General features: G+C 33.4%; 36 protein-coding genes, 2 long non-coding RNA genes and 1 pseudogene across 47 annotated transcripts; 18 read left to right on the top strand and 21 right to left on the bottom strand.

The window, feature by feature from the left end:
• The first annotated feature begins 4875 nt into the window (after positions 1-4875).
• Positions 4876-7166, top strand: LOC123923822 (H/ACA ribonucleoprotein complex subunit 2-like protein). The gene is made up of 4 exons (XM_045976558.1): positions 4876-5110; positions 5828-5897; positions 6062-6167; positions 6873-7166. Exons 1-4 carry the CDS (start codon positions 4975-4977, stop codon positions 7032-7034), a joined length of 474 nt encoding a protein of 157 aa, XP_045832514.1. The 5' UTR covers positions 4876-4974; the 3' UTR covers positions 7035-7166.
• Positions 7167-8217: 1051 nt separating this feature from the next.
• On the bottom strand, positions 8218-15519 carry LOC123923821 (inorganic pyrophosphatase TTM1-like). Of its 2 annotated transcripts, none has more exons than XM_045976555.1 (11): positions 14940-15519; positions 13483-13597; positions 12481-12676; positions 12248-12361; positions 11978-12151; positions 11334-11528; positions 9797-9919; positions 9610-9722; positions 9418-9541; positions 8789-9064; positions 8218-8661 (listed from the first exon to the last, which is right to left on the bottom strand). In XM_045976555.1, exons 1-11 carry the CDS (start codon positions 15283-15285, stop codon positions 8443-8445), a joined length of 1995 nt encoding a protein of 664 aa, XP_045832511.1. In that variant the 5' UTR covers positions 15286-15519; the 3' UTR covers positions 8218-8442. The 2 variants fall into 2 exon arrangements, with proteins under 2 accessions (XP_045832511.1, XP_045832513.1); XM_045976557.1 differs by having other exon boundaries at positions 13483-13553; positions 14940-15470.
• A 4074-nt stretch (positions 15520-19593) lies between these two features.
• LOC123923820 (serine/threonine-protein kinase OXI1-like) lies at positions 19594-22073 on the bottom strand. The gene is made up of 2 exons (XM_045976554.1): positions 21507-22073; positions 19594-21385 (listed from the first exon to the last, which is right to left on the bottom strand). The coding sequence occupies exons 1-2, from the start codon at positions 21905-21907 to the stop codon at positions 20479-20481; spliced, it is 1308 nt and encodes a 435-aa protein (XP_045832510.1). The 5' UTR covers positions 21908-22073; the 3' UTR covers positions 19594-20478.
• Positions 22074-32703: 10630 nt separating this feature from the next.
• LOC123923819 (protein STRICTOSIDINE SYNTHASE-LIKE 12-like) lies at positions 32704-34060 on the top strand. The gene is made up of 3 exons (XM_045976553.1): positions 32704-33000; positions 33084-33356; positions 33444-34060. The coding sequence occupies exons 1-3, from the start codon at positions 32759-32761 to the stop codon at positions 33937-33939; spliced, it is 1011 nt and encodes a 336-aa protein (XP_045832509.1). The 5' UTR covers positions 32704-32758; the 3' UTR covers positions 33940-34060.
• A 2031-nt stretch (positions 34061-36091) lies between these two features.
• On the bottom strand, positions 36092-36820 carry LOC123922724 (F-box protein At2g35280-like). The gene has a single exon (XM_045975420.1). The coding sequence runs from the start codon at positions 36818-36820 to the stop codon at positions 36092-36094; it is 729 nt and encodes a 242-aa protein (XP_045831376.1).
• A 7411-nt stretch (positions 36821-44231) lies between these two features.
• LOC123923817 (protein STRICTOSIDINE SYNTHASE-LIKE 12-like) lies at positions 44232-45515 on the top strand. Its single transcript, XM_045976551.1, has 3 exons — positions 44232-44484; positions 44591-44863; positions 44970-45515. The coding sequence occupies exons 1-3, from the start codon at positions 44246-44248 to the stop codon at positions 45457-45459; spliced, it is 1002 nt and encodes a 333-aa protein (XP_045832507.1). The 5' UTR covers positions 44232-44245; the 3' UTR covers positions 45460-45515.
• A 2323-nt stretch (positions 45516-47838) lies between these two features.
• On the top strand, positions 47839-49479 carry LOC123923816 (protein STRICTOSIDINE SYNTHASE-LIKE 12-like). The gene is made up of 3 exons (XM_045976550.1): positions 47839-48137; positions 48217-48492; positions 48886-49479. Exons 1-3 carry the CDS (start codon positions 47887-47889, stop codon positions 49379-49381), a joined length of 1023 nt encoding a protein of 340 aa, XP_045832506.1. The 5' UTR covers positions 47839-47886; the 3' UTR covers positions 49382-49479.
• A 492-nt stretch (positions 49480-49971) lies between these two features.
• On the bottom strand, positions 49972-52284 carry LOC123923815 (protein MIS12 homolog). The gene is made up of 7 exons (XM_045976549.1): positions 52076-52284; positions 51920-51977; positions 51679-51804; positions 51379-51471; positions 51161-51290; positions 50424-50561; positions 49972-50333 (listed from the first exon to the last, which is right to left on the bottom strand). Exons 1-7 carry the CDS (start codon positions 52201-52203, stop codon positions 50272-50274), a joined length of 735 nt encoding a protein of 244 aa, XP_045832505.1. The 5' UTR covers positions 52204-52284; the 3' UTR covers positions 49972-50271.
• A 1414-nt stretch (positions 52285-53698) lies between these two features.
• LOC123923814 (26S proteasome regulatory subunit 6B homolog) lies at positions 53699-57957 on the bottom strand. The gene is made up of 6 exons (XM_045976548.1): positions 57370-57957; positions 56653-56883; positions 55186-55344; positions 54848-55000; positions 54549-54632; positions 53699-54082 (listed from the first exon to the last, which is right to left on the bottom strand). Exons 1-6 carry the CDS (start codon positions 57850-57852, stop codon positions 53948-53950), a joined length of 1245 nt encoding a protein of 414 aa, XP_045832504.1. The 5' UTR covers positions 57853-57957; the 3' UTR covers positions 53699-53947.
• Positions 57958-61255: 3298 nt separating this feature from the next.
• LOC123923813 (tetraspanin-11) lies at positions 61256-62168 on the top strand. Its single transcript, XM_045976547.1, has 2 exons — positions 61256-61765; positions 61866-62168. The coding sequence occupies exons 1-2, from the start codon at positions 61256-61258 to the stop codon at positions 62166-62168; spliced, it is 813 nt and encodes a 270-aa protein (XP_045832503.1).
• A 1068-nt stretch (positions 62169-63236) lies between these two features.
• Positions 63237-67186, bottom strand: LOC123923812 (protein CHAPERONE-LIKE PROTEIN OF POR1, chloroplastic). Its single transcript, XM_045976546.1, has 5 exons — positions 66958-67186; positions 66753-66877; positions 64056-64438; positions 63551-63627; positions 63237-63465 (listed from the first exon to the last, which is right to left on the bottom strand). The coding sequence occupies exons 1-5, from the start codon at positions 67014-67016 to the stop codon at positions 63315-63317; spliced, it is 795 nt and encodes a 264-aa protein (XP_045832502.1). The 5' UTR covers positions 67017-67186; the 3' UTR covers positions 63237-63314.
• A 2067-nt stretch (positions 67187-69253) lies between these two features.
• Positions 69254-72478, bottom strand: LOC123923811 (calcium sensing receptor, chloroplastic). Of its 2 annotated transcripts, XM_045976545.1 has the most exons (6): positions 72058-72478; positions 71743-71976; positions 70648-70840; positions 70305-70446; positions 69868-69999; positions 69254-69594 (listed from the first exon to the last, which is right to left on the bottom strand). In XM_045976545.1, exons 1-6 carry the CDS (start codon positions 72280-72282, stop codon positions 69357-69359), a joined length of 1164 nt encoding a protein of 387 aa, XP_045832501.1. In that variant the 5' UTR covers positions 72283-72478; the 3' UTR covers positions 69254-69356. The 2 variants fall into 2 exon arrangements, with proteins under 2 accessions (XP_045832501.1, XP_045832499.1); XM_045976543.1 differs by having other exon boundaries at positions 70305-70840; positions 72058-72421.
• A 5269-nt stretch (positions 72479-77747) lies between these two features.
• Positions 77748-78503, top strand: LOC123923810 (ethylene-responsive transcription factor ERF096-like). Its single transcript, XM_045976542.1, has one exon. The coding sequence runs from the start codon at positions 77790-77792 to the stop codon at positions 78405-78407; it is 618 nt and encodes a 205-aa protein (XP_045832498.1). The 5' UTR covers positions 77748-77789; the 3' UTR covers positions 78408-78503.
• A 9279-nt stretch (positions 78504-87782) lies between these two features.
• On the bottom strand, positions 87783-90534 carry LOC123923809. Its single transcript, XR_006814497.1, has 2 exons — positions 88441-90534; positions 87783-88410 (listed from the first exon to the last, which is right to left on the bottom strand). It is a non-coding gene; the product is annotated as an uncharacterized LOC123923809 (long non-coding RNA).
• Positions 90535-97333: 6799 nt separating this feature from the next.
• On the top strand, positions 97334-98028 carry LOC123923808 (probable calcium-binding protein CML15). Its single transcript, XM_045976541.1, has one exon. The coding sequence runs from the start codon at positions 97409-97411 to the stop codon at positions 97916-97918; it is 510 nt and encodes a 169-aa protein (XP_045832497.1). The 5' UTR covers positions 97334-97408; the 3' UTR covers positions 97919-98028.
• Positions 98029-103389: 5361 nt separating this feature from the next.
• LOC123923806 (putative phospholipid-transporting ATPase 9) lies at positions 103390-108860 on the bottom strand. The gene is made up of 9 exons (XM_045976540.1): positions 107968-108860; positions 106232-107592; positions 106015-106125; positions 105618-105894; positions 105409-105497; positions 105211-105319; positions 104678-105112; positions 104396-104587; positions 103390-104273 (listed from the first exon to the last, which is right to left on the bottom strand). The coding sequence occupies exons 1-9, from the start codon at positions 108364-108366 to the stop codon at positions 103605-103607; spliced, it is 3642 nt and encodes a 1213-aa protein (XP_045832496.1). The 5' UTR covers positions 108367-108860; the 3' UTR covers positions 103390-103604.
• A 6979-nt stretch (positions 108861-115839) lies between these two features.
• Positions 115840-117095, bottom strand: LOC123923805 (annotated as a pseudogene).
• Positions 117096-118322: 1227 nt separating this feature from the next.
• Positions 118323-122869, bottom strand: LOC123923804 (DNA replication complex GINS protein PSF2). Of its 2 annotated transcripts, none has more exons than XM_045976538.1 (9): positions 121915-122869; positions 121604-121683; positions 121420-121494; positions 120998-121112; positions 120196-120295; positions 120079-120109; positions 119906-119998; positions 118930-119082; positions 118323-118606 (listed from the first exon to the last, which is right to left on the bottom strand). In XM_045976538.1, exons 2-9 carry the CDS (start codon positions 121649-121651, stop codon positions 118589-118591), a joined length of 633 nt encoding a protein of 210 aa, XP_045832494.1. In that variant the 5' UTR covers positions 121652-121683; positions 121915-122869; the 3' UTR covers positions 118323-118588. The 2 variants fall into 2 exon arrangements, with proteins under 2 accessions (XP_045832494.1, XP_045832495.1); XM_045976539.1 differs by having other exon boundaries at positions 121604-121701; positions 121915-122260.
• Positions 122870-123301: 432 nt separating this feature from the next.
• On the bottom strand, positions 123302-129732 carry LOC123923803 (uridine kinase-like protein 1, chloroplastic). Its single transcript, XM_045976537.1, has 14 exons — positions 129440-129732; positions 129262-129353; positions 129079-129148; positions 128435-128553; positions 127110-127206; positions 126287-126366; positions 125896-126090; positions 125501-125584; positions 125347-125407; positions 125095-125155; positions 124772-124865; positions 124562-124634; positions 123906-123988; positions 123302-123806 (listed from the first exon to the last, which is right to left on the bottom strand). The coding sequence occupies exons 1-14, from the start codon at positions 129624-129626 to the stop codon at positions 123660-123662; spliced, it is 1443 nt and encodes a 480-aa protein (XP_045832493.1). The 5' UTR covers positions 129627-129732; the 3' UTR covers positions 123302-123659.
• Positions 129733-141240: 11508 nt separating this feature from the next.
• Positions 141241-149993, bottom strand: LOC123923802 (G patch domain-containing protein TGH). Of its 2 annotated transcripts, XM_045976536.1 has the most exons (16): positions 149522-149993; positions 149210-149300; positions 149022-149116; positions 148163-148266; positions 147115-147176; positions 146960-147034; positions 146364-146515; positions 145506-145581; positions 145330-145416; positions 145122-145199; positions 144671-144818; positions 143956-144442; positions 143239-143523; positions 143025-143153; positions 142697-142915; positions 141241-142362 (listed from the first exon to the last, which is right to left on the bottom strand). In XM_045976536.1, exons 1-16 carry the CDS (start codon positions 149654-149656, stop codon positions 141493-141495), a joined length of 3093 nt encoding a protein of 1030 aa, XP_045832492.1. In that variant the 5' UTR covers positions 149657-149993; the 3' UTR covers positions 141241-141492. The 2 variants fall into 2 exon arrangements, with proteins under 2 accessions (XP_045832492.1, XP_045832491.1); XM_045976535.1 differs by having other exon boundaries at positions 149022-149300; positions 149522-149912.
• A 1444-nt stretch (positions 149994-151437) lies between these two features.
• Positions 151438-155039, top strand: LOC123921956 (protein Dr1 homolog). Of its 2 annotated transcripts, none has more exons than XM_045974704.1 (6): positions 151438-151601; positions 151705-151767; positions 152431-152520; positions 153179-153273; positions 153894-153962; positions 154586-155039. In XM_045974704.1, the coding sequence occupies exons 2-6, from the start codon at positions 151713-151715 to the stop codon at positions 154742-154744; spliced, it is 468 nt and encodes a 155-aa protein (XP_045830660.1). In that variant the 5' UTR covers positions 151438-151601; positions 151705-151712; the 3' UTR covers positions 154745-155039. The 2 variants fall into 2 exon arrangements, with proteins under 2 accessions (XP_045830660.1, XP_045830659.1); XM_045974703.1 differs by having other exon boundaries at positions 154583-155039.
• Positions 155040-156114: 1075 nt separating this feature from the next.
• LOC123921955 (protein MIZU-KUSSEI 1) lies at positions 156115-157703 on the top strand. Its single transcript, XM_045974702.1, has one exon. It carries the CDS (start codon positions 156322-156324, stop codon positions 157138-157140), a length of 819 nt encoding a protein of 272 aa, XP_045830658.1. The 5' UTR covers positions 156115-156321; the 3' UTR covers positions 157141-157703.
• A 3364-nt stretch (positions 157704-161067) lies between these two features.
• LOC123923781 (kinesin-like protein KIN-8A) lies at positions 161068-165428 on the bottom strand. The gene is made up of 7 exons (XM_045976516.1): positions 164393-165428; positions 163283-163556; positions 163087-163137; positions 162884-162976; positions 162407-162775; positions 161595-162281; positions 161068-161487 (listed from the first exon to the last, which is right to left on the bottom strand). Exons 1-7 carry the CDS (start codon positions 165046-165048, stop codon positions 161455-161457), a joined length of 2163 nt encoding a protein of 720 aa, XP_045832472.1. The 5' UTR covers positions 165049-165428; the 3' UTR covers positions 161068-161454.
• A 6422-nt stretch (positions 165429-171850) lies between these two features.
• On the top strand, positions 171851-177923 carry LOC123923347 (DEAD-box ATP-dependent RNA helicase 27-like). Its single transcript, XM_045976035.1, has 12 exons — positions 171851-172315; positions 172670-172855; positions 173591-173776; positions 174399-174482; positions 174865-174906; positions 175194-175265; positions 175353-175652; positions 176024-176062; positions 176169-176273; positions 176673-176741; positions 176835-176960; positions 177458-177923. The coding sequence occupies exons 1-12, from the start codon at positions 171962-171964 to the stop codon at positions 177629-177631; spliced, it is 1737 nt and encodes a 578-aa protein (XP_045831991.1). The 5' UTR covers positions 171851-171961; the 3' UTR covers positions 177632-177923.
• A 2089-nt stretch (positions 177924-180012) lies between these two features.
• Positions 180013-180847, bottom strand: LOC123919484 (mavicyanin). Its single transcript, XM_045971401.1, has 2 exons — positions 180646-180847; positions 180013-180353 (listed from the first exon to the last, which is right to left on the bottom strand). Exons 1-2 carry the CDS (start codon positions 180845-180847, stop codon positions 180013-180015), a joined length of 543 nt encoding a protein of 180 aa, XP_045827357.1.
• A 22461-nt stretch (positions 180848-203308) lies between these two features.
• LOC123923342 lies at positions 203309-208943 on the bottom strand. The gene is made up of 2 exons (XR_006814350.1): positions 208877-208943; positions 203309-203521 (listed from the first exon to the last, which is right to left on the bottom strand). It is a non-coding gene; the product is annotated as an uncharacterized LOC123923342 (long non-coding RNA).
• LOC123923341 (serine carboxypeptidase-like 45) lies at positions 203475-209725 on the top strand. 3 transcript variants are annotated; one of them, XM_045976029.1, is made up of 3 exons: positions 203475-203615; positions 208991-209199; positions 209288-209724. In XM_045976029.1, exons 1-3 carry the CDS (start codon positions 203557-203559, stop codon positions 209425-209427), a joined length of 408 nt encoding a protein of 135 aa, XP_045831985.1. In that variant the 5' UTR covers positions 203475-203556; the 3' UTR covers positions 209428-209724. The 3 variants fall into 3 exon arrangements, with proteins under 3 accessions (XP_045831985.1, XP_045831984.1, XP_045831983.1); XM_045976028.1 differs by lacking the exon at positions 208991-209199 and having other exon boundaries at positions 203475-203824; positions 209288-209709; XM_045976027.1 differs by lacking the exon at positions 203475-203615 and having other exon boundaries at positions 208914-209199; positions 209288-209725.
• On the bottom strand, positions 204333-207673 carry LOC123923340 (serine carboxypeptidase-like 45). Its single transcript, XM_045976026.1, has 11 exons — positions 207306-207673; positions 207107-207211; positions 206924-207019; positions 206733-206825; positions 206565-206638; positions 205466-205660; positions 205300-205386; positions 205063-205190; positions 204883-204975; positions 204651-204768; positions 204333-204564 (listed from the first exon to the last, which is right to left on the bottom strand). The coding sequence occupies exons 1-11, from the start codon at positions 207589-207591 to the stop codon at positions 204415-204417; spliced, it is 1425 nt and encodes a 474-aa protein (XP_045831982.1). The 5' UTR covers positions 207592-207673; the 3' UTR covers positions 204333-204414.
• A 908-nt stretch (positions 209726-210633) lies between the features above and the next one.
• On the bottom strand, positions 210634-211186 carry LOC123922723 (serine carboxypeptidase-like 45). Its single transcript, XM_045975419.1, has 2 exons — positions 210802-211186; positions 210634-210707 (listed from the first exon to the last, which is right to left on the bottom strand). The coding sequence occupies exons 1-2, from the start codon at positions 211085-211087 to the stop codon at positions 210634-210636; spliced, it is 360 nt and encodes a 119-aa protein (XP_045831375.1). The 5' UTR covers positions 211088-211186.
• Positions 211187-211902: 716 nt separating this feature from the next.
• Positions 211903-217097, top strand: LOC123921272. Its single transcript, XM_045973747.1, has 8 exons — positions 211903-212523; positions 212595-212817; positions 213427-213550; positions 213631-213962; positions 214632-215516; positions 215674-215803; positions 216003-216202; positions 216703-217097. The coding sequence occupies exons 1-8, from the start codon at positions 212432-212434 to the stop codon at positions 216802-216804; spliced, it is 2088 nt and encodes a 695-aa protein (XP_045829703.1). The 5' UTR covers positions 211903-212431; the 3' UTR covers positions 216805-217097.
• LOC123921273 (peptidyl-prolyl cis-trans isomerase CYP26-2, chloroplastic) lies at positions 216951-218564 on the bottom strand. The gene is made up of 2 exons (XM_045973748.1): positions 217466-218564; positions 216951-217282 (listed from the first exon to the last, which is right to left on the bottom strand). Exons 1-2 carry the CDS (start codon positions 218329-218331, stop codon positions 217180-217182), a joined length of 969 nt encoding a protein of 322 aa, XP_045829704.1. The 5' UTR covers positions 218332-218564; the 3' UTR covers positions 216951-217179.
• Positions 218565-222173: 3609 nt separating this feature from the next.
• LOC123923403 (phosphopantothenate--cysteine ligase 2-like) lies at positions 222174-226048 on the bottom strand. The gene is made up of 10 exons (XM_045976093.1): positions 225851-226048; positions 225404-225561; positions 225186-225309; positions 225049-225093; positions 224892-224977; positions 224295-224347; positions 224090-224149; positions 223706-223807; positions 223259-223378; positions 222174-222722 (listed from the first exon to the last, which is right to left on the bottom strand). The coding sequence occupies exons 2-10, from the start codon at positions 225549-225551 to the stop codon at positions 222483-222485; spliced, it is 978 nt and encodes a 325-aa protein (XP_045832049.1). The 5' UTR covers positions 225552-225561; positions 225851-226048; the 3' UTR covers positions 222174-222482.
• A 1766-nt stretch (positions 226049-227814) lies between these two features.
• LOC123924654 (single-stranded DNA-binding protein, mitochondrial) lies at positions 227815-248653 on the top strand. Of its 2 annotated transcripts, XM_045977609.1 has the most exons (5): positions 227815-228040; positions 228583-228842; positions 228930-229257; positions 230758-230840; positions 248245-248653. In XM_045977609.1, the coding sequence occupies exons 2-4, from the start codon at positions 228597-228599 to the stop codon at positions 230838-230840; spliced, it is 657 nt and encodes a 218-aa protein (XP_045833565.1). In that variant the 5' UTR covers positions 227815-228040; positions 228583-228596; the 3' UTR covers positions 248245-248653. The 2 variants fall into 2 exon arrangements, with proteins under 2 accessions (XP_045833565.1, XP_045833564.1); XM_045977608.1 differs by lacking the exon at positions 248245-248653 and having other exon boundaries at positions 227816-228040; positions 230758-231325.
• On the top strand, positions 235726-244090 carry LOC123924652 (DExH-box ATP-dependent RNA helicase DExH9). Of its 2 annotated transcripts, XM_045977604.1 has the most exons (14): positions 235726-236213; positions 236296-236496; positions 236921-237139; positions 237257-237595; positions 237687-237791; positions 238357-238467; positions 239330-239580; positions 240034-240157; positions 241448-241730; positions 241825-241979; positions 242504-242653; positions 242736-242968; positions 243105-243369; positions 243602-244090. In XM_045977604.1, the coding sequence occupies exons 1-14, from the start codon at positions 235980-235982 to the stop codon at positions 243878-243880; spliced, it is 2949 nt and encodes a 982-aa protein (XP_045833560.1). In that variant the 5' UTR covers positions 235726-235979; the 3' UTR covers positions 243881-244090. The 2 variants fall into 2 exon arrangements, with proteins under 2 accessions (XP_045833560.1, XP_045833561.1); XM_045977605.1 differs by lacking the exon at positions 237687-237791 and having other exon boundaries at positions 235782-236213.
• On the top strand, positions 245968-247609 carry LOC123924653 (shewanella-like protein phosphatase 2). Its single transcript, XM_045977606.1, has one exon. It carries the CDS (start codon positions 246053-246055, stop codon positions 247223-247225), a length of 1173 nt encoding a protein of 390 aa, XP_045833562.1. The 5' UTR covers positions 245968-246052; the 3' UTR covers positions 247226-247609.
• Positions 248654-250306: 1653 nt separating the features above from the next.
• On the top strand, positions 250307-253732 carry LOC123881405 (putative AC transposase). The gene is made up of 3 exons (XM_045930087.1): positions 250307-250801; positions 251405-252279; positions 252659-253732. The coding sequence occupies exons 1-3, from the start codon at positions 250591-250593 to the stop codon at positions 253574-253576; spliced, it is 2004 nt and encodes a 667-aa protein (XP_045786043.1). The 5' UTR covers positions 250307-250590; the 3' UTR covers positions 253577-253732.
• A 1314-nt stretch (positions 253733-255046) lies between these two features.
• LOC123921957 (oleosin G-like) lies at positions 255047-255894 on the top strand. The gene has a single exon (XM_045974705.1). The coding sequence runs from the start codon at positions 255122-255124 to the stop codon at positions 255620-255622; it is 501 nt and encodes a 166-aa protein (XP_045830661.1). The 5' UTR covers positions 255047-255121; the 3' UTR covers positions 255623-255894.
• Positions 255895-257773: 1879 nt separating this feature from the next.
• On the top strand, positions 257774-264684 carry LOC123924180 (WD repeat-containing protein 55-like). The gene is made up of 16 exons (XM_045976978.1): positions 257774-257908; positions 258365-258461; positions 258557-258598; positions 258714-258778; positions 258912-258999; positions 259106-259178; positions 259413-259519; positions 260730-260772; positions 260871-260927; positions 261749-261825; positions 261944-261992; positions 262099-262145; positions 262257-262330; positions 262616-262671; positions 263958-264099; positions 264364-264684. Exons 2-16 carry the CDS (start codon positions 258367-258369, stop codon positions 264435-264437), a joined length of 1089 nt encoding a protein of 362 aa, XP_045832934.1. The 5' UTR covers positions 257774-257908; positions 258365-258366; the 3' UTR covers positions 264438-264684.
• Positions 264685-269904: 5220 nt separating this feature from the next.
• LOC123921960 lies at positions 269905-270693 on the bottom strand. Its single transcript, XM_045974710.1, has one exon. It carries the CDS (start codon positions 270629-270631, stop codon positions 270182-270184), a length of 450 nt encoding a protein of 149 aa, XP_045830666.1. The 5' UTR covers positions 270632-270693; the 3' UTR covers positions 269905-270181.
• Between the last annotated feature and the right edge of the window lie 11701 nt (positions 270694-282394).

The raw sequence follows: 282394 nt of genomic DNA, 5'->3' as shown, positions 1-282394 counted from the left end.
CCGCACTGATTCCGCGTACATGTCAAAGAGGCGCTGTCGTTGCCTCAAAGAAACCCATCCGTGCTTAGTATCGGCTGTTGGGGCCCCTTTTATACGCTTTCCTTTCGCCTTCTCCCCGCGAGGACAACTCCGCTGAAGGCCGAAGTGGTAGAAAAATAAGGGCAGGGTAGGGCCCAAACCCAAATGTTCAGCAGTCATCTCAAAAGCCCTAATAAAGGTTAAAGAGTTTGGATGAAGTTGCGAGGGGGCTAGGTGGAGATGGCGAAAAATGGACACCTCGAGATCTGAAAACGGCAGCCTCACGCCCAGATGTTTGAACGCGATCTCGTACATGGGGATCGTCCCCCACGCCCAATTACTGCAAATCCTATGACGAGCAGTTGGGATCCGTACTTCGAAATCTTCAGTGGGGGGTTTGGATATCCGTGCACATCGAATCAGGAATGTCGTCCTGACAATTTTTGTAAATCGATTCGGTCTCTCGAGGTTCATCCGCCACCCACGAATGATCGACTCGAACACGAACCGAGGAAGAAGGTTGTTGCCCTAGAGATGGGGCTTGTTGAGACCTTTCAGCCATCTAAAAGAAAACCTGAAAAAGCAGAGGAAGGAAAAGTGAATTCGACATTCAAATCCACCCTTCCACCGCCAAATCAAGTGAAAGGGCGAGGATCTCAACAACACTTAAAGGACTACGCGAAAACTGAAAGGGACAAAATAATTCCTCCGGGCGCTAAGTTCATAAAAACAACCGAGCACGAAACGCATGTGGTGCTCGACACTGTTCTAAAGCAAAAACCCTACCATCAGTGGGTAAAAAGCGGCGATTTTTCGCCTTAAAACCCCGAAAAATCCTTATTTTGGGGGGAAAAGGGTGCTAATCACCACTTACAACTCAAAAAAGACTACCCAAGTTATATGAGAAACACACTACAAAACTACCTACTGTGTGAACTAACTACGTCCTACTTAACCAAACAATCAAAGCAAAATCAAAAAAAAAAAGAAAAGGATAAGGCACTTACTTGTTGGTTAATGGAAATGAAGAAGGCGCTTGTAGTGTAGCAGCAAAGGAGACGTGAATCACCGGAGGGAATGGAAGCAAGGAAGTTGGTAGGAGAAGTAAGAAACTGTAAAGTTTCAAACGAAAGAACCTCCCTCCTATATATAGGCCAACACGTCCGTAAAGGAAAATCCGCGCCATTCCCATATGAACCGCAGATTCGATCCAACGAACCAGATCAATCGCGATCAAGCGGCCCAGATTCAGTCTCAGGAGAAACGAAATGGCGCGAATATCCAACGGTCCACGACGACCTCGAGATTCAAATCTCAGATTAATAGCCACTCGAGTGCTATTTAAATAGCCTTTACACGTGGCAAGAGGAAACAAAGCGGCTCGTCCTTTCAAGTCCCATCCACCTGCTCGCGCAAATCTCGCAGAATCCAAGACGCCGCATCCCGAGAAAATCGCAACCCAAAAGGGAAATGCAAGATCCTCGGGATTTAATCCCCTTATTTTCACTACAAAATACGGGAAAGGCCACAAATACCAAATGAAAACACCACGTTCCTCGATAAGCTCGCAAAATCGAAAACATGCTCGAAAAGGGTATGGCTTTCGATCGAAAAGTCCGCTCGGAATCGTTCGAAAAATCCACGACATTATTAAATTGAGAGCATACATAAAGCACGAATGCAAATAAAATGTGCTCGAAACATTTAAAGTAAAAACGTTCTTTATTAATAGGAAGCCAATACAAGGAAAAGAAAAATTACAAAGGACCCGAGCATCTAATCCTCATGCTCGGAGTCCGAATCAATCTTCAACACCTCCGTCGGCCTCATCTTGGATTCTACCTCCTCTTGAGACTTCCCTTCACCGAGAGAGGGGAAAGGAGGATAAAGGTGAGGAAACTTGTGAGCCCTCAGGAACTCCTCAATAAAATCCTCCGATTCATCGGAGCTTGATGTGTCAGAAGTTTCTGAAGAGAGGATGATCACCTTGGCCTCCTTAGCCTTCTGGGAACGAGCCCCCACAGCCGTGGACACTTCCGCTCTCTTCTTTCCCCTTTGGGACTTGAAGCTCTCAACAGCAACCTTCTTGGAATCCTTCTTATCCATCGCTGACACTCAAAGCACAAAATATGGAAGGCAAAAGAAAAAGCAGCAAGTATTTATAAAGAAGCTTGCCGCCCAAAAGGCCCGTCATCGTGCCTAACGCCCCATAAATGCAAGAGGCGGCTACTGATACCTAGGATTGACCACTTGGAAAAAACACTTTCCCTTTTTCCAAAGCTTGACTTTGGCCAAAGGGAACCGCGAAAATTCAAGGAAGAAAAGCACGGCGAACCAGCTCGAAATAGTTATGTTCGACAAATCGAAAGATCTAAAAACAATGAATCGATAAAGCTTCAAGTTATTATCCTCGCCAACAAGCATAACAACTTGGGGGGCTCCTGTTCTGGGCCGAGCATCGCGCTCGAGCATCAGATCCGAGCAAGCCTCCAACGGTCTGATACTCTTACGTATCGTAACGGCCGTAAACCGGAATGATGGGCATTTACTGCACATCAAGGCCTCCAAGCCGTTTTCCGGCAGCCACTTGATGGCCATTAATGCCATCAAGGGCCTTGGCCCAGCGCTGGGGGCTATATATATGTGACTCCACTTCATTCACAAGGTACGCATTATTTTAGCCAAGAAAACCTTTACACACAAACTGACTTGAGCGTCGGAGTGCCTGCAGGTACACAACCCCCCTCCGCTTCAACAGGGGTCTCAACACTCTCAACCACCATAAACGCCGGCGGACTCGCAACTCTTCTGGTCTACACGATCAGAAAATAAATATTTTAAAATGTCACAAAATCTTTTAAAATCTTCATAACTTTTTTGCTCAAAATAGTCTTTCAAAATCTCAATCCAATACACCCCCTTAACTTAGAATGAGAGATCAAGGTGTGTCGTTCTTGCCGTGAAGTGAATAGATAGATGCATTTGTGAAACTCGAATGCCAACATAAGGAGACTTTGATGATTTGTGAGTCTTGTCCATCTCATCTTAGTAATTTATTGTTAGCTGATGTTATGGGTATTATGACTCGTCGAATCATCGTTGTTTTTTTTTTGGGGTTTCAACCCTCTTTTTATTAAAAAAAAAAAAACAGAGAGAAGTTATCTCCCTAACATTCTCAAAAGTATAGTGGCAATATGGGTCCATCTGTTTAACCCAATGTTTTAAGAACCGGACCGGAGGTCGAACCGGTGTGGCTACTGGTTCAAGGGTCAACCGGTCGGACCGGTTCAATCGTTATTAAACCGTTTATATTGAACCGTTCATATAACTTTCTTATTTCACAACTAATAAACAAATTAATAAAGTAACATTAACAAAATAGAAAATTTAGAAACTTAAAATAAAGAAATCATAAATCCAAAATGCATAATTTATACCAAATAATTATACATAAATTCGAAATTCATAATTCATATAAATTGTTAAACTTTAAATTGGACAAAATCATATAAACTTTACATAATCATATAAACTTAAAATTGTTTGTTAAGAATTAAGAATATATTATACAATTAAGGCAAATATCAAGATATCAATGAATGCATATTAATGCATATCAATAAGGTAGACATGTAAACAATGCTGGTCAATGCATATCAGAAAAGTATATCAATTATATTAAATTGTATCAATTGTATTTAATAGGTTTTCCAATAAACTCAAATTATAGGCTAGGCATTAAATTGTATTTAATATAGGTTTTCCAATATAGGCTATGAATTAATTCCTTACTACTCATTTGTTTCCTTCAGAAAAATATTAATTAAAGAAAACGAAAAAAAAAATTGAAATTTTTTTTTTATTTTAATTTTCTAAAGATTCCGAACCGGCCGGTTTTTTCAAACCGCCCCCGGTTCACCGGTTCGAACGGTTCCGGAAGGTTCGTACCGGTTTCAAGCAGTTTTTTCCGGTTCTGCAGACTACCGGTTCTCAGCACTAGACCGGACCGCTGTTGTGTCCGGTTCCCGGTTGAACCGGTTGAACCGGCCGGTCCGGTCCGGTTCTTAAAACATTGGTTTAACCCACTGTTTTATGCAGGCTCAATTGTGATTTTGAACTTAACCTCTGACTTAATTTGGTTTGTTCAGTTTAACTTTCTGAAAAATGAATTGAGTCAGTCTCCAAGTTAGTTTATTCAAAATATGAAATTATTTTATTGTTTTTACCGATTTGTGAATAACTTAAAATCTTTTTTAATTGCTAATAAATGCAACAATAACATATGAACTTTTAAGATTCACGAGAATGAAAGAAAAAAATTTGTTTTAAGGTGACTTTTTGAACTTGACCACCTAGATAGACTGTTTTTATCCCTACTCAAATATCCTTCTATCCACTATTCTCTCGATTATTGTATTATATATTTTTGGTTATTTTCAATATTTTGTGCGTAAAACAATTGCATAGTTCGTCTAATAAGTTAGCTTTACATTAATAAACATTTTCCACTATAATTGTGCTTTCAGTTGTAACGAAAATGATAAACATATTCCAATTCAAATTCACTTTGTTTCCTGTTAAATATTTTAATCTTGTGTCCCCGTGAGAGCTTAGATCAGTTGATATATACATCGCATTTTATATGTATGAGTCAGTGTTCAAACCATGGGCACTCCTTAGTTTTTTAATAATCTCAAAGGAGGGCACGCGAGAAATAGCGGTGCACGCGAAAAGAAAAGGCCAAAATATTATTACATTAGCCCAATAAATATGGGCCGGACTGGCTTATTGCTGCCTAATGAAAACCCGGATTGGCCCAATAAAAATTTGGATATATGTTATAAGCTTTCATTCACGTGTCTCTCAATAAACCCTAATTACTCAGAGTTGAGATTCCTGAGACCGTAAAACCCTAAAATTCCCAAATTTCTTTCACCGGAACACAGAAAGAGAGAAATGGGTAGCGACGGCGAAGGTGAGAAATCGGCGCAGAAAGAGATTGAAAGGAAGAAAATTCTTGCGTTAGCTCCCATTGCTAAACCTCTTGCTGGGAAGAAGCTTTCCAAGAAAACACTCAAGCTTGTAAAAAGAGGTATCTACCTAATCTTTGAATCAGTGAAAATCGTTAACTTTAGTTATTATAGTCTCTAAGCATTTTAGTATTTCTGGGTTGATCGATGTAGTAAGAAAAATCAAAACCTTACTTTTACTTCAAAGCTGAATATGTATAAATGAATAAGGTTCTTATTGTATAACACATCAATGTTATGGAATGAAGTATGTGAAATTTTGTGCTTGATGTTAATATATTGAATGGCAAATTTTAGTTTGGTAACACTAGTGATTTTGTTAGTGTTAGTAGCAGTTGAACTTAGTATATGAGGATATAAGAACTTCAGAAAAACAGTTTATGACATTGTTTATTAGTTGTTTTCAGCTTATTTTCTTACGTTTTTAAAGACAGCTTATGAAATCGGCATATAGCTTATACAAAAACAATTTAACTTTATTTTATATTTTGATATTGAAATAGCTTATATGTAAGCACTTAACATGAGAAGCTTATATGTAAGCACTTATCATGATATTGAAATAGCTTATATGTAAGCACTTATCATGAGAAGCACTTGTGCTATAAGCTGCAGATAAGCTGTTTATCCAAATTGGGCCATATTTGCTGCTGATGTTTATTTGTTTGTTCTGTAAATGTATTTTTTTTCCTAGGAGAATGAATTGTTTTGACACTATCTCATACATACACGCATCTTATGTGACTGTATTAATCTATAACTTATGTGTGTTCTTTCAGCTGCTGAAAACAAGTGCATAAAGAGAGGGGTTAAAGAAGTGGTCAAAAGTATAAGGCGAGGTCAAAAAGGGTCAGTATTAAGCTTAAATTAGTTTGTTTACTATAGGCTTTAGAAACAATTAATTAATGTTTTCAGAGCTGTTGTTCTCATTTATCCTCTTTGAGAAAATGCACATAGTCTCGAGGATTATGTGAATTCCCAATTTTTATGTTCTTTTGCTTTTGTTTATGTAGAGTGTGTGTTATAGCTGGGAACATATCACCAATTGATGTCATCACTCATGTTCCTATTCTATGCGAAGAAGCTGACATTCCATATGTATATGTCCCATCTAAAGAAGTAAGTAACCATTTTTACCCTGAATCTTGATGCTTTTTACTTCATCTGTTCTAATTTTTTGAATAAAATCTAAATGTTTCTTTGCTAAAGCAACATTTATTTTGTAATGGAGGAAGTATTTTTTAGTTAATATTATAGACTAAGTGTTTTTTTTACTATCTACACTTGTTTCTTGAGTTTAATTTGATGCCATAGTTGTTTTTCTTTTAAGAGGTTTTCGCCATTAATAAGATTTTATTGGAGTACCGGTCAAAAGGTGTTGTGCTGCACAGTTTTGGTGGAACTTGAGTGCTTTTCTTCACTTATTCAGCCAACATTTATAATAAAAAGACTAATAATTATCAAGAATTAAGTGCATATGAATTGTTCATTTTTCAAAAAAAAATGAATGTGTTCCCTTCTTTAATGGATTGAATCATTTAGAGTATGTCATTCCTTAAGAGATAAACTTTCAATTTAGATGCATCTTCATTTATAACCATCTTATAGAACTGTAATATGAAGGAAATAGCACAGTTTATAGAGAAAAAAAATTTCATTTTTGCTTCTGCAACCTACACACACAAGCATGGACTTTTATGAAATTGTTATGCTTGAAAAAAGCTGCTATTCCATAATTTGGTTTCATATATGTTGAGAATAATAAATTTAATTGCTCTAGTTCTTGAAATTTCATATACTAAATTATTAAGATCTTTTTTCCAGGACCTTGCAACTGCAGGAGCAACAAAGAGGCCTACATGTTGTGTTTTAGTGATGACCAAACCTTCAAAGGGAGAACTAGCTCAAGAGGCACAAGAAAAACTAAAGTCAGAGTACGATGAAGTTGCATCTGATATTACTGAGCTTACAACTTCACTTTTTTGAAGCAAACACAATGTATCTGTACTGTTGTTAGCTACAATGGATTAACATATTGGCAATGTACCTTGCAATCATTTTGATCTATGGATAATGTGATCTTTCTATTTCCTTATTATAAAGGTTGTTGCTTGCTTATCTTTTTTTGTCAGTCTACTGATGTTTGAATGTAATGCTCAATTCTAATTATTAATGCGAGCTTAAAAAATGATAATTCAAGTCAAAAAAGTAAAAATTCTAAAATATTTTTCTATTGTCAAAAGAAAAACTGTAATTTTTTGTTTTGTACCATGTTTATTTCTGAGACAAGACAACAGAGTCATTATTAGGAATTATGTTTTGAGTATTTAAAGCAAATTAGTGTTTCTTTGACATACAAATGTGACATTTTCCCTTTTTACTTATTTTTTGGCAATTCTTTAGTTTGGTTGGGGTGGATTTAATAATAAAATAACCCAGCAAGCAACATTGGTTGCTTGTTTGCTATATTTTATAATGTATAGCCTATGGCTAAGGCTTTGAGGAAAAAATAAACACTTGCGTTGCGCTAAGGTGAGATAAAATAAATTGATAAAATGTTTTTTTTTTTTACTAATAATAAGATATTCATTCAAATCAGTAGTTTGCAAATCTGTGACTACACAGAAAGGTGATTTTGGTGGTACAAAACCGTCACCACTATCCCTAGGATGAATTAAGTTAGAGAGAAGTTAAGTTAAATTTTTTCTCACTAAAAACTTAAGCCTGGCGAGGAAATAGCAAACATTATGATTTGTAAATATTAAAAGTTTTGTGGTACAAAATTATAGGTTTTATTAATTTTAAATAAAATAAGAACATTTTATTTTCTAAAAAATCAGAAATTAACTTTTTATCAAAATTAAAAAATAGTTGAAAGTAGCATCATCAAAACTTCCAGCATGAAAAATGCCAGACAGCAACACTGCCCCAAAACAGGCTGCCGAGCAACCACACAGATTCACTGCAATAACTTATTATTACCAGTTCCCCATCTCCACGGCACGGCAACCCTTGTTACATCTGTGTATCTAAAACCATACCCATGGGATATATTGATTAGAAAAAACACTGGATATATGGGTTCAAACTAATGAAATCTGATTATGTGAATATTTCATCATGTGGATGGATTATTTTGCCAGCACAAAGATATTAACAAGCTTATATATTGAGTAAACGTATTGGCTCGTTGACACTTATTACTTATATCAGCACAAAGATATGAGTTATATGTTACATCTTAGTGAATGTCAATATATACCGATCAGCGCGCCTAAGGTGGTTCACTACTGCTTCATGTTATGCAGAACGGCAACTGTTTACAGAAGCCTTTTAGCTATACTGATGAGGAATTCTCATAAATGGTAATTACAAAAAACAAAACAGACACACGTTATTTTTTAGATGTCAAACCCTTGAACAAGAGCACACCAACAGCACCAATGGCCAGAGTCAGAACCAGGGGGACGGCAACAGATTCAACTTCACGCACACTGCCTGCCTGGTCTGTTCTTCCCAGCCGCGATCTTTCTCCGAAGTATTCATGCATAAGATTGCTCAGAGTGTCTAGTTGATGCATGATTTGACGCTGTCCTCGAGCAACAAGTAATACCTATTGGGGGACGGGGGAAGGAACAGTGCATCATGGTCAAAGTAATGTTCAATTCTGTATTTAATCCAATACGGCAATACCACACTTATTGTCACGTGAATTCAAAATGAGAGGATATATCATCTACCTCTTCCATCAGGGGAGACTCTCTAACCAGTTGAGAGGAAGATGTTGAATGAGGAAGCAATGATCCAGCAGTTAATGAACCATTGCCTAATCCAGTAATAAAGAGAGAAGTGGGGACAGAGCCATTGCAGGCCTCAGCCTGTGAAGCCAAGTTTTGTTGACTGGCTGAAACTTTTTTGACGTCAAACTTTGAATTCAGCTCTTCAATACGGGAGGTGAACTCGTCCATTCTTTCATTTAGTGTGGAAATTTGATCAGAAAGTTGAATGATAACTCCCTGTTAGCTTAAAAGCAAATATCAGTGGCTGAATCACTCAGATGAATAGGAAAATAAACAGAAAATAAAACCTTTTAGTCAGACACCTATCAATTGTAGCACCTTCTCTAAGCCAAAATAATGCATAAATAAATTTCCTCGAAAGTTGAATATAAACATGCTCCCATTCTCTAAGTTTATTGCCAATATGCAGTGGAATTGCATCTCAATATTCTTTCAACATTTCTATCTACTACAGACTCAGCAGTAGCTTTTCTATGTACCATAAAATAAGAAAGATGGGTAATACATCAATGAATGAGGTAGCTAAATTGATTGTCAGTGTATGACTTCTTATAACAAATATATCTTACTTGGTTGGCCATCGGAGCAGGTGATTCTAGAGCTCTCCCATTAAAACTTCTGTTATTTATAGCAAGTTTAGTCAACTTAGGTAGCATCTTGTCCCTTTGATTTGAATATGACTGTGAAACACCACTGCAGGAGACCAACATGTCAACTTCTTTATAAGGCAAGTTAAATATGTGAAGAAAATTAGTAAGTACCGATTAAGATACTTCATCCTCCTATCTGCAGAAGCTCTGGAAAGTGCTTCTTTGGGGCTTGAAACCAAATCATCTTCTATGCTGAGTTTTGACTTCAGATCATCTGGCAGTGTCTGAAGCTTGACTAGATCAGTGATTTGTTGTACAAATGCAAAGCACAAGAAGAAGCTAGTGTGAGTATTCATACCATCACATCATTTACAAGCTTTTCTAGTTGAATTTGTTCAATGTAAGTGCGAGGAACATAGGAACCATCCAAACCCAGTTTCTCCGCCACAAATTTAACATAGTTTCTATCTTTCCCTTGTACCTTCAAAACAACATGAACAAATACTTGGTTACTTAAAACAATAAAACCACATACACACATGGAATATATATATATATATAGGCATTTGGCCCAAGTTCCATGGCCACTGTCCTATCAAACAAGGAGACTTGTAACAAAAAAAGGAGAGAATTACAGCAACGCAAACAGAAAAGAAAAGGAAATATGTGTAGGTCAAATATATTTATAAATAAAACCAACGGAACACAAGAACTAAGCCTACTATAAACAACCAACCTGCTTAATTTAATTTAATAGAACAATGGAACATAACTTACTAATCTTATGGTGAGTTTGGTTGAGTGGAAGGAAAGGGGGAAGGAAGGAAAACTCGGAAATTGATGAATGAACTCGTACTAAAAGTTTAGTCCAAAGTTGTTCCTCGATTTCCGATTTTTCTTTCCTTCCACCCAACCAAACACACCCTTAATCTGGAGAATATTTTTTGTATTGATACGAAAATGGCTTTAAAATAGCTATGCATTAGGAAACAGAAAGGATATGCCAGTAAATGAAACCAAGAACAAAAGAAACCATATTTTTAAAACCTTTATATCATATTAACAGTGAATTATTATATATATACCATAGAAACCGTTAATCAAAATATATATGATAGTTAATATATTCTAAGTAGAGTATGTATAATGTATAAAATATTTTCTAGAATAAGATATTGTACTAGTAGTGTAATACTTTACTTTTTTTAGTAAACTAATAAAATACATTATCAACAAATATGTTTGACTGAAAACTCTTTCATTCTACCACATGTACTTCATAAGCATCGGTTGTTTGAACCTCGGCATGTAATTATGAAGTAAATGATTCCATAACCACCTCTACCCATCCAAGTCATAAGACAGACAAGATTGAAACAACCGATGTTCTTAGCATATGTCATAAGATCATAAAACAGACAAGATTTGAAATCAATAAAACATTAAACTGAGAGAATACTAATCCTGGCATGTTCTTAGCATATGTGAGTTAACCGGGTGTGGGTCAACACTCATTACCGTTAATATGGGATCTTAGGTGGGCCAAGAAGTGACTTTACCCCAATAAATGAGAGCTTGTTTCCACTAATAGAACCCGTGGCAACCCGGTTACAAGTTAATAATAACAAATATGAACGGAAGAAACACTCAACAAAAGAATAGAGAGAAAAGAGCAGGTTGTGTGAAGAGGGTCAAGCTAGTATTAGAAATTTTATATCAGCAGATGAAGAACATAATCTTTAGGTACCAATTTATTGTACCAAAAAAATTATATCAGCAGATGAAGAACATAATCTTTAGGTACAATTGATGGACGGACAACTGACAATAAGGGTATAGATTAAAACTACTTTTCACGTGATCAACAAGCATAGAAAAAAGTAATGGAGAGATACCTGGACATATTGGCGATTAAGTTGTTCTAGCCAATCAGTTTTTATGGACACTTTATCATCGTGAAAGACATGGCTGCTTCTTTTCAGGATTGCTGCAATTGTATACCCCAAGGCCATCAGCCCTCCAAGCAGGCGCACACTGACCTCAAAAGTAATTCTAGGTGATATAATGAATGGACTATCCGTAACCCATTCCTGAAAACAAGAAATCAATATAGGGATTTTCTAGTAATTTTGCTGCAAGTGCAAACTTTTCAGCTAATCTCAGACATGTGAAGGTAGGGTATCAAAAGACAGGATCTGCAAAACCCTGAGTTTGTAAGCTGTAATTTCAATAGTATCCTCCATTGTGAAGCACAAGTGTTCAAATATTTTTCAAACTTTTTGAACCAAACTTGACACTTCTTTTGACCGAATTTTTTATTAGCACATATGCATACACACATACCATAGAGATCGATCAAAAGAAAGAAAAGAAAAGTGAAGTAGAAAACTGCTTGCTCAAAAAGATAGGACCATTTTTTATCTCACAGAAGGACAAGAAACTATGAGTGAAACATTGGCATATAAGTAAATGCATATCATATCACCAACTCAAACAAAACTTAGGTCTTGCTAAAGTGTTATGTTTTAAATCACCTAACCTCAAACATAAGATTGTACTTCCCATCCCTGTTTCTCATTCTCAAATATGATTGACATGCTTCAGGGTCTTCTCCAGGGGGTAGAAGATATATGTCATATGTTTCCTCATTAGTTTCAGTATGCTCTGCAGCAATAACTGCCTTGATTTGATCCACTGTCACAGCTTTTGCTGACTAAAACAGTTGAAACAATAAAAGTAATGTATTGTCAAGAAGACACTTGAAAATATAAAGAACATTACTGTATGATAATATATAGCATAGGATCACCTTCAATATGTAGGTGGGATTCTGGAATCCAGTGAATGGATTAAACTTGTTAATAATTTTTATATGCGCTGTTTTCAGATCTGGCTCTATAAAAGCTTTATACATGGGATATACCTACAAAAGGAAACAAAATAACAGGTAAGAATTATAGCAGATAACTCTTAGGCTTAAAGATTTACGTTTCCGAAACTCGTAAAGGAAAGACAAAATCTAACATGGGATCAGAGAGAAACCGTTTCAGAGATTTGATGAATTATTTCTTCAGGCTCTTGACCAGCTCGTTGAATGTCCCGTAAAACACGTTTGACAAGATCAAAATGAACTCCACCAGTGACAGAAACACGAAGATCAAGCAAAGGTCGTAATTTCTCACTTAAGGCATATATGCCTTCAATGATTACAATACGAGAGCTAGGGACTTCAATAGTCCTGTAAGGAAAATAGTACAAAAGAAACCAACAAATAAGTATAAATGCAATCTCATCTTGATTAGAAATAAAATGATGTTATTTGTTAAAGCTAGTGTGTGTCCAAATTTCCACATGCTCTCTTGCACCTCTTCTAGCCACACAATAAACACTCATGTACATGTACGTGTTTTGTGTATCTCTCTACATCGCAGACTGTGAATGTTGCAAGGTGAATGCAGAGACAGAGAGCAACGGTGCATACTACAAAAATGTTGTTACGGGATATTATGCATATGTTTTTGATCCACACATGACAACAAGTTTTTCTATTATAAAGCTGTTTTGGTAATCAATATGTTTGGGCATGTGAGTGAAATTGGTTATAATCACCGACAAATTCACTTGCACAGAAAAATTACTTTTCAAAAGGAAAAGGAGAAAGAAAAAAAAATTGAGCATTTGCATATAACATGTACATCTAAACGTCATTAATAAATTCACAGGTTATATGTCTCTAAACCAATCACTTTTCAAGTTGGATATCCAAAAGTAAAAGCATAATAGATTATTGAATAATATTTTATTCATAGATAATTCAAACACAATCCAAAGATTCCATATAACCAAACATTTGAAGGACTTCCGACTTTCACACCTAAAGCATTTTTAATACATTAACTTCATAATGGATGGCATGGTTAAATTCTATTAGCTTTTGTATTCTACTTTTCGGGTTTACCTCATTGGTGAGAGAAAACCTAGATGGCACAACTATAAAAGAAAATTTTGCATATTCGTAAAAGGTGAAGTCGAGTAGTACACAACCTGTATCCAATGCGAGAACTAGACTTGAAATCATATATCGGAACCTGAACAGGCTTCCCTGATTTAAGATCCTGTATATTTTTTAGCAAGGTATCATAATCCGTCAATCGAGGGTCTGTTTCAAATAATGATGACATTAGAACTCTGGTTTGCATAACATCCCTTCCTAATTCTTGATTATTGACTAAGATGATAAACATGTAAAAGCATTTCCAGTAAATGAAATGAGTAAAATAAGATTATATACTGTGGGAAACTTGACCATATTATCAGCAATAGATGATAAACATGACATGCATGATTTGTTGGTACTTTTAATGGTTATCTTGTATCACTATCATTTATTCTACCTTGAAACGCGCTTTGCACATAATATTGTTACTTGCGCGCCCGCACAGACAAATGATTTGTCAGTATTTTTAACAGCTATCTTGTCCCACTTCAAAAATTTCTATGCATGTAATGTTGTCTAGTTACCTCATTAATGCTGTTTATTCATACCAAAGTTAACCAACTTTTAACTCACTTATATATATCCGAAAATTGAAATAACTGTTGCATATATAGCGGACAAAAAGCCGTGTAGTCTACTATGGGCCAAGAAAGTGGGAGGGGACACCATCCTCGCTTCTCTTTTGTACATTATACAAATTTCACCCATAAAAAAAAAAAATCTTGACACAGGTTCTACCACTGGTCATAGATAAAATGGATTCTATCCAATAAATAAAAAATGCTATATCTAGCTCCCACTTATTTGAACTTTTCTTCTCACATAAGCACTTGTAAGACTGTTTAAGAGAACTTACAGAAATAACTTATGACATATTCATAAGTTGTTTTCAGCTTACTAGTATTTTCATAAGCTCTCTAAGATAGCTTATGAAAACATTCTATAGCTTACATGAGAACAATTTAACTTTATTTTATCTTTGGTAATAGAAACAACTTATAGACATTAAAACAGTTAAAAGAATAGTGTTTATGCTATAGGCACTTAATTAAGGCTCTGTTTGGCAATGCCAAATTTTGAGCTAATAATTTATAAGCTTATATAGAAGAAAAAAAAAACCTGTTTGATTACATTTTTCTCTCACCAACTTTAGCTTATTTTTACTAGCTCATAACTTACTTTGATAAGTTAATTCGATTAACTTATAGCATATAATTTTTTCTTCTGATTTTATCTCTCTCGTCTTACTTGAAAAAAAATTAAAATATTAATTAAACATAGATCAAGAGCTAGTTTTACTAAACACTACAAATTCAATCAACTAGCTTATCTGCTGTAAATTATTCCCTATAAACTTATCCGCTATAAACTAGTTTATTAGCTAGTTGAGCCTAATAAGTTGTTTATCCAAACAGAATTGTGTAAAAGTAAACTTTGCAACAATAAATTAAATAAATCAAACTTTGCAATAAGAAAAAGTTGTATAGAAAAGATGATACCGTACCATCAAAGTTTCCATCAATGATTCGACTAGCATCATTATAATTATCCATGGATATAACAGCAATACTCGGCATAAAACTCAAAACCTTATCAGTAAAAACAGTTTTGCCAGCACCAGAAGGACCAGCAACTCCAACTAACACAATTCCATCATTATTTTGAGCCAATAACTGACAAGCACGAATAACAATGAAAAATCCTTTCTCAAAAGATAAAGAATCTTGAATTGGAACAATTTCATAACGATCAGATGATGAATCCTTTCTTTTAATAAGTTGAACTTGATCTCGTAATAAACCTTGACGACGCTGTGGCGATTCAGCACCAGAAACGGTTTCTTGTGCCATTAACAGAAGATTGTTATGAAATTGAAATCGGTTGTAGTAAGTAGTTATGAAAAGTGAATTTGCAGAGTGAGCAGACGTGAGGTGAATTTGCAGGTGGAAGTGAGGATAACTCCAAAACGTGACACGCACACCAGTCGGTCACGATTGGTCGTCGTTTCGTTTATTTTATTGCGATTACGACGACTTTTTTGTTTCGACAAGTTATTTTATTATTTATCTATGATGACTTCATCTAAAAAAAGGAATCTATGATGGCTTGAAAAGTTGAAATGGATTATTCGCAGCATTTTACTGTTGACTGCAATTCAGTTCACCCTGCACAAAATTTGGAATTTCGTAAAAAGTCTATTGACCGGTGTACTCCCTCCGTCCCGTGAGTCAGTTGACTGCGTCACGCATGTCAAATGTAGAACTTTGACGATTAATATGTATAATAGTAAAAATTATAAAATATGATATTTTGAAAATACTTATCGAGATGAATCCAACAACATCTTATATGCTAATATTTTTTTTTGAATCAAATATTTGTTTTTATTTATTAGTAGAAAAATATTGTATATGTGAATAGTGCATGGCTCACTCATTTTGAGATGGAGGGAGTAGTCGTTTATGAGAGTCAAACCCATAAAATAAGGGTTAGCTCAAGCAAGAGGGTTTGAGTAGTATATGTTAAAGGTTTTATGTTTGATTTTTATCTTTATTATAAATCAAAAAAGAAAAAAAAAATTGGAATTTTGATTGACGACACTTTTACGAAAATGGATTAACATCAAATGGTTTAGATTTTAATAAAGTTTCAATTTTTTAAAATATATAAATTCTAGCTTTTAAGTTTAAATTGTCCGATCTTAATCAAACGATTATAATATTGTTAACCGTGTGCAGTCAAGGGATGCCGATTACACCCAATCCAGTTTTGTTTTTTTCTTTTCTTTTCCTGAAGACACTAAATTCTCATGCACAACATATTGAGATTTCAAGTTTGAATATGAGTTGAGTTAAAAAAAAAAGGTTTGAATATAAGTGATAGTATTTGACAGATTAGTTAGGATTTGTTGACTTTAAAAGATTTATTCTTAATTAGGATGACAAAAAAACTTGTATCCATAGATAAAATCGTTCACGAACAAAGTGTGGACTGTGGATAGTGTAATGGATACTCGTTTATATTTTTAGAGCTTGACTAAAAAAACATGGGGTAATAAATAGTGACAAAAAAGTATATTGAGACTTGAATTATACTCCAAATGTAGACGGAGTGACATCGTATTATATATATAGGGTCAGCGTTTGAACTTCTGTCATTTCACTTATCACCTTAAAGGTGAAATTTCTAAATCATTTGACAAAAAAAAAAGTATATTATGTTGTTTATAAAATATATATATATATATATATATATATATATATATATATATATATATATATATATATATAGACATATATATATATATATATAGACACACACTATGGAGTAAATGATATTTTCAATTGTTTTATGCCCACTTACTTGTTTGGGCATGGTGTAATTGTATAACTTTGTTTTCACGGTTATTTTTATGTTTTCGTATCTGTAATGTCTTGTGCTGAAGAGACTCGTTGATTGGTTATAATATACATCTCATTTTGACTTGTTAAAAAAAAAATAAAAAATCTTCTCAAGAGTGTCAAAATCTTAAATTATAATGTCATCATGAGAACGACTAAGATTGTTTATAGTTAGACATTCCCAACGGTCTATAATAAATGGATTTTTTTTTTTTTGGTACAATAATAAATGGATATTTTAATTGTATAAAATGTGAAATTTCAGTCTTAAAATTTTAAACTATCTAGACAATCGGAAAATTGTGACTGCACGACTGCATCAAGTGAGTAACCGCAAAGAATCCAAATCTGGGTGAGTGCATGTGACTCCAATTATTTTGGCATTGTGGAATATTGTTCAAACTTGCCGGCGGGAGAAAGAAACAAAACAGAAAAATTTATTCCGCGGATTGGACAAAGTAGTAAATGATTTCTGCAAATTTTACTTTTTCTTCTAAACTTTGACTTCAATTTCAAATCAATGTCGTCGTCGTCATCATCATCATCATCATTCCCCAATCATCAATGGTTCTAGGACGTGTTCCTCAAAGGTGTTATGTGCGCGCACACACATGCATGTCTGTTTGCGCGTGTGTGATTCTACAAGTTTTTATTAAGCAACACAAATGAATGTAGTTATAAGGTCCCCTAATTCTTTTTGCTTATAGTTGATTATTCATTTTCAGGAGATTGAAAATCCTTAACAAGTTTTACCTCCGGTGAAGAATAAGGAACCGGATGCCATAAAAGTTCCCTCTGGTTTTATCAACACATTACCTCAGGAAAATATTCTTGAGGAAGGTCCCATAATTTCTCCATCATCACTAAGAGTGAAGCTAGAGAAGGCAAAAGAAAGTATTACAAGTAAATCCTTCACTTCAAAGGGTCCAAGTACAACAGAAAATGCTTCTTCTAAACAAGAATCAGGTGTTGAGTATTCACCAGTTGATTATTCTAAATACAAGCAACTTAATTATTGAAGAGGACCCTCTAGCCATGATGGAGAAACTCCTTTCAGGTGAACTCAGTTTTTCCTCAAAGACCTCACAATCTACAAAACAAGCAAAAGCTACTCAAGTTGAGATGGACCCAATTAATACACTGCTTGATGACTTAAGACATCTAGTTTTTTCGAGTAACCTTTTAAAATATCTGCCAAATGACATGAACCGTAGAGAAAAGGTAAAAGGTTTATTATTTGAACTCGATGATAGGGTCGATGAACTGTCTAAGAAACACGTTTTGGGTCTTACTGAGCTCACTAAAATCTTCAATGAAGCCGAAATCATCATTGATGGTAGTCGAGATAATGCAGATTCTCTTCAAGAGCTTGAAGTGAACCACAAAAATACAATGTCGAAACTTCAGGCTTCCAAGGACAAGATGAAGAGATTTTCTGAATCAATTGCTGCTGGCCAGAATAAAATCAGAGATATAGATCATCAAATTGAGGATATACAAACACAAATTCAATTGCTTAAGCAGCAAGTAAATAAACTTCATCAAGAAAAGTCTCTTTTGAAAGATACTTGTTCGAAATGTCACGAAAAAAGAGTCGATATTATGAAAGAAGTCAAAAGTATATCTTCAGAAGCTGTGGAAATCCTTGAGAAAACTTCCAGCCTCGAAAAGAAAGAACAAGAATTCAATTTGAATTACAAGAGACTCCAAGAGCACTATACCAAATTGAAATTAGCACCTCCTTTTTGAATTTAGATATGTTTATAATTTGTTCAACCACTTTATAATTTGTTTTGTGGTATGTAACTATGATTACCATTTTGTCTTTCATCTTGCGTGACACTAAGAAGTTGAGCTTCATTGTTCATGGTCTGATTACATGCTTGAGCTTCAATGGTTGAATGATTTGTGCCATAGCCGCCAGCCCAATGGCCGAGCAACCCAAGTAAGGATTTTAGGTCCCAAAATTTTGGATGAAAACAAAGGGCCTCAAAATAGTTCAATTTAGTTATAAATATAAATGTGACAATTAAATTTTTAGTATTTTCCAGTTAAGTTGGTGAAGTTGAAGGTCTCAAATCCTTTTTGACTCGATTTTAATCTCAACCTTAGTAAAATTTAGATTTTCTATTTATTTTTCATACAACTTTACATTTTTTTTTTCTAGAAGGCCTCACAATAGAATATATTTTAGGCCTCTAATTATGTTGTTTCGGTCCTTATTTGTAGAATCTATAATTATGTATGTCAATCATTTTTTTTACAATACATACAATGTATTTTTTTAAAAAAATTGTTTATTTAGAAATATTCAATAGTTATTTTCTTCATTGCCCCATGGTTTTCTTCATTCTAGTATTTTCCTCGTTACCATTATTTGAGAAAAATATCACAAATGGGAAAATGATCGATGACATGCATGCACACACCATGGTTAACTTTGACAAAGTTCTACTGCATTCAAATTCCAAAAATCTAACAACACCAACCACAAATTTACAATGTGTGGAATATTTGGAGCAAAGTACACTACGTACACATTATAAATCTGTAAAAAAAATATTCAACAAAAAGTTTAAATGAATAAAAATTTGACCCAAAACTATATATGCATGCATCATGCATGTATGAAATGTCAAGGATGGCGCTTAATGCTTAGATAAAGTCATAAAGCTATAGTGCGAATATTTATTATTCATTTAGTTATTTTCCTTCATAAAGAAACATACAGTCCTAAGTTTGAAAATTAAAACAAAAGACACCAAAACCTCTTTCATTCTTTATTTTCATAATGAATTAGTCATATATACAGCCACGGTGGGTGACAATGGAATAGTACTTCATAGATTGGTCTCCATTTTTTTCTAACTTTTGACCATGATTCATAAAATACAGCTATGGTAATAATGAAACCCTTTATCTCCTACACAACTTTTTATTTTACTTTTGACAAGTAAACATGTTATTTTGAAACAAATGAGGGATTAAGGAGAGAAATTTTCAATCAAAAGAGATTGTCACATATAATTGGATCTTTAACTTCCACTAAATTACATAAGATATGTGATTTTAAAATTAATAATTTTCAATGTGAATTTCAGTCAAAAATTTGTGCTAGGTCTCATATAAATAACAAAGTAGTTTATAGACCTTGTCAAATAGTCTATTATATTTTTTTTAACCATATAGTCTACTATATCTAATCTTTTTTCTTACTTAAAATTATGTAACATTTATATGTAAACACTAATTCATTAGACAAATACTAAAATATTTAACCGAATATTCGTAGCGTTCTAGATTCGCCAAGAGATGACTTAATTATATCTACATCCATCCTAAGAAAAAGTCGGGGACTAAAAGAAGGACTTTCCATCACAGTATCGCCGCCTATGCCTTTATCGGGTGGGATTCAACCACCTTGAGTAACAGAACAGCAACACTAATTTGCTTACTTGCTAGAACCATACTGCTTTTATTATCATAGACTATAATTCTTTCATTTGTGTCATTGTGTGAGATTTCATGTTATATTTATCATTTCTTCTATAAACAAAAAATAATATTATAGTTAGAACTAAGATTATGCCTAATAATATATAATCTACAAAAATAAATACTTATATATAAAAAAAAATCTCATCAAAAAATTAAAAAATCATCATCCTCATTGAGACTACTACTCAACTTATCAATCCACACCTTCTTTTCCTCACCATTACCCTTCTTTTCTTCCATTTTATTACTCTTTTTCTCTTCATTATTACCATCATCACCCTTAGGAAAAAACACTTCATGAACAAACACCTCCACATAGCTTTTACTATACCCCACAGTTTTCTCATTCTCAACTTCAATCAAAGGAGGAATATAAGGTGGTCTTGCTAATTGCAACACCGTGTCCCACTTTACTCCTTTAAAGAAATCATGACCCTTGATTTCATCTACCTTGATCCTACGGTCAGGATCCTTTTCCAACAATTTCCTAATCAAATCCCTTAACGCCGTTTTCTCTCCCGTTAACTCAGGTTCTTTTGACAAAATCCTGTAAAACGTTTCTTTCCTATTTATCCCATTAAACGGCGTCGTTCCGTACAACATTTCGTACAATACGACACCTAACGACCACCAATCAACTTCGTAACCATGACCTTTTCCGTTTACAATTTCAGGTGCCACGTAATCTTCCGTTCCAACGAACGAGTTCGATTTCTCAACCGATTCCGATTCGTTCCGTTTCATCGAGTTCACACTATTTTGCAATTCAAAATCCGAGTCACACGGCGAGATCCCCGAGTTACAACGGTAGAATCGCGAAAACAATCGCTTATTCGCGTGTTTCTCCTTCGAAGAATTAGATCTATCTGACGAGTCATGACTCAGTGATTGAAGTGGCGATTTAGGTTTCAGCTTTGTAGATAGATCGAAATCTACTAGCATTATGTGACCGTTTTCTTGAATCATCACGTTATCTGGCTTCAAATCTCTATACACTATTCCTGAATCATGAAGATATTCCAATGCTAGAACCAATTCAGCTGCATAAAACCTTCACAACAAAAATCAAAATCTAATTAAAAAAATACATATAGTGCTTTATAATCAGACGAATCGAAGCAACAAGACCTGAATCTCAATAAACAACAATTTAGTTTGAGAAAAATTGTTACCTAATAGCGTCATTGGAGAACATTTTCTCAGATTGTTTCTTTCTGAGAGAATGGAGATTACCGCCATGGCAATAATCAATGGCGAATCCAACGATTTTCTCCGTTTCGAAAACACCACGCAACCGTGGCAAAAGTGGATGATCAAAACGACGTAGCACTTCTTGTTCAAATGAAGCTCTCTTATACTCTCCAGAACCTTCTGGATTGTTCTTTGATTTCTTCTGATTTAAAAGATCTTTTGATATTACTTTAAGAGCAACACACTCGTTAGATGACTGGTTACCGGTTGTTGCGAGGAACACGATGCCTTTGGCGCCGCGTCCCACGGCGGAGATAACTTTTAAGTTATTGAAATCTAACGATTTTACTGTGCTGTTTTGGTTGTTTTCGCTGCTGTTCATGGTGCAGCTGACCGGTTACCGGGAAGAAAAAAAAACAGAGTAGTTTTTGTAACTTTGAAGTGTGGTTTGTTTTGTTGTGTGGTGTTTAGAGGTTTTATAATGGTTGAACCGTGCTTGGTGGTGTTGTTGTTGTTGCTTACTTTCTTGTGGGACAAGAATTCAACATTCATCATGTGAGTAAATTGAACTTTATATATGGTTTGAACCGCGTAAAATTGTGACACGTGAGTGATGACGTGATAAATATTGACTGTAATAATTAATAAATGTATAATTGTAGTAGTACTGTATATAGTTGTATTATTTAATTTTTTGGTTGTGATTTGTGATGTAGTGTGATGAAGAAATAACAGCGTTACGTTAGCGTTGGGAGTTAGAAAGTAGAAAGTGAGAACGTGATGCCCAAGAGACAGCAAATGGTGGGTTTGAGAATTGCGTGTGACTGTGACTTCTAGAATCCGTTCCACTCGGGCTAGGGGATGGAATATTGGAATAATGGAATGTTTGAAAATCAAATTCAATTCAATTCAAAGTAGTGGGGGTATGATACTAAATTAACTTTTTAAATTCATGATATATTTGAACTAAAAAATATAGCAAATATATTGAACGTTTTATGAATTTAGAAAATAAATTATTTCTTGTATTAAGGACTAGATGGAGTAATAGTTATCGGACTTAACTATAAGTAAAAATGCAAAATTCCATTTTTTAGATTTATTGAATTATTTTGCTTATAATTAAGATTCGGAGGAATAATTATTATTACTATTATTATATCCCATTAATTTGAATTAAATTGAATTTGATTTTCAAACATTTTTTCATTTATTTCATCTCTTTAACCCGAGTGTAACGTTATTTAATAAATCTAAAACGTAAATTTTAGTTTATAATTAAGATGGGATGGAGTACATAAACAAAAAGCCTCCTTATATGTGTTTTTTTTCTCGTAGAAATATGTTTTTTTCTTATTAAAAAATAAATAGATTAGTGGAAGAATGTATATGATGATGGCTAGTTAGTGAGAATCACATAGTCTACCAATTAATTAATTAATAGTCGAATTTTTCTATATTTTCTTCCTTTTACCATATGGAAACGGTCTTTAATCTTTGCTTCAGCATGTTTATGAAGAAAAATAGTCTTTAGCTTTGTTATTAAGCAACACATATAGTTCATTGAAAATAGTCTGAGAACAATTTATTATAAAACAAAGAGTTAAATATGTATTTAGTCTAGTAAATATTTTAAATTTTGTTTTCGGTGCCTATAAAAAATTATAGCAAGTTTTGGTCTCTCAAACATTTTTTGTAAGATTTTTTGTCTCTGCTTTTTATTCAACTAGTATATGTTATTCGAATTTTTTAAAAGAAATTCATAAATAATTCATTTTATGTTAAAAAATTCTAAATTTTAGTTGGAAACTTTCTTATAAATAAGAAACTCTTCGAGGAGTCTCTCAACAAAAAAAAAATCACAAACATTTCTCTTAATCGTCTAGTCGTGGTCGTGCTTCTAAATGGCAAAACTTTATGTTATTTTTAAAGGACTTTAATTGACTTGAGACTTAATTAGGCAAGCACTATCGCACCATTACATTGGAATCTAATTCCAAATCAATTATTGATCTTAAGATGACAATAACTTTCACCCTCGCACAATTGCATGTTATTAGTTATTCGTATTTTTGGAACGTATAATTGATCCTTATTGTTTTCTCATCTTTCTAAAGAGAAAAATGAATATGTGTATTGGTTAGCTAAATATAATACTTAGTTAGAGATTAATTCTAAGTTGTGTGGCTTCTTCCTTCTACCAATAACACATGTGTTGCTTGCCGATGCAACGAATGTCTTGAGAAAACTTCGGATAATTGGTTTGTTTTGTTTCCATTTTGTTTACTTCCCCTTACTAAAAAAGCACTTGTTCAAGGCCTAACTATTACTGTTGAGTGATCATTAATATTAATCTTTTTTTCTTCTTCATAAGTGCTATACAGCTGCAACCACTAGAAGTTTTATTTTTCCATCTTTAACTTCAGCCTTCTTTATAGGTTAGCATTTGCCATCTTTTGTTAAGCAAAACATTTTTGAACCTTATACTTTGATTTTTAAATTAATCCTATAAATGAAGGCCTACTTAGTTAACTATTAAATTAGACTTTGTACATGAAATGAATTCCTATTAATTTGTTGCCGTCGACAGCTGTGGTGTAACATCATGAATTACACTCATCTCAGGTGACTTTTTTTTTAGTGGATATGCAAATCTTAGGTGACTAATGGTTTTATAAAGTGGCTCTAGCTTGTATATGATCAGTTATTGCTACACACAGGTGGATGCAGTTCATCTAATTTTTTAAAAATACACAAAAAGTTGTCAATTGCACGATCTATAGTGTGACACTATTTGTTGTAAATATTCAATCATGATTAATGTAAGGTAAAAAAAAAAAACTTAATTAGTAAAATGGTCCCTTACATTTTTGGTTTCACATTGGTCCCTTAAAGAAAAAAAGGTTTGAGTCTGAATAGGTCCCTTAAAGAAAAAAGGTCTGAATAGGTCCCTTAAAGACATATTCGTTAATCAGTTTGGTCCTATTCGGACCTTTTTTTAGGGACCAAACTGATTAACGGAGATGTCTTTAAGGGACCTATTTGGACCTTTTTTTTCTTTAAGGAACCTATTCAGACCTTTTTTTTTCTTTAAGGGACCAATCTGAAACCAAAAATATCTTTAAGGGACCATTTTACTAATTAAGCCTAAAAAAATTACTACTCTTAAAGTTTAATTTGGCTGGTTATTTGTACTTTATAGATAAAATTCACTCAAAATTATATTTGAATTTTTTTATATATAAATTAATATAAAATATGACATGATATTGAATTTTACTTAAAGTCTAGAGTATTTAGAGTGTGTTTGGATGAGGGATTCTAGAAATTCAAGGGATTTTAAATACCAGGCAATTCAATTGATTCAATTGAATTCCCTTGATTTTCAAATTTCAGTGTTTGGATAAAGTGTTGAAATTCCATCAATTGTAAAATTCTTTGTTTGGATAATGTAATTGAATTTCTTTCATTTAATTTTATTTATTTTAATAAAATCGACCCTAAACCCAAAAATTGGCCGAAAAACCGAAAAAATCGGTGGAAAAACCTAACAGTGTGTTTGGATGAGGGAATTTTTTGAGGTAAAGTAATGTTTTGAGGGAATTCAAATGATTTGAGGTGAATTCCATTGTTTGGATGAAAATTTGAAGAATTTTCGAAATGATGGAAATTTATTAAGTATTTTGTTCAAGTTAAATTTATAGAATTTCAAAATGACACCTAAAACCAAAGAATTTGAAATTCCTTCTTCTCTATAAACTTTTAAAAATTACTAATTGATCATAAAACCTAAACTTAGCCGAAAAACCTAAAATCGACGATAAACGCTAAATCGGCCGAAAATCCAAAAAATTGGCAGAAAAAACCTAAAATCGGCCAAAAGCCCAAAAATCGACTATAAACCCTAAAATCGGCAGAAAAAACATAAAATCGACTATAAACCCTAAAATCGGCCGAAAAACCAAAAAACGACCGAAAAAGCAAAAAATCGGCCGAAACCCTACAATCGGCCAAAATCCAAAAAATCGACTATAAACCCTAAAATCGGCCGGCAACCCGAAAAATCGGCAGAAAAACCTAAAATCGGCCAAAATTCCAAAAATTGACTATAAACCCTAAAATCGGCTGAAAACCCAAAAAATCGACCGAAAAACCAAAAATTGACCGAAAACCCAAAAAATCAGCCGAAAACCTAAAATCAGCCGAAATCCAAAAAATCGACTATAAACCCTAAAATCGGCCGGCAACCCTAAAAATCGGCAGAAAAACTTAAAATCGGCCAAAATTCCAAAAATCGACTATAAACCCTAAAATCGGCTGAAAACCCAAAAAATCGACCGAAAAACCAAAATCGGCCAACATCCAAAAAATCGGCCGAAGAATCTAAAATCGTCCCTAAACCGAAAAAACTCGGCCGAAAACCTAAAATCGACCCAAAATCCTGAAATCGGCTATAAACCCCAAAATCGGCCGAAAAACCTAAAATCGACTATAAACCCATTTTTCGGCCAATATTAGGGTTTATAGTCGATTTTTGGGTTTTTCGATCGATTTTAGGGTTTATAGTTGATTTTTGGGTTTTTTTGCTGATTTTAGGTTTTTAGGCCGATTTTTTGGGTTTAGGGTCGATTTTTGGGTTTTCGATTATTTTTTTGGGTTTTCAGCCGATTTTAGAGTTTATAGTCGATTTTAGGGCTTTTGGTCGATTTTAGGTTTTTCAGCCGATTTATGTTTTTTGAGCGATTTTAGGTTTTTCCGCCGATTTTTTCGGTTTTTCGGCCAATTTTTGGGTTTAGGGTCGATTTTATTAAAATAAATAAAATTAAATGAAGGAAATTCAATTACATTATCCAAACAAAGAATTTTACGATTGATGAAATTTCAACACTTTATCCAAACACTGGAATTTGAAAATCAAGGGAATTCAATTGAATCAATTGAATTGCCTAGTATTTAAAATTCCTTGAATTTCTAGAATCTCTCATCCAAACACACTCTAAATCTCCGCTTTTCTAAGCAATGTGAGACTTAACTCACCTCACACTTGCGACAACAGTTTTCCTGAAGAAAGCATAGCATGCCTTAAAATGTGAAACTATAGAATCATAATAGGAAAAAGATATGGTCGGTTTTACTGTTTTGTTTGCATACCCATATATCTCGTGTTTCGAAGAAAACTCCTCTTTTTCAAATGTATTGATACTCAATGGTGTGAACTGTGAGTGATATTCTTTCAATAAAAAAAAAATCACTTATGGTTCGTTTTGATTTCGGATGAAAGATGAAAAAAATCCAATCTAATTCAATTTAGTGTGGTTTAAAAAAAATTGGATTGGTTTTCGGATATTCAAATTATAAAATGTATTTTTTTTGTAAATATTAATATTGTAAAGAATGGTAAAATAATAGTACAACATATAATATTAAAAATTTGACAAAATAACACTTTTAACCCTTTAATTTATTTCAAGTCATGATTTAGGTCTTTATTTTTTTTTCTCATCATTTTATTCGTCCTTTATCTATGTTTGAAAATGGTTTTTTAAGCTTCGCGTACATTGAAAGAAAATTATAGACTTGAAGTTTGAAATACATTGAGAAAAAATCATAGATTTGAAGCTTGAAATACATTGAAAAATGACTAGAATGACGAGAGAAAAAAAACTCGCTAATCTTAATCTTTCAGTTAATCGATCCTAATTAATCCTCAATTTTCCGATGCTTTCTCAATGTTTATCACTATTTTAGTTCAATTACCATTTAATTGAACGATGATGAGTGTTTTTTCCGCCATAGTTTGTTTTCAACGGTTCTACTTCTACGGGTTTAGGGTTTCCTCAATTGTTTATGTAGAATACCCAAATGGCCACGCTTAGCTGCAACATGAAAAGCGTTCATATCAGACTTGGAACGAATCTTGAGAATCTCAAAATCACACAATTTGAGCAAAAAGGTGAAAACTTCCTTCAGATTATGGTTTGCAGCTATGTAAAGTGGTGTTTCACCATGATCGTTTTGAAGAGACATAACATCAGAAACAGAGATAGGTGATGATGATGATGATGACCCATTATTACTATTATCATCATCATCTTCGTTTTTCAGCTTCTCTAACAGTTTCTTTAACCCATCAAGGTTCCCAGATCCAACCATGGTGAAAATTGATTGGTGGGTCATGAAACGAAGACCCTTTGACTCCATAATGAAAATAAAAATATGATTTTTATTGTTTTTTTTGGTGTTTATTTTTCACTGTTTTAGCTTTGGATTGAAGTTAAAGTTTCTCACTTTCATCATCATCATTATCATAGATAGATAGAAGAAGAAGAAGAAGAAGAAGAAGAAGAAATTATAGAGAGAGAATGAAAGAAGAAGATGAAATATGGATTGTTCTGGTAAAAACTAAAGGGGGTTATATTATTGATTAACTGGTGTGATTACACTTGGTTTAATCCCAACAACCCTGGGAGTTTTATAAGTCAGATGAAGATCCTCACATAGGGGGTTTGTATTATTCAAGATTGATAATTGATACAAGTATGATCAGAGAAAAAATTGATTAAGTTTACAAGAATGAAAGAATTGTCTCTTTACAAGAATGAAAGTATGGTGGTTTCTCCCAATGACCCTCCCCTGTTCTCTTGAAGAAGATCCTATTTATAGACAAAATATCTCCTTCTTGTTGCTTGATAACCGCCTTGCTTGGAGAGGAATTCATGGGTAGTGGGCGGTTACTTTTCCTTCTTCTCCAAGCTTCTTCCTTCTTCTCCAAGTTTCTTCCTTCTTCTCCAAGTCATGGTGGATCATGCTTATCATGTGTTTTTCATGGTTGTTTTCACGCTTCTCCTTTAGATGCTCCTATTGGGCTTTTTCGTATTGGGCCTTAACAAATCACACCGTGGTCCATGGCCCGGTACACAGCCCCCCAAGCACGAGGCTTCAAGAAGGCGAAGTGCTTTTGGTTGAAATCACTTGGCAATTATTATGCCTCGGTGTTGTTCTATGTCGCCTATTTATTGTTGACTCATACTCTTTGTTTGCTTGTCGCCTTGTCCTTCCTTTTGTTGTTGATATTTCTTAGATAATTTGTACGCCCTTCTATGACTTTTGAATATCTTGATGTACACCATTTGTGGCTTTGAATATTGTTGTCATTGTTTCTTGGCGACTTTGAGCAAGTTGGCAAGTCGCCCTTCCTCTTTTTTTTCATTGTATTTGCATTTTCAAGCTAGCGTTGTCACCAATCTCGCCTCTTCGTATTTCGCGGTTCGCCTTTCCTTCTTGAAAACAAATTGAAACTTTGTGGCTAGTAACTTCTGCTTCTTTGTTGTAGTTGATTTTCGTACTGTCAGGCTTGCACGCCTTATTTGGTAACTGTTGTTTCTTGGCGATTTAGAAAGAATTGGCACTGCTCGGATTCGCCCTTCCACTATACTTTGTGTCTGGTGTTGAAAATAATCTTGCCTTTGAAAATTTTTAACTTTGCACCTGTAATGTCTTTAGCTCTTTAACTATGGTTATGAATCGTTTGAGAATGACTTTATACCTGTTGCCTTTTTGGCGATTGTAGCTGGTATGGCGATATGTCACCTAGTTTTGCTGCATGACGAACGGTTTGGTTGTGTCCTTCTTGCTTTTAGAATCTTATGGCTTGACGTTATGGTGAATCGCCTTGTTTTGACTGTGTGTAAGCCTTTCCTGTTGGTGGTGTTGATAATCCTGCCTTTCTTCGCTGTATATTTTCTTTTTCTGGGGCCCCCTACTCGTAAGGTTTACAGGTAACGCCAAGGCCTTTCAACCTTGTTTTGTTTTCTGTTTTTGACGCCCCCTACTCGTAAGGTTTACAGGTAACGCCAGGGCCTTTCAACCTTGTTTTGTTTTCTGTTTTTGACGCCCCCTACTCGTAAGGTTTACAGGTAACGCCAGGGCCTTTCAACCTTGTTTTATTTTCTGTTTTTGACGCCCCCTACTCGTAAGGTTTACAGGTAACGCCAGGGCCTTTCAACCTTGTTTTATTTTCTGTTTTTGACGTACCCTACTCGTAAGGTTTACAGGTAGCGCCAGGGCCTTTCAACCTTGTTTTATTTTCTGTTTTTGACGTACCCTACTCGTAAGGTTTACAGGTAGCGCCAGGGCCTTTCAACCTTGATTTATTTTCTGTTTCTGACGCCCCCTACGGGTGACGCCAAGGCCTCTCAACCCTGATTTATTTTCTGTTTCTGACGCCCCCTACGGGTGACGCCAAGGCCTCTCAACCCTGATTTATTTTCTGTTTCTGACGCCCCATACGGGTGACGCCAAGGCCTCTCAACCCTGATTTATTTTCTGTTTCTGACGCCCCCTACGGGTGACGCCAAGGCCTCTCAACCCTGATTTATTTTCTGTTTCTGACGCCCCCTACAGGTGACGCCAAGGCCTCTCAACCCTGATTTATTTTCTGTTTCTGACGCCCCCTACGGGTGACGCCAAGGCCTCTCAACCCTGATTTATTTTCTGTTTCTGACGCCCCCTACGGGTGACGCCAAGGCCTCTCAACCCTGATTTATTTTCTGTTTCTGACGCCCCCTACGGGTGACGCGAAGGCCTCTCAACCCTGATTTATTTTCTGTTTCTGACGCCCCCTACGGGTGACGCCAAGACCTCTCAACCCTGATTTATTTTCTGTTTCTGACTCCCCCTACGGGTGACGCCAAGGCCTCTCAACCCTGATTTATTTTCTGTTTCTGACGCCCCACGGTGGGCGCCAAAATGTTCTGGTAAAAACTAAAGGGGGTTATATTATTGATTAACTGGTGTGATTACACTTGGTTTAATCCCAACAACCCTGGGAGTTTTATAAGTCAGATGAAGATCCTCACATAGGGGGTTTGTATTATTCAAGATTGATAATTGATACAAATATGATCAGAGAAAAAATTGATTAAGTTTACAAGAATGAAAGAATTGTCTCTTTACAAGAATGAAAGTATGGTGGTTTCTCCCAATGACCCTCCCCTGTTCTCTTGAAGAAGATCCTATTTATAGACAAAATATCTCCTTCTTGTTGCTTGATAACCGCCTTGCTTGGAGAGAAATTCATGGGTAGTGGGCGGTTACTTTTCCTTCTTCTCCAAGCTTCTTCCTTCTTCTCCAAGTTTCTTCCTTCTTCTCCAAGTCATGGTGGATCATGCTTATCATGTGTTTTTCATGGTTGTTTTCACGCTTCTCCTTTAGATGCTCCTATTGGGCTTTTTCGTATTGGGCCATAACAAATCACACCGTGGTCCATGGCCCGGTACATGGATGATGATGAATGTATGGGTGCAACAAGTGGTGATTCTCCATCGCATTCAATTCTTAAAATAAATTAAATAAATTATTTATTTTATTATTTACAAATTTCAATTCAATTATTGATTGAGTGATTGAAAGTGTGTTGTATTAATGTAGTCAAGTCTTTTTTTTGCACACAAAATCCAACTGAATTTGACTTTACACAATGTGACAATAACACTAATAGTGAAGTCTTTTTTATCCTATTTTTTTATATTCACACCAATGGAAATTAGAAAGATAAAAATAAGTGTAACATGTAAAGACTGAGATTAACAAAAAATTAGAGAAAGAAAATTATCTTTAGTCTATAGCATTATTTACTCTTTCTTTCCCGGCATATTATAAAAATTATCGTAAAACAATTGTTAAAATAATACTCCATCCGTAATACTTTATAAGCAAAATTACACCGAGTATTTTTTTAAAATATACTGGATATAATTATTATTAAATTATCTTTGGTAGAGAGAGATTAGCAAATTATTATTAAATTGAAAATGATATGATGGAGAAAAAAAAAAAAACTGTTGTTTATGAGTAAAGAAAATATATGCAGGAATTCGAGCCGCAAACACTCCACTTATTCACCTTTAAGGTATAATTACTTACCAAAAAAAATTGGTGATTTTTTTTGGATGTTGGCCGATTTTGGGTTTTGGGTCGATTTTTGGTTTTTCGGCCGATTTTTTGGGTTTTCGGCCGATTTTAGGGTTTACAGTCGATTTTTAGAATTTTGACCGATTTTAGGTTTTTCTGCCGATTGTTCGGGTTGCCGGCCGATTTTAGGGTTTATAGTCGATTTTTTGGATTTTGTCCGATTTAAGGTTTTCGGCCGATTTTTGGTTTTTCGGCCGATTTTTTGGGTTTTCAGCCGATTTTAGGGTTTCTAGTCGATTTTTGGAATTTTGGCCGATTTTAGGTTTTTCTGCCAATTTTTTGGGTTTTCGGCTGATTTTAGAGTTTATAGTCGATTTTTGGGCTTTTGGCCGATTTTAGGTTTTTTCTGCCGATTTTTTTGGATTTTCGGCCGATTTAGCGTTTATCGTTGATTTTAGGTTTTTCGGCTAATTTTAGGTTTTACTATCAATTAGTAATTTTTAAATGTTTATAGAGAAGAAGAAATTTCAAATTCTTTGGTTTTAGGTGTCATTTTGAAATTCTCTAAATTTAACTTGTACAAAATACTTCATAAATTTCCATCATTTTGAAAATTCTTCAAATTTCCATCCAAACAATGGAATTCACCTCAAATCATTTGAATTCCCTCAAAACATTATTTTACCTCAAAAAATTCCCCCATCCAAACACACTCTTAGTGATTTATAAGTAAGAGGACCATAAATCTAACGTCAGGTTTTGGGTTAAGATGTGATGTCCAACGCACTTATGTAGTTGTTGAGTGCCCAATGTGATGATTCCCAAACACCCTCGTGACCCAACTTTGGTATCAAAGTCGATGGCTCGACGAAGAGTTCGACCGGCTCCTTGTATCGAAAATCTTCCCGACACAAGTGTATGGATGAAAGAAGCTTCCGCTTGAGGGGGAGCATAATGAATTGAATACTCGCCTTAAGGTTTTGGTTTAAAGTGTGATGTCCAACTCACTTGTATAGTTGCTCTGAACCTAATGTGGATGATTCCCTAACTACCCCTCGTGACCCAACAAAGACATAATCACTTAAGCAATCAAAACTTGTAATGAACGTTTCTTTTGACAGAAGAAGTCTCAATTTGCGTGTGTTCTATTCAATAAGTTAATCAAGGATGAGTTGGCATCACATTTATCACCTACTGGCACTGCATGCATAGCATGATGCTGTGCCTATAAATACATTGTTGAGTTCATAGTTAGGACTCACACCTTACAACGTTAATAACATCAAAGTTCATTAAACTTGTTAATTATTTGCGATCAATCATGTTGAATATGGCTATGGTTGTGATCACAGCAACTCTTGTGATCTTCCTCATGTGCTCTTCATCATCAGAAGCTATATTACAGAAAAGGCTTCAGCTACCATCGCCACTGACAGGACCAGAGTCACTGGCATTTGATTTAACTGGCGGAGGACCTTATGTTGGCTCCTCCGATGGACGGATTTTCAAATATATTGGTCAAGATGAAGGATTTATAGAATATGCTTCCACATCTAGAAACAGGTAAATATATAAATCCTTTATCAACTTAGCTTGATGAAAAGCCTAATATGAGTTTTATAAATGCTAATATTTTGTTTTTTCAGGGACAAGACACTCTGTGATGGCCTTGCTGATTTCTCAGAACTCCAGGCAACATGTGGACGGCCTTTAGGATTGGGTTTCAATCAGCAGACAGGCGATTTGTATGTAGCCGATGCTTATTTTGGACTTGTTAAGGTTGCTCCTGGTGGAGAGAATGTAACACATATATTTGGATCTGAAAATGCATATGCTACTAGGTTTACCGATGGTTTGGATGTAGATCCTGAAACTGGAATCGTCTATTTTACCGAAGCTAGCACAAATTTTCGGTTCAAGTAAGTATAATTTTCAGGTCAGCTTATAGCACATTTTATTAGTTCATGCAATTAAGTAATGAAATATGTTACATGATTTTTTTGTAGAGATTTCGAGACACTGATAGACAGTGAAGATAAATCAGGAAGCCTACTTAAATATGATCCAAGCACCGACCAAACGACCGTGTTGCTAGGAAATCTTGCGATGCCATCTGGTGTGGCAGTTAGCAGCGACGGCTCATTTGTTCTTGTTGGTGAATATCTGGCAAACCGAATTCAAAGAGTGTGGCTTAAAGGACCCAATGCATTTTCATCAGAATTATTCATGCCACTTGCTGGAAGTCCAAATAACATCAAGAGAAATTCACGAGACCAATTTTGGATTTCGGTGAATGGTATTTTTAGGTCACCAATATTTCAAAGAAATATAAATTTTCCTACCGGAGTCAAAGTGAGCGAGAATCGTATAATTTTACAGATTGTGTCTCTTATTTCTGAGTATGGTACTGAATCAGCTAGTGAGATTCAAGACTATAATGGAACACTCTATTCTGGTTCCCTGCAAGCTTCTTATGCTACCATTTTTACCACCCTCTTGTGAAATGCTTTAAACATTTACTCACTGCTACCTTTGTATGGTTATATGCTGCAGCTGGATGTTGTTTAGTGTGCACCTGTGTTTGTGTTTTGGAGTCATTAATAAAACTGTGCTATTTAAAAAATGTTTTATCTATTACTTTTAAATTTATGTTTTAAAGTATTTTTATCCTGTTGTGATTTCTATTTGTAGCAATGTTTTAAGAACCGGACCGGAGGTCGAACCGGTGTGGCTATTGGTTCAAGGGTCAACCGGTCGGACCGGTTCAATCGTTATTAAACCGTTTATATTGAACCGTTCATATAACTTTCTTATTTCACAACTAATAAACAAATTAATAAAGTAACATTAACAAAATAGAAAATTTAAAAACTTAAAATAAAGAAATCATAAATCCAAAATGCATAATTTATACCAAATAATTATACATAAATTCGAAATTCATAATTCATAGAAATTGTTAAACTTTAAACCGGATTAAACCGATGGAATGAACCGATCTCTATAATAAAACTATATAGTTATTAAACCAGATAACTTATCTTTAAAAAAAACAATAACACTTAAAAAATTTGAAATCAAAGTCAATTTAGTTGATTAAAATCAAAGTCAATTTAGTTGACTAAAAGGAAAGTGGATCCTCTCATTCTCCAAATCTGGATGGTTAGATCAATCCTATGGTTCAAATTTTAAAACAGAATAAAATTAAAAAATAAAACAAATTTGTTCTTCAACCCAAAAAGAACAAACAAGATAAGAACAAACAGAATAAAAAACGAAGGGGATAGAAAATTCATCACCATCACCACCTCTAACCTCTATTAACCCAAATCAACCTCCATCTTCAACAACAACAACAAACCACTTTCTATAACCAAAATAACAACACAACAATAGAACAAAATAAATCAGATCCAAGAAGAAGGAAGAAGGGAAAGGAAAGAAATAGAACAACCACCAAACATGCAAGATCTGTCCCAGTAAAACAGATTTCAGATTTACTACTAAAAGGAGAAAATGTTCGCCGTTAACAGGTTTGGGTTTTATCGCTACCTTTTTTTTTTTTTTTTTAAATTTTCAAAAGATTCCGAACCGGCCGGTTTTTTCAAACCGCCCCCGGTTCACCGGTTCGAACGATTCCGGACGGTTCGTACCGGTTTCAAGCGGTTTTTTTCCGGTTCTGCAGACTACCGGTTCTCAACACTAGCCCGGACCGCTGCTGTGTCCGGTTCCCGGTTGAACCGGTTGAACCGGCTGGTCCGGTCCGGTTCTTAAAACATTGATTTGTAGTGGCTAGGTCGACAATGTGTATTGGTTTGCAGGTCAACGAATTAGATTTAGTTAGCTCTCACAGTTAAACAAATCTATAAATACATTTGCTATAGCCATGTCGTTAGCTAGTATTGATAACTTGATATGGTGCAAGTGTACGACTTTATTACGTTATAAAATTATCGATTTATAGGGATTTTATTGAGTACTAAATATTTTTCTTTTTTACTATGCTTAGCTAAAAACAATTGATATTTTAGAAGATTTAATATGGTTAGGGTTGAGAAAAGATTTAATATAAATAATTTTCTTTTGGTGTACACATAAATAAATACTCCGTATCTTGCAACTAATTTCATCACAAGAATACATACATTCAATTAAATTCCAAATCTTTCATTTGTTATGGAAAATCTATTATATAAAATATTGCCATAACTCTTTAAGAGCAATTTATAGTTCCGAAATTCCTTTCATTTGGTCAATGTCTTAGATTATGCATTATAGCCCTATGATTAGCCAAATTCTATTTGCCAATGCCAATTTTACCTCTCAGTCATTCGTTTATATTTAGAGTCGAATAACTATATTTCTTTGCTTCCTTACTTTACATTATATCATGTCTCTTTATCTAGGTCATTCAATAAGATCAGTTTAATGTTTCAAGCTCTATTCATCAAAATCATATATAAAAATATATTTGCAAATATTAAGATGTGATAAATATAGAGAAAAATACGACCAGTATATAACCATCAATATCATGCATATCAAAAGAAAACACTATTGACTATATAGGTTAGGATCAATCAAATCAATCCTTTCTGTTTTAATATTTTCATGGCTTAAAAAAATCAATCGATACAATTTAAAGAAAGTAGAACTAGCGAATATTAAATAATTGATAAAAGAACTCTAACTCATGATCCCATCTACAATCTTCGCACAATTGAATGTCATCGTCTTCATCATCCAATAATAGCCATCGACCTTTCTTCACTCTCCATCCCTTACATGTTTCCTTGAATTTGCATAGAGGAATTTGATTGCGCACCAACATCCCATTATTTTTCCACAAAAATTTTGTTAGATGTTGCACCTTCTTTCTTGAACTCATGATACATTTGGACATCCTCAAAGAACGCATGTGCTCAATTCCTTGTTTTCTTGACTCGTGATTTTCAGAAGACAACAAGAGCATACCATACACATACATTGCTTCCTTATGACCCCTTTGAGCAGCAATTTGTAATCTCTCAAGACCACCAATGTTTCCATTTGGATAATTAAAGTATTCACGTAACCCTTCTCTAAACAAGATTTCGATATTTTCACTTTCCTCACAACGTCTCAAAAAGGTCAATGCTTTCTCATTAGGAAACCATTGGATCAATGGAAAATTGTCCAAAGAAACTTTTTGTAGCACGTAGTTGTAGTTATGATTCGTAGCTTGAAGAAAATCTTTGCAAGAGATTTTGACGTTGTGAAGGTCGAGAAAAGATTGAGAGGCGACGGTTGCAACAACCTCAGCTAACAAGTCCGTTGGAAGTGATTGAATGGAAACATGTCGTCCCTTGTTGTTTCCCCTCTTCGATATTATTCTTGATGCCATGATTCTTGAGTTATTGAAAAACTCAAAAACTTTCAAACTTGAAGAGAGTTATGGGTTTGATGTGTATATATATAGGATTGTATTTGTTTTACGGCTGTATGTGTGCATGGGCTTTTTTTTTAAAAGATAATTGAAGTTTTTTTTTTTTTTTTGATAGAATGGAGGGGCTAATCCCCGAAAAGAAAAAAGTTACAGAGAAACTAGTCAATTTGTTTTTTTATTTTGATAATCAAAGATTTTATACTCTATTGTTAATAAAAAAAAAGGGGGGGGTTATTGGTTTATTTGGATGTTGGTATTCAACATTTTTTTTGTTTTTGAACTGTTGTTGTTGTGTTCAACAGTTTGTTCAGACTAAAACCGATTATTTAATATTTTTTCTTTTACAAAATTATTTTAATTACTTGTTTTCCAATTAAAGATAACTTTTAGATTTTTCCATATTTAGAATTAATAAAAATAAAAAATAATTTTTTTTTATAAAGTACGAAAAATACTACCTAAATACATGTGCTTAAATGTTATGTCTATATATATTGAGAAAAATATGTCTCAATATATTTTTTTAAGATTTAAATATAGTTTAGATTTATATTTAAAATAAGGTACTACGGAGTATTAGAATTTAATATTTATGTAACAAAAGAAAAAAATTTAATATTTATATTTTTGTTTAGAATATTTAGGATTAGTTTGTTTTTTTTTTAAAGATATGATTTAGAAGTTTGTTTTATTTGTAGCCATATAGTCATGAATCATGATGAATAAAATACAACAAGAACTTTGAGAGTATTCTTCGCATAAATATTTTAGGAGAGTTTTCTCCATGAAAACATATAAAAAAATAAAATATCAATGTCCAAGTAAGACTTGAAAACTTATAGATACAACACAAATTATTTTACCTTTCGGTTTATTAATTTTACCTCATCAATTAATTTTAATAATATTCAAAATCTTCTACAACCTTTCTATGTAATTTTATTCTAATGAAAATATATTTATATTAATCCAAAAAAAAAATACGAACAAAAATAACATCTTTATAACAAAAAAACCAAACAGGAATAGAAAAATATGCAATTTAAACAACGTAGATAGCAACAAAAAATGTTTTATGTCACGACCCCGAAATTCACGTAAGATATATTGATAAAACATTTGTCGACAGTCAATTATATGATATTTTTAGTATCATTTTAGGGTAGTTTTAACTTTAATAGCAATCGAAGACAAAAAACAAGCAAATACCTAGAAAAATGAAGTTATTTGGCCAAGAAACAAGAAAAGTGAAAAAAAACATAAAAAATGGCAAAAACGTAATAAAATGCGCGCACCTCGTACCCACGATGAGATCCAACGAGACACGATGAAAGACGGTTTAAAATGAAGAATATCTGCAACAAATCTTTCCATCGTACCACAATATGATCCATCGTAACCATGATGAGACGATTCTGAACAGTATCTTGGTCATGATGGACACGATGGAGCGCAAGAAAAAGCCCAAATCCAATTGAAAAACTATAAATAGAGCTCTCATCCTTCACAATTATTAATTCCAAAATATTAAGAAATATTGAGAGCTACTCCAATATTCAAGTAGAGTTACGAGAACTCTAAGGAGGAGGCAAGAAGGGTCAAGGAACTTCGAGGCAACAAGGTTCCTTTCTTTTATTTGTCTTTGTAATTTTATTTTCCTAGGTTAGGTCGAGTAGATTAACACCCTTATGAATGCTTGAGACATGTAATTCTGGTTCGAAAAAGTTTATATTCGATTGTTATTCAGTTATCTTCTATAATTGTCTTGCTTTAATTATTTGTTCTTAATCTTGATCACATTATAGAACAAACCCATAGGAATTAGCTGATCCCGTGACAACGGACTAATAGACACGAAACTAAAGACAATTCAACCGACCAATAATGAGACCATTAAATTCAATATGTGAGGAAGGGGGCAGGATTAAGAATCTCACGTAGTTACATTCTGCAATGATTAGGTAAATCAATCGGAGGTAGAGAACTTGTCAAACATTGAACTTCTAAAGGTTAGGACACACTCTTTAGAGGCTGAACCCGTTAAAGGTGATGTACTATAAAAGCAAGGGTAAACCTATCAAAACGTTGATTAGACTTAATTCATATTGCAATAGAAATAAGAATAGTAATACTAGACTTATTTTAATAGAAATTAATCCGATAAATTATAACTAGTAATGAAGAAAAGTATAACGCCAGTTACCAAACAGAAATAAGGGAGAGATTCAAAACACTTAATCACCTCGTGTGTCTACTCCCACACTTATCTATTTTAATTGTCTTTGAATCCTCTGTCATTTACTTTAATTGTTATTTACTTTTATCAGTCAAACTCTATCAAACAAACAAAGCGAATGCAAAACACTTATTTTCTAAATTCCTAATCGAAATTAGTAATTTTGGCACAATCCCTGTGGAGACAATAACTTGTCACTTTATTACTTGAAAGCGATTCTGTGCACTTATAGAAAAGTTCCATCGGTCGGCATTCATGAAATTCGTGGAGGGAGAGAATTGTATTTCTTTGGTCTCAAATATAAACAAAATTTAGTTAAAATAAGTCGATATTTGATCAATAATTAAGATCAGTTACATGAACTTACTGATTCTTTATAGAGTTGGGTATACGTGCCAAGGTCTGTGGGCCAACCTGTTTCATCCACTACCAGCACAAGGCCTTTTTTTTTTGTCCGTTTATATTTTTCCCGTGTGGGTTGAACCTAGAGCTGTCAGGGGGGCCGACCTGGCCCGCCTTGGCACATGGGACCAGGACATAAAAAGGGGCTTAAGTGGGTCGGCCCATTAAACTTCATGGGTTGTTAACCTGTGACCGACTCGATTAGCAAATGGCTATATGGCCTGATGAGACGGCCAGACTAATTTTCATATTTTTTTATATTTTAAAAAAGAGATTTAATGGTCAATAAAAGTACATTCATATTAGACAAATTAATAAATACTACAAAATTTGAGAGGGTCGGTTAAGCTTAGGGTACTTGATTTTGGCCTTTCTTTTATAAAACTGATTGGCCTAAATAAAACTAATTTTTAAAAATTTTATTTAACAAAAAAAAATATTTAATCAATATTTTTAGGTGGGCGACCCATGGAAAATATAGCCCCGATCGTTTTTTTGGTACTTTTTCAAGGCCTGACCCATTTTAAAATACATGGTAATGGGTCGGTCTGATAGCCCGACTGATCAGTGCATTTTGGCACATATTTTATGGCTTTGTACTTTGACATATTGGAAGCTTTTCTAGCCTAATATTAACTTTTTACCATGTTTCTAAACTTTGGGTCATAATTGAGCTCTAATGTATTTCTTTGATTAATCTAAATATAATTTTTTCGGATTTTTTTAAATATATGGAAAATTCAAAAAAAAAAAAAACAAGTGGTCTAAACAAAGGAATTTCGGATTTTTAGCCTGCAGTTTTGTATCTTTGATACAAAAGTATTATTCCTCGATTTGTTTCTAATTTTGTGACCAAATTTCGGGCCAATCAGAGCAGTTGACCGAAAACAGATTATTTTTTTCAGCTTCAATGCAAAATTCAACGTCAGAACCTGTAACACAGCAAAAACTCAAAACAAATGTTAGTGATGTTAGTTGATTCTTAATTTTACCAATTCTAATCAGAGATCCCCGGCAACGGTGCCAATTTGATCGCTGTCGTATGCGGTCAAAATAATTCAAAATATAAAACGTAGTAACAAGGTAGTTAAACCTCGGTCGTCTCACAAGGACCTCTTATTTGATTATTAGCAAAATAAGAATGATGAATAACACAATTTAATGGGGGTTTAGGTTGGTTCGCAGAAGAATTGCAAGTAATGAGAAGGCAATCAATCCATTAGCTTCAGGTACTTCTTTTGGATTTCTATCACAGGTTTCAAAAGATCATTCGTTCTATAAATTTATTCTTGTTTGATAGAAACTAACCGAACAAGCATCGAGTAACTTCTATTCGAATCTTGTTGATTAAGCATCAAAAGGTTCAATTAACCATGGTAGAACAAGCGTCTATAACATAATTAATCTAAATCCGAATTTGATAAAACCTATAATTAAGCATCATAGACTTTATCAATTTCTACTCAACTAACCTATACAAGCGATAAATCAGTTATGCAAACTATCAATGGATTGCACAAAACGAAACTACATATGATTAAGCATCATAAGGCAAATCGATTCGCACAAGAATTAATATGAAATTGATAAAGAAAAAGATAAAACATAAAACGAATTTGACATTAAAATAGAACCTCAAGAATCCGTATAAAGTACCATTCGTCAATTGATTGATCTAGAGTTTTAGTTCTCCATGACTGACAAGAAGCAGCCTCTTTTCTATTTTTTTCGTGAAGACTGAATGAATGAAACCCTAGCTGTATTTTTGCTTAAGTACTCAGAGAAAATTGGGCTTAAAAATCTACGGGTTGAAAAACATAAGTTTGACCCGAAATTACATTATTTTCATAAAGTCTGGAACATAAACGTAAATATTTGACTGTTTTGCGCTCCGAACTGGGTTCTGGCCTTAACATGAAAGTTGTAGCGCTTTCTCTTATCTTTCCAACGCATATTCGCACAGCTCAATCCGATACTCGTAGCTCAAGTTATGACCTGCGGACTGAGAAGGATCAACATGAAATTAAATCCGAAAATTAATCAAAGAAATACATTAGAGGTTTTTGTGCAAGAATGAAAAAAACGATTTGTTTGATTTTTAGAGATTTTAGGTGGTATTGTATTTTAGATATTTAATCAGAGATCCCCGACAACGGCGCCAATTTGATCGCTGTCATACGCGGTCAAAATAATTCAAAATATAAAACGTAGTAACAAGGTAGTTAAACCTCGGTCGTCTCACAAGGACCTCTAATTTGATTATTAGCAAAATAAGAATGATGAATAACACAATTTAATGAGGGTTTAGGTTGGTTCGCAGAAGAATTGCAAGTAATGAGAAGACAATCAATCCATTAGCTTCAGGTACTTCTTTTGGATTTCTATCACAGGTTTCAAAAGATCATTCGTTCTATAAATTTATTCTTGTTTGATAGAAACTAACCGAACAAGCATCGAGTAACTTCTATTTGAATCCTATTGATTAAGCATCAAAAAGTTCAATTAACCATGGTAGAACAAGCGTCTATAACATAATTAATCTAAATCCGAATTTGATCAAACCTATAATTAAGCATCATAGACTTTATCAATTTCTACTCAACTAACCTAAACAAGCGATAAATCAGTTAAGCAAACTATCAATGAATTGCACAAAACGAAACTACATATGATTAAGCATCATAAGACAAATCGATTCGCACAAGAATTAATATGAAATTGATAAAGAAAAAGATAAAACATAAAACAAATTTGACATTAAAATAGAACCTCAAGAATCCGTATAAAGTACCCTTCGTCAATTGATTGATCTAGAGTTTTAGTTCTCCATGACTGACAAGAAGCAGCCTCTTTTCTATTTTTTGCGTGAAGACTGAATGAATGAAACCCTAGCTGTATTTTTGCTTAAGTACTCAGAGAAAATTGGGCTTAAAAAGCTACGGGTCGAAAAACATAAGTTTGACCCGAAATTACATTATTTTCATAAAGTCTGGAACATAAACGTAAATATTTGACTGTTTTTCCCTCCGAACTGGGTTCTGGCCTTAACATGAAAGTTGTAGCTCTTTCTCTTATCTTTCCAACGCATATTCGCACACCTCAATCTAATACTCGTAGCTCAAGTTATGACCTGCGAACTGAGAAGGATCAACATGAAATTAAATCCGAAAATTAATCAAAGAAATACATTAGAGGTTTTTGTGCAAGAATGAAAAAAACGATTTTTGAGGTTTTGGGGATGGTGCGCGTTGGCTTGGTGGTCCTGCATATGGTTGAGTATTTAAGAGAGTCTGGGTTCAACTCCCAGATACCCCCCTTTAATTTTTACCCTTTTGTTTTTTTATTTTATTTTATTTTATTTGTTTATAAACATTATTAAAAATTCCAAAAATATATTTATTTCTTTGTTTTCTTTACCAAAAATACTAAAAATATCAATTTGGTTTCCTTTTTATATATAGTAAAACTAGTAAAAAAATGTATTATAATTGTTTTTCTTTGATTTTAATTTTTTACTAATGCTTATATATAACACAAAATACTAAAAAAATATGTTTGATTGCTTTTGTGTTAATCTCAAATATGTTGTAATTCTACTTTCTTTCATATGTAGGATTGTGGGGAGTTTATGACTTTTACTTGTATAGTTATTATGAATCAAATATTTAGATTAAATCTTAAAATTAATTACTTTGATTATAATTTCAGTATATATATAGTTAAAAACGGTCTGATCTGGTTGAACTCCGATCCAAAAACCTTAAACCAATAAATATTTGTGCTTTGCGGTTAACATTGTGCTCAGGCTTAATATTATTCCTGGAGTCGCCACTGATTAGAGCTCAATTATGACTCAAAGTTTAGAAACATGGTAAAAAGTTAATATTAGGCTAGAAAAGCTTCCAATATGTCAAAGTACAAAGCCATAAAATATGTGCCAAAATACACTGATCACCGACCCATTTTAACAGCTCTAGTTGAAGTGTTTAATCCGTGAGTTAACGCGAACCGGATTCGGGCCAACTTATCATAACCCGTTTTAATTTGCTGACGAGCTAGCCCGACTCGTTTAAAGTGCAGGTTTATGCGGGCGGGTTAAATGAGATGGGCTGACCCATATACACGGATACATATTCACTGCAGTAACATTGTCACGCAGTAGCAAGCTGTGATAAATCTCGATAGTTAATTTGAGATTAGACGATCCAGATAACAAACACATATTTATAAAATAAAACAATTTCAACCACCGATCAGAGATCGGACGGCCCACCTCACATCAGTTAACTTTGGGAAATCCAAATCCGTGCTTTCACACAGTAGGAAAAAATATCAGTTCACAATATTGAGTACACATTAGTACATTAAATTTGAAGAAGATGGGTTTTCATGCGTTACACTACACGAGATATACTTCCATTCCATAGTTTCACATGTTATGCTTTGTTCACAAAACCGACCATTTCTTTTTCTTATTATACTTCTATAGGTTTCACATGTTATGCTTTGTTCACAAAAACACAATCATTAAATTAATCAAAACTTGTAACAAACTATGAACGTTTCTTATGACAGAGGAAGTGTTGCTTAATTAGCGTGTTCTTTTCACAAAGTTAACATTAATGATTAGTTGGCATCACATTTTCCAACCATTGCACTGCATGCATAGCATCGTACCAATATGCCTATAAATACATTGCTGAGTTCTTAGTTAGGATCATTAAACTTGTTATTTGCAATCAATCATGTTGAATATGGCTATGGTGGTGATCACAGCAACTCTTCTGATCTTCCTCTTGTGCTCTCCCTCAGGAGCTATATTACTGAACAAGCTTCAGCTACCATCACCAGTGACTGGACCGGAGTCACTTGCATTCGATAGAAACAACGGAGGACCATATGTTAGTTCCTCGGATGGAAGAATTTTCAAATATGTTGGTCCAAATGAAGGATTCAAAGAATATGCTTCCACTTCTCTAAACAGGTAAATATTATAAATCATTGAATTCATCAACTTCGTTAGCTTATTATGAGTTTTCACTTGTAATTACAATACTGTCATCTTATCATGAGAAATTATTTTTCTCCAGGAACAAGACAGTCTGTGATGGGCTAGCAGACTTCTCAGCAGTCCAGGCAACATGTGGACGACCTTTAGGATTGGGTTTCAATCATCAGACAGGCGATTTGTATGTAGCCGATGCTTATTTTGGACTTGTTAAGGTTTCTCCTGATGGAGGCAATGTAACTCAATTAGTTGGACCTGCACAAGGCAATTCTACTAGGTTTACTAATGGTTTGGATGTAGATCCTGACACTGGAATGGTTTATTTTACCGAAGCTAGCACTAACTTCCAGCTCAAGTAAGCATAGTTTTTTCTACTTACAAATTACAATGCTGTCTTTTGCGCCTAAATGCCAATTTCTTCATTACAGTAATAATTGTGCACGTCACTTGATTTTTTGTAGAGATTTCCAGACATTGCTAAACAGCGGAGATAATTCAGGAAGCCTGCTGAAATATGATCCAAGCACCAACCAAACGACGGTGTTGTTAAGTAATCTTGCAGTGCCATCTGGTGTAGCAGTTAGCAGAGACGGCTCATTTGTTCTTGTTGGTGAATATCTGGCAAACAGAATTCAAAGAGTGTGGCTGAAAGGACCAAGAGCGAATTCGTCAGAACTATTCATGCTACTTCTTGGAAGACCAGATAACATCAAGAGAAATTCAAGAGGACAGTTTTGGATTTCAGTGAATAGTTTTATTGGGTCACCAAGATCTCCAAGGCGTTCGATTTTGCCTGCCGGAGTCAGAGTGACGGAGAATGGTTTAATTTTACAGGTTGTGTCTCTTGCATCTGAGTATGGTACTGATGCAGCTAGTGAGGTTCAAGAGTATAATGGAACACTCTATAGTGGCTCCCTGCTTGCTTCTTATGCTACCATTTTTACTCCTTAGAGTTTTGTACTCATTGCTACCTTTGTATGGCCATAAAAAAAAAATACATCAATTTAAAGAAGATTATTGATCATATTATATCTCTACTGATCACTATTTACATAGATTAACATTATTGACAACCAAGTTTTCAAGAAATTATTCTAACTAAAACTCATGAATTACGGTTAAAGGCAGCACAATTTTCCGACAAAATAGACAACTTGATCCTCAAGAAATTAATTCTAACAGAATGTTTAAGTAATGAAACTTCTGTAGGCATAAGCTCTAAAATGTGTAAATGCCAAAGACATTAAAAGGCCACAAATATGTAACATCTAACTCCAAATGACAATTTCTAAAGGCAACAGCCAACTACATACATTTGAAATGAATGGTTACTTACCATAACTCTGCAACGCTCACATCAAGAATTAATAACTATTCCTTAACATCTGCTAATGTTTTACGTATGGCTTTCTATTTACAAATCCACCTTTTAAGTAGAAATCTCATCAAATTTTAGCAATGTAAAAATAGCTTTATCACAATCCAGGCTTTGTCACAACCTAGTAAACTCAGCTGACAATGAAATTTGAGTTTGACTGAGAATATTTTATGTGATTGTCCGGGTTCAATCTCAGGTCACGAAACTTCCTCCTCCAAGTGTGTGTTTGAGTATGTGTTGGCCACTAGTCTAATAGACTATGAATATACAGTTACAAAATTAGGACTGCAACCAGAAATGTTCAACTCAGAACTATGGAGATCAACCTGTGAAATGTTCATGTTGCAGAACAATGAATGATATTTTGGGTACCTTTGGCAGCATATATATAGCAGAAATATCCATTTTAACTATTGTTGTCGATCCTTTTTGCTTCCTTATATGGCAAGTCATTGTTGACATGACATGTGAGTCATTGTCCATGTGGCAAGACATATTGACGTGGTATGTGAATCACTTGCCACATGTGCTTTAACTTGGTTAAAATCACTTTTACAAAATGGGTTTAAGTTAGGGGTCAAGATCGCAAGTTTGTGAAAATTATGGGGCCAAAAGTGTCATTTTAAAAGTTAAGGGGCCAAAATCGCAAGTTTGTGAAAGTTAGGAGACCAAAAGTACAATTTAGCCTTTCTATTGCCACCACCCTAAGCATGATAGTTTGTTCATTGCACCACCCTACCATTGACTATAAGCCACTATGTTTGACAATTTATATTTTTACCATTTGTGTTTTTATTGATGTAATAATTACTACAATTATTTCAACTGTATTATGGCCTTTAGGATTACTAATGGTCATTTCCTTCTTGTATTTGCATATTGAAATTTATAAAAATTGAGTTTCTCTTTTGAGATATTGATAGTGGATTATCTCTTGACTCTTGAGCCATATATAGTTCAAGTTCAACTCATAGTTAACGAACATAATTTTCACTTCAAATTCAACTCATTTAGTTCATGAACTAAGTTCAACGAATTAATCATCGAGTCAAGTTTCAAACTTTGTTTGAGTTGGCTCGATTTATTGTCGGCCCTACTATTCTCATGAGTTTTTCTATAAATAAATGTGGACACTATAGAGGTATAAAATCACCATGAATGTGGTTGTTTCATAAGCCACAATTCTTTCGAAAATATATGCAAGTCATTTATTATTTTCTCTAGTGCACGACAATAATTGAGGGAACTTTATTCTGTAAAATATTATTTAACGATGAATGTGTAATTCTGAAAGAGATTCACGAATTTACTCATTTGCATCAAGTTTACATAAACCGGAGGGGGTGAATAAAGTTAAAGTTTAGTGTGTCCACACACGCTTTAAAATTTATCTGTGCAATCATAACATTATTATTCATCTTTTTGTTCAAATTTTTGCACCAATCTTGCAACACAAGATCTAGCATACTGTTACCAATCCTTTTTGCATTGATTTCATAATTGAAGATGAGTTTTCACGAGTAACAAATTCACATGTTAATTCTAGTCTTCACATGTTATGCTTTATTCAGAAACACATTATTGTTAAACCAATCAAATCTTGTAACAAACAATTGTCTGGTTGCCAGGAAATGCTAGTTTTGTCGAGGTGATCATGGTAACCTCACAAATCTTATGGATTTGGCGTGCATTGTTTTGTTTGCCATAACATGTGAAATTTAAGTTTAATTTTCTTTTATTTTTCAAAACAAACAATAAAAGTTAGGTTGCTCTAAGCAGCCTCTAACAAGCTATGAAACTTTTGCTTATGACAGGGAAGTGTTGCTTAAGTTCCGTGTTCCTTTCAAGATGTTAATCAATGATGAGTTGGCATCACATTTTCCACCTATTGCACTGCATGCATGGCATGATGCCAATAAGCCTATAAATACATTACTCAGTTCTTAGGATTTACACACCTTACATCAAAAAATCAAATTAACTAGTTATTTGCAATAAACATGTTGAACATCAATAATACTATGGTGATGATTGTCACTGCCATTCTTGCTATGTTTCTACTGTGTTCACCATCATCAGTAGCTGTATTACTGAACAAGCTTCAGCTACCAGCACCACTGACAGGACCTGAGGCACTAGCATTTGATAGAAATGGTGGAGGGCCTTATGTTAGTTCTTCTGATGGAAGAATTTTCAAATATGTTGGTCCAAGTGAAGGCTTCAAGGAATATGCTTACACTACTCCCAACAGGTAAACATATAAATCATTCATTAACTATTAGCCTAACATGAATCAAGTGACCATTTACACTTCTCTTTTTCATGTTCAGGAACAGAACAATCTGTGATGGACTAGCTGATTTCTCAGTAGTTCAAGCAATATGTGGAAGGCCTTTAGGATTGGGATTCAATCATCAGACAGGCGATTTGTATGCAGCTGATGCTTATTTTGGACTTGTTAAGATTGGTCCCAATGGTGGTGGGAATGTAACCCAATTAACTGCACCTGCACAAGGCAATTCTACTAGATTTGCTGATGGTTTGGATGTAGACCCAGACACTGGAATCGTTTATTATACCATAGCTAGCACTACTTACCAGCTCAAGTAAGACTAGTTTGTCTTTGCACCTAAATGCCAATTCTTCTCATAAGATATCAGCTTATAACATGTATTCAGAAAAGACTATTGAAAATTGAAATAACCTGAAAAAACTAGTAAACATGTGACAAGCTATTTTCATAAATCTTCTGAAGTGGTTATATCATAAAAACAAGTTCAAATAAACTCTACCAAACACACCTCAATATATCAAAAATATAAAAAATGCTCTTTTTACAAAAAATTCTTTTTTTGTTTCCTTAACCAGTGTCCTTGGGACACTAGTTAGCATGATGTATGACCCTTAAATATTTGTTTGACTTCAAAATCGTCGAGGCCGTAGCACATTCTATTAGTGTATGCAATTAACAAATATGCATGTTACTTGATTTTTTACAGAGATTTCCAGAAAGTGGTAAGCAGTGGCAGTGCAGATAATTCAGGAAGCCTGTTGAGATATGATCCAAGCACCAACCAAACAACAGTGTTGCTAAGCAATCTTACAATACCATCTGGGGTGGCTGTAAGCATAAATGGCTCATTTGTACTTGTTAGTGAATATCTAACAAATAGAATTCAGAGAGTGTGGTTAAAAGGACCAAGAGCAAATTCATCAGAATTATTCATGCAACTTGCTGGAAGGCCAGATAACATCAAGAGGAATTCAAGAGGCCAATTTTGGATTTCAGTGAATAGTTTTTTTGGCTCACCAAGATCTCCAGGATGTTCTACTTTGCCTACAGGTGTTAGAGTGACTGAGAATGGTTTAGTTTTACAAATTGTATCCCTTGCTGAAGAGTATGGTGCCGAAGCAGCTAGTGAGGTTCAAGAGTACAATGGAACACTCTATGGTGGCTCTCTACTTGCTTCTTATGCTACCATTTTTACTCCCTAGGGTTTTTTCATCACTGCTATCTTTGTATGGCTATAAAAAAAATAATACATGGGGTCTAAATAAAGAAGATTATTGATCCTATTATATTGTCTTCTGATCACTGTTTACATAGTCTAACATTACAAACAACCAAGTCCTCAAGAAATTATTCTGACAAAATAGACAAGTAAATCCTCAAGAAATAACTTCTAACAGAATGTTAAGTAATGAAACTTCTGTAGGTATAAGCTCTAAAATGTGTAAATGCCAAAGACATTAAAAGGCCACAAATATGTAACATCTAACTTCAAATGACAAAAGATGTTAGCTAGCCCAAGTGATCCTCCACTCTCTAAAGGCAACAGCCAAGTACTATACATTTGAAATGAATGCCTACTTACCATAACTCTGCAAGGCTCACATGAAAACCAGTAAAATTATTTTCTAACATCAATATCCGTGAATGAAGTATTAATAAGTAAGATTATCTTCAAACATCAATTGAATGACTGTGAAGACATTTTATGCGGGTTTCAGGGTTCGATCTCATTCTCAGGTCTCCACACTTCCCCCTCCTCGTGTGTGTGTGTGTGTGTTGCCCACTAGGCCAATGACAGAAAAAAAATATTTATATTAATAAAAATAAAAAAACAAGTATTTCCCTGTAACCTGTCAGGAAGTTCACTTCGGTGCCTGTCACTTACGAACTCCTAATAAAATTGCGTAAAACTACAGATAGTTTAGGTGCCTGTCACTTACAAACTTCTAATATAATTGCCAAAGACTACAAATAATTTAAATCCATTAATTTCAGCATAGGATAGGCAGATTCTAACTAATAGACTATGAATAAACAATTACAGGTACACCAAGCATAAGTCCAACTGGGTTGATGAAAAATACATACAAGCTCACGTACTCTTCATAAGAGTTACAAATTCTTGAAGATATTCTAATTTCGTATTTGAGAGGCCTGCAACCAGAATTGTTCAAATCAGAACTACGGAGACCAACCTGTGAAAATGAATTCAAGTTGCAGAACAATGAATGATATTTTGGGTACCTTTGGCAGCATATATAGCAGAAATATCCATTTTATTGTTGTCAATCCTTTTTGCTTCCATTTTTCTGGTCTCTTCAATCATGTTGGTGTTTAGCTTTCCCATCTTCAATCGAAGTTCTGAGGCGGTTGCCATAATCTCTACAGGACCATAATCATAAATGTGTAAAGATCTACCGACTTACAAGCTCAAATATATTATTAGCTAATAACTTGTTAATAAATTTGATAAAAATAATGTTAATGCAGAGCTCCGGTAAAATGTTGACATTTCATTTCTCCCATACTAAGGTTCACACAGTATTAACATCCTGACCTGTGGTACCTATAGTGTTGGCCCCTTTCACAGTATATACATGAAAGGCATTATAAGAAGTATAAAACACAATCAAAAGACAGATTGTGTTGAATGTAAGAATGTTCATTATTTGCTAAAATATTCTAAGATACTAGTTTCTTACATTGATGGCTGTGTTTTTGAAAGACAAAAAATAAAACTGTTATCAAATAATTCAATGTTCTTTTGGATCATCAAACTGCATGAGAAAAACAGTACATATGTGGTAATACTTACAGTATAATACATACAAACAAGAATAAAAATGGAGCATCCCAGGCTTGATTAAAATAGAAATCACAAATACAGACTGTATCAAAACTAGTTCTGAGTAGCTCATGAACTTATATGGGAATCGTCAAAACATGAACAAAAATATGATTAAAAGAAACTTCTAAATTACCCTGAAACAACTCAGTGTACGAGTTTTGCTCAAATAATTGTACTGCCTCGTTGATATACCGAGCATTGTGAGAAGACGGCCTCTCTAATGCATGAATTTCTTGACTCAGCATTTCAGACTCTTTCCCAACCTGACAGCAGATTCATTACCAGGATAAATTAAATGAGAAACAATCAATTCTACTATCTACAAAATGAAGAATTTCACTTTTTTTTTACCTCAGCTAGTTTTTTCCTCAACGATTCTAACTGAGCATCTAGTTCGTGATCAGAAGTAGCATCAGGAACAATATCATTCCCATTTGATTCATCCTAAAAGAAAGTACACTTTTCTTTAAACAAAAAATTACACTAAGGAACAACGTTTTAAATAAAAGTATGCGATCGCATGATTTGGACCGCAAAATTAGGGTTTCTGATATCTATGCAACTGTGATGCAGATATGATTGAGGCCAAATTGGCTGCATTTGACCATTACTCTCGACAATTATCACAACCGCAATTTAAACAGGACATACATTGAGTGTGTTTGGCAACTGAAAACCTTCAGGAAGCGAAAAACAGTGATAAAGGCAGTATTTTTCCCAAACAGCAAGCTTTTGATCCAAAACAGATTGAACTTTTTCACGAATGCAATCAACACCCTTCCAAAAATAAAAAAACAAATAAATAAATAATTAAGCAATTTTCATCACAGTAATCGCTAATTGCCCAAATTAGATTAAATTAAATTAAGCAATTTCAATTAAGGAGAAAAACCTGTCTGAGACGTTGAGATCTTTGAGTAGATTCAGCGTTGAGCTTTGTGGATGCTTCCCTGAAACACAATCATCATAATTACGCTATAGAATTTGCATAACAACGAAATTTGAAAGAAGAAAAAGAAGAAGAGAAAGGGGTTTGTTGGTTGGTTACTGGAAGAAGAAATCGAAAGCTTCGAGGAAGCAATCATCGACGGTGTTGATAATTTCGTTGATGAAGAGTTGAGGATTCAGATTCAGCGATTCGAAAACCGCATCGCTTTCGCTCATGCTTCCTTCCATTCCCGCCAAATTGTTATCTGCTTCACTTTCCCCAAATTTCAAAACAACAAAATGCGTTTTTCACACCCACTGCTTTTATTTAATTTGCATGTGTAGCTAGGCTCTGTTTGGATAAGGACAAATTTTGAGTTTATTGCTTATAAATTTTTACTTTATATGATAAAAACAGATTTTTTTAAAAAAAGAGTTTATCATTTGTTCTTTCAATTTTACCTCTGTTATTTTACTTTAAAATAATTTAAATTAAACATTAGTTAAACATATATTTTTATGTTATTTAATTCTTATAAGCTAATTCAACCGCTAATTTTATCAAACACTACAAATTCAATTGGCTAACTTATTCATATTTTTTATTAAACAGAGCTTTATTGTAAATAGTGATTAATCTCCACCAACCGTATAAAACCTTTTTTATACAAGAATCAAATTACAGTGTCAATTTTTGAAATGATGTTCTAAGCCGAAGGAAATTGGTTGAAGATTTGGGGGTTAAGGGTGTTTCTTTGGAGAATGGCAAGGGGTTGCTTATCAACAAGACAGTGACTTCAACAAAAATGTGTAAATTGCTCAGATAGATGTGTTCATTGTCAATGTAGGATGACTCAAGAAATTTGGAAAGGACCTCATCCTTGATCTATAACAGATAGAAAGATAGACACAATGGATGTTTAGTTTTCTTATTCTTTAAATTACGAGAGTTGTTGTCACAAAATCAAATCATTACATATGTGTTTTTTATATTTTTTGGGTACATATGTAATTGTTTTTCTGTCGTATTTGAAAATGAAAGGACGTTGAGCTTTGACCATTAGTATCACTACAATTGGCGTAGGACTATTTGCATCAATGGCAATCTTCAAATCGTTCACAACATGATCATCAAGACTAGATGGGTGTCGATTCAACGGCTAGATTTCAAGGACAGCTCCAGAGTTTGGAATTGTCAAGTGTAATGTGGATGCTACAACTTTTAAAGACCATAATGGTTGTGGCGCAAGCTAGCATGTGTTTGAGACAACAAAGGCAACTTTATGGGGCACAAGCAATTGGGACACATAGTAGCCCCCTACCTTATGAAGTTGAAGCTTGGAAATTAATTAAAGCAAGCAATAGTTTAGTTATGGAATTTGGATTTTTCTAGTGTGTCCATAGATTGTAAGTTAGTGATTGATGGAATAACTAATAATCCCAAACCCCAATCCGAATTTGGTGCTATCATGTATGTTTGTAAAGCTTCTCTACAAATTTTATCAGAGTTTTACCAGAAAACAAGCCAACAATATTGCTCACATGTAAGCAAGAGCGTCATTGGCTTTTATTAGTCGCAAAGATTTTGATTATATCTCATCCTATATTGAAACTACTTTGATGAATAAAATAAGTTAACTTTCAAAACTTCAGAAATGAAAAAAACAGAGATCCTAAATTGGTGAACCACACCACCCAATTCCAAAAAGAATATTGTTCCCATCATAAGTCTGGTTTTTGGGCAAAGTCGGTAAAGAATCCATTCAATTTACAATCTGACTTTTGTATATTGCTGTACTTGAATGAAAATAAAAGTATAATTAAAAACAGTACGCAGTAAAAATTACTCCTGAGCATAAAAATTCCCTGTTTTGATCCTTCAAAATAAAAATTCCTATTTTGATATCAGTTTCAGATGAGCAGTAGTCATGCATGTTTATTTGAAATTTTGCAGACTTGATTTCCAGAGTCTAAAAGCTCGGAAACCTCATCATCACTTGTAAAATTCAAAGTCGGTATCAGGCTTCTTCACGTTGGTCCTATAACCCTTCTCAAAGTCCTTTGGCAGTATGACATATCTATTCTTACGAACAGCATGCATTCCCGCTTCTTGACAAATAGCAGTTATCTGCAGCACCAACAATCATCAAATAAATAATAAGTGCAGGCATCTTCTAAAGGGTTTGGCTGTTGTCTTCCTTCTCAAAGCTATCTTTTTAAATTTACTCGCATAAAGTTACTTAAAAGCAATCTAACAATTCCTAATTTTATAGGACAAACAATATTTTAATTCGTAGTCAAATATTTTAAGCTTATAAGAACAAGTCCTCCACAGCATAACACCAGTTTTCAGTTTAAGTGAAACTATCAAAACTAGCAGCTTATTTTCCACTACCATTGAACTATATATCTGAAAAGAAGCTACCAACCCACTCCCAGAGCAAGTTATTAATAGACTTGTTTAAAACATCAATGATGGAAGTGAGAAACAATATATTTTGATAGTTAGGTGAATCATCTACAATCCTAAAACTAACGAAAAGTATGGTTTACATTAAACGATAAATCATGAGCATTATTAGATATGAACAAACCTCGGCCGCACTAATTTTGTCAGGACGGGAAACATAATCCTCCAGGTCCACCTCATCACTCAAATTCATTTTGGCAGTGCAAACCTGTTACAAGTTAACCATCAAATACTAGGCTAGTAAACAACTGAAAATAAACTATTGATTAGTTCAAAATAAAGGCATTGAAGCTTGCAAAAAACATATTTCTCACTCGTGAAATATACAAGACCTATTATTGACTATAAACATGGAATAGCGACACTGACACCTAATTATTATAGCATATATAGAAATAACACAGAAATGCAAAACAAACTTGCCTGAAAAACAAGCCTCTTTTGGCGTCTATCAGGCAAAGGAAACTCAATTTTCCGATCAAGCCTTCCAGGACGCAAGAGGGCAGGATCCAAAGTATCTGCTCGATTGGTTGCCATTATTACTTTAACATTCACTGTCTGGTCAAAACCATCCATCTGAAGAGAAAATAGGGGGGGTTAAACCAGAACATCAGAAAATATTTAAAACATGAGCAGAAGTGTTGTCAAATCAAAGAGTCATAGGTTAAGAGATAAGGAAATTAAATCAAGTTTGATCGGCAGAGCCCAATACGTAGTAAGGCACAACACATTCACAGCACCTGTGAGAATCCTAGAGATACCTGATTCAAAAGTTCCATGAGGATACGCTGTACTTCCCTGTCAGCTCCAGTTTGGGCATCATATCTAGCAGTTGCTATCGCATCAACCTCATCAATAAATATAATTGCAGGGGCATTCTCTTTTGCAAGACGAAATACATCTCGAACCATTCGTGGACCCTGAAATATAAATAGCAGAGAAGATTAGAAACTCCCGTGAAGCTTCAGGAAAAGTAGCAGTTATAAATTATAATCATGGACAGGAAACAACATGCTAATGAAATCCGGTTGGAAAAACTAGGCTGAAATGAGCCCGCTTCAGCGAGGACCAAATTCATCACCTCCTAAAATTGTTAAAAGTCCAATTTGACGTCTAGCAATCCTAGTGGTACTCTTGCCAAAACATATAGCAATCTTACTACTTTACCCTCTAATTTGGAAACTACACCATGGATCATTGATTCGGGTGCTACCAAGCACATGACTGGTTTTTCCTATCTGTTTGTATGTTATTCTATATGTTCTTGTAATAAGAAGATTAGAATTATAGATGTCAGATTTTCGCCTATTGCAGGGAAAGAACAAAACCCAATCAGACTCCACAAGTACTTAGATGTTTTATGAAAGAAAGACCTTCCCAATTCTGTTTAGATAGTGATAATCCTATAGGTATTAGGATTATAGGTATTAGGAAAAGAGATTGAGCATGTACTCTTCACCCATTTCAAAACACATGTTCATCAAAAATCTGTCATGTGTCAAGTAGTAACCATAAGTTCTCGTCTCTCGAATATCTATACAGTTTGTTCCATGAAAAATCACAGAAGCTATGGGCAATCTCAATGGAAAAATGGCAATGATGGATGAGATGACAGCTTTTCAAAAGAACAAGACTTGAAAATATTAATAGCTGACTTTTCATAAAATAAGAAACAGTGGGTACTAAAAGGGTTGTTTCATATAAAATGCAAAGCTTATGAACATGTATAAATATATACGAAGTAAATCTGGTAGTCAAAAGTTTTACACAAACCTTTGGAATACAGAAAAATTTGCAGCTTAATCAGCCAGTTATCTTTGCAAAGACATTTTCAAGCTAGCTTGCGGAGTTTTGAAAGAGTCAAAAGATTTTTCAAGTTCGCAGTCCTAGATAATAGAGCTTGAGTAACATAGATGTTGATATTTTCATATTTTTTTAGAAATGTAGATAATCAGTTAACTTTGTTCAATTTATTTCTTATCACTTATATAAGCGCTACAACTTTGTATCCTAATTTTCTTTTAACAGTTAATAGTACAAATTTCCTTTAAAGTAATTCCAATAAAATATATATGATAAACCTTTTTGGAGCAAAATACAAATACAAAAAGCACAATAATATTTAAAATTTAAGAACCCGAAACACATAATCTTCTTCAAAAGCAAACAAAGACAGCAAAGTTAAAACATTGTTAACATCACTTCAACTACAAATAACAAATTCATACCTCACCAAGATACTTCTGCACAAACTCAGAACCCACAACCCTAATGAAGGAAGCAGTGGTATGATGAGCAACAGCTTTGGCAAGCATTGTTTTACCAGTTCCAGGAGGACCATATAGCAAAACACCACGAGGAGGATCAATACCAATTTGTGCGTATAGCTCGTGATGTGTGAGAGGTAACTCCACAGCCTCACGAATTTCCTGTTTTTGGATATCACATCCTCCAATATCCTAAAAAAAATAAAATTAAAACCATATTATTCAGTTTATGACGACAACAGTACATACAATACTAAACAGAAGTTCGACTGCAAAGACATAATAACTTTCATCGTAAGCTCTCGTCACATTCTTTAAAAGTTCTAAGTTCCCACCCATACATAATGACCTATACTTTCAGTTTCAATGTGATTTGACTGATTTCCCCACACACCCCTAGAATCTACAAAGCACTTACACAGACGTGACAAGACACCGACATGTCAACACCGGTAAAACTGTGAGAAAATTAATTAATTGAACATAATCACATGTGTAGCTATTGTTGGTGTCAGACATGTCAGAACCAATCCAGACACGCTTTCAATCAGAAGAGTCGGTGCTAAAAAGCCTATAATCAATAATTTATCATACAAATTAAACTACATTTGATTATTTGTTACCTCACAAATCCAAGCTAAGCTTAAAAAATAAACAGAGAGAGTTCAGTGAACTAACACTATAAGTGACATCAGGTTTCTCAGATTGACTAAGAAGCGAGATACTCGAATCAGCCTCAGGAGGAAGAACATCAACAAGAGCATTGGAATGTCGATGAAGCGCGACCGAAGCAGAAGGTTTAAGAAGTTCACGATTGATAGTACTGAGAATCGGAACATAGTAATTGGAACCAGAAGTTGATCCAACGATACCGTTGTTCTCATCAACCATCTCCAAGAACTGACCGATAATGAGAGGAACCGATTTGATCCTATTAACTTCTTCTTGAGCACGGAGATTCTCTCGCTTCAGATTCTTGTGTTCGTCTTTCACGTACTCGACTTGGATGTCGATGAATTCGTGTTTTCGCTCCAGTGATTTGAGGACGGTGTACAAGTCATCTTCGTCGGAAACACCGTAGTGGTGATCGGAATTTGATGATGGAAGGGTTGGTGGTGGTTCCGATAAGGGTTTTGGGTCTAATACCATCGTCGTCGCCATTGTTGTTGATTTGGTGGTGTAAGAGTAAAATACGAATTTGGGGAATAGGGTTTAATTTAAATAATTTTGTTTTGACGAAGAGGTTTAAATAATTTTTGATCAAGTAAACTAAGTTATTTCCTAGATCTTAAAATTTATACATAAGTAAAAAAAACAAATTATACAGTTTTTTAAAATTTTTTACACAAGTTTTTTTTTTTAATATCAAAATTTATACAGTATAAAATTGCTTCAAAAAAAAATTATACAAAATTTTTAGGTTAATAAAAAAAAATTATCAAATATTCTACCAATTTTTTCCTTATCTTTTTTTTGTTTACATTATTTTTGTCCTTTTGGTTATTCATCCTTGTTTTTATATGATTTTTCAAGTTTTCAATATATATGATTTTAATTCTTTAATGGTATAAGATATATTTATGACTTTTGTTTTGTTTTGAGAATAGATATATTTACGATTGAAAGCAAACAAAAATATAAGTTAAGGGACATATATAATTTTAAGTTTTCAACTATAAAATATATTCTTATCAAAAGATACTTATATTCCGTCAAAAAATCAAAAGATACTTATATATAATATACTCTATAAATCTTGTAAAAAAAAAAATATATTCTATAAAAAATGTTAAATAAGTTTTTTTCCGTAAAATTATAGCGACTTCTAATTTTAATACCTAAAAAAGGGGATGTTTTTGTCTCTCAAAATTTTCTCTTTTGTTTTTAGTCCTAATGGACATGTTTTTAAATACTCTTGACAATTTTTTAACATAATTGAATAGAAAATTTTGAGAGGACGAAAATATCATATGTTTTAATGTTAAGGACTATTTTCGCATGAGTTATTTTGCTAACATCAAGTTTGTGGTATACCGAGCACCGACCTTAATTATATAATTGTGAATTTGGTGAAAGTGAAGTCCATTTGATATTTGTGAATACGACTGGGATGACAATGGGTAGGGTATGGGTAGGGTACTATAGTACTCATCCCTATACCCGCAGTTTGAAAAAATACATGTACCCATCCCCATACCCGCGTGGGTAACAACCTTTGTCCCCGTTCCCATACCCTATGGGTACCTAAATACCCGTACCTGTTACCCGCATTTTTGCTAAAAATAAATCGATCGATTATAAAATATCATATCGTTTTAATATAATTAATATTTTTTTAAAGATTTTAATGTCGACTCATGAAAATTATAAACAAAAAATTTACAAATCTCATGTTAAAGTTCATTTCTTTGTTAACATATTCACATTGTGTTTGTATTATATTATAAATAAACATTTTTATTAAAAATGTGTAATAGTTTAATAGTTATTGTATTTTTTTAAATTGATATACATATCTTATTATATAAAAATATATATAAAATAAATAAATATACATTATGTGGGTATGGGGCGGGGTGGGTACTAAGGTACCCGTACCCGCACCCATACCCGTTCATTTTTGCGGGTAATTACCCATACCTGTGCCCGTACCCAAAATGCGGATTTTTACCCTACCCGTTATGGGTAATTTTTGCGGGTGCCCACTGGGTATGGGTCAAATTATCATCCCTCCGACATTATATATATATGAGTGTTATGGAAGTAGCGGGGGAAATAGCGAAGGAACTCCACTCCCCAAGTCTCTTCGACTTATTCATTTGCATAGTCAGCTAATCACTACAGATGAGCTACACTCGCCATCACCTATTCGAGTGGGACTCGCCAACGCTGGAAAGCTCGCATCAACCATTGAGCCATGTTTAGGTTTATCCTTGCCATCACATGGGTCGGGCAATAATGATTGTGAATAAGGTCTAAAATGTCTTTGACGGTCCAACGGCTAAATTCAAAATTCATTATATTTTTAGAGACGAAAACTTCTTTAATCCAAAGAAAAATCATATAAAATATTAATATGCACAAACAAGCACGAGAATGGTCTATATTATGTTAGAATGGGCAGCATGAGAGAAAAACCTAGAGATCATCCAAACACAACGCAGGAGCTGGCACTCGCACACAAATATGAGACATAATATAATCAACCAAAGAAATAATATATGTACATATGAACTAAAGCATACATACTCTCATTTAGTCTCTAAATCATCACTCTCACTGATTTAATCCCTAAACTATTTTTGTCTCGATTCCCCCATCTCATTCCAAACTCTATTGTTTCTATTATTCCACAATATCCACAGCAACATTGCAAACATTCCAGCCACCTACAAATGTTCCAAGATGATTTATTTTATTGTGCTGTAACATTGAATCCGTGATGCTATAACATCCTTCAAACCAGTTGCTTGTCTTGCTAGCATGCTATCATTACAATTATTAAATAAAATATGCCAATCATCCTCATTATAACGCTCACAAAGAGGACATACCAAAGGGCAAGGGACACACTTTTCTTTCAACCGAACTCGGGTTGAAAGACAACCTAACCTTTGCAAATTCGCCAAAGCAGGTGTTTAATTAGTCTTTGGTGGAGTATGCACCTTCCATATAATTTCAATCATCTTAGGTTCTCAAGTCTACTTCCCTCCCTGTAATATTTAGAATCATATGTTATAAGCACTTTTAACACTATATTGTCCAAATGTATCATCATACAAGACACTAAAAATCACATATATCGTTGTGGAATATTATTATCGAAGAGGTATTTAACAACAAAACTACTTCCATATATCGTAATACTTATTTATTTTTAGGGTTTTTTCTAATCTACCCTTTCATGATCGACCAATAAGAACAAGTCATATGCAAATTCACATATACAAATTCAAAAATTTGTTACAAGTTAGTTGTGGGTACCACATTATGTGGCTTGTTTTCATTAGTTGATGGGTAAATAAATACCCTCAAATTATGAACGGGTACAATAGACCTCACATTTTTTTATTAGAATTAGAATAATATATTGCATCAAGTTATTTATTATATATGTTGGTTTGATTTTTTTTTAATACTACTTATTAATTTAATTTCATCTATTTACTTTTAATTTTTTTTTTATCTTGAGAGTTTAACTCAGTTGATATATACATTGCATTTTATATGCAGAGTTAGTATTCGATTTTGAATTAAATACATTGATTTTACAATATTTTACTTATATGCAGGGTAGTTAATGTCTTGCAAAGAAAGGGTAAACCTACCAAGGTAACTGTATATAGTAGTGGAACCACAAAGTGTAACCGTTATCACTGACGTGTCAGTCCTATAATTTGCTAAATCTTACAAACATTCAAACTCCACGCTAACCGTTTTCGCTCCAAAAAACTACCTTCATTTCTCTACTTATAAAATAAAACAGTTACCATTTCTTTTCTACATTACACAAACATAACATTGTCTCACACACACTCCAATTTTTTCTCTAACAAGAAAGAAAATGTTCCGTTTCCGCATAAGCAACACCGTTGTAGGTGCACTCAACATACTCTCCTTACTCCTTGGTCTCGCCGCAATCGGTTCCTCTGTCTACATCCACATCCGCGGTGGTTCCGATTGCCAAAAGGTGCTTCAATATCCCCTCTTAATCGGCGGTATATTTGTCGTGATTGTGTCGGGACTAGGAATCGCTGGATCGCTGTATGCTGTTAACACGGCGCTCTACACTTACCTTTTGGTGACATTCTTGGTTGTGATTGGACTCGCTTTCTTCACCGTGTTCGCGGTGTTTGTGACGAATAGAGGAGTGGGGAAACAAATTTCTGGTAAAGGTTATGGTGAGTATAGAGTTGCTGATTTCTCTCATTGGTTGCAACGATATGTTGTGAATGAACAAAATTGGGACGAGTTCAAGAGTTGTTTGATGGATGCTCATGTTTGTCAGAATCTCGCCATCAATGGTGGTCGGAATAACGACTCCCTCATTTTCAAACACTTGTCTACCACTCAGGTTCATTAATTAATTTCTAACTTTTCGTTAAGATGAATTTACAATTTCATCTATTTTTAAATAATTGCATAAAATTTTGTAACGTCTGTTATTTTTGTAGGCCGGGTGTTGTAAGCCACCGGTGTACTGTGGATTTACAATGAAGAATGCTACGTTCTGGGAAGTACCGAAATCCGGTTTGGCAGCGAATAATTCAGATTGTGCGACATGGAATAATCGGCAGGACAAATTGTGCTATGATTGCAATTCATGCAAAGGAGGAGTATTGGCTAACATAAGGAACCAATGGAGACATTTAACTGTGTTCAATGGTTTTATGCTAGTTCTTGTCACTGCCATTTACGCCATGGGATGCTATGCTATTAGGAACAACCGATTGGACTCGCGCATCGTTAACCCTTAATTAGTGTTTATGTCTTAAATTTGTTATTAGGGATTATGTTAGTATTTATGTTAGTTTGTCAAGTATGTAATCTTTAGGATTTGTGTGCATTTTATATGGTTGTGTACTTTGGTGTTTTGGATCTTCAGACATTCAATTTCCTTAACTTGTTTTTTCTTTGGTAACTTCCTAAGTCCCTAACTTGTTTAAATTAATCAATCTTCAGTAACTAGCATGTTTAGCATTTAAATTTGAAAATTAAGCAATGTGTTTCTTGAATTAACTCCCGAACTTCAATTAATTCTTGGCAATGTTATTGGTGGTTTGTGTTAGATTTTCTACTACGATATCATATGAGTTGTATTTGCCGTACTTATCTAAAAGCTATCTTCTTTAATTGAACAAAAAGTAATTAAAATACTTTCGTTAACTTGGAGAAGAAATTATAGTAATTTAGAGTTTGACCACGAAATAAGTAAATTCTGGCCAATAAATTGTTCTACGCAAGAATCAAACTCAGATTCTTCCAAACAATTCATCATTTAATTAAGCTCATTAACCACTTTTGTAAAAGAAAAAAAATACTACACAATAAGTTTTTGTCCGAATAAAATGCTGATCACCAACATCCAAATAGACTAATAAATGAATAAATGACATGTTCGGGGTTTGAACCATAGCCTCTACATTCATAATGTGATGTCCCTAAATGAGCTAAGCTCACAACTACACGTGTTCCATGTTTAAACTTTGAATAATTGTAAATTTAAATAATTTTAATCTAATATACTTATATGTGTGTTCGTGCACACATACTTATTTAATGTCTAATCTGAACAACACCGAGAATCTAAACTATTTTTTTTATTTTTATAATGGAATCTAAACCTTTTTTTTAAAAGCAGAATCTACACTATTATATATCTATCTCTATTATATAGAATGTGAGATTCCACGGAGCTCCTAGTACATTCTCATAGAAATTTTTGTTTTAAAATTGGTTTCAGACTAAATCTTACTAGAGACTAAATTTTACTAAAGTCTTAGTAATATCTATGCTAACAGTACAATAGTAGTAGGCAACTTAACTAACTCAAAAAATATTTGATCACCTAGAAACTCATTAATAGTACAGTACATTGAATCTATGGAAGCATAGTTGGCACTTCACTTGAAAAAAGTACAACCAACGAACAAGAAAAAGTACACTACTAAGGATGTTAAAAGTTCGAGGGTCCAAGTCGGACGCAGCAATATTGTTGGAATATTGGGTACCAGCAATGAACCAGAGACCCATCCAACCACAAGAGCTCCAAACCTATAATTGTGCAATAAAGGAGAATAGATGGTTAATAAACAAAAATGAAAGGAAAAACAAAGTCGAAGTAAGTTGTACCACTCACCCAATAACACATGCTCTACCCAAACTCTTTGTCTTTTCGTTTAGGAAGTATATGCAAGCAGCCAAAGAGATTGCCACCTACAGCAAGAACAGCACTGTTAATATACAATTATGCGGATAAATGGTGGAAGCAGAAAGTAGAGAGGCAAAGAGGGAGCAACTGCAATTAGTTTTTAATAATGTCCCCTGACGTAACTCAAACAATACATGAACCATAAGATTAAATATAGTTCGAACTTTGAACACATTCACCTTAATAATGACTTCATACAATGGTAAATAGAATCACTCCGACACACCCAGGACTCGAGAAAGTAACATTAAGAGTCAGACGAACACATAATTTTGTTTCCTTTTCTAAAACGTTAGGTGGTATAATTTTCAAGTGGCATAGTTGCAATTTCCTAATTTCATGTTTTATATGTGTAAAAATACAGTTTTATTTTCAAGAGTTGTGCATTTGATTATAAACTGGACAAAAATAAATAAAGGAATTCAAAGCAAACCTGAAAAGCAGGTCCAGTTTCAGCAGAATTCATAATGCTCCAGCCACCAATGAAGGCAAAGAGAAACAATCTTCTAAGGACAATTTCGGTTGGTGGAAATTCAACAATGTTTAGCACATTCTTGATCCATGGTGGAGACTCCTCTACTTTCTTTTTCAACTTGGTTTTCAAGTTAATTTTTGTTTTCCTCCTCTGTATGAAACTAGCCATTAATATTTTTTCAAATGCGGCTTCTATTGATTCTACACTCCTCTCATGTCCAGCATATTGTTGCAACAGAAAATTTCTTGACCCCCAAATTTCTTCTTCGGAAGCATCACGGCTAACACCAAGGCGTCTGTAAGGATCCCAATCACTGACTCGGGGAAATTTTGGAGCATTACCTGTAAAAATATAAATTTATTTATTCCATAAGGTGGAAAATAGAAGACAGAAAAGTGTAGCTAAGTAGCAGAAACACAGACTTCATGATTTTATATGAACCATGATGCAGTAATCCAAAAATCATGTTAAAGCTAAGGATATTTCAAAAAATCCAACTAGCTACCAGAAAATAACACAACTAGTAAATGCAATGTTGTACTTAAGATCAAATACTCAAGCAATAGATCTAAAGTTTCTTTTTACTAGACATAAAAGATTCTTTCTCAAGGAATAAATTGTCAATCTATGCAAACATGGCTGCTCTGCCCCTCATTACTATGGCCATCAAATCAAGAAGATCAAGCTCCTCTTCAACAGAGAGACAGTTGGCTCCAACCAAACTCAACGAGTGAAACTGTAATCTCGATTTTTTGGCTGGTCATGAGCAGTCTCCCAATTGGATGGAACTTTTATAGTTCCCCCACTTGCCTTTCCTCTACCCTTAATCGTTGAATTTGCTTCTTTTTGTTTCCTGAAATGCTGTCCTGCTTGGCTTGGCCTTTTGCAAGTTAAGTACTCACTCCCCCTCCCCAAAAAATAACCTACTGGCATATTTATCAAAGCCTTTTTTTCTTCTGAGCATGCATTATAAAATGTTTAGCGAATAATGCTGAACGTCGTATAAATAAAGATAACAATTCTAGGAAACTGAAATTCAATATATCTGATAACTATAACATTAAAAGTAGAATTGTCCACTAAACCGTATTATACGCCCAGACTTGAGGGATAATAGTTACATCCTAAAAGGGGAGAAGGGAGGGAAAGAGCAAAGAGAACTTGACTTGAGCCAAAAATTCAGATGTTAGAGTATGAATTAAAAAATCCAGCTTGAACGATGTTGTCAACGTGGTAGCAGTCTATGTTGGATTGCTAAAATTATCTTATATAAATGCGGGATTGCAATCTATGGTGCCACCATGGTAGGTAGGTGGCACTTCACAAATTGTCTATGGTGGCTGGCACAGACCCGCTGTGACGGTACTGGCTTGAACAACCTACATGATATCTATATTATGAAAATAGAAAATAAATAGTGATATCTATATGCAAGATATACTGAATAAATAGGGCGTTAAAGCACAAACTACAGAAGCATCTAAATCAAAATAATTGGCACAGTGTGATATAATTTGGAAACTGACTACATGGAGATGTGGAATTCATCATAACCGAACCATAGGAATGGCTGTTGGTTTCTCACACACCCTTGGCATGTTTAACTAAGAAATCAATTTCACGACCTCGTTACCATTTTTAGGGGAAAGTGGCACAGGTTGGTGATTTCCACCTTTACCCACAACAAGTAGCACAGCAGCAGCCGAGATAAGACTCTGGCTACAAATGTTCAAGATAGACCTTGCTTCTATTTATTACTGAGGCAAACCTTTGCTGTTTACTTGAAATTAGTGCAAAACTAAAGGCCAATCACATTTTAAACAAAACATACAATTTGAAACCCACGTAGATACACTTTGTCACTTTCACCATTCAATGGAAGTAAGGAAGCAAAGAAACCATAATAATAGCATAGAAGAACCTTTTGAAGGAAAATTGCAATATTAATTGGCACTTGGTGAACTCACAGAAGTATCATTGAAGAGTGTTGACCCAGATAGAGAATATTCCAAAAATTGGTTGAGGGGGTTGAAAAACTAAAAGAGTTCCACAGAAGCATCTTTGAGCTTAATACACATAGAATTACTATGACATCTTCTGATTGCCATAAGACCTATAGTTGTGATTGGCACTTTGTGTGAACTAAATATTATATATAGCGAATAGGCATGCATTTATCTATATGTAGAGTAACATTAATAACTATATAAACCATCAATTCAGTCTCTACTATTAGGATATTATGACTAAAATTGATGGATTTTTATATACCTATGGTGACTACTTATTTCTATTTATATAGTTTAGAGACTAAATAGGAGACTTGAATCGGCCAAAGTTTGTACTTAGTTGTTAATGTTAGTATTTTTCACCTTCACTGGGACTTGAATCCTGAACTTTACCTCCTTAACTCTCTTTTAACCGTCGGTTCAAACCAGTTGAGCTACCCAACACCCGACAGTGATAATATAAAGACTAAATTGATAGTTTATTTATTAACAACTGCTAAACTATGTTGATGATACATATGGCCAATATTGTGAAATTGTTCATTCATACACAGGAATATACACATGTTCATCGATTACTCAGCCAAATATCAATATTCAAATATTCACATCACATAAATTCAAAGATAAAACAAGTAGTTCATACCTCCATAGGGCGCGTCCACCGCACACCTAATACGAAACGAAGCATCGGAAAATCGTGTTGGTGTATTTTCCCGGAGGGACCTGAAAAAAGCCAAATTCGGCTTCCGTGTATTTTCCCGGAGGGGCCTGAAGAAAGAAAAATTCATTAAGTACAACAAAACTATGAATCCTGAAGCATTAATATGAAAAATGAAGCGAGGGAGTACAATTTGTTGCCGAGGTAAGCGGTGGCGAAACTGGTAGAAGAAAGTGAAAGAGAAACCATTTTTTGAGCGTTGTTTATTGTAATTAAGAGATTGAATTCGAGAAGAGTTCCCAAACCCTAATCGAAGAGCATGATATTGAATGGAGCGTCTTCAAGAGGAAGAAACAACGACGACGATAGCAGATTACGTGTTTATTTTAGTATAACGTCCAGTTTCTTCGCTAGACTGCGCCGTATGCAAACTACAACATAATCCATTTTAAAATTATTAAGAAAAAACTAAATTAAAAACAAAACTAATCCATTTTAATTAAAAAATATAAATAACTACCTTTTTGTGAGAGGAATAGGAAAAACTGCATATAAAAAAATGCATATAAGTTTTGTCCTTTAAAGAATTATAATTTTTAGATATAAGAGAACATGTTTTTAGATGTTTTTTTATTTTGAGTATTTCTATTTAAATACTTAATAAAAAATTCAATTATTGAACAAAGTGTTTTAAAAAATTAGATTGGAGATTGTATCGGTGAGAGGCGTTTGTTTCAAGATTGTTTACTTTTTTTTTTGTTACATCAAGGTTGTTAATTTTACTCCCATGAATTATATTTTCAAGAAATAATAATGGTAATTTTTTTAAAAAAATGTTTGGTTCATATTAACTACTCTCTCTGTCCCAAAATATAAGCAAAAATTGGTCAACAAAAGTGAATGTTTCTTTGACTCATTTTTGTTTATATTTTGGGACGGATGAAGTACATATTGATAAAAGTGGGTAAAAGAGAAGTTATTGAAAGTTATTTAAAAATGGAGTATTTCCTTGGAATAAAATCATGGGAATAAGAGAAGTTATTGGAAGTTATTTTATTTCAAGGAAACTTCACACCCATGTATAATTTCATGTTAACCTCGTAACAAACATGGGTATATTTATTCCAACCCATATATTTTCAGAAATATTATTCCTATCCTTGAAACAAACACCCCCAAATCAAAGTTCAATTGATTTAGTCGTATAAGAAAATAAGAATTTGTTTAACCAAATTATACTTTAAAATTCAATATGGTTAACTATATCAAATCAACTAGGGAAGTAACCGTTGTCTATTTAATTTAATATGGATTTTAAAATATTGATTTCATCTTTTCTTGTGTTTGTTAACACTTTCAAATAGTTCTTCATTTATGTATCTTCTTGTATTTGTCTGAGTCTAGTCAATAAACAATATTTAATTGTGTTAATGTGATAAATTTGACAAATGTGAGTCTAGTCAATAAACAATGTTTATTGACTAGACTCACACAAATGTGAAAATGGGATAAATTTGGGGTTCAAACCCTAAACCTCCATTAGTCAAAAAAAAAAAAAACCCTATCTGAGACATATTAATTAGGCAGATACATCTCATAAATGAGATTCAAACATTAATTCATCGTATTGTAAGAATCTAACACTTTTGATCCCATTGTTGGTCTTAACCGCATTTTAATCATATTTTGTCTTTCTCTCTTCTTAATAAAGTTAAAACATGCTTACAAGTTTCCTAAGAGTACAAGTTAAGGAATCAAACATAGAAAATTTATCTTAAATATTATGTTTTTATTCTTTAAAAATTGTCATTTTCAACACAAATTCTAAGTAAAAATTCTATATTAATTTGATGCTTCAACTTGTGCTTTGTACAATTGTTAGCCGGACCAATAAAATTATTCATTTGTTATGTGAAATGCATATGATGTAACTTTAAAATTTATAATAGAAAGAACAACATATTGAAATGAATATAATTTTTTGTAGGGTCACAATCTCAAATAAACATCATCTAGACACACAAGGCACAAATGAAAAATATAGGTAAAAGAACTAAATAAAAATAATTAAATGGGTCAACTGAGACAAACTTGATAATTTATGAGCATTGTCCGGCTCATCCGATTTCTTTATTGTCAGCTGAGTTATAGAAATAGTGAGTCTTAAATTTATTGTAGTTTAATTCATTTCTAGACTTCGGCCCTTTTCTAGCCTTAAATTAATGACATGTTTTTAAGTGTGTGCCCAAATAATATTTATTTGATATTGTGGCATACAAGTACTTTTCTAAAATGAAATGTTTGATGTCAAGTATACACATGGAGTGATAGTGTGAGCTATGGTCTTTTGGAGGGATCACCATAGTCCATAGGGATTAGACTTGATAAAAAGGAAGTGTTCAAGCTCCTTCACTTACCACTAAAATCATACACAAGTGAAAAAGTAATTAAAAGATATTTGAAATATATAATAAAGAGATAATCAATTGAATATAATTTGGAGGACTTCATTAATCAAGGCACATTCACATATCTATATATATATATTTGAAAGAGTTCAATGTTGAGTGAGGAAAAAGAAAGAGAATCTCAGTCAGCTCCAGTAAGAAGTTTCTGCCTGCTGGTTGTTCCAAAACTTCTAGTACCACCTGCAGGGATGATTCTTGATGGAGACAAGATCTCTGCAAACGAAACTTTATACGAATCCGTTCCTAATCTACTTTGTAACCACCCTTTGCCTCCAGAAAATCCATCAGCAACTATCCATGTGTTCTTAAATCCAAGCCCCTTTAGCTTTCTTGCAACTATCTTTGCCGAGTCCGAGTACCTTATATAACAAGCAATGTCCAAAAATTAAGAAAAATATATATAATAATAGCACAGACACTTTAGATTGCAAGTGTGTGAGGTGTCCGACACTGACATGATACCAACTAATCTGGTTACATTCAATACGTCTATTTTTCTCAAAATTATTAATGGCGTTAATGTGTTAATGTTGTGTCTGGTGTCTGTTCCAGTGATTCATTGATAATCATCCACCGCATAATGAACTGAAAATCGTTAGTTAATAATAAGATAGATTTGAAAGGAAACTTACGAGTCCAATATCACAATGTTTGAGCCTTTGTTAATTTTCTTCAGATATGAAATCTTTAATGCTGCTATTTCCGCTTCCACTCTCTTCACATTCCTCACTAGTCCTTTTATCTTGCTTGGCACTTCTTCCAATCTGAGTTCAAATAAAAACCACAACAATTGATGCTCGTTCTAGCTAGATATATAATTTAATCATGATTATAGAGTTTTTATGCTTTTCAGATTCAGTTTTCTAGCAAGTGTTTGATCATCATATAAATAAGCGTGTAAAGCGCGCTCATGTTGTTGGATTTTGATTTCTTTCATTCAAGCAGTCATGCATTGTGCAAACCGTCAGATCTTAATTTCACGGTGTAGATTGCATGACTGCGTCAAATGTGTGATTTCGGCAAGAATCTCCATACAAATTGTAGTGAGTACTAGAGTGAAGGCACTTACGGAATAGCAACCATCTTGTTTTTAGCGCTAGACGGAAGGCGAGGAATACCAGACTTGTCCTTATCCTTCTCTGACCTAACATCAATCAAAACGTAGTTTTGTGTGGATAGCAAATCAAGTGTTTGAGCTGGTGTTAGGTCTCCTGCAAATTCAAAGAAAAGCACAAGCATCAGCCAAAGAAAAATGTTGTTTGACATAAGGCGCTTCTTCTTCGTGCTCCTGATGGTTAACATTCTCGGCTTCCCGGGCCAGAGAGGATTGGAAATTAACAAGTCCATTGGTTTTGTGTAACCATACAATACAAGCAGAAAAAATTCGCATGGAAACATGTCAACGGTAGTACCTTTGTAACCGCGAAAGTTGAAGGAAATGGCAGACCAGATTGGAGGAAACAAGAGATATGCAACATATAATGCACCGGATGATCCAGCAATCACAGTAGGATCTGAAGTAGATATGGTTTCGATAGTTGACGAGGCTATTGGCTTGGCACCTTCAATCGCCTGGGATGTTTGTTGTGCAGCATCTGCCACTGTCTAAAATCAAATGTTATATCTGGATCAGGTTGATAAACTAACTTGGTTCTTCCAATATCAAGCAAAACGGTGAAAATAACTCCATGAAAGCTTAAATATAGTTTCATTTGAGAAAGAACTTCAGTGTTGTTCTATTAGTACTGTTTTTGTTGTTAATCAACTATAATATATTTTGTAGATTAAATTTTTCAGTTAAGTTTAAAATGATTACATTAAATGATTATACTATTTGACACACAGTCTCCGTATTGAATTGTCATTTGAAGAATTGTAATAACAGCACAGAAGGGAAGGGACTGATACTTATCAAAAGTACTTTAAAACATGTAATTACCAAGAATCATATTACCCGATCAGAAAGCTGATAGCAGGTGGCCCAGTGGATCATGGAGGAGACTTTGATACTATCTTAGAATTGTGAGTTTGGTCTAACTCAACCCTACAAAATCGGCTTATGAGGTGAAGATTGCCTTCACTTATAAACATATATTCAGGACATCTCACAACCAATGTGGGACTTCTTAGCAGATAAAACCTCTTAAGGAGAATGAATAAGTATTAGAGACTATTAAGAGTCTCACATTGGATGAGATAAGGCCTAAAGATGTGTTTATAAGTGGTTGTCCTCGCCTTACATGCCAGTTTTGTAGGGTTGAGTTAGGCTCAACCCAAATTTCTAATATTCTTATCAAAGATCCATACTTAATTTGGCTAGCAGACTGAAGGAATGACCAAACATAGAATCAAAGTCTATTTGTCTATAGAAAAGTACTTTTAATGTAATTTGCCAACTTCAAACCAAACATGCACATAGTAGTAGATATAAGCAAAGCAAATATCTTTATCAATCAAGATAAAATTGGTGTAAGAAAACATAAAAAGATTCAATAAATTAAGCAAACCTTAGCAGCAGTGAGAACAGGTTGAGTATCAAGACCAGAGCTTTGAAGTGCTTCTTGAGCCTTCTTAGAAGCCTCAGAGAAAGCTGGTGAAGCAAATTTCAAAGCTTCTGTCCCAGCCTGCTGCACAATTGGCAACCCGGCATCGATTCCCGGCTTCAAAAAATTCGCTATAGCTTCAAGACCACGTTCTGCCGAGTCCAAAAAACCTTGAACCTGATCAATTGTTTGCTCCACCTACAAAAACAAAAATGCAATTATAGCAACCGGGTAAGGAAGAAATTTGTTAAAGTTTGAAACTTTGAAAGAAAAACTTACTAGGGTGATAGAAGAAACAATCTGGTCCACGGGTATGGCAGCTCTGGCTTCATTTGGAATGGTGAAGAGAGAAAGTAGTGAAATGGTGGTTGAAGTTGGTAATGATATGCGTTTAAATTGAGGTTTTGAGAAGGTGGTGATTGTGTGAGGTGAAGTTGAAGGAGTTGGAAGACAAGCTCTTGTTGTTGTTGGTAGTGAAGCCATGGCTGTAATCGCCATTGACATTGTTAGTTGCTAGTGGTTTTGGTTGGTTGTTTGATGATAGAGCAATGAAGTGGAGTGTGATACTGATGAGAGATGTGTGGTTGAAATCCTAAGATTCGACCACGTTTTTGGGTTCATCCATGCAGCATCTATGTCTGAGGCTTTTACAACATCACCAATCTACGTGGAATTTTTGTTTTGAGGGAGAAAATTATTTCCAACATTTTCATTGGTAGGTTGAACTTGAATTTATGTGTGATTATAATTCATTTTTCTTATGAAACAGCTACTAGATATGATTTTAATATTACCAACATAGTGTGGCATAGATACTTTGGTCTCTTAACAATTTGATCTTGGGTTCGACATCCGGCCAGTGCACATAGAAAAACAGTTTTTTGGGAGAGATCAACCTCTTAAATGAATCTCATTATCTCGAGGGAATTAGTCTTTACAATTACGCGCGGAAAATACACTTTGGTTTATAAAAAAAACGTTTTTAATGTTTTGCATTGGTCTATTCATAATTCCAATTATGCAGACTCTCTGTTTACTAGGAGCCCACATTTTTGTCCCGTCTTTACTAATAAATACTCTCTAGTCTCACATATAAAAAACAATTCAACTTTAAATTTATTAAATAACTGATATATTTGATCTATGTTATAGATTAAATATATCGATTATTCAATACATTTTAAAAAATAATGGTTGTTTATGTACAATATCAGAGGAGTAGTTTTAATCCCTCTCCCACAGCCCAGATTGAGTTGGAGAGCATAAAACGATAATCTTCCAAAAAGTGGTGGGGTGGGAAATCCAATTACAAGATAAGAATTTGGGCCTCAACGGGTAACACTTAAGCCCAAAAACTATGTCTCAGACCAGGGGTCAAAAAATCAAAAATTGCTCTTTAGGCTCCTATATTGCTCCTAGGCCCCTCAAAATTTGGAAAATGCCCCTATATTGCATTGTAATTTTTGGCAACCCAAAAATGGAGTCTTGGTGTTGTGGATGGGGTACATAACTATCACATGGAGCAAAATTTGAAGGTCATATTCTTATTGTTCTTTAAATGTGGGGGAGAGATAGTTTGTTGTTAAGATGACAAGAAATATGGTGCAACCAAAACAAATATTTTGATGAGTTTGAAAGATAGATGAAATAAAATTTATGAAAGTGCAACAAAAATAAAGTAAGTTTAAAATGTGTGCCAAAGATACAAAAAAGTCCATTAGGAGTTTTAGATCAGAAATGCAATAATTGTTGAAATGTTTGGAGGCTCACAAATATGTTGAAAAATATAGAATGATGAACGAGTCGATGATTATTCAAGATACTTTCTAGGCACATCCTGAATCTATGAAATTGCTCAACACTTTTCATATTGTTGATAGATTCAACATATAAAACCAACTGGTATAAAATGTCATTGCTTGAGATAGTCGTTGTCACGATAGGGATGTCATATTTTGTTGGATTTCCTATCACCACTAATGAAAAAGAGTATAATCTACCTTGAGTTTTACAAATGTGTCTTAATCTTTTGAAGTGTAAAGATAATATATCAAAGGTAATTGTCTTAATCGTTTATAGGTTTTGTTCATTAGCATTGTTTTACCATTTTGTTTATTTTCTTCCCTCTTTTCCCCTCTTGTACGTAGTCTTGCTTGTTAGTTACTAGGTAGTTGGGAGGTGGTTGGTTATTTCTGTTTTAAGCTTGTTATATTTACATGTTTCATTCTAGTTAGTTTCTCTACACCTCCTTTGTATCTATGATAGTCCTTTGTTGGATAAATAGCTTAATTGACATCTTATAACATGAGTGTTTAGTCTGAAAAGCGTTTATGTATAAGTTATGTATACAACAAAAGATAAAATAAAGTTCAACTATTTTGATCCAAGTTATAAGATGTTTTTATAAGTGGAAGGGAATATAGTTCAACTGATTTGAGTTAAAAATTTAAAATGTCGTAAATAGAAATTCAAACTCAGATGAAGGTGAATAAATATTAATATAACAACTAATTATTAACTTCAAGTTGAATTCAAGGATGCTTTGTTTGGCCTTTGTATAGTTTCTTTTGGTCCTTGTATTTTGACTCTTTTGTAACCTTACTTAGTCTTCATTGATACGTCTTGTGCCGAGTAGACTTTTGTTTATATAAATATCTGATTTTGGCTTGTTCAAAAAAAACTTCAAGGATCCTTGTGTTTTGGTAGAGTGGTTTTAATAAAATTATTGTTGTTCAAAAAAATAATTATTAACTTCAAGGATCCAAGTTTATAAAAATGTGCTACAAATGCTTTTGCCAATGATAAGTTCGAATAAGTAAATTCAAATATACTTTAAAGGTATTTTTGGATGGAGAGTTTTTAAAAGGAAGTGACTGATTTTCACTTTTAAAATATTTTTTAAAATCAATTAAATGTGACTGAATATTACGTTCCAAAATAAGTGTTAATTATTGTTGACCAATACACACATGTCGATGCATAATTTTGACTGTTAATATCTTTAATTATATATTATTAAAAATTATTAAAAAAAATTAATATTTTGAAAGTATTCGTTGAAACAAATCCAACATCTTATATATTAATATTTATCTTTATACATTAGAAGAAAAATATAGTCAAAGTAGCTTATGTGAATAATGCACATAAGCGAAAATATGAGCGTGGATATAAGTGAGAATTCACGGGAACATAGTCAAATTGTGACATTCATTTTGAGACGGAGGGAATATAAGATGATTTATAAATACAAGTTCACCAATAGTGGAAATATGAGCGTGGATATAAGTGGTTAATGACTTGAGAAAATATCATCTTAGAATTTAAATTCAGATTATCTAAATCTTACAGAATCGACTTGTAAAGTGAGAATTATCATCACTTATAAATATATATTCAGATAATTTTTTATCCAATGTAAGACTCTCTAACACTTTGGCTCATTAATAAGATTAAGCTTTTTTGTTTCTTCATTTCTATCAATTCTTTCTCTTGACCCCGTAACTGTAATGGAATTGTTGTCGGTTATTTGAGCAGATTCTAAGCAAAAAACTACAAATTATCCTAAACACAATGGTAAGATAATCCAACAAGAAAAGCTATTCATACTGATTCAATTCACAGTGCGTCAGAATTAAGAGCTAATTAATTGTATAATTGTGAAGAGCATACTTGGAATAACTAAAAATGACAAACAGAGACACACATTATGTGACAAATATTGAATATTAATTTTAAATTTGAATATGAGGCATGTGGGTTCTGTTTGTTTTCAAGCTTTTGAGGTGTGAAATTTGTTTGTAGGCTGTTGGAATTTTGCCTATGGGGGTACTTGTCATATAAACACAGTTCATTTTCAAATATATTAACTACAATAATATCACCTTATACATCACACTCATTCCCTTGGATTTTTCTTAACCAACTTGTTCAACAATAGTCCATAACAAGAGATCTCATCTCATTCTAGTTCTAGTAGTAGTAATGAATGGGTTCAAAAAGTATCATCATGACCTATTGTCTTAACTACCTTCATAGAGTTCCATAATACATAAATGCATACATGCAATGTATATGTATCCTAGCTAGTTAGTGTTGAAATTTTGTGATTTTAATTTCCTATTGCAATGTGTGTCTTAGCTAGTTAGTAGTTATAGTATGACACAAATGGTAGGTGATATTTGGCCTCGTTAATTATTTGATTATAGGTTTGATTATATGTTCAATCTTCGGCCGGTCTGCATGAAAAAATATTTGTTGGGTCGGTTCGAATGAAAAAAAAATTGTTGGGAGAGGTCAACATATTAAGTTGATCGCAATTACATCAAGAAAATTAATTTCTACGGTTACGCGTAAATGATACATTTGGTTTACCAAAATAAAAGTTCAAATCTCTACTACAAATGAAATGACTTATTTATAAGATTTTAGATAATGATATGTTGCGTCAATTGTTTAAAAGCTTTCATTATGAGTCTTATTATTTTCATGCTCTTCGGACTCCCCAATAAATATTTTTATGTATGAACAATTTGGATCGTCGACTTTTTTCTTCTTTTTTTGTAGTAAAGGGGTTTACATTTTTCCCTATATTTTTCCCAATTTTTTAGGAATAACTAATCTCCGTCGGAGAATCTGTTGAACAATGAACACACAAGGTGGTTCTCCCCTCCCAATCAAATTTTCTCCATACGCATGAGCCATGAATCGAACCCCTAATCATATGTTTAAGGAGATCAAAATCCTTATCACTTGGACCAATTCATTAATTTTCACGTTTTAGTCCAGGTTTTAGTCCAGGACACATGCTAAAATATCAAAACATAGAAATTTTGCATTAAATAGTATAAAAAAATACTTACTTTAAGAAGCTTTTAGTTTTTACACACATTTCAAACAATATTTCTATATTTAATTCTTCAATATATGTAGGACACATATTAGCATTTTTGTTTCTTTTATTGTATCTTTATGTTTTAGATTAATTATGCCAAATAATTTTTTTTGACAAAAATTATGCCAAATAATTAAACACTATATTCGTGTAAGATTTGATCTTATATTATATATTTCTACCTATTGTGTTTTGCCGTATGTGAGTAGATGGGAGGAGTAAAGAAAGACTGACTTGTCTTATTTTTTATTTCTTTCCCTAACAACAAAATATAATATTATCTGTCACATTCTATGATAGGGTTTAAAGTGGTGTAAAGAAAAAAGGAAAAGGAGAAAGAATAAAAAAAATGTGATGAATAACATGATGGATAAATAAGACAAAATAGGAGAGCATAAATGTGACATGGAAAATTGTGTGAAATATCTAAACCTTTTACATTACACTTTTAGAATATGTATACAATATCCCCATTCTTCTTTTATTTTTGGATAAAATTGTTTTTTTTGGATAAAATACAATATCCCTATTCTTTTTTTAGGTAAAGTACAATACAAACCACATTTTAGTTATTATATGTTTAGTTGTTTACAACTCAAAGGAGTAATAGTTCCTCATATATGTACTTGCATGTTTCAAGATTGAATGAGATGTTAACACCAAAATTTTTTTTGAATGAGATGCCTTTTAATAATTAATTTTTCCCTAACACATGTGTAATTTTGAAAAACATTCTTATATGAAAAAAATAAGAAAATCTCAAAAGTGAGACTTATAATAATAACAATTTCGTCAAAATAATAACAAATTAAATGTATGTTTGAACTGAGGGTGAGGTTGAAAAAATCACAGACAATTTTTTAAAAATTTAAAGTGTAATTTTTGGCAAAATTATATAAAAACTCACTCTGATTCACGATTCTTCTAATTTCACCGTCAAAATTTAAACACGTAAGAAGCTGGTATATTGTCAAAGAAGAGACAAAACCATGACAAAAAAATATTATTAATTTCCTCATTCATCAACCTCATGGTTACATAAGCCATTAATTTGTTAATGATCAATTAGTCCTCAACTTTGTTTTCATAAACGACTAACCTTTTTTCTCCAACTCTAATGGAAAACAAAGACACCTCAAAACTTCCAAACCAAACTCATCAAACTCACAACAACAAAAACATGTCTTTAATCTCTCATGAAATAGATAAATCCAATGAGAACAAAAAAACTAGTACTCTCAAGAAAATTCCAAAAATATCAAACAAGGGTCAGAAAAAGTATCTAGGAGTAAGACAGAGACCTTCAGGAAGATGGATAGCTGAGATCAAAGACTCATCACAGAAACTAAGACTATGGTTAGGAACATTTGACAGAGCAGAAGATGCTGCTATGTCTTATGACTCTGCTGCAAGAATTCTTAGAGGAAGAAATGCAAAAACAAATTTTCCAAATACTCATGAACAAGATTTCAGCATTTTAGGAAAGAATCCAAGAGCTTTTCAGCTTCTTAAACATGCAATGATGAAAAACCATGCAGTTTCATCTTCTTCATCTGTTTATTCTAGTTTCATGATGCCATGGAAAAATGATCAGCTCGACGACGCGATTGTCGAAGAAACTATTGTTTGTTCTGTTGCTGATGAAGGTGAAGGTTCTGCTATAGGGTGTAGTGGAATTTCATTTGGAAGTTCTAAGGTTTATTCTTCTGTTGTTGTTGCTCCTTCTTTTAATTAGTGATTCTTAATTTTTCATTGTTAATGTTAATTAATTAAGTAACCCCTTAAACAAGTATGTCTTAAGTATTTATTCTTCTTTTTGTTTTTGTCTTAAGTTTTCCATATCAAACTTCAGTTATTAATTTATGTTTATGTTCACTATGTAGCTGCGGATATTTGTTACAAACTAGTAATCGGACCCGTGCAACGCACGGGACACAAATAGCTTATATGATTAAATAATGACATAAGATTTTTTAAATATAACAATCAGACAAATATTAAAAAAAAAAAAAACTATATTGTTACCAAGATATTTCTCCCATTTACATGACCATCATTGATGTTTATCTCCAAAAACCTTTTGACCTGAACTCCTTCTTCAAGAATAAAATTCATCTAGTACAAAATATGGGTGTTCAGTTATCAAATGATAGAAGTACTAAAAATACGGTTATGGCAAGCCCTCGCGTTTTTGGGAGACGGATTGAGAAATTATCTTAAACATATTGTGTAAAATAAAATAAAATTGTAGAGTAATGTAGAAAATACAATAACCTATTAACTTAAAAAGTAAAATAGAAAATAAAAAACCACCTGATAAAAAAAAAACCCAAAATAAGATTCAAAAGTCAAAATCGTACGGTCTCTCGTGTGTTTTTTAGAGATATAAAAGTTGGAATTTATTAATGCTAAAACTTAAATTATATCACTATGTTGTATTATTAAGTTAGAATTTCTAACCAAAAATTAATGTAATTAGATGAGATATCACTTGGAGTTAGAAAATAACAAACCACCTGATAAAAAAACACCAAAATAAGATTCAAAAGTCAAAATCGTACATCCTCTCATGTGTATAAAAGAGAAAATTACATTGACATCCCTTAGGTTGGAATGTCATTGATACATCAAAGTATTCTTATTTTACATCAAAGTGCAAAATTTGAGTCTACATAAATGTTTTTTAAACTTATATATTGGTTAAAATTTATTGAGTGCTTTCGATTCTGCACTATAAATAAAGTAAAGGGTGAAAAATAAGGCAATACAAATAGAATGTGCTCAATCTCTACCTCTTATATATAAGTTGAGACATTATACAAATATAAACTGCAGTGTACAAAACATTAATATGACACAATACAATAGAAATTGAGATACTGTATCAAGCAAGTAAAATGAAAATTGTGTCTATCATAGATGCACTCAGGCTTTAGCTGACCTTCCACAAACTCTAGAGTTTCCTTGTAGTATGAGAACTGGTACTTGTATTAAACTGGTTTCATGCTTTTCTACTTGTATATGGCACATTATGTGCGCCAATTACTTGGTATTGGGTATAAAGTCCCGACCAATTTTGAGTATAACTTTCAGTGGCCTTTTTAAGTTGAAATAAGTTGCTCTTCTATGAGTCTTAAACAATGCTGCAATTGATTTGTTGTACAATTGTACATGTCAGCAACTTGATATAAAGCAATTATATAAATATAAAAGAAGCTTCTTCAAGAACATAAGTATATAAGTATATTTAAATTTCTTGGAATGTGGCGTTGCATTAGTTTAGCAAAATATAAAGTGCATCAAGTTCTATGTACAACAGAAATTTAATTAGTAAGCTATCTGTGTATAAGAGGCATAATTGACTATATCAAAGTTATAATACTACAGTCATAATAAACCTCAATACCAAATAAGAAGGCAGATGTCTAAGAATTAAAATTTTAATTTTAATCTTATCTATGACAAAATAGAACACACAAATGCAGCAAAACAATCAATAATCCATATAAAGGACCACATGTATAAGTACTCATGAGAGCAAAAATTTCTTAAAATAATTTCCCGTAGGTGCTTCCATATACACTTATATGTGCAAAGTGACCTTTAAACTATCATTTTAACTAATCAGAAGTTACTTTTGTAAACTTTATAGAACATTACAAACTGAGTTATACTAATACAAATTTTAGTATACTTATTAATCTCCAAAAATTTCCACATAAGTCTTCAGAGTCATGTCGATGTAATTGTTGTGCTTAACTTTCTTAAAACACGAAAGGTTATTTTTTACAACAAAAGTGACTGATTAAATAAACAATTAACTGAGTGCTTAATTACTGACCTTTAGAGCTTGTACTTCTTAAATTGTTTTGCTTATGCATCCATCTCCATAGCCCATGTGGAGGAAGGAAATCCTCTGTCAAAAAACAACCAGTAGTAGATAATAAAGTGAAGATCAATATCAATGACAACAATAAAAGAAAGAAAATGAATGACCTCACAATGATCCTCACCATTTGATCATAACCTTCTACTTCCAATTCTACATTGAAACTTGATTCCTATCAATTACATTATACACTCATAGTTTGAGTTATGCTCCCTTCATCCTCTTTAATCAATCTCCCTTCAACTATTTATGATAGCAATATTAAAATTCCATGACATCAACCACTCAGCTAATGTTAATCTCCATTGTAACAGTCGTGACAAAAGTAATTCATCTTGTAGTTTGTTCCTATTCTGAGCATAACAGATCAAAATCTAAATAATTCAAAATATAGAAAATTGTAAATGTCACGTGCAGACAAAATGTAGAAAATCAGTTGAAAGAATGTAGAAAACTATAATGCTTGGTCTAACTAAGGATAAGCATTCGATGAACCCAATCTGAGTACAACTCCAAATTAAGACATCAGCAACCGTTGAACCTCGCAAAAGTTTTAGAAACAAAATAAGGTTTACAAATTTACAAAGTAAAAGGAAACATTAAATTAGGCGCAATGAGTCTGAAATTTTGTAAGCTTCAGTTCAATGCTTATACGATTGAATCCAAATTTCAAAATACACAAACATGATAATGAATATGGCAGTCTTTGTAATTCAATGCGGTTTTCATTTCACCTAGAAAAAGATAAAGAAAACCTTACAACTCATGTCATCAAAATCAGCAAATAATACATAAAACAATCAATCTAATTGTATACATCAACTGTTGAGATTTATTTAATCATAGGAGTTTCCCTTATTTACTATTCGGCTTCTTATAACCATCCTATTTGCATAAGCAAAAGCAACAACACAAAATTAGAAAACAAATTTAAAAGAACTTAATCATATTGTTGAATCAAAATATAACCATGAATAAAGAAGTAGTAGTCTGTAGACAGGTCAAGTTTTCAATTCAATTTTATTCAAGTTCAAAGTCAAATCATACACAAAGACATGTAATGGTGAGGAGGAGAAGGAGAGAACTACTACATGTAGTGTGCTTCATAACACCAGAATCCAAACAGACTTTTCAGTTGATATTTGAAAAATTTCAGAAAACTGCTTTAAAAATTTACATATTTTGAATTAAGAATGAGATTTTACTTATTATCATTGATTTCCCCTTATTGATCCGTAGCTTTTTCAAAATTAGTTCCATATGCATTTATGAATAGAAGGTTCAACATGAGACCTATCTTTCAATCCAAATGCTAGCAAGAATGCAGCATGTGGTTATGCAAAAAACCACATATCACTAACCATATCAACTAATTTTGAGGATGTAGTGTTGCCCAAATATATTTAGTCTCAAAGTTTGTAAAACACATTCAATCAAACTAACTTATTTCACAATAATTTTTTTCCCTAAACCTAATAAATATCATGCATACACAATACAATTCATTCTAATCAATATTTTTATGTGTATATATGTTTTGAACTTAGTACTACATGCAAGCATATTCTTAAAGCTTAGTTTTAACTTAGTACTACCTGCAAGCAGGATACTAAAATAAGTCTGCCTTCTCTTGAATACTTCATTATGGTTTGTTAGAAGATACTTTTTCATATTCAATACACTAATTCAAATTCAAACAAACCTCTTTCATATAAATATAGCTTGATCAAAAAGACTAATCTAAAGCAAATGGTGAACAGAGGCATCACAAAAAACTAAATTGAAGAGAAAAATGAAATGTGGAAATGAACGTTGAAGAAATTGCATAAATATAGTAAATAGCAATGTAAATATACCTTTAAACTCTTCACAGAAACAACAAAACCATGAGAGTGAAACCCTCTTGAAAGCAGCAACTACAAATACCATGAGAGCAGTAACTACAAATACCATGAGAGCAGTAACTACAAACGTTGCTGCTTTCAAAGAAAAAATTCTAGAAAAAAAACCATGTAAATTAGGGAGAGAGAATATCTACCTCCAAATTCATCAAACTAAAGCTAATACTGACAAATGATGTACCTTTTTCCTCAAATTCATGAGTAACAGTCTCTGATTGCACAAAAAAAAAACTATGTGAGAAATGAAGAAGCAACTAATTACTACTCAAATCAGATTATAATATTCACAAAAAACTGAAATCAAACACAACTCAGAAGGGGAAAATTGAAAAATTCAAAGTTCAGAAAACTTACCAAATCAAACCCTAATTTGTGAAACAATAAAACATTGGGAGAAAAAAAATCAAAATTAGAATATGAAATCAAATCATGAAATAAGGAAGGGATTAAGAAGCATGTTGAAACCTTGCTATTTGAAGAAGCCACTGGAGAGGATGTTCTTAAAACCGGTCGGAGGATTTGATTGAGAAGAGAACTTAATTTTGCAAATATAAACAGAAAATTAGACATCAATGAGAAAGAAAGTGATGGCGGTGAACATGTTGGTGGTGGTGAAGATATCGGAGAGAATGAGAGAGAGCTGATGAGAGAAGAATTGAAATCCATGAGAAAGAAAGTGAGTTATGATATTGAGGAGAGGGAGAATTTGAAATTTGAAATTGATTCTAACCTAACATGTATCCAGAGTCCAGACTGAGGTTTTTGGATTCTAGCCTGCTTCCTGCAAACCTGCAATATGTGAAACCGTGAAAGGGACGGCTCAAAGGAAGGTCTTCTTGCTTCTTTGTTTTTCAGTTTGGCGTGAAGCTTTTCTATGTTCAAGGACTGGGCTTTGTTGGGCCAGATTATGTTGGACTCAATGTATTTGACCCAATTTTACATAACAGAAGGGGAGGGAAAAACAATTCAAAACATTGCCCAAAAGAAGCATGTTTTTTGTCATTTTCCAGCTAGGATTTTACTCTGCATTGCTGTGAGCTTGACATGTGTCAAAACTTACCCTACAGCTGTGTTGGATGTGTGTAGTTATAAAGATATGCATGCTGCCACCCAATGATTGATCATATGATGATGCTTATGTTTAGTATCACCGCGAATGTGTTAAAATCAGGGTGATCCACTATGATTTTTCAAAAGCTACATTCTGCAAAATCACGATGGATCACCATGATTCTGGCATACTCACTTAGATACTAAACATACACGACATACTCCCCACTCCCCATGACATATTTTTATTAATTACTTCTACTAAAGGTTCCAACGATTATACTTTCATTTCTTTTTCTTTTTTTATGACACATTATATTTTTCATTTCTTTTTTGACAAATATTAAACTTTCATTTTTTGATCTAATGTTGTTGTGTATATTTTTTTTCTTAGACAGAAGTTAGTGGTTAGGTTTGTTAACAACGGATTATACACCTTCCGCGTTCCACCTTCTTTTAGCTTATATCCTACACCTTGAAGAAATAAGACTTGTAATTAACATGTATATGTTACTTATGCATCAAATAAATGATGTGGTAGCACACATCATGTTTAATTGTGTTTAAAAACACATTATACATCACATTCATTAAATGATGTGACAACACATCATTGAATGTATGTGTAAAATAAGGTTAAAATCGACTGTGTAAAATTAAACATTATTTTCATTAATTTTTGTAGTTATCTTTGGATGGATAGCTATCCATCTATCTGAAGGTCTTTGTCATACTCCTGAAAGTCGCGAACACCAACTGCAATTGAAGGGTTTTTTAGGTGTTCGCGACTTGAATCTAACCATGATTGTGGCCATATCAGTTGTATTTAGGGATGTCAACGGGGCAGGGAATGTGTGGGGGAAGCTTCCCCGTTCCCCACCCCAAAGTGCATGCATGAGAGATTTTGCCTTCATCCCTGTCCCCACGGGGGAATATTTGTCTTCATCCTCATCCCCACAGATTCCCACGGTTCCCGCAGAGGTCCACGGAATATCAAATATTAACAAAATTTCTATATTTTCGGTCAAATTATGACAGTAGTATGACGTTATTTTTTCTTCTTATTTAAAAAAAAACAAATATTTTGCATCTTTCTTTTTTAAATAATAAAAACAACACATAATGCATTCATAACCAAAAAACATTTCAAAAACATTTTGCTACAGGGGGATTTTTGCCTCCATCACCATCCCCATTGGGATAAAATCTTTGTTTTCGAAGCTCCGAACGGGACAATCCCTGCGGGGATCCGCTTTACCGGATGCAAATTGACAATCCTGGTTGTATTTGGTCTATAATATCGCAATGTGAAGTTGTTCGTGATTTAAGTTTGGTCATTAGTGTTCTTATATTATTCCTTAACATATAATTCTTCAGTTCTCTGCTGATGATTAATTATAAATGGCTGTTGGTTCCTAAAAGACAAAAAAGAGGGAATGAGATGCAGAATTTAAAATAATGTTCTTTTTTTATATATATAATGTTTTTACAAAAGCACAAGAACATGAATCATGTGCAGTAGAACTTGCGGTTGGTGGCAATATAGTATTATAGTATATAGTATACATCATTGTGCTGCATAGAACTTGGTAGATGTATGTTGAGAAAGATTTGTATTGATCATATTATCTTGTAACATAGTTAAAAATTATGATTAAGTCATTGACTAAATTTGAGGGAAAAGTCTAAGGAAAAGAAAGAAGAAAATAAAAATGGGACAAAAATATAAACTTAATAAGATCAAAGATCATTGGAAGGATGGACTATAAAACAAAATAAAATAGGAACCCACTCATCTATTATTACATTATAATATTGTCTTTATTGTTCACGTTATAACGTTCTCTCTATTATTTACAAATCTCACAATCAATTTTAGGCATGTTATTTTATTTTTTATTTTTTTTTTGTGTGTGGTGTTTTTGTCTTGGGGTTTGATTGTTTTTTCCTTTTGGTGGGTGGGGGGTGGCGTCTTTTGCCTCTGTTGTAGAGTGCAAGTCCACCCTTTCCTTGTTGTATTTTGTTTAGTTTTCCCCTCTCTTGGCTCTTCTTGTGCCTTGATTGTTGGTTAATAAATATTTTGCTATTCAAAAAAAATAATTTAAATTTACGGTAACAGTCAACAACATGGACTAATAGATGGCAGCTCACATCAGTGTAGTGTACTGTAGGGGAAAATAAAAACATCGTGATTTATGTGAATTATCTTTGTGCATCTTTTCTCTCGCCTTTTAATCTAAATAAGTAATTATCACATAAATTAAATTTTTTCTTTTGTGGTTTCAACTTTGTGCGATGTTTTTTCACATAAATCACAATGAGTATGTGTTTACACCGATTTTTGGTAATGTAAACAACCGCTATCCATAAACACTTTGGGACCGGATAGAAGTCCTTTTACAGTATTCGTTCAAGTCTCGCGGTTTATGATATCACTTCATGCGTCTTTAAGAACAAAATCATTGTTCTTTTTAGTGTTAGAATCGCATCCAACAACTTTTAATAACAAGTTGTCTCACGACAACATAATAGAAAAAATACTCAAGTGAGTATTGAAAAGAAAGAAAAATAAAGAAGATGAAAAGGAATGCATAATTGCAAAAGAAAAAGGAAAATAAAACAAGAACAAAGCAATATATTAAATTGCATGAAATGTAAATGGTGGTTGGAATCCATCTATGTCCGCCCCTGAACCCGTTTGCCACCGCGGCGTGGGTGTTGCAAGACTTTCATAAAATGAGATTCAACAACCCATAATACATAGAAGTTACAAATATTTATAGAGAATAGAAAATAACTTCCTACATCTAAGATTTTGACAAGTGTCTTTTTAATAACTTCTAGTATCTAAGATTGCCACTTGTCCCTTTGAATAACTTCCGATAACTTCTTTGTAGGAGTTGTTTGCTTGATCGACGCACCATGTCCATATTCGACTCTTTGAATGGCTTCTTCATATGTTAGTCGAATGTCACAAAATAGTTTAGTCGAATTCCACTTAATATGGCTAATTTCGACAAATAAACACCAAATCTTTCTCAATACCAGTAACTTTATAATTTTGGTGTCAACAGTATGTTAGAATCACGATAATCCACCGTGATTTTTTTAAAAGCTACAAAGTGTAGCTTATGGTGGATCATCATAATTATGGCTTCCATCATAATACCAAACATATGTTTAACCCTTTTATTTTTACACGATGTACTAGTTCATAAGTTCACTTTTCTAACTTGAATTATTTGATTTTTCTAAAAGAAAACTTGAGGGTGAAATGTAAAGCCAAGATATGACAATTTTACCTCACACCGCTATAATGATACCTTTACCTTTTCAAACTACCTTTTTTCTCTCCAATTTTATTTTTTTATCATTTGACTTCACATCCACAAAATGTTTCTGGTGAACAAAAACATTCCAAAATTGAATTTCATTTTTTTTACATAACAGAAACATTTTGTGGGATATAACTCAAATCTTTTTTTTTTTACGAAGGATACAAATCAAATCATAAAATTTCAAAAATTAGTTTATAAGTGTTATGACATAAATAGAAAGGTATGAGGTAAACAAAATTCCAAGATGATAATTTTGCTCAATTTGACCCAACCCAAAAATTCATTGACCGGTTATGGATGCTTACAAAATTCGATTCGCAGAAATCGAATTTTTTCTAATGAAAATTCAGAGTAAAATTCGATTTTTAGAAACCGAATTTTGTTTTCAAGGCAAAAAAAAACTTCGGTTTCTACAAATCGAAGTTTTTTCAAATGTAAAATTAAAAATTCAAGGGGTATAAAAGAAACACGGGAGATCGAGAGAGAAAACATCTCAGTTATGGGTTGGGCCTTCAGCCTTAATTTTGAGAAAATTGCTCTTTAGATTTTCTGAAATGTCAAAAATTTTAAAATATCCTTAATTTGGACTCAATTTTGTTTGAAACCTACGAATCACAATGCTTTTTAATTTCAGAACCTATGAAAATAGGCAATTTTGGAACATACATTTTAAAATGGTATTATATGACGAAAACGCTGGAACCTAGCATCAATTATGTTTCGGCGTAGAATTGGAGGAGCCTGACAACAATATAGGAGTCATAAGAGCAATTTTCTAATTATGATTTCTTAAATCATTTAAGAAACGTGATGTGCCACTTACTTGGCTCTTGCATTTGGCCTAAATAATATTTATCTTCACCTTTATGTGTCCATTGTTTTATTTTTCTCAAGAATTCCCTCGATGAAAGGCTATTTGAGATAATGTTGAATATTAGAATGAACATAAATATATTAATTGATATTTGTACATTAATTCACTACTTTGTTAAAGAATCATTCTGCTAAACTCAATCCCGTTCATTGCATCTCCATTTACTCTCTCTAAACACAACAACGAAGACAAATGGATAAGCCATTTTCAGTAATTTTTTGTTCTTTTATGAGAGCTATTTTCAATCCCTCACATAATGAATCTTTTAAAAAATCTTTGAATACCAACAGCAAAGCACACAACAAGGGAAATGGATTCAGTCAAGTTGAATTTTTGGTGCAGTCATTTTATAACCGTTCGATCACGATCGGACGGTTTAAACAAATGCAGTCAATAAATACAGTTTTAAATCATGATCGTCCGATCTTGATCGGCCGCCTACAAACAGTCCGACTGCATGAATGCACCGAAAAAACAAATTCATGGAATCCAGGTCCCACAACAAGTTATAAGTTTTACTCTTTATGTGACCATATTATATAAAGTAGTATAAGAGACAAAAGACCGTTGTCATAGAATATGGCATCTATATAATATGGTCGTTTTCTATGCTAGATACACTATAGGAGTACCTAATATCTATGGACCCCTTCTTGTAATTTCCATCGTCACCGTAATCACTCTACCTTGGACTTTTGCCAAAACATAGCATACACCTTGGACTTTTGCCAAAACATAGCAATAGCATACACCATCACGCTAAGCCATGGCCATCAATAATTAATCTTAAGCTACCAAGGCCTAAACCACCACATACTTTATGCCAAAAAAAAGCAATGATACCATCTATATCACTTTAATTCATTCCATATCTATCCTTAAATCCTAACAAATTCCAGATGAATTATGTTAAAATTACACAAATTTATAATAAAATCTTGTAAATTTGAAAGAAAAAAAAATCATAATAATCTAGTGTTAGTTCAAAGATGCAACATTACTAACAGAACAAGATAAAATATTGAATCATGAAATGCTTATATAAAGGAATAAATAGAATATCCTTGGATTGATACCATTCCTTCTTCATGAATTTGATACCATTCCTTTAACCATCACCTATATATTCTCTTGCAAGCTGGACACACCCTTTAAAGAGTAACTTTATTGACACATATACAGTATTAACTATCTTTAGTGTTTCTTGTTGCCTACAATTTGGAAACCTATATTCCAATAGAGATGACAAACATAGAGACCTTTTAAACCATATATGGAGGAAGAAAATGACATGTTATGACTTGTGAGTAATGAGGTCTCTATATAGCTTCTTCAAAAAAACTCCACTACTTATAAAAGAAACAGTGAAGTTTCTAAAATGAATGTGGACATTTCTTCAGTTTTGTTACATAACATATGAAACCAATATTTAAGGCATCAGAATATAAAGGGAATCTGATCCACACACATAAACCATAGAAACATGATTCTTTTAAGACTGAACAGTTCAATCACATCAAATAGCTATATAGAACAGATTAAAGTTTATCACCTTAAATTTATACCATAAACCATACTTTTTTATAACTAGACTATGAACACTACTTATCAGTACATTAAAATCGACCCTTTTGATTTTAATAACAACAAGATGAACAATTAACACCATAATGATTATTTTCATAACCATGATATACCAGAGATATTGACCGTTGATTAGTATTGACTAATCTCTATGTCAAAGAATCTATTAGACACAGACGAGATTTTCCTCTCGCAACCATGTTATTCTCCATATGCAAAAAAGTCAGGGATCAGATCCCTAACTACTTGCTTATGGAGGAAACAAGCAAGAACATCGTTATCATTAATAATTAACACAAAGGTAAAAATTAAAGGCCAAAGAGAAACATTACTATTTGGGGGTAAATAAGTTGATTAATCAGAAAAGAAAAAAAACACAACCATTAAGGAATAACAACCTGTCCCAGAAAGTACAATTTAATCTCCCAAAGACATTGTTTAAAATGGATAAACTTAAAAAATGTACCACAGTAAGAAAAGTATACAGAAAAAGGAAAATAAAATACAATGGCTAAATATTTGATGAAATTGCAAAAATATACAACAATGATGCATTCGGTTTTTCATATTTATATTTTGCTATTAACCTTAGTAGTCAACACATACTCAAATAAACACCCACACACCCCCGTCAGGGGGAGTGTGGTGATCGGGATCAACCGGACAATGAATTCAGTTCAATATATACAAATAATATTAGATTCAACAATATTCTCATTCATAACAACAAAATTAGGAGAACTAATAAGAAAATCAGCAATTAAAACACCAATACATAAAATCATGAATATGCAGAGAGGGGAAAGTGAGCGCTGGATGCAGAGGTTTATCGACCGATTCTTGTTTTGTGAAATAATTACACAAACAAATTCAGGAACAGATCGATGAACCGCTGCCTCCAGTGACTTCACCTCATCTCTATTCTACACTATCAAAACAAATCAATTAATTGATTAACTTTTAATAAAAAATAACAAACAAATAATTCACAAACACAGCCACGTAATTTTCATTTTCCGATTACAGTTACGAGATCGGTGACGGAAAAATCATAGATAATAACAGAAAAAGCGAATTCATGAAATCGAAAACGTAGATCTGAAACATAGACATATAAATCGGAAAATATGAAATGAATAACTTTAACCTAAAGAAAATAAATCGAAGCAATGAAGAAAATAGAGTGTTGTGTGTGTGGGGGGAAAAGGGAATATATATATATATATATATATATATATATATATATATATATATATATATATATATATATATATATATGAGAGTATTTTGGTGTGAAGCAGCCAGGAATCTATGGAGTGACCATTGCAGAAAGTGTGAAACTGTGAATCGGTTTCTCTCTCTCTCTCTCTGTGTATGGTGAGTGTCTGATGAGGAGTTACAGTGACATTTTAAAGGCCAATCATTTTACGGTTTCTTTGTTTGTTCTTATAGTAGTAATGGAATTACTATTTCACCCTTACTTTCCAAACTTCATCATGGATATGGACAAACCCTAAATTAAATATTAAATAAATAAATATATTGTAAAAAAAAATAAAGATAATCCCTCCGTCTCATATTATAACTAACAAAAAAAAAATCACATATTAAGAAAAGTAGAATAGGATAATTTGAAGTATGACTTTTTGTGTTTTTCTTGAAATAAGTTTTATAGGAAGATGGAAAAAGAATTTTATTGGTTATTGATTATGGGAAATAGAAGAAAAATAGTAAATTAAATGTAATTTGCATTAAATTTCATGAGAATGGGATTGGTTATTATACATAAGCTATTCTTATGCACCATGCATAAGTTACTTAGTGCACCCCCCAAATTACTTGTGCACCCCCCAAATTACTAGCACACCCCCAAATTTCTCATGCACCCCCCAAATTACTTGTGCACCCCCAAATTTCTCATGCACCCCCAAATTTCTCATGCACCCCCAGAATTTCTCGCACACCCCCAATATGACTTTTGCCCCCCAATTTTATTTTTTTGGTCCCCTCCACATTTCTAGCCTAAACCATTTTGTTGTGGGAATGGTTTCAGAGATATGCACTCCAAAACCATTAAGTGTATAAGATGGTTTTAGAGTACAACCCTATAATTAGAATACAAACAATAATTGTGATTTGAAACCATTTAACCAACATAATGGTTTTCAGAATTTTTAAAACCATATAAACACACATAAAACCATTTTACAATACAAATGGTTTTAGTGTATAACTATCTGAAACCATTTAACCAACATAATGGTTTCCAGAATTTTTAAAACCATAAAAACACACATAAAACCATTTTACAATACAAATGGTTTCAGTGTATAACTATCTGAAACCATTTAACCAGCATAATGGTTTCCAGAATTTTTGAAACCATAAAAACACACATAAAACCATTTTACAATACAAATGGTTTTAGTGTATAACTATCTGAAACCATTTAACTAGTTTTAAATAATGATTATAATTGTACCAAAAAAAAACAATTATGATTCTAATTATAGGTTGTACTTCAAAACCATCTTATGCACTTAATGGTTTTGGAGTGTATATTTTTGAAACCATTCTCACAGCAAAATGGTTTAGGCTTGAAATATGGGGGGTTAAAAAAAAAATTGGGCGCACAAGTCATCTGGGGGGTGCGTGAAAAATTTTGGGGGGTGCGCTAGAAATTTGGGGGTGCGCGAGAAATTGGGGGTGCATGAGAAATTTGGGGGGGTGCACGAGAAATTTGGGGGTGCGCGAGTAATTTGGGGGGTACGTGAGAAATTTGGGGGTGTGATATTAGGTGTGAGTGTGTGAGTTGAGATTGGCTAGGATTATTACATGTGGATGCTCAATCTAATAGATGTTATTGACTTATGTACCATGCATAAGGATTACACTTATGTATAATAACTTCTCCCCATGAGAATGAGTAAAAGTAAATCTTGAAAATGATAAAAGTGGGTTACTTTTGCTTATAATTTAGGACAATAAAAGTGATTTTTTTGGCTTATAAAACGGGAAGGAGGAGTACAAATTATTTCTTTTGGGTATAACCCTTGACAAAAAAAAGGCAAAACCCAAAAAAACAACAAGACTACTTTAATATTTTTAGGCATGCAAGTCACGGATACATCATCAAAAAGGAGTTACGGAGTTCTTTTGGACGAGTCTCCAGGTGTCTTACGTCAAACGAACTTTGGCTGAAGTTAGCCAACCAATCTGCACATTTGTTTTCCTCAAACCAGATGTGTTTAAAAGTAATGTGCCACTATAGGATAGTGAAATCACGAATATGCCGGACCAAGATAGGGGTGTTTCCATTCAACTTACAACACTCTATTACCATATATCAATCATAAGCTTAGAATCACTCTCTACTATAAGATGCGTTAAACCTTGCTTTCTAGCCATTTGCATTCCTGCGTACATTCCCTATAATTCTGCATGGAGGCCCGAGCTCCAATTTTTTGAGTATATCCTTTCAACAATCGACCATTCGAGTACCAGAAAAGACCCCGACATCCAGTCAAGCCCATTGACTCCTTGTATGCTCCATCACAGTTGAGTTTTATCCATTCCCCTTCAGGATGCTTCCATCCAATGTAGATGGTCTCAAGTTGTTTATACCTTTCAATTGGAAGAGTGTGTCCATATCGATCAATCTCTGTCTTTTTTTCAAATACATATATAAGAGATTTTCTCTCAAAAAATAGTTAAATATAGTTTTAGTCCCTTTAAAAATATCCTTTAATCAAATTTATTTCGTTTGAACTTTAATCCTCTAAATTTTAGTCTTTGTTGTTTTTAAAAGTTCATGTATCACGTTCTAAACGACTTTTAAAAATATCAAGAGAAAAATGTCTCTCATAAGTTCATATCAAGAAATGGGCCTCACAATAAGGATAAAGGCCTCCGAAAAAGAAAAATTGTATTTTTCATGGTATAAAATAATGTGAGACTTTGTATTTTATGAGTAACGAGAAAGTATTTGTGAGATTTTTGTTTCTAAAAGTACCTTTTGTATTCAATTTTTTTTACATTTTTCCACTCTTTATTTGAATAAGCTAAAAAAACTTCACTGTAAAATTCGCGTGAAGCTCTCTTTAATGTTGGACCGACCCTGTAGATTGAATGTCATGTTCTAATCTTACATATTAACTGGACTTTTAAAATTTGGACCGTCAAAATTTTAGATGTCATATGTAGAAATTTAGGTACCTTTAAAAATTTGTATATATGAGAATTCAAATTCTTAATTAAATACTTTGGAGTTCCTCAAAATTTTGAATTTATTAAAATAATTAACATCAGAATTTCATATTCGATTGAAATTTGGACCCTAAACATTTTTATTTAATGCTTTTGGTGATTACTATTCTCCCGCAGCATTGCTAGCTCTGAATCTTCCAAAAAATATCTCTTAATGTTCTTGGAAGAATTTGAGCTCAAAATTGAGACCATGTGCAATACTACTTCTGTGATGATATATTGACAGCAACAGCAAGTGTAGCGATAGCTTAACCATGTGAAGTCACCTATAGCTAGCTTCTTAGAAATGAACTGTTCTTTACGACTAGAGTTCCTAATCAATCACAGTGTGCTTAATGTCATTTTGGAGTCTAGTGTACAAGTTAAAGAATGGATGTTGTCCTATATACACCTTTAACTTGTGCTAAGAATTAAAGAAATGGCGGATTCAAATGATGTCGAGTCAAGAGCATCGCGATTTCTATCTACTAATTGATTCTAAATAATAGCGGATGTAAGAATCCACGATTCAATCAATCCTATACCTATAGATAATATAACTATACTTTCTACTCGACAATTTATTTCTAAAGAAATTTTGTCGATATTGTATCAAAAATTAAGGGATAGGTGAGTTATTTTAAGCATATGTGCTAAGAAGTGCCAATTTAGGTATGAATTGTTTAGCAAAGTAAGGATTATTTATCACTAGGAGTGTGTTTGGTTTGATAAAAAATGTGTCCAAAATAAATCATTAGGTTTGCTTGGTTTGCTCTAGTGGTGAGGGATTCATGTATTATACTAGAGATCATGGGTTCGATCATCAACTTCATTAAAAAAAAAAAGGTGTGTGCAAAATATAAAATAAAAATCGATTGGCAAAGTTGTGCACAATGAGATGCTTTTTAATCTCATGATTGGGCACACTATGCACAAAAGATCATAGTGTTAAATAATAACAATAATTTGGTGTATCTGAACTAGCTGGTTTTGCAAATTAGAAAAACATTAATTTACATATATCTTTTTACATGCATGAATCATGATGTACTTTCTTACAATAATGAAACAAGTCCATAATGAGTAGTACTTTCTAACAATAAGCAAGCGATTATGAAGACAAAGCCAACTCAACTTATCTGTACAAGACTGTATATAGACTGCGGCCGGTAGAGAGGGAGCATCACATGGATGAGCCTGGCTGACTCATGAAGTTCCATGAGTTGTTACTTGTCACGATATGAAATAGTGTGGAGGAATTGTTCTTTTACTCGAGGTGTGTGGAACGATATCTTTGAATGGTTAGGAATAGTTTTAATTACCAACAGCGTTGGAAGGTTGTAATCACTTTTTATCGTTTGGTAATGCGGTCACACCAAAAAAAGACAAACGTGTTGGACACTTGATTTGGTTGGCAACCACTTGGTGCATTTGGAAGCTTAGGAACAATATTATTTTCAATGGTGCTTTGCCGGAAGCTTCCTCTTTGGTAGAAGATATTTTAGCTTTTTCTTAGGTTTGGTTTAGCCGTCGTTCAGGACGTAAATCTTTTTATTCTTTCTCGTAATGATCCTATTTGGTTGTTTACAAAAATTATAATAACATGTTTTGTTTTGTATAAGGGGATTGAGTACCTCTTGTACTCCTTATATTGAAGTTTGCTTATAAAAAAAAATGTGGAAGAATTTAAAAAGGAAAATAGAAATAGAAGTAGCTTTTACATCTAAAACATTAAAAGAAAAAATAGAAATTATTTATAAGCAATTTTCAAAACCGGCCCAACATAATTAGAACTTAAAAGTAATTTTTATTGTGAGGCTTTATAAAAAAATTAAATCATATATAATTTCAACTAAAGAAATACTTAAATTTTTTTTTGGGTACAAAGAAATACTTTAAATTTAACCAGTGTATTATATATTTATAATCAAATTAAATTCTTTTTTTTTTCTTACGCAAAAATAAATCATATATCTTTTTACATGCATGAAAAAAAAAATATATCCTTCTCATCTAGTTACTCGTACTTCAACACCAAATAATAATAAAATAAAATAGTTGACTGGAGTAAATTTTGCAAAATTATAAACATATTATTACGAATCCAATACTATGAAAGTAGCAGCATAAGAAATTAAAATTTCATTAGGCTTAGGATGGATAGTCAAGATCTAAATTATTTATTCATTTCGAAATTACGACCAAGTTTAATTAAATCACATCAAATTTTTAAGTAAGTTGAAGCAAATATTTTTAAAAATCTATTTAAGTTAGTTCATATTAGCACTTGTCGTTTAATTATACTAACATGATCATCTCTGACATTACAACTATAGTATTGGGGCACTGGTATGTTAAAATAGAAATTTTGTCTCGAAATGCGTACATTCAATATCTCAAAAGTACAAAAAATTATCTTTTTAATATAAATTTTATTTTATATTTCTTTTTTAGGTATGTTTAACAAGTGTCCGGAGACACTGTTTAGCATGACAAAAAAAAAAGAAAAACTATAGTAGATTGTAGACAATTTTCAAATAATGGTGGACAGTGGACTACTTGCTGTAAACATTGTACAATACTCTTGATCCGTACATTATTTCAAACTAGGCATCTATTCCATGCTATAATAATGCAACTTATACAATAACAATATCCAACCTTAATCACGGCCCCGTCTCCGGTACGCATGCTAAATGAGCCATGTACCGTAGGAGAGCAAATAAAACCGGATAATTATGGAATATGCCATTTGCCACGTGATTTTGAAAATTGAATTAATAATTTTGATTGTTCCACTATCTAAGGGCAAGATTGGAATTTTACATCCATTAAAATACTTGTTCTTTGCAGATTTGGAAAACACGCTAGATGATAAAACACAGCTCTCATTCTCAGATCTGAAACGCAGCACCGCCATCTATCACTTTACCAACATAGAGAGCACGATGACGGCGATGAAAGGAAGAGGGAAGAGCACGGCGGTGATATTTGCAAAGAAAGAAGATGAAGGTTTTTGATCTAAAATTCCAATCTTGCCCCTCAAATTCTTTTCCCTACAAATTCTACGCAATCAAACCAACAAAATGGGTTTGATAAATAACACAAATGCACAAATCTATATTATTGAAAAATATGTGAACCCAGAAAAATAAAAAATAAAAATCCAACCTCCACCACTTGTGTCATTCATTCAACCCAAAAAAATCAAATGGGATCTAGGTTTTCATCTTCTGACATGTGTTTTCGCAATCTATGCCAAATCTATGTTTTGAAAGTTTTGTTTTTAGAATCAATTGAAAAGAAGAAAAGTTAGAAGTTCCTTTGCTGCGTTGGTATTTCCAGAAAAATACAGTTACAACGATGGTTAACCAAAGGAAGAAGCTATTTTAATTGATTGATTGGTTAAAAAAAAACCTACTATTTTAATTGATGAGAAATACCATTTTTGACCTTGTAATAGTGAAACTATCAACAATATTAATTGATTTTCAAATATATATGTTAAAAGAATATTCCCTATAAGATCCGGTTTTTTTTCCTCTCGCACGGTACATGGCTCATTTAGCATGCGTACCGGAGACGGGGCCCTTAATCACTACCCTTATAAAATTCTAACATGTTCCTAAAATTTTAATCATAGTTCACCAATTACCATGATTAAATTAATGCCAAAAATCCAAGACTAACATTGCTCGTGAGTTTCCCAGAAAGCGCAAATATAATAATCTCATATAAGCCACCGACGCGCTTTTATATGTTCAAAAGGCACATTTCATTCATCATATTGATATATACCAAGATAAGCCACACCACTCTTCCTAACTTTTCATTTCATTTTCCACTATATTGAATATGTCAAAGGTTAAAGTTGATCAACTTAATCAATTAAGAGAAATTTTCAAAAGATTCGACATGGATTCAGATGGAAGCCTAACAATGTTAGAGCTAGCGGCACTTATTCGTTCGTTAGGCTTAAAGCTTTCAGGGGACGAAGTTCAAATCCTGGTATCCAAAATGGACTCAAACGGAAACGGTTCTATTGAGTTCGATGAATTGGTTGGAGCTATAATGCCAAACATGAATGCAGAGGTATTGGTTAATCAAGAACAACTTATAGGCGTGTTCAAGTGCTTTGATCGCGATGGGAATGGTTTCATTTCGGCTGCTGAATTGGCTGGAGCAATGGCTAAAATGGGTCAGCCACTTACTTATAAAGAGCTTATTGAGATGATTAAAGAAGCTGATATGGATGGTGATGGTGTTATTAGTTTTAGTGAGTTTGCTACTATTATGGCTCGTTCTGCTTCTGATTTATTAGGAGGGTTTGATTATAGAAACAAAACACATTCATTTCACTTGTAGATTCTTTAAAAAAAAATATATGTTTTGTTAATTGGATGTGTATTGTGTAGGTTGTTGTATTGTTATACAATTATTTTGATGAAATGGAATTAAATAACGATATTTGGTTATTCATGTGATGATACCGTTCGGTCATGAGGGGTCTGAGGATCACTATATTGAGTTTTGATCAACCATATAAGTGAGTTTGACATTACATTTTAACTCAAAATGTTAAGACATTAGATCTTGGGTATGTTCCTCCTTAAACAGAAGCTTAAAGCTTTTTAATCCACGTGCACCGTCGTTGGAGATTTATGAAGGGAACACGTTGTCTGAACACCTCGGTCAAGAAAACTTTCGACATAAGGAGCCGGTTCAATCATCGGTTATGAGGATCATCACATTGAGTTTTAATCAACCACGTTAGTGAATTTGACACCACATCTTAACTTCAAACATTAAACACCATTGTGCAGGAAACAAAAAAATTTCAGCAACTGAGGCTATCTATTACTTCTTGTGACCAATATCATTCAGACCACAAATCCATCCTCAGCAGAAACATCATTGTCCACATGGGGAACCTGACAAATAAAAATTGCAATAATTAATATATCAAAATATTACTTACAGTACTGGAAAACTATAATGAAAAGAAATTAAAAGATAACATATCTTCGAGCTTTCATTATAGTTTTCCAGACAAATTGCATACATCACAGTTGTGAGAAAAAGGCACGATATCTTCGAGCTTTTCAGCAGTTAAAATGTCAATTCCAACAAAGTGACACTTAGCATGACCGTGTGTATTAATCAAATATTCATAAATAAGTAGATTTGCATCAATAAAACTATCAAATTAATTAACAATTTAGTGGTATAAGTTTTAGCTTATAGCAAATATTGAAATAACTTATTATAACTTATTGTTGGATATGCCTTGAAATCTCAGTTACAAGAAGTCAGAAAAATCTTTGTTGAATCTTTTTGCATCTTTGATGTTTTGAAGATTTTTTGAAGAAAAAAAAAAAATTTTCTTGGAAGATATTCTGACTTGGATTTGTTTTATTTTAAAACAGATTTGTTACTAATTTTTTGGCATGTATTTTTCTATAAATAGGGAGTGCTTTATTCATAGAAAAATTGAGAGAGAGAGAAAAGGAGCAACAATGTAGGGTTTTAGAGAGAAACAAGAGGGGTTGTCTCTTGGTATAACTCTAGGGTTGAGCAAAGGGGATTGATTACACCTTGGGAAACACTTATCAAATTGAGTCTCTTGGCCACGGGAAGAGATTCGGGATTTGGGTAGAATTAGGATTAATTCTTGTAACTCAATTGGAACTCTTTGTAAAGTTACTCGTTTGATATAGTGGAACGGAGGGGCTGCTCTCTCCCCCAGACTAGGTCATTATTTGACCGAACTGGGTAAACAAATATTGTGTTCTTTCTTCTCCTTTATCTTTTTATCGGTCTTTATTATTATTGCTTATTCCGCTTGTTATTTGGTTGCCGTTCTATTGCTCCACACATCAAGTTTTCATTGGTGTGATTTTAAGACGAATTCACAACAATTGGCGCCCACCGTGGGGCAATCGGAACAATTTGAAGTGAGCACCATGGGTTCTAAGTCGGATATCGAGGGACTTTCCAAAAGCAATTTGGAATTGTGGAAAGTGAAGATGGAAGCAATTTTAATGTTAGGGATGATGGGTAAAACATGGAGTGTTGTTACCCGGTGCCTTGAAGATAAAGAGTTAATGGAGATTGCGAAGAAGGTCGGCCTGGAGAGGCGGTGGTAATAATACTCGAGTTACTTCTGAAACAACAACTTTATTATGTGGAGGTGCTAGTGGAAGTTAGGAATCGTTGGAGTGTTGAGTCATCGACGTTTGATGCTCCAATCACATGTGGTCAAAGAATGAATACTTTGAGACTCTAGAGCTAGTTGAAGGTGGAGTCATTCATCTTGAAAACGGAAAGCTTGAAGGTTCAAGGTATGGGTTTAGCTTGTCTTACGAAGTTTGACAATCGTGAGTTTCTTTACATGATGTGAGGTATGTTTCTGAACTTAGATGCAAAGATAGTTGGTCATGCATCTATAACTAGCGGTGATTCTCATAATGTGGTTGAGTTGTGGGGACTTCGGGTGGACCTGTTAGTGACATGTGTTTAGTTGGACTAGTGAACAAGGTTTACTAGGTGTTGAACTGAACTGGAATTGTTGGAGACTAACAATAGCTTGAAGTATGTTTCAGAGGAGTTGAATAGGTCTTGCGTGTTACAAGGTGGAGATCATGGTGGGTATACTTTGGTGGAAACTCAGTTTGAGGTGGAGTCTTCCAATAGTGGTAGACAGTCAACATTAGCTCTTGGCTATCTAATCGGAGATAGGGAGGAGAGTGGTATTGTTGAACCAAAGAGGATAACCATGGAGACCTTGTGGGTTATGTTTCAATTGTGGCTGAAGAAGTGCAAGACCTTGAGAGGATCTTCAGGGAGGCAATTGAAAGCAACAAGTGATCAGACTTGGTAACTTGTGAGACTGCTGGAGGTAGTTGGATACAAGGAGAGTTTGATGTTGCAGCTTGTGGAACCACCTAAAATTCCAAGGTTGGTTTGGAGCCAAGCAAAACTTCGAAAGTACGGAAGGCATTCCAGGGTCGAAGAGTGGTGAAGGCTTGTAGGGCTATCGCAAAAATCCATGGATAGTCAGAGGCAAGCGATTCTTCAGGAGGACGGAAAAGGCACAATCCGGGGGCTGAAGAGGGATGGTGGAGCTTGTTGAGCTATCTAAAATTCCGATGATAGTTGGGAGCAAGCGTTTCTTCAGGGAGGTACGGACTTGACCAGTTCGGAGTCTGAAGAGGGTGCGGTGAATCTTGTGGGGCTACCTAAAATCCTATGGTAGTGGGATGCAAGATCTTCATGAGAGCGGAAGGCATTCCGAGGATGAAGATGGAGGTACAATCCGGTGATCTTGAATAGAAGATTCAAGATGGAGAGAGCAGCACGGTGGTTGATGGGATCACCATCGATTTAAAGGCAAGGTGGAGAATTGTTGGATATGCCTTGAAATCTCAGTTACAAGAAGTCAGAAAAATCTTTGTTGAATCTTTTTGCATCTTTGATGTTTTGAAGATTTTTTGAAGAAAAAAAAAATATTTTCTTGGAAGATATTCTGACTTGGATTTGTTTTATTTTAAAACAGATTTGTTACTAATTTTTTGGCATGTATTTTTCTATAAATAGGGAGTGCTTTATTCATAGAAAAATTGAGAGAGAGAGAAAAGGAGCAACAATGTAGGGTTTTAGAGAGAAACAAGAGGGGTTGTCTCTTGGTATAACTCTAGGGTTGAGCAAAGGGGATTGATTACACCTTGGGAAACACTTATCAAATTGAGTCTCTTGGCCACGGGAAGAGATTCGGGATTTGGGTAGAATTAGGATTAATTCTTGTAACTCAATTGGAACTCTTTGTAAAGTTACTCGTTTGATATAGTGGAACGGAGGGGCTGCTCTCTCCCCCAGACTAGGTCATTATTTGACCGAACTGGGTAAACAAATATTGTGTTCTTTCTTCTCCTTTATCTTTTTATCGGTCGTTATTATTATTGCTTATTCCGCTTGTTATTTGGTTGCCGTTCTATTGCTCCACACATCAAGTTTTCATTGGTGTGATTTTAAGACGAATTCACAACACTTATAAATTCGTATAACCAAAAATTCTATTTAATCAGATCATATTGTAAGCTTATAACGTATATATGACTAAAGTAGTGTTTCGTTATTTTTTCTTTTTGTTTTACTTAGTAGGAAAAAATTTAAATATTTATTATATAAGTATATTGTCACGCCAATTTATCATTTAGTTCAATATCAAGTAAAACAAAATCATCAACAATTAAATTTATACAACATTTATGTACCAAAAAAATAATTTATACAACATTTTAAATTTAAATCGATAGTTTATCTGTCATCTAGTATATCAGCTAAGTAGTCCGCTATTTTTTAGTCTTCTTTTTTGTTAGAATAGGTAGTCTTCTATTTCCTATAAATTCATCTGATGTAGTTAATTATTTGTTAACCGCTACTTTTTAAGCCTTAACAAAAACTTAATTAAAAGTAATTAATGTAAAAAATGGATCAGAAGGTTGTTAAGAACATTGCAGGGACGTCCCTTGATGAGGACGTAACCGTTTTTGCAGATGGTATCGGCTTGTTGAGGGTAAGTTTTGAAGGCTCCGCCATCGGCCATGGACTCGAAGCGTTGAGCTACTTTTGCCATTGTTTTGATTCAAGAAAGAGTGGTGGTGCTACTAAAGGATAGAATGGATAGGTTTTTATGCTTGCAGCTTCAACCCAATTAACCAATTAATTTGTTTTTTAAATGGATTAACCAATTAATTATTTATTTTTCCCTCCATTAGAGGACATGCATGGAATTTAGATTCCTTTAGTATGGGGAGATTTCGCATTCAGTTAATCGATGACATTCAGTTTAAAATAATTCGGTGGTTGGGACTCAAACACATTTAAGTGTGAAAATGCGAAAAATCTTAAATTCGATTACTGACTCCTATATTTATCTTTGCAACTACCAACTAAGTCATACAAGACAACTCATTGTAGATTTTAAACTTTGTTTTTCAATTTTTGAGAAAAAAAATATTTGCAATTTAGATCATTCAGTCTAGATCTAATGGTCTAAAATGTGCGTAAGCGTAACTACGCAAATGCGGGAATATTAAAATGCATTTGAAATCCAAATTAATTTCTCCCATGTGAAAAACCAACCACATCTAATATCTTACTATTTAGTGCCCAATATTTTACTCCCATCAGCCTGCATTATTTCTTGTCGTTTATTTCTTCAAAAAATTATTTCTTGTCTTATGGACCAACTTTTTATTTAAGTACATTAAACAGCATCATCAATTTTCTTATTTTAAGTAATAGCACACTAAATGATTCCATGTCTTTTTCTTTCTATATTCACTCACTCATCATCCACAACCACTTCAACTTCTTTTTTTAACCACTCATCATGTGACTCATTTTCTTAATTTGAAATTTTGCATCACAACTTTGATACTATGATAATTTACTCTTGTACGCAATTATAGAAATTAATCTCTAAAGTCAGTTAGACTTCACGGGCGGTAAAACTCTTTCTAACGAGTTTTTAGATTGTTGTGTTTTTAAGACTGAATTTGAATTCTAGATCACTTGTTAAGTCTATGTTTGGTATCACGATGTGTATGTCAGAATTACGGTAATCCATCATGATTTTTCAAAAGCTACACTTTATAGTTTCTTCAAAATTGTGTAGGATCACCGTGATACCAAACATACACCGTTTGAAAGAGAACCAACCCATTTTAGCTTGAATTCTTTTAAGAACATTGATAGAAAGTTGGAATGAAAAAGAGCTTACCTAAGGCCACTAAAACTTATAAACTTATACTGTGGAAAAATAAATCAAAATGTATCATAATTATCAAAATTTTATTATAAATTTTTGAACAAAATGCAAGAGACAGATTGCCTCAATTTGTTTCTTTAAAAAGAATAATATTCCTCATGCAGCATAAGGAAACACTGCCAATATACCTCACATACATATGTACAAATGAAAGAACATTCTTAACCTATGAAAAGAATTTACAGAAAGAAAAAAAAAACAAAACAAAATCATATTTGGTTATTGGTTCACTGTAGACTTCCCATCAATAGGTACTAATGATATTTCCGAACGTCTAGACGCTTCAAAACGTCTAGAAGCTTCCAAACGAGCAGTGAATCCAACCGTTGTATGTCGAATAGATCTCTGTCGCACCATATCACAAAATTCCGGATCATTAACTTGTCCATCCTTTCTTATCCATTGTATCATTTGATGATACACCGGGAAGAACCGCAGTTGAATAGTAGAGTACGCGAAATATGGAAGCAATGCGGCAATAAGAACGAGCAAAGTAACAATCCAATAAGATAGTGACGGCGCACATGCTTCAATGAAGACCTTATAAGCAGTTGTTGATATAGAAGGATCTATAGCTCCATATGCCAAGAGGAAAATGTACCATACTCCGATGCTTCCCCATATGAATATATGTTGTATGTATGTAAAGTAAGTGATCGATAATGCCATTTGGCAATTTACCACCCACACAACACATGTGTACAATGTGGCGCCGAGAACTTCTAAGTCAACAACTTCGCCACCTTTGCGAAACGATTGATGCTCAAGCGCGCGAATACAGAAGAAAAATATAATGGTTGAACTTGTAACTCCGTTTAATGCCCAACCAATTATTCTTTTCCAGCTGAATAGTAAGTTTTGTACACCTTCTTGGTATAGTAATGGAAACTGAAACACAAATGAAACGTTTCGTGAGAAAAGAACGACAATTTAGTCCTTTAAAACAGGACCTAAATTTCAAACCGATTTTCATATTTCATAGGGAAGCTAATGAGTTTCTAAGGCCTTACCTTGAGACATAATTTGGAGGAGACATCTTGGTCGAAAACTCCCAAAGCAATTACAGGAAGTGAAGTGAAGAATACATTATAAAATGACATGAACCAGTCATTGTATGCAGGTTGGCCGGAGAATGAGGTAAACATCTCATAGAAGAACAAAGTGAAGCCGAAGGTGATATTCTTGTAAAAGAAGTAACATATCTGCGAAACAAAAAGTGAAGTTTGTCAAAAACAAATAATAAGCCAAAGATCAAATGGTGAACACAAGTGAAGACATGACAAGATTATTACCATAGATGAGATTCTTCTGTAACACCAATGTCCATGCACAAGAAGTAAGCGTTCGAGATATCGAAATTGAGCAATGGCAATATCACTTGACATAACTGCCTGCATTCCTTCGACACCACTGATACCGATTCCAATATCTGCTTCTTGGAGCATACCAACATCATTTGCACCATCTCCAATAGCTAGAGTTGTACTACCAGGTCTCATCTTAACCAATCTAGTAACAAGTGCCTTTTGCTTTGGTGAGGAACGACAGCATATAACAGATGCGCAACCAATTGCAAGTTCAAGAAACAAGTTCTTTACATCGTCTTCTAGCGCATAAGCAAGAGATTTCCCATCAATAATCAAAGCTAATGCCTCAGAATTGTCATCTGATCTTGAAAGAAACGTCTTTGCCTCCGTTATTTGACGAACAACACTTGCCTTAATTGCCTGAAAAATCATTAAGATTCAATCAAAATCAAGTTAATCGGAAGAAACACATGTTAAAACTATACAACACCAACAACTAATAAGGTTCTAATGCTTACCGCTTCAGCAGCAGATTTGTCCTCCATTTTCTCGAGCGCTTTGTTTTCAGGAGTATCTGAATTAATTATAATTTGCTTCATTCCTTGTCTAAGCAAACTACAAGCAAATCTGTGGCCACAGAAAAATCATCAAATCAGTGACATGTTATTATTTAAAAATATGATATCAAAATTTATATATATAATCTTTAAACTTACCCAATATTAATCGCTGTCTCCATTTTATCACCGGTCAATACCCATAACTTAATCCCGGCCTGTGCTAGTTTGTCAATGCATTCAGGAACCTATACAACACATAGAACTATTAGCACAAATTCAAATTCTTACAATAAAACATCACAATGCTAATATCAAGATACATAAGTAACTGAGTGAAAAGGTAAAAACCGGTATTTATAACTTACCCCGTCTTGTAGTTTATCTTCAACTGCGGTAGCACCAAGAAGAATCAAATCCTTCTCAATCTTTTGCAATATGTCTTCTACAATCTGCTCTTGATCTGCACTCACTAAGTTTTTAGCATCTGTCAACTCTTTATTAAACTGTTTGTACTCTTCCTCGTCAAGTTCACGGTAAGCAAGTATCAATGTCCTCAAACCAGAATCGGCATATTCATTAATGTGGTACTTAGTCTGCTCTTCATACTCCCTTCCATTCTTTCCAAGTAGTTCAAACATGACACTGAAATCAAGAAGAAAAAAAACAAGTTAATGTTTTGAACTTTCAAAACAAATCGAACGGTAATGATCGTATAGTATATTTATGAAAACCAAGTGTTGCATTAAGTTCAAGATTACAAACCTGTCAGCTCCTTTGCTAAGTAGCATTAGTTTTCCCTTGTGGTCTCTTATGATTACGGACATTCGCTTTCTTGCACTACTAAACTCTAATACATTTAAAATATTGTAGGACCTGAAAAAGTGAAATCAAATGATAATATTAATACATAACTCAAGTTTCATTTGCATTAAACATATATATAACCGAAAATTAAACCTTCACAAACAAAAAACCTTACCTTTCTGATTTCATGTTTGAATTGAGGTCTAATTCATGAAGTGAAATAGCTGCATGTGTCCTTTCATAAAATTCAAATCCAAATTCTCTTGCCGCAACAACAAAAGCAGCCTCGTCTGGCGATTCAGCTTCATACGAAATTTTACCAGTTGCTTCATCAACTTCAGGTATTGCGGTATGGCATACCGCCAATACCCTTAGAAAGCTTTGTATCACATTGGCATTAGGCTGTCTCACCCAATTTCCATTCATGATCCTTTCATCACTGAAGTTAAATCCTTTAATGGTTGATTTTGATTCAGCAGCTTTTGCAACATTTTGGTCATTTTTCAACTTCCGACCAAAGTATGAATCTTTTCTCTTAGATAAAGCTCTCTCAACTTCTGTAAATCCTCTTCCGTAAGCAACTCCACCAATAGAACACTTGATAAATTCCATAGAATTGCAAGTCAATGTTCCAGTTTTATCCGAAAGTATGGTATCAACTTGACCAAGTTCTTCATTCAAATTTGACGTACGAGCATGCGCTGGCTTATCAGTTTCCTCGTGATACATGTTCAAATCGTTGTTGATGAAAATGCTTTGAAGAACCTTCACAACTTCAATGGAAACATACAACGAAATCGGAATGAAGTAACCATACAACATCAAAGCTGTCAAGAAATGATAAATTGCTGCAAGTACTGCTTTATGAGGATCATAGTAAACTGTAGTATCTTTAGGATTAAGGTACCATCTCTTCATTCTTCCATTTTTAATATCCTTCTTTGTCCAAATACCGAAGAAAATCGAACCGATAAATGAAACCAAAATCAATACAAAGAACAAACAGTATATAACTTTGTCCATTCTTTTCTCAATCTTACTTCTCTTGGATGGAGGATCTGTTGAATTCTGCATAACCTTTGTATCGTGACCGGTAAAGATCACAACACCATAGATAAAATCTGTGTTCTTCAACTTAGAGTCTCTTAGAAGAAGCTGCTGAGGTGCAAGTGGATATTGTTGATCTTCTTGATCTTCTTCAAGCTCTAAACTTCCTACAAACGCATACAAATTCGCGTTTGGATCTTCGCATCTTATCACAGCCTTGAAATTCTCAAAATTCGAGTCTTCTTGAAATTTTGAAGTCCCTTCTAGTGCTTGTTTTAGTTTCAGATTTGTTTCTCCGTCGAGATTCATCGTATCAACATAGCAAATTGCATCATCATAGTTTGATGCAAGTAATATGAGATCAGCAGGAAAATACTCATCTTTTTCCACTTTCACGATGTCTCCAACTTTTAAATCTCTCCATTTAGAATAATCAAAAACACCACCTCCACTATGTACTTTCACTTTTCGATTATTCATTTCTATATCCTGATAAAATCATAAAACAAAATCATCATTCAACTCAATTTGCATAAGTTAAGGCTTAAGAGAACTTTGAGCCTATTCAGATAAACAACTTAATTAAGCGCTTATAGCATAAGTTCCTATCATATAAGTGATTATGCATAAACTATTTCTATAATAAAAGATATACTAAAGTCAAATTTTTCTCATAAGTTATCATGAACACCTTATGAATATATCATACGATGTTTTCATAAGTTCTGACAAACAGTCTCACAAGTACTTATGTCAGTTGACCGTATCAACCGGTCAAATAAGTCGATCCAAACAGTTATAAATCTGAAATAGTCAATCCAAACAGTTCTAAATCTGACAAAATGAATAGAAAACAAACAATACCTGTTTTTTTCTCTGAAAATCTTCAATAAACTCTTTAGCCATAGTAGCAGAAACCACAACAAGAAGAGGAACAACATTGCTAACAGCAGAATAAGGAGCAACAGGGAAGAAAGACAAAACAGCAACAACTAAGAAGTAAAAATTTGCAACTCTTCTAAATTGTTCAAACAAAGATTTAGGTAGAAAAGTAGCAAGTGTATACTTAGTAGTTCTAACATAATTATCACCATAATTATAAAGACTAGACATAGCACGTTCTGAATCATTACAATAAACTTTTCTTGAAAAACCAGGTCCTCCTATAAGTGAATGTTCATCTTGTTTCATTGATGCTTTACCACATGAAAATGCATGAATCTTACTGAAATGATGATGTCTTCTTCTTCCTCCACCAGCCATATTTTCAAGATTTAACTAAATTTTCAATGACCTTTTAAACCAAATCTTAATCTTGTGGACAAAATTTGCCTCACAATGAAAAGTTCTTAGATTGAAGCAAACCAATGAAATGGAAAAGAATAAAAAAAAAAATTAACTTTTGCTTTATACAAACAACAAAAAGAATTGTGTTTTGTTTTTCTGAGCTGTACAAGAATGATGTTGTAGACTTTTTAGAAATGAAAATGAAAAGATGAAAGGTTTGAGCTTATAAATGAGAATGGAAGAAAGAGCGTAAGACTTGTTTGGTGTTTGATTGAGTTAGGGGGTTGAAGAATGAGTTTGCCATCTTTGTTTGACCAAAATGGTGGCTAACAATAATGGACTTTTCAACTTGAAAATGGAAAATGGAACTTTCTCTCTCTTTTTCCTGTTCATGACTTGGTTCCATAAGCACCATTATTTCATTAAACTAATATTTTTAGAAAAATTGCTCATCGGTGTTCCGGAACAATGGTTAAAAAAATAAAAATGATGATATAATATTGAAATTATTCTATACAATTTCTTGAAAATTTATTTAAAAAAATTCTAAATGAACTTTCTGCTTTTATTTTTATATTTGTTTCTTTAACTATTGTTACGAGAGGCAGAGCACCGTTTAGAATACCTTGTTTTTTATATTTTCATGGTATCATGAATCATGATTGATAATTGATGTATTTTTTCATTTTGTATGAATATGCAAGTTGAATTGAATATGAAATGAGGGAAATATGAAGGATTATTTCTATCATGGGATATTTCAATTCATAAGAAAGTTGTCAATTCAATGTATGTTTTTTTTTTTGTTGTTTACAATTCAATGTATGTTTTGATAAATAACTTTATTGGTTTATTTATTGTTAAAAAGAGAATATTAAATCATGATTTAGTTCAAACATTCATTTGTTTAATACTTTTTTTTTAAGTATTTATTTCATATTTGTTCTTACAAAATTAAATAAATAAATGGTTTCCTTTATATTTTAATAAATAAAAGATATTTTTTTTGTTTCCTCACTTTTTTTTTGTTTTTGCACGTATTAAGACGTTTTAAATGAAAGAAAGATAATAATAATAATCTATATACTATATATAAAGAGGATACATGAGTTTCGGTGTAGATTTTTCATAATACCAATAATACCCTTGATTTTTTTTTAATAGCAACAAAAATCTTTTATTAACAAACTCACCGTAATATAATATAAAGTACATCTTTACCAAATTAATCTTATTAAGAAGTTGGTTGATTCACATTGTCATAATGTAAAATGGAGAATAATATTATTTTTTTGGTACAATAATAATTATTTTTTTACTTACGAAAAATGATAATTTGAGGACACAAATAATATTATTATATTAATTAGATAATACAATTGATTATTAAATTTTTTAAGTGTCAATATAGGTAAAAATGTCACCAGTTTGCACTTCAAATTTTGGCTTAGAAAAAACAATTAAATTTACATTCTAATTTAAAAGTGAAAATCTTTTTAACAATTTTTCTTACAACTATGATAGTACTAGTGGGAAAGAAGTAGATATTTTGCGAAAAAAATTATTCCAAATACGGTACCAGAAATTAAAGGGTCTATTTTAGTAATTAAAGATTTTTGTCAAAAAGAAAAATAATTAAAGTTTTTTAGAGATAAGCTACTTTTTTTTAAGTTTTTCTTTGCTTTGTACTAAAAAAAAAGTTACGCTTTTTTTATTGAGCAGTCTGCTTCCTTGCTTGTCTCAAAATTGTGATAATAAAAAAATAAAATAAATAAACAATGTTGAATTGCCACGTGTGAGATAAATATACGTCTACAATGTTTCATTTTTCCAGGCTTCTAGAAAGCAAGATATGATTGATTTTCTTTTTCTTTTTATAAAAAGAAAATTCATGATTGAAATTGATTTAAAGCAACTAAAATTGCCACGTGGTATTTTTTTTATACACCAAAAGCAACTAAAATTTATTTAAAGAGTCTAGTTCTGCAACAAAAAATTTCTTATATGCATTAGTTAAAGGAAATAGTTAAAGGTCAACTATTTGAAATAAAATGTGGACAAAGTTTTTAGAATAAACTTCTTTTTTTTTTCCGGATAGTCTAGTTTAGTGGCTAAAAATTTTATTCTTAAGGTAGATAAGTAGGGTGTCAAGAGTTCAAACTTCAATTCCTGCATAGTGCATATAAAATAATATGTCTCTTACCAACTGAGATAAACTCATAGAGACAATTTTCAGAGTCAAATTGTACATGAGAAAAAACTTTAAATGCATGTACCATATAGATACCTCAATTTTTAGTTATATGCGGGTTTGAAGTCACAATTCTTCACTTCTACATATTAAACGTTTAACGTTCGAGATTTTCACCCCTAAAACATTATATATATAAAAGCATCCCATTTGTTTCATAGATGTCTACATTCTTCCCCGTAAAATACTGCAGTACCATGTTTAGATGTCAAAATATAATGGAACCCATCGGAAATTCTTCCCCGTAAAATGTATCCATAAAAAATATGTCCTAAAATGGATTTGTATTCTCTATATTTGAGTTTTCTAAATTCACCTACGTTTAATGTAAATAAAATAAAAAAAATTATCGTGAACTTAACTCAGTTGGTAGGGATATCGCACTATATGTGTAGGAGGTGGGGTTCGAACCCCGAACACTTGACTTATTCAGTTTTAAAGTGGAATTTATAGTTACTAAATTACGACAAAAACAAATTATATTAAAATAAAAAATAGGAATCATTCCGAGAGATCAAATACATCTAACAAATTTTATTGGTCTCAATTCTCAATGGCAAGTATATACCCCGAAGTTTCAACGGCAAGTATATAGAATCTACGTTTATTTTCTACTTTTTATTTTTGACAAATTTTCTCTTCTAGTTTTAGATTCTTAAATTCATTAGTATTTTTTGTCCATTATCATTTGGTATATATCTTTCAACGTACACATAAGATATGAATTAATTTTTATTTTTTTTTGATAATTGAATTAATTTTTTTTTATAAAGATTAGTTTGACAGTCCAACATAGAGTGACATGGAGTACTAAAAAATAATAAAATTTAAAACTTAATTTTCATGGTGACAGTTGGTAAAAAATAATTAAAAAAAGTGATCCACTTGATGTAAGATGCTGAGAGAGAGAAGAGAAGAAGGTGTAAATCTAAAGATAGTTAACACAAAAGTCTAAGACGTGATGCTGGCGGCGAAAATTAGGTTACGGATGCGTGGGGGAAGGGTCAAAGAGAGGCTCTTCACATGCTCATATTGTTATTATTATTATTATTGTTATTCAATTTAACAACGATGGCTATAATTAAATAAATAATAAAAATAAACAATATTATGTTGGTCCTATTAAAAATGAGCTTCATCTTCTCATAATACGTGTTATCATCCGTAAGTCCCATCTTAACCGAGTTTTATTTCAAAATTGTTAGATTTGATGTAATGATTGAGGTTGAAACCCTTGATTTTTTACTTGTATGTAAGTTTATAATGACTTTGTCATTTCATTTATTTATCAAAAAAATTGAGTTTCATTTTCTCATAAAAAAGGAGTTTCATCGACCGATAATATTAATATTGTTAGATTGAACAAATTTTTATTTAAATTCAAAATCAGTTGTCGTATTACGGTAGTGCTCTCTCTAGTTTTATATATTAAACACGACATTTATTTGTGGACGTCATCAACATTAATATTAATTATCTGCGTATTATAATAGTGCTATCTCTAATTTCATATATATATATATATAGTCCAGAAGGATAAAGGAGTATTTTATACACATTTCTTATAATAGAAAAATTACTCTCTCAATCTCAAAATAATTGTCACATTTTACCACTGCACACTTGTTGATGCATAATTTTGATCGTGAATATCTTTTGTTGTGTATTATTAAAAATTGTGAAAAATTGATATTTTGATAGTACTCATCGAAACAAATCTAAAAAATCTCATATATTAATATTTATCTTTATACATTAATAAAAAATTATAGTCAAAATAACTTATATGAATAGTGCACATATTCAAATTTTGACAATTATATTGGCAGAGGAGTATCAATTTTCTGCATGACTTAGTTGGCGCATTTATTTATTGTGCACTTACGTGTGACCCTTCATTTAAGGCCTTAATTACCCGGAATTTTTTTTATCAATGGAAAGGCAAATGAGTGAAAGAAATAAAGAAAACTCTAATTCTTTTAGGAAAATGCTAACCGGTGTTCCCGGGGCACTGGTTAAGGTAACTAAAGATAGTAATATTATCTTGAAACTTGTGAAGTCAACATCTTAAAAAATTTTATTTTTATTTTTTCAATATAATTTTTTTCTTTTCTTTTCCTTTACCCATTCTTTTATTGTAGTAGTACTAGTAATTACAGTGATCTTTTATCTTTAACTTTCTAATTCTTGACGAGGAAAATACCATACATTAAATATGGAGCTGACGTAAGCCGTGACTTCTGCACTAATTCCTTGCCTCACACACGTGAGTGCATGTACGTATATGCTAGTTACTCCTCCGTGCTATTTTATAGAACTTCATTTAACTAAATATATTATTCATCGTATTTTTTTTATAAGTATATAAATGTAAATATTATCATATAAAATTTTGTTTGATTTATTTCGACGAGTATTTTTAAAATATTAAATTTTTATAATTTTTACTAATGTGCAGTTAAAAATATTCGTAATCAAAATTATGCATTGGTGTGCGCGCAGTGGTCAAATAGTTCTTAGATTTTGAGAAGGATGGAGTAATTCTTAATTTGATTTTCAAATCAAATTTAGGAAAAAGAAATTCCTCAAAATGTTTTTACTAAGAATATGATAAAAAGAATCCCATGGATTTTGTAACAAAACTTACTAGTATTTATTACTCATCCGTCCCATTTTAAATGACTTTTTTTTACTTTGATTTGTCCCAAAATAAATGACATATACAACTTTCAAAACCATTTTTTCCAATTTTATCATTTATGTGGGCCCCTGTTTATGTGTGTCATACTCAACCAATTTAATCATTACTACTAATAATGAAAAAGGTAAGGGTGGTTTAGTAATTTTATATTTAATTTAACAGTTTTATTTCATATACAGAGGAGTTCTTGTTCTTTGATTATTTCAGCGTGCATAAAAGATTATCTTTGGCCTTCATTTGTAGGCATACTTAGTGTTTTTTTAGTGCATTTATTAAATACTGAAAAAATTGTTTTCCAAAATTAAGCACAGACTATTGTACGTTCACACCAATCTTAGATTTCCAAATTAACCATAGCGTCGGGTGTCACACCAAATTAAGCACACACTATTGTACGTTGTGTGTTTTATATATAAAATTTGGTGTTAAAAAGAAATGGTCCTCACAAACGCACAACCCACGACATGGTCCTCCCGGTACTAGGGCAAGACTCAAGAATTTGTATCAAATAGTTTGTTATGCAAGTTAGTATTTAGTCACAGTTCCTCAAATATTATGCAATTCAATATAATATATATACAATATGTCTTTTTATTACCGGTCCAAGTTATTTTTTAAGAGTACTCTGTATTAGTCCAAGTTGAAGTACGTATTTTGTCAAAAAATATCTAGATACCCTAAATTTTGCACCCTGACCCTACCTTTAATTATACCACATCGATCGATCGTTTGATAGTTATAGATTTGGATTATGCATGTAGGAGACTCTCTCATTAAATTACTAGTAATTTAATTTCTCTATAGTTTAGATGGTCAAATCTTTGAATTCCAAAGGCATGACCATGCTGAAATATTCCAAACAATGGAACACTCTTTCTTATTATGTTCTCCGTGTTTAAAATTAGACATATGTGGACACGGATTTAGTACATAGTACACATCGCAATTAAAAATGAAAGTTGGCCATATTCTAGTGATGTAGTAATGTGCATGTTGGGGAAAAAAAATGAGAAGACAAGAAAAATCCAATGTTAAGGAAAACAAAAAAACCAATACCAAAATGATATCAACAAAAATAGAAAAAAGGAAGATCATTCTTGTTGCATACAAAGGCATAAGAGATGAAATTAAGAATGGAATCCCACCACATCACACCATTGATCTGAAAGTCATGATTAACCAATTTATCCGCGTAACAATTTCCTTCACGATAAATATGGGAGACTCAAAATCGAAATCCTCGAATTATGGAGACAATTAGACCAACACTTTCGTAACCTCTATGTAACCAAAGAAGGTTTACTAAAAACTTGAATAGTCATAGAAGAGTCACATTCAAGCCAAAAATTTGTCCAACCTTTGCTAGTAGCAAACTTTCTATAATACTAGAACGTCGACCCGTGCGGTGCGCGGGTCTGATTAGCTGTAAGATATATAATGATTAGGATTAGGATTTCAATGGATTTTAAAAGACTTTTTTGTGATGATAAAATCCTGTGGTATTCAATTAGGATTTTAAAAGACTTTAAAAAAGTCTAGTGGTATTCAATCAAGACTCTTTACAACTTACAAAAAGTCTTGTGGTATTCAAAAGTATTCTAATTTCGATGGATTGTTTAAAAAATAGGATTTTAATGGATTTTGATGGACTTTTTAGTGAATTTTGAGCTACAAAAAGTCTTTCCTCATATCATGAAATTTTGATAGATTCTCATTTTTTTTTTATTTCTTTCACCTTTTCTCATGTTTCTATTTCATGTTTCCTGATTATTTCATGTTTTTTTATAATCGCTTATATTTTCTCCCTACCTCTCTATCACGATTCCTCTTCATGGTTGTCCTGCTACCGTAGATAGTGTCACGATTCATTATAGGATATAGACATTGAAAATATATACAACAACAACATGTTTCAACAACAACAACAAACATTGTTCGTCATTTTTTTTTAAATTGTTTTTTTGTTTATTCATTGATTTTTTTTTTTGTAGAATTTTATTCATTGATTTTTTTATTATATTAATGATTGTTGATTTTTTTAAGGAATGATTAATTTTCATTGATTGATTCATTAATATTTTAGAAGGAATTTATATCGAATTTATTGACTCATTTAAATCTTAAAAGTCTATAAAGTACTTCAAAATCTCAAAAGTCTGTGTCATAAAGTCTCACAAATTCTTGTGTTAAGAATTTTGATTGAAAAAGTCATTCAAAAAAGTCTTCTAAAATCTCATAAAATCAATACAATCTCACAAAGTCTTTTAAAATCTTCAAGATTTTTTTTGCTAAAATTGTCTTGTGAAATCTTAATTCAATACACCCCCTAAATAAGATATGATAATTCCAATAATGTAAGGTATATGAAAAACGTTGAATAACATTAAACGATAGTTCAACAATAATTTTGGATAAATATTCATAAAAAAAATTATATTATATTACGGAAAACTTTCTTATAGACCACATTCGAAGTCTTAGTCGTATCTTCACCGTCGTCATCGATGATAAATATTTTTAATCCTTTTCTAGAAGTAACTCTTGAAATTGCAACATATAACTGACCATGTGAAAACACTGACAACGGAAGATATATCCCAACATGCTTTAAAGATTGTCCTTGACTCTTATTAATAGTCATCGCAAAAGAAATCATTATAGGAAATTGTCTCCGTTTAAATTTAAAAGGAATTCTCATGGTGTCAGAGAAAATCTAGGTATGAAAACCTGATCACCAATATTACTTCCTGAAATAATTTTTCCTTCAAGAGCACGTTTTCCCAATCTCGTAATAATAAATCTTGTTCCATTGCATAATCCTAATTTTTTATTCAAATTCCTTAATAGCATAATTGGAACTCCAACTTTAAGTTTCAACTTGTGATTTGAAAGTCCCGACGTAGAAATCGTGTTCAAAAATTCGGGAGTATGAACATCATCCACTGTTTGACCGTCTAGATTTTGTGTGAGTGGAGTATCATAACTCAAATATGTTTTTTCTTCACCAGGAAATTAAATCCAACATATAATCATTTATTGTGTCGACTATTGAATTTTTAGGAGCTAGTATAACTCTATTTTGGAAATACATTATATCGTTCATGTTTTGTAAAAGTTGGGGATATGTGCTTTCAACGATAGAAGCAAGAGGATAACTTGAATTTGGAATCAATAAATCTGATGGAATGTCAAGTTTTAAATCATCATCGTTGTCATCTCCAATTTCTCCATCGCCAACACCCAAAACCCATTTAGAAAACAATCTTCTTTGTTCAACGTCTGCACTCGAAGCACCACCGAGAAGCCTCATGTTTTTACTCAATGTTAAAACTTCACAAAAATTTCAAAGAACTGAAGAATTAATAATAGCATGAACAACTTTTGTCCTTGTACCTTTGGGTATTAATGGTTGAATTTGTCTAAAATCTCCGTCAAAAACAACTTTTCCACTGAAGAGAATGTGTTTATTTTTTTCATCAACAGCTTGAGAATATCTTTTAAAGTTCGATCAACAGCTTTGAAACAGTGTTTGTGCATCATTGGTGCTTCATCCCATATAATGAGTTTTGCTTTTTGTATTAATAGCACCAAAGGGCTTTTAGGAACTATGATACATGTTGAAAACTCGTCAACATTTAGAGGAATACAAAACCTTGAATGTGTTGTTCTACCGCCAGGTATAAGCAATGCAGCGATCCCACTTGAGGCAACTGTTAAAACTATCTCACCTTTTGAGCGTAATGCGGCTGACATAGCCCTCCAGATAAATGTCTTCCATGTACCGCCATAACCATAACGAAAAAACACACCAAATTTGTTTTCGTTAACTCTTGTCATGATTGTGTCATATACTTTACGTTGCTCTGAAGTCATAGTTGACATCAATCTAACATGTTCCTCAGCTAATGATTGTCTGTTATAATTCAATTCATCGTGTATTAAACTATTTTGTATATCAGGAACTAATGATGTGTCTGCTCTAGGCTTTGGAGGATAATCTTTTAAACTCTTCCCACAACTACGTAACATCATCTCAATATCTGCTAGTGCATATTGTATCAATTGATCATCGATTAATATTAAATTTGCAATGTTAAAATCAAAGTAATGAATGTGATTAGTGACATGACTATGGTTGTGTTTGGTTGTATTGCAAAAAAAATTGATTTAGCAGAATTGAGTTTGATAATAACTTTCCAAATCACACGTGATAATAACTTTCCAAATCTCACATGATAATTATTCTCTAAATTTATGACCCGGTAGAAAAAAAATCATTGATTAGGAAAGACATAAAAATATTTCATGATGAATAATATAGTCAACAATAATTTCGATATGATATACTTTTAAAATTGATGGTGCTTATCAATTAGTGCACATAATTTTAATCTCAATTGGTATACTTGCCATAGTGGTTGGAAATATTGCTTTGCACTGAAGGGTTGCGGCTTCAAATCCTAGTCAAGACAAAATTGTATTATTTTTTAATAAAAATTGCAAGATAAAATGGAGGGAAAACAGAGAAAACAAATTAGGGTTTAGGGTTTGCTTGTGTATACAAGCTTATAATATAAAAGATTTTTCTAGTTTTTACTTTTCTTGTTCCCTTTAGTTTAGCTTTGCAGCTGCTCACCAATGTGTTGGTGTAACTAGTCCTCTTTTCAAATTGGTGTATCTTCTAAATTTCACTGTTGTTTATATCTTTCTCAATTTCATTCATTGTTTCTTCTTCCATTCAAAGTTAATTATGTGACTACTTAAACTTCAGGCTACCATGTTCATGATCCAATTGTTCTCTTCCAAAAACATTTGAGCTTTTGAGTAGTGATGACTCAAAGTATCTATATTTATTCTGTTACTGACCATGTAATTCACAATGACTAGAGAATATAGCTTCAGAGCTCAACAACTAAACTAGTTTACAACATGCTATTATCTTCTGAATCAAATACTTCAAATTAACTAAAAAATATAAGGTTGGAATCAAATACTTCAAATTACTGATAAAATTAAGTAAAAAATATAAAAAGTGCATAAATAAATATGTTAATACATATAAGTGCTTTTTTTTCCTAATTCTTAATCAACTCTGCAAATTCAACTAAAGTCACAAGCTACCTATTTTACAAGGAAATCAGCAGCAAAGGTATCTCCTAGGTGCTTTTTAGGAAAAGATGTAACTTCGAAGCCAGTCAGATTTACCACCAATCTAGAAGTGGTGTTGCCAAACACGATATTCACAATTATCTTCGTAGTTGCCTCTGCATAAGCAAATACAGAATTAAGTTTATTGAATTATTATCATTGATGTGAAAATGAGCAGACCAGTAAAAATGTATCTATAGCTTTGCAGAATTTGTCATGTCATAACAAGTACAAATAGTTTAATAACTTCACAATTATAGTGTAAACAAATTTTATGACCTCCAATCATAATTTACCATTTTCTGCAAAGACTACATTTTGACATGACAAGTTAGTGAAATATGATTGAACATCTGTTTAAAACATGTTTAGGCTATCAACATATATAAATATTTTAGCACAGGAATTTTTTTTGTAAGAGTATATCAAACAAACATACTCTTGGGGCATTCGGAGCAACTTGCGGACGTCTATCAGAAACTCGCTCTGGGTCTGGGATCAAATCTGGACTATCATGCTTGTAAAATGCCTGTAAAGCTCTTCCAATAAATGGGCGAACAATATTCACTTCCATTGCAGACAAGTTTTTAATCTGCAATATACCAAGACAAACAGATATGTAACAAGACAAACAGCCTGTATTTTGCAGCCAGATTTTTTCGCACACATTCTAAAACTGGAAAAGAACTTATCGTTTGGCCTGGCTTTTTTTCCTCTTATTTAGAGCTTATGCAAACAACTTATGCAATTTATATATATTATTATAAGTTTGTCAAGGTAGTTTATGATAAAATAGCTTATAAAATTACAATTTTCACTAGTGTGAACTTATAAAATAACATAAAACTTAATTTATATTGCATAAGCTATTTGCATAAGCTCAAAAAAAGCTAGGCCAAACGGACTCTTAAAATGGTAGCGACATTACTACATCAAATTCAAAATGCAAGTATTAAAACATGCCACTCAAAATGCAAGTATTATTTAAAACAAATTTTATGATTAATGAGAAAACACGCCACTCTAAGTAGAATGCTGATAGAAACCAACTAGTATTATCAAGAAATTAGGAAACATCTTCCCTGCACATAATGATTCCTAAAGTATTCAACAGACTCTCCCGATGACAAAAGGCCTCAATTCTATACAGATGACACAATAGATCACTCTCTAAGGCTCACCTCCAGCCAACATAGCATGCCTTACTTCCAAATTATACCTAACTAACTCATAAGTAACAATAACAATTAACAGATTAAGCTCTTAACAGACAGTAACTAACGTATCAAATACAAACTTTGGCATCACATAGTGGCATCACATAGAGAGAAAATTAAACCCATATATATGAAAAAATACAATTGCATTCCAGACTTTTACGATCATTGTACTGCTGAAATGATTAGACAAATTACCTTCACAGCTATTGTACGACCATTGAATGCCTCCAAGTCAGTTTCAACTTTATGAAACCTTACGTCTCTGATGTCCTCAATTAAAGACCTCACCTTCACAAGAGAAATAAGCTAAGCATCAGAAGAAAATCTTGCAGCATATTTCTGGAAAATCAAACTTCTTTTTAACTCACCATGTATGCATCAGAGATGTTGTCTCGTGCACTAAAAAATAAGATAAAAAATATATTAGTTAATATAGTAAAATAATAGTATCTAACAGAATAAGACTTATTTTTCTCTAAACTTACTGATCAAAAAGAAGTCTTGAGATTTCTACATAATGAAATGGCAAGTGCTCAGACATCTCTTGAGAGTCTCGCTCTGCTTCCAACACTTGAGTCAACTTCTCTAATCACAAACAAAAGTTGGGAGAAATATTAAGTATATACTTCCTGTTATTACTTTTACCAACAAATTTTAAACTAGAAAAGCAAAAAAAGATCAAAGCCAAACCACACCTAGACAACCCAAAGGACGGGAAAATTTAAAAGAACCAGCTGATTAATCGTCATAATTAAAAACAGGCAATACGAAAAAATATTTGCTTTAAACAATATAACAAAAAAAAAGGGTTGAATACTTAGCCCAAATCAAAACTCAACACAAGCTAGTGTTGTCAATCCAAAAAATAGCAGTTTGTTCAAATTCTACTACGCTATTTGACAACACTTTGTAGAAGGGCCTATAGCCGTATTGGATAACAATAGTGGGTTGTTAAAATTCCAAAGCACTATAGCCGTTATTTGATAACACTTACACAATCTTACAGTAGAAGGGCCTTGAGTAAAAAAACGAAAACAAAAAAGTTATTGGAACAAACTCAAGTTAAAAACACATTCTTTAAATTTCCCTCATCTATTTTTATTCTCATATATCGCAATTGAACACTTCTAATTTCTATTGCCAATGTTAGATTGAGCAAGGTTTTAAATTCCACTCCACAAATCAACCACATATATCTACAACTTTCCAAAACATTAAAGATCGCAACCCAATAGCAACCGCAGTTGAAAACCTTTTTGGGGATAAAAAATAAGAAAGGAAGCTTACCAACAGACATCCATTGGGGAGGGACAATGGAGCACTTGCCTCTCTTCTTGAGAGCAATTGCCAACCAAAGTGGTACTTGAGTAACAATCTGTGGCGTAAATGGACCAAAATCTCCCTGCCATTGTGATAACAAAAAAAATATATAATTCAAATATGGAAAATGCTAAACAGTGCCCCCGGAGCACTGTTTAAGGAACCAAATATAGTAATATCATATTGAAGTTTGTGCCGTCAACGCCTCGAAAGTCTAAAAAGTGTTATTTTCAATTTTAAAATTTCCTTTTTTGGTTTCCTTAACCAGTGCCCGGGGGCACCGGTTAGCATGACCCTTCAAATATGTATCTAAAACAGAACTAATGTTTCTACAAAAAAATAAAAGGAACTAATGTTGTGTTTGAGATACGAATTATTGCATTGCTTACAGAAATGAGACAGAGAGGATCCATTTTGAGATTAGGCACGATGTCTACAATCTCGTCTTCAGCGATGAACTCGAGCTAATTGACAAACAAAACAAAACAGTAATGTATTAATAATTTTCAAACAATGTAAATAACATAGTCCTATGTAGTAGCAATTATCATTCATTCATTCATTCATTGATACCTCCTCTGCTGAAAAGAGTGAGAGTTCATGATTCGATTGCCCAGCCATCTTTCTCTTTCAACTTTGAACTCAACAAATGTCTGTATGGAGATGAAAACCTGGTGAGTGCTAGGTAGTCAATTCCAGACACAGTTTGTTCGTTTTTTGGACAAATCACACAAATAATAATACTATAAACGCGTATTTAATGTAAAATTAAACAAATAACTCAAAACTCATGAATTTCAGAAATCAATAACAAGTTAACAACAACACATTCAAGTTTCAACAACAACAGAACCACAGTGAGAAATCAGAAAAGAGTGAGAGACCTTCGATTGCGAGAGAGAGAATACGAACGGCAGTCGGTGGATGTGCGAATGGCGGTGGGCGGTGGCCGGTGGGAGAAACAGAGGCGTCCAGTGAGCTGAGAGTCAGAGGCCGGAGGCAAGTGTGTGTGTGAGAGAGAGAGAAGTGACAGTTGTCTTCTTTCTTTCGCTGTGAGACTGAGATAAGTCTCGCTCTGAAATGAGAACTGAACCGCAATACAATTTATCAACTTTTTTTTTTTCGGTACATTACACAATTTATTATTTTAACTGAACTTAAAATAACCGAAGCTATAACGATTAAGTAGTAATTGACGCTGAATTTGATAGAGAGAAATACTGTTCGATCCCGCAACCACGATCAGAGAAGGTCGGAATCACTTAATGTCAGAACTGACCCTCGAACCACATTAAAAATAATGATAAAAGCAAAAAATAAATAAATAACAGAAGCTAGAACCAAATTTGACTACACATACACTCACTTTTATTTTTGACAAATGGACTACATTCACTTGTTATCCTAAACAATTCAATTTATTTTTTTAAAAAAATCCTCATTTTGAATAACCCTAAATCATCGAGTTACTCGTCTCTAAAACATAAAGGTCGCAAACAAACAACACAAGTCTCCGAGCTTCACCATGAAATTGAGAAAAATACAAATAAAGAAATAAAGGAAGAGAGAAATTCAAGAGAGAAATGAGCAAACTTGAAAATGAAACTAAACAATTGATGGCAAGAACTCTGGTGTGATCGCCATCGATGGAGAGACAAAGGATCTTGCCACCAAAGCTACCGAGGAGCTTGATGGCGTGTAAAGTTTTAGATTTGATAATTCGTTCTTGCTACTCGGTGAGTTGTATTAATGAAAAATAATTGAAAGATTCTAGAAAGAAAAATATGTGAAGAGGGAAGAAGAATTTGTGCTCCTTGCTTGGCTTCATTTCGATTTTGATTCACAACTCACTTTGCTACTCAGTCACTCATTTTAATTTTAAGCGATTTGATTCTCCTTGTCTTGTCACAATGAAAAAAAAATTCTTTTATGAAGCAACACAATTGCCTCAAAAATACTGAATTAATTGTTCTGGCTTTGATTCGGTTCACTGAACCGATATAACAATTTAGTTCGATTGGAAACAAAACATTACTGGTTCAATTTGATTTTTCAAGCTATTGTGACAGTTCAGTTAAATTTTCTCCTTAAACAGAACCATCAACTTTCTCCTAATGTCAAAGATATTATCAAGGACACACTCTACAGCAAGCTTACAACTTGGCTTCAGCAACGGTGGCATCATTGATTCCATCCATACTCCAAGTGTGAGCGGAAAAGAATATCCCCCTCATTTTAATCCCGAGTGATTGAACCAATATGATAAAACTAGTGAAATGTAGTATAATACGTTTGCATATATTGATCAATGGTCGATCTGTTTTGTTAAAGTTTGAGTTTCACAACTATGCAATATGATAAAACTCGGAGTTTTGTATGATAGCATCATCATCTTGCTAGAATTTATCTCTACATTTAATAAGCTAAAGAAAATCTATCATGCAAATTAACTAAAGAATGAGTTTGCATCCATATTATTCTAATTTGCTTGCCTCAAATCGCATCCAAGCTGGCATTTGCTAAATCTTCGATATTTCATTACAATGCAACATGCTGTTTTTCATATTTCTAACCAAGGCATCTGTTAACCAAAAGATGTGTCTAGTCTACCGAACGACATGTTGCAGGATCAATCATCAGTGCCAAAGTAGCGATCACCAAATTCACCCAATCCAGGGATAACACGAAACTCTTCATTTAATGCAACATCAATCTCAGATGTGACAATTTTCAATGCTGGGAACCTTTTACAAACACAATGGATTCCTTCAGGAGCCTGAAAAGGATTCACACAATCAAAGCATGTAAACAAAGTGAAATTATAATCAAATAACCACGATTATATTTGCAAAGAAAAGCATCAATATAAACTCACAGAAATGAGATTCAGGAATATAATGTGGGATTCTGGTACTCCTTTCTGAATGAGTAATTCAATTGCTTGGTTGGCTGAATTGCCTGCAGTAGAATTATTGATATTAATTTTTTATTCCTCAACAGTCCAGAAAACATGGATTAAGTAACCATAAATTGAGAATGATTCAAACAAATCATCACTCGACTACTAAACTTCTCAAGTATACAATCACAAAGTAAAAATTAAAAGTACAACTTAGTGATCACTGCTTTCGGCTTTTACCTGCTCCTTATGTGGTATCTAGCTAATACAATTGCCAAATAAATTGAATTATATTTTTATCATCCCTTCTCACTCACCAACTAACTAGAAAACAGTATTCCACATTCACATGTATCATTCAAACCAGTAACATTATTAACATGCTACCCTTTTGTAGCAAACAACTAAAGAGTAAATTGTTACTTTTCTCCCTGGCAGCTGGCTACTAATTACTTTGTAATATAATTAACAGGGTTTTTTTTCTCATAGATTCAAAGAATGTAAAATACAAGTGTATGCATTACTTGCGGACATACAAGATTTAAGCAAATAAAACCTATGACAATATGACACAGTATAATAAAGTGGAACAATAAATAGTGGAAGGACATTTCAACATTTCAAAACTTCACCTGTAGCAAGGACAGGGTCCAGAAGCAAGACATGCCGTTCTGATATATCCTTAGGAAGCTTTTCATATATAAGCTGCTCAGAGAAGCAAAGAGTTTACCATTAAATACAAACTACCATATGAAACATAGAGATGAGGGCTATTGTAGGCAACTTCATGGATTCCAAATAATTTACATTACCTTCGTCAAAAAAACAAAAATTTACATTACCTGTTTTCCATTGTCTCCATCCCGGTGAATCAGAATTTTTCCAATTTTAATGCCTTTACAACATGCACGAAGTGCATTTTCCATGCTTTCACCACTATAATAATATAAATACAACGAAAAAATTTCAGCCTAAGCTTGAATGCGGAAGTCAATAAGTTTTAAGTGCAAGGACTCGAATGTTAAAGATGGTAAACATATCCATAGAAAGAATCTGAGATTGTAACAAAGGAACTAGTCTTAGTTGCATCGTTGCATTTTTGGTAGAAACCTATCATTTGGACTAGACCTGCAAAAATCAATACCTGGTACAAAGCTTAGCTCACCTTCGAATAATTGAAACACCGCATAATTTCTTGCAGAAATCAACACCAGTATAGACAGATCCTGAAATATAAACCTCATTTCAGTTAATTAGTGGTGTCAACATGAATCATTTTATGTGTCCTACTGTGGTTTCTTAGCCATACATGTTCCAGTTCACAAAGTACAAATATTGTTCCCCATAGAAGAGAAGATTATATGATGAACATCAAAGTAAAAAACTGCAAGAACTGAATACAAAGAGAGATGATTGCCTGTTGGAGTGACAACTTGCTTTTCGGTGAAAGGAAGATGACCGAGACCATGCTCAACAACCTGATGGCCAAGATCAGCAAAGGTAGTTATATCATTTAACTACTAAAACCTCATTAAGTAAAAATGTTCAACAAAGCTATAAGCATACAGTACCAGCCGTATAAGTCGATCAGAATAAAATACAAAATCATGCTTTGATATATCTTTGTCACGAATCAATGTATGCATCCCCCTTATCTGAAACATAACCATAACCAATAAAGGAACAACTACAGATGAAACAAATCATTACATCAGTATGTAGCCTATGAACTTAGAGCTCCCATAAGCTAAAAAGCTAACCTAAACAAAAAAATCAACCAATCTGCGTGTCTTATAAAAAATACTTGGTCTGTTTGCCATAAATCATAATAGAACAAGTACTTTTCTTAAATTGAAATAAAAATCCAATATGTTTGGTTGAGTAGCAAAATTTAGGATCTTCTATAAATTTTTAATAATTCAAAATGGAAAATAAAATAAAAATTTACAATGTATGTCAAGGATACCTGGAATGTAGATTGAATAACATATACGTTTGGATAGATTTTGCATAGATCATGTTGACCAAGCTTTGTGCGGATGTGTTGTGTAATCAAATCGATGGCAACATGATTATCACCTCCACGAGGAATGATCACATCAGCATATTTCTTTGATGGTAGAACAAAGTCATCAAAAGCAGGCTTAACAAACTTTGCATACTACAAAAACCAACATTACAGGAAGTTAGGAATGACCGTTCAATGCGATTCATCACATCTCATAAGGTGTATAAAATTGTTTCTACATTTTTTACATATCAAGATTTCTCAAAAATATAAATTTTGTATGAAAGAGTTATAAATATTAGCCTAACTGTTATAAAACCATGGTTTCTAATTAAATTGCAGGACTTACCATTTCGAGAACAGAGTTTATGTCTCTACCCCTTTCCACTGTGTCACGTCTAATTCTACGAGCAAGCCTCACATCAGCATCTGTATGCAATTAATAACCAAATATATTATTAAACAGAGAAGGAAGGGTGGGGTAGCTTCCAATAATGCAAAAAATGAAATAAATAATAGCAACCTCTTGTGAAGTGGTCTTCAAATAAGGACCAGTAACTAATCGGAGAATTTACCTCAACATGACAGGAATGAAAAAGAGTTGAATATAACACATGGAGAAATGAGCTTACTAATACCCTTATATCATGTCACTGACCATATATAAGTCAAGTTGCAGTTCACAAAACAAAGTTACCCGTGAGAAGGTACTATGGTAGTATAGATCTAAATCATATATCAGTGGAATGCCTATTGGTTAGAAAATTTAATACCATATACAGTTAAAAAATATAATACAAGTTACCCTAATCATTTAATTCTTCCGATATTCTAAAAAACTATGACAATAATTAGCGTCCCTGTGATTCATCCAAGGCTTCAGTTCTACAGCAATTTTGTTGTGCATTTTTTATTTCTAGGAGTTTCTTTTTTCATATTCTTAACAAACGATCCATATATGTTTCCATGTATCTAATTTTACGAAGTACTTACACAAATGCAACACAATATCTCACAATAGGAGAAATAAAGAGACAGAAAATGGTTCCAAATAATTATTAATGAAAGCATAGTACTTTGCTGTATTTGTAGACTATTAAAACTATAATAACTTGTACATTTCAATGACACATCATTGGAGGGGGTGGTATGAAAATAAAAATGTATCAAACCTGTGTCAACAAAGATCTTCATGTTCATCAGATCACGGACACCTTGATCGTGGAATACAAGAATTCCCTCCAATATAATGACATCAGAGGCATTGACCTGGGCATAGACCACAAATGTCAATTACTATTCAGCAAAAACCACAAAAACTTTCTGATACGATCATGAGTTCCCTAAACATGTGGAAGGAAACTTATAAAAAATGCACAAAAAATATTTTGGATGAAGATGCTTTGAGCCCAACTTGAAGCCCAATTCACATGATAACAAGCATCATTGGGCTGATTTGTGGTCTAATAATATTGGACTAAATAAATAAACAATTAAGTCCAATTTTCTTTATTTTTATGGCAATTTTCGTTTTTGGTATTTGGAGGATTTTTAGATGACCTTTAGTTGCTCCCTAGGCTCTCTAGATGCTTCCTAGTGGCGCGGCGCACTAAGTCATTATAGTGGCAGTGGGAATTTATAAGCATGTCAGTGGGAATTTTCTAAGTCCTATGATGAATGTATGGTAGTGGTCAATAAATCCTACTACGTAAGGATAGACTATAAACAGGGCTTTCATGTACTTCTCAAAATAACTTGAATATAATCAAATTTGAGAGTTTCTCTTGGGAGAACTTTTTCTTTGTTCTTGTGATAAGAAATTGTTCTTGATATAAGAACTTTATAGTGTTGGTTCTACCGACAGGTCGCGGTTAGGGTCGCACTTTGTTTGATAACTTTGGTTCCGGTTAGGGTCAAGTTCCTCTTTTACTTGATAACTTTGGTTCTACCGGCAGGTCGCGGTTAGGGTCAAGTTCCTCTTTTACTTGATAACTTTGGTTCTACCGGCAGGTCGCGGTTAGGGTTAAGTTCCTATACCTGTTTCTCAAGACAATCCATAAGCGGTCGCTAATCACTTTCCAATAGGAAAAGGAGAAATGTTAATGGTACATATGAAGCCCATTTACTCCAAAATTTTCAACATTTGAAAATAATAATTTTGAGTGATAAATTTGAGATGCGGTTTCTGAATTTCTCATCAGCCTTTTCAATGTGGAAAAGGATGTTTTGTGTCCATGGTGAACCTTGGCTTTGTCCATGGAAAATCAAAGTGACCACAAATGAGACTTAATCACGTTTCACCGTGAATCTTTACAATATCAAGTATCACGACACAAATGTTACCATGTCATCGATTTAAAACATTGGTCCCACCTTACCATCTAAAGTTGTTTCTTCTTTTACACATGCTTCAAGTTAAATTAGTTAATATTAAATAATAAATGACCTAAAAGTGGTAATGTAAGTATAGAAGGAGAGCATAATCCACACTGTATACCTGACGGAAACTATCAGAAGAGCGTTGGTGCTTCTTAAAGTCATAAATGGGAATTTTGACTCTTTGGCCACTGATGAGCTTCTTCATACACTCTAACAGTTGCTCCGTGTCAAAAGCATCTGCAACAAACAAACAAGAAACCTATTCAAAGGACTTGTTAACGTATATTAGTTTTCACCGACATCCAATAAAGATTCATTACTTTGCCACTTCATAAAATCAATTTAAAACACATTTATAAGAATAGGATGACATGGCAAAATAATAGACTAAAATTGGTTTACACCGACAATGCATGTAAGTTAAACTCTAGAGTTAACCGCCATTTTTGTCGTGAGGTGGTTGACTATAGTCCCTGAATATATCAAAAATACAAAAAACATGTACAAATGTATCTTGTTGTAGTAATTTCCCCGATGACCAAACTGACTAACAAAAGACACATTTGAGGGACAAACTAATAAAAGATGCATACCCGGGTCTAACTGTCTAATAATTAATAAAAGACAAATTCAGGTATGTTTTAGTAGTAATTTTGATACATTGTCTCACATTAAAAGACTAAAATGCATATTTACTCTAAAGTCTAAACTATAAGCCAAAATGAATGATTGATTGATTAATTGATCGATTAAATGATTTACCAGGGTGATCAAAATTGTACTCGTGAACATGTTCCAACTCTTCCGGTTTCAACCCGCGATAAAACGAATCCTATATACAGTTAAAAAAAATCAATAATAAAAAAAAAAAACTGTATTGTTGAATGAAGAAAATAAAATGAGATTATAATGTAATGTAGTTTAGGTTAAGTAATTAGGTAGTACCTGATTAACAAGAACTACACGATGATCGTGAAGCTGTTGAATGATCATATCACAAACAGTGGTTTTTCCAGAAGCAGTTCCACCGGAAACACCTGCACCAACATCACCGCAACAAATTGTTCATTTTCATTGAAATTCAAATTCAGAGAGAGAGAGAGAGAGAGAGAGAGAGAGATACCAATGACGAAGGGTTGATTGAGAAGAGAATCGGAGGTTAGGGTTGAATTGGGAGCGAAAGAAGAGGTTGGGGATGATGAAAGTCGAGCGTCGAGTCGAAGGCCGGAAAAGTGGGGACCAGATGCTGCTTCCATGGCGTAATCAATCGAAGTTGTTTCTGTTTCCGGCGTCGCTTTTTTGTGTTTCATTAGTCTCTTTGGTAGACTGAGTCAAACGTGAATGTGATGATGATGATACTTGTTTGTTTGTTGTTTTGTGTGAAAGAGAAAACTTTGGAAATGAATGAAAAATAAAATGAGTTTAATTCATATGTACGGACATTGTAAAATAATTTTACACGATTGTCCAATAAACAACCATCATTTTGTTAAGTCATATCAAGAAAGTTGAGTGAAGTGACGGAAAATATGGTTGATATTGATTGATGGTGTAAAATTTACACCATCAGTGTATTTAAATTAAATCCAAATAAAATAAAATGAAATACACTTTTTTTTTGACTAAAAAAATTACATATCAAATATTTGTCACAAAAACTATAATAAAAATAACGTGAATTTAGTACAGTTGATAGTACAATTGCATTTTATATGTCGGGATTCGAACACCGAAAACCATACTTATTCACCTCAAAAGTGAAATTTATATAATTATCATCTATAATTTATATAATTATCATCTACTATAAGTGTACAGATATATTATGATATAAATTCAAACATAAAATTTCACAATTTTTTCAATCTTCACACTTAAATATGTAAGTTCATTCTCATACGGTTTAACTTAACAATATCGCAATAACTAAAATTTTTTACATTGTACTATATATTAATGAAATTAAATAAAAGTCAATCTATTTAGTCTAGTCTACTATAAAAAATAAACAAATGAAATAATAAAAATAATATAAAATGAACATAGTACATCTCATCATATTTTATGTGATATTATTTGATTTGATTCTATTTTTTTTAATGTACTTTTATTTTGTGGTTCAGTTATAAAAAAGAGAAATTCTTAGGTGAGTCATCACCTAAACATCAATGATTAGGCATAACCAATCACATAATTACAACTCATTATTATATTAAATAATTACATATAATTAGTAGATAAATAATTAAAACTAAATCTCTATAAATAAGGAAAGGAAAAAAATGAGTTATCAAAAAACATGTGTTGTGCACTTTATTAATTTTTTTTTTCTTTCTAATTGCTCATATTTTCTTTTCTCCAACTAAGCTCTCTATTTTGTTTTTAATTTCCTTGTTTCAATTATTTTCATGTAAACACTTCGATGATCAATACATTGCTGAATACCAGTTAAGTAAATGTCTTATCATATTTTGATACTAACTTATCATATTTCAAAGAATTTTGCGTATGGAATAACGGTAACCAATAATACAAGTTGTGTATCAAAGAATATACATCATTATTATTTTTGTACTTTTTGAAAACTTAGGGACTGTCCAAACTATTATGAATTTGTTGGATAAAAAAATATTTGATAGTTGATAAAAAAACTTATGTCGTATAAATTATAAGGTAGCTTATAGCCGATAAGCTAGATAATTCAGTTTATATTATGTAGTTAAATTAACGGTTGAATTATCTTATTAATATAAAGTGCCATAAAAAAATGTTTAATTAACAGTAGTATTTAATTATTTTCAAGTAAGATAACAAGAATAAAATGAGAGAAAAAATAATAAAATATAAACTAATTGAATTAGTAGATTATTACTAATATAAATACAAGTTTCAATTAGTAAAAAAATTATAAAAAAAGAAAAGAAAAGAAAGCTTAGTATGAAAAAAAAAGAGCGTGTGAAAATAAATTATAAAGTGTACATGCATGTTTTTTTTTTCTTTCCTTTCCTTATTTATAGAGATTTGATTTTGTTAATTTATTTTTTTTTGGTTAAAGAGATTTGGTTTTATTAAATACTACACTATTTATTATTTGTAATTATTTAATATAATAATTAGTTATAATTATATGATTGGTTGTGCCTAATCATTAATGCTTAGGTGATGACTCACCTAAGATTTTCTCTATAAAAAAATGTACTTTAGTGGATCCCAGCCACATGCCTTTTATGAGGGGAATATGCCTTGGAGTTGGAATATTATGCTATTCTTTATTGTTTTCGTTTTGATTTTTATTTATTTATTTTTATAGCAAAATGTTAAATGGGTAACCCAAAAGAATAAAAAGTTAAGTGAGTTGGGTTATCAAGCTAACCTAAATCAGGCATGTTTCAAAGTTTAGTGGTGCGTTTAAAGATGTGCTTACAAATCATCTTTCATTGTTCTTTAAGGGTCCGTTTGGTGCGCAGGACAAGATAGTGATAGGATAAGATATAAAATAGGATAAGGATAGGATAGGATATCAACAGTATAACAGTTATCCTCAGTTATTCTATCTTGTGTTTGGTGCACACAGGATAACAAACTTGATAACTATTATATCATGTTTTTAATACATACTTGCTCATAATAATATGATAAGATATATAAAATATTTAAATGACAAAATTACCCTGGTAAATCAATTTTATTTTTTTAAAATTATTTTGTAATACTTTGAATTTTTTTAATAAAAATATAAATAAGTAATCAAATAAATTTATATAGTTTTAAATAAAAAACATGAGAAAATAATAAAGTTTAATTTTTTATATGAATCATGATCAAATAAATAATCCAATGATATATACATGTTAGATAAGCTAAATAAATATATGATATATCTCATACCTAAATATTAAAAATATCATTGTAAAATAATTATATTTAATTTCTTATAAAATTTAAATTAATATCCATATTTTACGATTTTTTTAATAATTAGTTTACTTTAAAATATTGTAATTTTAGTATAATTTTGATTTTTTTAGATTATGTAAATTATAAAATTACCCTTGTGAGAAAATCATATGTATATTTAAAAATTAATTATTTTATTATTAATTTACTATCAAATTATTTTATTATTTATATTTTATTAATTTTCATTTTTTTTATTTTAAAATATATTTATAATAAATCAGTAAAAAAAATATTTTATCCTATCCTGCTGGTAACCCAACTCAAATTCAGGATAAGAATTTTAACTAGAGAGACAGGATAGGATAAGCTATAAGATTAACTTATCATATCCTGCTGTGTCACCAAACACTGGACTGAAACAGGATATGATACAGTTATCATATCCTGTCTCTTATTCTTGTGCACCAAACGGGCCCTAAAAGAAAAAATATCTTTCATTGTTATTTGCTATTTCGATCCGTTGTCAAATTTGAAAGGTAGATATTGATAAATTTCAACAATGATTCCCAACATTGAGGGACAATTGTGAGTTCTTTAACCACTCCAAAAAGCGTTAAGTACAATGTAAAGATGATAAAAGCATAAATAACTTGTTTGATTGATTAAGTGTATTTGAAAATCAGGTAAATTCTAATATGGATCACTTCATCAAGTGGTTCATGGTGGACTAGTCATGAATAACATTATAACGAATACGAATTTTACAAAATCCACCGTTGGATTGAAAATTTATATCATGTAGATCTTCCATAGAAAAATTGAAAATAATTTGATATGTTATTGAGACACATTAAGATTAACGGTTTATTAAATAACGTAAATCTTGATGGGCCTCAATAACATATCAAATGATTTTCAAAAAAATTTTAAAAATTTATGGATGGTCTATACGATATAAACTTTCAATCCAACAGTGAATTTCGTAAAATTCATATTCGGTAGATCACTTGTCCACGGTAGACCACTTGTGAAGGTGGACCACTTGTGAAGGTGGTCCACCGTATCATTGGCCTAGAAAATGAATATGAATTCACTATATAGGCAAATTCTAGTTCTTTTAACATAAAGTAGTTAGTCTATGGATTTTTTTGCCTTGATTGCTATTTGCACGAGTAATGCGTGATTTCTTCCTTCACAAGTGATCATGACACCCCATGTTTGGATCACAATCCTCCATTCCGTGGCATGATTTGTCAACTATGCATTGTATTGTATGTTGTTTCCTTCCATTGTGGCATCCACGATCCTCAAACCCTTCACCCGACTTGCGAATGGCCAAAACCTCCTTAAATCTTGACGATTCAGTTACCTAATGGTCATCTTAAGCTTCTAACTGGTTCAAAAACTGTTCTTCCCGATTATCATACTCAAACCCTTCTTAAATGGTGTCCTTGGATAATACATCTTGTTAGTTATTTTCTCTTTTGAATTGCTAATTTCATTTTTTTTCTGTATATCTAATGCTAGGAATTAGTCACTTTCAGTCATCCAATGAGGTAAGTCAGTCGAACTTGTTCCCTAACTCTATTTCTTTACAAGTAAACAAACTATCAAAGAAAAGAGCGTTAATAACCAATCTTTTATTCGCTAGAGTAGATCAAGACTTTCGATGAATCACTTTTGAAGTCATAATTGTTTGAATCTTCTCATACTTCTTCGGAAAAGAGGTTATTTAGTAAATGGTGTTCATATCTAAACGAAATGCCTTCTTCCTACTTGTTTGCCATTTTCTTCTTCTGATGTAAGGGTATCCATTTCTTGACTTCTCCAAGGGATCACATTATGTTGATAGAACATGAAGACGACTTTTTTTTTCTGTCTCATTCACCACCTTTGTTGGTGTGCATTCCTAAAGAGGAACTGCAATGATTGGACGTGAAGACAACTTTTTTCTTTGTGAAATTTGAACCTAAATTCAAAATTTTAATATTATCGTGTAGATAACAGAAAATCCTACTATTTAAGTAACTTGAATTTAAATTAGTTCATCTCAACCATTAGCCAAAAATAACAATTTTGAGTCTATTCTCTTAAAAATAAAAAATAAAAACCATAGAAGTGTTAATTCTTCTCCATTTTTATTTTCATTTGTTGTTGTGGATTACCCAACTCGAGGAGTATCACTGTGTTACTACTTCTTATCAACCAGAATCATCGTTTGAAGGGTAATCATATATAATCCTCATTCATACTTTCGTACGCGTTATATTCATTGATTCTTGTTGAAACCTTAAGAACATTGAAGTCATATTCTGTCAACCCAAGTTCGTGTGCAAAATAAATCCTCGATTATGATAAAAGAACTCTAATGTAATTTCGCCTTCAAATTTTCTCCAAGAAAATCAAATTTCAAGATAATAAGAGGCCATTTATTCTCCTGCTAACGACTAGAGGATTAGTCTCATAGCAAGATATAAAAGGCCTAATCTAGAATAACTTGAGATGCCTACTTAAGTCAAATATCTTAACTACAATGGATTTGAAGGAAAAACGCAAACCGTGGTGAAACAAAATCCACGCCCTTCAACAAATCAAATACTTTTTTTTGTAAAAAAAGAATAATCAAATAATAGTCCTTCAATTTCACCAAAAGCTAAAACATATGCATAATCACTAATGAGAAATAGTGAGATGAAGCATTTTGAGGCTAAAGAAGTTGAGGAAGAAGATTCATTCCCAACTACTGTTGTAATCTTCACCTTCATGCCTTGACCACAATGACCTAATGTACCACAAGCAAAGTAGCGTGTACCAGGCTTGTTCAGTTTTACAACATCATTCTCAGTACTCATTGAGTTTACTGAATTTCCAAGATCACAATTCTTGTAGTCACTTTGGCTTCCTAGTTCAACCACACTATGCAACCGAGAAAAATATTTTAAAACTGTTGAAAAAATATAAGATATATATATATATATATATATATATATATATATATATATATATATATATATATATATATATATATATATATATATATATATATATATATATATATATAACTTCAGATAAATCCAAAATCATTTGATATGTTATTGAGATACATCAAAATTAACAGTTTGCGTCTTTTTTTATATGCCGTTAATCTTTATGTGTCGCAATAGCATATCAAATGATTTTGGATTTGTCTGAAATTTTATACAAATGATCTATATGATATAAACTTTCAATTTAACGGTGGATTTTATAAAATTTATATCGGTTAAAACATTATTGAGATGTGTAATATTTGGTGTCAAATTAATATATATATATATATATATATATATATATATATATATATATATATATATATATATATATGGGGCTGCTAATTTAGACCCAGTTGGGTCTAAATTAGCAAAGTGCACCTTTTCAGTTGGACCAAAATACCCATTCTTTTTAATTAATTAACCAAATTACCATCAATGGACGCGAATCCAGTGTCGCGCGCGTACCGCAGGACCATGGTTACAGGCCGTTGATTTCCATCAGACAGCCAAGATCTGATCTCATCAAGACTGTCTGATCAATCAGACAGCCCAGATCATCCGAATCCATCAGATTCCAGCGCGTGCACCACACTGGATTACACCCTGGAGAGAAGAATCTACTTTTTAAAAGCAGGACACGTGTCGCTGTCTGATTGGCTGGACGTGATTTTTTTCCATTTAATACTTTGAACTCAATTATTTCGTTGTAAATTAATTTTTTATTTTTTTTTTATACCAAAATTCATAATTTTTTTTTTTTCTACAAATAGAGACTTGGTTCGTTTGATTTGGACACAGAAAAAAAAACCCAATTTTTCACTACCTTAATCTCATTTTTCACTACCTTACATCAACTCACTGAAACCATTCTACCAGGAAAATGGTTTCAGAGTACAAATCTCTGAAACCATTCTACCAGCTAAATGGTTTCAGAAGCAAACACAATTAATAAATTACTCACTGAAACCATTCTACCAGTAAAATAGTTTCAGAGTACAACTATGTGCAACCATTCTACAAGCTAAATGGTTTCAGAAGCAAATAACTAATAATCAACTTACTGAAACCATTCTACCAGCAAAATGGTTTCAGATTACAACTCTCTGAAACTATTGTACCAGATAAATGGTTTCAGAAGCAAACACAATTAATAAATTACTCATTGAAACCATTCTATCAGTAAAATGGTTTCAGAATACAACTATGTGCAACCATTCTACCAGTAAAATGGTTTCAGAAGCAAACATTAGTTTTTAATTATCGTTTTATCTCATTTAATTAACTAAAAATAGTTTCAGGTCTCCAAAAATTTCATAAAATATACCAAAAGTTCCAGAATATTATCTACTATTTTCCTGGTATAATGGTTTCAGTGAGTTGGTTGAGTGGTGCGTGTTAAATTACAACACACAAGTAACGTATTTAGTAGACAAAAAATGAGATTAAGGTAGTGAAAAATTGCATTTTTTTTTCGGTGTCCAAATCAAACGAACCAAGTCTCTATTTGTAGAAAAAAAAATTTATGAATTTTGGTATAAAAATAAAAAATAAAAAATTAATTTACAATGAAATAATTGAGTTCAAAGTATTAAATGAACAAAAATCACGTCCAGCCAACCATTGTGTGACACGTGTCCTACTTTTAAAAAGCAAATTTTTCTCTCTCCAGGGTGTAATCCAGTGTGGCGCACGCGCTGGAATCTGATGGATCAGAATGATCTGGGCTGTTGGCTTGATCAGACAGTCTTGATGAGATCAGATCTTGGCTGTCTGATGGAAATCAACGGTCTGTAACCATGGTCCTTCGGTACGCGCGCGACTATGGATCTGCGTCTATTAATGGGTATTTTGGTTAATTAATTAAAAAGAATGGGTATTTTGGTCAATTGAAAATGTGCACCTTGCTAACTTAGACCTAACTAGGGTCTAAGTTAGAAAACCCCATATATATATATATATATATATATATTGTTAATCAAAACAAAAGTAATTACATTTACCTAGTAGTTGTTGATCAAAATTACTTTTATTTTTTAATTTGGGCCGCTTTTATAAATTTGTAGAGTTTTAAGCAAAATTTAAAATTTATAAAATAAGGATTAATTTATAAAATAAGGATGACTTTTAACTTTTTAGGAGAATTTTTAAAATAACGAAAATTTATGAAATAGTTTTTTCAAGTTAAATTTAGAGATTTTTAAAAGACAGTTAAAAATAGGAATTTAGGAATTTTAGGAATTTTTGCTCCACAATATAGTGGCAACAACTCCGTTTATCTAATATCAATGTGTCCTGTTGAGTGCCAACAACGGTAAAAATGTACATGGAAGAAAATTCTTGAATATACAATGAAAAGAACTCAACAACTTTAAGTGCATGGTTGGATATAGTAATAGAAAATTGCATTGTAAATATCTTTGGGCCGCTTTTATAAATTTGTAGAGTTTTAAGCAAAATTTAAAATTTATAAAATAAGGATTAATTTACAATTTTTAAAAATTTAAAAGACCAATTTGAAAAAAAAAATAGGAGCAATTTAAAATTTTTGAAAATTTCTGGATCAATTTGCAATTTTAAAAAGCTTATAGGGGTCAATTTGAAATTTTTGAAACATATGGGAGGATGAAATTTCAAATATTCTTAGCATTTAGGTCTCATTTGAAATTTCTTAAATTTAACTTGGACAAAATTCTTAATAAATTTCATTATTTTAAAAATTTGCCAAATTATCATCCAACAAGAGGTATTTATTTAGATAGAAGTATTTAAAATCCGCCTTAAAAAAACATTTCTTCATCCAAACACAATCTAAAGATAATTTAATAATAAAAGTTTTTGAGGGAATTATGAAAAAGTTAAAGTTGAATATAGTAGTAATAATATTGTGTTTAACAGGAAAGATGTTCATTAAATATAAAAATATGTGGCTTTAAATAATTAAATAAATTTGTTCAGGTCATTATTGTATACGTGAATGAACAAAAAGTTAAAGTTTTTTTTTAGTTGAATACAGTATAGTAGTAATATTGTGTTTAACAGGAAAAATGTTTCCTGTCAAATAAAAAAAAGAAAAACAGGAAAAATGTTCATTAATTGTCAAAAAAAAAAAAGGAAAATTGTTCATTAAATATAAAAATATGTGGCTTTAAATAAATATGTTCATGTAACCAAAAAAAAAAAGGTTCAGTTCATTGAATATACGTGAATGAACAAAGAGTGATGTTATTATTTTTCTTTATTCTAACTCAAACTGACAATGAAAATAGAAAAAATATAAAATTAAATATTAGTTGATAGATATAAATAATTAATTTATAGTATTATTAACAGTTATTCCGTCAAAAAAGAATTATTTACAATTAAGTTAATCTTTTTACAATGGAATGTAAAACATGCAAATTAATATATAGTTTCAATATATATTTAATTTATTCTGTTTATAAAAAAATTATTTGGAAATAAGCTTTATTGTAATTATTAGCCATACCATTTTTGGACTTGGTATTTTATAAAAAAGTTATTTTTTTTATAATTTTATATATCTAGAAATTGCTTAAAAATATATACCATAAAATAAAAGAAACTAAAAAATTAACTACCAAAAAGTTGCTTTTTAAATATTTTGTTTATAATTTTTGAGTGAGTTCCCATAAAAAAAAGGTTATTGAGACGATTAAAGTAACGATTAAATTCACCGCCAATGATTTGGTTTAACTGATAAGGTTAATCTTCTTAAGTAAATGGTAAGAGTTTGATCACTAACTCTTACATATAAAAAATTAGCAATAAAGAGAGAATACACTTTACATGTTCTATAAATTATCTGACAAAAATTAATCACCGAAAAATGATGGTAAAACCTCCATACTTATAATATAGTAAAAAAAAAGAAGAAGTAAGTTGGAAGAGTTGACAACATGACTCTCTCGAACAATAACTCAAGTTTAATGTCTGAAGTTGTTTATTTGAGAGGTATTCAGTAAAACAAAATAAAATAAAAATAGAGGTTCCATTTCCTACTAAAAGATTAGTCTCATAACGAGTCCAAATAACTTAAGTAATGAGAATAATTTGGGGTTTGCTCCTGCTGGAGCTTTTCGTTCTCTACATTTATTCCATGAATTTATTCCCAATCAAGGTAGTTTACTTCAAAATCTCTATACCGCGTTATATGCATGATATATCTAATAACAATTTATATTTGAAATTATTATGATCAAATCAAATATTTATCTATTCAAATGGAATAAGGTGATCAAGTTTCAAAACCTAAATTTAAATTTGTTTGGACACAAATCATAGTTCAACTGATAAAAATGTCAAAATTATTAGTGTCAAACGCCATGCCCGGGATTCGATCCTCAGCCCCTCTACTTCATGTTTGTGAGTTTTTAACGGCTTGTCATTTCGTCAATATAAAAAAAATTACTAATATGACTGATATTTTTTATTGAGGGTAATGTCCAATTGCAATATGGCCATTCAATGCCATACTATGCCCATTCAATTCCAACAATACTCATGAGTTATGATGGTCATTTACCTGATTTGTACACATGACTAGACTTTATGAACCTTCTAGATGACACACCCCAAAAAGAACACACGCATTCAATTTATGCAGTTATGGTGCATTTAAGATCCCAAAAATGCATTGAAGTACTATTACTTTCACAAGGATCTTGATTTTCTTATGTGTTTTTATACTGAAGTCTTGCTAACGAGAGTTTCATAGATTTTTTTTAATAATTTTATTTAGAAAGTTAAATATTTCAATTTTCAATGCATTGATTTTATATATTTTTATAAAAATTTATTATTTAAAATTCTTAAATAGTATCCTAAGACACTCGTTAGCATTTATATAAATCACAAATTGTTTGGTTAGGGTTAACTTATGAGATCTTAATCATAATAAATATTGAGGGATCTAAGAGCATATTGACTATTGAGTGACCTAAAGAGAATTTTTTATTTTATAGTAAAAAGATCCGATTGTGTTTGGCGCATTTTAAGGCCCAAAAAGAGCGGGTTAATGGGCCAGGCCATTGCCCAATCCGTTTTTACAACACAAAGGGATAATTTTTTTTTCACCACCAGTTTAATCTGATTCGGAGTCATGTCTGACATCAAGTGATTTCAGTCCCCTCCCAAATCCATTACAGTTACGGGGATCGAACCATGATCCTCCCTATTTAAGATTGCAAATTAGATAGTACATTCAAAATATGATACTTCATGGAATTAGACTTTGGCTTGCAAATGAAATAAAAACACCTTATTTCCTACGTTTTATTTTGGCAGTTGAATTGAAAGAAATTTTACGACTGTCGGTGTAGACTCGCAGAGAGAGGACTCGATATATTTAAAAGAGAGTAAATAAATCAATTTGGTATAACATTAAACTAGAACTTAATTTCATACAAATATTTAGTTCTTTATTTTATTTTTTTGGTCAAGAGTTCTTTATTTTATTTTGGTCATTTACGTTTTTAATTAATGTTGACATTGCTATCCTTTTAGTGGAGTTTCGTTACACATTTGTTAGGCCCCTGTTACTCATCATGATCATTTCATTGTATTTAATTATAGCCCCATTCTTTATTGTAGCAGCTAGTATATTAACTAGTAGCAAGCATGTAGTTATGTACAAACTACAACTCTTAACATCACCAAAAATCTATATTAGAAGCCTCATGTTTAAAGTGAAAAGAGGCACCCCTAGTGTGATGTTCATGTGAATAAAATGATAAATGACATTAATGATTGTTGATTTGGGGTTGTGCCACTTCACAATCTTCTAGCAAGGTGTTGAACTTGAACCCCTTCGATTCTGCGTTGAGTTGACTAGGATAATTTGAAATCCATCTAATCTATCACTATACTAAGGTGTCCAGTTTCATGATGACCAAAAATAGGATATCCCATTTAAATTTATCACATACATTACTATATTAACTATACTACTGTACCCTGAGGACAAAGGTCTAAGTTCTATATCAAACCCCTAATTTTTGTGTGCATAGATCTCCCTGATTATGAAAGGATTAAGCGGCATTCCTTCAAAGCCATGAATCATGAAACTCATTACAATAGGAGGCTTTAGTTTAGCAGAGAATAAATGAAATGCATAAGCTGCACCTTGGCATCACAACCTCAAAACACACAACATTTTTCAATATAGAAACTATCCTCCAACGAAACTCAAAAACGTTATTGAGAAGAAAGGAAACAGGTACCTTGCTCATTCCCTCCGTCTTTTCTCTTTTCTGGAATACGAATCTTCCTTATCCACCCTATAATGAGAGGATCTACTTGGAGATTCATGCTTTCCGTGCTTGTGATGTTTTGAGTGTTTTTTACTTCCATTGCTTTTTTCTCGAGAAGACTTTTCCCGTCTCCCTTTTGACCTTGAACTGCGTCGATCTCTTTCATCGTCACTGGAAGAATCACTTTCTACATCGTGCCTCCTATGTCGATGATGCCTGGAGCGTTTTCTGCTCCTATCCTCTTCCGATGAAGAACTACTTCTATAATCTAGGCGGTGTGTTGATGGTGTTTTAGTTTTCTTGTACCTGTCATATTTTTCCCTATCTAACTTAATAGAGCGCTTTCTGCTCCTGTCCTCCTCTGAGCTGCTGCGATGGTTTTGGTTGCTGACTAAAGGTGATTTAACTTTCCTATCATCTTCATACTTCTCCCCATTAGACTTACTTGATTTTGATTTACCATCAGAGATACTAGTTCCCTTGGTTTTAATGTTACGATTATCAAGCATATGCCCATAACCGGTGTCATCTTTTGAGGGTCCACCCTGATCCTGTGGCAAATCATGTTTCAATGACACCATGTTGTTTTCACCATTCATGATGTCAGGTTTTGCATATTCATCAACAGTTTCTCTCTGGGGAGCATCTTTGCCTGACTTTTGCGTAGGGTAAGGTGTATCAGGAGGAACCTCAATCCCTAGTTCCTTTCCCAAAGATTTCAGAAAGTCACCAGCCCTCAAACGGCTCAATGTATTGTTAGCTACTTCAGCTTTTTTTTCTTGATTCTCCACTTTCATAATATTATTGTCTTCCACTTCATCATCTGAATCATCAGAGAAAATTGCCTGCAAAAATGAACATTTTATGAGTACCCGTGGCTTGGCAGTGAAACATTGTATAAGATATGCATTAGATAAATGAGCGTAAAAATTAATGAAAATAAATTTCCATGTATGGATATATGCTCAGTTATGAGAATCAAACCAAAATGTTAGTGTCATAGCCACCCCAAGTTTTTATGGTCACCAACAAACACGGCATCATAAACATTCTTTAAAAAAAAGGCATCACAAACATTTATGCGATAAGCTTTAGCAAGGACTATAGAAAGAAATGGTTTCACATGGAAGTATTAACCATAAGTAGGATGATCATAGAGGATTATAAATCAGCTGTTACCTTGTATAGGTCAACCGGCCTTTCAATATTTTCAACTTCCACTTCCTCTTCAGTTCCATTTTCAGCAATACTTTTAGTTATGTCTTTATTAGCAGGTTGTTGCAAGACTGAGATGTCTTTCTTTGCAGTAACAGGCTCTTCAACTTTAGTACCCTTCACTGAATCTGAAGTAAAAATCAATGTATCCATCTTACTCCTAATCCGTGGAGCAGGTGCAGGCTACAAAGAGCAAAACATTATCAAAATACTGAGCATAAAGAGTGAAACCAATTCTAACACAAAATCAATATAAGAATAAAAATATAAAATAGCAAGCTACTTGAAGTACCTTCCCCATATAAGGATCAACAAGATCAAAGCGTTTGCAGAGAAGAGGTGAAGGACGCCATTGAAACTCTTCTCTCTTTGGGCACAATTTCTTCTCCTTAAAATCTACAACTGGCTGGTCTTTTGTTGGCTGTTTGCACAGAACACATCAAATAACTTACTTTAGTTAAAGCTACAGGGAAAGAAAAAAAAAAGGGACATCACCACAGTCATACCTCTACTGTACCAGATGTAAACTCCATTACACCACCTGGGATGAAATCCATGGAAGATGGAGTTGAAAACTTGCTTCCTCTGCTCTGTTTTCGCTTTTCTATTGCATCAGCTGCAGCTTCAAAAGATAGTCTCTCTTGAGCACGAGCAGCTTCTGACATATTTCCAGCTAAACTCGAACTTCCAGAGCGTAATCCACCTTTATACTTCGCCTTGATAAACTGCTCAAACCTTTCTTGCTTTGCAGGATCATCCTTGAAAGGCTTTTCAAATTCTGATAACTCACTCTAGATTAAAAGAAAATAAGAATGAGCAAAGGTCCAAGTTTTTTAGAAGTTATAATAGAAGGTTTACAGTCTTGTGAAGGAATAGGGGTTATCTCCACAATGAGAAGTACAAAACCACATTAGGTTCTAGTGGGAATTATGCACAAACCAGCAGAACCCTGAGTCTAATGTCATGGACAATACCCAACATGTCAAAAGTCTGACCAATAAAGATTCAAATTGTACCCTTAACGACGTAAAGATTCATGGAAAGGAAGCTATAAATCATGTCAAAGGAGTTCTTTGAGTTAAAGCAACAGCTTGATCAGTTTTTTTTTTTTTTTTGTTTGTTATAGAGCTTGATCAGTTTACCAAACCAGCAGAACAAAAATAGAAATATTCTCTAATAATCAAATAGGAGTTTAGAAAGCAGAAAGATTGTGTGCTACTTACAAATGATTCAGACTTGGTAAATGTATCTACAAGATTATATTGGAGCTGAATATCTTTAGAAGAAACAGATGAGGATGCATCTTCAAAGGTTTTCTCCAGAGGTTTTTCCCCTAAGATCTGACCTCGACTCTCAGCTGTCAGCCTTTGCACACCAGGAGGCATTTTTCCATCCAACTGCACCCTAGTTTGGTCATTGCATTTCTGTTGTGCCTCCCACAGTTTCCTTGCATAATAATCGTGGCCAGTTCCTCCAGAAAGGAAGTTAAACAATTGATTTGACCGGTTTTTTTCTCTAGATAGATCCTCATATAATTTACCACATTTAGCCACCAGATTTGCAACCCCCTCAATTAATAGTTTTAAATTGCTATCCTCAGGAGGAGGAACATCTGGTGGAGGGACCTCATAGTTCTGGCGGTTAATCTCACGAGGTCCAGAAAATGCATGGTGGGGCACAAAATCCTTAGGAATCAGAGGAGCCTCAAATCTGAATAACAATTTATACAATAGTGATTAAAAGTAAAACATATAAATACAAAATAGAAAAAAGAATTAACAACATAGCATATATTATTAGGACATCAAACCCCAAAAAGTGCCAAAATATTATCCAGATTTTAGATCCCTACACCCCAAGGATTCATGTTAACTCAAATCAGTGCTATTAGAAATTATACACAACTAATGACAAAGAATTTTAAATTGCTTCAGTAACCTTTCCATTTTATAGTCGGAATTGGATGTCACTTTAAAACCAGGCAGATTACCATGCTCCTTCTGATCTTTCTTTTTCGGATTTTCTAAGGTCAACACTGAAGGCTCCTCACCCTCTTCTTGAACATAAGTCTCTTCAAATTCATAACCTAACATAGAAAAAAGCATAAGTTACAACAAGCTGACCTTATGCCCTTTTCACATTCTAATGGTAAAAAATAAAAATTACCGAAAGCACAGGGCATAATTATTACAACAAGCCGACCTTATGCCATTTTTAAGTAAAGGATATTTTCGCATGTGTTAATGTTTATCCCATACAACAAGTATCTTATTTATACAATGTCACACTAAACACGGCATAGTTTTAAAATTTTATCAGGCATCATATAATCAAGTATGATATTATCATGTCTTATCCCATCTTAACATGAAAGAGTAGGACTACTGACCGGTGGCATAGACATCCTCATCTTCAGCACCAAGTTCCTCAAGTGCACCAATGCCAAAACCAGGAGCAGCCTTTCCTGCTGATGAATTGAAGCAGGAAGTTACGTCAACTTAGGGCAAGATATCGTGAGAACGAAATACAGATATCGACAAATGGAAAATAAGACCATGAATTATAATAAATTCAGTTTAAATTTTAAAGCATCTTACACTTTAAACCAAAAAGACTGTCTCTTGTGGAAAAGTTTTTGCTGTGCCCAGGTCCCGTTTTGCTGGATAGGCGTGACCTTTTCATCTCTGAAACAAAATTAAGGGAATCTAGTTAAAAGCTAATTATCTACAACAACATCAACAGGATCCACATGTAGCTCAATAGAAAAGCATACCTCTAAACTCAGGAGCATGCTTGTAAGGATCAAAACCTAATCCATACAGGTCTTGCTTTGAGTTGAGTACGTAAACCTGAAGAAAAAACACATGGCCATTATTGATATATTATAGATATACTTATAAGTTACAACCAGCTAAAGTTTCACACAACTGCTAAATTGAATGAAAATAATTAAGACAATGAGTGTACATTGAGGAATTAGTGCTATCGATAAATTAATGATATCGACTATTGAATTGAAAGTTTGTATAATGCATATCATGCTTGTAGCATTAAAATTAACTTAGGATTGTGTTGTACTTTTACTTCATCCAAATATCTTCAAATTAGACTTAGTAAAAAAAATTAATCTATTGAAACATCAATCAGCTGATGATGTTCTTGTTTGCATTTTCCAAAATCAGGAATGCAAAATCAATATGACAGATGCTTATAATTAAATAGTATATGTATATGTATAGCTAATAATTAAATAGGAGTATTATGTATATGTATAGCTAATAAAAATGATTTTCTAAAGCAGTTGAGTGACATTTGTATCAACTGACCCCGCCCTCTTGCATTTGGCATTAAATTCAGTGAAAGTAAGCAAAATCACTTATCTAAAATATCTGTTGAAACTCAAAGATTCAATGCATAAGAATCCAACCTCACTGTAAAATATGATTATAACACTATTCAACAGAGTTCAGTAAAGAACCAATCAAAAATATTGGTGTGCTTTTAGATGGGTCAAAATGAACTCAACCCCCCAGAAGCAAGATGAAAGAGATAAAATGTTGCACCATACTATGAGAAGATTATTGTATACGAAATCTACATTTACATAGGATTTGTAAGGGAAATTTCTCACCGGTGTGATCTTAGAAGACTGAGCATCATCATTCACAGACTGCTCAGGGAAGTTTTGAATATCATCCTTGGTACGCTCAGACTCAGTAACCTTCACTTTTGTATCATCTGTAGAAAATGCTATGAAAGCTCTCCGAGCCTGTCTTCTAGCATCTACACAAACAGTATTACATGAATATTGCAGGGAAGCCTACTCTTTTAGATAGCAATCTGGCAATAACATAAAAAAATGGATCCATTTGGGTGAACAAAGTAATTCAGAGCTTATTCAATAAGCTAGTCTAGGGAATTTAATTAAAGATTTATTCATAATAAGCTATTTTTGGGAGCTTATTCATAAATAGTGTTATAATCATATTCTATAAGCTTCTTTTTGTAAGATTTTTAAAACTGTGTTTGCCCAACTTCTACTTTTAAAGAGAAGATAAGCTAAAAAAGAGCTGGGCCAAACATACCTATTGATCATATCTCCAGGCGATGTGGGACTAAACATACCACCACGCCCAGCATATTTGATGAGTTTGTATCCGAAAGCTGAACAAGTACAAAATGTAATGCGAGAATTTAAATGACGAAAATGGCAATGGGAGATCATACCGTAGAGTGCATCGGTATGTGAATCCTTAATTGAGCGACCACGACTCCATCCCATTTTCAACAGCAGTTTTACCCCTTTAAAGCAAATTGAAAGAGGTAAGGGATACAATATATTTAAAGAAGATGCTAATTGAATTAAATTAAGTGGAACAGACCTACAGACTCTGTGGCTGGAATAACTAATTCGTCGGGAGCAGGTCCAGGAATTATGGATGGCCTACAATGCGACAAAAAAATACAACCAAACTATGAATAAGATAAGTAATTAGTAATTACCCAAAGATGAATGATAGCTTGGGTATTATTATTATTATAAGATGCATTAAGAAAGATTATTTAAATCAAGGAAATGAATAAGAAAATTACAAGAGGAAAACACAAATGAAAAAGGCAAATCTCTCCAATAACTTGAACATTTACAAGAAGAATTCCCCCAATAAAATTTCCACGGCTCACACATTGTTTCTTGATACAAGAGAACCCAATGGCATACAAAATACCATCAACAAATGTAATACTGGAATATAACATTTAACTAAAACCAGAGAGAGAGAGAGAGAGAGAGAGAGAGAGAGAGAGAGAGACAGATAAACAATATTTCTTAGCTTCTCCGTGAGAAGCTTCCTCCCTGTCCAAAGCCGTCACATTCCCTGTCCCTGGCCGAAGCCTTCGTCTCCCTCTGTCCTGTCTTTGTTTGTTTCTTCTCTTTTCCTCATTGGCTCCATGTTATCTCAACCTCAAGCATTCTTTTTGGGACTTTGGTAAAACTTTAAAAAACTAACAATCACTTTTTCTCTTGTAAGCTAATCTTAAGGTTACTTATTGGAGCTAGGGGAGGTGATTACAGGAGAGTAGAGGTTACCACTTTTGAAACTTGCTGGTTTGGACTCTGTGGTACACCACCCAAAAAATTGATAAATGGATTTTTAGCATATATTTGCTATGGGCAGAAACATTTTGGGGGCTCTGAGTATAAATTTGGGGATTTTTTTAACTTCCTTATTACCTATTGTTTGTTTAACCTTCAAAAAAGTTGAAATTATAATGCTTTTCCATAATATTAGTTGGTACCCACTGCTCGGATAGGATACTATTATTTGTATCTTGGGAGAAGCATAAATTTTCAATAATATGTATTCTCTATGCAATAAATCATGGAACAAGGTATCAAAAACCAAATATGCAGACAGAAATAAAATGCACCTCTGTTTTTGTTCCTTCTCAGCTTGTTTGCGAGCAATTTCAGCAGCTGTGGAACCAAATGTGTCAAACTGTGAAGATGTCCCCAAAAACCGACCTTCCAGATCCTAAAACACGTGTGAATGGTAGGTTAGAACACAAGGGGTCAAAAACTTGATCCACTGACAAATATTGAAGCCCCGGCAACCAATTGAGTAAGTAACCTACTTACACTTGTTTAATTTAGAAAAGTAAAACAAGCCCTCCCTTCCAAAATCCCCCTCCCAAACAGACCCTTAGCAATAGAAGAGTATAGCCCTATCCTAGGGGAATGGCGAAATAGATAACCCTCGCTACTACAAATAATATCCCCTCTCCCCCACCCCAAACAAAACAAAAACAGAAAAATTACAATAAACTTCCTACTTTAAATTGTAATAGAACAGGCGTTCCCTTATTTGAGAATTTTAATAACAAATATCCCTTTATGTTCTTATTCAAGGGATGTGCTTCTAACTTTATCAATTTTAACTAGGTATTTGTAATATTTCAAAACCTTAAGGAATTATAGATATCTTAATCTAATGTCACTGTTAATAAAGTATTTTCAATGTCAAAATCGGATACAAGTAGAAGAATGTAAAAAGGCACCAAGAAATCAAAAAATGAAAAGTATCTTTTAATAAAGGACAGTTTATCAATATATACAGAAAGATTCTGTACGAAATATTTCTAGAGCAAGAAATTGGATCTGCTAAGCGTGACTTCTCTACCCTGCATCTATACGTCCTTAACACGAGGGTATTGAAATATATAAATGCATATAATATTAAATATTAAAACCATATACACACTTATACATGAACAATATTAATCCACATACAGCTTTCTCATCGTCATCTAGAAAATTCAATATGTTCTGCTCTTTGAATTCAGCTCTGCTCTTCCTGGACGATACAAAAGTTTGCGGTGCCCATCCTACACATTCATTTTTAAAGTTAACACTCACCGCATGCCGATTGATAATCAAATCCATAACAGGAGCATTATAATTCCAACATAAACTTATACCTTCCTTTGAACCCACTGTATTATAGTAACCAGCAGAATAACCGCCTGTAAATGCGCCGTGGAATCTTCTCCTCCCTTCATCATCTCTAACCTGGAGACAGTAACATCAAAATTTCAGTGAATTAACAATACAATCCGCATTACACTTACTTAAGAATGCCAAAATATTCTTTAATTTAAAAGCGAAATCAAAAGAAGTTGAAATTTTACTATGGTGCAGAAAAATACAATAACATAACATCAATATACACTTCAGTGTTCAGAGTAAAACACAATTTCTGCGAAAAAAAAGATGAAGGAGTTAACCCTAACCTCTTGCTTCCAAGCAGGGAGTGTTCGGAGTTGACCGGAGGATTCAGCAATGGCTTTCTTTTTACGGCTGATTGAATCTTCCTCGCGCTCAATCGGCGTTCCGAAGAAAACAAAATCTTCTTCATCCGAATCCATTGAATTTTCCGATGATTGGTGAAATTTGAAGGTGAAAATGCCCCAATCGAAACGGAGCGAATAGATGAGTAATTAGGGTTTTTGAGAAGATGGTGGTGTTTGGTGCAAAATCTATTTGCTAAGCGCGATTGATCATGGCTGTTGGTTGATGTTGGTGGAGCAGAGAGGTGTTGTTTGGCTGAGAATAAGGTAATGGCTAGGGTGAAGTAGTTCAAGTTCACCGTGAACCGTAATTTGCAGTCGTTTGATTTATTTGTTAGAAATTTGTTAGAAACTCAATAGATGAGATTGATCGAGAGAAAACCTGCCTAATTTACCAAAATGGTTCGTTTGGCCTAGTTTTTTTTAGCTTATGCAAATAGTTTATGTAATATAAATTAAGTTTTATGTTATTTTATAAATTCACATCAGTGAAAATTGTAATTTTATAAACTATTTTATCATAAACTACCTTGACAAACTTATAATAATATATATAAATTGCATAAGTTGTTTGAATAAACTCTAAATAATAGGAAAAAAAGTCAGGTCAAACGATACCTTAATTATTTCAAAATTTCCTTAGCAAGATACAGTACTATTTATTTATTTTTTTACGATGTTCGCAATAAGAATCGAATCTAAGACTTTATGCATATTATTTCAATCCTCACCACTAGACCAAATCTAGTGGCTTATTTATTTTATTTTTTTGGTCAAAACAAATACTCATTAAAGATGCTAGTAATTTTTTTTAAAACCAAAGGTATCCGTCGCGCGCAACTACAGATAGTATTCCACTCAAGGTAACCGAAAAGAGAGTGCAGCTTTGCTCCTTTTCCTAGAGCTCCTTTATTTTGTGTAAATTAACTTTGTACTGACAATTAATAATCTTTGACGATTAATAATCTTCTGTATGATATTAAGAAAGTGAAGTTAAAGGGATAATGTGGCAGAAAATATAGTGATCGTACATTTTTCTTTTTTCTTGATTATATGTCTTGAATATAATATTTCTCTAGTTCTATTTTGTCATGTATAATAATATTTTATTATGTTAGGTCAAACACAACCTATGGATTTTTTTCTTATTTTGTTTTTATCTTCAATTGTTTTAAGCAATCTTCATTTTTAGAATGTATGTCTCACACATATTTGGTTTTTTAATGAAATTAGTGTTATTTTTCAATTATTACTAAGGGTGTGTTTGGCCTAGCTTTAGAGCTTGCAATATAAATTAAGTTTTATGCTATTTTATAAGTTCAAACTAGTGAAAATTGTAATTTTATAAGCTATTTTATCATAAACTACCTTGACAAACTTATAATAATATATAAAAATTGCATAAGTTGTTTGCATAAGCTCTAAATAAGAGGAAAAAAAACCGGATCAAACGATACCTAACTTAATTGAATGAGAGTTGATTCTATCATTGACCGAAACCATAAGAAATATTTGGTGTTTTTTTTTTGTAAAAGATGATTATATTTTTTTGGAATATACGTTAACTCTTTAAATAAATTTGAATTATTTTGAAAGACTATTTTACTTCCTTTTTGAAAGACTATTTTACTTCCTTATTATATTTTCTTTTGGAAAAAAAAAACTTAATAGGGGTTTTTTACTAGTTACTTTAAACAAATATAAAAGGACTTTTAAACTCACACATAAAAAAAAAAAATCGGATCTAACAATTTCAGAATTTCTTTTTGTTAATTAAGCTAATATTTTTGTTAGTAAGCTAAAATATTGTTTGCATTACTCTCGGACATATTGTGGACCCGGGAAACACTACGTACGCGCATGATACGTGCGCGTGGCTAAACGTAATTGGTAAACGCGTTTTGCCCTAATCGTATGCCATCAACAACTGCCTCTCTATTCCTTCTCACTGAATAACCTTCTTCCTATATCAACAACAACCATGTCTTCCCTTCTCCTCCACAGCAACTTCCATCTTCAATCGGTAATTTCTCTTTTCCTTCATTCTCTTCAGATCTGCAATTTCATTCTCGCTATTTTTTTTCCCGATTTTTTAATATTTTTTTTTGAATTTTTTCATGTTTTAGGTTCAATCATGGATCCCATGGATATCGTCGGAAAATCGAAGGAAGATGCTTCGCTTCCTAAAGGTTTTTTTCGATTATTATATTTTATAATTTTTTTGGTGAATTTGATTCGATTGAATAGTTTTTGTGTAGTGTATATTCGTTTCGAGTTTATTGAAATTAATTTGTTATCGGCGTTGAGAAATTTGTTTCTCTCTGGTAATTTGGATTATGATGTAATTAGATGATGATATTTGGAAAATCAGATTATTAATATACGTTTTAGGTTTTCATTACAGTATAGCCCTAATGTTAATGTGAAAAAGCTGAATTTGAATTTTTAACAAACCTAATGACCTGATTAAGCTGTTTTTAAATTGTAATCCTTGTGAAATTATGTGCCTGGTTGACGACTGGACTTGAGCAATTCATCGGAGTTTATATCATATAGTATATGATTATATTTCAAAATATGGATAAATGTTTTACTTAGCTTCTTGGAGCTGCATGGATTTTATAAATGTTATAATTCAGAGGAGTATTGTCATCTTGTCAAAATTTACCTTTTACTAATGTTATAATTCAGATGATTTTTTAAATAGGTTTAATTGATTAAGAGTAGAATGTAATAAATAATGGAATGTGATTCCTTACGTTTTGGCAGTATTTAGTTCTCAATATTTTATTTGATTCTAATTTCTAACTCATAATTTATTGTCGCTTACTAAATCTCTGATTATATGGCAGCAACAATGACAAAAATAATTAAAGAGATGTTACCCCCAGATGTACGTGTTGCAAGAGACACCCAAGATCTATTGATTGAGTGCTGTGTAGGTCAGAATTTCAAAATCTATGACAATTTTATTCTCGCTATACTGTGTTTGTTTATTGAGTTAATTCTTTTATTTCAGACTTTCTTTATGTAAATTTATTGAGTCAATTCTTCTGTTTAGTTATCTAAACTCTAGTGTTTATCTCGGTTTTACAATCTTTCCATGGGTTATGATAAATTAAAATAAAAGGGTCATCTTGAACTAGTGATATTTGTTTATTATTTCTCTTTTGCTGCACAATTTGTTAATGGTGCATGGTTCTGCTATCATTTTTCATCTAATTTAGATTCTAATATGAGGAATAGTGACCCAACCATAACATATTATATGGTCCATACAGTTTAATAGTATCTTTGGTGATAACTTTTTTTTTTTTTCTGAAATGGCAAAACCTATTAATAGAGGACCAAAGATCTTTGGTGATAACTGATAAGCACATTTATACTTGCTGGCTAGTTTTTATATTTCATCATGTCCTAGTGACATTGTTTGCTTGTGTATGTATACCACAGGATACAATTTTTTTATATATTTCAATTTGTGATCTATATTTTTTTGGCAGTTTAGGTTTATTAGATTACATTGTTCATTTTCTGCTTTATATTTCGTAATTTACTCTTTATACTGAGAAAATTTTGTTGGTTGATTCTTTATTGTAGAGTTTATAAATCTCATCTCATCAGAGTCCAATGAAGTATGTAGTAGGGAGGACAAACGAACTATTGCACCTGAGCACGTATTGAAGGCTCTACAGGTATTTGTCCACTTTGTAAATCTAAATTTCTGCATCCAGTTCTTGTCCAATATTACAATTATTTTGGGCACTCTTATGTTTGGCAAAAGTTCTTGATGATTCGGTGTAAGCAAGCTATGTTTTAGGATTTTGTTTAGTTATTAATTATTAGTTAATTAGTAATGTTGTCTTCATTCCTCTCTTTACCGAGACAGGCACGAAATGCCTTCGTAGCCTAAATTGAAACCACGTTCAATTTTTTTGTTTATTATTTTTATCTACCATGAGAGTTGAGCCGAACTTCCCAACATCAGAAATTTAATTACTCAATTCTTGATTAGGCAGTCGTTTGTTGATTAAAGATTTATTACTTGTCGAGATATTACCTTGTCCTGAAGCATATAATAGCAGTTGGCCCATTTTTTAGTTAAGGTCATACTCTGTTTTCTTGCAACTAGTGGTAGTAAATCTTGGCAATATGTATCTTTCCTGCTTTACATACACATTTTAGCTTTTAGGAATGTCTCAATTATAAAATATAAAATACAGCATATAAAATATGTTGTCAAAAGTGGGCTCATTGTATGCTTTTAAATATGCCTGGTATATTTTTGTTTATTGATTTGTACATCTTTTCCCAGGTGCTTGGATTTAGTGATTACATTGAAGAAGTTTGTGCAGCATACGAACAGCACAAGCTGGAGACCATGGTAAATTTTGAATATGAATCTCCCGCATGCATGCTTAATTCTAGAGTAGTATCACACAAATCCGCATATCACACATTTTCCCCCCAAATGGACGATGATTTGCTACCAAAACAATTGATAGTGTAGTGTACTCCCTAAATGTAGTTGTTTATATCTTGGACAATCTTATTGAATGGGCTCTATTCTAATAAAGAAGCCCCAAACCCCTCCAGTTCCGGTCTAATCAAAACCATAGAGAGACATGAGATATACTTTGGTTGTAAAAATCAAAATCTCCTACAAAACTCATGGCAGTTATTATTGTGCTGTGCCTGTTGAATTTTTAAACTTTCCGATCGATTATCAGTGAATAGGTTATGACATGCTGTGCAAATGATGATTTTTTGCTCATACACGAGATAACCCAAAAAATAGAAGGAAAAAATAAATAATCCATATCCATCTGGGGTTTATTTGAGTTCATGAGTGTTCTGAATTTCATTACATGAATGCTCATTGTGGCTATTGAGAGACCAGAGGGTCTATAAATATTGATCAGTTAAATCAATTATTACCATTGCATATAAATTTACTTTTCAAATGAGAAACTAGTTTCTGATAGATAAATTGTGTTATTCCAGCAGGACTCTTTAAAAGGCGGTAAATGGAGCAATGCAGCTGAAATGACCGAGGAAGAAGCATTAGCGGAACAACAAAGGATGTTTGCAGAGGCACGTGCTAGAATGAACGGTGGGGCCATTGCTTCGAAGCAGCCAGATGGTGACCAAAATTTAGATAGCTAACTTTAGGACCTTAGTTACATTGAAGCATAGGAACACCTCTGACTCCTCCTGTGTGCTTTCCTATGAGCCCATTGTGTACAAAAATCATTCACTAGTTTGCTGGCCAATGTGGATGTGCTCACCATTTGTATTCTATCGATGAATCCATATTTGTAAGTCAATGTAATTATTGAGAGTTCATGAAAATCCTCTTTCTGTTTAGAATCACTAATTTTATTTCTTTTCTTTTTGTATCTTTACACACTAACAGATCCTAGCATGGTTAGTAACAACAAATAATTGATTCTAGAATCCAGTGTGCTGTTTATTTATGTTGCATTCATTAGTGCGGAAAATCTCAAAAAATAGCTCGAGTTGAATGATCATAACTTCAAATTCCTTTGCCATCTATCTGTGGTATATTAGTGAATTAACTCATCATATTATGAGATAAATGTGTGTTGTTAACAGAAATGTATTGTACATGCATCCCTTTCAAGTTATCCTAAAAAAAAGTCTCTATTAACCTAAATCTAAATAAACCACACTGCCTCACAGTCACAGATTGATTATATTGGGATAAAAGGGTACATGAAAACACTATTGAGGATAAAAGCCAATTTTTACTTATCAGCTTAATAGGATTGAGTACTTTGTGGGGATAACCCTAAGTCCCTACCTATACTACAATGAAATGTCAGTTCGTAGATATTTGTAATGTAGTCTCTATAGCCAACATAAGGCATGAAAATTCAGTAATCCTTAAGCTGATGGGACCTTTGTGCGCCTTTGAAGTTTAAACTACAAGAGTGTACATAGTGGCACGTCAGCTTTCAACAGTGACGGCTTTGTGTTTTGTTCTTTTTTGCTTTAACATCTTTTAATCTTTTACTGTTTTTGAGCACCAAGTCAAAAAGAGTTTATTCAAGCACAACAGCACAAAAACTCTTTGTAATTGCTTTTCTGCCTAGAATTCTCCAATTTCACTGGAATATATATTTTACTTGTAGAGAAATCTGAGAATTAGAGCAATCACCAAAAGTCTCTACCACGAAAGAAAGAGGCCTGAATTGTGTGTCGTAAAAAGAACACACAGTTTTAAGTTACGGTCAATGATTGAAAATTAGACAGTTTAAATTACGTTTTAACAAAATCAATTAAACTAAGCTCACAGCTCCGATTCAATCGTTAATTTTAAATCAGACAATTAAGACGAGTAAATGCGCGAACCGCCTCAAATCCAATCCAAGTACAGAAGAAAGCGAAATAACAAACACATTGTCTCCTCTCAGATTCCATTCTTTTCTAATAAAAAATTGCACTCTATCCCATTTTTTCTCTTTCTGATTTCCCATATCAGACTGTGGGACTGCCTATGTTTCTTTTGTCAGGATTCTCTTACACTCACTCACTATATTAATCAAAAGTGACACACTACAATGAAGATATCTAGATTTAGCAAAGAACCAATTAATTCTCAATTACGGTAAATCATAAATAAACCCCAACAAAACAAAAAGAAAAAACAAAACCAGCTTCATACTCTCTCTTGTTTCTCTGTCTCTCTTTAAAGCTTTGTTTTTTCCCTTTCTCTGAAAATGAAAACACTAATCATGGAAGAAACAAACACAAACACAACCTCAAACACAAACACAACCTCAATTCCTCAAGACCCATCTTCCAAAAGACACTTCCATTGGACCAACAAGGTTGGAAATGAAGACCCAGAAGAAGTTCCAACCACCATGTCCAAAATCATAGAAGAACAAAACACCAAAAAAAATGATGAAAAAGCTGTTTCAGGACATGCAGCAACTAGGAAAAAGCTACAAACCGTAGCAATTTCAAGGCTACGTTCTGTTCTTACAGTATTCAACAAAAACCGTTCAAATCTACCTTCTGGTCTTGGTTCAAGAGTTGTTGGGACACTTTTTGGATATCGTCGTGGCCATGTTCATTTTGCTTTTCAGAAAGATCCCATTTCACAACCAGCTTTTTTGATTGAGCTTGCAACACCAATAAGTGGTTTGGTTCGTGAAATGGCTTCTGGGTTGGTTAGAATTGCTCTTGAATGTGATAAAGTGAATAAGGAGAAAGAGAAAGAAACTGAGAAGAAAAGTTTAAGATTGTTACAAGAACCACTTTGGAGGACTTATTGTAATGGAAAAAAGTGTGGATTTGCTAATAGAAGAGAATGTGGTGAAAAAGATTGGGAAATTTTGAAAGCTGTTGAGCCAATTTCAATGGGTGCTGGTGTTTTGCCAAGTGCTGAAGCTGGTTGTTCTGATGGTGAGGTTATGTATATGAGAGCTAGGTTTGAGAGAATTGTTGGGTCGAGAGATTCCGAAGCTTTCTATATGATGAATCCTGATAGCAATGGTGCACCTGAGCTTAGTGTTTATTTGCTTAGAGTTTAGTTTTGTTTCTTAGCAGTATTAACATCTTTAAAAGCTTTGTTAATTACTGTTTAGTACTTTAGTTAATACTTTTATTTTTTCCCTTTTTAGTTTTTGTTCTTGGTAAACTTATGCATGTTTGGAATCCCAGTAAGTCTGGCAAAATCACAATAGCGTCGTGATTTCGTAGGTAGCTTTTGTCAAAATTACGGAGGCACGTTGTGATTCTGACAAACTCTTCATTGTCAAAATTACCGTGGCACATTGTGATTCTGGCAAACTCGGAGTTAATCCAACCACGCGCTTGGAATGGAATACTAGGTTATTCATGTTCAACTTGCTTAGTTCTTCAATCATGAAAATGGAGGCCTAGTTTAGGTATTTTCTTTTCTTTCCTTCTCTTCTTCCTAGAGGTTGAAGAAGTGGGGTTAATGATCTTTTTTTTAGGGTAGGGAGAAAGGGGTGAAATTGTGGGTTATCAATACTTTACAGCTTGGTTGGTGGGGTGGGTAATGAAAGGTGTATATGTATAGTTTTCTTTCTAATCCTTTTGATTAGTGATATGAAATGGATGTTAATGCAAATCATGATTGTGTTCACATTTTTCATGTGGTTTAATTAACTTTAGCAATTTCATTATGGCATTCTTATTTAATTTCAAAATGATTGATTTTCTTCTGTGCAGTGTGCCCCTTCATGGTTTCTTTTATTCATTCCATTATGTGCCTATTGGCTTGATGATTCAACTCATTTCCCACAATTTAAGTGCTTCTTGAACCAATGAATATTAAAAAGTATGCTGCTAGTATTGTGGGTTCATATTGGTAATTCCATAACCATTGCTCTCTTATGGACATGACTTGTTTGAATTGACTTAGTTAAGTTTATTTAGTGGCATAAACATTTGCGATATTGTTTGGAAGAGTTTATCAAAACAACTAGGTCTGTTTGGTTAAACAACTTATTATGATAAGTGTTTATATATATAAGGTTACAAAAGTTATTTTATAGCAAAAGATAAAATAAAGATAAATTGCATTTATATATACTACGAGCTATTTTTATAAGCTATATTTGAAGAACTTATAAAACTTTAAGAATTCTCATACGTTGTTTTTATAAGTTCTCTCAAACAGTCTCACAAAATTTATTCCGGTAAATAAGTTGTTTTCAGCTTATTTTCATAAGCTCGCCATGATAACTTATGAAAAAAACTTATAAATTATACAAAAATAGTTTCAGTTTTACATTGTTATATAAATAACTTATAGATAAGCATTTACTTGTTTTCAACTTTTCATAAAACCATGCAAAAGACTTTATTTCATTTGGATTCATTCTGTAAATTCTACTCTTACAGATTATACAAATGATACTTTCTTTACTTTTGTATAGATGAAGATTGCCATATCAGAATCTATATCCTCCCCCCTCCATTTCTGTGTCTGCTTAATCATAACTTCATTATTATTTGATTTAGTATACACTGCCATTTGTTTCCTTCTGATGCTATTTTTCACTGTTTTTTAGTTAGATTCCTTCATCAACATGCTATTTTAATTCAACAAGATTTCAATATTCGGTCTAAAAGTTAAGTTAAGATTATTCCAATCATTGCTTCATATGCATTATTTTGTTTGTGAAGTGATCCCAAGAATTTTTTGTTAGTGCCTAATCATGAAAACAATCAAAAGCAATAGTATAAGAAAAGAAAAAGAAAATCTATATCAAGTTACAAACAATCTGGTAGCAGGTGCTTCATCTTTTTTCTTCCCTTTTTCTTTGTTTATATACACTCCACCATTTGCTTTTTCTTTTGTTGACTGCTTTTCTTTTGTTGGCCTAATTCAAATATGTTATATTCTCACTTGTTTGTGACTCATAGAAATTTGTGCAGCATGAAAGTGTAGACTTTAGCCCACCACTATACTATACCTTGAGTCTAGCATAAGAGATTAGTCCGAGATTAAATTAGTCTCACCGTGACGAACTGCGTTCAAATGTCTTTTGTATTGAGAGATAAACATGTTTAGTGTCTGAGTATTACTCTTTGAAGAAGATTGTGAGTCGGTGACATGTGATTTCATCCAAGAAAACCACGATCATCAACATATATGACCACTAATTAATCTAATGTCTTAAAAATCGAATCGGATGGTTAAACCTTAAATGATGTTTACTATGGTTTGATTATTTTGGTGGTTCAATTGTGGTTTCGTCCCGTTTGATCCTATTCGAGCAGTTTAAAATAGCTGAATCATTACTCAGAGGTCTCATTGATTTGATATTATGTACAAAAAAGAAAAAATCTTTTACCTGGATAACTTGATTATGCTAGTGGAACCCCTTTTAACTTTCCTTTTCCTAGTTTTCAGGCTTTCAAAGTACCCTACAACTTACTAGAGAAAAGATTGAAGATGAGGATATGAGCCTTACAGCTAGGACTATAAATTGTTAACATCACTTTCACCAAAACCAAAGTAGTTTATTTATTTTTTTATATAAAGAAAATCATTTAATCACCATTCTTCCAAAATGAGTACTAAAAACTAAATGCTTCACTTAAAGTTGTGGCACTGATTTATATCATTATTGTTCTAATAAATGCACCAAGAACTCAACCCACACCACCATTAAGAAAAGATACAGATATGAGATGAAAGAGTGCATTAAGGTTGTCTATGGTACATCTCCATAAGTCATTACCAAGTCCAATTGGATACATATTTTACATTTTTAATAGTAGGGTTGTGTGGCCCTTCATTCTCATCAAAACCAATTAATAAGTTTAGTGATAACTATTTAATTTATGTGTGATCTACCATTGATGTGTGAGTGTGGAGCTCCTTGCCAATTATAAATATACTAACTAAACTATAATTGAAGAGTCACTTCAGGTTGATGCTATTGTAGTTAGTTTTTGTATGTTAATGTTTGGTAGGGCAGGGTGGACTTTTCTCCTACCATGTTTGAACTTGAGTGACTAACAACATTTTTGGGTGCAAACCATATCATCAAGTCTCAAAATGCAATTTTATGAATTTTGAAAATCATTAGAAGCACAATTACTTTCTTTTTCTTTTGTTTTTTCATACAAAATTTAGGGGTTTAAAGGTGGTTCTCATGGAAGCAAAACAACTCCATCTAGCTTTTGGTTTGAGTGGATAAAATTCAAACATAGATTATTTTATTTGAAATGTAAACCTAACCAAATCAAATTTACAAATCAAGTACTCTAAAATAAAATAATCAATTTATTGGTGAGGATTCTTGTCACTTAAGCAAGGGCCAACTCATTTGGATTCGTGGTAGCCAACTCATTATCGTCTTCCATTGTGGTTTTCACCGTGAAAACTAAAAGCTCTAATCCATAGTTTCTTCAACCTCACATAGAGTTTCCACCACGAAATCGCCACCTACACCACAGTTACAGACATTAGACTGAGTTCCTTTACATTTTTATAAACAATTGATTTCTATTGACTAGGTTGCAGGATACTTTGTGTGTAAAACACGAGCCAAATTTATATTATAAATCAAACATAATATAATAAAGTCTTGAAAATGTTTATCCAAATGACAATTTCTTTACAGGTAAGTTTAAATTCATCCTTACATGATATAAGTAATTCTAGCAATAGCATAATTTAAACTGTTTGCCTGCAACAATCAGTAACTCAACCACTATTTGGAACATGTATCTGCCTCAAATGTATTAAGGTTGATTTTATCCAACTTCTCTTTTCATTATACATCATTTTCTAAGCTGATTAGATTAGATGTTCAAGTCTCCATCACGCATGTAGGTTACGAGGGTGACTGCAAAAATACCGACAGAGTATATTGATATTGATAGGTCTTTTCATATGGCAGCAATTTATTTAAAATTAAATTAGTGTTTGAAATGGTGAAAACTTATTCACGGTTCAATAATATTGACATAAAATATCAAGTGAAAAATTGACAATAAAATTATGAATAAATGAAGTACATGGGTTTGGTAAAAATAAAATAAAATGAAGTACATAATATATCAAGGCAATCACAAATTTACACAACCATTGCATTCAGTTTTCTGATGCTGTAATAACTAAAAATGCATCTATCTATGTCGTAAAAATCTATGAATTTACATTTACGCTAAATCGTTTGGAGTTCTCCCCAAAAGCTTCAATAGCAAGGATACTCTGGTTTGCAACTGACTGCACTATTATCCTTTGTGCAGAGGCATAAAAGATGGCCACAAAGGAGGAGCTTTTATCAAGCGTGCAATAATCTCGATATCATACCGAGATATTCTGGCAATTTCATCTTGCAATCCTTCATATATCACTCTTAACTATTGGCTTGTTGACGAGCAAAACCAGGCTGAAAAAATAGGAATTAAAAACATGGTTAACTAGCTGCTTCAGTTACATAAATAGATGAAAAGGGTAAGTAAGAAGGACAGAGGAATGAATTAAGGATAAATTTACCTGAAGAAGCATGGATGGAGGAGGTGCTGTATGTTCTGAAAGGACATGGCTTCTAGTTTTTCTCCCATTTAACGTAGTAACTGATGGACTATTATTTGTGGTTATGTCCCAAAAGCTTCGTTTTTTCGCAGTTGGAGCCGGTGATCGAAGACGAGGATGACTCTTCAATTCACCATTCTTTGGCTCCTTTCCTTGTAGGCTAGCAGCTCCGGTTACCACTCTCTTCCCCAATTCACCGTTTGTTAATGCTTGTTTTCCACACTTTTGAGTAAGCTGGCGAATGACATCATCTTTCTGCTTTAGCTGCAAGCTATGATCTTTCTTCATTCTCTCTATCTCAGCCTCAAGTGCTTTCACTGTCCGTTGTAGTGTCCTCACAGCTAACTCAGCTCCTTTCTTCTTGGTTTCTGGAGTGAAACAAGTTCCAGCCAAGAAAGAGGATCTAGTCCTTCGTTTTTCACTTGGTTGGGCAGAACTTGGAGTAGTAGATAAAGTTGCAGCGGAAGATGGTGGGGTTAAAGAGGAATGTGAAGCTAAAGACTGTGCTTCTAGAGTCAAGAGCTTCTGTTGTTGCCGTGCTAGCTGCATTCTTATTTCACGATTCTCCTTTTGTAGCTCAAGTACCAGCTTCGCCTGGTCAGATTCTGTCTCAGGCATTGGCAATTGGTCCTCATTGGTATCGCTCACCTGTATCCACACAAAGAACAAATTACATTATTCAACTTCATCACCAAAGCATGCCAAGTTTATGCATCAAGGCCTTTGACATTTTGAAGATAAAATATTAGCTTGTTATGGTATGAAAATTCAACCTTTAGCCGAATCTCTTTGGCTCTATCGGCCCAATGAACGGTGTTCTGAGTTTCACCAAATGAGAGGCTACTTGGACTTATGTTTGCAATCATGACAGTATTGCAAGTTCCTCCAAGTGAATCCTTGAGAAGTTGAGTGAGTTTTGAATTTCGATACGGTATGTGTTTCTTGCCTTCTACAAGAGCATTGATGCAGCTGCTGAGTGCTAGAAGAGACCGGTTTATATTGGCACCCTCAAGAGATCTAAGTGTTCTTTGATCTGTAGCAAGAGCTCTCTCTGACCCTGCAAGATCAATTAATGAGAGTTTGCCAACTCGGTTAACAATATTCATTGTTGCAGCATCTCTAACTCGGTATTCAACCACAACCTAGATGTAACAAAACAATGTGCATTTGGTTAGTAACAAGAGCCTGGCACAACTCACAATCACAACATTAAATAGATCTTTTTCCTCTCAAAATCCTTAATGATTCACCTGCAAAATTGCATGGGAACGTGAAGATGTTTCATTTGCACGAGTTGGTTCTGTGGTTCGGCTCCGATTTCCTTGTTGAAGCAATGCCATCACCTGAAGCAACCAGAGTAAAAAAAAGGTAAAACATGCAAAATCAAGGTTCAAAATTGGAAACATCCTTCTAAAGGTATACTCTTTCTAAAAAGGATCAGAATATTAATTACCTCATCTGCAGAAGAAGCTCTATATTGTGTAAGACCAGCTGCCACGATCCCCTATATAACACACGGGCCGTTCATTAGATATATATCTTTCAAAATTACAACTTCAAATATTATGCAACTTTGTCACATATAACTGGATTAAATTGCACAGAGTTACATGATCTTCAGGTGCATTTTAATAGATAAGAAGGTGAACCTGTTTATCTTCTCTAAGGACTAAAGGCCTTCCAGGGCAAATCAAATCTTTGACAGTTTCATTGTAAACCTCAAGATAGGAAAGATGAACCACATGGCTTCCATCACAACTTCTCTGCCTGATTTTACTGAAAAGATCCTTAATAGCCAAAACCATCACCCCTGGATTCTCCACAGTACCAAGCATTGTATAGGTTTTTCCAGCTCCCGTGGCACCATAACAGAAAACCGATCCATTCCTCCCCTGCAGAACCGCTTCCACAAGTTCCGAGGTTCTGCAAACAAGCCGAAATCAAATGTATATACAACACACCCCTAATAACACAGCATCATAGACTATGAATACATTATCAATATCAAGGATACCCTTATCAACTATATCATCAGAAATTCAGCATCATAGACTATGAATACATTATCAATATCAAGGATACCCTTTATCAACTATATCATCAGAAAAAGAAAGAAAAAAAAAACTATATCATCAGAAATTCAGCATCATAAATAGAAACTATGATCAGTATCATAAATAGAAACTATATGATCAGTATCATAAATAGAAACTATACAATCAGCATCATGAATAGAAACTATATTATCAGCTTCATAAATAGAAACTATATGATCACTGATTAGCATTAAGGATACTCTTATCAACAATGTTAAGAACAAAGCATCATGAATAGAAACCAAGTAATTGGGCTCAAGTGGTTAATGAGCTCCCCTAGGAGGAATCATTCGGGAGAACCCAAGTTCAATTCCTGATGGGAACAATTCTTGGAAATAATCAGAGGCCCCCTTCCCCCGGGAGTTAGAGGGTTAATACCGGAATAAAAATAATTTGCATAATTCAGCTTTCCATGTATAAGTGGTGAGTTGACATCAGATTTCCTTAACGAATAAACAATATAATTTTGGATATTGTAGCTAAGATTAGATAATTTAGATCTGAAATTAACAAAAATACATCATAAAATTAAATTTTCTCAACAAAATTGGTTACTCACATAACTAAAATGATTGATCCAAAACAACTAATACGATTTAACAAAATGCCTAATCATTAATTAACTCCAAATTTAGAAATAAAACAAGAGAATAATGAACTAACGTGGTGGAATAAACTTGTTCCTGAGTTGCCGAATCAGTAAAAGAAGCATCAAAAGTAAAATGTCGTCCCTTAACCCTATTAAGTCTGAGATAATCATTTTCATTCGCAAACTCCGTTAGATAAACGTCACGGTTATTAACGATTCTCACACAGCACCGTGAACTCAATTCCTTCTCCTTCTTGTTCATCGGTCTAACCCTAACAAACACCATAATCCTGCTCACACATTTCCCTAACTCTTCCTCTTTCCCCTTCCCCGTCGCCGCCGGCATCGACAGTCTCCGAGCAACGGCGGCAGAATTCAAATTTTTAGGTGGAACTGAATTTGTTGCTGTTGATGAAACTTTTCTTGGATAGGTAAATCCGACAATTCGATCGGATCCAGCGATGAGATTATGATTTTCTTTGGTGTCATCGTTGATTGATGAAGGTGGTTGAGGTAAGACGAAGGTTTTTGTGACGGTTGATGAGTTAGGGTTTGTAGTGATTGAGTTTCTGTCACGCATGGCGGTGAGAGATTTAGAAGCTTGTTTTTGTTGTTCATATAAGAGAGTGAGGGTTTTGAGTTTTTCTTTGAGGCCATGGTGAGGGTTTAGCATTGATGGATGATTTAAGTCATTTTGTGTAGTGATTTTAGATCGAGTTGAAACAGGCATATTTGAGAATCGATTATTGGAAATGGTGTTTTATTAATTATCCAAACATGGTGTTATGTTAGAAAGAAAGAAGAAGAAGAAGATGAAGGAGTAGAAAGAAAGAAAGAGTGTTTGTTATTGGTGAGTGAATGTGAGACGTTGGATTGATTAGCTTAGGAGGGAAATGGACGGAGGAGAGTGGTGGTAGGAGTGAAGTGTGAGATTTGAATGATGCACTGAAAGTGTGAGATGCAACGGTCAAATGAATCTGAGGTTTGAAACGGTTACTGAGCTTTTCTTTCTTTCTTTCTTCTCTTGTGTTGTGTTGTGCTGTGCTGTGTGCGTGAGTGAGTGAGTGAGTGTGTGGTCCTACAAAAATATCTCAACGCACGAGAATACCCTGTTTCACATAAATGAAGAATTTATCGTCATCAATGTTATTCACCAACAAATATATTCTAAGTAACGATTTGGTTCAAGTAGTAAGGGTCTTGATTGCTTTAAACATATGGTTAGGGATTTGATTTCTGACTCATGTGTATGAAGAAAATTCGATTGGGATAGGAGAAGCCACATTGTATGCCACACAGGTTTCCCGATGGAGATTAGTAATGTTAACGGCGATGAAAACTTCGTATTAATATCATCGTAACCCCAAAATAACAAGATGAATTTTTATTGAGCTGAAATTCGGTCGGTCAAAATAAATCTGATAAATAGTTGTTCAATTTAAAAATTAAATTTGAGTTAACGATTCGTATTTTAGTGAAATTTATTAATCACTTGAGTTCAAATTCTATTATTATTTTTTTATTTATTTAATGAGACTAACGATGGGACATTCCAATTTTCTCATTTACAAATTAAATATTACTTGTATTGTTTTGTTTGTGAGTGTTTGAAGTTATTAACTTATTATAAATTCTAACGATTGATGACATTATTTGTTAGAAGTAAAAATCATAATTCTTTTCGTTTTTACGGCTAAAATTTTAATATAATCGACGTTAATTTAATATGAAATACATCTTTATTTTTCGTTGTTTTAACTTTTAATTGATTGATGTCGATTGAATTATTATCTTAATCGTAGAAACAAAAATGACTATTAACTTATACTTTCAAACACCGAAGACATATGTCATTGTTAAAATTTTAAATATTCTTTAAATAGTGGACCAGAATATATCATGATTCATATTAACATTTACCTTATTTTACCTAATATTTTAGAGAACAAAATGGTGTTTAAAATGCTACCAGCAATGCACGTCACAGTTGCATGGTTGTTGTCATGTTAAAAGCTACATATAAAAAAAGAATAATAGATCCTTTCGTGCCTTTTTTATTAATGCATTTTTCCTTCTAATTTAATGATGGATAAATTTCAAAAAGCACAAATGTATTTAAGAAGGGATAAAAAAAAAAAAATGATTAAAATGACCGCATATGACCAACATAAATAAAAAAAAAAAAAAAAAAAAAGAGAGGATCCATATCCCATTGCTACCATGTCAAAATCCATGTTATAATCAATACTTGGCAATAAATTACTAATGTATTTTTGCTGTTGAAAGAAAACCAATGCATCAAAGGGCAAAATATTAGATAAAACAAAATAATAAAACAATCGAGGAGGTATGAATTTATATCAAAATTTTGACAAAATTTAAAAAAGATGATAAAAACTCACCTCCAATTAAAATGATAAATTTTAAAGGATTAGAGATAAATTAAAATTTTATAAAATTAAAGATATTTAAATTTACTCTAAATAAATTTTATAAGATTAAAGATATTTAAATTTAATTTAAATTATACTCTTTTTTTTTTTATAAGCATCTAAATTATACTCGTTGATTCATTCCAAGACTTTTTTTTGTTACATGAAGAGAAGAGAGAAAAAAAGAGATGAGAGAAAATGATTTAGATTTTATTATTTTTTTTACAAAAAGGGCAAGTCCAAGGGATTTGAAATTCCCTACGTTCACTTACACTTGGTGTAAAATATAGATAAAATTACACGAGATTTTTTACCTTATTTGTTTGTAACATTTCGGTCCTTTATAATTTTTTTATATAAGTCTTTTATCTTATTTATTTGTAACACTTTGATCGTTTATCTTTTTTTTCTCATTTAAGTCTTTTATTTTTTATAGCCACACATATAAACCCTTTTCATCAATTTTTATTAAAAAAAATGCTGAAATGTTATTTTTTTAAAAAAAAATTAAAGAAACACATTCATCAATATCTTCATCTTCTTCATTAAACAAAAGGGAAAACCCATGATTAAAAAAAAAAAAAGAAGGACAAATCCAAAAATTCAACTTCAACAACAAACCTAAAACTCGTGTTCATCTTTTTTTTTTTTACATTAAATCAAAAGTGTCAAATTCAAAAATTCATCTTCAACAACAAACTTAAAATTCGTCTTCATTCTCAAATTTAAAAATATATTAATTAATGTGCAGCAAATCACATAAAGAGTTTTATGTTTTCATAAATTGTGTTATGAAGAAATTGACATATAAAAGAGTTTGAAGAATAAAAGTCAAAGGAAGTTTACGAAAATGTTGATTATATTAAAGTTCGTCTTGCAAAAATACTTTTGGTAAGCTTTGAATATGCTCTGTTTAAAATATGAACCGTTTATTTTGATCAAGTTCAATATGATTGGATGAATCAATCATTAATGTGACTTCACTAAGGAAAATATTAAATAGTATTTTCGGAGCAATCATTAACGAAAAGACTTGTTAATGCAAGAATGTACGATGTGTATAAAGTTGTGCCTTGTGTGATGTGGTTGAAATATGTTTGTAATTGTGCACTATTTGAATATATAAAGTTAGTTTAGGAGGGTGTATTGAATTGAGATTTCAATGGATTTTAAAAGACTTTTTTATAATAAAAATGTCTTGAGGTATTCAATCAAGACTTTTATAAAATGTAAATAAATCTCGTGGTATTCAATTAAGACAATCAAGATTTTTTTTTTCAATCCAACGAAATCTGTTGGTATTCAATTAAGATTTCTCATGATTTATAAAATGTCTTGTGGTATTCAAAAATATATAGATTTGAATGGATTCTTTCTTTGAATGGATTTTAATGGATTGTGTGAGACTTTTTAGTTGAAAATACATATACATTCTTCTTTCAACAATCTCACATAAAACATCAAGACTTTTTCAAACTCACTCCAAACTTTTTTTCCTGTGTGTTTCTTGATCGTTCTCTCTCACTCCACATTCTTTTTCTCCACCACCACAATTCCCTAACATATGCAACTCAACCATTCTTTTTCTCCACCTCAAGGTTGCCATGGAAGGGACGTTCATAATATTTCTATTCCTTTGAAACTCAATTGATCAAAACAATTTTCTGATTATTTTTTTTTTATTGAAAACGATTTTTCTGCTGCCTTATAAAATTGATCTTTAACATAATTTTGTAACCAAGAAATATATATATAATTTTGCAGCCTTTTATTATGATGAGTGTTTTCTGATAAAGTTTTTAGTTCTCTTGTTCTTTTTTATGATTATTTTAAAAAAAGAAAAATTGATTCATTGATTTTATTTGTTTATATTAATTCCTTGATGTTTTTTAAGGAATGATTGATTGATTATTATATTTTTGGAAGAAATTTGTATTGAATTTATTGAGTCATTTAAATGTTAAAATTCCATAAAGTTCTTTGAAATCTCAAAAGTCGATGTTATAAAATCTCACACAGTCTTGTGTTAAAAATTTTGAATGTAAAAAGTCTTTTAAAAAGTCTTTTAAAATCTTACAAAATCAATATAATCTCACAAAGTCTTTTAAAATCTTCAAGATTTTCTTTTGCCAAAATAGTGTTTTGAAATCTCAATCCAATACACCCCCTTAGTTTACATAACTATACTGATTAGGGAATATTCTAGAAGTGTTAGGAAGTTAGCATTCCCTAGATTTGCGCTGAGTTAGTTACACGTTTGTATTGTATTCAAATTTGTCGTTATCTTTTTCTTCCTTAACCTCCAAATTGTCTAGTGTAGAGATTCTAAAGAACGTACAAGATGTCTCATTTCTAATCTCTCATTTGCCACACAACGTTCTCCCCACCAAGTGTGATATATCAATTAGGCTCTAATTACTAATTTTTAAAATGTTAGAAAATACTTTAATATTCAGTTTTTTTTTTTTAATAAATAGAAAATTATTTCTTAATTCTACAACTACTTAGACATATACATCGTATATATTGAACATTAATTTCACGAAATAATATTACTCACCGTAGGCTAATTATCAACAACCAATTTATGGAAATGTCCCGGGACATAAGCTGTAAGACCTAGATTCCACAACATAAATATCATTGAAAAGATCATTTTCATCCGACTTTCAGCATGTAAGTCCCCAAAACTCACGGTTGAAAATGTTGTCATTGCGAAGTACATTGAGGTGACATATCTTCTCCAGAACTTCAACTCATATAAATTTGCGATTGATTTGGTCAAAGACGTTTGCGGATCAGGATTGAGTGAAACAATAAGATGAAAAAGACAACCCTCCACATGTAAGTTTGAAGTTAACGAAAATGTTGATTATATTAAAGTTTGCCTTGCAAATATTCTTTTGGTAAGCTTTGAATATGCTCTGTTTAAAATATGGTCCGTTTATTTCGATTAAGTTCAATATGATTGGATGAATCAATCATTATTGTGATTTCATTAAGGAAAATGTTGAATAGTATTTTTGGAGCAATCATTAACGAAAAGACTTGTATGGTGACAACCAATTAAACACATCATATTTAAGCATATTTACACAAAAATATATATCATTTGATTATTTTAAAAATAAATATTATTTAATTTCTACCTATTTTTAAATATGTTTGTGTCAAAATAGGATGACCAATTAATTGACTTGAATATCGGTACAATTATGCATATTTGCCACATGTATTGGGGTAAGGCGGTTGCATGTATCAACGCTTGCATTATGACCCAAGAGATAATTGACAATTTCAATATTGTTGCAATACATAGCCGCGTGTAATGTTGTGTTACCGTTTTCCTAATCTGCGGCCGTAACACGCCATTCGCGAGCGACAATACTCTGTAGTAGAGAACAACAAAACACACATATTGGAAAATGAAAAATTCAAACTCAAAGGAAAAATTGAGGTTGAATTTTTAACTAAAATCGAAACCTAAATTTGTTTCAAAATGAATGTAATTTACACTTTTTACCAAGGTAATTAAAACTGAATCGGCCGGTCTGACCGGTTGAATCGTGAACAGGACATGTATTCGGTCCGGGTGAAGCTGTAAACCACACTGTCAAAGAATTGGCAAATGGACCAGAAAACCGGTGTAAAATCGAGAAAAACTAGGAAAATCGGTGATTTGACCGATTTATTGGGTTAGACCGCACTTTACACATTTTTTGAGAAAAAAAAATTGAAAGTCATATTGCTTTGGCCTTTTTGCACAAGACAAGTCACCTTAAACTCCATTTTTTCTTGTCGATGTTACATATTATGAACTATTTATTTCTATTGCATGTCTATGTGAACTAATACTGCCTCTCCACGTAGATCTAAGATGTCAACCATAGATGTAGAAGAAGAGAGATGTAGATGTGTAAAAAAGAAAAAGAGAGCATGAATGATTGAAGAGAAACATGAATGAAGTACACTAGAAGGAGAAGATAAGTTTGAAATTGAGTGGTTTCATTTTAGTGTCGTTACATTGAAAAATGTATTGAGTTTTATTTAATTTAATATTCTTTTTTGATAAATTTATTTAATTTAATATTCAACAATGAGAAGAGTGTAGCTTTTGTTGGAAACGTATAATTAAATATACATTGCTTCTTCATTTTTTGTGTAAAGTAATTTTCTCAGTGACGGTTCAACATTATTGTATACAGTATTCCATCTATGATAAATACTAGTATTTTTGTAAAAAAAAAAATGATAAATAGTATTTTTAGTTTAATATTATACATATTTTATTTGGTATAATAAATTTTAAAATATATTACTACGATTTAGTTACTATCGGCCTGATACCCTGATCGAACCTTTGAACATTGAACCTTTGAAAATACCGATATATTGTCCGGTCCGATTTTAATTACCTTGCTTTTTACGGTAATTGAGTTTACACTATTTTCATAGTGTTACATAAATAGTAAATACGGATAGTTTTAGTAAAATGATTATGTCTTTTGATAATATCATTGCATTTCTCAATCTTTGTCAGATAATATATATTTTTTAAAAAAATCCTACAAAATAAAAAAAAACGAATTTTCTTTTTTTTTTCCTCAAAATTTTTTAAAAAATTCCTACAAAATAAAAAAAAAATTCCTACAACTTTTTTTTTTGTACAAACTTTACTCCATAAATAAAGATTTACTCTCAAATAAAGTTTATTTCCAAAATAAAAATTTTAAAAGTTTATTTTCAAATTTTTTTGAATTGAAAAAAACATAATCTTTATTTCTTTAAAATAAAAAAACTAGGGTTCGATTTTGAAATAAATAAACATAATCTTTAATCTTTTTGAAATAAAAAAAGGCTTAATTAGTAAAATGGTCTCTTAAAGACATTTTTGGTTTCACGTTGGTCCTTATAAAAAAAGTCTGAATAGGTCTATTAAATAAAAAAATGTTCGAATAGGTCCTTAAAGATATATCCGTTAATCAGTTTGGTCTTATTCGGATTTTTTGTAGGGACCAAACTGATTAAAAGAGATGTGTTTAAGGACATATTTAAACATTTTTTTCTTTAAAGCAGCGATATGAAATCAAAATTGTTTTTAAGGAACCATTTTACTAATTAAGAAAAAAAAAAAATCATCTGTGTATTGAATAGCAAGAGAAAACTAGGGTTTAACAACCAGAGGAAAAAGAGTTTGTGCAAAATCGAACCATGGCAGAACCAGAAAACAACCTGCAAATTTCTTCATCAATGGATGAAACCAATAACAAGCATAAACATAAGAAGAAGAAGCACGACAAAAAGAGACCCCGTGATATTGTTGAGGAAGAAGAAGAAGAAGAGAATGTGAAAAATACTCATAGCAATGGAGAAATCTCGAAAAAGAAGAAGAAGAATAAGGAGGAGGAGGAGAATGAAGTGGAAGTAGAAACTGAATTGGAAGAGAAAAAAGTGAAGAACAATAGTGGTTCTGGAATTATGAGCAATGAATCATTTGCTTCTCTTGAATTGTCTAAATCTACTTCTAAAGCTATTATGGATATGGGATTCCAAAACATGACTCAGGTAAATCAACGATTTTCTCATAATTTTAGCATAAGATAAATTTTTAATATTGATTATGTATTAAGCAATTTTTTTCTTAATTGTCCGTGTTTGAAGAGGTAAAATATATTAATTAAATAAGTGTTTATGTACTATAAGCTATTTCTGTAATGGTAGAACGATAACTTAGAGTGAAACTGTTTATATACTGTTATAAGTTGTTTTCATAAGCTACCATGAAGAGCTTATCGAAATAAGTTGAGAATAGTGTATGGATATATCATAAGTTGTTTCTGTAGGTTTATGCAAAATAAGTCAATCTAAGAACACGTTAGGAATAGAATTGACTTATTGACCACTTTGTTATCAATGTAGATTCAAGCAAGAGCAATTCCACCACTTTTGAATGGAAAAAATGTTCTTGGTGCTGCAAGGACTGGTTCTGGAAAAACTCTTGCCTTTTTAATTCCTGCTGTTGAGCTTTTGCACAAGCTTAAATTTAATCCTCGAGATGGAGCTGGTGTTGTTGTCATATGCCCCACTAGAGAGCTTGCTATTCAGGTATTAAATTTTGCCGATTAACCGATTTTCTTAATATTTTGGCTTTTGTTGTACCTTGGTCCTGTTGGCGCCGTTGTTTATAAACTGTGATGTTGGGATTATGTTACATTTAGATTAGTTTCTAGTTTATGATTTACGAAAGCTACTCACTTAAAATAACTTTATGGTCTTAACGAACTTATGGGGGTGCTTGTGGAGAAGTTAAATGGCAGAGGCTCAATTTGGACTAGTTTATACTATATAGCTTATGGGAGCTTCTCAATTAAAATAACTTTACACTTCCTCACTTATGAAAATTTCTTATGGTTTATAAGTAGTTATGGATCAATTTAATAAAAGAGCTTTTGAAAAATAATTGAGATACAGAAGATAATTTGAACGTATACGAGAAATCATTAATTAAAAGTCTCATGGTTATTACAAGATTCCTTTAATATTTTTTTCCGCTAGTTTTGTGGAAAAGTTTAACCAAGCAGACTTGTAGGTTTTGAAAAAATGAGATGCTGAAGATAATTACAAGTTATATAAGAAACCGTTCTTTGAAAAGTTCATAGTTATTATTGCAAGATTCTTTTAAGATTTTTTTTCTTTCCGTAATTGTTTTTTTTTTGCAGTTTATCCGAACTGTTCTTTGAGAAACTGTTCCTCAATTTTTGTTATTCTTTATATTCTTTTTGACATACATGGATTTTATTATCTAGTCTTCCTTATTTGCTGATTTTCTATTTCTTTAAGACGCATGATGTTGCCAAGGAGCTTCTAAAGTATCATTCACAAACTCTTGGATTGATTATTGGAGGTTCATCTAGAAAAAGTGAAGCTCAACACCTTGCTAAAGGGGTAAATATATTGGTAGCTACCCCTGGTCGTCTTCTGGATCATCTTCAAAATACTAAGAAATTCATTCATAATAAACTGAAGGTATATTATGAGTTGTTTATATAATTATTTCTCTATTTAGGTTCACTAAAATATGGACATATTGCAATGCTGATGCTGATGCTGGTGTTGAGTGTTAGAGGAAGAATAATACAGACTAAACACTGATCCATATTTATAAATTATAGTAGTTCTAGGCCCCTAATCCTTATTAAACTGAAAAGCCAATCAAGATAATATAAACACATAAAAAACAATCCTAAAAGATAATCTGAAACACTTTAAGATCAAGACATCATACAATATTTTCATGCGATCTTACATCTAGTATTTACCAATGATGTAATATAAACATTTCTTGTATAATATCCACATTAGTGGTTTGATGCTCAACAGGGTTCTTTGACATGGACATCTTGGCCACAATATATTTTTTTTTTTGCGGTGAATTTGATATGAAATATCTATTTGATCATAATCAGAAGTTCATTCATCGTGTATTTTGGCTGATATTTTATATCATGTTTACGTACATCACTAAGTTGTAACAATATTCATTTGTCCTTCTTCATGCTTGCTCTTGAAATTAATAGATGTGTGGATGCATATAGTAGTGTAGATTCAGGCTATTCTCTTACACTTACGTTCCTGAATTCTTTGGCAGTGCCTCATTATTGATGAAGCTGACAGGATATTGGAAGCAAATTTTGAGGATGAATTGAAGCAGATTCTCAAGATCCTCCCAAAGGTATCTATAAATATAATGCTTTTCTATTTCCTCTTCCTCTCACTTTCTGTTATGTATGAGCCTGTGAAGTTATAATGGCTATCTTCAAATTGCTGTCCAGGCCCGGCCCATTTTCGTTATGTGGATTGGATAATTTAACTGAAAAACACCTAGCAAAAAGGACTTCAATAATTTTAATTTACATGTATAATCTATTTGTTTCATAGAGGAAAAGCACAATCATGAGTTCCGCCTAAAAGTTTGTTGACTTAGCATGTCAACAGCTGCTTGCAGTTGGCCTAAAAATGCATGGTCATGTAGGCCAACGAGTTTAGCCTGAGTTCTTCTGCTCTTAACTGATGTCTGTGGAATTTGGCTAATTGATCTACTTTTCATTCAACAGGACAGGCAGACAGCTTTATTTTCAGCTACACAAACAAAGAAGGTTTGTTGTTCTTCATTTCCCATCTTCCACCAAACGTTTATTTTAATCTAATTTCAATTTTTAATAATTTTCATACAAGTTTATTTGTTTACTTTGGGTGCACTATACTTGAAAGTGAGAGTACAGTTCTAGTTTCAATTGTTTCCTTATATATCTGTAATTTTTGGCTTAGTGTATTAGAATTTATATCTGTAATGAGTGGTTGTTTTACTTGCAAGAATAGAGGAATGGTATTTCTCACCTACAGTTTTTGGTTCTGAACCATATTTTTCCCTTAAAATATATAGGTTGAAGATCTTGCTCGCCTGTCATTTCAAGAGACTCCTATCTATATTGATGTAGACGATGGAAGAAAGAAGGTGATGTGTCCACCTGAATTTTTCTTAGTCTTTGAGCTTTGTTCATCAGGATTATCATCATATCTGAGAGGAAACTCATAAATGCAGGTCACAAATGAAGGATTGCTTCAGGGTTATGTTATTGTCCCCTGCGCCAAGCGATTATTGGTTCTCTATTCCTTCTTGAAGAGGCATCACTCGAAAAAAGTGATGGTCTTTTTCTCTTCATGCAACAGTGTCAAATTCCATGCAGACGTTTTTAATCACATCAATTTGCATTGTGCAAGTATTCATGGAAAACAAAAGCAACAGACCCGGACAACTACTTTCCTTGACTTCTGCAAAGCAGAAAAAGGGGTCTTGCTCTGTACTGATGTTGCTGCTCGTGGACTGCACATACCTGATGTGGTACATTTTCATCATTCTTATCAACTTATATGATTATTTTGAGGGAATGATACGACTCATTTCTACTAGATTTATAAGGACTCCCCCAGTATTGAGTATGAAATTGGCTAATGTAATCTACGTACTACCTAAAGAAAAGAAAAAAAGTATTCGAGTTAATATTATCAAAAGATATAATGTTGGGGGTACCTAACCTAAGACTCGTCCAGGAAAAGAAACACAGGAGCAAAGGATATATAATCTTCCTACATAAAACAATATAAAAATTAGAATTAGAAGAGACATGAAAATCACATTGCAATATATTCTGTTGATTGATAATCATTGAAGGTAAATATTTTATCTTCTTTCCCCCATTATTTATGTTGTAGGACTGGATTGTGCAGTATGATCCACCTGATGAACCAAAGGTACTTCCTATTTTTCTTTTAAGGAGCCAAAATCCCTTTTTTATTTGTTTCTTAGCAGTCTTATATATTGATGTACGGTATGATATATGTTTTATTGTGCTGCCAGGAATATATCCACAGGGTTGGTAGAACAGCTCGTGGGGAAGGTGGAAAAGGAAATGCTTTACTTTTCCTGATTCCTGAAGAATTGAAATTTCTTTGCTATCTGAAGGTCAGTTTCTTTCACTAACAGTTGGGGATCTTAGTTGGTTAAGGTTTAATGTTAAATTGTTAAGACTAGACAGCCTCACCTTACCGAACATCAACTCTAAGTCTCAGACAGAGAGACATCACTAATGTCTAAACTGTAAGACATCGACACTGATACAAACACACACATGTGAGGTACAAGTGTTGTAAGGGTGTCAGGCATGGTACACACCTAAAACCAGAGGTTTCCATGCTTCATAGCGACAAGGCATTATTTGAGTAAACCATGCCCGGAATACTTGATATATGAGAGGAAGTGATTGCTATTTCCCCTAGGCCCCTGGACTATGTCCTTATTTTTGTGATAAAATTTATTCTTGGCTCATGCTAAATCATAAATTTATATTTATCCTTATTTCAGGAAGCTAAGGTCCCTGTGAAAGAATATGCTTATGATGAAAAGAAGGTGGCAAATGTACAGTCTCACCTGGTATATTCCTTCTTCCTTGTGTTTTAATACATTTTTACTTATTCTAGTAACCAACTGCAGCTTATGTTACAAAGGAACTTCTGCATTGTGTAGGAGAATATTGTTGGTGAAAATTATTTTTTGAACAAAATGGCTAAAGAAGCTTATAGATCATACCTATTAGCATACAATTCACATTCCATGAAGGATATATTCAGTGTGAAATGCCTTGATTTGCAGGTACAGCTCTCAGTATATTTTATTTTATATTTATTTCACGAATATGCATGTTGATGAATATATAGTCTAAATTGATCTTAGGCAGTTAAGCACTTGAACCTTTACTTGATATTTTAATCACCTGTTATTGGGAACTTCTATTTATTCTTTTCATTTTGATCAAAAGTGTCAAGGATAGGGGCAAATTGAATGGTTGATTGGTAAGCATAAATTACTGAACAAAAATAGTCAAAGTGGTAACACATAGATTAAAGGAGGATTTTTTTTATTTGAATTCCTAGTTAAAGGGTAACATCATATTATGAAAACAATTTTCAAGGTAAGTTCATTAATTGTAGAGCTAGAAGAGAGACTGGAAAGGGTTCCGACTTTCGACCGAGTTAGATCTCAAAAATATAAATTGATACATGAGCAAAGAAAGTAGTTCTAGCAAGTAGCAACACTCATTCTGATGCATGTATTCAGTGTCTTAATACCAGTTTTTATGCTTTGATCAGGAAGTTGCTGTTTCATTCTGTTTTTCGAACCCTCCAAATGTGAGCATTAACATAGACAGCGGCAATCAAAGGAAGAAAACACGTAAAGTTGATGGAAGTAGACATGGATTCAACCCAAACAATCCTTATGGAAAGCGAAATGCTGATGATAAGCGACAATTTGTGAGGCACTGACAGTAAACATGCTATGACTTTATACAGTCGAAAAGTTTTGGTAGAATTTTATACAATCAGATTCTGTAACTTATTAGTCAAGTTAGTCTGACATAAGATTATTCAAGAGATCAGATTTTTTTTCAACTGGAAATATGTTTCCGTATTCTTGCCTTGTATACCTGAATTATAGCACCCCATTCATATGTTTCCAGTTTGTGATTATTTTATTGTTGTTAGTTCTATCATGAACTTTCATATAGCTTCTTCAAAACAATGTAACTAAAGTACTAAAACTAAGTTCAATTGATCATTTTTTCCTGTTTATTACTACTAGGGATGGCAATGGGTGCGGGTTTGATACAACCCAAACCCATGTCCATATATTCAGGTGCCACCTAAACTCAAATGTTGTTCGGATGGGAAAATGAAACTCACACCCACACTCGCTGAGTTCGGGTTTTTTTACCCAAACCCGAAACCTGTAACAAGAACACGCATAATTGATTATCTGCTCAAACCCGACCCGAACTATATTTGATAAAATGCAAAATGTAGCATAATTTGGTAATATAGTTTGTAAATTTCAAAATAGTTTTTTTTTTACTAAACAATTCATAAAATATTATCATCACTATAGCATGACACCAGTACAACATTCAAAAACTTAAAATGGAGAAAAATACATAGGGGTAAATAGCTAATTTAATATATAAACGGGTGGGTGAAAGAGTTTCGGGTGTGGGTTTGATACTACCCACACCCATATATTCGAGTGTCATCCGAACCCAAACCCAGTCAACTCGAGTTTCGTCCGTTAACTTGAATTTGGGTTCGGGTGGGTTTATCGGGTTTGAGTTTTCCTGTCATCCCTATTTATTAATAGTTAGCTAGATATGAAGAGTATTGGGGTGAGATGAGTAACTTAACTCGTTAAACTAGTTGTGCTAAGGGTTAAGGAGCAGGAGTGTCAGAGTTCAAGTCCCGACAAAGGAGAAAAAACTAACATAACATTGTAATACTAACAACTAACATTGTTTATATATACTCCCTCCGTCCCAATTTCATTGACACAGTTGACTATTTTACGCATATCGATGCATAACTTTGACGATTAATATTTTTAATTGTATAATAGTAAAAATTATAAAAATTTGATATTTTAACAATACTTATCGAGACGAATCAAACAACATCTTATATGCTAATATTTATTTTTGTTTATTAGTAGAAAAATAAGATTATAACAATATGTGTGAATAGTACAAAACAGTTAACTGTGTCAATCAAGTTGGGACGCAGGAGTATAAAAAAAAAAATATGAAGAGTATTGAGCAGACACTTAATTAATTTATTTAAATGTATTGTTTGGCATCCAAAATGCTATCTTTGAACTCTACTTTAAAAGTGGTAATGAATCACATTTACCATTCGTGAGTGAGAGTATCATTGAGAATTTGGTTCCATCATTTTCGAATCTAAGCATACTCTTATTTTTCAATCAACTTAAGCAAATGCTTATTCTGCTCCAAACTAAGTTCGTTTGAATTAGTTTATTTTTGAGTTTATGCAAACAGTTTATACAATTTTTATGTATTATTATAAGTTTGTCAAGGTAGTTTATGATAAAATAGTTTATAAAAAATACAATTTTCAATAGTGTAAACTTATAAAATAGCATAAAAACTGATTTATATTGCATAAGCTGTTTGCATAAACTCAAAAATAAACTAATCCAAACGGGCCCTAAATTTCTCAGTTTATTTGAAATGAAATGTTTAGACTTTTCTTAAAAAAAAATGAATAAATTATCAAAATGTCTCCTGATATTTGTAAAATTAAGACAACAATGACAATAACAACATAGGTTGTAAAATATTTGAAATAAAACATTTGTAAAAAAAAAAGGTTGTAAAATATATTCATTGAAAGAAAACTAGTTATAAAACATTAGTAGTTTTTCTGGTCAGGAATTTGAAATTTTAGATAGATATAAAGATTTAATTAGCTAAGAGAAAAAATGTATGCAATGTATTGTGAAATAGTTGTAAAGGTATCAATTTTGATCTTATCATTATGTCATTTTGTTATTATAGTTTATACCAACTAATCTAAAAAAATTAATTTGTTGAAAACTGATTGATAAACACAATTATTTCTTTGATTGAATTACATTAAAATGTATCTTTGCATAATGAATTTTATCCATTCACAAATATGTCTTTCCATGATATTATCCATTCTTTATTAAAAATGTTACGTTGAACAATAAAAACACCTATAGAAAAATTTAAATCACGTTAATTAAACATAGGAAAAGTCAATACAACCTTTTTTTTTGGGTGAAATAAAAAGTCAATACAAACTAACTAATATGACCAAAGCAACAAATAAACTAAAACCTAAAAACTCAACAAAGCAAAGAGTGTGGATATTGTGATAGTAATAGGAGTTATTTGAGCAGCTTTAGAATGTATTGTTGGTGCATTCTCATTTGAAGATTGTGGTGAGGGTGCTGTAATTGGTTCTTGTTCTTCTGGTTCAATGTCCAAAACCTTGATGATCATTTTCTGTCCTCTTGTACAATGACCACTAACACCACTAATGAAGTAGAACAATCCCGGTCGCTCAAATTTGAAAACCGTGTCGCCATTGTTGCCGAAAAAGAGTGGACGAGCGGATTTGCATTTTTCATATTCTTCTTCACTCACCACCATCACCGAGTCTTTCTCGTACTTGAAATCTAACAAAAAGTTCGAAACAAACACACATTCAAGATTATATTTAAGGTTTTACGAAATGGTCAGCGACAAAGATTATAATCGCAATCAGTAATTTACAAAAAATATTAATTAAAGGTTCCACGGCACAATTGCAATGTTAAATCTAGACACAGACACGTCAATACCAATAAAAATTTAAAACAAAGACATAATTCAATGTCATAAAAAATGTCAGTGTAGTGCCGGTTTCCAACACAGATGCATGTCAGAGCAAAAAGTGTCCGTATTTCATACGTAAGAAATGGTACTTACGAATGGTGTCATCAATTTTGAATCTATTTTGGGAAGCCCATTGGTTATACATTTCATCTTTGTCCTTTGAGTTAGGGACAACCCAACCAACTTTACCTCCAACTTCAAATTGAGCACCATTGATGACCAAAAATTGGGAGGCAGAGAAAAGAATCAAGATAAGGAAAAGTGGGTGTGAGACAGCTTTGAACATAGAAGCCATATTTGGATTTTCTATAGGGAGCACTAGTGAGTGATGTTGTAACTTTTGATGTAATGAAAATTGTGTTTAGTGAAATTGTTAACTTTGGACTTAAAAAGAGAAATTAATAATGTTGATGAAAATGAGAGTTTGTTAACGAAAAAAAAGGAGTGAATTTAGGTACACGTTTTAGAGTAGTGGGTTTTGTTGTGAGTAATGGTTTCACAAAGTGGCTGTGACTTTGTCTAAGTTTTGAGTGAAATTAGGTGATATGTGGAATTTGAGATTATTCTATAGTTTTCTCTCAAATTAATTCTATGAACCTGTAAATATGTTCCACTTTGAATAAACCGTTTACAAATATTAAGGGCAGCAAAAATATAAGATTTTGTATTTTACTTTAATTTAAGCTTTTTTTCTTTCAAGAATTTAAACTTATTTCAAGTTGTGTCATATTTTTGTTTGTTTTTGTTTTTGTTTTACAGTTGTGTCATGATTTTAATACACAATCCCATGTACTATCTATCTAAAATTTTAAGAGTAAATTACATTGAATTACATTATCCTCCTATCTTATTTTAAAACTTACAATTTAGTTTACTTCAACATAAATAAATATTTTTTGATAACAAATAGCTTATTTTATCTTTCTTTGAAAGTTTTATTATTTTATAATATCAAGTTCACTTTAAAATAGTTTTTTCAATCGGTTTTATTAATTAATCAAATATTTATATATTTTAACATAAAAGAGGATGATAGTCAGGCTCAATTTTGGGCCAGGGCAAGCAGGGCCCTAGTTCAGGGCCCCTAAAAAATTGGGGCCTCAATTTTTTTTGTAAGCCCATCGTTTTTTGAAAATAGAACAAGTAGCTGATGCAGATAAAATATACCAAGAAATCCAATTTGTCACGGTGGCTAGCACTTTGTTCCTACACGCAAGTGATCGTGTGTTTTAAAAATTGTGTTTTTATTTATTTATTTTATACAATTGTGTTTCTTTTTATAAAATAATAAGTTTTTTTTTTTATAAATACAATCACTCTATAATCCACAGATAATTTTACTACTTTATTTTTCTTAAACTATATTTTGTTATTTTAATTTCAAAATTATGTTGCAATTTTTATTAAAAACAATATCAATTTTTAATGATATTAGTTTGAAAATTTATTTTGTTATTATTGATTAGAATATAACTATTTTATATTATTGATGTTATTTATATTTTAAATAAATAATGTTCTTTTTTTTAAAAAATTATATTTTTTATTAGGGATCTGATAGAGAGTTGATGCTCTATCAAGCTACACTAAGCTAAACCTAGGAAAACAATAAAGAAAGCAAGTAAAATAAACATAAAATAAATTATTCATTTTCATTCATTGCCAATTGATAAGAACACTACATATATATATATAAGACTCTTAATGGGCCTAGAAGATAAAGCCCAACCAAACAAAACCCAATAACATAGATGACCAACTAATAATATAAATACTATGTCTCATTAATATCTAAATTATTTAACTAACTACTACTTATAATTATTTAACTAATTACTCCCTAATCTTCTATCATTGCCGCCGGGTTCACTTGAACCTTGTCCTCAAGGTTCAGAGACAAGTCTGGAGGTTTACGGGCTGGACGAGGGTGGGGAGGCCCAAATGAATTTTGTGGGAGAGTTGATAGTTTGTTGGCCTTTGTTAACAGTGAGACTTGGGCCCTATTTGATTTTTGCCCGTGAACCTGTCCATAACAAAAAATTGGGCTAGTGTTTGGTGGCCCATATGTGCTTTGATTGAAACCAATTGATGGCACAGTAAATATAGGATTGATGGAAGTGGAAATTGTAGATACCACATGGATTGTTGTTTTGGCGAACGGTTGTGATGAAATGGTGAAGGATATGAATAAATCATGTGGTTTAGGGAAAGGCTTGGAAAAAACAAAATGTGAATGGGGAGAGTATATGACACGTTCACATAGGAAAATGGTAAAGGAGCATGTACTGGCAATACTGCGATTTGAGTGGGCGCGTGAATCTCGGGCATGTTGTGAATTGATAAAAGCAGCTGGTGCATGCAGCGCCACGTGGCGACGTGTAATTGGGCATTGAGACTTCACACAAATTGTAGTTTTGTTGAATGTCCAGGATTCATTTGTAAATGCAACAAAGAGATCTAACGGTGGCTGAAACTTTGGTGAACAGTATTGGTAGAAAAGAATGAAACGTGAGAAAAACCTCATAGTTGAACTGTGATATTTTGGCTTCGGTGGAGGTCGCGGAGATGTCGATGGCAATGGAACTGAAACATGTCGCGGTGGTGAGTATATGGTCAATAAGCATGGATCCGGTGGCTTTGGCGGTTGAAGTAGCGTCGGTGACGGCGTCACGAACAGATGCAGAACCTGGTCTGGTGATTTTTGTGTCGATACCGGCGTTGAAGTTGTATCCGGCGGCTTCGGAGGCGGAAATGGCGGCGGAGGAGACCAGACTTTAGTTGTGGTCATGACGTCGAGAACAAAGATTAGGACCCTATCTACCGGATTTGGATCTGAGACAATATCCTGTGGTCTTGGCGGCGGTGCAGGGAGTGGAACCAGAACTTGTGGTCCTAGCACCGAAAACTGAGGTACGATCATGTCCGGTGATTTTGGTGTCGGCGCCGGTGACGACAGAGTTGAAGGAAACGGTGATGGTGGCAGTTTTGGACACGGAGAAGGAAACTGTGATAATGAATCATGGTAAGTTTTAAATTCTTGCTTCTTCTCCTCTTTGTTTTCTTCTGTTGATTCTTTTTCTTCACCTGAAATAGTAAACTCAGCTTCTTCTTCTTGTGGTTTTTCTTCTTCAACTTTCTCTGAATTTGCTGTAACAAGTCTCTCCTGGCTGCTCTGTTTCAAAGCTTTATATTTGTCAGATACTTTTTGGAGGTTTTCTTTGAAAGCAAGACGAATGGCTTGCAATTTTTCAGCAAAAACTCTTTGATACTCTTCCCATTCCTTTTTATATTTTGCACCAATTGATAGAGAGTTGATGCTCTATCAAGCTACACTAAGCTAAACCTAGGAAAACAATAAAGAAAGCAAGTAAAATAAACATAAAATAAATTATTCATTTTCATTCATTGCCAATTGATAAGAACACTACATATATATATATAAGACTCTTAATGGGCCTAGAAGATAAAGCCCAACCAAACAAAACCCAATAACATAGATGACCAACTAATAATATAAATACTATGTCTCATTAATATCTAAATTATTTAACTAACTACTACTTATAATTATTTAACTAATTACTCCCTAATCTTCTATCAGGATCTATTTTTATTATTTGCCCCGGACCTCCAAAATCTCGGAACCGGCCTTGATGATAGTGTAATTTAAATATCTCTACGAGGGAAGTGTAATTTACTTACATTATATTGAATTGTATGGTAATGTGATACTCCTTAATATAAATATTAAACTTAATATAAATATTAACTCAACGGCAAATTTATACATGTTTAGAGTGTTCCATCACACATAATCTTATATTCCAAAGTTGATAAATTCATCTAATGCCAACGTATTTGAGCATGCACAACACAACGCTCCATTACTATTCCGAATACAACAAACAAAAGAAATACTGTAATATCATTCGCAGTAAAGAAACCTGCGTCAACGTTGCATTGTTATGAATCGCATGATAAATATCAGCAGCTTCCCAACTTGGCTGAAAGTCATTTTCCTCTTCCTCGTCACACAAGGGAAAGGGACATTGTGGACTAACCGAACACACATTGGGACACACCCTCGACGCACATGCCACAACGCATGACGGGCTTTTGGTGGTGCCTTCACCCCCCACAACTCGGCCCAATGTCTGGGCGCAAAATCAATACTCTTCCCCCAAGCCTCCTTCATGAGAAGAAGGTAACCTGGGAATTAGATTTCCTGCAGTAAAGTTTCCTGCAGTTTTCACACAGTTTTAGTTTTAGACCGTTCGATCTGATATGTACGGCTGAGATTATTTTGAACGATTTTATAATCTATTAATCATAATCGTCTGATCAGTAATCAATGGTCAAGATTAAAACTGTGTGTTATTTTACTGTAGAGAATCTTGATCCACCTAAAGCGACCACTATAATGAACTTAGGGTCTATTGGTGCACAGAATAAGAGACGGGATATGATAACTGTATCATATCCTTTTTCAGTCCAGTGTTTGGTGACACAGCATGATATGATACGTTAATCCTGTAGCTTATCTTATCATGTCTCTCAAGTTAAAATTTTTATCTTGAATTTGAGCTGGGTTACCGGCAGGATAGGATAATTTTTTTTTTTACTGATTTATTCTATAAAATATATTTTAAAATAAAAAAAATGAAAATTAATAAAATATAAATAATAAAATAATTTGATAGTAAATTAATAATAAAATAATTAATTTTTAAATATACATGTGATTTTCTCAAAAGAGTAATTTTGTAATTTACATAATCTAAAAAAATCAAAATTATACTAAAATTACAATATTTTAAAGTAAAATAATTATTAAAAAATCGTAAAATATGAATATTAACTTAAATTTTATAAGAAATTAAATATAATTATTTTGCAATAATATTTTTATTATTTACGTATGAGATATATCATATATTTATTTAGCTTATCTAACATGTATATATCATTGAGTTATTTATTTGATCATGATTCATATAAAAAATTAAACTTTATTATTTTCTCATGTTTTTTATTTAAAAAAATATAAAATTATTTGATTACTTATTTATATTTTTTATTTATAAAATTCAAAGTATTAAAAAATAATTTTAAAAAAATAACAATTGATTTACGAGGGTAACTTTGTCATTTAAATATTTTATATATCTTATCATATTATTATAAGCAAGTATGTATTAAAAACTTGATATAATAGTTATCATGTTTGTTATATTGTATACACCAAACACAAGATAAGACTGCACCAAATACAATATAAGATAACTATTATCCTACTGATATCTTATCATGTTCTTACCGTATTTTATATCCTATCTGCAGCAAAGGAGTCCTTACTTTCAAAATTCAAAAATTTAATTGACATGATGATAGAAGTGAATTCGGAAATACCATTACGACCACCCTATTAGCTTCATGTACGTAAGGTAGCCATTAGCTTCACTTAACTGTGCTAGCGCTGAGTTTTACAGGACATTTCCATCAACTTTATAAAAAGGGTCTTGTTAACATGTGCCCTTAGGGCACATGTTAAGATATATCAAAATAGAAATTCATCATTTAATGATATAAGAAATTTAATGCTTCAAAAGTCAAAATACACAAATTAGCATTTAATAATTTCTATTTTTGATTCCTTAACATGTGCCTTAAGGGCACAAGTTAACATTCTCCTTATAAAAAATAAATTAATTGTAATCCACCGACACACTCAATATTTACTTGCTTGCATGTACTTGAATGATTCTTCTTGAGACACACAATATCACCACTGACACACTCAACAACTGTGAGTTTTTTTACATCCGACATGTCTAATCTGACTGATACTCCAGCCCTAACTCCGTCATCATGATGATATTTACTCGTGAGATATTTTTTGTAACAGGACTTTACCATAACTCTCAAATTACCGTAGCACATAGGGTTGTGTTTTAATTATAGATTATAGATTCCCCACAATTAAAGGTTAAATTTGGTTTTATATCTCGAATAATGTTCATATCCGTAATTGGGATGCAAATATTTGATGATTAAATGTTATCTAAACACATTCTTGCTGACAAAAATAAAATACATCTTAACATAAAAAAGACTATGCATGCAGCAAATCGGTAAGTATAATATATTATTAAAAAATAAAAATTAGTATATTTATCCGGCTTGTATTCAAAAATTGTGTTTAGGTAACATTTATGTTAAACATATTACGTAAATCTTAGAGCTATAATAGCAACAACATATACATAAATAAATACAGCTTTTTTTCTTTTCTTTACAAAAAGACTAATAACGCATGAACATGAACAAGTAGAATTCCACTTTCTTTTCTTTTTATTTATTGGGTTACAAAAGAATCTTCCAATCATCAAATGTGCTCTTGAATCCACCGAGAAATTAAGCCATCCCTATTAAAGCTTCCACACAGAATTTCCTTTTACCCCTGAAACAAACAAACATACATGTTAATCGAGACTAAATTGTTGTGTTGCAATTAGAATTCATTTTAAGAAAATCACAATATGATTTGTGTTTGAATGGTTGTTAAAAGTAAAATAATATTTTCTTAAATCAACACTAAACTTTGTTACACCAAAAAAAAAACCCTAATAAGCTATCCAGAGTTTTTAACAAAACCACAAACATGACTAAAAAATTAGCCTGACGAATGTAACAAAGAAATAATCAATGATCCAATGAATCTCTTTAATCAAAGAAACACAGTAGAGAAAGATCAATGAAAAAAAAAGAGAATGATATCTCATACTCTAACTTCTTCTCGACTGTATTTTCTTTGATTAAAAAAATGCATTGAACCATAACAGCTGCCACCTCCACCTTTATATGTATCAATATAATAATTTTTTTTATGATCCAATGAATCTCTCTAATCAAAGAAATACGGTCGAGAAATACGATGGAAGTGAGAGACAGATCTCATACACTACGCCTCGACCATAATTTCTTTGATTAGAGGAATGCATTGATCATAGCAGCCAATGATTCTCTAAAGTAGTGAAAACAAAAAGAAAGATGAATGTTAAGGAGGCACATAGGATTATATTTATAGTACGGTTTTGGCTTTACTCCATCCAAATCTACAAAATGGGTTGCTGGGTGGGATTAGTTGGGCCCAGTCCAAACCTTTTACAAAAAAGTGAAAATAATATTATTTTTTTTAAATATATTCTCAATTATTAAAACAATTTTTTTTAAACCAAAGGTATCCTTCGCGCGCAACTGCAGAGATTAATCCCCTCGAGATAACTAAGGGGTTGACCTCTCCCAACAAATGCTTCTCCATACACACCGACTGGGATCGAACCCAAAACCAAATGGTTAAGGGACCCAAGTATCTATCACTTGTGTTTTTTTATTATAAAAAAAAATATTTTGACTAATTATTTTGCTGAATATTTTTTGTTTGTTTTTTACCATAGATTATTATTTTTTTTACGAAATTTTTGAAAGGTTTTACAATAAAAATGATCGTGTAGACCAGAATGATGCGACTTCGCCGGCGTTTGCGGTGGTTGAGAGTGTTTGAGACCCCTGTTGGAGCGGAGGGGGGTTGTGTACCTGCAGGCACTCCGACGCTCAAGTCAGTATGTGTGTAAGGTTTTCTAGCTATATAGAATGCGTACCTTTGCAAATGAAGTGAGATGCATATATATAGCCCCCAGCGCTGGGCTAAGGCCCTTGATGGCATTAATGGCCATCAAGTGGCTGCCGGAAAACGGCTTGGAGGCCTTGATGTGCAGTAAATGCTCATCATTCCGGTTTACGGCCGTTACAATACGCAAGGGTATTTGACCGTTAGGACGTGCTCGGATGGTATATGTGTTCGACACCTTCTGATGCTCGAGCTATAAGCTCGGCCCAGAACAGGAGCCCCCCAAGTCGTTATGCTCGTAGGCGAGGGTAATGACTTGAAGCTTTATCGATTCATCTCGATTTACCGAACGTACCAAATCCGAGTCGGGCAGCTGAATTTTCGCAGTGTCCCTGTGGTCAAAGTCAAGCTTTGGAAAGGGACAATCGTTTATTCCAAGTGGTCAATCCTAGGTTTCTGCAGCCGCTTCTCGCATTTATGGGATGTCAGGTGTGGTGACTGGTCCTTTGGGTGGCAAGCTTTGCTATAAATACTTGCTTATCCTTTGGCTTCCCATATCTTGAATTTGAAGGCTAGCGATGGATAATAGGGATTCCAAGAAGGTTGTTGCTGATGGCTCTGAGTCTCGAAGAGGGAAAAAGAGAGCGGAAGTTCCTAAGCCCGCACCGGCTCGTTCTCAAAAGGGGAAAGAAGCTAAGGTGATGTTCCCCTCCTCGGATACTTCTGATACCTCCAGTTCCGACGAATCGGCGGATTTCATTGGGGCAGTCGAGGAGTTCCTGAGGGCTCATCAATCTCCCCACCTCTACCCTCCTGGCCCTGCCTCTGGTGAAGGAGGGTCCCGGGTTGGGAAAGAAGCTAAGATATGGCCAGAGGAGGTGCTGTGGACTGATTCGGATTCCGCGATTAGCTCAGGTTCCGAGCACGAGGATTAGGTGCTCGGATCCATTTGTAATCCTCTTTCCTTTGTAATGGATTATCATTAATAAAATAATTCTCTTTTGATTTCCCCGAGCACAATTTATTTGCACTTATGCTTTATGTATGCTCTTAATTTAATAATATTGCGGATTTTCCGAATGATTCCGAGCGGTCTTTTCGGTCGAAAACTGGACTTCTTTTTCGAGCAAGTTTTCGACTTTACGAATTTGCCGAGGAACGTGGTGCTCTTATTCGGTTGTTGCGGTCTTCCCCGTATTTTTAGCAAAGAAATAAGGGGAGTGAATTCCGAGGATCTTGCATTTCCTTATTTGTCGCAATTTTCTCGGGATGTGGTGTCTTGGATTTCGCGAGATTTGCGCGAGCAGACGGATGTGACTTGAAAGGACGAGTCGCTTCGTTTCCTTTCGCCACGTGTAAAGACTGTTCACATAGCACTTGAGTGGCTATAGCTGAGATTTGAATCTCGAGGTCGTCTTGAACCGTTGGATTTTCGCGCCTTTTCGTTTCTCCTGAGATCAAATCAGGGCCACTTGATCGTGATCGATCCGGACCGTTAGATCGATCCTGTGGTTTAGATGGAAGCGGCGCGAATTTTCCTGTACGGATGCGTTGGCCTATATATAGGAGGGAGGTTTTTTCGTTTGAAACTTTACAGTTTCCTACTCATTTCCTCCATCGTTAGCCTTTCCTTTTCAAGCTTCCTCTGGTGGTTTTGCTCCTCCGGCGTTTTTCTACTACAAACTCCTCACTCCTATCTTCACTTAACCAACAAGTAAGTGTTTCATCCTTTTAATCTTTGAAGATTTTGTTTGGATTTTACTTTAGATTGTTGTAGGTAGTTCACGCGGTAGGGGTTTTGTAGTTTGGTTTCCTGTGTAGTTTGGGTAGCCCTTTTAATGGTTGTAGGTGGTGATTAGCACCCTTTTCCCTCCAAAAGAGGGGTTTTTCGCGGTTTTCCGGCGAGAAATCGCTTGTTTTCACCACTGACGGTTGGGTTTTAACTTAGAACAGTGTCGAGCACCATATGCATTTCGTGCTCGATTGTTTACATGAATTTCGTGTTCGGAGAGATGATTTGTCATCTTTAGTTTTCGCGTAGTCTTTTTGTTTGAGATCCTCGCCCTTTCGCTTGATTTGGCGGTGGAAGGGTGGATTTGAATGTCGAATTCATTTTTCCTTCCTCTGCTTTTTCAGGTTTTCTAGATGGCTGAGGGATCTCAAGGTGGCTTCACGTTCATAGATCAACAGCCTTCCTCATCAATTCGCATCCGAGCCGACGTTTCGTGGGTAGCGGATGAACCCCGAGAGACGGAGTCAGTTTATCAGGATTGCGAGAGTGACATCCCAGAGACGATGTGCACGGATATTCAGACTCCTCCTACCGAGGACTTCGAAGTGCGGATCCCCACTGCTCGCCACCGGATCTGCGGTAATTGGGCTTGGGGAACGATCCCCATGTACGAGATTGCCTTCAAGCATCTGGGAATTCGGCTGCCCTTCACAGATCTGGAGGTGTCCATCTTTCGTCATCTCCGGTTGGCTCCCTCTCAACTTCACCCGAACTCATTGGCCTTTATCAAGGCTTTTGAAAAAACTGCCGAGTATTTGGGTTTGGGCCCCACCTTGCCTTTATTTTTCTACCATTTTGGCCTTCAACGGAGCTGTCCTCGGGGGGAACGGGCGAAAGGGAAGCTCGTTAAGGGAGCCCCGGTACCGGATGCCAAGCATGGATGGGTTTCTTTGAGGCAACGGAAACGCCTCTTTGATATGTTCGACGAGTCGGTACGGGGGTTCAAGTCCGTGTTTTATGGAGTTAGGCCAATCACGACGAAAGGTTGGAACAATTTCGTTCGTAGGGGGCATCGCATTGATGAGCTTGGGCAGGAAGTTCTTGATGAGCAAGGTCTCCCTATAGAGGAGGATTTTGCTAGATTTCCGTTCTATTGGCGCAGGGATCATTATTCCATGTCGACCAAAGAATTTGTTTTTACGCTGGGAGCGTTGTCAGCTGAGGAGAGAGCTGATTATAAAAAATTATTAGAGTTTGTGGAGGGCTTGCCTCCATTCCTTCTGAGTGACTCGAATGGCGAGCCTTTGCTTGGGGAAGATGGTCGAAGATTGACCTGCCCGAAGGTGATCGCTACGAAAGAGCTGCTCGCTTGCGACACCTCGGAGGAATTGACCGTTTTTTGGAGTATGCTCGTAGCTTTCTTTATTTATTTTCTACCAACTGTTTATTGCTTTCTCTATTTGCTCGCCTTCTGTTTTGCTAACTGATGCTCTGATTTGTGTAGGTACAATGACCAGTGGATCTGCTGCTCTCCGCAAAGCTCGTGCTGCCAAGAACAAGAGGGAGGCGAGCAGTGCTGCTACAACTTCTTCTGCCCCTCAGTCGCCCACAGCTTCTAACGTGGACCGTTCGAAGAGGATGCGACTGGAGGAAGAAACATCTTCTCGACAGGATCATGTGGTCGTGGATCTTTCTGGCCAGGATGATCCTCCTCTTCCCGGTCCCCACAAGTTGACTGCTGGGCTTCCTGCTGACGATTTTGTCCTCCCTCCACTTTACGCTCATGGCGAGCTACTGACCGGAGCTACCAAAGTGAAGATTAATCCCGCGGATGAAGCCATCCTATCGGATATGGGTCCTGAGGTTCTTCGTGCCGAGATAGCTGCCCAATCCATGGCTCTACTCAAATTGGTCGAAATGGCGACTTTTTTGAATGGTCGGGAGTGCAAGTATTTGGAGGAACGGGATGAAGCTCGAAAGGAGTTGCCTTTGCTGCAGCGGAAGTTGGCAGAATCCGAGGCCTCCTGCATGGTGTTCAGGGAGGAGCGCAAGACCCTCTCGGCCAATCTCAAGGAAGCGGAGGATAGGCTCAAGACGGTGTCCGAGGAGAGGGATAGTGCCGTGCAGAAGGTTGATGAGCAAAAGGGTTTGATTAGCGAGCTGGAGGGGAAGTTGGAGAGGCTTCAGGTCACCGGGGTCGTTGAAGATCGGGAGAAGGAGCTCGATCCTCAAGGGGAGTATGCTTCCTCCTCTCGTGTTGATCTGCTCGCCAAGATCCAAGAGCTTGAGTCGAACATGGTGGCTGCTGCAGCTTTTAGCTTTAACAACGCAGTGGCTCAGCTTAGGATTCTCAACCCCGGTTTGAACGAGGAGGGTTTGGATGAGGAGAAGGAGGTGAGAGACGGAGCCATTGTCACCCCTCCTGATGATGAAGTGTAAATTTATTTTTTCTTCTTTGTTTTGCTCGGGCATTTGCCCCTTTTTGATGTAACCAACAATTATGGCCCTTCGGGGTTTTTAACTATCAGTACTTTGATTTATTCACCTGCTTTTTTACCTTTATCTCGTCTAGATTTAGGGTTTGTATGGCGATTTTTTTAATTTCCTCCGAATGTTGAATCGATCGTTTGCATGCTCAATGCTTTTAGGTTCGCGCTTTTGATTATATTTTCGTTATGACGACCTGTATGCTTGATGCTTTTGTTTGTTTGCGCTCGACCAATCTTGAGGTTTTTAACTTGGTAATTTTCCAAACATTCTATACGCCGAACTATTCGTTTCTTCGCGCTAGTGTGTGTTTGGATGGTGGTCATCGTTGTGGTAGCTGGTACCATTAGATGCCGGGCTTAGAAGGTGCGGGGAACCATTCTAAGTGTTTGGAGATGTTAATCCAAACTAACAACGAGGAGAGGGGCTGTTGTTAAGCTTTCCTCCTCGGGGTGTGAACATCCCATCGCGAGCTGGGGTTCTACCGGGCGTGTACTACGACGATGGTGCTCCGTGGTCTAGAGCTTTCCTCGCCAACATCATCGAGCTCAAAACGTCTCGACTTTGTTTTATATTTTAAGATTCATGCCCGTACCTAAGCACTCCTCCGTTGTATAGGCGTGTTTCTCATGGGCGAAGACACAGCCTCCGTTGAGGGATGGTTTTGACCTTCTCTCAACTGTAATATTGTTTGAGCTTTTCGGCATTCCAAGGTCGGGGAATTTCTTTTCCGTAAAGATCTTCCAAATAATAGGCACCGTTTTCGGTTTTGGCTCGAACACGATAAGGTCCCTCCCAATTTGCCGCGAGTTTACCTTCACGAGAATCTTTTTGGTTGCGTCGAAGTACTAGTGTCCCAACGTCAAATTCTCGCTTGACGACCTTTTTGTCGTGCCGCTTTGCTATTTTTTGTTTCAAAGTAGCTTCTCGGAGGGCTGCGCTGTCTCGGAGTTCTTCCAAGAGGTCGAGCTCCTCTCTGAGCATTTCATGGTTGTCTTCCCCTTCGAGGGGTACCTCTGTTCGGAAGGAGGATGCTCCGGTTTCTACTGGAATTACGGCCTCTGTTCCGTATGTTAGTCGGAAGGGCGTTTCTCCCGTTGTAGAATGTGGAGTGGTTCGGTAAGACCAGAGTACGCTGTGTAGTTCCTCTGTCCATTTTCCCTTTGCTTCATCCAACCTTCTTTTGAGTCCTCGCAGTATAACCCTATTTGCAGCTTCGGCTTGGCCGTTCGTTTGAGGGTGTTCGACAGAGGTGAAGTGTTGGGTTGTACCTATTTTTGCCATGAATTCTCGCACTTTCTTGTCCGTGAATTGAGTCCCGTTATCTGTAACGACAACTTGAGGGATCCCAAACCTCGCAAGTATATTGCGTTTGAAGAATCGCAACACATTGAATGTTGTGATGTGGGCGAGAGGTTCGGCTTCGATCCATTTCGTGAAGTAGTCGACCGCTACTATTAGGTATTTATTTTGTCCTGCTGCCGTTGGAAACGGTCCTAAGAGGTCCATCCCCCACCAAGAAAACGGCCACGGGGACGATAGCGTTCTTAGCTCGTTTGGAGGGGCCAAGTGCATATCCCCGTGACGTTGGCATTTGTCACATTTTTTGACATGCTCTTTTGCGTCTGCTTGCATGGTAGGCCAATAGAATCCCGCTCGCAAGGCCTTTCTGGCCAAGGAGCGTCCACCGATGTGTTGACCATTTATTCCTTCGTGGATCTCGCCGAGGATCGAGGCTACCTCACCTTCCTCGACACATCTTAGCAGAGGGATGGAAAATCCTCGGCGGTACATTTTTCCATTTAGGATTACATATGCGCAGGCTCTCCTTTTTACCTTAGCCGCCTCCTTCTTATCAAGTGGGAGGTTTCCAGTGTTCAGAAATTCGAACACGGGTGTCATCCAGCTGTTGGCGTCGATCTCGCATATCAGGAATACCTCGGTGGGTTTTACTATGCTTGGCTTGGATAGCGTTTCCTGAATAAGTGATTGATTTCCGCCCTTCTTTTTCTTAGTGCTTGCGAGCTTTGATAAGATATCTGCTCTTGCATTGTGTTCGCGAGGAACGTGCTTGATTTCTGTTTGTCTGAATTTGGTTAATTTTTCTTTGATCAAGTTTAAATACTCCGTGAGTCGCTCGTCTTTTGTTTGGTATTCCCCGGTTATTTGTGATGCGACGAGCTGTGAGTCCGTGAATATTTTAATTTCCTCAGCTTCCATATCCTGAGCCAACCTTAATCCTGCCAAGAAAGCTTCGTATTCGGCTTGGTTGTTTGTGGTTGGAAAGGCGAGCTCGAGTGAAACTTCTATGAGCGCTCCTTCACCGCTTTCGAGTATGATACCCGCACCACTCCCTTGTGGATTCGAGGATCCATCTACGAAGATGGTCCATTTGTTTTTGTCCGGGGTAGATGGCGTGGTCATCTCGGCTATGAAGTCTGCTAGCACTTGGGCTTTTAAAGCCTTTCTGCTTTCGAAAAAGATTTCGAATTCGGACAACTCGAGCGACCATTTTAGCATTCGTCCTGTCATATCCGGCCTCGCAAGGAGTTGCTTGATCGGTTGATCAGTTCGAACCACGATGGAGTGAGCTAAGAAATAGTGTCTTAGCTTCCTCGCGGCCATGACTACTGCTAAGGCCGTTTTTTCAATCTGTAAGTACCGGAGTTCTGGTCCTTGCAGAGCCTTGCTCACGAAATAGACAGGTTTTTGCCCTTGCTCGGTTTCTCTTATGAGAACGGCGCTGATGGCCTCCGATGCTACGGCGAGATAAAGATATAATGTCTCCCCTTCGTTGGGTCGTGTTAGGACTGGAGGTTCGGATAGTGCTCGTTTTAAATGTTGTAGCGCATCCTCGCATTCCTTTGTCCATTCGAATGCGGATTCTTTTCGAAGTAATTTGAATAAAGGTAGCGCGTGTTGAGCGGATTTTGCGACAAAACGAGATAAGGCTGTGAGCATCCCGTTTAATGATTGGATAGATTTCTTTGAGTCCGGCGTAGGAAATTCAAAGAATGCTCTGCATTTATCGGGGTTAGCTTCGATTCCTCTTTCGGTTAAGTAAAACCCGAGGAATTTCCCAGCTTTTACGCCGAACGTGCATTTTTCAGGATTGAATCTCATGTTATACTTTCTCGCCTGGTCGAACACTCTTTTTAGATGGGCTGTATGATCGACTTCCTCTTCGGATTTGACGATCATATCATCCATGTAGACTTCGAGCATGTCACCGATTTCATTATTGAAGACTTTGTTCATCATCCTTTGGTATGTGGCGCCTGCGTTTTTAAGCCCGAAAGGCATTACGTTGTAATAATAATTACCGGATTCGGTCATAAACGCTGTTTTCTTTTTATCGATTTCAGCCATTTTTATTTGATTATAACCCGAGTACGCATCCATAAACGATAGTAATTTAAATCCTGATGAATTATCTACTAATTTGTCTATGTTAGGTAAAGGGTAAGCGTCTTTAGGGCAAGCCCTATTAAGATCGGTATAGTCAACACACATGCGCCATTTTCCATTCGATTTCTTAACAAGTACAACATTGGATAGCCAGGTGGTATACCTAGCTTCCGAAATGAAATTTGCCTCGAGGAGGTCTTTTACCGCTTTTTCGGCAGCCTCCGCTTTTTCGGGAGACTGCTTCCTACGCCGCTGAACAACGGCACTAGCCCTAGGATCTAAAGTCAGCTGGTGACAAGCGACCTCAGGGTCGATACCAGGCATCTCTGCAGCGCTCCAGGCGAACAGTTCAGCATTGTCCTTAAGGCAGGCGATCAGCTGCTTTTTGACCAAGTCGGGGAGTCCAGTTCCAATCTTGATCCCTTTGAGGGGGTCTTCGCCCAAGGGCACCAGCTCGAAATCTCCGTCCGGGATGGGGCGGTAGATTTTCTTTTCAGCATCGGCGAGGTCCTTCTGTTTTTCTTCTTGATGCTCCTTTTTTGTGAGTCGAGCATCGATGTCGACGGAACCTCCAATAGTGTTTACCCCCGGATTTTTCTTTTCAGTTTTCTTGGGGGTTGCCACGGTGCTCAGATTCTTTGCCGCGGCCTCGAAGCATCTCCTCGCAGCAGCTATGTCGCCGTTGATGGTGGCGACCTGGCCGTCCGGTGTGTAGTATTTCAGCTTCAAGTGAACAGTGGACGACACAGCAAATAGCTCCGCTAAAGTAGTTCTGCCGATGATGCAGTTGTACAGCGAGGGACAGTCGACGACCATGAATTGCGTCCTCACGGATTTCATAGCCTTTTCCTCGCCGAAGGTGACGATGAGGTCCACATATCCCCAAGGCTTGGTAGTCGACCCATTGAACCCCTGAAGGTCGGGTCCTACGTAAGGGACCAAGTTTTTCTCCGACAGCTGTAAAGTTTTGAATAGCCCCGAGTACATCACGTCACAGGAGCTTCCCTGATCAACGAGGATGCGGTGGACGTCGAAGTTCGCCATGCGAGCCCTCACCAACAGTGGTATCTGATAGTTTGGCGAGCCCCCAGGGACTTCTGATTTGTAGAAGGCCAGCGGGTCGGAGTGTCCCTCGGGTTTGGTGACGGTGATGGGAGTTACCGAGCACACGTTCTCCAGCTCATCGAACTTTCTTTTCACCGATCCGAGAGTGATTTTGTTCAGCCCTCCACCTGTTATCACCAGTGCTTTTGGGAAATTTTCCCATGAGCCGTTCAGGTGGGCGTTGAAATGCCTTAGGAGTGCTCCCTCGTCTGACCCCGGGGATGGGAGTGGAATTTCAGGTGCTGAGATGGCAAGCGCCTGAGGGACGATGCCTCTGTTTTCCTGCTCGGGAACATCAATGGCCATTGCGACCTCTTGAGGCTCCCGCCTTTGTTGTTGTTGTTGTTGTTGTGCTTGTTCGTCGTTCTGAACATATCTTCGGGCATAACCCTTTTGTATCAGAATCTCGATGGCATCTTTTAAGTGGACACAGTCCTCAGTGACGTGTCCATGGCTTTTATGATAGCGACAAAATTTCGTCCTATCAGTATTTGCCTTCATGGGCTGCTGTCTCGGGAAGTGGATCCCAGCCTTTTTGAAGTCCGCAGCGGAGACTTCGGCGAAGATGCGATCTCTTGACGCATTCAGTGGAGTATATGTTGTGAATTTTCCTCGAGGAGGTTTGGAATCTTTTATCCTTTCCTCCCTTTGCTTTTCGTTACCTCTTCGTGAGGTCCCAGCTTCGTCCTTTTCATGGTTCCTGGTTTTTTCTTGACTTTTCGGCCTTCTTATATCTTTGGCCCTTTGTTTCTCCTCGTAGGTAATGTACTTCTTCGCTTTTTCGAAGAATGCATCCAGCGTTTTCGGCTCTTCGATACCGACAGCTTTAGCAAAGTCGCTGTCTGGATGTAATCCCCTGTCGAGGAGGTACAGCTTCATGCTCTCATCGACCTTCACTTCAACGGCTGCCTTGTTGAACCGTTCGAGGTAGGCCCTTAGAGGCTCGTTCTCGCCTTGGATGATGGCCTCGAGGGTTGCTTCAGTTTTTGGGTGACGCCTCGAGGAAGTGAAGTGAGCTCGGAAGCGGGCGCACAGGTCCGACCAAGAATCTACGGATCCTGGCGCCAAGCTCTTGTACCAAGCCATAGCGCCTTTCCTCAGAGTTGTGGGAAAGAGCTTACACTTGATAGAGCCTCGTACATTTCTGTACTCGAGGAGAGCTTCAAGATTTTCGATATGCTCGTCCGGGTCTGTCGAGCCATCGTAGGTATCCATTGCCGGTGGTTTTTCGAGTCCGACCGGTAGGGGAAGTTCTCGGATCCTTCGGGAGAGGGGGCCTTGGTGGTTGTCTCTCTCTTCCGGGGATCGATTCCTCTGGCGACGAGGAGGATTGTCCCTTCTAGGGGAGTGTCTCCTCGGCGGGGTGGAGTTTCGAGATATAGCCTCGTTTCTCCTTTCGCTTCTGTGGCGAGGTGGTGAGCGAGACCTGGAGTAGGTTCTGCTCCTCACTGGTGTGGGTGAACGGCGAGCTGGGCGAGCTTGCGCCGTGATCCTCGACTCGGCAATTGCGTCGATGCGACGGCTTTGTTGCTCGAGCCTTTGATTCTGCTGTTCGAATCGCTGGTTCTGTTGCAGCAGTAAGTCCGACTGGCGGTTGATTGCATTGACCAGCGCAGCCATCATTTCTTGCATGGGAACGCCCGGAGGGATAGCCGCTGCCGGAGTCGCCTGTGGCGGGGTAGCCACAGGGATCTGCGGTTCTTCTGGGTTGTAGGGCTCGTAATGCGCGTCTTGCCCTCCCTGGCCATCTTCCGTTACGGAGGCGAATTGTCCGTCCTGCGGATGGTACGCCGCGTAATCCATTGGTGATCCCTGGTTCTCCGCCACGTGCTCCGGGACTTGGTGGTTGTTAACGCCAGCCATTGGTCGTGAAGAAGGTGTTTTGAGGAAGTTTTTAGTTTTTGGTTTGAATAAACAGGGAAACTACGGTCCCCACAGACGGCGCCACTGATCGTGTAGACCAGAATGATGCGACTTCGCCGGCGTTTGCGGTGGTTGAGAGTGTTTGAGACCCCTGTTGGAGCGGAGGGGGGTTGTGTACCTGCAGGCACTCCGACGCTCAAGTCAGTATGTGTGTAAGGTTTTCTAGCTATATAGAATGCGTACCTTTGCAAATGAAGTGAGATGCATATATATAGCCCCCAGCGCTGGGCTAAGGCCCTTGATGGCATTAATGGCCATCAAGTGGCTGCCGGAAAACGGCTTGGAGGCCTTGATGTGCAGTAAATGCTCATCATTCCGGTTTACGGCCGTTACAATACGCAAGGGTATTTGACCGTTAGGACGTGCTCGGATGGTATATGTGTTCGACACCTTCTGATGCTCGAGCTATAAGCTCGGCCCAGAACAAAAAATATAACTAGTTTGTAGTACTTAGTTTCATTATAGTACTAAAAATATAATAGTAATATATCTGACCACACATTTACCAAAGAATGTATTATAATAATAATTTGACCACAAATTAATAAAGTACTACTGATAAAAGAATAAGAATATTAGTAGTGGTACTCCCTCCGTCCCAAAATATAAGCAAAAAGTGGTCAACTAAAGTGGATATATTTGGTTAAAAATTTAGTCCAAATACATCCACTTTGGTTGACCACTTTTTACTTATATTTTGGGACGGAGTAGTACTTTATAAAAATAAGAATAAGAATATTACACTACCAAACAAAAAAAGAATAAGAATAAGAATATTGGAAGGATTGGCACTGCAGGGGCCTTGAGTTGAGTCTTGTGTTGTGAGATAATCACTCCACCGATTATTTTTGGACCACGAGAATGTAGTTTATTTTGTTTAGAATAATCGAAATTAGAACTTTATGTATATATCTATGAAGATGTAGTTTGGTTTTTCAAAAACTATAAATGAAATAAACCTTTTATTTTCTCAGATAAAATGATGGACACAATTAAAATTGACGCACAAAACCGTGTGATTTTGAATTTAAGTTTGGATGATGATGTTAGTGACGACTAAGATATTATTTACATCTACTTTTTTTAAGAGTCTAGCTGTGAAAAATAGAATATCAAACTAGCACAAAAACTTATCAATTATTGAGTTTTAATAATGAAACGAGCTTAATCTCATTAAATTCAATTATCCACAATTGAGAATATTCTAATAATTGTCAATATGCTATATAATTAGTACAATCTTATATTTTTTTATGCATTTTGTAGTTTTATGTTATTAACATGTAATAACTTCCTTCATATTTTCAAATAAGTGTTTGTCAAACTGGATACAATATTTTTCCTGGATATGTAATTTCAATAATTTCTTAGTGGTGAAAGAATCGAAACAAATTGCAGTTGCACAACCATAACCGAAATTATAGTTGTGCAATTTGTTTTGACTCCTTTACAACTAAGAAATTATCAAAATTACATGTCCAGGAGAGATATCGTGTCCAGTTTTCCTAACACTTGTTTGAAAATATGGAGGAATTATGCTTATTGCATGTTAATAAAATAAAACAAGTCATCGATTATAACGACACCTGACAGTTATCCATCGAAGCGTAGCATGACACAATCAATGAATGACAAAGGATACAACATTAGTCAAATGCATAGGGCAATTAGGAAATTAAAGACAAATGCATGATAATGTTTACATAGGAAAAATCATAGCAATGATAAATGATAAACAAGATTCCACACAATTGAAAGAATCTACTATAAGCATATAACAAATTTTAAAAATAAAAACATAAAAACAAGAATCCTCAGGTATTCATGATAAAACTTTAAAATCAACAAAATAATGCTTCAAAAAATATTTAATGATCCAATGAATTTTAATAATCAAGAAAGTATGGTGAAAAAAGATGAAGGAAAAGAGAAACAAATCTCATATTCCCTTGACTCTGATTCACCCGATTAAAAAAATGCAATGCATCAAAGCCATCGGCCTGCCGCCAATGAATTCTTTTAGGTCTCATGTAAAGTTGTATTTATAGGATAGGATTTAGGGTTTTGCATTTACTCCAACCAAGTGAAGATAACTAGATATTGTAAAACGGGTTACTTGGTTTACTTCGCCTCGGCCCAAACCCGACTATATGGACATGGGCTAGAAATCTTGAATACATGTCCAACTTGTGTAACCGTATACATGTCAAGCTAATTCAAAGTATATTAACTATTAATGAAAATTAACATTATAAGTTAAAAAAATAGGGTTAAATAAGTTTTTCGTGTCCCTAAAATATAGCAAATTTTAGTCCCTATAAATAAAAACGGGATAATCTCATCCTCCCAAATTTTTCTGTATCATTTTTAGTCCTTAATGAATATTTTCTTAACATTTTCTGAACATAATATGGCCATACAATAGTTGGACATAACTTAGACACAAATTCAACATAAAAGGATCGCAACTTTGACATAAATATGATAATAAACTAGCTATTAGGAACCAAAAACAAAATAAAAAATTATATGAAGATATATGAAAACATCTTATTTTTATTTTTAGAAACTAAATTCAAAATTTAATATATTTATAAGGACGTAAAATTTATTTAAACCTAAAAATAATATAGAAATTACCACATCTTAATAAACAAATCCATCTATCTATATCTATATTTATATTTAACTATACCATGTAAACAATTGAGAGTTTTCATACAAACAAATGATTATATTTTTGTTCACATGGTTTTCCCTCATTCAAAACTATAAATATCAAAAGCCGTGCCGGTATGCTTAGAAATTCTATGTAATTAAATGTTGATTTTGTTTCAGATTTTCATTTTATTTGCTTCTATATTTTTGTCTGTGGTTTGTGTTTACAAAGATGTTTGATTTGATTGTGTCGTGCTATTATTAGTTTTTTTTTTTTTTTATGGAAAAATTGTATTAGTTAATGAAGATAGATTTAGAAACTATTAAAATTTCAACATGTAGGATCAAACTATATTGATATGATAAGCGCCCCTTGAATAAGTAGCATCAGAATTGTCGATATAAGCCAAATAAAATGATTTTAAAAGAATAGTATATAATGATAAAGTCATCATAAACTCATACACATATAAGTGACGGAGTGGAAGTTCAAATTCCGGTTATGACGTTCAGCCTAACAATTTTAGTATTACTTTGTCAGTTGAACTAGGACCCGTGGATAAAATAAGAGTAGGTATGTTGCTTAGAGTAAGTAAAAATAGTAACAGAAAAAGCAATAAAAGTTATAATTCACCAAAAATGTAATTGTATGATCATATATGTTGTTAACATGAACCATACTAACAATTACATATGAAGCGTATAGATTAGAAAAGTATCCAAACCCCCATGTTTCCACTGGCCTAGCTATTGTGAATGGTAAAATTGAATAAAATAAACTCAATATTGGACTAATCATTCAATCTTATTCTATGCATTTCTCAATATATTACTTTTTTTTTGGCATGGAGGAACACACTACAAGACACCTTCCAAAAATAGAATGTGTATCATTTTTCCCAACCTACACCGTGACAATCGGTTACATGGGAAATCAACAATGATTTTTTTTCAAGAAAACAAAAGAAAACAAAAAAACACTAATAAAATCCCTATATAGGAGAAGTGGAACAAAACTTAATTATTAAAAAAATAAAAATACAGAAGCCAAAGAATCAGAGAAAAGTGGAGATGCTAAAATTGAGTTGAACTCAATATTGGCAAGGAGGCACTTTTCTTAAAGAAAATTTGATTCCAATCCAACGTCAAAAGTTTTCAGTACTTTTTTTTTTGTCAGAAAATAAACTACTTTATCTTAAAGACACGTATGTGGTGGGAAATCCTTACTTAGGAAATAGTACCTATATAATATGAGAAATAGAGTAGATTTAAGGTTTAATTAGTCTATTGGTCTCTTAAAAAAAATTTAGGTTTCACAATAGTCCCTTAAAGAAAAAAAAATCCGAATTAGTCTCTTAAAGACATATATATTTGTCATATTTGTCATTTCCATTAAATTTTATGTCATAATATAACAAAAAGTTTCGATGGTTAAAAATTTTAAAAATTAATAAGGTTTTTGGTGGATTACTTACACTTAATGACATCCACAATTCAATCAACTAAAACTAACGTTTTTTTTGTAAAAAATTGACGGAAAGGACCAATGTGAAAAAGTGATGTGTCTTTAAGGGACCAATCCAAATTTTTTTTCTTTAAGGACCATTGTGAAATTTAAAATGTCTTTAAAGGACCAATAAACTAATTAAACCGTAGATTTAATGTATCGTTTGGTTTGAGATAAAGACAAGAGAGAAAAGTGTGTTTAATTGTTCAAAAGACAAATATGTCGTTGTACTAAAATTGATTCATTTTTATTTGAATGTAACTTTGTTATTATTATACCTATTATGTTTAGTTATAGTTTAACTAAATTAATAAATAAAATTAAACTAAATAAGCTGCATTTAAATATTCATAATATTATTCTTTTAGTTGAATTAATATTCAACAAAAAAAGCTATGCAACATATAGATGAAAAAATAGCAAAAGTCATGAGCTGGATGTCATTTCTTCGCTGCTTTGGAGAGAAAGAATAATATGTGGGTCCCACGCAATCTTATCCTCCTAGGTTCCAATCACACACCTTAAAGAAACGAAAACATTTGTTGTCTTGTTGAAATGAAAAAGAAAGATCTACAGTACAATATGAGCTTCAACTCTTCATTTCACAGATGCACATTCATCTTCTTCATTCTCGTTATAAGTTTAAGATTGAGTTGCTCTTCTCATGTTGATGAGGTAACAAGGTTACCTAATCAGCCCAAAGTTGAATTCAAACAATATGCCGGGTATGTTTTCCTTGATCATGACAGAGCCCTGTTCTACTATTTCGTCCAAGCTCAAATAGATTCTGCTTCAAAACCACACGTACTTTGGCTCAATGGAGGTAAATGTCTTTCTATTATTATTATTCATTTCAATTGAGTACTCTGAATAGCCGTGAGTGTATTAATGAATAATTATAGGAACACGGTCTTTAATAAATGAACTGGCCAAGGATTGAACATAACTGAGGAGTATAGAGCTTGATTTAGGAGTAAACAGGTATCTAAATTTCTAGTTCTATCAATATTTATCTTCTTTCATACCCACTATATATTCATTGATTCCTACATATTTGGATTGTTTAGGTTGCAGGATGGACAAAGTTATATGGTGACATACTCACCTTTGCAACAATAAGAGGAGCTGGACATGCCGCGCCCTTTTATCAACCAGGGAGGTCCCTGCTGCTTTTCAAGGCATTTTTGGATGGAAACCCACTTCCAAATAGACATTGACTTAATTTAGAAGACTTGTTGTACACAATATAGAGTAATAGAGCAATTGAGTAGATTGACTTAAGGTTAACTTAGGTGCCAAGCTGGCAAAGCATGTGCCATGCTTGACACTAACAGATTCGCCAGCATGGCACATGCTTTGCCAACTTGGCACCTAAGTTAACCTTAAGTCAATCAACTTGTCTTCTAAGTTAAGTCAATGTCTATTTGGAAGTGGGTTTCCATCCAAAAATGCCTTGATAAGCAGCAGGGACCTCCCTGGTTGATAAAAGGGCGCGGCATGTCCAGCTCCTCTTATTGTTGCAAAGGTGAGTATGTCACCATATACCTCTGTCCATCCTGCAACCTAAACAATTCAAATATGTAGGAATCAATGAATATATAGTGGGCATGAAAGAAGATAAATATTGATAGAACTAGAAATTTAGATACATGTTTACTCCTAAACCAAGCTCTATACTCCTCAGTTATGTTCAATCCTAGATCCTTGGCCAATTCATTTATTAACGACCGTGTTCCAATAAATGGGATCATAGAATCTTGATCTCCACTGCAAGGGAAACAAATAAGGTTGCTTAGTCAAAAGTATATGACATTGATTAACCAATGGAAGGAATATAATAATGTCAAGAAGTAGTAATTAACAAGTTGGAATATTTCTTACCTGTATACTACAACTCTTACGCCTGATTTTACAAGTCTCCCTAGCAAAGAGATTGTTGGAATCTCAAGATTCTGAAAATTATATACTAGAACTCTATAACAGAAGAAGGGAAAAATTAGTTATAATATGTTCGAAACTGTAATGCTACGCCAAATCTATCTACCAGACTAAGAAACTTACGAACTGCAGGCTGACCAGTGGGTTATCCCTACAAGCTTGGCATTTAGTGCATTGTACACTTCTTTCCTATTCAAGTATGTGACGGTTTCATCTTCCACACATACGTCTATCTTCTTTGCAGCAGCTTGCTATACCAGAGACATGAAAGAAAGCATAATAATAAGAATACGAAAAGAAAGAAATAAAGAAGGAAAAAAACAATTACTTGGAGATCAGATAATGGATAAGTATAAATACCATTTCAGTCAATACATAAGCTTGGTGTTTTTCTGGTGGTGGACACATATCAGCAATAACATCAAAAGTATCAGTATATCCACCAACCTGTCCCCAAAAAATGAAGTTCATATTTAAAAATTTACATGATCTTTTAACATCAATCAAATAAATCTACTATAATTACCTCCATTGATAATTTTTGGTTCACTTCTGAACAATTGGGACTAAGTTTCCCAGATCGACCTTGTCTTCGAATGGTGGAATAGTTGCATACTGTTTTTAACATCTGAAATGTCGAATCTTTAATTTGTCCATGGGACCACCAAAAATCAGCATCAGAGTTGAAATCTCTGTTGAATTCTAGAAGAGGATTTCCTATCTGCAAATATCAAGAAAATAATTGGTGTTATTCATACATAGTTAGTACTTCCTATCTGCCAATACAAAAATTATGTACAAAAAGTCCACTAATTTGAAGAAAACAATGTACATAGCTCCATAACAGGATAACAGAAACAAACTGAAAATCACAAGAACTACACTAAAAAACTATAACCCAAAAAACTAAACAAATCACCTACATTTTGCCTAAGAAAGAAGGCAAAAGCTGCCCAGTAACTCAATGAAAATTCCTGACCCAAAATACCAAAAACCTAACTTGCATTCCAAGTTATGAAGACAGACTACAAATGCAAGTTAATAGCCAAAGCCTCCAAGCATGACAGCTGAAACTAAACCAGAAAACAAAACAGAATAACACTAGAAATACTAAGCACATGTGCCCAGTCAAAACTCATAGCCCAACCCCAAAAAACGGCCTAGCCAACACCGGTTCAAGATAGACTTAAACTTCACAATGCACCCTCCAAAAACCAGGACAAACTGTTGTTAATAGCAGATAACAACCTTAGCAGCACAACAAACAATTACAAGGCTACATTGACCAACATTTTTACTACCAATCCTTCCTATGGTTAGAAAAAAGTTTAATCTCTTCAACCACCTCAAATAATCCTTCCTATGGTTAGAAAAAATAATTCCATTTCTTGCATTCCAAATTGTACATACTGTTGTGAGCCAAATGAGCCAAAAACCTTTTTTAATTCTTGTATTACAAGCAGTTCCAGTCACTTTTCAAAAGGAGAGAAAATAAATTTGGAGGTAACACTATATACCAATCCAATGAAACATTATATACCAAATTTTTGAAGCAAAGTCACATTGCAGGAGTACTTGATATCCTATAATTATTCATAAAAAAGATTATTCATGAATACACTCACGGCTATCCCCTTCAAGTTAATGTTGGTGGATTTGGTTTGGAGGATAAGTTGTGCAAGTTGAGGTGCATAATGACCTGAAAATAAACATGTATGGGTTTTCATTAATCACACAATCTCAAAAATATTATTCATTCATTCATTGATATAGCTAGCAAACGAATATGCTACCTGCATAGCTTTCCCCGGTTATAAAGAAGTCGTTGTTTTTGTACTTGGGGAATTTTGTGAACCAGCCCTGTAGAAACAACAGATTATCCCTCGCTGTATATATAGCAAGGAATTAGTACCAGATTATAAAATGATATTAGTAGTACCATAAAATGCACAAAAATAAAATGTAAAGAAGAGAAATAATAAACCTGTCATTTCATCATTCACAAGATAATAAGAAGATTGGTTGACCGAAAATGAGAAGCCAACACCAACAGGAGAGTCTAGGTAAATCATGTTAGCTTCTGCAACAACAACAAGAAGTAGAAATATAAATTAAATTTAGAGTATATATAAGAAAATAAAGGCATAAAAAATCAACAAAACTTTACCTCTGTTCCAACTATAGTGGTTTTTCACCAAATGGCCTTTCCTTGTAGGCTTGAAAGGACCATGTTCACCAAATGCTCCTTGTCCAATGGACGAACAGCCGGGACCTTCAATTCAAAATTACAAACAATCTCACATCAGAGTAAATTCAGAGTACTCAATTGAAATGAATAATAATAATAATAATAGAAAGACATTTACCTCCATTGAGCCAAAGTACGAGTGGTTTTGAAGCAGGATCTATCTGAGCTTCGACGAAATAGTAGAACAGGGCTCTGTCATGATCAAGGAAAACATACCCGGCATATTGTTTGAATCCAACTTTGGGTTGATTAGGTAACCTTGTTACCTCATCAACTTGAGAAGAGCAACTCAATCTTAAACTTATAACAAGAACGAAGAAGATGAATGTACATATGTGAAATGAAGAGTTATTATCATGAGTCAAGTTGAAGCTCATATTGTATCGTAGATCTTTCTTTTTCATTTCAACAAGATAACAAATGTTTTTTTTTTAAGGTGTGTGATTGGAACCTAGGAGGATAAGATTGCGTGGGACCCACGTATTATTCTTTCTCCAAAGCAGGCAGCGAAGAAGAGAAGAATCTGAATTCAAGTAATGGCCACGGCGATTGATTTTATTGATTTCCACTTTACAGGCTAAGTTTGGTTGGATTCAGTTTTTATTGGATTGGGCTTACTAACTTTTGAATTAGGGCATCACTATTTACACCCACTGTTTTGCTACTTGCTACTATCTCGATTCATTGCCCAATTGAGGTTTGTTTGAGTTGAGTTGAGTTGCGACATATATATGTATAAGCATATATAGGTGAGTTATTAATATTATACATGTGGTCAGGAGTAGACTGCTACTTAAAAATCATTAAGTAGTGTGGTCCTCCTTGCCAATATTTTTTAGGCAATTGATGAGAAAAATATAGTGCTTACTTTTGGTAACTCACAAATATAGAAACCATGAAAGTGATACAATGGCTCTCATATTAGAGTTAGACAACATATATGGATTTGCTTATTAATTGATTAGTTAATTAATTGGTTTTGTAGCTTTATATAAACTAGAAGTAGTTATCGCATACTGAGGCATGAGTTGTCTTTTCTATGACTTTTTATCTTATTTTATTCTAAGGAATCGAATTCGAGTTCTTCCGAAATCCAAGTTGAAGCTCATATTATACCATAGATCTTTCTTTTTCATTTCAACAAGACAACAAATGTTTTCGTTTCTTTAAGGTGTGTGTGATTGGAACCTAGGAGGAGTTGAGAAAAGAGAATAAAATTGCGTGGGACCCACATATTATTCTTTCTCTCCAAAGCAAGCAGCGAAGAAATGACATCCAGCTCATGAGTTTTGCTATTTTTTCATTTTTGTCCTTTCCTAACTCTATATGTTGCATAGCTTTTTTTGTTGAATATTAATTCAACTAAAAGAATAATATTATGCATATTTAAATGCAGCTTATTTAGTTTAATTTAACTAAATGTTGTTCTTAATATTAAGAATGTACTGACACTTAATTCAAATTTTAATTGTGGTAAAGTTTATCAAATAACAAGTGAATGTGGTAAATTAATATTCAACAAAAAAAAGCTATGCAACATATAGAGTTAGGAAAGGACAAAAATGAAAAAATAGCAAAAGTCATGAGCTGGATGTCATTTCTTCGTTGCTTTGGAGATAAAGAATAATATGTGGGTCCCACACAATTTTATTCTCTCTTCTCAACTACTCCTAGGTTCCAATCACACACACCTTAAAGAAACGAAAACATTTGTTGTCTTGTTGAAATGAAAAAGAAAGATCTATGGTACAATATGAGCTTCAACTTGGCTCATGATAATAACTCTTCATTTCACATATGCACATTCATCTTCTTCATTCTCGTTATAAGTTTAAGATTGAGTTGCTCTTCTCAAGTTGATGAGGTAACAAGGTTACCTAATCAGCCCAAAGTTGGATTCAAACAATATGTCGGGTATGTTTTCCTTGATCATAACAGAGCCCTGTTATACTATTTCGTCGAAGCTCAGATAGATCCTGCTTCAAAACCACTCGTACTTTGGCTCAATGGAGGTAAATGACTTTCTATTATTATTATTCATTTCAATTGAGTACTCTGAATTTACTCTGATGTGAGATTGTTTGTAAATTTGAATTGAAGGTCCCGGCTGTTCATCCATTGGACAAGGAGCATTTGGTGAACATGGTCCTTTCAAGCCTACAAGGAAAGGCCATTTGGTGAAAAACCACTATAGTTGGAACAGAGGTAAAGTTGAAGAAGAATGTGCATATGTGAAATGAAGAGTTATTATCATGAGCCAAGTTGAAGCTCATATTGTACCCATAGATCTTTCTTTTTCATTTCAACAAGACAACAAATGTTTTAGTTTCTTTAAGGTGTGATTGGAACCTAGGAGTAGTTGAGAAGAGAGAATAAAATTGCGTGGGACCCACATATTATTCTTTCTCTCCAAAGCAGCGAAGAAATGACATCCAGCTCATGACTTTTGTTATTTTTTCATTTTTGTCCTTTCCTAACTCTGTATGTTGCATAGGTTTTTTTGTTGAATATTAATTCATACTAAAAGAATAATATTATGCATATTTAAATGCAGCTTATTTAGTTTAATTTTATTTATTAATTTAGTAAAATTTAACTAAATTAATTTAGTTAAACTATAACTAAATATAATAGGAATAATAATAACAAAGTTACATTCAAATAAAAATAATTTTAGTACAACGACAATTAAACACACTTTTCTCTCTTCTCTTTATCTCAAACCAAACGATACATTCTGGACCAAAAAAAAATCAAACGATACATTAAATCTACGGCTTAATTAGTTTATTGGTTCTTTAAAGACATTTTAGATTTCACAATGATCCTTAAAGAAGAAAAAATTCGGATTGGTCCCTTAAAGACACATCACTTTCTCACATTGGTCCTTTCCGTCAATTTTTTACAAAAAAAACGTTAATTTTAGTTGATTGAATTGTGGATGTCATTAAGTGTAAGTAATCCACCAAAAACCTTATTAATTTTTAAAATTTTTAACCATTGGAACTTTTTGTTATATTTTGACTTAAAATTTAATGGAAATGACAAATATGACAAACATATATGTCTTTAAGGGACCAATCCGGACCTTTTTTTTAAGGGACTATTATAAAACCTAAAATTTCTTTAAGAGACCAATAAACTAATTAAACCTTAAATTTACTCTATTTCTTATCTGCAGTCTTTCCTAAGTAAGTATTTCCACCACATACGTGTCTTTAAGATAAAGTAGTTTATTTTCTGACAAAAGAATAAAAAAAAGTACAGGAAGCTTTTGACGTTGGAATCAAATTTTCTTTAAGGAAAGTGCCTCCTTGCCAATATTGAATTCAGCTCAGTTTCGGCATCTCCACTTTTCTCTGATTCTTTGGCTTCTGTATTTTTATTTTTTAATAATTAAGTTTTGTTCCACTTCTCCTATATAGAGATTTTAAACAACAAAAGCTTTACCTCTGTTTTGTAGGCTTGAAAGGACCATGTTCACCAAATGCTCCTTGTCCAATGGACGAACAGCCGGGACCTTCAATTCAAAATTACAAACAATCTCACATCAGAGTAAATTCAGAGTACTCAATTGAAATGAATAATAATAATAATAATAGAAAGACATTTACCTCCATTGAGCCAAAGTACGAGTGGTTTTGAAGCAGGATTTATCTGAGCTTCGACGAAATAGTAGAACAGGGCTCTGTTATGATCAAGGAAAACATACCCGACATATTGTTTGAATCCAACTTTGGGCTGATTAGGTAACCTTGTTACCTCATCAACTTGAGAAGAGCAACTCAATCTTAAACTTATAACGAGAATGAAGAAGATGAATGTGCATCTGTGAAATGAAGAGTTATTATCATGAGCCAAGTTGAAGCTCATATTGTACCATAGATCTTTCTTTTTCATTTCAACAAGACAACAAATGTTTTCGTTTCTTTAAGGTGTGTGTGATTGGAACCTAGGAGTAGTTGAGAAGAGAGAATAAAATTGTGTGGGACCCACATATTATTCTTTCTCTCCAAAGCAACGAAGAAATGACATCCAGCTCATGACTTTTGCTATTTTTTCATTTTTGTCCTTTCCTAACTCTATATGTTGCATAGCTTTTTTTTGTTGAATATTAATTTACCACATTCACTTTTTATTTGATAAACTTTACCACAATTAAAATTTGAATTAAGTGTCAGTACATTCTTAATATTAAGAACAACATTTAGTTAAATTAAACTAAATAAGCTGCATTTAAATATGCATAATATTATTCTTTTATTTGAATTAATATTCAACAAAAAAAGCTATGCAACATATAGAGTTAGGAAAGGACAAAAATGAAAAAATAGCAAAAGTCATGAGCTGGATGTCATTTATTCGCTGCTTGCTTTGGAGAGAAAGAATAATATGTGGGTCCCACGCAATTTTATTCTCTCTTTTCAACTCCTCCTAGGTTCCAATCACACACACCTTAAAGAAACGAAAACATTTGTTGTCTTGTTGAAATGAAAAAGAAAGATCTATGGTACAATATGAGCTTCAACTTGGATTTCGGAAGAACTCGAATTCGATTCCTTAGAATAAAATAAGATAAAAAGTCATAGAAAAGACAACTCATGCCTCATTATGCGATAATTACTTCTAGTTTATATAAAGCTACAAAACCAATTAATTAACTAATCAATTAATAAGCAAATCCATATATGTTGTCTAACTCTAATATGAGAGCCATTGTATCACTTTCATGGTTTCTATATTTGTGAGTTACCAAAAGTAAGCACTATATTTTTCTCATCAATGGCCTAAAAAATATTGGCAAGGAGGACCACACTACTTAATGATTTTTAAGTAGCAGTCTACTCCTGACCACATGTATAATATTAATAACTCACATATATATGCTTATACATATATATGTCGCAATTCAACTCAACTCAAACAAACCTCAATTGGGCAATGAATCGAGATAGTAGCAAGTAGCAAAACAGTGGGTGTAAATAGTGATGCCCTAATTCAAAAGTTAGTAAGCCCAATCCAATAAAAACTGAATCCAACCAAACTTAGCCTGTAAAGTGGAAATCAATAAAATCAATCGCCGTGGCCACTACTCACTCAGCCGCTACTTGAATTCAGACTCTTCTCTTCTCTTCTCTCCGGCGAAGGTAGCGTCGTTATTTTTCTTTTTCATCTATCGGAAAAACCAATCCAAAATTGAACAAATAATAATAATAACAATAATAATAAACTGAGAGAAGAAAGATGAGCCAAGATTCTGAGAAGAGGTTTCGTTCAATCATGGATAAGCTCTTCCATTCTTCCAAATCTTCATCTAACAATCATTCACTCTCCAGGTTCATATTCATCATCATCATCATCACATTCATATTCATTTTCATATCTTATTTGAGTAATGTGTTTGTAGTTCATCGGGGGTGCAATTATCAACTTCAAGGGGTAAGAAACGTGGTTTTCAGTCAATTGTATCAGCATCTGGAGGTGGAGGAGGAGATAGGAGAGGAGATGATCAGTCTTCATTAGCTGCTGTAACTGAATCACAAGGTCATCTCTGTCGACCGTGGGATCGTGCTGATTTTATGAAGAGATTAGCTACATTTAAATCTATATCATGGTTTGCTAAACCTAAGGTATCAAATCAGTACTTGTTCATTTGTTAGTTTATACAACTATGAGGTGAATGAGATGAATTTAGGTCGTGTTTGGATAAACAACTTAGTTATATAAGTGATTATGTATAAGCTATTTCTATTAAAAAAGACGAAATAGAAGTCTGATTAGTTTCATATGCATATAAGTTGTTTTCAAAAGCTATGTTGGAGGGTTTATGGAAATGAGCTGAAAACAACTTATGGACAATGTCACAGATTGTTTTTGTAAGCTCTCACTCTCTCACAAGTGCTTAATGCCAGTAAAAAAGCTCAAATAAGTCAATTCAATCAGACACTTAATTTTTTTAGTGAGAGGAGGGGAAGTGGTGGGGGGGGGGGATAACTTTCTTTTTGTTTGGTTTGCAAAGAGAGGAGATATTTTAATTGACGGTTTGTTGCAATCGGAATTTATCCTACTTTAATTGAAGTCACTTTCATCATTTAAGAAAGCCTCTTGTTCCTTTAATTATTTTTTGTTGTGACGTTAATCGGCAGTATATTTGCCATACAACAACCTCAATGTGTCACCCTCCATCATCCTATTTTTGTCAAATTTTAAGACTCGTGTTTTACTTATGATTTTTACAGAGAGTAAGTGCTGTCAATTGTGCTAGAAGAGGTTGGATCAATGTTGATGTTGACACTATAGCCTGTGAAGAATGCGGGGCGCGTCTTCTGTTCTCTACACCAGCATCTTGGAATCACCAGCAGGGTATACCATTGTTCTTATACATATAATTCGCTAAAATACTTAATTGTATGAATTATCTAACTATAATGATTTTTACTCAGTGGAGAAGGCAGCATTGGTCTTCAGTTTAAAGTTGGATAATGGACATAAATTACTTTGTCCATGGATTGACAATGCCTGCAGTGAAACAGTGGCACGATTTCCTCCAACATCACCTCCAGTATTAGTTGATAATTACAGAGAACGCTGTTCTGCTCTCTCGCAATTGTCAGCTCTTCCGCGTATTTCATCTTCTACAATAGACCACATGCAAAGCCCACTTCTGGATGACTTTCTTGGACAATCATTGATGCAGGAGTGTGAAAATGGTTCTTTCGAACATTCTGGAATAGAAGATGTCAGTAGTCAAGAGGAACTGAAATTGTATTACCAGGTAATATCAGGTTTTCCATTGGTGCAAATTTCTTCAACTACCGGTATTTGATCTGGGATATAAATGTTAGTCTTGTTTAGTGTTTTGTTTTCTTTCTGGAATCGAACATGACACTTTCTTACCATAGAATAGAATTTGTTGATTCTACCTTCCAATGTTGGCTACCGGATTATTACATTTCGTTGGCATTCTTAGGAGATATTCTTAGATGCTCTTAGGAGATGTTACACGTCTTTTTTTGTAAATGAATCATCATAGGTGATCATAAAAGAAGTGGAAACTTTGCTGATGTTCAAATCGGTTAAATAATGGTTTACTCTTAGTTCCCCCCACCCATCCACCCACATTAAATTACTTAATGCATTTGATGGATGTATTTTATTTATGAGTCTTGTGAAGACCGCTGGTTAATCAATCTATGTATAGAAATTTTCTATTGGAAATCACAACATTCAATGCATCAGTGGCTTTCAAAATCTGCACTTTCCAATAAAATCTTTATGATTTTTTATTCCTTAACCAATGTTGGCCACTAGTTAGCATTTATTTTTTTCATATTAACAAGTTCCTATTATTTCATTTATTATCATAAAACCGTCTTAATATATCTTAGTATTTCTTAGTTTCCTCCAATTTTGAATGATTGTTCGCATGTGTTTAATTACGCAGGCTCAAAGGCTAATAAGTTTATGCGGCTGGGAACTTCGCTCTTTACCTTATGCCGTTGACTGCAAGGATGTATCAAATCAGTCTCATAAAAATTCAACTATTATATACTGTCCTCAAGTAGTTGATGATGCGACGAATAAAAGTCTCATCGTCTATTCTGCTGACAATAATGAAAGTTCAAAAGTGGATGAAAATTCCAAGTATTCTATTGGGGAACAAATGGATCCCAATTCTGTAGTTTTCGATTGTTCCCTATGTGGAGCCACTGTTGGATTGTGGGCATTCTGTACAGTTCCTCGGCCTGTGCAATCAATCAGATTAGTGGGATATGCAGAATTGAATGGTGAAAATGATGTCGTGACACAGAGTTCACTCAATAAAAATACAAATGATCTTGAAAATAGGCAGGGGGTAAATAATGCCGTGTCTGACGTTGCAAATTCATCAAAGGGCGCATCTTCGAGTCTAAATATGACAATTGCAGGGGGTCCTCCCCCAACAAAGCAAAACTTCAAAGCAATAATATCTTTGCCTGTTATTGGTCAGAATTTAAGAGCTCGTCTTTCTTATGATTATGATATTAGAGATCATTTTTTTGTTGATCTGGGCGGTAGTCAGTCACATTCACAGATCAGGATTCAGGAGATAACTGATAACACGGTTAATACCTCTATTAGACAACTTGTTCCTGTATCATCTGAGATAAGAGAAATTTCAAATTGTGAAACTGATTCTCAAGCAAGCATTCGCGACTCAGTTGTAGACAATGTTTTAGAGGGCACCCATTCTGCACAACAACCTTCCAGTCTTAAGGACAAGATTCCCGTACAAGCAGAAACTGATAGATCAAAGAGTTCATCTGTAGGCGATCCTAGTAGCTCTAAGGTTAGTGATTTTTTAATTGCCAAATGGGCACTAGATTATGATATTACTAGAAAAAAATTATTGCCAAGTAATTATTGCGATAACACTGAACAAAATGTGGAACTAGTATGTTACAACCTCCTCTTTGTATTGTTTTAACTATGATATTGCTGTGCAGAAAAACTTGGCAGAAGATGAAGCACTTTCTGTATCACATAAGACCAAGGAAGCTAGTAATGTTGAAACTTGCGGAGTGAAAGAAAGAGTAGAGAATCCAACTAGCAGTGAAGGTGTACATAATAGTTTAGGTAAGCACTATGTTTGATAGTTCCTTGGTAAATCAGGGCTGTTGAATATTTGAATGTGAAATTAGAAGGTGCATGCATTACGATTGGCAGTTGCATTGTTACATGTTTGGGATGAATGACAATATGTAATTTGCGTGTCATTGTGAGAATTTATATGATGAGTGGAAAATTCAAGAATCCTCTTCTCTTTGTTTTCCAGGTAAGTTTAAGAATCCAACAATGTCTGAGAAAGCAATGGAATTTGATCCAATCAGACAGCACAGACACTTCTGCCCATGGATTGCATCGGATGACGATGGAGAGCCTGGGTGGAAACAAACATTATCTGCTCTGTATCGACCAAAAGAACATTCACAACATTCTCCAAATACATCTCCGTCATCTATGCCCATTATTAAGGTATTTATTGCATGTCTTATTACAATCCAGTTAATTGGTGGATAGTATTAGACATTAGTAACATTCTGTGGACTGTGGAGAGTCTATTCTTTGACAAATTGAGACTTGAATTAAAACCTAAAAGCTAAATATATGGGTCTAAATTGTCTAACAATAAGCCAAGGTTTACCCTTTGCTTAAATAGTCTCTTGCACAATCATGATTTCCATTAAACTCATAATAAAAGATTGAATTGCTCACAACATTTGGGCTCATCATGTTTCATTTTCCTCAACCTGTTACGCGAACCAAACACTGTTTCATGCGAAGTGAAAGTAAATTATACGTGATTCATAAAAAAACCACAGAAAGAATGATAGTTTGATGGTGTTAATATTTCATGTTGCCTCAACTTTGTTGTGACATGCTCTGTGAACATTTGCTTTTGACCAATTATTACTTGTGGTAGTGGAGGGTTGTTTTAGGAGTTTACCGTCTTACTATATACCATGTATATGCAGGTAGATGACCCTGTTGGTTCAATCAGAAAGCTTTTCAAGTCTCCACCTACGAGAAGAACGAAACTTACTCACATTTCGAGCCAAAATGCAGAGCTTGGGTAGCTTAGACCCAGATGTAAGATAGGTCTTAATTCAAGAACACGAAACCATTGTATACTCTCATTTTTCTTAGCATGTTATTCCATTTGAAAACCATGTAAACTGTAATTTTTGTATTAATAGTTCAATAGCTCTCTTTTAAGATGATGTTGGATCAATCCCCCTCCTAACAAAAGAAAGTAATTTGTTGCACCTTGATGTTATTCGTGATTACATTGCCTTTTGGAACTGAGCTGTATTTTTTATTTTTTTTCCATTTGCAATTGAAATGGCAGATGCTACATAGAGTTGGATAATGATAGTGTGTCATAGAATGTGTTTTTATATGTTCTCTTACACTGAAATTTAACTAGAAAAGGGAGTGAATACAATTTTGTACTACTGTATTACACCACAGTTTGTAACGACAACTTTGGAGTAAGGGCGGTTGAATCCCCTTTCGGCTACAACAGCCCTCTTGTCTCCTATAAGCTTTGCCACCCTGTAACAATATTATAAATATAAATGATTAATAGATAATCAGGATTCAATTGCAGATAGAATCATAGAAGCAAACACAGAAAACATGCAAAATAGCTCAACTATTTCAAACTTGGCATGTTGGACATAAAGTAAGAACTCTTCTATGACTATAATGCAGCAAATAATTGTCTGTTATACTTACTTGAAATATGGAGAGCTTGTATTCTCTTGTACAGTTTTCACCTGACTAATCCTCTCCACAACCTCCATCCCTCCTACCACCCTTCCAATTACTAGAGACGAAGTATCCAATTCTGGCGAATCCTTGGTCGCAATGACAAATTCTGTCCCATTAGGATCTGTTCCAACTTCTTCTTGATCAATCTCAAGTTTCCCTAGTCTTGCAACCAGTTTAAACTTAGGGGGTGGTTTTGATGGATCTCTCACAATAATGCCTACACTTCCAGCCACGTTTTTAGTCCCAGGACATTTCTCATATATTCTTTCCCATTCCTCAACAAGATTTTCAGCAGCCAAATTGCTTCCTGTCTTGTTAGCAAGTTCCGCATCCACCCCATAGGATCTAAGACCGCCATGTTGGACATAATTCGGCATGATTTTGACAAACTCTTTCCTTCTATAGCTTACACCAGCGGCTCCACTGATAATCTTGCTAAACCTCTCAACACCTGCTGGGACATCGTCTCCATAGAGCTCTATAGTAACGCGACCAACTGGTTCGCGATCAACAGATATGTCAAAGAAAACTTGTTTAGTTGGTTTTCTTGCAGTGCAACTAAGAGTATTAGTCAAATTCTCTCCCTGTTGGTCACTGTTGGTTACATCATCTTCTGCTCTTGCTCTGGATCCATCGCCCAAAAGAAGTAGCAAGCAAGAGTTGCTGTAGATTGCGAGCTCTCTACGCGATAACCTGCATTGCTGTTTGAGGATTGGAAAATGTGGTGTGGTAGGTAATAGTTGGAATGATGAAGGTGATGGTGCTGATGTATGAGGTGGTGGATTGAATGGTTGAGGAGAAGTTTGCAGTATCCTTGAGTTTTGTAGCATTTCTCTGGCTTTTGTTGCAACTGCTTAGGAATTGGTTTATGTTGGTGTTTCTGCTGCAATTTCTATGATTGCTGTTCCTTTTTTTAGGGAGCTTAAGGGATTTAGAAAAGTGAAAGAATAACAATGGATAGAGTAACGGATACTAAAGAGATTTCGTGGATAAGAAAGATGGAAATAGCTATGTTCTATGGTAGACAATTGTTAGTCACATATTAGCATTTTATGTACTTTGTATCTGGGTCCCTTTAGATGTTTAGAACAAAATTTTGTGGAAGAAATATGCACACATTTTTTTTTATATTAATATAATATGCACACATTTTTTTTTTAATATTAATATGCACACTTCTTTGCTCTTTCACTATACTAGAAGTGTTTGGATGAAAATAAGGAGAAAATGGTGAATAAATTAAATTAATTGATGAAAAAGGGTAAAAAATTAATTAATTTTTTTATATAATTAAATGTCTTGATTTATTAAAAGAGAGAAGGAGAAGGAGGAGGAAAACGAAAACAGTATATCTTTGTTTGATTCACAAGTGAAAAATTACAAAACTATTTTGATGTTACGTGTGTTTGGAAATCCTAATTTCCACAACTCAATTTGAAATCGAAATTGCACCCATTACTTATGTTCAGTATGACGGTGGATGTATCAAAGATCATTAATATAAATACCTAATCGGAGATCACTACCACCAAGATAATAGATACACCTTATACTTAACTTGTTTTCAACATAGTATTATTTTGCTTCTTAAAAAAAAAAAAAACCTTAATTTGGTCCCATGTTTATTTTATGTTTCAATTTGTGTTGGTCCCCTACATTTTCATTAGGTTTCAATTTAGTCATTTTCGTTAATTTTGTCACTAACACCGTTTGAACTATACACGTGTCAGTGTGTCAAAGTGTCAACACGTATATCCACGTATGCAAAGCCACATGTGACAAAATTGAATGAAAAAACTAACTAATGCAAATGTTAAAAACGTAACCAAATTGATACTTTTTAAATATAAATAACCAAATTAAAACCTAAAATAAATGTAACGTAAGACTACCCACAATGGTTTCAACACCAAAACACATTCAACACCCACTTTTTCACTCCACATCATTTTCTCTTTCTTCCACCTAATCATTCAACACACATTCAACTTTTACCCTCTCCAATGGTTTTTCAATTCAACACCATACCCCACCACTTTCTCTACCCCACCACTTTCTATTTCATATTCTTATTTAAATTTTAATTTTTGTTTTTATGATTAAATAACATTATAATTATCGATTAAAATTAAATTAAAATAATACACTTAACAAATGTCAATTAACCATCGGCATGTAACCATTAAACGGGGGTGTTTGAGATGGATTTCTCAGCATAGTTCCATAATATGGATGAAAGTTTGGAACAAAGGATGATTGGTTGAAATTTGATGTTAAACCAAAATTAGGTGTGTTTTGAGGATGTTGGTTGAAAAATTGATTTGAATTTTGATAATTGTTGGGATTTTGATAATTGTTGGGGTTTTGATAATTGTTGAGATTTTGAGAATTGTTGGGATAATTAGAAGAATTGTTGGGATCTATTTCACTAAAAAAAGATTAAAACTTCAAAAGAAAGACTAATTAGAAAGATAATAATAGATTAAGATAGTGAAAAATTTGGTTTTTTTTCTGTGTCCAAATGAAATGAACCAAGTCTCTATTTGTAGAGAAAAAAAAATCACGAATTTTGGTAAAAAAATAAAAAATTAATTTGCAATGAGATAATTGAGTTCAAAGGATAAAAATCATAAAAATCCACCGGACCAATCAGCAGCAGCCACGTGGCTGCCTTTTATCCAAAGAAGCTTCTCTCTCCGCGTGACCAGCTTCCACAGTCACAGTGTCCGCGCGTGTGCAACACGCGCCAGGCAGGCCAAATTTAAACGTGCCACGTGGCGTTCCAAGCAGGTTTCAACTGTGTTTAATAGTTTCATCATCTCTCTCCGCCAGTTCAGATTCAACATGGCCTTGCAATGGTTTCAACACTTCTTTGGAGATTCAACACAATGGATTCAACACCATTGTAACTAGTCTAAGGGAACAAATATAGTTAATCCAAAAAAAAAAAAAAAAAATCCTAGTGATTCCGTAGAAACCAATAATTAATCCAAAAAATATAAAAGAAGAAAAAACATTAAAAAGATAAAAAAAAAATGATATAATTATAAATACATTTAAAAAGAGATAGAGTGAAGTCAAAATCTGAAATTAATTCACTAAACTTCATCACTCTCACTCACATCACATAGCTTTCGTTGCTCGCTCATGGAGAAGAAGAAGAAGAAGAAGAAGATGAACAGTCGTAGACGCAGAGACATGGAGGAAGAGGAGACACAGTATCTTCCTCATGAACTGATCATCACCCAAATCCTCCCAAGATTACCAGTCAAGTTTCAAATGCGTTCGTTGGTGTTTCTGCTGCAATTTCTATGATTGCTGTTCCTTTTTTTTAGGGAGCTTAAGGGATTTAGAAAAGTGAAAGAATAACAATGGATAGAGTAACGGATACTAAAGAGATTTCGTGGATAAGAAAGATGGAAATAGCTATGTTCTATGGTAGACAATTGTTAGTCACATATTAGCATTTTATGTACTTTGTATCTGGGTCCCTTTAGATGTTTAGAACAAAATTTTGTGGAAGAAATGCAATGATAATATGCACACATTTTTTTTTTTAATATTAATATGCACGCATCTCTGCTCTTTCACTATACTAGAAGTGTTTGGATGAAAATAAGGAGAAAATGGTGAACAAATTAATTGATGAAAAAGGGTAAAAAAAAATTTAATATATAATTAGATGTCCTGATATATTAAAAGAGAGGAGATGGAGGAGGAGGAAAACAAAAACAATATATCTTTGTTTGATTCACAAGGGAAAAATTGCAAAACTATTTTGATGTTACTTTTATAGTGTGTTTGAAAATCCTAATTTCCACCACGGCAACTCAATTTGAACTCGAAATTGCACTCATTACCTATGCTTGGTATCACGATGGATGTATCAGAATCATGGTGACCCACAATGATTTTGTAGATGCTACACTCTATTAACAAGAATCAATTTGCGAGACCAAACATAATTTCTATCAATGCATTTTAGAATTTTACATATTTTTAATCTATTTTTCCCTTCCTCATAATTTCTCTCTATAATAGAGGAAGTTGTGAAGCTAAAAATGAATTTGTAAATATCTATTAACGAATTATATATATACTTTATGTACATCCTTTCTGTAACTTTAACTTCTTTATATATCAATTTAATTAGCGATCCATTGACTAAAAGTTCAACTGTGACCAATTCCATAAGTTTTGTAACATATGGATGAACTTTGGCTTCTCTATATCCCTTTCAATTCCATCCCCTTTACAATATGAGGCATAAGGCACAGCTTACTTGCCTTGCATAATAAACCACCTTGATTTCTACTGAAAAAGTCTTGGAGTCTAATAGTCCAGCTATTGCATTTTAACAAACTATTTTGGACATGTTTGGAGAAAAAGAAAAACTACCTATTATTCTGTACAGTATTTCAATTGTCCTCAAACTCATGATTCTATGAATCTATGTTGTGTTTATACAAATGGTTATGGAAGCAAGTTAACTATATATATAACATGTTAAGTCAAGAGCTTGAGAACCATACATGACATACATATTAATTTTAGTGAGACCCTGATCGACAATGGGAAGAATCACAAAAGTATAATCTAGGGTTTATACATAGCCCAAAGCTATCAAGATATGGCTATGGTCTTGCTACATTTCTTTTCACCCTTGTATCTGTATTGACTAATTCTTCTTTTTATTCTTTGATCACAATCATTAAAAAAAATCAAATAACATTATTATTGTATCAATAATATCCTTATCTTCAATTAATTGATAAGGGATAGAATTGTGAAGAACAAATGATATATTAAGAAGTTAAACAATAGCTTTAACACAAATACATTAATTGTATTTATTACTCTATCGTTCATAATGTTAAACGCCGCTTAAAAAGAACCCGCGAGAGTACAGGAAACCAAAACTGTAGCTCCCCAAAATTGCAACAAGGAGAAGAAAAAGGTCAGCCAAAGTCATTCCGTAGATTCACCGACCGGAATCCTCGATATAAGTGGCATGTCTCTCAGAAAGAAGTTTAATAAGAGGCTTCTCTACATCGTTAGCAGACTCGCTATTGTCTCGCAGAACAGTAATATTATCAATACCAGTGGTGACCACTACTTTCTCCTTCCGAGTTGAAAGTTCATTTGCAACAACTGCATGCATCTTGTACTTTTCAAGAGCTGCATTAGCCTTCTTTAGAAGAATGCTTGAATCTGTCTCTAACTGTTAGCCAAGGATGAAAGCAACTTTTATCAATGTGTCAAGATATTTTAGTTATGTCTATTTTCGAACGTTTGCTATTGAAACAGAAAAATAGTCTTGCTGCTATGAATACCTAATAAGAGATCACTACCAAGAGGTATTTTGATCGTCTCATGTGAGATGACTATTTTAGATCTCAAATATTTCATTTATATTTCTAAATATCATTGGTGGAAAACATAGATAATTCAGTTCCTTTAGAAATTAGTATAAATTATTTTAGTTTATTCTTCTATAACTGTGGAAAGGGTACTTGATGATATGCAAGGTGTCATAATAACGTGTAGAGTTAGACTTCTTCAAAAAAAAAACACGTAGTGTTAGACTGAACTCATTTTCACCCATGTTCTTTGATCAACACTCTCAAATCGCCGTATCAAGCTATTATTGCTATGTTAATAAGTGCAATTCAGTGTCAATCAAATTGGTAAAAGTCCATATAGAATTCTAAAACGAAAAGAAATTGGTTTTTCCTCCTTAGTTTTTTTAACAAATACCTTGAAAGATATGCAGAAAGCCAGAGGAGCCCAATCTTTCCTAAGCACTGACAACATTTTTGGCACTTGAACAAGTTTCACATCCAAGAGGTGAGATCCTGACTGAATTTTGTGTTCCACCTGCAAGATTAAAATGAAACAAGTCTTAAAAGCATTGCATTACAAGTTGTACTACTAAACAGAACCAAGCCACCATTCTTACATTTCATGTTTACTTAAATAGAAGCAAGACTTATAATTTTATGGGACATTATCTGTATTTACACTAGAAACTAAGGCCAAATTCTCTAAACACAAATTCCACCTCTGACACAAGTAATACTGAAAATTTCTTCAAATGATATATCTCTTGTCCCTTAACCAATAACATAATCATTTTAGCCAAGATTAAGGTCATATGGCATAAAAAAATTCATCGAACTAAGAAACAACATATCATATCTATACCATATCCTTCCAAGGAACATAATAGTCGGATACTGCAGCAGCAAGATAAAACATTGCACGTTGGCCAATACACCTCATTGAAATTCCAATTATTTGCAACATCTGCAAAACAAAAGGAAATTAGCACAGACTAATTAGTGCAGGATTGTGCTATTATTTTAAATTCCTACAATTATAATTTACATAAAACAAGTAGCTCCATTTTGCAATATGACAAACACATGAAATAAAAAGCACAATAATTTAATCCACCTCCATGGTTGATTGCAGTAATCACTCGGACAAACATAGAATAAATATTAAATACAATATATGAGATTCAAATGTCCTTTTCTGTTGCATCAGACAAGACTAACACAATTTACAACCATATGCTAAACTAACCTGAAGATACTCGAATATGGTGTTGAAAGGAAGTTTTAACAAGTGACCGCCTGCCACTGCCTGCAGTGGAATGAAAACCCCAGTAAGGATAATTGCATTTGAATAAGCTAAAGCTAATATACAGTTATAAAAAGGAGACAAAATGAAATTACATAAACAAAAAGAAGACAAATGTAAAGCACAAAATTCAATCTACAAAACATACAGTATGATGATCCACAATAGCACTTGTCACAGCTTCAGAATAATCCTTCCGAACTGAAATAAAAATCATGATTCAGCAAAATCAAGAAAACCCCCGTTGATTTTATAAAATAGCAATAGAAAAGGAAAAAAATGAAGGCATTTAATAAGTCACAAAATAGCCAACGAAGTATAAATCTTTGACTAGCCTTCATCTGAGTAGGAAAAAATAATATTGTATGAAAAATCATAGACATACTTCCATTGTAGAAGAATAAATCTGAGTATAAGCCAATGAAGTATAGATTTTTGACTAGCCTTCTTCGTCTGGAAGAATATTTTCTCATGGGACACTTAATATCATCATACCATACAACATTAATAACACGCATTGTCAAATATTATCTATCAGGATATCAAGTGCAATAATGTTAATTTAAATGCTGTCCTATTTATTCTTGGCACACCTTGTGCTTTGAATAGTTTAACCAATACAAGTTCTTTTGGTTTTTTTTTTAAAAAAATGTTGTCCTAATATGAACAATTGTTTGTACAATTTCAGGCATTAGCCTCTATTTTTTATTGCGTGAAACGAGGAGAAAACAGAAACTGAAAAAACCTTGAATATTTAAGTCGTTGGTGGGCTCGAAGCATTCAAGTAAGGGATCCTCCGGAAGGGATCTGCAAAATGGCTGGAAACTTCCCCTGTATAAATATTCATCAGTAATCAACACATTAAACATATGAAAAGGCTAATTGCAGGACCAAAAATTTACCTCCGGTACAGAAAGATAACAGCATATCCAGCCTTCAGAAAGTACCTGCAAAATAACCATCGGCCTGTTCTTCTCAAAAGAATATAAATGAATATATACTAGTTTATTTCAAAAAGAACAAGGCAAGTGCATCATACTCGGTGGACGTGGCCCCTCTATGACCAGAACTGAAATTGTCAACATAGCGGACGCACCGTTGCTCCAATGGAGCAGTGGTACCCCCAGAAGTCACACAAACAATTCTCCTAGCTTCCCCATTTTCTGTGGTCCCAAAAAACACCACACATCATTTAGAATAGGAAACAACACAGAAAGATATATGTGAATTTGAATGTTGTAGTAGAAGCTGACTTACCTGATGATGAAGAATTACGTTGAATGAATTGATTCAATTTTTGAGTTATTTCATGACTGCTGTTCAAAGGAGGAGCAGAGTCGAAAAAGGCTTTGACTTGTGCTTCAAGGGTTTGCCCCTCATCTTCCAATATGTTTTCAGCATCCATCAAAATCTACCTACACATTTATCATCATAAACACAAATCGTTTATCGTTAACTAACTCCTTCTTCTCTTGTGTTTAAGTGTGAGGATTTCGATTTCTTATATCTGGCTGGCACACAATATAAAACAGCCAACAAATGCAAAAATATGATGAAACCGTATTTACTGACTAATTTTCATAAAGAAGAGTTCCTTATCACAAAAAACCCAAAATTGGCCAGAAAATCTTGAAAACTGAATTGATTGCAAAGAAATCGATCCATGGTAATGGTAATATTAGAATAAGAGATATTGAAGCTTACCATGGAAATGAATCACCACACGAACGAACGGGGAAAGAAGGGAATCTAAATTACAGTGTAGGCGAAATGGAAGCAGGAGGAGTTGTGAACAAGGCTTGCTTTGCTTCTCCCCCACCCACCCACCCACCGGTAAAAGAGTCATAATTTTGAGTTTTTGACTCAATAATGAAATGTGTGGTCCATTAATTTGACTCAATTATCTTAATAAAAAAAAACAACTAAACAAGGGTTATTATAAGATTACAATTTTTTTTTATTCCTATAAAAAAAAAAGTAACATGTATTAGTCCTACCAAATTTTTATATTTGCAGTTTTAGTAAGATCAAGGAAGTTAGTGAAATTAAGAATAATTAAACATGAATATATATATATATATATATATAATCAACATATGCATCAACATGTCCCCGTGAGCTTAGCTCAGTTGGTAGGGACATCGCACTATATGTGCAGGAGCCCGGGTTCGAACCCGGGACACTCCACTTATTCACCTTTAAGGTGGATTTTCTAGCCATCAGGCTACTTGACCAAAAAAAAAAAACATATGCATCAACATATAAATTATGAAATTAAGAATAATTAAATACGAATATAGAATAATTAAATAGGGATATATATAAAAAATTTTAAAAAAAATTATAAACATTGTTATGCATCAACATATGCAACCCACCACTCCAACCTTCTCCTCTTCACACCACCCTCATCCTCTTCTATTGCAATTAAGCACAATGTTTGATCTTTCGAGAACCATTAAAGTCATGCTTAAAAAATCCATGTTTTGTCAAAAAAGAAAATAAAAATAGATAGATGCACAATATATTAACAAATTTGGATAGGGTGACAAACCATGATTAAGAAGGCGTGGAATATTGAAAATAGTGGGAGGAAATTGAGATGGAAAAAATGAAAAAGGAGAGGGTTGAAGAAGATGATGTGTAGAAATCAAAGGATGGGGTATTTGCTATGGTGTTCATAGAAAATTCAATATATCTACCGAGTTTGACAGAAATCAAATGGATCATTAATTTTTCAATTGTCGATACTCTACTCAAGTTTGGCAGAGCATTTTTATTTCGTTCGAAACTATATGCAATCATTTCTTATCTTTTGGAGCATTAGTAAAGCATTCGAAATTTGACAGTGTAAGACATCTAATTTGGTTAGCAGCTAATCGGAGCATTTGGAGATCAAGGAATAATATCATTTTTAGATGAGAGATTATCGGAGTATTTGACATTGTGGATCAAATAGAATATATTTCATGATTTTGGTTTATTGGTCGTATTAGGAAACCAACATCTTTTGTATTTTCTGATTGGTGTAATGATCCTATAGCTTGTAACAAAATCAATTAATGATGTATCTTTGAATTGTAAAGGTTGTGTACCCCTTGTACTTTTTATAATTCAAGTTTCTTTGCTTATAAAAATAAAAACTCTACCGAGTTATGCTGATAGAGACACAAATTAAGTCTATTTGGTTTTTTTTTACTATAAATTAAGTTTATTTGGTTGTAAAGAAATAAAATGGGAAGGAAATAAAATATAAAAATCAAAGAATGAACTTAAATTAAATCTTAATCTATGTTCACTCATCGATTTGCATGTTTCTCTTCCTTTCCACTAAAAAATTATCTATTTTGAGTTGAATTCAAAAAAAGTAGTTCATAGTTTCCACAGTAGAGATTTAACTAAATTTGACGCTATTATTTATCATTGTAAATTAGTTTTCTCTAGTTATCATAAAAACTCTAGTGTAGAGTTTGCGCAGAAACATGCTATTGAAACTGTTCATACTCTAACTAACGCGGCTACATTGTCGGTTAGTTTCCATGTCTTGGTCGATGTATCAAATTGTATTAAACACATTTTAATATTCCGTAAAAAAAAATGTTACAGTACCCACCCGTTTTGCAATTAGTAGTATTCTTCATTTTGTCGAAGTTTATTTAATTTAATTTCATACCCACCCGTTTTGCGTCGTATTGCTGTCCTAAGAAAGGGGTTTTGGAGTCTGTAGGGTTTAAGATCATAACACTCAAGGCGGAGCTGCCCTCTCACCTCACGCGACGACGTCTCTCCTGCCGCCGTTCGCCCAGCCCATCCACCGGCCACTTCCTTTCACACACCCACCGCCCGTTGTTCGCACTGTCTCTCCGGCCTCTGCTCTCTCTCTCGCAGTTGCAGGTCTATCCCTCTTATCTGATTTCTCATTGTGGTTATATTGTAATTGAAAATTGAATATGTTGTTGTGTTTGATTTTGAATGTTGTTGAAACTTGAAATTCTGATTTCATGGAAAGTCTCAACCTAATTTAAAAACAACTATCCAAACTATTTTATCATCATCATCATCTAGTTCAAACAGAATTGTTGGATTAGCTCTAGAATCTAGATTAGGAACAACATTCAATTGATGCATTATATGATCATGATGAAAACATCATCTTATATTGAAATGGCTTGATGAACAACCAAATTAATCACTTGTTTTTCTATGTTTTCCAAGTATGGGAATTAAATTTGTTCCATCTCAAATGAGAGAAATAGCATTAGGACTTATGAATAAGAATACTGGAGTTAGGTTTTTGTGGGCTAATAATGCCAATAAAAAAGGTATTATTGATGATTTCGAGTTGCCATCAACGCCTAAGGCATCATTTTAAGTCATGTAGTTTCAACATTTGGTATACAATTTGATTTATAAATTATAATTTATTATGATAACAGTATAGTAGACAAGAATGCAAAACTCCATTGGAATGGGAAGATTCTCAATCTCACTCTCAAGGACAACCTCCCTCTATCGCTCTTTTCTTTCCACACCCACTCTGCTTCATCATATTCCTCTCCGCTTCTGCACCACCACCACCCCCTTTTCCGACTCCAACGAGGCCCAGTCAGAAGCTCCTTCCCCTGCACCAGAACAAACCGAAAGAACCTTCTACGATCGACCCCTTGAGAACGGCCTTGATCCTGGCATTTACAGGGTAATCCAATTTCTCAACCAATTAATTAATCATGGTTTTATTGATTTATTATTATTGATATTGAATTTGTATGTCGTGTGAGTGTAGGCAATATTGGTAGGTAAAGTGGGGCAAAGACCATTGCAGAAAAAACTGAGGAGTGGTACTGTTGTTACTCTACTATCAATTGGAACTGGTGGTATTCGCAACAATCGAAGACCCCTTGATCATGAAAACCCTAGAGAATATGCTAATCGATGTGCTGTTCAGTGGCACAGGGTTACCATTTATCCTGAGAGATTGGGAAATGTTCTCATGAAAAACGTTCTTCCCGGTTCAACTTTGTATATTGAAGGAAACCTCGAGACAAAGGTGTTCTCTGATCCAATTACTGGTCTTGTTCGCCGAGTTCGAGAAGTTGCAGTTCGTCGACATGGTAACTTAACTCACTCTTCAACCCCTGTTTTTTACTTATCATTTATTTAATGTTGTTAACAAAATAATTTCAAATGCTTCTTAGGGTGTCTTTTAATTTCTTTAACTAGTTGATGGGAACTCAATCTCCCCCATATAGCTTTTGCAATAGTATTTCATAGGGCTTGTTTGGATCTACTCATTTGAGCTTATTTACTATCATAAACACCTGTAAGACTGTTTGAAAAAGCTTATGAAAACAACTTCTGACATCTCTATATACATAAGCACTTATATAATAAGTGCTCAATTTAGCTGCTAAACCCCCTCCATACAGTCCAATCGTATGCTTATTATATACATACTGGAGATTTAATATTGACAAGTTCATAAAAGATATCCTCCTTAGAAACTGATAAGGAGAGGAAAGTAGAATACACAACTCTTATGCCTATTTCTATATGCATAAATGTGCTAGAGGCCTAAAAGCCTTGTCTGATGAGTTGTTTTACAATCTATATATTTTTAAAAATTGTGGATACAAATGTTGATTTTCTAACTGTTTGGAATTGTTTTGTGGTTAATGTGGCTCATGCTCAACTCACAAAGAAATCAATCTATTTTTCTTGACTTAGTTAAATAAGTCAATATCAAGCCTTGTGTTTATTGAACATTTTATATTCAGCGAGTTATGCTCAGGTTTATAATGAAAACTCCCTTATTCGTAAAATACACAGCTCCTGCCCTTTGATATATCATTGATGTACATGATATGCGTACCTTTGAAATTTGAAAGTATGAAAATGCAAACCATTTGATCAATATTCTCATTCTTATTTAATTTTTGCAAGATTCAACAAACAATCAATGTACGATATAGTTACAATTTAAAGGTTGAATCAATAAAAATAACATTTTATATTAAGTTTTTCTAATGTAAGAATGTTTTGACTTACAGAAAATGATATCTCCTCTTACCTGTTGTGTGTGTGTGCCTGTTTGGTTCACATGGCAATGAGTTGAACTGTGAAAGCTCAAGCTTGGCCCATATATTAAACCCTTTAAAATTTGTAACCATGATTGATATGTACTTGTCATTTCTCTGTTTTTCCTCATTTTCCAAAATTGAAACATGGATTTCTTTTGTAAACATCTAGAATCCAGCAGAAGATGTTGGCATAAAAGTAGGGCTAGCACCTCTCACTCTAATACTTTTTCCAACACTATTTTGTCGAGTGAAATTCAGGTAGGTCTTGTCACTTTGAAAATGTCCCACTCCCACATAATGTAGTAGAACCCACATGAATTTCATCCAACAAGAGAGAGACTTAGGAAGTGAGTGTTTCTAGTACTTTTTTGTTGGCATAATATTTGCCGTACTTTCATCATTTCATGTATATGGATTATCTATGGTTCATGAATTTTTGTAGCTTATGTTTAAAATAATCTTTGGCATTTGACAAAATTGTTTTACATTAAGATGCCTGTAACCTAATATAATACAACTACCTGTTTTCCCCAGGTCGTGTTGTATTTTTAAGTCCGGGAGATGATGCTGATCAACAGACACAACAAAATGACCTGAGGGCTGTTGGCTATTATTAAATTTTATGCTTCAAATGCGAACGTGGATTCAGCTGGCAACGGAGAATTTTTATTTTGTAATTATATTCTGGAGTTATACAACAAACTTGAATAGTTAGAGACTGTTGTCATGTTGCAAACTCTTGATCTAATTGATCATGCTTTTGCTCTTTGTAACTCAAGGAATATATAGCTCGACCTTCTTGCTTATGTATGGTGGCGAACTTGTGACAGTGCAAGTATTTCAGTTTCTGCTCTGGAACCTACATTGCATTCTGCTCCAAAGTCTGTAAGCTAGTCGTAAGAGTTATGGCTATGGCTATGGAATGCTTCTTTGCCCAAAGAGTTTGATAAATTTTTTATGAACAAATAGTTGCTTATTATATTAATGTAACTGAACTGAATAGGACTGCAACAATGGTTTCTTATGCCACCATATACCTTGTCTATCATTCTGGGAAACTAATAAAAGGTGGCTCCAGAGTCCGCCGCAATACCATGCTCTAGTCTAGTTTTTTTTTTTTTTTGTTGCTCTTAATACATTTGAAATTTTGAAATCCAAAACTCACCCCATGTTTTATTAAATAATTATATTATTATTATTATTATTATTATTATTATTATTATTATTATTATTATTATTTTGTTTTGACTAACTCTATTACTATTATCTTAAGCTTAATATAAAGATGACCATAAATAGTCTCAAAGAGTAGTAATAGATTGATACAATATCTTAAGGTCTAACTTTTATGCTTATTATTATATACATTTGATTTTGATGCAGTCAATGCATACCATTCGATTAAAATTAAAAAAATGGTAATAGATCTCGATAGTTTTTCACTTGTGTCTATCTCTTTAGTAAATGGTAACGTCACATTCGTAATTATCATTATATATTTTCAATCATAATCATCCTCTCAAACAACCATCTATTTTAGCTAATCACAAATAAAAAGAAATTGGTACTCATAATAAAGTCTGTATAAAAAGGACCTTCATGAATACCAATTTATTTTCTTATCACCCGATAAAACCGTTCACCTATATGGCGTGGCGCCTACACTCATCAGCAGGAAATTGTTGCTTTTGTCCCAACAAGTCTGTCCCAAGAAAAGGTAAACATGGCGGTATCCAAAAATGAAACTTATCTTTCTTTTTTTTTTATTTCTTTTAGTCTTTTGAAATTTGCTCTTTGGTTTTATCCTTTTATTTTTGTATTTTTTTGTTATAAAGGGAAATGTACCTAAGTTGTGATAAATCAAAGAAGCCAAAGAGAACTAGAGAACTTCAAACACATCAGTCATCACCATATTACAAAAGGCAGTTCCAGAATTGACAATACCATGCCAACAATCTAGTTAGTCTAGCTTATTTTTAATCATAAAATATCTGTACATTTTAAATTTAGAAGTTATCTTCGTGTATTGTTGTGTCATGAATCAACTTATGCAAGATAATTATTTCTGCAAGAAACATCCTAAAGAATAAAGATATAAAAAATTGCCACCTTATTAAGCCATAAGTAACTATATTTGCTTGTTTCGGTAAACTTAATCTCAAAGTTTGAATGTAAAGACAATAAGCGATCAATCTTAAAAATTAAGGAACTAAATTTAGAAAAATGGCACATGAGAGCGGTGAATTTCATCCGCTACACTCATCGAGTCGGTTTTAAATATGATATTTGTGAAGCCTTCTAGATCCAAGAGTTGGATAATTATGCTTAAAAAAAAAAGTTGGATAATTAATCTTTTCAAATAGTGAAATGGCGATTTATTTTCTTATATTAAAGAAATGTCAGCGCCTTCTTGATGTCCAAAAAGAAAATGTCAGCTAATTTTTTTTTGGTACATTGTTAATATAATCTCTCGACCCAAATATATTTTTAAAAAAATATCTATTAAAATCAATAAAAGGTTTACAAAATTCTTTAAATAATTTGTGTGCGTCAAGAAAAATATAGTCTTCAAAATTGTGTTAGTAAATTCATAAAAAGTATAAGTGTTAGTATATTCATAAAAAAAGGTCTTGCTGACGAGTTCCCCCGGACACTTTTTAAACATTTCATTTAAAGAAACTTTTTATTCAAAAAGTTAAACACTACAATTTCCAATACATTGACTTTACGCATTCCGATAAAAAATCTATAAAAAACTTATTTAAGGACTTAAAGAGTGCCCCAGAGACACTATTTAGCATTTGCCAAAGTATAATCAGCGCATCATAGAAAAGTGTTGGTGAAATCCTTTATATATTAAGACAGAAAACATGTTTCCCTCCTAAACTTACTTAATAGTCCGCCTAAATCTTCTACCTTTTTTTAATTAATTAATTACTTAATTGTCAATAATAACACCTTGCAAAACCTTTCAAATTCCTATTCCAATACTACAATTAATTCCACTTAAACTCCTACCCATATTTTATTCTTCATATCTCATACACATTCAATTCCCCTTTCCAATTCTAATAGCCACCCTTTAGAGAAAAGGAAACAAATCGACATCTTCATGTTAAAAAAAAAATTCTATATTTTTCTTATAGTTAAATATATTGTTCATCCTTATAAAATAAAATTAGTAAATTTGGTTTTTATCTCTGTAAACACAAAATCACATTTTTTTTCATACTCTAAATATTTTCTATTTTGTTTTTAGTCTCTCATCACCAATTTATGTTTATGTTCATCTTAATCAGGTCCGATCCTGACTATTTGGAGGTCTGATTTAAATATTAAAAATAGACTCCTAATAAAAAATATGTTAAAAAAATTAAAAAAAATATATCATTTATTTAAATTATAAGTAACATAAGAAACATCAATAATGAATTGATTCAAGCAGTAGGCGTTTTGGTTCCCTTAAACATGTGGTCATATATTCGATTTCATGACTCATGTTTATGGAAAAAATTTAGTTGGGAGGGGAGAAAATTCTTAATCAAGAAACGTGTAATTTTTTTTTATTTGATTAGGATATCTTTTTTATTAAACATATGATATTTTACTAAACATTGGTAATATATAAGCATTATTATAAGGCCTCAAAATTAACTTATTGAGTACATTTGATATTTTATAAACACTAACAATATATTATTATTATTATTATATTACTTCAACATTTTCAGTTGAGCCCCTCAAAATTTTGAGGCTCGATGTTGTCGCTCACCCTACATCTCATAGGGGACGGCCTGATCTTAATGTCAATGTTTTGACCCATTTTTTGTTCATGACATGTCTATATATATTATGTCTATATATTGTATTAAACATATATAATTTCATATTATGTTAAAAAAATATAAAAAAACATGTCAACATTTTGTCCATTAGGATTAAAAACAAAATAGATCGATATTATTCTAAGGATAAAAACATTTGATTTTTTTTTTTGTCAAGTAAGCATAATGACTAGAAATTTCATTCTTAAGTGGATAAGTGAGATGACAGGGGTTCGAACCTCGGCCTCCTGCATATATAATACAATGTTCATGCCAACTGAACTAAACTCACAGGATAACATGTGATTTTTTTGTTTTATAAGAACAAAAAGCAAAATTCGTTAATTTTATAAGATGAAAATGTCTGGAGTTCTCCCATAATGGGTTGAACTTTCTTTGTTCTAGAGGTAATAATATTTTATTATCTAAAACATCTGATTATGTATAATTTATCCGTCCATTGCGAGTTTAGGCGCCTAATCAAATAATTATCCTGCCTAACATCTGCTCAAAACCCTTTGATATTCCTTTTATTTTTGTCCTTCCAACAAATGCTATAGATGAGGACCCTTCATTTTCCTCCGCTCTTTTTCAACGCTAAGGAATACTACTAACTTTTAACAAATGCACGACTAACAACAATTTTGTGGAGTGTTCTTTCACTTTTTTTTATTTATATTTTTGTCCCTTAATTTAATTAATTAATCATAGGTTTACTATTTTATTCCATAATTTTTTTATTTCATTTTGGTCCTTAAGTTATAAACATTATACAATTTGATCCTTTAATTTTTTTTCATTTCATTTTGCTCTATTAAGTTTGAATAATCGACACTTTAATCCTTTAAGTAACTAAATTTTGACAATTTAATCCTTCTAACCATTGAATTTAAGCCAAAAAAAATCTTTCTAATTTAAACTTTGTACAAGATATTTTTAGTAATTAGAGTTTGTACTATTATTCATCAAGAGCATTGATATATATGGAGGAGGGAAGAAGATAAGAGAAGAGAGAAAGTCAAAAAGAATATATTTTTTCTTATTTACTAAGAGTTCACTTTACATGATGCATAAGATCTATTTATTGATAAATATAATGGGCCAATAACATGGATCAATAATTTATATGGAAACCCAATAATATTCATAACAAAATTATATTTTTTTAAAAATTAAATTTTTTCTTTCTTAAAATTAAAAATGATTAAAATTAAATTGTTAGTTTTTTTTTTTTTTTAACATTTTTATGTTGTAAATGTAATCTAACAATTGTTATAAAATAAATATACTCTCTCAATTCACACCATGAAAAATCAATATTTTACACACCAACACAGTCCCGTCCCGTGCATCACACGGGTACACGGACTAGTTAAAATTAGGATTGAAAGGATGTGTACATTTATCTTTCTTTATTTCAATTGTTGTTAAAAAAAAAAGGAAAATGCTAAAGGGCACTGGTTAAGTATGTTAAAATAGAAATTTTGTCTCGAAATGCGTGCATTCAATGCCTCAAAAGTACAAAAAGTTGTCTTTTCAATATAAATTTTTTTTTTTATTTTTTTTTAGGTATACTTAACAAGTGCCCGGGGCACTGTTTAGCATGACAAAAAAAAAAAAGAAAAAAATAAAAAAAAAGAGAGATTTGTTTTATTTTTAAATTTTAAACCATAGGATTGATCTAACCGTCCAGATTTGGAGAAGGACAATCCCTAATTTCGTAACAACACACAACAGTAGCAGCTGCAAAACGGCGACTTGAAGAGAGAAGAAGATTTTCTGCCATTGTTATTCTCCGGAGTAAGCCGCCGCTTGCCGGAGTTCGTTTTTTTCAGCACCGCCGCAATCAGTTAACAACACAGCTTTATATTCATACATACATTTTCATGTTTATAATTCCCTAACTAGAATCGCGTTTATCTCTAACAAATAATGGGTTCGTTGAAGAGAAAAACACCGGAAGAACCATCAACAACATCAACAACTTCACAAATTCAACAACATGAATGTGTTCATGAAGTATCGTATCCACATGGCTACGTTCAAGCTTCGTCTTCAACTTCTGATTCATCTCAAACAAAAGACCCTGCAAAGAAATTCCCTTTTACACTTGACCCCTTTCAATCTCAAGCTATTACTTGTCTTGAAAACTCTCAATCTGTTATGGTAAACTTTAGTTTAGTTTGTTCGGTTCAATTAAATAGCCACTTAAATACTGAAATTTGATTTTTGATCATTTTGTTTATAGGTTTCTGCACATACATCTGCTGGGAAAACTGTTGTGGCGTTATATGCAATTGCTATGTCGCTTCGAAATGGACAACGTGTTATCTACACTTCACCTATTAAGGCACTTAGTAATCAGAAGTATAGAGAATTTAAAGAAGAGTTTTCTGATGTTGGTTTGATGACTGGTGATGTTACCATTGATCCCAATGCTTCTTGCTTGGTACCTTTATATATATATATACTTTGTTCCTTTTGTAAATGTTGTTTTTCTAGAAGAATTTTGGTTCTATATAGGGAATGTTTGATTGGCAACATGTTATAGCTTTTAGGAAAACACCTTATAGCTTTTATGAAAACAATTTGACTCTATTTTATCTTTTGTTATAGAAATAGCTTATACAGGAAAACTTATATGTTCGGCTCTTAATTTAGTTGTTTATCCGACCAAGACCTATTAGTTTTTTTCAAAGTTCAAAAGGTGCAACATTATCTACTATTTTGTCAATAATACCATGAACTATTTCTTGTAGAGAAAACAATAAGTGAAATGAGATAATAAATAGTTAACGGTATTATAGGAATAAAACAAATAATTTCATCCAAAGTAACAAAATTTATTGGTTTTTTTGTTTTATTAATTTCAGGTCATGACTACGGAAATTTGGCGTAGTATGCAATACAAAGGGTCTGAGGTCACCAGGGAGGTGGCTTGGATAATTTTTGATGAGGTGCATTACATGCGTGATCGCGAAAGGGGTGTGGTTTGGGAAGAGAGCATTGTTATGTCGCCAAAGAATGCCCGTTTTGTCTTCCTATCTGCCACTGTCCCTAATGCCAAGGAATTTGCTGATTGGGTGGCAAAGGTTATTTAATCTCAACTTGATTTCATTGAATCTCTAATGATCGACTTATTGTTGGTTATTTTTTGTGAATGAAGGGATGTGTATTGATGATGGTCTTATGATTTGGGTTGATTGCAGGTGCACCAACAACCTTGTCATATTGTTTATACAGATTACCGGCCAACTCCCCTTCAACATTATATTTTTCCTTCTGGAAGCGAGGGTCTGTACTTGGTTGTTGACGAAAAGGGAAAATTTCGCGAAGACAGCTTTCAGAAAGCTTTGAATGCTCTTGTTCCTGCTGCTGATGGTGATAGGAAAAAAGAAAACGCCAAGTGGCAAAAAGGTTTGGTGCTGGGCAAGGCTGCTGAAGAAAGCGACATATTCAAGATGGTGAAAATGATCATCCAACGTCAATACGATCCCGTTATACTGTTCAGCTTTAGCAAGAGGGAGTGTGAATTTCTTGCAATGCAGGTACGTTCTAATTGATGTTTATTGTTAAGAGTATATTTTTCCATTTCCATGTGTGATACTATGTCTCTGAAATTGTCTGTGGTATCTGCAGATGGCAAAAATGGATCTTAATGGGGATATAGAGAAGGACAACATAGAAAAAATATTTTGGTGTGCTATGGATATGCTTTCAGATGATGATAAGAAGCTGCCCCAGGCAAGTTAATTAACTTTATTGTTTATCTCTCTGGGCACATTTACCATGCCTTATGCACATCTCTGATTTTTAGCAGCGTTATTAATTTAAAAAAAAAATCATCTCTTAAACCGGATTCTATTTTCTCTCGTCAATTCTATCACACCCTACAATTTAAGAAAACAACGATTCCGTAGGACTAGTAGATTTCAGATTTATTAGGTTTGCCTTATTTGGAGCTTTACCTGTTCTTTGCTGCATAAGCTTTGTTTGCTTTATTTGGAGTTAAGAATTTGTTTTTCTATATCGGATTATACTCTGAAGTCACTCATGAATTTTAATTTTTGCTTCTCTTTGGTTCTTTGATCATTGTTGTTTTCTAATTTCCATATATTGCATGAGATTGGGATGGGAATCCTTAATGCATTCTTGAACAGTCTCATTTCTTTTTTATCTATCTTTTTCTGCTTTGGAATTGGAGAATATATCATCCCTCTGTAGTTATGCGTTGCTCCAAAACTAATTTAAATAGGTTCTTCTATTACAAAATATAGCATACCAAAATGGTTTTGTGTTGATTTTTTAGGTTTCAAACATGCTCCCCTTGCTGAAACGGGGAATTGGAGTGCATCACTCTGGATTACTCCCAATTCTAAAGGAAGTGATTGAGATCTTATTTCAAGAAGGACTAATCAAGGTTAGTGAAAAAAGCATGAGATATAGATACTTCATCTATATAAGTTTTGAACATGTACATAACCGGACACCCGTATCTTATTTTTGTCAAAGTGATTGGAATATCGTGTAGAATAGTTCAATAAGCAATAGTAGGCTAGTTTATAGCATTGGTAGCAATTTGTCAGTGGGCTTGCATGCTACTATCCTTGAGCCAAAATGGCTCCAAATTGCAACAAAGCCAGGATTAGACTCTGATGATGGGTCATGAACAATGAGCAGAGCATTAAAAAGAGGCCACCAACAAAATTCTGCCCTTGGAAATACAGGAATTCATACTGTCGTAAAACCTTAGGTTTGTTGTTCCTGTCAAAATATTGGAAATTAACATGGTGGAAGAATAAACAATGTGCGCACCGAGAAAGCATTTCATGAACAACCTCGCTTTCTTATCTATTTTTCATGTTCCGATGAAAGGTGAAAATTTCCATAAGCATTATGAGCATGTATAAAATTGAAATATTATATAGATGACTTTTCATAGTGAGCAGAAAAAGCCTTTAACTTTAAGAACATTCCTTCATTCCAAAACATAATGTGAGAACCATCAATCAAAACTAAAGAAGAGGAGGCATATGCATAAACCTAAGAAATAAGCTTCCTAGGATTATTAGTAAGAGTTGCTAGAATTTCTGATTTGTGTCTTACTTATGAGGCTCTGGACTATGCTCACTTTGAATTACCTATGCTAAAATATAATAGCCTATAAAGGGAAATGTCTTTTTGTATTTGCTAATATAAGCTAGGATTAATGTTGATATAATAAACATTCCTTGTTTGACAAAATTATTAAATCTTTCAACTACTGAATTATTTTCCTTCAGTGTTTGTTTGCCACAGAGACCTTCAGTATTGGTTTGAACATGCCTGCAAAAACTGTAGTTTTTACAAATGTCCGAAAATTTGATGGGGACAAGTTTAGGTGGATAACCAGTGGAGAATATATACAAATGAGTGGTCGTGCTGGTCGACGAGGTATTGATGACCGGGGAGTATGTATCCTCATGATTGATGAGAAGATGGAGCCTTCTACTGCTAAATCAATGGTTAAAGGAGCAGCTGATAGTTTAAACAGGTAAACTGTGTGCTTAATTCAAAGAATTATATCACTCAAGATGCTACCAAATTATGATTGTGATGTTTGTGAACTGGAATTGTTCTTGTTGATCTTGAATATCTAACACTTCTAATTTGGGGATGCCAGGATTTTACATTTCTCTGATAGCCTGTTGTCAGAGTTGCCTAGTTGTGTAGTAACTAAAACTCTAGTTTAATTTATGTAGTTTTTATTGGGGAATTGGAAAATCACACACATAATAGCAATGACAATGTGACTTGTGAGTTGTGACATAATAAGTGATGCCATGACAGAGACTGTTCTAAGTTTAATGCATGAACACAGACAAAATCAAGGATGGTTGTCTTATGCTTGTTAAGCTTTTGATAATATGTTCCCTATTTTTAATATTGTAGCTTCTATAAATGAATTGTTGCCTCTTTCTTACGTATATGCTTCCTTGCATTTCAGTGCCTTTCATTTAAGCTACAACATGATTTTGAACCAAATGCGCTCTGAAGATGGTGATCCTGAAAATTTACTCCGTAATTCTTTTTTCCAGTTCCAAGCTGATCGTGCCATTCCCGACCTTGAGGTTTGTTTTAATGGGAATTTATTTGAGTTGGGAAATTTTCAGTCAAATGAAGTTGACGTGCTTAACATGCTAGTTTAAGATTTTCGTATTTTATCTCTCTCTCTCTCTCTCTCTCCTCTTGTATATACTGATAATTATACGGTCGTCCTTTTTTACAATTATTACTTGTACATATCTTTTAGGTCAGGAAACTGCTATAGTTCAACCCCTAAAAATTAAGAGATTTAGTTTTGTATCAAGTTGTAACTATAAACAGCGATGTTGAGACTCAATCTCTCAAGGAATTCAGCTCACTTCAATTGATTCCTCCAAGTTGGTATTGGAAACCACATTTTGTGTTGCATGATAAAATCTTAATCCCTAAACTCAGAACCCCAGCCATCCTAACCATTTCAGAGAAACTGTGAAAATTTCATGGGTTGGTAAGCTGTAGAAATATGGTCTTTGTGACAAGGTCTCTCTAACCGCCTGATCAAGGCGGCCGAAGACATTGATGTCATCGAATAACTTTTTTCCTAATTATCTAAGAATTGTTTTATAATATGCATCAGCCGTGTACCTTGAGTGATGAGAAACAAATGGACCTGAACCAAGCCGAGTATAAATATCTTATTAATCTGGCCCTATTGCACTTCTACTCTCCATTCTTGAGAAATATGTTTAATTTCAGTAGAGACATAAAGTGGACACTTGCTTGGTTCTTCCTTCAAGCCTAAAGGGTTCTTCTGTGAAGAGGCATATACTAGTTATTTGATAGAGACTTGAATTGTGAAGTGGGCCTGATTATGATCCTAAGCCCAATGTGAGTGTGAGAAAGGAATAAGGAGGGATGAGCTGGCAGTAAGAAAGGGATATTAATGAGTTAGTTAATATATAGTGGAAAAGGGAGAGTGAGAATGATCATCGACGAATTCTGTTAGAGAATTTGGGGATCACCATCTTGGTGATTTGGGAAGCCTTTGAGCTTTTGGCGCTGATAGCTTGTTTGCTATCAGTTTGTTACCTGTTATTTTACATTCCACCATTACTACTTGAAATTGTTCATTGCTTTCATTAATACAGTTACAATTACAATTCCATTTTTATACTCAATTTTACTTTGTTCCTTGATCTGAAACCCATTAATTCATATACATATCATTATTTAAAACCCATTGATGTGCTTCTATTTCAGTTGGTTCTTGAGAAAACCTTTTTTAATAAAATACCTTTACTTCTATTGTTGGTTTGGAAATTTCATCAACGAAAGATTAGTTTTTTAACTTTTTCTTAATAATTTTGTGTATCCAGAAACAAATAAAAGCTTTCGAAGAAGAAAGGGAATCAATTGTTATCGAAGAAGAAGACAGTTTGAAGGATTATTACAATCTGCTGGAGCAGCTTAGAAGTTTTAATAAGGAGGTTCGTGACATTGTGTTATTGCCAAAGCACTGTTTGCCTTTTTTACAGCCTGGGAGGCTTGTTTCTATCCAATGCACTTCAAGCGATGAGGATATTTCTCCCATTTTTATTGAGGATCAGTTGACTTGGGGATTGATCATTAATTTTGAAAGGATTAAGGGTGTTTCTGAAGGTGATGATTTTCAATGGCTTCTTGTGATTTTTATATACTTTTGTACTATAAAATTTCCGTTCCTTGTTGTAAAGTAGTCAATAAAACATTTCAGATGATGCAAGCATAAAGCCAGAAGATGCATCATACAAAGTTGATATTCTTACAAGATGTGTGGTGAGGAAAGATAAACTTGGAAAAAAATCTGTTGAGATTGTTCCTCTGAAAGAACATGGAGAACCTATAGTTGTTTCCATTCCTATCTCTCAGGTAAAGTATTTTAAGCTGTCAAGTGATGTAATATATATGCAGGCTTTGACTCTAAATTGTAATTTTTACAGATTTAATTAAAAGAAATGAAGAATATGTTCTTTTATATATGGTACTCCTTAAATTGTTAGATTGGAAACCGACCCACTGTTTTTATATTCCCCAAATCCAAATTTCTTTCTCCACGATGTAGACGCCGGTGCCGGTTTTAGTTTCCTCTGCACCACCGGTTCACCCTTCGGGGTTGTCGTTAACTTTGTTCTTCTCCGGTAGCCGCTGTCGATCCAACTCGATTAACCCTCCAATTCATTAGTTGGAATTTGATATGTTGCATTGAATACCTCATCTAGGATTAAAATTCAATAGTTGGAATTTGATATGTTGCATTGAATACCTTTATCCAATTCATTGTTGAAAATGAAATGTTGGTTTTGCTGGAACTGTATTTTTTTGGTTTTTACTGTTCACAAGATTAATAAAATAACCAATGATCGGTATATAATTTTCTCTTTTATTATTTACAGATCAATACAATTAGCAGCCTGCGTCTATACATACCAAAGGATCTTTTGCCATTGGAAGCTCGAGAAAACACACTGAAAAAAGTTATGGAAACACTTTCTAGATTTAGTGAAAAGGGATTGCCACGTCTAGATCCCGAAGAAGACATGAAGGTGTAGTGCTTATCCATTCATTTTCCTCATTTTTATTACTTCCCAATTATACTATCATTACCGAGATTCCTATATTTTTCAGATTCAAAGTAGCTCGTACAAGAAAGCATCCCGTAGAATAGAGGCTTTGGAGAGGCTATTTGAAAAGCATGAAATTGCGAAGTCACCTCTTATAAAGCAGAAGATAAAAGTTTTTCAAAGGAAGCAAGAGCTGACGGCAAAAATAAAGTCCATTAAGAAAACATTAAGATCATCTACTACTCTGGCATTCAAGGATGAACTCAAGGCAAGAAAGAGGGTTCTTCGGAGGCTAGGGTAATGAAAATTGTGAAGTATTTCTGTTCTTTTTTATGGTTTTATTCATGCTTCTTTGTATCAAATAATTTCAGCATCCCAATATGATTTACCTGTGCTGATGAAAATGATATTCACATAAGACCTTCATATGCAGATATGCTACAAGTGACAACGTGGTGGACTTGAAAGGCAAGGTTGCTTGTGAAATTAGTAGTGCAGATGAATTGACCTTAACAGAACTCATGTTCAATGGTGTTTTCAAGGACATAAAGGTGGAGGAGCTGATTTCTCTCTTGTCTTGTTTTGTCTGGCAAGAAAAAATCAACGATGCTCCCAAACCTCGCGAAGAACTTGATCTACTCTATTCGCAATTACAAGACACTGCCCGGAGAGTTGCCCAGCTTCAGCTTGAATGCAAGGTAATTACCGAATACCAATTCATTCCATAACTAGAATTTAACTGCAAATGTGAAGATTTTGATTTAGGTCCTAAGCTTTTCATTTGACAATAACAATTCTGCATATCCATCTTCATTAGTGTCCAATCAACGATGTCATTCGTTGAATACTGTAGCTTTGGTCTACTGTAAATGCTCTAACAAGTTTTTTTTTTTGTTTAATCTCGTTTTTTTTACCAAAAACAAAAAACAGGTGCAAATTGATGTTGAAACTTTTGTAAAGTCATTTAGGCCTGACATTATGGAGGTTGTGTATGCTTGGGCGAAAGGTTCAAAGTTCTATGAGATCATGGAGATTACACAAGTTTTTGAAGGTAGCTTGATTAGAGCAATTAGAAGACTTGAGGAAGTTCTTCAGCAGTTAATAGAAGCAGCTAAGTCAATTGGAGAAACTGAGCTTGAGGAGAAGTTTGAGGAGGCTGTGTCCAAAATCAAGAGGGACATTGTCTTTGCAGCATCCTTGTATTTGTAGTAAAATTGTGCAATTACATAGATTTCATGGTTGGAAAATAGTGTACCACTTGATATTAACCTTGTTTTTCACCTTTAGTTTTGAACTTAGCTTAGAAACATACAAAATCATTGTTGTATTGGATAAACAAAATTTGGATAGTGGAGTAAAATTTACTTTTAGTGGGATTTTGTCTGTCATTAAAAGTCAAAATTATTATTATTTTCAAAATTTTCACCTGATCTTCATAAAAAAAAATTGGTGTAAATATTCATACAAAAAAATTTGATTTTAGAAATATCCAGTAATTTTTAAAAATTGTTGCATCTTTGGTATTTATAGGTTGTTCATGTGTTTTGTAGGTATAAGTATAAATGTGGGAATATGAAGTCAAATTTTATTTTTATTAATGTTTAAATGATGGATGGCACAAAAAACCCCAAAGTAGAGGCAAAATCCAAAATGATTTCCTCACCTTGCCGACGAAAAATGAGTTCAATGTATGTTTTTTTCCTAAAGATTCACCACTGTTTTTTGACTGAACTGTATTTTCCATTTTATTTTATTTTGTATTATAATGTGACAACCTAACCAATATATCATTTGGTGCTTTTTTAATTCACACACATTAGTGTACTATTCTTCGAGAGAAATGTCATCTCATGGACACATTTCCTAACTTACTCTTTTTGACACACTCTATTATTGCATTACATTATTTAATTTTTCTATCTATTACATATTTTCCTCTCTCTCTTTTTTTTACTAAGCAACATTCAGTTTAAATATAAAAAAAGTGATGTTAAACATAAACAGTACGGGTATTAAAAATACCAAAAATAAACTTTTTACATTTTCAATGCATTAATGCACGAGTTTCAAGACAAAATTTCCTTATTTATGTGTTTAACTAGTACACCGGGTACGCTATTTTAATATTTTCCATAAAAAAATTGCAATTTTTTTTTGAAATATATCTAATTTTAAAAACAAACAAATCTTGCATAAACTCATGTTAAGGGATATTTTCACAGTATATCTATAACAATATATAAAGGGGATAATGGAGTTTGGGCTGGATTTTTTTTGGTCCATTTTGCCCTTAACTTCCTTTATGGTTTTTTAATTATTCCATAATTGCCCTTAACTTCCTCTTTTTTTTTTATGGTTTTTTCATCTATATCTATTCTATACTATATCTATAACAATATATAAAGGGGATAAGGGAGTTTGGGCAGGATTTTTTTTGGTCCATTTTGCCCTTAACTTCCTTTATGGTTTTTTAATTATTCCATAATTGCCCTTAACTTCCTCTCTTTTTTTTTATGGTTTTTTCATCTATATCTATTCTATACTATAATATATAAAAAGAATACATGAGTTTTGGGTAGAATTTTCATAATACCAACATTACCCTTGCTTTTTTTTAGTAGCAACAAAAATCTTTTATTAACAAACTCACCATAACATAAGGCGTATCTTTTTTTTTTGGGTACATAAGTTAGACACAGGCAGGCGCGTTCCGCGCCTGCCTGACCCGCTAGTATATTATAACTATTCTACTATTTATTTGTTTTTAGTACGCTGTAAATACTGAGTTTGATCACCAGAACATCGTAAACTATTCTACTATTATTACACGAAAGACAAGCAAATGGAAAAATCAATATTTTTAAATACATTAATTGAATTCTTTTTTTGTTTTTTGTTTGAACTTTATGTTTCCTATACAAAACCAAAATCAAAATACTTGCTGGAGTGTTTCTTTCTTTTTGGTTTCTTTCTCTTAGGCTATGGTTGGATTGGTGGTAAAAGATGGAATGAAATGGAATGAAGTGGTAACTAACTAAGTTCCATTGTTTGGATTTGCAAAAAATGAATGGAGTGGAATGGAACACAATCGACCTCATTCTATCTCATACCATCCAATCTTCTAATTTTCTTTCCCCTCTAAATTGGGGTGTATGCAATGGAATGAATATTTATAAAATATATCCAAACAATGGAATGATATTTTACTTCATTCCGCTCCGTTACACTTCATTCCATTATGCTCCATTCCGCTCCATTCCATTTTGTAACACCAATCCAAACATAACATATGTTTGAGTCTTTCTTTCGTCTCGTGCTTCTCATTTTGAAGCTAAAAAATAAAAAAGCGCTTCTGATGATTTGAAAGCACTTATTTTCAAAATGGAAAACGAAAAACAAAACTCATTCTGCAAACGAGTTCCCAATCTTCTATCTTCTTTCGTCGATACATTCGTTGACTTTTCAGTCAGCGGCGGAATCTTCCTCCCACCACCGCCGTCATCTCCGCCACCTCCACTCCCCACTCGACTACCCTCCCCGCAACGTCTTATTGCCATCGGCGATCTCCATGGCGACCTCAAGAAAACAAAAGAAGCTCTCCGAATCGCCGGATTAATCGACGATTCCGATAAATACATCGGAGGTTCATCCACCGTAGTTCAAGTCGGCGATGTCCTCGACCGCGGCGGTGACGAAATCAAAATCCTGTACCTCTTAGAAAAACTGAAACGCGAAGCAGCAATTCAAGGCGGAAGATTCATCACCATGAATGGAAACCACGAGATCATGAACGTTGAAGGTGATTTCCGTTTCGCGACGAAATCAGGCGTTGATGAATTTAGGGTTTGGTTGAAATGGTTTCGTGAAGGTAACAAGATGAAGAGTCTCTGCAAAGATTTGGAACCACCGTTAGATCCGTTGGATGGTGTACACGTGGTGTTTCGTGGTGCGAGGAGAGAGTTTCATGATGGGCTTAGGGCTAGGGTTGCTGCATTAAGACCTAATGGCCCAATTTCTAGAAGGTTCTTCACACAAAACGTTACTGTTTTGGTTGTTGGTGATTCGATTTTTGTTCATGGTGGTTTGTTGCAAGAACATGTTGATTATGGATTGGAGAAGATTAATAGTGAGGTTATTGATTGGGTTAATGGTAATTATGGTAATCGGTTGTCACCGGGTTATTGTCGTGGGAGGAATGCAGTTGTTTGGCTTAGGAAATTTTCTGATGGGAATTGTGATTGTTCGAGTCTTGAGCATGTTTTGTCAACGATTCCGGGTGTTAAGAGGATGATTATGGGGCATACCATTCAGAGGGGAGGGATTAATGGCGTTTGCGGAAATAAGGCTATTCGAATTGATGTTGGTATGTCGAAAGGTTGTGGTGGTGGTTTGCCTGAGGTTTTGGAGATTGATAGGGTTTCTGGGGTGAACATATTGACATCAAATTCTTTATATCATCAAGATGTTGATGTTGGGAAGGTGGAAGAAGGGCTTGGATCGTTGATTAATAATGATCAAGATGTTAGACCTAGACAAGTGGAAGTTAAAGCTTAACTTTTATCGATAAGAATCAAAGTTGATGATTGAGAGTTTACAACATTCACATAGAATGCTCACCAATCACTTGCTAGATCCTGAAGATTAAAGGCTTAGTTTCAACTTTCAACTTTAAAATTGTTTAGATTATTTAGGCAATTGTTGCAATAAAGGTTTCTCATTCTTGTGCATCGGAGTTAGAGGTATCTATATCCTATGCCTTATTGTTTAGGTTTTTAGGGTTTAGTAATTAGGATATGGAGGTGATGATTTCTAATCAAACTTATATGATTGTTTGTTTAGTGGATTGTTAACATCATCATTGATCGTACATGATTGATTAATTCCTTGTCGACCTATTTGACATTGTAATTGAGTATGAAAACATGGACGTATTAATAACATCGATTGATTTACATTTTAAAACTGCATTGTGCATAACCTACAATTGAATGATAAAAAAAAAAAATTTGCTTTAATTTTTACTTGGACTTTAAGAAAAAAAAATAGAGTTTGGCCAAATATGGAGTGGATATACAAAATCTGCATTGCCTTTTCGTTCGATTTCATTGCTTGCTTGATATATTGGCAGTAGCTGAGGCACTTTGTTGGGGAAAAATGTTGTTGACGGTGGAAGGCAGAAAATCCTCCATATAAACACGCCATTGCGGCCTATGGCTCCCCCGTGGCAGCCATTCCCTTCACAAATGGCCTATGGTGTAAAAAAAAAAACGTCATGCCATTCTGCCATGGCCGCCATTTAAAAACACTGTTGGAGAGGCCAAATGTTTTATGGTGTGAATGTGGTTGATGTTATATGTGGCCTGAGGCTAAAATCTTGGAAGGACATTACAAGCACCAAGACTTTTAACCTCGCCTCATCAAGATTCTAATTTCACAATCTATCATATGTCCATAGGATTTAAGATTCACTGCAAGTTTTTTTAAAATCTTTGATTTGGCCATATATCCAAGCTTGCACGTATATCTTTGATTCTCTGAGGGCTGTTGGCTATAGGGCTGTTGGCTATTATTAAATTTTATGCTTCAAATGCGAACGTGGATTCAGCTGGCAACGGAGAATTTTTATTTTGTAATTATATTCTGGAGTTATACAACAAACTTGAATAGTTAGAGACTGTTGTCATGTTGCAAACTCTTGATCTAATTGATCATGCTTTTGCTCTTTGTAACTCAAGGAATATATGGCTCGACCTTCTTGCTTATGTATGGTGGCGAACTTGTGACAGTGCAAGTATTTCAGTTTCTGCTCTGGAACCAACATTGCATTCTGCTCCAAAGTCTGTAAGCTAGTCGTAAGAGTTATGGCTATGGAATGCTTCTTTGCCCCAAGAGTTTGATAAACTTTTTATGAACAAATAGTTGCTTATTATATTAATGTAACTGAACTGAATAGGACTGCAACAATGGTTTCTTATGCCACCATATACCTTGTCTATCATTCTGGGAAACTAATAAAAGGTGGCTCCAGAGTCCGCCGCAATACCATGCTCTAGTCTAGTGTTTTTTATTTTTTTTTTGTTGCTCTTAATACATTTGAAAATTTGAAATCCAAAACTCACCCCATGTTTTATTAAATAATTCTATTATTATTATTATTATTATTATTATTATTATTATTATTATTATTATTTTGTTTTGACTAACTCTATTACTATTATCTTAAGCTTAATATAAAGATGACCATAAATACTCTCAAAGAGTAGTAATAGATTGATACAATATCTTAAGGTCTAACTTTTATGCTTAGTATAAGTGTTAGTATATTCATAAAAAGTATAAGGGTCTTGCTGACGAGTTCCCCCAGACACTTTTTAAGCATTTCATTTAAAGAAATTTTTTATTCAAAAAGTTAAACACTACAATTTCCAATGCATTGATTTTACGCATTCCGATAAAAATTCTATAAAAAACTTATTTAAGGACTTAAAGAATGCCCCGGGGACACTATTTAGGATTTGCCAAAGTATAATCAGCGCATCATAGAAAAGTGTTGGTGAAATTAAAATTAGGATTGAAAAAATGGGTTTCATTGTCAAGCCGGTCCGTTTAACGCGTCATTTTTGACACCTGAGCTGAAGTTTTAAATTCGGTACTTTAAACTGGTTTGTTCCAATTAACTCCCTTAAAAAAGGAGTGGAGGCGGAATGAGTTAGGTTGGGCTGCAGATCATTTTTAAAAACTATTATTTTGTCGAATTGAGACGGAAAAATTAGAAGAAAAGTTGTACATTCATTTTTTTTCCTCTTTACTTTCACTTGTATTTCTTCCTTTTTCAATCTAATTATCAAGACCTATTTTAATATTTGGATTATTTTAATACTTGTTTAATATTGTTTGTTGGATTTTTATTATTTCTTTATTTTTAAACTTCTTTATACTGGAGAATGACATTGATATTGCAACAGGACGTGGTAAATTAAAACAAAATTATCTAGTAATAGGTTTTGAGAAGATATTTGATTTCAATGTCAAATTATTAATCATTACTATTATTTATAAATAATTTGAGTTTGTTAATCTGTTTAGTTACTGTTTGTTATGCACAGTTAAAAAAATATAAATTATGTAGTAAATTTACACATATAAAAAGTCATTAGGTTTGATTTAATGGTGAAGAATTTGAGTAATATATGCTAGAGGTTGTGAGTTTGATCCTCAACTTCATTATAAATAAAAAAAAGTTTGCACATATAAAACAAAAAAATATAAATAATTAAATTAAGAACCGGATTAACTAAAATTTTAAGCTCGGAAAATTAAATTAGTCCACCCCGCATTTTTTTGGGCAGGGTGTTAATAAAGAAGAGAAATAGATGTGATAATAAAGAAACAATGTATGATATCGAAGGAAATAACATATAAGATACCCAAATTATTAAAAAGAAAATGAGTTTGTCAAAAAAAAAAGAATGAAGTCGACTAACAAAAGCGATGACTTCTCTTTGGATCCCATGTTTCTTTATCCCTTAGATTTATAATTTTGTCCTTAAAAATAATTCGGAATACAACAACTTAAGTTTTTCGAAATTTTATTGAAGGACAAAAAAGAAAATCTCTCGCCAAAAGCAATGGGACTTGGTGGAAAGCTGGCTAAAAATAAAACTCAACTTCAAGTGGGTCGACTTCGAGTACGACTCATTCACACACACAAACATTTCTTACTTTCTCTCTCTTCTCTTCGCTAATTAAGAAAATTGTTTAAGCGAAGCCGTACCCAGCAAAACAAAACAAAAAAAAAAAACTAGATCTGCAGCGACGCGGCTCAATCTCGGCTCAGATCCACTACACGCCGCCGATCTTTCTTCTCCCTCCATTTTCCTCGATCGCCAAAATTGAATTTCTCAGAGTATTTCTTTTTCATGAATTCCCAATTTCCATTTTCAAACATGGATCCTGTAAACATTGGACTTGGTTGTTCAGAAAAGACAATTCCTGTTACTTCTTCTTCAATCAAGCCAAAAAAGAAAACAATGACTTCAGTTTATTTGAAGTTTTTTGAGACTGCTACTGATGGCAAGACTAGGAGATGCAAGTTTTGTGGACAGACCTATTCCATTGCAACTGCCACAGGTGCATTAACCTTTTCTTACCCAATAGGGTTTTTGTTGTCAAATTGATCATGTGTTAGTGTCCCCTTAGGCCGAAACACTGACATGCAGACACCGATAATAATCTGAGAAAATTGACTTAATAGGATGTAACTGCATATGTTGGTGTTCAATACCATACATGTCTTTAATCTGAAGTGTTTGTGCTACATTAACACCTATGATATCCAATATATTAAGAGTTTTTGACTTTTTGTATGCCCTTTTGTTTTTTTTTTTCCTTCTTATTTTAGTATATATTTGTCATTTGATGCTAGATCAATTTTACATTGTAGTATCATTGGTTATAGTGTTGTCAATTGCGGGTCGTGGAAAACAGTGGTTTGGCCAAATTTTGTTATGCTACGGCCTAAGGCGCCATGGCACCACAATAGTTGCTATTTGACAACACTTTGCAGTTTGCACGCATAGCAGAACAATAGCGATTTGTTCAAACTCCGCTACATTATAGCATTATAGCCACTATTTAGTAACATTGCTTGGTTATGAAGATGTTTGCCTAGATATTTTGCTTGTTTGTAGTTTGTACATACATACATCCACTAAAGTTCTTTTATTTATGTAGGCAATTTGGGTAGGCATCTTGCTAATCGCCATCCGGGCTACGATAAAGAAGGGGAAGCTGTAAGCAATTTGGTAACTCGGCCCAATGGCGTTGTGATCAAGAAATTTCAGGCTCGAGGAAAATCAAACCAGGTGGATTATGATCATCTAAATTGGTTACTTGTTAGGTGGCTTGTTTTAGCTTCTCTCCCTCCTTCAACTCTAGAAGAAAAGTGGCTTGTAAATTCTTACAAGTTTCTAAACCCGTCTATACAAATTTGGCCTAGTGACAAGTACAGAACTGTACTTGATGAAGTTTTCAGTAGCATGAGGGAAGATGTAAGAGCATTGTTAGAACAGGTTTCTTTTAAGTTCTCCATCACACTTGATTTCTGGACTTCCTTTGAACAGAACTTCTATATGAGTGTAACATGTCAGTGGATTGATGAAGACTGGTGCTTCGAGAAGTTGCTTCTTGACGTCTGTCGCATACCATATCCATGTGGGGGTGCAGAAATCTATCGTTGCCTCATAAAAGTTCTTAAGTTTTACAATATTGAAAGCAGAATCCTGTCATGTACCCACGATAATAGTTCAAGTGCCATGCATGCTTGCCATACTTTGAAAGAGGACTTCGATGGTCAGAAAATAGGACCATTCTGTTATATACCTTGCGCTGCTCAAACTTTGAACCTGATAATAGATGATGGGTTGAGATCTGGAAAACAAGTAATTTCAAAGATCAGAGAATTTGCAATGGAGTTAAATGCATCACCGGTAATCTCTGACGATTTTATTCAAATTTCTACCGCTTATCAAGAAGGTACTTGGAAATTTCCTCTTGATGTTTCAGCAAGGTGGAGTGGAAACTACCAAATGCTTGATCTTGTTCGTAAGGTATCTCTTTAATTAACAAGAATTCAACATAAAATCATCCAGAAAATAACTATGACGAGATTTTTCTCCAATCACTGTTAGCATTGCAGTACCAATATTTTACAAGACCAAATTTTGAATTGGAATGACTTTTCATGCCTGAAGTTTTTCATATCTGCTCTTGTCTGAAAACTGTTAGAATTTTTCTGTGTAAATGAATTCAGCCTATGTGTTGATGTTTGTATGATTGGAGCAACTTGATTTAAATTTTGTTATGCATTACATTCATGTAGCATGTGACAGCAATCTTGTATATTAAGATATCCTGTGATGCATCACATATACACTCAAATTCAAAGCAAAGGATAGTGTAAAACAATGTATTTTTCTTATGATGCAGGCTGGTAAATCAGTGGATGCGATTATTCGTAAATATGAAGAGACACTAGGCCGTAGGATACTGCTGAGTCCTTCTGATAAAAGTGTCGTTAACATCATGCATCAATATCTCGAGCCATTCTACAAGACCACAAACGACATCTGCACAAGCAAGGTGCCAACGATTGGGCTTGTCCTTTTCTTCATGGATCACATCTCAGAAACAATTGCTACCTGCAAAGAATCACGTCCCAGTCCAGAATGGCTAAAAAGTGCCGCAGAAGAAATGGCTAAAAAGGCTAGAAATTATACTAATCAGGTTTGCAACATATTTACATATATGACAGCTATTCTAGATCCTCGAATAAAGGGAGATTTGATCCCGGATAGTTTAAACTCGCAAAGTTATCTGGAGGAAGCAAGGTCACATTTTATAAGAAACTATTCTATTAACCATTTCTCCTCACTAAGTTCTGGTTACAATGGACAAGAAATTGAAGATGGAGGAAATGTTTCCTTTGCCGAGGAAATAGCTCGCAAAAAACGTAGGACAAACATGAGCTCTGCCACTGATGAGCTTACACAGTACTTGTCAGAGGCTCCAGCTCCAATAGCAACGGATGTTCTGGAGTGGTGGAAGGTAAACAGTACACGCTACCCTCGATTGTCTGTGATGGCTAGAGATTTCTTGGCTGTGCAAGCAACCTCAGTAGTGCCTGAGGAACTTTTCTGCGGCAAGGGTGATGAAATTGACAAGCAACGATTTTGTATGCAGAATGATAGCACACAAGCTGTTCTTTGTATCAAGTCATGGATTCAGGTCGGAATCAAGTTTAAGTATAAATCGACGGAGATAGACTATGAGAGGTTGATGGAACTAGCAGCTGCTTCTGCAACACATAATAATAGCCTTTCAAATTCTGAGAAGAAGCAAAAATAGTGATAGAGGTTATGTCTCTTGTAGATAATTATTTATATACCACATTTTGTTAAATGTTCATGTTGGATTTATTTTCGATAAAATGTGTATAATATCGTTGCAAGTCCTTATGTTATCAGTATTAGATGGATGAAAATTAAATGTTCTACGTACTATAGAGATCAATTCTAGCATAAGTTTTTTTACAAGGACTAAAAGAAATACTGTAGTAAGGATCAAACGCAAATTTTTTTGTATAATTTCAAAGACTAAAAATTAAATTGCAAGGAACAAAAGTAATCAAAAGAATAGACTCAAAGAATATTTATTAAATAATTTTATTTTTATTTTTACTGAGTAAGTGTTTTACCATAAAAATAGTCTCAAAGAATAATAATAGAGGATTCCAATATTTCAAAACGCGGGTCTCAAATTTAATTAAAATTTAAAAGAGTAACTTCAATTATATCTTCAAAGCTCAAAGATTGTTGTTTGGCATGAAGATTAAAGCTATTTTATTAGGAAGGTGGATTGAAAGAAGACAATAAGTTATCTTTTCGAATGTTTGGTGATCCAGTGAGCACAATAAATTGAGTTCAAAAATCAATTTTTAATTAGAAGTTACAATTTTAAGTTTCATTTAGAATCTATTCGATTCTAGAGGAACTTCAAGAGTTTGATCTAGTGGTAAAAAGAAATGTCTTAAATTCGAATTCAGGAGAGATTTTGAGTTCCAGCACCGTAATACTCTTAGAGAAAGTAAATGTCATTTTAAAAGTCATGGTTGTCTCCTTATATTGACATAATGAAATAGGTCACGTAGATTCGACATTTATATCTGAATCGTTAAGTTCATACGGTCCACAATTTTAGTTTGAATTTAAAAATAATTAAAATTTAATCTTAAAATTTGGATCATTAAATATTAATCAAACCGTCCCAATATCCTAACTGCATGTTGTGTGATACTACACAAAATTCATGATCACACACTTAGCAATGTAATTCCTCCGAACAACACAATGATAAGCAAAATAATCACTTTTTGAGTTCATTGAAAAAATAATGTATCTGATCAATAATATAGATTGAATATATTATTTTTTCGATAAATCTAAAAAGTTTAATTTTTTTTTTATAATTGTGTTTAAAGGGAGTATAGAGGTGCAGTAATACTACCATTTTATCTTTTCTTTTGAGGTCCATCCTACATAGGTTTCTATTTATAAAAACAATTTTTTGTCACCATTCTATTTTATGTTTTTCTTATTTTTTATAAACGTGACCATTCCATAATCCATAGTGAATTGCAAAAGAAAAAGTCAAAAGTGTTATAACAGTGATCCACATGATACAAGGGAACCCACCCACCCACCCACCAAAAGCAAAACCCCATTCCCTCCCCACCTCCATTTCTTCCACGTATACCTTTCACATGTCACAATATTAACCCCACACCTGTCCCTTTATTAATTTCACACACACACTCTACCTTCAACCATTTCTTCACATTTTTCATTATTTCCTCTTTCAAACAAAACAAAAAAAAACAAAACACATTACATTATGGCTGATCTTAGCCATAGCTCAGCCCAAACACACAGACCCACCACCACCACCAACGACTCCTCCTCCGCCGTCTTTCTAAGAAAGCTTCAAGACAATCTCCACACACCAAACTCAACCCAACTTGCTGGTATCTTAACACTTCTCGTTACTGGATCCATTTTCCTCCTTCTCACCGGTTTATCCGTCGCCGGTACCGTTATCTCTCTCATCTTCTTCTCGCCGTTGATCATTGTTTCAAGCCCAATATGGGTTCCGGCGGGTACCTTCTTTTTCCTTCTCGCCGCTGGATTCTTGTCCATGTGTGGATTTGGTGTTGTCGCTGTAGCTGCTTCTTCTTGGTTGTATCGTTACTTTAGAGGTCTTCATCCACCCGGTTCAGACCGGGTTGATTATGCTCGGAGCCGGATTTATGATACTGCATCGCATGTTAAAGATTATGCTAGAGAATATGGTGGGTATTTGCAGAGTAAGGTTAAAGACGCAGCGCCAGGGGCTTGAACCAAACCGGTTCGGTTTTTATTTTCTGTCGTTTATATCATAAATGTTGAACCGGGTTGGACGGTTTTTTTTGTTAAATGTTAGTAGTATTATTATTATACTTTGCGTAATCGTAATGGTTAGTAGAATTAAGATGTCATCTTTTTGTTAACTTTCTCTTTGGTGTGATGCGATCGTGTCTGTCTATGTCTCTTACTGTGATATGGGCATGAAAGAATCACGAATATTCCCTTTTTAGTGTCGAATATATTAACGTTTGTTCTTTATCATCATGTCATCTTTTATGTATGTTACTGAAAATGAAAAAAAAAAAAAAGAAGTAAACACCAAATTAGTTTTAGACTTTGTAAAACACTTTCAAATAGATCTATCATTTTATAAGCATTTTTTTTTTGACAAATCATTTTATAAGCATTTTAAAAATGAATCAATTCAAATAGATTTGTCATTTTATAAGCATTTTAAAAATGCATTTGTTTTATTAATTTTTCTTAATCAAATAAAGTTAATGCATTTCATTAAGAGTGTAATTGATATGCACTTTAAATTATAAACAATCGAATTTCCTAAAAGTTAACTAAAAGTTTAATATGAAAGAATAATTTCAAATTTATTAAAAAAAATAGTTTAAGAATTAACGATCGAATTCACTTTTTTTTTTCCAATAAAATTTAACTTTAAAGTTACCCAAAAAAACATAACAAAAGTAATATGATTAATGATTGAAAAAAATTCTGAATTTCCTCGTCATTTTGTGCGATTTGCACGTTTTAATCAGCATTTGAAAGTCACTTTTAAATCGGACTCGTTGAAAACCTCTATGTTTCATTCATTGTTTGCAATAATGCTCATGTTTTACTAACCAACTGTTGTATTCTTTCGAAGTTGACAAAAAACATCACATCTGTTTTATTTTTTAACCATTCTATACGGGTTTTTTTTCCACCAATATGTACTTTAAAGTAGGACATAATGATTATCAATAATTTGCATCTTATGAACAACAAACCACTCGTTTCAATGATCAAACTCAGCCTGTTCAACTTGACTTGACATTTTAGCATTATCATTCTAGCGTAGCCGGTAGCCACTATCTATAGTAGCATAATTCTCATTTCGACACAATGTAAGCACTCTATCGGTCACACTACCTTGCTGACACGCCGCAAAAAACCATGACAGATTGCCAGCTAGATCGGGCGGATCGTAAGTTTTAGTTTCATCAATGCAAGAATTGTTACCACTTAAATTGAATATGGGTTTTCTTGAACAATTCGTCCTATATGAACTGATTAATTACTTGACTACTTGAGTCCAATTACTTGAATATTAAATAAATAATTCTACTTGAGTTCAATAACTTGATTATTAAATATATATTTTAAATAAGAGTATCTTAGGGTGTGTTTGATTTGTTAAAGGGTAAGTACTGGACAGAACAGTACAAGACAGAACAACACAACACATGACAGAACAGCACAGAACAAACTTTTGGAATATTGAACATTTTTTTGTCTTATACGATATTTTGTTAATAAAATGGTATTTTGGCATTTTAGACAACTTGTAATGCGGACAAAAAATTGTGCTGTGGTTTAGTGAGGTACAAAAAATTATGTTTTTGTCCTGTCCATTGCTTCCCAGTTTGTCCAGTTTCTGAAACAGTTTTACAATCAAACACAGTACAACTACAGTTGTCCTGTCTAGTCCCTTATTTTTAACGAATCAAACGGACCCTTAGTCCACATTTTCGGACACTACAATTTCAATACAAAAAAAACTTACTACAACTTTGATCTTAACTTTACCATTTTGCAAATTTGACTCTCCTATTTTAAAACCTAATTGTTTTTGTTCCTCCATGACATTTTTGAACCAAAAATTTCGTAGTATGATACATTTTAAATGACATAATATATTAATCGATGGTAATCTAGGCCAAATATTTCATAATTTTTTATTATATTACTAAAACTATCGAATTTTAAAATAGAGTAATTGTCAAAAAAAAGAAATAGAGGAATTTTTTTTGACACAATAAAAATAGAAGAATTAATTTAGCAAAATAGTAAAAATAAGGAATCAAAATTGCAATTAAGGTCCGTCAAAAGAAAAATTGCAATTAAGGTTTACTTAAAAAAAATTGTTGGGGGTATTATAGGAATTTGGTTGTTGAAAAATACATTAGGGCCTCTCCTCTTTCCCTCGTTCCGTTTCGCAGTAGCAGCTCCCTCCCTGTCTTTCAAACCTCAGCTCTCTCTCCGGCGGTCGTTTCTTTTCTCACCGGTCAGTCACACCTAACTTTTTATTTCTTCCAAAGTTCAATAATTGACTGAATTTCACTGTCAGTGTTTTGCAAAAATATTCATAGCTGAAACATTATGCTGCTCATAGTTCAATTAAGTGTTTATATTATATCATAAGTGCTTATTATTTAAATGCTTATGTATAAGCTATTCCTATAACAAAAGATAAATAAATTCAAATCGTTTTCATATAAGTTGTGTTTATGATAATGATAAATGTGACGTGAAAGCATCAAATTGGGTCATAAAGTTGCATTTTTTTTGTTGTTGGAGGGTTTATTTAGGGTTTAAGGATCTGAAGTGTGTACCTTTCAGGGATTCTCTTTGTCGCCTTCACATGAGATTAGAACGAAGAAATTTATTTGAATATCCAATATGATTTAGGCACATACATTGAATTTTATCTGATTCTTCTATTCCGGTGTGTTGTTTGCAGGAATGGAAATCAATTTGGGGAAACTTGCATTTGACATTGATTTTCATCCATCTGATAATCTCGTTGCTACAGGACTCATAGATGGCGACCTTCACTTGTAAGTTTCTTTCCAGTTAGTCTTCCATAAAGCAACATTATTATTGTTGTTGCTGCATTTATAGTAATGATCATAGTGAATCATGTATCTTGCAGATACCGTTATAGCTCTGATAATACTAATAGCGACCCAGTGAGGTATAAATTCTGAACTCCTTTTCCAAATTTTTTTATTTGTTATTACTATATTTACGTGTTAGCTGATGCTTGTAATCCAACCATTACAATTAATTTTTATTTTTCTAACTTCCAGGGTGTTGGAAGTTCATGCCCACACCGAGTCTTGCAGAGCTGCTCGATTCATTAATGGTGGACGCGGTAATGCACTTTGTAGCTTTTGGTCGTCCTTTTATTTTTGTTTTATATGTTATTATTATTCTGTTTATGTTATTGATGATTTCATTTAGATGGTTTTGACATTGAAATGCTTATCTTAATGTTTGTGTTTTAGCACTGTTGACGGGTTCTCCCGATTTCTCGATACTGGCTACGGATGTGGAAACTGGATCTACTATTGCACGACTTGATAATGCCCATGAGTAAATAGAGTTGTTGCTATGATTCTTTTGTCATGATTTCGTTTATAGAATTACGTATGTGCTGATGATAGCTTCATCATTGTTGTGGTTTTTTTATTTGACGCAGGGCTGCAGTCAATAGATTGGTAAACTTGACCGAGTCAACAATTGCTTCTGGAGATGATGATGGCTGTATTAAGGTAACTTGTTAGTTTCATTTCACATTTTTAGTATTTGCTTTTGCTCTGACTTCCAGATTATGTTGTGGAATGCACTGATAACTTTTGGTATAGATATTCGTTCACTTTTAAACAATAAATTACTCACTATTTTTTCAACCTCTGCAACCTTTTCCCAACATAAAAATTAATTATGGAAAAGATCAGACAATCATTGTTCCTCAATTCTATTCATTTGGTGTTCATGTCTCGTAGGTTTGGGATACCAGAGAACGTTCTTGTTGCAATTCATTTGAAGCGCACGAGGATTACATTTCAGACATGACATTTTCACCTGATGCAATGAAACTATTGGCCACAAGGTAGTTAATCCAGTAACTTTATTCACCTACCTGAAGATATGAAAATATTAACCTAGTTTGCACTAGCTACTGATTGTAAAATTGTTATCAACTTTTTGGTAAAGGGCATGCTATATTAATTCATAATTGCAAAATCTTCTTGTTGGTGTACCTACCCATACATAGTCAGAGTTGCAGTTAAAACAATCAATACCGGCCAGATAACCATATATTTTAGCTTTGAAATTCATTTAGAAACTTGTTTTCTTATCGTGTTATTTTCATAGTGATTTTGCCGAAAAGGAATTAGAGAAAAACCTGTGGCGGCTGATAGTAACTGCTTTAAAACTTAAAAGTAAGCTGGTGTAGTAGTACTGCAACTAAATTTGCTTACTGTATATTTGAACAATTCAGTAATTAGTATTAGCAAATCCAAAGGTAGGGAGGGGGTCTTGGCAATTGCTTAAGTAAAGCATATTGTAGCTATACATTATTCTTTAAGACTTTGTTTGCGAGTTGGTTTTTGGAGGGGAGGGGAGGGCATATTGTTCTGTTTTAGATTAAGAACATTATAAAATGTTTTTTAAAATGATCTAAGTGCGGTTGAAGTATTATGTGATCATTTATCACTATCTTTTAATTATTTTAAATATTAACTATATATCAATATATAGACTTAGCCCTTCAAAACCCTCCAAAAACCAACTCACAAACATGTTTAACAAATCATTGTAAAATAGCAGCTATTGTGTTATAACATAGCGGAAATTGAACAAATCTCTATTGTTCCACGAGACGCTATTTAGTACAATGTTTGTTAAATAACAGCTAATGTGGCTCCATAGCACTGTAACGTAGCAGAATTTGACCAAACGGACATTTACCGCTATCCGGGCGGTTAACATTATTGGTTTAAAAGTGACTTTTTCCTTGCAAAGTCAATTTACTAGAATGCAAATGTGGACAATCTATGTAAATTATTACGTTGGTTTGCATTTTCGGTGTGACCTTTGGGAACTAACTGTAATTTGCAAAATGTTACTTGTTCGGTACTTGCAACATGCTTCATGAATAAAAATATGGTTTTCAACAGTTCTTGCATAGAATGTATCACTGTCAACAGTTCCTATACTTCATGAATAAAAAAATTATGTTTTTCAAAATTTTACCTTCTCTGACTTATCAATGCAGTCTAAAATAATTTTTTTCTTCATTTCCTTTTGTTATTAAGTGGAGACGGGACTCTTTCTGTTTGCAATCTACGACGAAATAAAGTAAGTTGCATATTCTGGTTCCTTTTGAAACATAAACCAACAAATGCTCTTTATCAGCATTTGAATTTTGACCCACCTTTTTCCTGGTTTACTAACAGGTCCAAGCTCAATCTGAATTTTCAGAAGACGAACTATTGTCTGTTGTTTTAATGAAGGTATCACATAGTCAATAGTCATTGTGTGCGATTTTGCTGTGAATTTTTATGCTTTTTTTGGAATGTTGAAAAAAAAATGTTACTATGAAAAAGAACTATTAGGCTATGTTTGCATGAAGGATTTTGGAGGACTAAGTCTATATATTTTGATATATATTTGATATTTTAACAAAATTGAAAGAATAACATAATAGATGATCATATAACATTTTAATCACCCTTAATTTATTGTTGGAAATATTTTATAGTTTCCTTAATTTAGAAAAGAAAAATAAATCCTTCCCTCCAAAACCATTCATCCAAACATACCCTTAAGAAACTCCATTTATGAAATGTTTTTTGTGCTCTGTTCTTGCTTCATGGTAGAAGTACTAACCTCATCTGGTTTGAGAAAATGCTTTTTATATTCATTTTCTATTTACATTTTCAATTACAAAATGGCACCTTTTTATTTCATATATCATCAGAGTTTTATATAATTATTGTTTTCTATACACCATTTGGAAAACAAAACAAAGTAGAACAAGGTGATATTTTTGTAATTTAAAGTGAAAATAAGAGATGAACACATAAAATATTTTTGCAAATAAAACAGGCCCTAATCTTTACTTCATACTTCTGCCAAATACCTTAAAAATGTTAAACAAGTGTTTTTTATACGAAAAACAACTTTTAATTATTTTACTGCATGACTAAGCATTCACTTTACCAATCTTTTTATCTGTTACCTTTGTACTGAATGGTACACTCTGTTTGGCACACATTTCATCTATTAAAACACACACATGGCTAATGTTTGCTTTTTTGGGCCGGTATATCAGAATGGCAGGAAAGTTGTTTGCGGATCACAAACTGGAATCCTGCTATTGTATTCATGGGGATCCTTCAAGGATTGCAGGTACATGGTGTGGATTATGTCATTATGAAGTGAAGACTTCAATTGAATGTTGTCTTTCTATTATATTACTTCTTCCACCTTGTTGACTGATATATTCTTACAAATGGTTAAATTCCAGTGATCGATTCGTTGATCTCTCTTCAAACTCTGTTGATACCATGTTAAAGGTGAGTGAGTAGACAACATAACTTGATTATTTCAGTTTCAGTATGCTTGTTTTTCTTTTACCAACGTAGGTATTTTTTTTATATTTTTTTTGTATTATTGTCTTAGCTTGATGAAGATAGGATTATTACGGGATCGGAGAATGGAATGATCAAGTGAGTCTTTAATAGTTTTAGATCATTGTACCTCTTGTTTGAATCTTATTACAATCTTTTCATTTCATTTGTTCTTTGTCTCATTTATATATTCTCTCTTTCTATGTTCAGCTTGGTTGGAATATTGCCAAACAGAGTCATTCAACCAATTGCAGAGCATTCTGAATATCCTGTTGAGCGTCTTGGTAACATACTCTTGCTCTTTTCTTAGAATTTGATGTATCTGTATCTGTTTTGGCCAAAGGGTTGAACCTATTGTTCTAATTCTAAACCTCAATTTCTTAATCATTAGTTTTTTAATTCTATGGTTGCAGTTTTTTCAGTTTATTCTGCATTCATTTAAGATATTTACTGTGTTTAGCCTCATTATTATGTGCTAAGGCGCTAGGATACATTTTTGTATGTTTCCAAGTTTTTTCTTGTTTGTGGCTTTCATTAAGTTTGACTTGTGATTTTCTCTGGTCTTGTAGCATTCTCTCATGATAGAAAGTTTCTTGGAAGTATTGCACATGATCAAATGTTAAAGGTATTTTTCTTAATTTTCCAAAAAATCATAAGAATTGACTCCACTGCTGCTTTAATTTTCGCAACATTTATTCTAGGCACTCATTTTCATGATTGTTATGGTAAGCCACTTCATGACTGTAGCTTGTAAGAAAAGTGTTGGGGCAGAAAATGAGAGAAGCAAGCTAGATATTGAAGGAGAAGATATTTCAGAGAGTGGTCTGAAAATGTATTATGTTATTCTGAGTTCCAGTAGACAGAGATGAGCTTTATTATAGTGCACAATGTTAGGTCTAAGTTACTGAATAACAGTCACCGAATTTTAACTTAACAGCACAACAGAGTCTTTAGATAACAAATCCTAAGTAACAAGTATTTTGACATGTGCCAATATTAGTTCTGGACCTGTGTTTACAGCCTAAGCGATATCTACACGAATGTAATTCGAAAAATGTCAGTACCCTTATCAATCTTAGGGTTGTTGTCGGACTTGGATTCTTGGAAGTGATCAAGCACCCTTAGTGTCGAAGCGAAGTTTGGTTAGAGGCTTTGTAAGAGGATCACTGTCAACAAATTGGTATCAGCAAATACACAAAGCCGCGCCTAGACTCTTGCGAAAGAAGTAAGAACCTTTTCACGCACAAAAGCTCCATGCGTTTGTTATGGGAGTGTAAGAATGGATTGACAGATTGAGGCTTTGGGTGACTGTACTGAGATTATCACAAATACAATAAATCACATGGGTGTTGAAAGCAAGCCATATTTGAATCCTAAAGGTTTTCAGCCTCGGAGGAGAGTCAGGAGAACAAGATTCTTTTTTTGAACAAAGAGACCAAGATTCTATATTCTGCTTCCGTGCTTGAACAAGCAAAAGTTGGCCAGTAAGGGAATAATTTCAAGCCTTACCATGCGAGATACTGATTTCGTGACTTTGAATGTGTGCCTAGATGCCTAGTCGCATAACAAAAATAATTAAATTCGGGCTTCATAACATTGTTCTAAAATACCATTGCCTTAAACATAAAGGTGGCTAAAAGCAAGGTTGGATCTTCATGTTAGACATTGGGGTCATCACCCCCCTAGGATTTTGAGCTTTCTCTATGTTAGACATACTGGTTCCTCAAATTGTTGGTTGCTAAACCGTCGTTGTGCCATTTATCATAATCATGGAGGGTGGATCACTGTTAAAAATTTGAAATTTGTTTTTGGCTTTGGCTGCTAGTGGCTTTATGACTGTACTTCACTATTTTGTACACTAATGAGTTTAGTTATCTGAACATCCAACAACATTATTTCATTTTTGTGCAGCTATGGGACTTAGATAATATACTGCAAGGTTCAATAAGCACCCAGAGAAATGAAAATGGGGTGGTCAACAATAACGTTGACAGTGACGATGACGATGACGATGAGATGGATGTAGATGACAATCCTTCTAAGTCTACTAAAGGTAGGATATGTCTGGCACATATACAACCTGTTTCTTATTATAAACTCATTTTACAATACAATTTTATTTTATAATAATAACTATATCTAGTAATTTGAAATAGAGTTCATATTTAGGGATGTTTTTTCAAAAGCTGGTTATATTTAGAGAAATAGATAGCAAACGTAAATGTTACAGCTTGCTTATTGTTAAACTTAAACACATGGTATGTTATGGGAAGGCTATGTGTATTTGATAATCCACTTTTTGTTGATACTTTTGCAGGGAAGAAGACAAAGAAGAATGCAAGTAAAGGGCGTGCTGCAGGTGATTCAAACAACTTCTTTGCAGATTTATAGGAGAAGTGGCTGCAACTTTTTCAATAACTTATAATCTACTAAAGAACACTTGCAAGTGTGATTTAATTATCAACAAACATCCTCTAAAGTTTAAGGTGCCCCTTTGCAAAAGTTATTCTTAAATTCAGCACCTTGTCTCACAGGACACAGATACCTTGTGGTACCATCAATCCAAAATCATCATACCCATATTTGCCATAAACACACCTTTTCCAACAGTTTTGATAACCAAATTAGTTTTTATTTACTTATTGTTTCGTTTTCTAATTATTTTGTATTTTGATATGATAATATCTTCTTTTTTTTTCAACTGATGATTGAAGGATATTTGTTTATATTTTATGTTTGTCCTGATTTAGTCATTACAAAAAGAATATCAAAATTCAATAATTAAAATATATAACTAGCATTCAAAATTATATATAACTGAGAAAAAACATCAAAATATATTTATAAATATCTAAGCAATGTAAGATATGCCAATTGAACTCTTCGAAGTGTAGATCAATATTATTTTGACATAGTTGAGTAGCTCAACTGATTTAAACAATGCGGAGAAGGATTTTTGGTGAATTTGAAAATATTAATTTATGTTTTGAAAATATTGATTTCTGTTGTGTAAAACTGTTAGTATTATGTTGTAATTAAAAAAATAAATTTAATGTGATGAAATATTGTTATTAATTATACAATACTTCAAACAGCAAAATTATCTCACTGCTCATTCTTTTTCTTTTTTATATACTGGCATGCTCATGCTTCGTTCTCTTGATAAAGACTTCACAGGTTTTCAAAGTCAGGCCGATAAAATAGAAGGTTTCTTTTTTTGAATAAAATAGATTTTAATGTATCACTCCTACAAGAACGAGTAAGAGGAACAAATTTCTGACCCAAAAATAAATAAATAAATAAACTAAATGATATGCACAGCACAACACAGCAAACGAATATAAGAAAGGAAAAAATTTAGTCAGGTATCGTAAATTATTTTGGTTCTGTTTTTCACTTAAAATTTGACGATCAACATCTTATTTAAGTGGAGAATAATTTGTTAAAAGCTGACATGAAAAAAATTGTTGATGCGTTAAATTTTAAGTGGAGAACAGAACTAAAAAGATGCATGATACTTGACCTAAGTTTTCTCCAATAAAAAATACATCAATTTTTTATTTGCAAAATGATATCTGATCAATCGATCAATAAATAAAAGATTGTTCAAATAAATAAAAGAATAAACGGGTTTGCCTTTTGTTATACAAAGGAAACCAAATAATTGAACTTAATTAGCTTCACCATTAAACAAATTATTTAAAAGAATTTGAGTTAAAAATGAAATAAATTTTGTTAGATTTATTTATTTTTTGGTTAAACTTCAAATTACCATGACTTCTTCTCTTAAAAATCTGAAGATTACAATAAATAAAGGAATAATGTGACTTTTTTCTCTTTTGACTCCTTACATAGCAACCAACCACCTTTGATTGTCAATCTTGTTTTGAGTCTAATAAATTGAATGAAATTTTATTTTGCCACCTCATTTATTTTCTCGTGCGCCCTATGAATTTACAAAAATACTCATGTTATTTAGGTAACGGAACATCCTACCAGCTTAATTTTTTTATAACGTCTGTTACTTAAGTAGCGAACGATATTTTTCAAAAAAATTCGTTTTTATAACGTTCTCTACTTAAGTAGCGGAATGATATAAATGAAAATATGAAGAGCACGTGAGAAATAGGTAGAGCGACAATATCTCAAGTTGAATAAGAGTAAGAAAGGCAAATTTTGGTCCTACAATATTGATACATGGGGATCAAGACTGAATTTGTTGAAATTTGAATAGTCAATTTTATGTTTTAGTCTTATCATTCATAGACTAAGATTGCTTCACTTACTCTCCAAGAAAATATGCACCCTCACTTTAAATTAAATGTTGTAATTATCTTTACCCACACATGGTTTCTAAAAATATCCACTACATAACCTAATTATTATTATTATTATTATTATTATTATTATTATTTTAAATGACAAAATTTAATAGTTAGTTAGTAAAAAAACATTTTGTCAGAAGTGATTGTGTGAACAATTTTTTATCAAACTTTACTTATCTCACAATCGAACTCTGTATTATTGAAGCTCATTCTCCTGAAAACCAGAGGATTAATAACAAAGAAAAACGTTAGTGGTGAGGGTTGAGCCTATAATCCTTTTATCTTAAAGCACTTACTACCAAGTACACGAGTATAATTACTTCAAGATACAAAAAATGGTTTGTGTGTAGGAGAAGTAATTTCTTATTAAGTGTTGGTAATATTAATAAGGAAAATCATAACTCATAAGAACAAATTATTCCTTTCTAGGTAGTGAAGTAGGCAAATAAAATAACCTCTTGGTTATGGCTTTGTCTTTATAGTACTTGACTAAATGAAGGAGAATTTGTCCCTTTTTGGGTATTTATTTGACTCCTTCATTGCTCAAACTCAAAGTAGCTGGAATTTGACAAAAAAACTCAATGTAGATAAAACTTTATGTAAAGGATAATCTTTGCATGTTGAATAGGTCAGACACAAATTGTTCTTCAATGTTGATTCAAGGCCCAGGTCAACTAAACATGATTAAGTTGAAATCAACAACCGACTTAATTTTGACCTGAATCATTAACACCATAGTAATGAATTTTTGTTTTTTTTAATAAAATAAAATAGGGTCATGCTAACTGAGACATTGGTTAAAGAAACTAAAAAAAAGAAAAGATTTGAATTCAAAATTATATTTTTTAGACTTTTGAAGAGTTGACTGCATAAGTTTCAATGTCATATTACTATATTTACATTCTTAAACAATGCTCTGGAGATACTGTTTAACATTTTCCGATATTCCAACATTTAAAAGATTGGTGGTTTTGGTATTGAAGAATTAATGGTATCCTCCTAACCCATGTAGTTCTATACACAATTTAGAATAAAATTGACTTAATGATTTTTGTTCTTTATATTAACCCTTCGTTCCTGAAGGAATCCCAATAATTTAAAGTTCGACTGCGAAATAAATAAAGTTTGACAAAAAAATGTTTCCACTAATAATTGAACTTGAAATTTTTCGAACGATTCTTCTTAGAGGAGCTTATTAATCATTTGAGCTCGATATTTTAATTTTTTGGACTTGTAATTCTGATAACATATAAATGAGTTGATAAGTTAGAAAATAGTGATATAAAATTGTATTTATTATTTAAGTCAAATGATTTTCAATGATTTTATTATAGTGTTTTATTATATTATCTTTGTAAAGAAATAATAAAATAGTTTTTTTCGTTCTCCTGATAATTAAATAAAGAGATAAATATTATTATTTGCACAAGTGGCAAAATTGCAAATTGGCATGTACTTGACCAAAGAGCAGTTTTGAGTTTTGACAATTTTGGAACCCTCCGTTTGCAACTTGTTCTGATTATTTAAAGTAAATGAATGAATGCGAGTGTCACTAAAAGAGAATAAAAATTGGTATTGACTTGATCAAATTCTTCATTCTTATTTATATATAGCTGCTAATTAATTAATTATATAGAACAACCAAATTAATACTTAGATAAATTATCAAAAAATAATTAAATAAAGAATTCATTTGAAACTTTTTTTTATTACTTTAAAAAAATAATAATAAATATTAGTCTTCAAGAATAAGTTTGGATGAAGGATTTTGAAATGGATTTTTCTCGAGGCTCTATATTTTGCTATATATTTAAGATTTTAAAAATTGAAATGAAACAAATGATATGATACATGATCATAAAACATTTCTATTACATTTTTTTTATTTTTTTTATCAAATAGCCCGTGGCTAGAAATTTCACTCTTAAAGTGGATGAGTGGAATGATTGATATTCAAACCTCAACTCATTCATATATAATGTAATGTACCAAAAAACTGAGTTAAGCTCACGAGACTAGTTTCTTTAATTTATAAAAGAAAAAGAAAAATCATTCATTCCCAAAATCTAACACCCAAACATACTCCAAGTGTGTATTGAAATACTCAAGAGCTTAATTTTGCTTCCAGCAAGGAACAAAAATGAATTTAGCAGCATAAATCCAACAGGACGAGAACACAATCAACATATAGGAAGCATAAGTGAAGCTGCCGATCAAAGCTTGATTGTCTAGCTAGATTGAAAATTGGTCTCTCAATGGAAAGAATAATTGTACATTATTCTCAAATTCTTTATTCTTAATAATTTTGTTTTGATTAAGTTAACTAGTGATTCTTGAGCATTAGTTAAAAATTAAAAATGATAATTTTGCATTAAAAATATTATTATTTTTTACTTTAAAAATATTGACTACACAAGTAAAATTGAGAAATTTAATATGATAAAATTTATTATGTATTTTGTTGTGTTTCATTTCATTCGATCCACTCTATAATGAGATTTTCACCTCATACATACGACCACGGAAAACCTTATGTAAATCTAAGGACTAGGCTAATTATTTATCTCTTGATAGAAATGAAAATCTACAACTATCAGTAACTAAATAACCTGCCACAAATGAGAAAAGTTTAACCAAGAAAAATAATGTGTGATAACTTCGTTCACTTTAACATATCCAAACAAATTAGTTTCTTAACTCTTGTATATATCATTTGCAAAAAAAAAAAAAAAAAACTCTTGTACATAGCAAAAATATGATCGAGAGAAGAAAAATCATCTTATAGCAAAAACTCTTAGTGATATGGTATTAATAAATTGAAGTGTGTTTAAAGAAGTGTGTTAGAGGATGCGACACTAACACCTCTCTCATCTTATATTATAGTAAGATATGAAAATTACTTCATTGCAACATTGGTAAAAAAAGAAATAACTATTTAAAGTTTTTTTTGTTAAATAGTCCAGTAACTAGAAAATTCACCTTAAATGTGATAATAAGTGGAGTGTCTGAAATTCAAGCTCGACTCATACACATATAGTACGATATTCATACCAACTGAGTTAAGCTCGAGAGTAAGACTATTTAAAAGCTTTAATACAAAATTTTATAATACTTATCTCCAATTCAAATGAGGTATATTACTGCCACGTTTAATTAGTGGACACTAGGAAGCAAATATACATTTCCTTCCTATACATAATTGGATGTGAATGCAAGTAGCTGCTGCTGAACACGTAATAATCCCACCACTAACGCTTAGTAAATGACATTTAATCCAACTCAAACTTCCCAATTAGACAAATTCAAAGACCTATCACTAAAATCGCATGATAAAACACAATACTCATATTATTATTTATTACTACTCTGTCCCAAAATATAAGGGAAAATTGGTCAAAGAAAGTTGATGTATTTGGTTAAAAATTTGGACTAGATACATCAACTTTGGTTGACCAATTTTCCCTTATATTTTGGGACGGAGGGAGTATTATTTTTTCACACAATCAAATCAATAACAAAGTCCATCACCACCGTTCACCAGTATCAATCAATTACTCTATACAAAATATTTAGTTTTCATCAACCAACAACGAACAAAAAAACAAACAAACAAACTATTAATTCCAAAGTTTCAATTCTAATAAGCAAAAATAATACAAATTAAATTCTAAAAATACGAAACACGTGCAATCGATCACAGATCACGTGCATATCTATCAATCTAAATTTCATCATCTCTCTAATAAAACCTGATTTGCAAATTAATGACAATTTTTTTTCTTAAAATTTTGTGATTAAAACACATAGAATTCAACGGCGAGTGAGATAACCAGGCAAAGGACTAGCGCGTGGTGACCTGAGAGGAACTTCACGCGTCTGTTTTCCGTTAATATCATAGTAAATCACACCGGAGAAATCCAACGGTTCACACTTTCCTCCCATCAATATCTCTTTCTGCCAAACGCCGCCGTTTCCCCAACCTTCCATTTCGTTATTATCTCTCTGTTCTCTCTGTTTCTTCTTTCCGAATTGCGACCTAGCTTTGTTGCTTATACTACTCAGCAATTTCTTCGGTGTCGCCATCGGCGACTTAAGATGATCGGTTCTCCACTCTTCATCTTTGATCGATGAAGCTTTCTTCGTCGTCTTTCGCTTTAGACGGTTAGCTTGCCTTGAGAACAGAGCCAGAATCGCCGTTACGGTTAGGAAGAAGCCGGTGTTTGATTGGCGCTTTGGCGACTCCGGCGAAGTAACCTTCATTTCTCTGAGATGAGTTGGTTAGTTAGTTTTGTGGCTAAAGTTTTTCTCTGTGAAATTTGAAAAGTTGGAGGGTATATATATAGGTGGGAGGGTAGTTTTGGTATAAATAAAAGTGTAAGAGTATGAGTCCACGGTTATTTTGGTTGACTCAATCCATTTTTTTTTCTTTTTGAATTTTACGATTAGTTAGGGAAGTTTGTTATTCAACGTCATTAATATTAATTCCTTTTTCAAAAAATTAAATTAATTCCCAAAAAATTAAATCATTATTATCATTCTATATTTTTATTATTTTTTCTATAATTAAAATTTAGAATGACAGAAATCGATAGAAATGTCGAAATTGTTAGTGTGAGATCCCATAACCGGGGTTCGATCCCCAGTCCTCCATTTTGTGTGTGAGTGTCCAATGACTTGTAATTTTGTCTATGTACCTAAAAACAATTAGGATGAGAGACTTGACCAAAAAAAATAATTTAGGATGAGAGACTAAAATTAAAACTTTAGAGGTGTATGAAAGACTAAAATTAAAACATTAGAGGATCAAAGTTTGAAAGAAATGTTTAAAATGACTAGAAATTAAATATTTGATCGAAATTTAAATTAAATTATTTTAGTTTTTGTTTATATTTAAGATCAAAGAAAATTCATCAAAACAAAAATTTTGTGAAGGAACTATACGAATGAACTTTTTTTATTTTATATATTGTTACAAAGTTTTTGCTACTAATTAACCGTAATTAATCTCTATGAAAGAATTGTTCACTGATTTTCTTCCAACCATTTTTTTTTACCTACACAATTGCTACTGCAATTTTTTCCATAAAAAAAAATAGAATATAATTTTATGAGTTTACTTTTACATGTAAAATTTATGAGTTTTTTTACATGTATAATTTTATGAGTTTAATTAGTATGAATAGTAAATATTTTATAGATATTAAAAGAATTATGTAATTTTTTTTACAAAAAAATAATAATAAAGTAGCATAATAAGGAGATATATACTTGTACGCCGACATTGTACATAAAAATTAATTTTATATTTTATTTATAAAAATATCAAAATATATAAGAGACTAACTTTATATTATCAAACAAAGATGAAATATATTTGAAGAAATTTTTTATATTAAAAGAACTGTATTAATTTATATTAGAAAACAAAGATTTGGTGTTAAGAAAAAAATACAAATTAAGGTAGTCAATAGGGTTGGGAACAGGCCAGGCCAGGCCAGATCTTGATAGGCCTGAGCTTGGCCTACGATTTTTCTTTAGGCCTGAGCCTGGCCTACGGCCTATGAAATGTTATTTATTTTGGCCAGACCTGAGCTTTTTTAAAGTCTGGTCTGGCCTTGGAGCCTATTTAAAAGTCTGTGTGTCTCTATATAGTCTTTATAAATAGGCTAAACAGGTCTTAAAAGCCTATTTCACATTTAAATTTTTATAATTTCTTCAACATTAAGAAAAAACTAATAAAATGATTAGCACAATAATTAAAAGTTAATAAAATAACAAATATGATTAAATAATAATATATTTTTTCTTTTGGCAAAAAAATATAAATAATAATATTATATAAATAATAATAATTAAATATAAACAGGTCGGCTTATCAGGCTTTGTAGGCTTTTTTAGAAGCATCAGCCTGACCTATTTATGTAAACATGTTTTTTTCAAAGCCTAAGCCTGACATTTTAAATAAACAGGTCAGGCTAGACTTACACAGGCAAAGCCGAAAGCGCCTATAAACCACCTGACCTATTCCCAACCCTAGTAGTCAACCAATATAAAGAGCAGATACAAAAGAAAAAAAAATACATACAAAGAGTACTACAACATACAAGAACCAACAACATAAAGAAAATATATTTAAAACCCTTTGATGAAATCACATCTCTTGAGAGAGACTATGTCCCCATTTATAGAAGAAGATAATGGTTCATTGTTTATTCATTCTCATCACGATATCATAATTTATTCATTCAAGAATATGCACCAATATAGGCCTTTGTGTATATGTTTGAAGATAAGACATGACAATAAAATTCATACCCGCGAGTATCCATTCAAATTATACTCGCTTTGATGGGGAATATCCGAGTTGAATGAGTTTGGGTTCGGGTTTGGGTTTTCCCCGATTTCAAAATATGGGTTTGGGGCGGATAATGGGTACATTGATACCCACCCAAACCCGTCCCCGAACTCGCCCCGCTTATACTAAAAATTAGATTTCACAACTTTTAAATTAGAAACACTTAAACAATCTCTTAAATTAGGTTCATATATTTGTTTTTTATTTTAATTTGAGTATTAAACAAACCATTTTCTCTATTTTTTTTTCTTTATTTAAAAAAATATTGTTGAAAGAAAATAATTTTGGACATTTAACTTTTTTTAATAAAAAAATACTAAAATATAATCTAAATTCATGTGAAAAGAGGCGTATAATGGGGATACCCGAAACCCGATGGAGATACCCAATCCCCTTTGGGTATGAGTTTGGGGTTATTATTTTTATCCCCGCTCGAATTTGGGATGGGTTTGGGGAAACCCGAACTTTATGGATTTGGGTTTGGGAAGGGCAAAACCCGCCCCCGCCCCACCCCATTGGCATGCCTATTTGAAGAATCCTACAACAAGGAATGAATGAGCAGATAACTGATTGATTGTTTTGAATAATTTATTTGAGATTATTTATTGATTCTATAAATTTTTTGAGACACTTTGAGAGAACTTACAAAAATAATTTATGATAATACTTTTTTGAGACACTTTGAGAGAACTTGTTTTTCAATTTAATTTTTACAACTTCTTCAATATAATTTATAGAAAATAGCACATATGAAAACATCTCCTTAAAATTGTTCGAAAACAGCTTCTTAAAATTGTTCAATGCTTTAAAATAGTTTTTTTTTTATTTAAAATTTATTTTTTACAAATCAAACGACTCACAATATATCTTACCATTTTTTTCATATGCAGATAATGTGGCAAACACCATAGAATATGCGAAGTCACAAATTCAAATTGTAATGAAGATATTCGATCCAGTAATATCAACATTATCGATTGAACTAAATTTACGGATTTTCTTACCATTTATATAAGAAATATAATTTAATGAGAGGAGGAGGTATGCCGTATGATCGATGATCTTTTTCTTAAACAATATACATATACTATGGAATGGATGATCAACTTTCAAACATTATTTTCATGATAAATAAACTCCTAAAAAATTACTATAAGCCAGTGTCATTGTATAAATTCCATTAAAAAAAAAGTATCATTGTATATAGGTTACAAGTTTATTTGCAAAAACAGTGAGGTAACTCACAAAGAAATGCACAAAACACATGTATATTTTCTTTGAGTAGAATGGTTTTCTTAGTTGGTTCAACTTAGACCTCTGAAAAACAATGTCTTAAACTTCAATAGTACGTGTGTAACTCATGTGATTTTAAGCTAACATCCTAGTATTTTATTGAATTTATTTATTATTATATCCATGCATAGCATAGATGATGATTGATGAATTAATGCAAGAGTGGATGAGCATCAGATCATGAATTTCCACGTGTCATTATCCCAGCCACAATGTGAAACAAATGGTTTAGTCAACTGCTATGGTGGTGGAAGCAGCACTTTCTAGTGACAATATGCATGCCGTCGTATTTAATTACTAATTTGTTCTTAGATGGTATATATTAATGGTAGGTTACCTTCCATATATTTTTGAGTATGCATTTTTAACGATAATTAGATTTTGAGCTGGTCAATAATAAGTGTACCATGTGGTACGTACATAAATACAGCACGTACTCTTGTTTAGTTTGTAACGTACTCACAAACTACAATCCTGAGGTGAGGTATGTGCTATCGTCAATTAACCATGCGATGCAATTCGAGCTTTAATTCATGCCAAAAATAAAATAGAGGATATTAATATAATAATATATTCAAAGGAAGAACAGAAAGTTGTCTGACCTATTGCCTTTTAATGATTCCAAGGGGGCACTTCGTTTAGATGATTTGAACCCTTTAATTTACTTAAATAAATTATCGCCTCTACACACTCTCAAACTCTATAAAAAATATAATTTGTGTTTGTATCATGTCTTTTGCGTTTGAATTGTAGAATCGTTCTGTTCACTATATTTCATCATCACTATCCTCTTTCTTTCATGGAATTGGATCTTGATCTTTTAATCAATATCGGACAATTCATATTTTAAAATCAGATTTTATAGGTTTTGAAATATAAAATTTAAGATAAAAGTTTGAATCGTATAAATCATAATCAAACAGTACATATATGAATCCTCCCTCCGACTGCAGTGCAGTTACCTCTCTCCGACTGCACCGAATCTGAATCCTCCCTCCATATATATATGGTTCTTCTCTCTTAAACAATCTTACTTGACTCTAAGGTTATGTAAATTTGTCTCACTTGAAGAATCATACATAAATCTTTAAGTTCTTTACAATTTACCATTTTCATTTCAAACTCAGGGAGTTGATTCAAGTTACTTGACTTTTATTGATGATATGATACTTTGGAGTCAATGCGTGTATAATTTATAAAAAAATAGCTCATATAAAAACAGCTCCTTTAAAATTGTTCAATAGTTTAAAAGTTTGTTGTGATATTTCATCTTGTATTTTTCTTTTTGTTTAGTACTTATTTTTTACAAATCAAACGAGTCATAATATATATATCTTACCATTTTTTTCATATGCAAATAATGTGGTAAACACAATTCAAACTGTGATGAAAATGTTCGATCTAGTAATATCAATATTGTCGATTGAACTAGAATTAACGGATTCTCACCCCATTTATATTAGAAATATAATTTAATGAGAGGAGATATGACATACATATACTTGTACTATGGATGATCTTGTCTTAAAACAATATACATATACTTGTACTATGGATGATCAACTTTCAAATATCATTTTCATGATAAATTCCTTAAAAATTACTATAAATATATATCAAAAAAAGTATCACTGTATATAGGTTACAAGTTTATATATTTGCAAAAACAGTGAGGTAACCCACAAAGAAATGCACAAAACAAAACACATGTATATTTTCTTTAGTTGTTTCAACTTAGACCTCCGAAAAACAATGTCTTAAACTTCAATAGTACTACTCCGTCCCAAAATATAAGCAAAAGGAGGTCAACAAAAGTGAATGTATCTGGACTAAATTTTAAACCAAATATATCAACTTTCATTAACCAATTTTTGCTTATATTTTGGGACGGAGGGAGTACGTGTGTAACTCATGTGATTTTAATCAAACATCCTAGTATATAATTGAATTTATTCATTATTATGTGCACGCATTGCATAGATGATGAATTAATGTAAGAATGGATGAGCATGAATTCCACGTGTCATGATCCCAGCCACAATGTGAAATAACTAGTTTAGTCAACTACTATGGTGGTGGAAGCTGCACTATACTGCAAAGGCCAAGTCTTAACTTTTGTGGGTAACTTATGTGGGCCTAATGTTGGACTCACTATCACACACGCATTTCTCAACTGTATTGGTCCCACCTCCCAACTTGTGTGTGACATACTAATCACATAAATTTCCCACACTTCTTTAATCATCTTTGGTAGTAATTAATAAAAATTCTGTAAAAATATAATTCAGTTGATAGGGATAATATTATATATGTTGGGAATAAAATTGCTCAAATTTAAATTTTTTTATTTATTTATTTAAAAGGGTGAATTTTCTTTTATGTTGGGAATAATTCACTTTTTATGAATTTATACGTCATATATATAATTATAAAAAAGTGAAAGATTACATAAATACTAAAAAGTTCACAAAATACCAAAATTACAATAGAATCATGACAAATTAGTTATACACATATCTATCAATCCGAACATATATCTGAAGCATCCTAACACTAGCTGCAACCACCACTTATTACTTTTTAAGCCCCACTAGACTACTCGACAAAAAATGTATATATATATATATATATATATATATATATATATATATATATATATATATATTTTGAGCTGGTCATATGTGGTACGTACATATATACGTACTCTTTGTTTAGTTTGTCAACTCAAACTACAATCCTGATGTGAGTGAGGTATGTGCTATCGTCATTCGTCAATTAACCATGCGATGCGATTCCAGCTTTAATTCATGCCGAAAATAGAGAGGATATTAATATTCAAAGGAAGAACAGAAAGTGTTCTGACCTATTGCCTTTTAGTGATTCCAAGGGGGGCAATTCCTTTAGATCATTTGTGGGGATCCTTTGAACTCTTTATTTAACGCACTCTCAACTTCTATAAAAAATTTAACGCACTCTATGAAAGTTCAAAAATATTAAATTTTAGAATTTGTGTTTCTATCATGTCTTTTGGCATTTGAATTGTTGAATTGTTCTGTTTACTAACTGCACTTAGGACATCTTGATCTTCTAATCAATATCGAACAATTTATATTAAAAAATAAAGATTTTATCGGTTTTGAAATATAAAATTTAAGCTAAAAGTTTGAACCGTCTGAATAATAATCAAACAGTAAATATATGACCGACTGCAGTGTAATTACCTCTCTCCGATTGCATCGAATATGAATCCTCCCTCCATATATATGGTTCTTCTCTCTCTTCACGTACTGTAAATAACAATCTTACTTAAAAAATCACATATAAATCTTTAAGTTCTTTACAATTCTCCATTTTCATTTCAAACACAGGGAGTTTGATTCAAGTTACTTGACTCTTATTGATCATATGATACTTTGGAGTCAATATGAGTGTATTTTTAAGTGAGAATTAACGAACATTTTCAGCTAGTGTTAAAAAAAAATCATTAAATAGCTCAAGACAAAACAAAAAGAACAAAAGTTAAATCCTTAAAAAGAAATGCAAAAGTTATCTCTCGGCATCAGACAGGCTTTATACCGGGACGAAGCATACATGAAAATATTGTTGTAGCGCAAAAGATGGCTCACACCATGTGTCAGATGCAAGGAAAGGTGGGATATTGATAGAACAGTAATCTCAAAAAGGAAATGTAAATGGATTGAGAAGTAATAGAAAACGATAGAGAGTGATATTTGTGAAGACTTTTCATTTCAATTGTATCAATTCATCATATGTTGAACAGTTACAATAGGCTCTTTAAATAGAGCTGTATATACAGATACAAGTGGCAATGCCACATCAGCACTCTCTAACTGACTGGGTGCCAGCTAAGCAAGGCCTAACTAATTGCTAACAACCTAGTGCCAGCTCATTTAGTTTGTTACACTTTGTTTACAAGGCCTATATTCTAATATTCCCCCCTCAAACCTAAGGGGTTTCAAAACAGGGAAACACCTTAAGTTTGACTCTTATTGTTGCATAGTTGGAGGGAGATAATGGCTTGGTCAGAGGATCAGCTAGCTGGTCACTTGCAGGCACGTGAAGTACATGAAGATGTTTTGACAGGACCTTTTCTCGAACAAAATGAATATCTAACTCAATGTGTTTGGTCCTTGAATGAAGTATTGGATTGTGTGCAAGAGATACTGCACTGATGTTATCACATAGAAGAGTAGGAGTATGAAAGGGAACTTGTAGCTCTTGGAGAAGTGATTGGATCCATAGTAGTTCTGCAGTTGTATTTGCCATACTTCTATATTCAGCTTCTGTGCTAGACCTGGCTACTAACTGCTGTTTCTTTGAACCCCAAGACACCAGATTCTGGCCAAAGAAGATGCATGATCCTGATGTTGACCTTCTATCATCCTGATCAGTGGCCCAATCAGCATCACTATAAGCCCTAAGAGAGAATGGAGGACTTGAGGATGAAGGCTGTAATAGTAGTCCATAATGAACTGTCCCTTTAAGATATCTTAGAATTCTTTTGACTGCCTTCCAATGTGACTCCAGAGGATGTGCCATAAATTGACACACTTTGTTTACACTATATGCAATGTCAGGTCTTGTGATAGTTGCATATTGTAGAGCTCCTACTGTGGACCGGTATAAGGAGGGATCTTGCATAGAATCAGTGCCAAATTTACTTAGTCTGCAGCTATTGACCATTGGTGAACCAATGGGTTTGCAATTTTCCATCTTTGTTTTATTTAGAAGATCATTGATGTATTTGGACTGATGCAGTAATAAGCTACCTGAAGGCTTATGATGAACTTGTATACCCAAAAAATAGTCAACTTCTCCTAGTTGTTTGAGAGCAAATTTGACATTGAGTTTGTCAATTAGATCTTTGATAAGATGAGGAGCTGACCCTGTGATGAGGATGTCATCTACATATATAAGGACATAGGTGCAGGCTCCTTGTTGATGATGTACTAGAAGAGATGGGTCACACTTACTTTTTACAAACCCCATTTGAAGCAATGTTTGTGTAAGTTTGTCATACCAGGCACGTGGGGCTTGCTTTAAGCCATATAAAGATTTATGTAGCTTACACACTAGTGACTTATCAGAAACCTCAAAACCAGTGGGTTGGGTCATATATACCTCCTCTTGTAGAATACCATTTAGGAAGGCATTGTTAATGTCAATTTGTTGGACTGCCCATTTGTAGGTGACAGCTAGTGTAAGAATAATTCTTACAGTGACAGGCTTAATTACCGGGGAGAAGGTCTCAGTAAAGTCAAATCCAGGTTTTTGGAGAAAGCCTTTGGCTACTAAGCGAGCTTTATACTTGTTGACAGTCCCATCAGGATTTTCTTTTATTTTGAATATCCATTTACAGCCAATGGCCTTTCTGTGAGGTGGGAGAGGGACTAAAGACCAAGTTTTATTGTCAATCAGAGCTTGGTACTCACTCTGCATAGCTTTAAGCCATTGAGGATCAGCTAATGCATTTCTAACAGTGGATGGTTCAATGCTGACTGTAAAAGTCTTAGGCTTTAAATTACCAGTTTTGCCCCTTGTTACCATTGGATGATCATTGTGTGAAGAGATAGTAGGTGGGGATGGTTTGATAGAGTCAGTCATTGAAGAAGCACTGTTGGAGGGCTGAGTATTTTGAGATGAAGGGATGGGCTGTGATATTAGTGAGTTGATTTGATTTATTGTTAAGGGTGGGTTATTGAGGTTGATTGTAGGGAAAGAATTTGGTTCAGGTGTGTAGTTGTTAGGACTGCTGTCACTACTAGAGTTTGTAGGGAATAGAGTTGTGTATGGAAACTGAGACTCATGAAAAATCACATCTTTGGATATGTAGATTCTGCCATTGGCATCAAGACATTTGTGACCTTTGTGTTGGGGTGATATACCAAGATACACACAAGGACTAGACCTTTGCTGTAATTTATTTTTGTTATATGGTCTTAAGTGGGGGAAACAGAGACAGCCAAATACACGCAGTTGAGTGTAGTCAGGACAGGAATCAAATAATGCATGATGAGGAGACTTAAAAGATGATAGAGCACTGGAGGGGAGTTTATTGATTAAATGAACAGCATGAGTGAAGCTGTGGTCCCAAAAATGAAGAGGTAAAGAAGCTTGTGACAATAAAGTAAGTCCCATTTCAACTATTTGCCTGTGTTTTCTTTCAACTGTCCCATTTTGGTGAGATGTATGAGGGCAAGTCAATCTATGTTGGATTCCCAAGGTATTTAGCATTGCAGTGAAGGGTCTAAACTCTCCCCCCCAATCAGATTGCACAGCTTTAACAGATGTTTGGTATTGATTTTGAATTAACTTTAGAAACTGAGTAAAGGCTTTTAAAGCATCTGACTTTTGGTTAAGAAGATAAAACCATGTGTATTTGGTGTAAGTATCTACAAAGGTGATGTAGTAGTTATACCCATAGTAAGATTTAAAGGGAGCAGGGCCCCATAGGTCACAATGAATGACTTCAAAGGGTTTAGTATAGATAGTGGTAGATAAGGGTGCATGCAATCTATGAGATTTACCAACACAACAAGCAATGCAAGTGAAAGTAGTAGCTTTATTAGAAACAGGAATTTTACACCACTTTAGTACAGTTTGAACAGCCTTATGATGGGCATGGCCTAACCTTAGGTGCCAAGTATGTAAAGTATTATCTACATGTCCAATGGTTAAAGCATTGTTACATTGGATATTTTTATTCAAAGCAGACAAATGACTAGAAAACAAACTAGGAGTTTTATTCAAATGCAAAGAGGGACTAGACTGAGCAGTAGGGTTGAATTCAAAGGGCATGAACTTGTATAATCCATCTGGTCCAACAGAGCCCTCCAGTAGGATGGTATTAGAACCCTGTGATTTAACATAGCAGTTATGAGGGTGGAATTCAAAGAAGACATTATTATCTTTAGCAAACTTACTAACAGATAACAGATTTTTAGATATATTAGGAACATGAAGTAAGTCATTAAGTTTTAAATGAACACTATGATCATAAGGTGAGCAAAAACTTGATTGACCTAAAGACTTGATTGACACACCTTGGCCATTTCCCATGGTAACTTGATCATGCCCTTGATAAGGTACACGATAGGCCAGATTGTTGGGATTGAAAGTGAGGTGGTGTGATGCACCTGAGTCAGGATACCAAGATGCTGCAGAAATAGTGTCTATATCTGGAATAGAGTTGTAGTATTGAGGCAAAGCTAAGTGTGCAGAGGGGCGAGGGTATGGATTGTAATGTGATGGTCTAGGGTTGTTACCAGCATTGGAACCACGTGCATTAGGTCTAGAAGACGAGGGATCATACCTGTACCAACAGATTGACGCATCATGATTTTTTCTGGAGCAGATTTGACATTGAACTCTACCAGTATTGGGCGTTTTGCCACGGCTTCGACCTCTGCCTTTGTTGCGTTCTCTTCCGCGATGAGTCTTGACATTGTAATGTTCAGTTCCTGAGTCTTGGCCTTCTGAATCAGAGTTGTGGTTGCTATCCTTGGATTCAATTTGAGCAACATTAGCTGATACACTTGGATTAGCTAATTCTTGTCGAAACTTTTCGAACTGTGATTCTTGAAGGAGGAGCAACGCCTCAACGTCCTCCACTTTTGGTGTATCTGATCTACTGTAGACCATCATCACGAAGGGATTGAATTCCTCAGACAATCCTTCAAGAATAGCATCTACTTGTTCTCGTTCAGATACAACATCACCGATAGCTATCAAGGAATTCACGATGGATTTAATGCGCAAGAGATATTCATTTACCGTTCTTGAGTGTTTCTTTGTGTTTTTCAATTCAGACCTGAGTTGACGCGCTCGTGATTTGAGTACGGAATTGAAGTAGGTGTGAATCTTTTCCCAAACCTCATAAGAGTGTTTGCAGCTTAAGACGCGAGGAAGAACACCATCGGAAATTGTTGAAAGAAGCCTAGTGAAGAGCGATTGATCTTTGAATAACCACTTCTGGTACTCGTCGGAGTTCTTACCGTCCAATCGATCGGTGACGGAGGCGAATTGGAGAGGGATTTCCGGATTAACTACGAAACGGTGAAGGTTATGTGCAGTAATGACACCATTTACCTGCTGACTCCATAGAAGAAAGTTTTTCTCGTCTAATTTGATGGTGAGTGAGTGAGTCAAGCCCGATTTCGTCGATTCTTTGTTTGTATTTGGTAGATCTGCGGCGGCGTTGTTCACCGGAATCGGTTCTGATAGAGGATCAGTCGCCATTGATGATGAAGAAGATGAAGATCTTGAGGTGTTGTTGTTGTTGCGGAATCGTGTTTCTTGAACCCTTAGAGGCTCATGATACCATAATAGAAAACGATAGAGAGTGATATTTGTGA

This window comes from Trifolium pratense, linkage group LG4 (assembly GCF_020283565.1).
Source record: "Trifolium pratense cultivar HEN17-A07 linkage group LG4, ARS_RC_1.1, whole genome shotgun sequence".
NCBI lineage: Eukaryota > Viridiplantae > Streptophyta > Magnoliopsida > Fabales > Fabaceae > Trifolium > Trifolium pratense.
This window is presented reverse-complemented; position numbering and strand designations above follow the sequence as displayed.

Excerpts from the sequence above, each read along its gene's own strand:
- LOC123921272 (XM_045973747.1), top strand. The coding sequence starts at position 212,432 with ATGAGCCAAGATTCTGAGAAGAGGTTTCGTTCAATCATGGATAAGCTC. Across the intron at positions 213,551-213,630 it reads ATCTTGGAATCACCAGCAGG|TGGAGAAGGCAGCATTGGTC; the intron begins GTATACCATTGT and ends ATTTTTACTCAG. Across the intron at positions 216,203-216,702 it reads CATCTATGCCCATTATTAAG|GTAGATGACCCTGTTGGTTC; the intron begins GTATTTATTGCA and ends ATGTATATGCAG.
- LOC123923820 (XM_045976554.1), bottom strand. The coding sequence starts at position 21,907 with ATGAACAGCAGCGAAAACAACCAAAACAGCACAGTAAAATCGTTAGAT. Across the intron at positions 21,386-21,506 it reads TTCTCCAATGACGCTATTAG|GTTTTATGCAGCTGAATTGG; the intron begins GTAACAATTTTT and ends TTTGTTGTGAAG.
- LOC123923811 (XM_045976543.1), bottom strand. The coding sequence starts at position 72,282 with ATGTCAATGGCGATTACAGCCATGGCTTCACTACCAACAACAACAAGA. Across the intron at positions 71,977-72,057 it reads TTGTTTCTTCTATCACCCTA|GTGGAGCAAACAATTGATCA; the intron begins GTAAGTTTTTCT and ends TTGTTTTTGTAG. Across the intron at positions 69,595-69,867 it reads AACATTGTGATATTGGACTC|GTACTCGGACTCGGCAAAGA; the intron begins GTAAGTTTCCTT and ends TTGTTATATAAG.
- LOC123923341 (XM_045976027.1), top strand. The coding sequence starts at position 208,914 with ATGAAAAAGAAAGATCTATGGTACAATATGAGCTTCAACTTGGCTCAT. Across the intron at positions 209,200-209,287 it reads CGTACTTTGGCTCAATGGAG|GTCCCGGCTGTTCATCCATT; the intron begins GTAAATGACTTT and ends TTTGAATTGAAG.
- LOC123881405 (XM_045930087.1), top strand. The coding sequence starts at position 250,591 with ATGAATTCCCAATTTCCATTTTCAAACATGGATCCTGTAAACATTGGA. Across the intron at positions 250,802-251,404 it reads TTCCATTGCAACTGCCACAG|GCAATTTGGGTAGGCATCTT; the intron begins GTGCATTAACCT and ends TTATTTATGTAG. Across the intron at positions 252,280-252,658 it reads TGCTTGATCTTGTTCGTAAG|GCTGGTAAATCAGTGGATGC; the intron begins GTATCTCTTTAA and ends CTTATGATGCAG.
- LOC123921960 (XM_045974710.1), bottom strand. The coding sequence starts at position 270,631 with ATGAAGGTTACTTCGCCGGAGTCGCCAAAGCGCCAATCAAACACCGGC.
- LOC123923822 (XM_045976558.1), top strand. The coding sequence starts at position 4,975 with ATGGGTAGCGACGGCGAAGGTGAGAAATCGGCGCAGAAAGAGATTGAA. Across the intron at positions 5,111-5,827 it reads ACTCAAGCTTGTAAAAAGAG|CTGCTGAAAACAAGTGCATA; the intron begins GTATCTACCTAA and ends GTGTTCTTTCAG. Across the intron at positions 6,168-6,872 it reads TATATGTCCCATCTAAAGAA|GACCTTGCAACTGCAGGAGC; the intron begins GTAAGTAACCAT and ends TCTTTTTTCCAG.
- LOC123923340 (XM_045976026.1), bottom strand. The coding sequence starts at position 207,591 with ATGAAAAAGAAAGATCTACGATACAATATGAGCTTCAACTTGACTCAT. Across the intron at positions 205,387-205,465 it reads ACCAAAAATTATCAATGGAG|GTTGGTGGATATACTGATAC; the intron begins GTAATTATAGTA and ends TTTTGGGGACAG. Across the intron at positions 204,769-204,882 it reads GTAAGAGTTGTAGTATACAG|TGGAGATCAAGATTCTATGA; the intron begins GTAAGAAATATT and ends TTTCCCTTGCAG.
- LOC123923781 (XM_045976516.1), bottom strand. The coding sequence starts at position 165,048 with ATGCCTGTTTCAACTCGATCTAAAATCACTACACAAAATGACTTAAAT. Across the intron at positions 162,977-163,086 it reads GAGCTTCTTCTGCAGATGAG|GTGATGGCATTGCTTCAACA; the intron begins GTAATTAATATT and ends TGGTTGCTTCAG. Across the intron at positions 161,488-161,594 it reads CTCCATCCATGCTTCTTCAG|CCTGGTTTTGCTCGTCAACA; the intron begins GTAAATTTATCC and ends CTATTTTTTCAG.
- LOC123923812 (XM_045976546.1), bottom strand. The coding sequence starts at position 67,016 with ATGGTTTCTCTTTCACTTTCTTCTACCAGTTTCGCCACCGCTTACCTC. Across the intron at positions 64,439-66,752 it reads GGTGGACGCGCCCTATGGAG|GTAATGCTCCAAAATTTCCC; the intron begins GTATGAACTACT and ends ATATTTTTACAG. Across the intron at positions 63,466-63,550 it reads GGTAGAGCATGTGTTATTGG|GTTTGGAGCTCTTGTGGTTG; the intron begins GTGAGTGGTACA and ends GCACAATTATAG.
- LOC123923806 (XM_045976540.1), bottom strand. The coding sequence starts at position 108,366 with ATGGCTGGTGGAGGAAGAAGAAGACATCATCATTTCAGTAAGATTCAT. Across the intron at positions 105,320-105,408 it reads GAGACAGCGATTAATATTGG|ATTTGCTTGTAGTTTGCTTA; the intron begins GTAAGTTTAAAG and ends CTGTGGCCACAG. Across the intron at positions 104,588-104,677 it reads ACAGAAGAATCTCATCTATG|ATATGTTACTTCTTTTACAA; the intron begins GTAATAATCTTG and ends TTTGTTTCGCAG.
- LOC123921957 (XM_045974705.1), top strand. The coding sequence starts at position 255,122 with ATGGCTGATCTTAGCCATAGCTCAGCCCAAACACACAGACCCACCACC.
- LOC123921955 (XM_045974702.1), top strand. The coding sequence starts at position 156,322 with ATGAAAACACTAATCATGGAAGAAACAAACACAAACACAACCTCAAAC.
- LOC123923804 (XM_045976538.1), bottom strand. The coding sequence starts at position 121,651 with ATGGCTGGGCAATCGAATCATGAACTCTCACTCTTTTCAGCAGAGGAG. Across the intron at positions 121,113-121,419 it reads ATCCTCTCTGTCTCATTTCT|GGAGATTTTGGTCCATTTAC; the intron begins GTAAGCAATGCA and ends TCACAATGGCAG. Across the intron at positions 120,296-120,997 it reads TCCCCAATGGATGTCTGTTG|AGAAGTTGACTCAAGTGTTG; the intron begins GTAAGCTTCCTT and ends GTTTGTGATTAG.
- LOC123923803 (XM_045976537.1), bottom strand. The coding sequence starts at position 129,626 with ATGAAACACAAAAAAGCGACGCCGGAAACAGAAACAACTTCGATTGAT. Across the intron at positions 129,149-129,261 it reads GTGTAGTTCTTGTTAATCAG|GATTCGTTTTATCGCGGGTT; the intron begins GTACTACCTAAT and ends AACTGTATATAG. Across the intron at positions 126,091-126,286 it reads TAAACTCTGTTCTCGAAATG|TATGCAAAGTTTGTTAAGCC; the intron begins GTAAGTCCTGCA and ends TGGTTTTTGTAG.
- LOC123923821 (XM_045976555.1), bottom strand. The coding sequence starts at position 15,285 with ATGGCACAAGAAACCGTTTCTGGTGCTGAATCGCCACAGCGTCGTCAA. Across the intron at positions 12,677-13,482 it reads AGTTCTCGCATTGGATACAG|GACTATTGAAGTCCCTAGCT; the intron begins GTTGTGTACTAC and ends TTTTCCTTACAG. Across the intron at positions 11,529-11,977 it reads AGTACAATCTTATGTTTGAG|GAATGGGTTACGGATAGTCC; the intron begins GTTAGGTGATTT and ends TCTTGTTTTCAG.
- LOC123921956 (XM_045974703.1), top strand. The coding sequence starts at position 151,713 with ATGGATCCCATGGATATCGTCGGAAAATCGAAGGAAGATGCTTCGCTT. Across the intron at positions 151,768-152,430 it reads AGATGCTTCGCTTCCTAAAG|CAACAATGACAAAAATAATT; the intron begins GTTTTTTTCGAT and ends ATTATATGGCAG. Across the intron at positions 153,963-154,582 it reads AGCACAAGCTGGAGACCATG|CAGGACTCTTTAAAAGGCGG; the intron begins GTAAATTTTGAA and ends GTGTTATTCCAG.
- LOC123923808 (XM_045976541.1), top strand. The coding sequence starts at position 97,409 with ATGTCAAAGGTTAAAGTTGATCAACTTAATCAATTAAGAGAAATTTTC.
- LOC123923403 (XM_045976093.1), bottom strand. The coding sequence starts at position 225,551 with ATGGATGCTGAAAACATATTGGAAGATGAGGGGCAAACCCTTGAAGCA. Across the intron at positions 223,379-223,705 it reads ATGTTCCTTGGAAGGATATG|GTGGAACACAAAATTCAGTC; the intron begins GTATAGATATGA and ends TTAATCTTGCAG. Across the intron at positions 222,723-223,258 it reads CTTTCTGCATATCTTTCAAG|TTAGAGACAGATTCAAGCAT; the intron begins GTATTTGTTAAA and ends CTTGGCTAACAG.
- LOC123922723 (XM_045975419.1), bottom strand. The coding sequence starts at position 211,087 with ATGAAAAAGAAAGATCTATGGTACAATATGAGCTTCAACTTGGCTCAT. Across the intron at positions 210,708-210,801 it reads CGTACTTTGGCTCAATGGAG|GTCCCGGCTGTTCGTCCATT; the intron begins GTAAATGTCTTT and ends TTTGAATTGAAG.
- LOC123923810 (XM_045976542.1), top strand. The coding sequence starts at position 77,790 with ATGGAAAACAAAGACACCTCAAAACTTCCAAACCAAACTCATCAAACT.
- LOC123922724 (XM_045975420.1), bottom strand. The coding sequence starts at position 36,820 with ATGGCATCAAGAATAATATCGAAGAGGGGAAACAACAAGGGACGACAT.
- LOC123923802 (XM_045976535.1), bottom strand. The coding sequence starts at position 149,656 with ATGGATTCGGATGAAGAAGATTTTGTTTTCTTCGGAACGCCGATTGAG. Across the intron at positions 149,301-149,521 it reads TCCCTGCTTGGAAGCAAGAG|GTTAGAGATGATGAAGGGAG; the intron begins GTTAGGGTTAAC and ends TACTGTCTCCAG. Across the intron at positions 147,177-148,162 it reads GAGAAGGAACAAAAACAGAG|GCCATCCATAATTCCTGGAC; the intron begins GTGCATTTTATT and ends GTCGCATTGTAG.
- LOC123923815 (XM_045976549.1), bottom strand. The coding sequence starts at position 52,203 with ATGGAAGGAAGCATGAGCGAAAGCGATGCGGTTTTCGAATCGCTGAAT. Across the intron at positions 51,291-51,378 it reads TGAGGAAAAAACTAGCTGAG|GTTGGGAAAGAGTCTGAAAT; the intron begins GTAAAAAAAAAG and ends ATCTGCTGTCAG. Across the intron at positions 50,334-50,423 it reads TGCTATATATGCTGCCAAAG|GCCTCTCAAATACGAAATTA; the intron begins GTACCCAAAATA and ends TTCTGGTTGCAG.
- LOC123924652 (XM_045977604.1), top strand. The coding sequence starts at position 235,980 with ATGGGTTCGTTGAAGAGAAAAACACCGGAAGAACCATCAACAACATCA. Across the intron at positions 237,792-238,356 it reads ATGATAAGAAGCTGCCCCAG|GTTTCAAACATGCTCCCCTT; the intron begins GCAAGTTAATTA and ends TTGATTTTTTAG. Across the intron at positions 242,969-243,104 it reads AGGGTTCTTCGGAGGCTAGG|ATATGCTACAAGTGACAACG; the intron begins GTAATGAAAATT and ends CTTCATATGCAG.
- LOC123919484 (XM_045971401.1), bottom strand. The coding sequence starts at position 180,847 with ATGGCTTCTATGTTCAAAGCTGTCTCACACCCACTTTTCCTTATCTTG. Across the intron at positions 180,354-180,645 it reads CAAAATTGATGACACCATTC|ATTTCAAGTACGAGAAAGAC; the intron begins GTAAGTACCATT and ends ACTTTTTGTTAG.
- LOC123923819 (XM_045976553.1), top strand. The coding sequence starts at position 32,759 with ATGTTGAATATGGCTATGGTTGTGATCACAGCAACTCTTGTGATCTTC. Across the intron at positions 33,001-33,083 it reads GCTTCCACATCTAGAAACAG|GGACAAGACACTCTGTGATG; the intron begins GTAAATATATAA and ends TTGTTTTTTCAG. Across the intron at positions 33,357-33,443 it reads AGCACAAATTTTCGGTTCAA|AGATTTCGAGACACTGATAG; the intron begins GTAAGTATAATT and ends ATTTTTTTGTAG.
- LOC123923347 (XM_045976035.1), top strand. The coding sequence starts at position 171,962 with ATGGCAGAACCAGAAAACAACCTGCAAATTTCTTCATCAATGGATGAA. Across the intron at positions 174,483-174,864 it reads TTCTCAAGATCCTCCCAAAG|GACAGGCAGACAGCTTTATT; the intron begins GTATCTATAAAT and ends TTCATTCAACAG. Across the intron at positions 176,063-176,168 it reads ATCCACCTGATGAACCAAAG|GAATATATCCACAGGGTTGG; the intron begins GTACTTCCTATT and ends TTGTGCTGCCAG.
- LOC123924653 (XM_045977606.1), top strand. The coding sequence starts at position 246,053 with ATGGAAAACGAAAAACAAAACTCATTCTGCAAACGAGTTCCCAATCTT.
- LOC123924654 (XM_045977609.1), top strand. The coding sequence starts at position 228,597 with ATGCAAAACTCCATTGGAATGGGAAGATTCTCAATCTCACTCTCAAGG. Across the intron at positions 228,843-228,929 it reads TTGATCCTGGCATTTACAGG|GCAATATTGGTAGGTAAAGT; the intron begins GTAATCCAATTT and ends GTGTGAGTGTAG. Across the intron at positions 229,258-230,757 it reads AGTTGCAGTTCGTCGACATG|GTCGTGTTGTATTTTTAAGT; the intron begins GTAACTTAACTC and ends TGTTTTCCCCAG.
- LOC123921273 (XM_045973748.1), bottom strand. The coding sequence starts at position 218,331 with ATGCTACAAAACTCAAGGATACTGCAAACTTCTCCTCAACCATTCAAT. Across the intron at positions 217,283-217,465 it reads ACAAGCTCTCCATATTTCAA|GGTGGCAAAGCTTATAGGAG; the intron begins GTAAGTATAACA and ends ATATTGTTACAG.
- LOC123923813 (XM_045976547.1), top strand. The coding sequence starts at position 61,256 with ATGTTCCGTTTCCGCATAAGCAACACCGTTGTAGGTGCACTCAACATA. Across the intron at positions 61,766-61,865 it reads AACACTTGTCTACCACTCAG|GCCGGGTGTTGTAAGCCACC; the intron begins GTTCATTAATTA and ends TTATTTTTGTAG.
- LOC123924180 (XM_045976978.1), top strand. The coding sequence starts at position 258,367 with ATGGAAATCAATTTGGGGAAACTTGCATTTGACATTGATTTTCATCCA. Across the intron at positions 259,520-260,729 it reads ATGAAACTATTGGCCACAAG|TGGAGACGGGACTCTTTCTG; the intron begins GTAGTTAATCCA and ends TTTGTTATTAAG. Across the intron at positions 262,672-263,957 it reads CACATGATCAAATGTTAAAG|CTATGGGACTTAGATAATAT; the intron begins GTATTTTTCTTA and ends ATTTTTGTGCAG.
- LOC123923814 (XM_045976548.1), bottom strand. The coding sequence starts at position 57,852 with ATGGCGACGACGATGGTATTAGACCCAAAACCCTTATCGGAACCACCA. Across the intron at positions 54,633-54,847 it reads AAAAGAGGCTTGTTTTTCAG|GTTTGCACTGCCAAAATGAA; the intron begins GCAAGTTTGTTT and ends AACTTGTAACAG. Across the intron at positions 54,083-54,548 it reads ACAAAATTAGTGCGGCCGAG|ATAACTGCTATTTGTCAAGA; the intron begins GTTTGTTCATAT and ends TTGGTGCTGCAG.
- LOC123923817 (XM_045976551.1), top strand. The coding sequence starts at position 44,246 with ATGTTGAATATGGCTATGGTGGTGATCACAGCAACTCTTCTGATCTTC. Across the intron at positions 44,485-44,590 it reads GCTTCCACTTCTCTAAACAG|GAACAAGACAGTCTGTGATG; the intron begins GTAAATATTATA and ends ATTTTTCTCCAG. Across the intron at positions 44,864-44,969 it reads AGCACTAACTTCCAGCTCAA|AGATTTCCAGACATTGCTAA; the intron begins GTAAGCATAGTT and ends GATTTTTTGTAG.
- LOC123923816 (XM_045976550.1), top strand. The coding sequence starts at position 47,887 with ATGTTGAACATCAATAATACTATGGTGATGATTGTCACTGCCATTCTT. Across the intron at positions 48,138-48,216 it reads GCTTACACTACTCCCAACAG|GAACAGAACAATCTGTGATG; the intron begins GTAAACATATAA and ends TTTCATGTTCAG. Across the intron at positions 48,493-48,885 it reads AGCACTACTTACCAGCTCAA|AGATTTCCAGAAAGTGGTAA; the intron begins GTAAGACTAGTT and ends GATTTTTTACAG.